This window comes from Talpa europaea (genome assembly GCF_964194135.1).
Source record: "Talpa europaea genome assembly, chromosome: 13".
Lineage (NCBI taxonomy): Eukaryota > Metazoa > Chordata > Mammalia > Eulipotyphla > Talpidae > Talpa > Talpa europaea.
This window is the reverse complement of record NC_140080.1, coordinates 40,909,551-41,197,908: the sequence shown is the minus strand read 5'-3', so window position 1 is coordinate 41,197,908 and position 288,358 is coordinate 40,909,551. Positions and strand designations below refer to the sequence as shown.

General features: G+C 41.6%; 2 protein-coding genes across 5 annotated transcripts; one reads left to right on the top strand and one right to left on the bottom strand.

The window, feature by feature from the left end:
* Positions 1-68,496: 68,496 nt before the first annotated feature.
* On the top strand, positions 68,497-193,977 carry HTR4 (5-hydroxytryptamine receptor 4; the record flags this gene model as incomplete). The annotated part of the gene is made up of 6 exons (XM_084251793.1): positions 68,497-68,522; positions 144,399-144,524; positions 145,644-145,844; positions 163,484-163,637; positions 168,473-169,041; positions 193,887-193,977. 6 exons carry the CDS (start codon positions 68,497-68,499, stop codon positions 193,975-193,977), a joined length of 1,167 nt encoding a protein of 388 aa, XP_084107919.1.
* A 31,843-nt stretch (positions 193,978-225,820) lies between these two features.
* FBXO38 (F-box protein 38) lies at positions 225,821-264,962 on the bottom strand (the record flags this gene model as incomplete). 4 transcript variants are annotated; one of them, XM_084252519.1, is made up of 21 exons in its annotated part: positions 225,821-225,999; positions 226,723-226,836; positions 227,311-227,414; positions 227,981-228,126; positions 229,231-229,397; positions 230,123-230,225; positions 230,429-230,529; positions 235,249-235,986; positions 237,517-237,696; positions 239,717-239,836; positions 245,396-245,606; positions 246,102-246,244; positions 248,182-248,352; positions 251,678-251,808; positions 253,291-253,384; positions 254,390-254,527; positions 255,694-255,831; positions 258,051-258,216; positions 258,398-258,561; positions 261,579-261,712; positions 264,835-264,962. In XM_084252519.1, the coding sequence occupies 21 exons, from the start codon at positions 264,960-264,962 to the stop codon at positions 225,821-225,823; spliced, it is 3,570 nt and encodes a 1,189-aa protein (XP_084108645.1). The 4 variants fall into 4 exon arrangements, with proteins under 4 accessions (XP_084108645.1, XP_084108646.1, XP_084108647.1 ...); XM_084252520.1 differs by having other exon boundaries at positions 235,249-235,983; XM_084252521.1 differs by having other exon boundaries at positions 235,474-235,983.
* Positions 264,963-288,358: the final 23,396 nt, after the last annotated feature.

Sequence of the window (288,358 nt, the reverse complement as noted above, 5' to 3'; positions counted from 1 at the left end):
CTGTTAATTAAAAGTGGAGTCTAAAGATCACACTCAGTATATGCACTGTCACACTGGAGAGAGTGGAAAAAAAACATTGAATGTATTTCAACTTCATGTCACTCATTCCACATTTGAGTGAAAGTTGGGAGCTATTCACTATATACCACATTTAAGTAGACAATTAATATACTGCTTAGAATCCTCCAGCGCATTTTCAAGTCTGCAGAAATGTTGAACTCCCTAGCATAACCTTTAGGACATTTTGTCATCTGGTCTCTGCCCATCCACCTTCCTGCCTCATGTTTTACTAAAATTGCTTTTATTAATGTAGCCATATCAAGCACAAAATAAAAGCTCACAGTTTGGGGCCAGCATCTATGTTAAACACTAACTAGAAGTCCCACTTAACTCAAAATAGAAATTCCTAGAAAAGGGATGAAGCATGGTTTGTGGGCACTTGTCATTCCATTCTTTTCACATCGCTGATACTTTCATTTGTCCTAATTACAGTTTCTACCAATTTCCCCTAATTCCACTTCTGGTTGCATCACTTGGGCTGCAGGGACATCCTTCATCCTGCCCTGGGCTGCTGCCAGCCCAGTTGCCTACTTGTCTGTCTGCTCTGAGTTGCAGCTGCTGCCTTGCAGACTTGGGAGCTGCTGTGACATTGATTGCTGTATCACCTTCATACCTATTTCTTGTACCCGTCGTGGGGTCCAACACTGTCACCTGTCCGGTTACACAGGCCAATGCTGTATGCAGAATGCAGAATACATGGCAGCAGGGAAAGTTAACAGCAAGGTAAATGTCACCCTTTGATGAATACCTTCCATGCAGCCCCTGCTTTGCTCTCCTTGGTGGAGAACAAATAGGTGTGTGTGTAGAAAGTACTATAGTGAGTCATCCTGTGCATACGCACAGAATGCAGTTTATTTTAATAAAAATGACTGGATGACAACACTATAACCAAGCAGCATTTTACATAGGGTATAACTGTACACCAATTTCCTCATTTAGTTTTCACCAGAATTCTGTAATTTGAACAATTAGGTTAAATACTGTTATTATCCATAGATGTGGAAACTGAGGTTTAGGATAACTGAAGTGATGGTTTAAGGTAGCATATGGCAGACCAACTCAGCCATTGTCCTAGAATGAACAAACTTCTAGCCCTCAGGTTGAAATTAATGAAGATGGTGGGGAAGGGAAAGAAGCTGGCACAGAGATTTTATTGTTATTATTTTAAGACATTTTAATTCACTAACAATTTCATACATACATTCAAACACAGATCTGGATTTCTATTGAAAAATTCTGAGCTGGGCATCCGTGGTGACCCAGGAGTTAAGTCTCAGCACTATTAAGCTATCACCAGCCACTGTGACCTGAGTTTGATCCCCGACCAGGGAGCTGACCCACATGGTGCAGCAGACTTCTCCTGACTCACCCTCTGCTCTCCTCAGCAGTGTATTTCAGTAGATCTTCCTGTTCTGCTTCTCATTCTGTCTATGGTAAATTACCTCACCCCCCACATCTATGGCCTACACCCCAGTTCTTGTATGTATAAATAAATAAAAATAATTAAAAAAAAACCTTTTTAAAAAAGAAATAAAAAAGAACAAGTCTCTAGGATATTAATTATTCACTACAGTTGGGGACTGAATTTAGTGCTGAACTTCTAGCAATGAAGAGAATTCTAGCCCACTTATGAGAAGAATTTATTTAAAAAAAAACATTTTACTAACCAGAAAATTAAAAAAAAAGCCTCTATTTGATCACTGTACTAAAGTATTTTAGTTGTCTCTTGTTATAACTGGGCATTCTGCCATCTATAAATGCTATTTTACATACATTTTCCCAAAAATTAGACTTTTTCCTTTGTAACTTATTGCAAAATTGCACAATTCCCCAACCCAACATTAATTATGAAGTTAAATGTCAACCTTGATCTGGTCCTTTCAAAAAAAAATATTACCAATGTAATATCTTCGTATGGTTAAAAAAATGAAGTAGAAGTCTCATAATAAGAAACAATTGTCCCTTCTCCATCATTCTGCATGTCTCTTTTTTTAAATATTTATTTATTTATGCACACAAGAACTGGGGCACAGGCCAGAGGCATGGGGGGGGGTTGGAAAATCCACCAGACAGAGTGGGGAGCAGAACAGGCAGATTGACTGACATACACTGCTGAGAGGATCAGCAGGTGAGACGGGAGAGGTCTGCTTGCTATGTGGGTTGCTCCGAGGCCGGCCGAGATCGAACCCAAACTGCAGAGGCTGCGGACAGCTTGACAGTGCTGCGCTCAACCCACTGCACCACCGGGGAGGCCCTGAATATGCCACTATTGACATTCATTTACCAGTTGATGGATATTTAGATAATGTTACTATGTTCCTGATATTGGGTAAAAGTATTTAGAATTTCACTGTTAAATATGTTGTTAGCTATGGATTCTTCATAGGTGAGCTTTATGAAATCAAGGAAGTCTCCTCTGTTTTTGGCTTGTTGAGTTTTTTTTTTTTTAATCTTGAAAGTTTGTTGTATTTCATCAACTGCTTTATTTGTCTCTATTGAGATGATCCTGTAAGTTTTGTTGGTATGCTATATTGCATTAGTTGCTTTTCAGAGGTTAAGCCAACCTTGCATCCCTGGAATAAATCCCTTTTGACCATAATGTATAATGCTTTTCAAATTTTTGCTCGATTTGTTTTGCTAGTATTTTGAAAATTTTGTATTTATAGTCATTAGAGATATTTGCTTTAATTTTCCTTTCTTGCGATGTCTTTGTCTTACTGTGGAGTTGGTGTGATAACTCCTGGAATAAAAGTGTTCCCTTCCGTTTTGGTGAAGAGTTTGTGAAACATTGGTATAAATTCTTTAGATGTTTGTTGGAATCTAGTGGCAAAGTTATTTGATCCTGAGCTTTCTTTGTGGGCTATTTTCTTATTACTAATTCAATTTTAATTTTTACTTGTTATAGGTCCATTCAGATTATGTATGCTTTATTGTATCAGTTTTAGTTGTTTCCAGAAACTTGTCCAGTGCATCTAAGTTATGTATTTTATTGGCATAAAAGTTTTCATAGTACTTCCATATAATCTTATTTATTTCTGTAATGTTGGTAATGTCTGTAATGTTCTGTAATGTTGGAAAGCAAAGAAAGTCTTTGCTTTCTTTTTCTGATTCTAATAATTTGAGACTTCTCTATTTCTTCTAGTTTGTTTTTATTTTATTTTATTATGGTAAGAGCATTCAACAACACATCTAGTCTCTTAACCAATTTTTAAGTATACACTGCAGTATTTTTTTATTTTTTTATTTTTTTTTAATAGAGGCATGTTATTTATTTATTTGTTTGTTTGTTTGTTTTGTTTTGTTTTGTTTATACATGCACTGGGTACAGTCAGAAGTGCAGCAGGGTGAGAGAATTCACCAGAGCCAGAGCAGGGAGCAGAGCAGGCAGAAGGACCGAAGTACACTGCTGAGGGGAGCAGCGGGCGGCAGGAGAGGTCTGCGCGCCATGTGGGACCCTCCTCCGGTGGCCGGGGAGCAGCCGGGGATTGAACCGGCGCCACAGAGGCTGCGGGCAGCTTCGCAACCCAGCGCTCAATCGCTGCGCCACCAGGGAGGCCCTACACTGCAGTATTTTTGACTATAGCTATACAATGTTGTACTCTAGAAATTACCCATCTTCCTTAATGGACAGTTATTATGTGTGTTGACTAGTAACTCTCCATTTTTCCTTCCTTCCAGTCAATGGAAACCACTATTCCACTCTTTGATTCTATAATTTGACTATTTTAAATAATCTAAAATGCTGGAATCAAACAGTATTTGTCTTTCTATGACCAGTTTATTTCACCTAGGATAAGGTTTTCAAGGCTCAATCATGTTGTGACATATTGCAGAACTTCGTTCTTTTTAAAAGGATACATGTATATATCACATTTTGGTTCTCCATTCATCTGTTAATTAACATTTAGTTTGTTTCCATTTCTTGTGAGTCTTGGGAATCATATATTATGAATAATGCTTCAGCGAACATGGGAGTGCAGATATCTCTTCAAGATTCTGATTTATTCTCTTAGACAAATAACTGATAATTGTGATTGCTGGATCATATGGTTCTTCTATTTTTTGAAGGAAATCCATAATGTTTTCCATAGTGGCTGCACCACTTTATAGCTTTGGAAAATCCTGTGATTTGTTTTTGTGTAGTAGCTATCCTTATAGGTGTGAGGTATTATTTTATTGTGGTTTTGATCTTCATTTCTCTAATGATTAGAGACACTGAGCAACACAATGAAGACTTGTTATTTGGAGAAATGTCTGTTCAAGTCCTTAGCCCAAATTTTTAATCAGTGAGTTGTAGGGATATGATTTTTATTGTTGTTTGACCAATATGGAGTTCATTACTTATTTTGGACATTATGTTTTCTTCTGGAAGTTTTATAGTTTCAGGTCTTATGTTTAAGTCATTAATTGATTTTGAGTTGATATTTGTGTAGAATACAAGGTACGGGTCAAATTTCATTATTTTGTATGTGGATAGACAGTTTTCTTAACACCGTTTGTTGAAAAGACTATTCTTTTCCTATTGTGTATTCTTGGTACCCTAGTGGAAAACTTGTTGACCATATAGATATATAGATTGAATCCTGGATTCTTTATTCTTTTCCATTCTTTTACACCCTGCTTTTAAGACTGTACTATACTATTTTGATTACTGTAGATATGTAGGATGCTTTGAAATCATGCCTCTTTTTTTTCCCCAGTGTCTTAATGTAGAGATTCAATTTTTGATTTGAGATTCACAGATCTATTTCACAGATATATTTCCCTGGTAGAATGGCTTGAGCTGCACCTCATAAGTTTTAGTATGTTTTGTCATAATTTTCATTCATCTCAAAGTATTTTATAATTTCTATTTTTATTTCTTCTTTAACTCCTTACTTATTAAGAAGTGTGTTTCTTGATTTCCACAACTATGAGTTTCCCAATTTTTTTTTGTTTTTGAATTTTAATTTCATTACATTAGAGTCAGACAAATCCTTTGTATTATTTATATTCTTTTAAATTTATTGAAGTTTGTTTTTTTTGTCCTTGCACATAGTCTCTCTGGAGAATGTTCTATATGTCTTTGCATTTGTATCTTTGCACATAGTTGTTTTGTCTGCCATTTTATTTTTTATTTCTCATTTTTTGTATCAGAAACAACTTAAGACTTAAACTTAATTCCAGTGAGGTAAAGAAATGCTATTTCTATGTGGTGGTGTTCCCTTTTCTCCCTTTTTGTGGTATTATTGTTATACCCATTACATCTGTATTACAAACTGAAGAATACATTGTTGTAACTATTACTATATGTGACTTCATGTATTTTCAAAAGCTGATAGAGGAAAGTTGGCAAGTATATCTTATTATATTTACCACTATCGTTTCTGCTTCTATTCATTTTTATGGATTCCATTTATTATTCTCCTATTCCTTTCTTATGGAGTCATTTCCTTAATCAAAATACCTTTGATTCTCTATGTCTATCCTGCCTTTACACTGCTGACTAGCAAGTGTATTACATTTTACATTATAGGCCCAAAATACATGCTATTTTTATATATTCAATTATTTTATACAATTGCTTTTTAAAATCAGTTAAAATAAAGGAAGGAGAAATGTTATTTCTACTGTCACTTATTATTTATGTAATTACCTTTACTGGTGCACTCTGTCTTTTTTCATGTGCATTCAAATGACTCTCTGGGATCACTTGGTTTTACCCCAAAGAATATATTGTATTGTTGTTTGTGATATGATCTACAGGTAACAGTTTTTCTCAGTTTGTGTTTATCTAGGAAAGTCTCTCTTTCACTTTAATTTTTGAAAGATAGCTTTTCTGGGTATAGGATTCTTGGTTGATTGACAGCTTGGGGGTTTTGAGCCCTTTGAATATGTTATCACATTGTTTTTGAATTGTATTTATTTATTTATTGTTTCTGGTAAGAAGACATTTGCAAATATTACTGCAAATATCACTGGCTATTTTGAGTCATTTCTTCTTTCTCTTAATATTTTCTCTTTGTTTTTGGCTTTCAACATTTTGACTATCATGTCTCTGTGAATCTCTGCATTTATTCTGCTTACTCTGTGTATGTTATTGTTCCACATTTTTTTTATCTCTCTGTTAATATTTAATTCTTTTTTCAATCCACTTTTTGGGTTATGTAGTATCTGTAGATTTAGCTTCATGTATGCTAACTCTTTCTTCTGCCACTTCAAATCTACTGTTGAACTCCTCTTGCAAATTTTTCATTTCCTTTGCTGTACCTTCGACTCCAAATTTCCATATGGTGCTTTTTAAAAATAACTTCTATCTCCTAGCTAACATTGGTAGTTTGGTGCAACTTTGTCATTTTGTTTTCCTTTACACTTATTTAATTATGGTTTTCTTTAAGTCTTTTCTTTAGGTATTTGTGCTACTCTGACTGCTCTGTTTAATCTAACCTCTGGTTGCTCTCTTTGGCACTTTCTTCTGATTTTTTCCCCCCATAGTATATGTATCATACTTTCCTATACCTTTGTATATTTTTGGGAAACTTGAACTTTTAGATAATATATTGTAGTAACACTCATTACTGCCTCCCTCTTCCTCCTGTTGCTTTTTATTGCTACTTTATAGTGCCTTGCTGGATTATTTTAGTGAAGTCTTTTTCCTTCCTTACAGTAATGTCTGATGTTCCTCATTAGGAGGTGTTCATCATGGGTCAACAAATGGATTTGGGCATCTTTCTCACTTTCTTTTTCCTATCCACACCCAATTGTTAAATTCCACTGACTCTAAGATGATTACTCTATTGTTTGAGATAAATTTCCTGGAGTGTAAATTGCTCCACAATTGAACCCATCAAATTCAGGCTCCATTGAAGACAAAGTTCCCAAGGTGAGTGTTGGTGGTTTGTTCTGAGCCCAGATGGCTCCTTTCAGCTGTGCTCCTAGTCAGAGCACCATCTTATCCTCCCAGGAGGAAGTAATAACCTTTCCCTGGTTCTCTTGGAGATACTATCCAGCTTATTAGTTAGCCTATGATTCTGATGACTCTACCAATCTCTCCTCAACTGCCTTGAACCACCATCTCTACCATTCTTGAGTGTCTTTAGGCTTGAACTTCTCCACACTATTCTAAGTAAGTCAACTTTTTTGAGAAGGGAATAGGATCTATATACTTGGACTGTGTCTCCCTCAACAGAAAAATCTCTAAGGCAGGACTCTGGAGCTGAAGAGATAATGAAACATTTCTCTCTGTTGGACAGTCCTACTTTAGGAGCTGTGCTCTTGGTTGGGATAGGGGTAGTCACTTCAGTCTTCTCAACTTGCCTCTCCTGCATTAAAACACCACCTTACAAGCCAGATCCGGGGTTATTGGAGCTTTAGTATTCTCAGTGGCAATGCACTCATGGTAGAGCCTTGATCCCGCAGTGGGAGGTGCTAGGTGACATAAGGACACTACCATCTCCCATGTTCTTGCCCGGAACTCAGCATCACTAACAGGTAGCTGAGTGCAGGAGGACAGGTACTGATAAACTGTGGCTGTTCAGAAGATAGCCACCGGACTAAGAATTGGGAGAAAAGGAGCGCTGTTTCTTTGTCTGCACCAGTCTGGAACAGAGTGTCCCTCTCACTGATTGGTGAGAGTGAGGGAGAGAGTATGTCACAGTTGAAAAATCACAGTCTTACTGTTCTTATCAAATTTGAGGCGATTTTATTGAGTAAATATTTCCAGAAACATTGAATGGTTGTTTTTCTATAATTTGACTAGTTTCTTTGGTGAGTAAATCTGTGGAACTCCCTATATTGTCATGATGTCCTTTACTACATTTAAATCTTAAAAATGTTAGGAAAAGAACTTAGACTCTGTCAAATAACTTATGCTTCTTTTGATGTGATTTTCTTGGGACAAGACTTTTGAAATGGAAATATTAAACAGAATATATTTTCTTTTTGTTGTATTCTTCCAGTACATGCCCATATTCTTTGAAAATCTTCTGACATACAATAATTCATCACTTTATTCAATTTGCTTGCTTTTATTGAAAAATTCATGTCTATAAATGGAAACCTTATCGTGTGTGTGTGTGTGTGTGTGTGTGTGTATTTAATTCAGTTAGGATTGGGATCAATTTTCCTTCTATAGTAATTTATGTAGTTTGCTTTTTTTTCCAGGGGAGTGAAATGAGTAGTTAGCTGTTAGTAGTTAGTTAGTTAGTGAAATGAGTTAGTTAGTAGTTACCAATTGCTACTTAAAAGTTTGTAGAAGTTTTGATTTAAACAAATACCAATATATCCATTTCTGTGGTATATAAACAATTTTCAACATATTAAGTTACTGTATATTCAAATGTTTTCTTTCTTATTGTGATTATTTTGATGTTTTTTTATTTCAAATGGAAAATTATAATTAGCATATAGGCCTTGAAGATCTCAATTTGAGTTCCAGCTGCATCTCTTAGTACCTGGGTGATCTTGGACGTATAGCTTCACCTCTGTAAGCTTCAGTTCTTGTCTCTGAAAGGAAGGGAAATATCCATCTCAAGGGTTAGCACACCAATTTAAGAAGGCAATGCACATTTAGTATGTGACAAAGCATGTTGTCAGTAACCAGTAAGTGGCAATTCACTGGCTTTTGAGAAAATAATTTATTTCACACAGGATTTAAAATAATTAGTACGGAACTGTGCAAATGTTTCCTGATATTTTCCTATTATCCTGGATGCTCAATTTCCTGTCTCATTTCTAATTTTATTAGTTTTTAAATTAGATTCTCTGTTTGTTGGCTATTTGTTAGTCTTTTTCAACAATTAATATTTGCTTAATCACTTATTGGTTTTCTTTATTATTTAACTAATTTGCTATTCTGTTTTTTCACATTTCCTAGTCTTGTAGGTTTTTGTTTAACTTATTTCATCAGCTTATATAATAAGGTAGGAACGTAGTTAATTATTTAAAAAATTAAGAACAAAAATAAGTAAAGCTGAGAGCCTTCCTCTAAACTGTTTTAATGACTCTCCGTAGAATTTGATTCATAATTATTACTCTCTTTCTATTCTGCTGCCGGCTTCTGAGCACTTGATTGGAACCAGACTTTCAGGGTTGAAATAGAAGCAGGGAGACTAGCTAAAGAGGTCATCATAGCCATGAACAGAAAGGCCTTAGGCAGTTACTATACAGAGAATACTAACTGGGTATCAGAATATCTGGGACCCAGGTATAAAATCAACCAGTCCCAGTTGAATGCCTGTAAGTATGGATCATATCTCTGCTCAAGGTAGTTTGATAGATGTATCTCCTTCATTCCCACACCAGTGTTGTGACATTTGTTTCATTTCCTCTCTTTTGCAGTTGAAGATGTCAGAAGTGTCTCTTTCCCAAGAGAACAGGGCAATTGCAATCCATTTTGGGGAAACTTAGCTGGATTTTCTCTCTAGTTCTATACCATGTTACCCTTTATAAACCTCTTGACGTTTTATTTAGAGGCCAAGCCTTTCTCTGGAATGCCAATGTTGAGCACTGCTATCTTGTAATGACTTTGTGAGGACAGAAATGGTTTGACCTTATTTTGCAATGTTACTTAAAATGAGTTACTCTAAGAGAAGACATGGGTGTCAATGGCAGTTGTTTTCAACTGCATGAGAAGGCTAACATGTGGAAGAATTTGTTGATATATTTTATAAGACTTCAAAAAAACCAACCTAGGTAAGAAGGTATAGAATAGCAGTAGTAGCTATAGTTATATAATTAATGTATGCCAAGCTCTCTCCTATAAGAATGTTAAATCCATTGTTTCAGTTCATCCTTATCCCAGTCACAAGAGTCAGGTGTTATTATATTAATTCTCTCTTCTTTATTGACTTGGATCAGACCACTCCAAAGTGTTAAGTAACTCATCCCAAATTGTAGAACTAGGGAATGGCACATCTGGCAATTGAACTGACAGGTTGTCTAACTTCAAAGTCTAAGATCTTATATTTTACACTTAATTTCCTCTCCTGGAAGAGATAAGAAATAGACTGCAAATATAAAAAAAATCAAGAATGTGCTTCTTCACAGTGTGGGTACTTCTCATTGCAGGAAGGATCCAAGCAGAGGTTTGTGATCCTCTGTCCACAAAAATAAGGGGAAATATGACCCCTTATTTTAGCATCAGTCACTGGTACTGATGCTAAAAATGAACTAAAACAATGTGATAGAAATAGGGTCACGTACAGTGAAAAGGAGACCTTCTTGTGAGGTAGTAAGACTCCTGACAATGGGACAGGTGTCTAGAGAGACTACCTCTCTATAGATCGAGTCTAAATTTGAATGGATAATTTAACTCAATGACCTTTTAATTTTTCTAGTGGCCTCTGAAGAACTTGTTCAAATCACATGTTTTAAGTATGAATTTTGATTTTGCCAGAAAGAGGAGTAAGACTAGCAGTTCTCAGATTTTTGAGAATGCACCCCACATTTGAACACTAGAAATTTAGAACTTCCCTCAAAGCATTAAAAAGTTAATAAGAGATCTCAGCAAATCAGAAAATCACCATGCAAATACTACTCCCATGTCCAGTGTCTCAGAGAATCTGTAGAAGCATCCAGACTTGCATACCTTATGCTTCAGCATGGTCAACATTGTGGGCACATCCTCTCCTTGCTGCTAGCTGCATATTAACCTGTACTAATTGTTCAAAACAAGTTCTGCCAATGCTATACTGTTTCTATGAACCATTCAACTCAATGCTATACCTAAAAAATTGCCACAACAGTGTATTAAATAAGCAAGGTTAGTGGCCTAGTTTCATTCTTTTGCATGTGGTGGTCCAGTTTTTCCAACACCATTTATTGAACAAACTGACCTTGTTACATGGCATATTCTTTGCTCCTTCATCAAAGATTAGTTGTCTGAACCAAGAAGATGTGGTACATATATACGATGGAATACTACTCAGCAATCAAAAAAGATAAACTCATGCCATTTGCAGCAACATGGATGGAGCTACAAGGAATTATGCTCAGCGAAATGTCAGAAGGAAAAAGAAAAATATCAGATGGTTTCACTTATAGGAGGAATAAGACATTGGGGGAAAATAAGACATTGGGGGGAAATAATAACAATATAAAACAAAACAAAAACAGACAGACAATTATAAGCCAGAGACATCCTTCAGGGGAGGAGGAGGGAGAGGGATTGCAGGGAGGGAGGGTTGAGCACAGGGGACTGTGGTGATGGTGCATGGGTGCAATGGTGGAGGAAATTCTATGGGGATGATGCCTGAGGAAGATAAAAAGAGCAAACATTGTTTAAAAATGAGCAAAGATGTAAAATATATATATAAATAAAAATAAAAAGCAAGATTAAATGTATGTCTTGTGGGGGCACACCTGTGATGAGTCCATTGTACAACTGTTATCTGAGGAACAAAATACACTGTTGTATTTTGAAAAATTAATGCTGGCTGGGGGGGAAGCTGATACCTGAATTAAGAAGCCGCTTATCACCACTCTCCAGGAATTTGAACTTTTTAGTTAATTTTGAATGTAACTTAATTCAGAGGGAAGACCTCGCTCTTCCCTCCTTGGCTGGAATCACCTCTGTCTGAAGTCCAGACTGAATGGGGAAGTCTGATTCACTCAGCAGCTGCTCTGGCCCAGTTGAATGACCTCCTGGGCCCTGGCTCCAAGGCTCATCCTGTCTCTTGACCTACTCTATGCTGGGAAGACTGGCCACTGCATCCTTGGAGTCTCACTTTCTTTCCCGGTGGAACAGTGATGTGAGTATCTTCCCATCAGATTGTGCTATGGAGGTAAAAACTAAAGACAATGAAAGATCTTTATAGACTGTAAAGTGTGGTAAGGGAAAAAGAGCTATTATTACTTTAAAAGTGATGTTCTGGCAGAGTCTGGCCTGTAGCCGACAACAGGCTGACTCAGAAGCAGGTTTGTAGGGGAGCTGGAAGCCTGCTGGGGCATTGCTAAGGAAACCAGAAAAGACACGTACGTCACCAAGCCCCATCCTTATCTGCCCACTGCAGAGTATCTACCAAGAGCACAAACAGTGTGAGGGACCAGTCAAGGATAATTTGGGGGAAAGCACATCACATTCCATTTAAGGAGGAAGAGAAAGTGCGAGCAAACTCCAAAGAAGGAAAATGTTTCTCTTGGTTGCGAGAGGAAAGCACTTCCTGAACATTTCTAATTGACATGTGTAATGCCATCTGGAAGGCAGAGAAAGAAAGCTGGCTCTTAGGTTTCCTTTTAGGAGGGGAAGCCTTTGTCCCTGGCATCGCTGGGATACGTGTAAGGAGATGAAATTTCGTAGCATAAGCCCTGGGAGTCCCTCTGGGCTCAGCCAACAGGCTTCATTTTCAGCTTCTTGGTTGAGTATAACACATTCAGGTAAAAATGCATCTTGTGACCTTGGGAACTAAAATTGTGGCAAGTTCCCTATGTGTCCCTTTCGAGCTCAGCATCATCTCTCATGCAGTCTCTCTTCCTGCCATGAATATTTCTTGATTCCCATGGTGGGTTATTTTTCTTACGTCCTTTGTCCTTTGATATGAAATGGAGATGACCTACTAACCATTGCCAACTCAGCTTTCCTTAATGGAACTAACTCCTTATTCCATTTCTCCCACTTTCACCCTCAAGGACCCCATCTCTCTGCTCAGGACCCCAAGTCAGCATTGGACCACTTAAGTTACAAACAAGTCTTGAGGTTATTTTGAAATTGGTCATTCACTTGACTGGTATGATATCAAAATTCTCTACTGGTTTTATCTTCCCGGATCCGCCACTTCATTGCACTGGGCCATTGATGGGACAGCTTTCACCGCGTCATGCCTGCCCCCTTGATTTGGGCAACACTCTAGCTTCTAGGCACCTGCGAACCACTTCCTGGAGCTGCTTCAGTCCCCTTTCCCACAGGCAGACCCATATCTGCCATCTTGAAAGCTTTTGATGACTCCCTATTACCTACAGAAGTGCTCACTCTTCTCTATGCTATTTTAGTGAGTTCCTTTTAGGGGCAATGGTGGGAATTGCATGAGCAAACAAATATCTGTAGTGTCAAGTGGAGCTTAATGCAGTGTGGTTTTGAGCTAAGCTCTTGACATGATGAAGATTCCTCCGCAGGCAGAAATGGGTGTAGGAAATAGAAGACAGATATGTTAGCCAAATTGTTTAGTGTTTTCTGTAAATTCCATTGGTCATTAGCAGCTATTTAGGATCCTGAATTACTTTTGGTTTGGATAACTGGGACAAGCAGAGATGCCATGTGATAAATGAGGGATGTGTTAAATAAACAGACTAGAAAGTCTTTTCCATTACGGGTTTGTAAGCATGAAAATTGCATTTGAGATTATCATTATTGAGAATAAGCAGTTGGGGCTTGTTGAAGAAAGCCATTTATGGTCTGTTTTTAATATTAGATCACACAGAATTATATATGTATTTTGGTAGCTTGTGTATTCTTGTTTTAATCACTGTATCTTATTTATGGCTTAAAAAAGATGTAGAAGTCAAAATATACGAACCTTATGGAAATTGAAGTCTTTTTCTGGCATCTCTATTTTTAACCACTCTTCTACTTAGAGAAGGCTTAGAAATCAGACTGTCAGGTCTTCTTGTTGATAGTTCAGATAGCAACTGGGAGAGAACTTGGAACTGCAATAACTGATCTCAGTAAGGATCATGCTCAGCGAAATAAGCCAGAAAGAAAAAGAAAAATCCCAGATGGACTCACTCATAGCAGGAATTTAGAAAACCTAAATAAGGGACCAGCAAAAAGACTAATTGCAATAAAGTAAAAATCAAAATCAACAAGCAACTATAGACCAGAGACACACTACAGTGGGGGATGGGGGAGGAGAAGAGGGATTAGGGTCAGAATAAGGGGGGGTGGGAATTGTATGGGGAAAATAACCAAAATGAAAATGCATACATTATGCAAAAATGAAAAATGATATAAGAATTATATAAAATAAAATAATTCATAAAACAAAAGCAGACATAAGATAAGCTCACAAATAGATACACATGATATGGTGAAGAGTAGTTGCTTTGGGGGAATTATTTTTGCAAGTGCATGGACCATTTTTACTTTGTACTTTATACTTTCCATATGTAGAGTTTGTTTAGCAGTGGGCATGTACTACTTCTACTAAAAAAAAAATATTAGCTATATTTAGATGTATTGCCATGGAAAGGACCCAAAATATACCATTAATTGGAAAAAGCAAGTGGAAATGCGTGTTTACCTAATTCCAGTTGTACTCAAATATATATGTATTTGTAAATATATAAACATATGTATTTATGGGGTTATCAGAAAAGTCATGATACATTTTTGCATAGAAAACACGGAAAAAATGCATCATGACTTTTCTGACAACCCAATAGTTTTATATAATATATAAAGCATATAGATTATATTTTTCCAGAAGATATATTGCTCTATTATTTATCTTCTTTTTTATTTTTTAAAAATTTATCTCGATTTTCATCGGGGTAATATTGGTTTACAACACTATATATGTTTTAGGGGGATTGGTTCACACATCTCTAGATGAATGTTACCACACCAGGCCCCCACCAAGACACCAGTGGTCGCCCATGACCATGAACTGGGCCTCAACAACCAAGGCTCCTACTCTCGCCCTCCCCTTTAGGTGGCCTCAATTCTGCAGTCAGATTTCTGGGCTTTCTTTTGGTTTTATCTAGTTTTTTCTGATCCTTTGTTTTGTTTCTTAATATTCCACATATGAGTGAAATCATCCAGTGCTTTTCTTTTTCCTTCTGACTTATTTTGCTTAACAAAAATCCTCTCCATTTCTATCCATGTTGTTGCAAATGGCAAGAGTTCCTCTTTTTTCTTAAAAGTTAAGTAGTAGTCATATGTGTGTGTATACATATATATCTGTTCTGGTTCATTGTTGTATTATAGAATTTCTGTATTTTGATTTTGTAGTTGTCAATAGCTACAGCTCTGTATTGATTTATTGTTTCTAATAGATTTTTCATGGAGTCTTTAGGGTTTTCTACATATATTATCAAGTTGTTTGCAAATAGTATTTTATTTATAATAAAATAATTTTATTTCTTTTCCAATTTAGATTCTAGGTCCAAAGTTGATTCCAATTTCCTCAGGCTTAACCACAATTTTATAGGAAGCGTAAAAGACTAGAAATTTCAAGTAAGCCTTCCCAGATTTTTTTGCTATGTAGTGATTTGGAACCGGTAAGGAAAAATTCCAAATTGGCCGGCCTTTTCACTGTATCTGAAGCATGGGTGCTGTGGAGAAGCAACTTTAGGTTCTAAGATGATGGTAATATGAAAACCACAAAGTTCTTGGAGTGAAGGAGAGTTTAGAGACATTCTAGGTTGTGTTTAGGTATTTGTTTTCTTCTAATAAGCACTGTGCTAGGTTATTTGGTTTTAACCCTACTTTGCCTAATGTATGCCACAAGAAATTTATAAAAAGTATCTGGAGTAAGTCACAGATTCCAATGAGAGTTGACATACCAGAACTTATTGAAAAACAGATCAAGAACTCCCAGGAGCAAAACTCTGAAGTCCAGCCTTTTTAGTTTTTCTTTAGGGATCAATATGCTCCAATTATTTTTTGTTCTTAAACTCCAAGCTTTAAAATTCCTTACTTTCTCAGAGATGAATTGCCTTGACAGAAGCCATGGAAACACCCCTAAGTCTGGAGAGGTCAGGGGCCCTTAACTGACAATCTATTGAGGCCTTGCAGAGTGGGATGGGGTAGTGGTCTTTGCCCAAATTTGCTGAGTGAATCCAGATAGAATAAGAATCGTAACGTATTATTCCAACTTCAATCCTGGGCAGCTCCCACTTTTTGACATCTTGATTACTGTGTATTCCATTCTAAGCAAGTTCAAATTAGAAGCTACATGACATAGCTTACTGGAAGTATTTTTAGTTGCTAAGTACTTTTTCAGGATTAAAAAAAAAAAAAAAAAACACAACCATATCCAAACAGTCAAGAAGAAAAACTGCAAACAATGTGGGCAGTGATTATCATTCATCAACGCATTTCAGACATCCTGTAAAACTGTGTTGTCTGTGGCCAATCTGCCGTCTGATCAGAAGTGAATGAAACCTGAAAGCTTTTCCCAAACGTGGCTCCACATTAGGTCGCGGTGGATGCTGATACGTGCTGGCTTTGGAGCTGTTCGATGCAGGTTGCACTGCAGTTTTGCCTGTGCCCAGCTGTATGACCACATTGCTTAGTGGCTTAAGCAATGCAAGCCTCAGTTTCCCCATCTATAGAATGGTGACCGCTTCAAATGGTTGTTGGTAGAATCAAACAACAAAATCATTGCCATCTGGTGCTTAATAAGTGCTCAAGCGTGTTACGGGCCCAGTCAACTGCATTTTTCACCTGTTATTAGCCTGCCCTTTTAGATTCTGCAAAACCACTGCATATAAACCCCGTATCCATCCTCAGAGCTCAGGAAAACCTGCTGTAAATGTCAGAATCTTGTAAGACTACAAAATAGATTATTTCTTGAAAGTAGAATTTCAGAAGTAAATTGGAATTGATCTGCTCTTAGAAATGGAAAGTATTTGATCCAGAGACTCACTATTACATTTAAATCAAACAGTGCTTAGAAGAGCAGCAGAAGATCCTGGCAAAAGTAGAGCAAGTTGCTTTCCCCTTTGAAGGTGATTACTCTCTTCTGGTAGGAAAACAGCCATCACCAGAGGTTCCACTACCTACATTTTTCTCTTTGTAAATGAAGAGGCTGCAAAGTCTAGGTCAGAAACCAGAGCAGAGAGATGGACAGTTGCTACCTTCTTCCTCTCTGTTGGCTAGAAGCCGCCTCCTTATGGTATCAAAGCAAGAAGTCTGGACAGGCAGGTGGTGGGCAACCGGCTGTGGCAGGCAGAAGATCCAAAAGCATCCTCTGCCAGCAGGTGGGGAAGCCTGAGGGTTGACGTCACACTCCCCACAACCCCAGGAGGGATCTGTTTCCAAGAAAACAAGTTCTGATGAGTAGGCAAGCCCTGTTCTGATCAGCTTTGCATGCAGATTGAATAGTGAATCATGCCAGGGTTTGTGAGAAAGGTGACAATTTGTAAGCAGGTGTTCATTTTGCCCAAGTTTTCCTGAAGCTAGCTAAAAGTAATTGCATATAATATTCATTTCCTTTCTAATCTCCAGTAGCTACTAACTGATTTTGGTTTACCAGTTTTTTTTCCTCTTTGGAAGGACTGTATCCTTGAAGAAAAGCAAAATAAAATTACAAATTCAGTTGAAATGTCTTTTTCATATGTCCTCTCAGTTTATACTGTGTCAAGGTTCTGTAAATGAGTTGAACTTGTGAGCTGAAGTTCTTGTAACTGGATAGGTGGAGTGTTAGGTAAGGCCTGGAAAGAGTTCTGTGTAGTCCCATGTGTTAATAGTTAGAGTAGGCACAAAAGAGGGAAATATCTTCAGTAGGTATTCTACAAACTAAACCACAAAGGCAATTGACAAGCTGGGTTTTAGGAAACCAGACATGGGATTTTAGCCTCTTATTCTGGCTATTGCTTTCCCTGTAACCAAATTCCTTCCCCTCTTGCAGACCAATCATCTCTAAAACACTGCCAAACATTTGATCATGCCTATGGATTGTGAGGTCAGCAGTCAGGGGAAGCCTGCCTCTATGGCGTACTTCAGTTGGAAACACCAGCAGACTTGAAGTAACTCAACAGCAGGGGCCTGAACTCATCTGGGGTTTGCACACTCTGGCATGGAGCTCATGCTGGCCATCCACAGTCAGCAGGGGCTGTTGGCAGCAATGTCCCACGCGGCCTTTTCATTTGGCCCCACTGCTTGCTCATAGCGTGATCGCTGAGTTCCAAGAGGACTAGGCAAAGGCTACACCCATTTTTATGACCTTGCCTAGGAAGTCATGTGGTGTCACATCTGGTTATAGTCCCCCCAGATTTAAGCAGAAGAAATAGAGCTTTTTTTTTTTTTTTTGATGTGGAAAGAAAAGCAAGTAGGATGGGATATTTACGGTGCCCTCTTATGGAAAACATGATGAGCCATACCTTTTGACAATTTCCAGAGCTGATTTGCAGGATTTTTTTTAAAGATTTATTTATTTATGCATACAAGACCTGGGGTACAGGCCAGAGGTGTGTGGGAGGGGCGGGGGTGGTGAGACGATTCACCAGAGACAGAGTAGGAAGCAGAACAGGAGGCTCTATTGAAACACTGCTGAGGGGAGTGGCGGACGAGACAGGACAGGTCTGCTGCGCCATGTGGGCAGCTCCCTGGCCGGCCAGGGATCAAACTCAAACTCATGCTGCAGAGGCTGCAGATAGCTTTACAGTGCTGTGCTTTAACCACTTGCACCACCAAGGAACTCCCCCTCCCCACCCTTGCAGGATTTTTGATGCAAAGATGATGAAAGTCAATACCCTCAGTGGGCCTGGCATGATCTGACTCCCACCTCGCTCTGCAGTCACCTCCTACACCCCTTCCTCTGCTTTTTGAGCCCCAGTCACACCAACCTCTTTCAGTTCTCCAGCCCAGTCAAGCTCTTTCTCCCTCAGGAGGCTTCAAACAGGCTATTTCCTCTGCGTGGAGAATACTTGTCTCCTTATATTGTTATTCCCAAAGGGATGGAAGCAGGATTTTTCTTTTTCTCTTTTAAACCTCTTGGCCCTGTTTCTGCCAGCTGTCAGATGTGCACAGAGTAAGTGGGCAGCCAAGCATGCACACTTGCCATTGCCCACACCCTCCATCTTGGAGTCGCCAATCCCAACAGGGGTCACAGAATGTGGGCGCCAGTCCTGCATCTGCGCAGCAAGATGACAGAAATAAGGTCCACAGACCCTGGTAGCCTTGCTGTCACCAGATGCTGCTGCCAACATGATCATAACAAGTCCCACAGGCTAATTTTTAAAAAATATTTTTTTATGCATACAAGGCCTGGGGTACAGGTCAGAGATGCAGGGAGTGAGAGGATTCACCAGAGACAGAGTGGGGAACAGAACAGGCAGATTGACTGAAATACACTCCTGAGGGGAGCAGCGGGCGAGGCAGTAGAGGTCTGCAGCACCATGTGGGTAGCTCCCTGGCCGGCTGGGGATTGAACTCATGCTGCAGAGGCTGCGTATTGCTTCAGAGTGTGGTCCTTAATCCCTTATGCCACCAGGGAGGCCCCCCAGGCTAATTTTTTTTTTTGATGGGTTCCTTCAACTGGAACTCCAATGCCCCCACCTCTGCAGTCAGGGCCTCTCTTAGTAGGGCCAGAGAGGCTTATATGAAAGTGAAGGCTTTGACTGAGATCTCAGTTATCTCTTTGGGGCACCTGGGGCCAGAGAGCAGGCCTAAATCATTTTAATTTATGCATACAAGAACTGGGGTATAAGCCAGGGGTGCAGGGGGATGAGAGGATTCACCAGAGAGAGTGGGGAACAGAACAGGCAGATCTACCAAAATACGATGCTGAGGGGAGCAGTGGATGAGTCAGGAGAGGTCTGCTGTGCCATGTGGGTTGCTCCCTGGCCCAGGGATCGAACTTGTGCTGCAATGGCTGGCGATTGCTTGATAGTGCTGTCTTTAGCCTCTGTACCACTAGGGAGGCTCAGGCATAAATCATTTTTATATATGTTAAAGGCTATTTTCCTAAAACCAATATGACTCCATTACTTTAAACACTTAAATCCTTCCCTCAAGCAGCAACTTCAATTGTGACATTTTATCTTCTCAAAACCAGGGGAGGGGGGCGGGGGGCAAACTTTGTAAAGGGCCCTGTCCAGAATAGTAAGAAAAGTCTAAAATAGTAAGTGTTCTAGACTTTGCAGGCCATGAACTCACAATGACGCAGTTCGGCTCCTGTAGCTTGAAGAGAACACAGACAATATGTATGCAAGTGCATACAATAGTCTTGCAGTGACACTTGTATTTATGACAAAGTTACCTTTCATTTAATTTTCACATCTCATGAACTAGTCTTTATATTTTTTCAACCATTTAAAAGGTAAAAATCTGGGCCTTCCTGATGGCACAAGGGGTTAAGATGCAATCTATGAAGCTGTCTTCAGCCTCTGCAGCAAGAGTTTGATCCCAGGCCAGCCAGGGAGCAACCCACATGGTGCAGCAGACCTCTCCTGACTCACCCGCTGCTCCCCTAAGCAGTGTACTTCAGTCTAACCGCCTGTTCTGTTCCCCGCGCTGTCTCTGGTGAATCCGTACCCCAGTTCTTGTATGCATAAATAAATAAATCTTTGAAAAAGAAGAAAAGGTTAAAAACCACCTTTTCTCATAAGTTGTAATCAAAAACAGCAGAGTCATATATATATATTTTTAATTTATTTATACAAGCACTGGGTACAGTCAGAAGTGTGGGAGGGTGAGAGAATTCACCAGAGCCAGAGCAGGGAACAGAGCAGGCAGACTGACAAGTACACTGCTGAGGGGAGCAGCAGGTGGCAGGAGAGGTCTGCGCGCCATGTGGGACCCTCGCCTGGCAGCCGGGATTGAACCAGCACTGCAGAGGCTGCGGGCAGCTTTGCAACCCAGAGCTCAACTGCTGCACCACCGGGGAGGCCCAGCAGAATCAGATTTGGCCCACTAGCCCTAGCAATTTAACTCATTACTCTGAAATATTTTATTCCCTCTAACATGTATTTTAAATCATCAGGTCAAATGATTTGCTAGGGACAACCTGACCTGCTAGCAGTATTTATCCAGTATCTATACCAGGACATCACTCCTCTCTGCTTTGTTAACTATTGCACATTCTTCAACTCTTAATAAGGTAGGTTTTGTAAATTAAATTTATTTATTTACTTTCTTACATTGTTGTTCCTTTTTGGACAGTGTTTGATTTCTCCCCTCAGGTGTAGACCCTGTAGTTTTCCCACCACCACAGCACCCATGAGCCATCATCATAGTCCCCTGTGCTCTTCCTTCCCCTGTTTTGATCCCCCTCCCAACCCTCCTCTGCTGTATGCCTCAGACCTATGGTCAGCTTGCAAGTTTGATCCTTTTTTTCCCTTGACACTTTGTTTGGTTTCTGTATATTCTGCAGAAACCATCTGATATTTATCTTTTTTCTCTTGACTTATTTCACTTAGCATAGTCCCTTTCCAGCTCCATCCATGTTGCCACAGATATCATGGGTTTATCTTTTTTGATTGCTGAGTAATGTTTCATTGTCTATCCCCTCTGACCATAAAGGTATCTAACTAGAAATCAACCACAAAAAGAAATCAAGGAGAAGCCTCCCTTACATGGTAGATCTATGTTTAATGTTCTAGTAATTTCCATACTGCTTTCCATAGAGGTTACACCAGTTTACGTTCCCACCGAGAGTACACAGGGTTTGTACAGTGCATGTCTTTGCCAATGCTTCTTATTTCTTGTGGTCTTAACGACAACCATTTAAATAGGTATGAGACGGGCCTCCCCAGTGGTGCAGTGGTTGAGCGCTGGGCTGTGAAGCTGCCTGCAGCCTCTGCAGTACTGGTTCGATCCCTGGCCGCCGGTGAGGGTCCCACATGGCGCACAGACCTCTCCTGCCATGCCCGCTGCTCCCCTCAGCAGTGTACCTCGGTCCTTTTGCCTGTTCTGCTCCCCACTCTGGCTCTGGTGAATTGTCTCACCCTCCCACACTTCTGACTGTACCCACTGCTTGTATAAATAAATAAATAAATAAATAAATAAATAAATAAATAAATAAATAAATAAATCTTTATAAATAAATAAATAAATAGGTATGAGATAATGACTCGATGTGGTTTTAACTTGCATTTCCCTGATGATGAGTGATATTGACCACCTTTTTATCCTCCTGTTGGCCATTTGTATGCCTTCTTGGGAGACAGGTCTATTCAGGTCTTTTGCCCATTTTTAAATCAGATCATCATCATCATCACCATCATCATCACTCTAATTATTGTTATTTTTTTATTGAGTTGTTTGAGTTACTTATGTATTTTGGATATTAACCCTTTATTAGATAGATGGTTTGCAAATATTTTCTCCTATTCCATAGATTGCCATTTTATTTTGTTGGTTGTTTTCTTTGCTGTGTAGAAGTTTTTTAATTTAATATATCCCCATTTGTTTATTTTTACTTTTGTGCTGGCATGTTTAGAGTTACATCCCCGCCCCCCAAAAAAATCGTTGCCAATGACATCAACAAAGACCAAACAGAGCTTTTCTCTTACATTTAAATCTTTAATTCATTTTGAGTTCATCTTTGTGCTAGTTTGATTTCGATACAACGTAAAATTCTGATTCAGATTTATTCATTTGCGTGTGATTCTTTTTTGAGCCTTAAAAAAGGAAGGAAACTCTGCCATTTGCACATCATGGATGGAACTGAAGAATAGAGTGCTAAATGAAATAAACCATGTACAGAATGATAGATGCTGTGTAATCTCACATACATGTATAATAGAAAATAATCAAACTTAGAAAAAGCATAGAATAGAATGGCAATTGCCAGGGGCTGGTGGAGAAGGGAAGGTGGGGAGGTGCTAGTCAAAGGATGCAGAGTTTCAGGAATGCAAGATAAATTAGTTACAAAAACATGCTATACAGGGCCTCCCCGGTGGTGCAGCGGTTGAGCGCTGGGTTGCGAAGCTGCCCGCGGCCTCTGCGGCGCCGGTTCGATCCCCGGCTGCTCCCCGGCCACCGGAGGAGGGTCCCACATGGCGCGCAGACCTCTCCTGCCGCCTGCTGCTCCCCTCAGCAGTGTACTTCGGTCCTTCTGCCTGCTCTGCTCCCCGCTCTGGCTCTGGTGAATTCTCTCACCCTCCCGTGCTTCTGACTGTAACCAGTGCATGTATAAACAAAAACAAAACAATTAAACAAAAAGAAAGAAAGAAAGAAAACATGCCTCTATAAAAAAAAAAATATATATATATATATATGCTATACAACAAAATGCCCAGAGCACTGTATTGTATACTTCTGTTATCCTAAAAGGACAGATACTATGTTTTGTGTTCTTACCACATCCACGTGCATAAAAAATAATAAGGGGGGCAAAGGATACTGTGGAAGATGATAGGTGATCTGTGATCTCATGGTGGTGATAGTTTCATGGGCAACTACTAATCACCAAACTTATCAAGTGTATATGTTAAATATATACAATATTTTACATGGCAGTCATTCCTCAATAAAAAGGTTTTAGAAAAAACTCAGTGTGATTTTCAACACAGTTCCCCTCAGTTCATGCTAACTTCTTAGGCACAGAAAAGCCAGAAAACTGTGCAAACTTCCTTGAAAAGGTTTGCAAGAAATTGGACTTACTTATGTTTTCTTACTGGTTTTATAGTATGTTTTCTTAGCTTTATTTGTGCAATTGTGTGACTACTCTCTGCCACTCCTATGTGATTGTGCCAGGGCAGCAGAATCCTGGTTTATCTCATGATTCAGTGGACCCTAAGCTTGTGCTAGGTGCCTGACCTCTAGCAGGAAAACCATAAACATTTGTGAATGAATGAAATCTAGTTTTCTTTTGACAGGTTCTGCTCTTACTCTGAAGAGAAGCAGCAGCAGTAAGAGAATTTCTTGTTTAGGTCTTAAAATGCAGTTAGCAGAATAAATTTAGAACTCAAACATGGAGAAGAATGTGAGTTGCAACTGACCAGCACCTCCAATGTCTTAAACCTTGACCTCTACTAGCTCTTGTTGCCCATTGTCCCCCTATTTCATACCACTTATCACGGTTGTCTCTATGCATTTATCTCTATGATTATATGATGACTCTAAGGGCTTTGTACATTTTATCTAAAAATTAACAAAATAAGAAAAGCTTTAAGTCAAACATCAGACTAAGAAATTGCATTAAATAAGATAAATGAGCTGGAAAATGAGTCTATGAGACTTATTCACTTGCAGCACAGTTTGGTCAATTTTATTTTTCAGCACTTAATTTTATCTAGTTCTTGCATTGGCAGATCAATTCAGCTGTGGTCAGTGCCTGACATCGGCTTAGAATGTGTTTAATACATTGCTTAGGACAATACCAGGGAGAGTCCGAGAATTTAGTCATTCATTTAACAAATATTTTTGAGAAATGCAAGATTACAAAAATACTGTCCTTGTCTTCAGGGGGCACAACATGGAATTACACACCACTTCCCTTCTCCATCCTGACCCCATTCTGGGCTAGCTTTTGTTTTTTGTTGTATTTTTTTGTTTTGTTTTGTTTTTTGAAAGTTTATTCCATTTTTTAAAAATTTCTCATTTTTATTTTATATATTTTTTACATCATTGTTCATTTTTAAACAATATTTGCTTCCCCCACCTCCTCAGGTGTAGTCCCCATAGAGTTTCCCCCACCAATGCACCTATGCACCATCACCCCAGTCCCCCATGCTCTTCCCTCCCTCCCTCCAATCCCTCTTCTTCCTCCTCCCCTGCAGGATGTCTCTGATTTATAATTGTGCATTTTTGCTTTGTTGTATTTTGTACTGTTATTATTTTTCTGCACTGATGTCTTATTTGGTTCCCCTGTATTCCTGCTATAAGTGAAACCATCTGATATTTTTCTTTTTCCTTCTGGCTTCTTTCACTGAAAATAATTCCTTCTAGCTCCATCCACATTGCTGTGAATGGCATGAGTTTATCTTTTGGATTGCTGAGTAATATTCCATTGTGTATATATGCCACATCTTCTTGACCCAGTCATCTATTTTTGGGCATTTGGGTTGTTTCCAGGTTTTACCTATTGTAAATAGTGCTACAATAAACATAGGGGTACAGGTGTTCTTTTGAATCAATATTTTTTTAAAAGATTTATTTATTCATTTACACAAGAACCAGGGTACAGGCCAGATGCGCGGGAGGGTGAGAGGATTCAACAGAGACAGAGTGGGGAACAAAACAGGCAGACTGACGAAATATACTGCTGAGGGGAGCAGTGGGCATGACAGGAGAGGTCTGCAGCGCCATGTGGGACCCTCACAGTCTGGCCAGGCTCAAACTGGCACTGCAGAGGCTGCGGACAGCTTCACAGAGCGGCACTCAACTGCCTGCACCACCTGGGGAGGCCCTGAATCAATATTTTTGTGTCCTTTGGGTAGATCCTTAGGAGTGGAAATGCTGGGTCATATGGTAGCTCCATTTTCAGTAGACTGAGGAACCTCCAGACAGCTTTCCATGGTGGTTGGACCAGTTTGCACTCCCATCAGCAATGTGGGAGAGTTCCTTTTTCACCACATCCTCACCAACATTTGTTGTTGCTTGATTTTTTGATATGTGCCATTCTTACTGGTGTAAGGTGGTATCTCAATGTGGTTTTAATTTGCATTTCCCTGATGATAAGGGATGTTGAACATTTTTTCATATGCCTGTTGGCCATTTGCATTTCCTCTTTGGAGAAATGTCTTTTAAGTTCTTCCCCATTTCTTGACTGATTGTTTATTTTGTTTTTGCTGAGTCACGCGAGTTCTTTGTATACCTTTGTGATCAGTACTTTATCAGTTGACTGGGGTGCAAAGATTTTTTCCCAATCAGTGGGGTGTCTCTCTGTTTTGGTTAATGTCTCTTTTGCTGTGTAGAAGCTTTTCAGTTTGATGTAATCCCAGGTGTTTATCTTTTCCTTGACCATCTTTGCTTTGGGTGATGAGTCTTTAAAGATGTTATTGCGATGTATGTCTTATAGTGTTTTATCTATATTTCCTTCTCTATATTTTATGGTTTCAGGTCTTATGTCCAGTTCTTTTATCCATTTTGAGTTGATTTTTGTGCATGGTAAAAGGTAGTGGTCTAGTTTCATTCATTTGCATGTGGTGGTTCAGTTTTCCCAGCACCATTTATTGAACAAACTGTCCATGTTCCATTGCATATTCTTTGCTCCTTTGTCAAAGATCAGTTGTCCATATAAGTGTGGTTTTATTTCTGAGCTCTCTATTTGGTTCCATTGGTCTGTGTGTATGTTTTTGTTCTAGTACCAAACTGTTTTAATTATTATGGCTTTGTAGTATAGCTTGAAGTTTGGAAGTGTAATGCCTCCTTTCTCTTTTGTTTTCATCAGTAGGGCTTTGGCTATTCATGGCTTTTTGTGGTTCCATGTGAATCTCATCAGTATTTGTCCTAGTTTTTTTAAGAATGTCATTGAGATTTTTTTTTTTTAAATCTTTATTTTTTTTATTTATTTTTTTTTTAGTTTTTTTTTTATAGAGGCATGTTTATTTATTTATTTATTTATTTATTTTCTATTTGTTTGTTTGTTTTGTTTATACATGCACTGGGTACAGTCAGAAGCGCGGGAGGGTGAGAGAATTCACCAGAGCCAGAGTGGGGAGCTGAGCAGGCAGAAGGACTGAAGTACACTGCTGAGGGGAGCAGCGGGTGGCAGGAGAGGTCTGCGCACCATGTGAGATCCTCCTCCAGTGGCCGGGGAGCAGCCGGGGATCGAACCGGCGCCGCAGAGGCCGCGGGCAGCTTCGCAACCCAGTGCTCAACCGCTGTGCCACCGGGGAGGCCCGTCATTGAGATTTTTATTGGAATAGCATTGAATCTGTATATTGCTTTTGGTAGGATGGACATTTTAATAATGTTAATTCTTCTAGTCCATGAGCAGGGGATGTCTTTCTATTTCTTTGTGTCTTCTTCTATTTCTTTTAACAGTGTTTTATAATTTTATTTATATAGGGCCTCCCTGGTGGCGCAGCATTTGAGCGCTGGGTTGCGAAGCTGCCCGCAGCCTCTGCTTCACCGGTTTGATCCTCGGCTGCTCCCTGGCCACCGGAGGGTCCCACATGGCGCGCAGACCTCTCCTGCCGCCTGCTGCTCCCCTCAGCAGTGTACTTTGGTCCTTCTGCCTGCTCTGCTCCCTGCTCTTCCTCTGGTGAATTTTCTCACCCTCCCGCGCTTCTGACTGTACCCAGTGCTTGTATGTATGTATGTATAAATCAATCAATAAATAAATCAAAAAAAAATTTTATTTGTATAGGTCTTTCACCTCTTTTGTTGGGTTTGTTCCCAATTATTTGATTTTTTTGTTGTTTCAATTATAAAAGGGATGGTTTTCTTGATTTCTTGGGCTAGCTTTTGATTCTGCAAATTGGCTTTAAGTTTTGGTCAAACCTCGACTAAACCAAGAAGCCTGTGATTGTCAAGGAAGTTTGCACTGGTTCTAGCCTTCTGTCTGTGCCTGAGACGTTAGCATGAGGAGAGGGACTTCTACATATTGGACTCTCACAGCCTGAGCGTCACCTTTCTCTGTCCCTGCCTGGAAGACACTCCAACAAGGAAGCTTGTTCCCATGCTAGTGAAAGAAGAAGTCTTGAAGGCTTCTAGGTTGCAAGTTGGAAATCCTGGCTTACATTTGTTCTTCTGGACTTTAATTTCCTATAAGAAAAAGAATGTGGGGCCTCTCTGGTGGCCTAGGGATTAAGTCTCATTGCTATAATGACTACAGCCTTGAGTTCAATCCCCAGCCAGGGAGCTGACCCACATATGGCACAGCCGACTTCTCCTGTCTCTCTGCTGCTCCCATCAGCAGTGTATTTCAGTAGGTTTGCTTGTTCTGCTTCCCACTCTGTCTCTGGTGATCCTCTCATCCCCACTACCCTCCCCCGCACCTCTGGCCTACACCCCAGTCCTTCCATGCAAAAACAAACAAAAAAAAGAAAATGAAAAAATAGGATAAGTGATCTCTTTATTTCTGCGCTCCATTGACATTAATTGGTCTTTTTCAGGGCTCACAGTGTCATTTTTCCACCTGTTGCTGGATGGCTATAGTTAAGTCATCACAACAAATGCTAGAATCCCTGGTTCCTGTTTTGTTTTTTTTTTTTTGTTAAAATTAATTTTTCTATGTGTAATGTGAAGCAAGTGTATACCCTTTATAAGACTGCTGGCTGAAACTGTGCAGAGTAACAGGCCCTGAGATGTGGAATGGCAATGAAATTCTTTCAGTCAGGGGAAGGCATCACCCCGATTCTGGGCTCCTGTTGGGGGCCTTCTCTGGAAGGCCCCTAGTCAGATAATAGGTGGAGGGAAAAAGAGTTTCTAGTTCAGATCCATTGACATTAATTGAGCATGTGTTAGATGCCAGGTACTGTCCTAATAGCTTTGCTTGTGTTATCCCACTTAATCCTCTTCACAACACTGTGTCACTCAAAAAGAAAATGAAAAGAATTGTCTCCTAATTGGCCAGCCTGGAGCAGGATGCTTACTATCAGGATGAAAGTGTTAAGGGAGAGAGTAAGAATGCATTTGTATGAGCTCACCACTCTGTAATGAATGCTGGTGTTTATTTTATTCACCGAAGGCTTTCTAGCAGTCTTCTTGGTCCAAAGCAAAGTTACTAACTAGCTCATGTCACCACAGCTTAAATCCCATGATTAATTATATAGATGCTGGAGAGGAATGAGGTGGGTTTACTAATGCAAAGAGTTAGGGCCTCCCTGGCGGCTCAAGGGGTTGAACACAGCACCTATGAGGCTGTCTACAGCCTCCGCAGGACAAGTTCAAGCCCTGACCAGGAAGCTACCCACATGGCACAGCAGATCTCTCCTGTCTTGCTTGCTGCTCCCCTCAGCAGTGTATTTCAGTCAGTCTGCCTGTTCTGCTCCCCACTCTGTCTTTAGTGAATCCTCTCACCCCCACACACACCTCTGGCATGTACCCCAGCTCTTGTATGCATAAATAAATAAATCTTTGGCCCAACAGACCTCTCCTGCCATGCCCGCTGCTCCCCTCAGCAGTGTATTTCATCAGTCTGCCTGTTCTATTCCCTGCTCTGGCTCTGGTGAATTCTCTCACCCTCCCGTGCTTCTGACTGTACCCATTGCTTGTATAAATAAATAAATAAATAAATAAATAAATAAATAAATAAATAAATCTTTAAAAAAAAAAAAATAAAGGGCCTCCCCCGGTGGTGCAGCAGTTGAGCACTGGGCTACGAGGCTGCCCGCAGCCTCTCTGCACTGGTTCGTTCCCCGGTCGCTGGCCAGGGTCCCACAAAAAAAAAAAAAAAAAAAAAAAAATCATAAAAAAAAAATGATAAATAAATCTTTAAAAAGTTTTTTTTTTTTTTAAGAGTTAAATGCATACGTGGCGAGGGGTACATATTGGTCTAGATTGGTTAACTCAGGATGGTTCATGTCATTGTGCGTGGGCAAGTCATTTGAGAGGGTGGGTTGAAGAAAATTTATAGGAGGATTGATAAAGTCATTGTTTTGGTTTACAGGAGACTCAGAAGCCAGATGATGTATGGTTGGAAGTGAAAGCTACGAGCAAATGCAGGAAGTGCTACTAGCAGCCAGGGGAAGATGTAGGTGCAGGCTCAGCATGGAGGAGGGTGAAGGCTTCTTTGGATGAGGAAGGCCCAAGGGTGTGTGCAGGGAGAGAGGAGGGGGAGAGCATGAGCAAGCGTCCAACTCTCTCTTTAGCACTTTTACTTAGGTCTCTCAGTTTCCGCAAAATCAGTATCTCCCGGACCTCTCCAGTGGCGCAGCGGTTGAACGGTTGAGCCTCTGCAGCGCTGGTTCAATCCCTGGCCACCGGCCAGGGTCCCACATGGTGCGCAGACCTCTCCTGCTGCCCGCTGCTTCCCTCAGCAGTGTATTTCGTCAGTCTGTTGTTCTGCTCCCTGCTCTGGCTCTGGTGAATTCTCTCACCCTCCCGCACTTCTGACTATATCCAGTGCTTGTATAAATAAATACATAAATCTTTAAAAAAAAATCAGTATCTCCCACCTTCTTGAAAAAACAAGGCCAACTCCATTTTATTTGAAACACCGTCATCACAGAATTAAAATGAATTCGATTTGTTTTCATTCTATCATGAAATCAAAAGGATTTCCCTACACCCCCACCCCAAATTTCACATCTCTATTAATCATGAATCAGTTGTTTATGCCTGAAACTTGGTCACCCTTGATTCCTTCCTTGACTTCCTATATTCACAACATGAAATATATTGAGCACCTACCACAGACCAGGTTTTACCCCATTCTGGGGATCTCATGAGAGCTTTCCCATCCTCGTGGAGGGAGTCAGAGAGTGAGCAAAATAGAAAATGAAATGGCATGGCATGCGAGGAGGCAGAGAGTGCCTAAAAGAAACATCAGGGAGGAGGGTTATACGGAGTGCTGGGGGAAGGTATGTGATTTCAAAGACTGTGGTTATGAGGTTTTGTGGAGATACATTAGAGCAAACACTGAAAGAGCTAATAGGACAAGCATGAAGATAACCAGACATTCTGGGAAAAATGATTTCAGGCAGAGGGAGCAGGAGAACTGAGGCCATGGCTTGTATATTGAGGAGCTCCATGTGGTTGGAGCAGAGCGCATGAGAGGAAGCTCATAGCAGAGCATTGAGGAGCCCTAAGAGTCCTCAGGTGTTGAGCAGAGCAACGTCACAAGAAGACCTGAGATGCCTGTTCTTCAAGTGTACCCACATCTTCCCATCTCTACTGCCTCTCTCCTCGTCTAAAGCACCACCCTCTGTTGCTGAATTACTTGTCAGTGATCTTTGAAATGTATATTGGATTCTAGTACACCCCTGCTTAAAATCACTTCCCACTGCACTTGAATAAAGGTCTAAATTGCTCTACAACCTGCTGATCTCCTGTTCAACTCTGTGATGGTCCCATGCATCTTCTCTCATTGCTCAAAACCCGACTCTCTCTGCTTTCAGCTCTTAGTTCCTGCTGGAACATTCCTCTCCCCAGTCCTCCTTATAGACCAGCCCCATCTCTTCTCAAGCCTCATCTTTACAGACCCCTCTCTTCCTGAGAAGGGCCCACCTCAGCCCTACCTCCATTAGGCTTATCAGAGCATATTGCTAGTTTCTGAATCTCACCTGCACAGTTGGATAAGAATGTACTTTTCTGCTTGCTTTTAAGTTGTCTGGTTCTCCTGCTAGGCTGAACTCCATGAACACAGGACTTCCCTGGTTTTCTTAGTCATGACTGTAGCCCCAGGATCTAGCATAGTATCTGCCACATGGGGTTAGTGCTCAGTAAAAACTGAATGAACAGATGAACGAACAAACGAACGAATGAATGAATGGATAGAAGAGAGAGGCTCATAGATGCAAACCATGGAGTGATATATTTGAGTTTGGATTGCTGTGACAGTTCAAACTCAAATTTATTTCTCAAAGTTCTGGAGTCTGGCAAGCCCAAAGTCAGGGAACTAGAAGATCTGTTGTTTGGTGAGAGTCTTCCCCCTAGTTTGTTTGCTGCCATCTTCACTGTATCCTCACAAAGCTGAGAGAAAACTGCAGCCCATCGTGGATTTTCTTATATGTGCACAGATTCCTTTCATGCTCCCCTCTCATGATCTAATCACTTCTCAGAGGCTGTGCATCTTATCGCCATCATGTTGGGAGTTGGGATTTTGGCATGTGTAATCAGGGATCTCAGACATTCAATTCAAAGCAATATATATATGTGAATCATATTGTTAGGATGGAAGGAGCAAGCTTTGTCAGTAACAAAGAGCCATCATTTTTGTAGCTGATTTCAACATCCTTTTAAAGGCAAAAAGGGCAACAGGTACAACATGAATCCTTAAAGAAGTGACATTCTTTTACTACGTACAATGATATTTTTAGTGTACTCCTGTAATTGTTGCTGCATTTATTTTGGTTCCCATGGGAACACAGAGAGAGATTTTCTCTGTTTTTTCCACCCCTATGGACTTCCACAAAGGAAAATGGACCATACGGGAGGTTTTCATGAGCTGCTCAAAATCTGCTGTTCATCAGGTAGTTGAGGAGAGCAAACTCTTGCTGGGGCTGACTCTGGGCTAGATGCTATGCCTGGCATTGTGGAAAAGGAGGCGAAAGAGATAGAGGGCTTGCCAGGGAGGACAGGGTCTGCTAAGTGAGGCAACACCATGTGATGAGAAGTGATGTGGCTTAGCACAAGGTGTGTTATGTGGTTAAAGAGAGAGGCCAGGAGAACTAGAGAGACAGTGCCTGAACTGTGTTTGAGAATTTTCCCAGAGTTAGCCCCAAAAGAGAGAAGGAAGAGTAGGAAGACATCTCTTTCCAGTTGTCAAGCACTTACCTATTTCAATGTATAAATATTAAGGAGACTTGCAACACAAACAGAAAAAAATGAGGAGAATTAAGCCTTGAAAAGGAAAAAAAAATGCAGTCTGTTTATTGCTTATATCTGTGTGCAAAGGATGGATGAAAAGAAAATTGTGAACTGCTGTGTAAGAAAAGGAAATTTCTTAACTGGCCATCTTGGGGTTTCCCAGCAAAAAGAGGTTAATTCACTCCCTTTGGCACACATTCAGCAGCCTCAGGTAGGGTGTGTGTGGGGGTAGTAGGGGTGTAGTGAACCTGACTAGTGACATTGGGCAACCTATAGGGATGCTGATATCACCACAGCCCACCTGATTGGCCTAGGACACATGTTTCATAAAAACACATCAAGCATATATAAACATTTAAAAATAAACCAAATTGGGCCTCTCTAGTGGCCTGAGGGTTAAGTCTCAGTGCTGTCACCATGATGGCTTGAGTTCAATCCTCGGCCAGGGAGCTAACTCACATATGGTGCAGCAGACCTTTCCTGTCTCACCTGCTGCTCCCCTCAGCAGTGTATTTCAGTGGATCTGCCTGTTCTGCTCCCCACTCTGTCTCTGGTGAATCCTTTCATCCTCCGCACCTCTGGCCTGCATCCCAGTTTTTCTGTGCAAATGATAATAATAATATAATAAACCAAATCTTTGGTAAATATCTTTCAACAACATAAATGGGGAACATAATCCCCAGAAACTTTCAAACTCTTTCATTTCCCTGTTTCTGCCACTAACCTCTCAAACTGCAGAGAATTCCCTTCCAATTTCTCTGTCCTCTCTGTCTCCAAATCCTTGCATCCTTTTTGATACCTTTTCCCACCTCATTTTTTTTTTTTGATCCTGCATTATATGACCCCAAGAATGACAGGGAAGATGTCTTATTCCAGAATGGAAAAGGACCTTCAAAAGTTAATTAATTTTGGACCTCCCCTGGTGGCGCAGTCAGTTGAGCACAGCGCTGTGAAGCTGTCCGTAGCCTCGGCAGCACGAGTTCGATCCTGGCCGGCCAGCGAGAATCCCACATGGCGCAGCAGACCTCTCCTGTCTCGCTACTGCTCCCCTCAGCAGGGTATTTCAGCCAGTCTGCCTGTTCTGCTCCCCACTCTGTCTCTGGTGAATCCTCTCACCCTCCCTTGAATCTGGCCTGTACCCTGGCTCTTGTGTTAATAAATAAATAAAAATTTAAAAAAAAAACTTTAAAAAAAGTTAATTAATTTTGTCACAAACTCAGAACATGTAGAACTCCACCCTGCTATCGACATGGAACCCTAAAATGTGAGAGGCCAGAGGAACTAGGAAACCTGAGGTTCTCACTTTACAGCTGTGAAATCTGAGTACAAAAAGGGGAGGCCAGGGTTACTTCTGAGGGCCAGAAACCACCTGATAATTTGAGACACCATGTTCACATTTTAATAGTTAACCTTCCTTAAATAAGGCTCAGAAATTAATTCCCTTCTGCTCCCATATCTAGAAAATTCTATTGTATCAAAGGGATTGCAAAACTACCTTAAGGAGTCTCCCCATGAACAGAATACAATTTTCCTTTTATTTTTATGCTTGATTATGGTAATAACATTTTAAAAATTGCCTTTCTTACTGGCATTTTTATTGGTTCTTTCTCCAACTACCAAAATAATTAAATGCATATTATGGAGCAAAATGTATAGGATCATCCAAATGCTTACTCTTGGTTATGACCTGCCAAGTTAAAAACTTGCCTTTAACAAAGTTAAATCTGCATGGAGCGGGTCTAGAACAAGTGATAATAATAATGCGGTCCCTGGCACAAGTCCAGAGGTTTTCATACAGTGATTCTCTTAAGTCTTATAATACTTTTTGGCTTGTACAATTCTATTAAAACAATACTGAATTAGAATATCAAAACTTGGAAGGACTGCCTAATTCCATTCTCATTCTATGAGTTAAGAGTGATAATATCTCATTGCTGAATGAGTTTCGCATGCCCAGTAATGTGCTTAGCACTTACATGTGTTATTTATTTTCATATTTACTGCAGTCCTATATAGTAGCTACCATGAGTACGCTCACTCTAGAGAGGAGGTTTCATGGATGGCAGTGTTACATAACTTGTAACTTGGATTCTCTACGCAACTTCAGTTCCAGGGAATGATGGTACACACAAGTCCTGAATCTATCTTCTCTGATAGCCACTGTATCAGAACTTAATCCTCACCTCTCTTTGCTCCCAATTCTGATCTCATTTTCTCTGTGAATAGAATTTACACCCAATTGAAATAGAAAGGGCATTCCCTTGCAACAGAGACCTCTGATTTTTGCAAAATCTGTTTGTTTAACTATCAAAGGTGGAGGAAAGGAGGGAAATGTGAAGCTCTGTGATGGAAGGTGTATTTCCATTTTGATTAAAATTGTATCCTGTCACAGCCACACACACATAGACACACAACAAATCACTCTTCCCAGATCCTGTAGCTATTTGATGTGCAGTTGCATCTTAGACCTGGACTCCAAATTTAGTTGAAAGGTGAAAATAACATATGGACAAAATTATAGTGTCAATCATTTTCCTTATAAAGGACAAGACTGGAAATCATCTTGCCATCTCAGCCAACTTCTCCTCCAGCTTTGAATGAATTACTGCTTCTTTAGAAGGTTGAGAAAAAGAGGATGTTGTTTGTTTATAGTTGGGGGACTTGTTATATCAAAAGTGCATCACATCAGACACTAAAATCACACTTAGACAGTGAGCTGCTGATTTCAGGAGAAGTGTACTTCTCCTGACATGGAAACCAATGTCAAATGAGGAAATGAAACTTGCTCCGCCCATGGAAATCAATGTCAAAGGAGGAAATGAAACTTGCTCCACCCGGTCATGTATATCCTATTATATCCCTCTGGAATATATTGAATGAATGGGGGAAAGAGTTGTCTTTATGAATTTAAAAGTTTATTTTCTCAATATGCTTTTTGACAAGCATATACTATTGAAGTTATACAAGGTAAATGAATGTGTATATTAACTATCATATTACCTAGCTCGTCTGCATATATCAAGCATGAAGGTCCTCAAAGAAGAGATTTTTGTAATAGCAGGGTGTGAAGTATTTCTCTTTGGTGGGCTTGAAAAATTTATGATTTCTTTCCTATTCTCAGTGAGTAAACGGAGTTATCCAGTATGTGCCCGGCGCTGTCCCTGGTGCTGAGAAGTCAGAGATGACTTAAGAGAACATCTCTGTCTTTAAACCATCAGGCATTTTAAAGAGTTTGATCATTTTTTTTTAAAGTAACAGCCCAGGAGCATTAGGGGTACTATACCTATGGGGGCAAATGAATACTTTACATCTTATCATTACTATTATCATTAATATTAGGAAAAGTAAGAGTCAGAAACTAGGAGGTCAAGACTTGAAAAAAGGCTCTAGCACCTGATGAGTCTTGCTGCAGAAGGCAGTGAGGTAAAATGGAGAGACATTTGAGGGTACAAGAAAGAATTATATGGATATTGTGGGGAAATGAGTGGAAAAGAGTTGGGGAGACTGGAATGTCAAATTGTTGCTTTTTGCTTTTTTAAAGATTTCTGTTTTAAACTGCTTGAGACAAATGACCTAGTCAGGCAATGAGCTAGTATGAATCTTATATTGGAATCCTGCTCTTTTGGCAACTTCACTGTGTAACTTCCCAAGAACAACAATGTATTCATTTATATTATTGACCCATCATCAATTTACAATATCATGTTTCAGGAGTATAGCCTCACACCTCAAGAAGTGCATGTACCAAACCACACCCACCACCAATATTCCAGTATAAATCACCACTATTACACTACTTTTATTTATTTATTATTTTTTTAAATTTAAGTTTTATTTTTATATTCCCCATACAATTGCAACCCCCTTATTTTGACCCCAATCCCTCCTTTCCCCACCCCCCCATAGAGTGTCTCTGGTTCATAGTTGTTTGTTGATTTTGATTTTTACTTTCTTATAGTTATTCTTTTTCCTGGTCTCTTATTTAGGTTTTCTAGATTCCTGCTATGAGTAAGACCATCCGGTGTTTTTCTTTTTCTTTCTGGCTTATTTTGCTGAGCATGATCCCTTCCAGCTCCACTACTTTTAAAACATTGATCTTGTCCTGTTTTCTTATTTAGGTGCTATAAAATGAAGCTTGTAGAAGGACCATCAAGTTTCTAGTTTATTCATCAGATAGAAGTTTATCTTTTTAATTTTTGCTTCACTTACCTTAATTTTGCTTCACTTACCCTAAGACCATGATTTTTTGTCTAGTTTTTGAAAACTCATTGGCTAAATAATTTCAAAGGGGCCCCTTTGACTTTGTATTCTTAATCTGGAGTTTATTATATTGACTGGTGCCAACATTACAGGCTATCTAGATCAACTTTGTACTTTTATCCATTTTCTCTCTTGAAGGTACTTTATGACCCAGGCTGCCTTTTGAATCAGAAAGATACTGGAAGCTATAAAAAAATACACAAAGCCAGGCTTTGTTATCACCTGAGTGTATTGAAGAGCTCTAGTTCTGAGCACGCTCTGCCCCACTTCCCTGCCACACACTCTTCCTTTTCTTCCACTCTGCTTTCCCAGCTTTGCCCCTGGATGGAGGATGGAAGAAATCAGAGTAAACCCCAGCTGCCTGGGGTTGGCACCTTACACAAGGAGGTGAGTAGCTGTGCTCCCATGGGCATGTCTGTCTAGGGTATAGGGTTCACATTTGCTGCTTTACACGTCGGCAGTTTTGAGCCCAAGAGCATGGGCTTGGCACCATTCTGAGGTCAGTGCATCCACCTTCAGGGCCAGGCTGCCTGCTCCTATCACTCTGAGCCTGGGTGTGGTCACCTCTGCTCCACACAGCTGATGCCAGCTGGTGTTCCCAAGTAACTATCTTATTAATGCCCTGGATTCTCTCTCTCTTTTTTTAAAGATTTATTTATTTATGCATACAAGAGCTGAGGCACAGGCCAGAGATGCACGGGGGTGAGAGGATTCAGAGACAGAGCGGGGAACAGAACAGGCAGAATGACTGAAACACACTGCTGAGGGGAGCAGTGGTTAGACAGGAGAGGTCTGCCTCGCCATGTGGGTTTCTCTCTGGTCAGCCGGGGATTGAACTCATGCAGATTGCTTCACAGTGCAGTGCTTAACCCCTTGCACCACCAAGGAGGCCCTCTCTTGTTTGTTTTATAAACATTTGAGAGAAATTATATTGCTTTTTCTTGATTATCAAATCAGACATACTCAATGTAGAAAATTTGACAAATTGAAAAGTATTAATATAAAAAGCAAGTATGAATTATGATTCTGCCACCCAGAGACAACCACTGCTCATATTTGTGACATTCCTTGTATTATAGGTTGTTAATCCTTTCCCACAGGCATTTCTGTGATTGGGATGCTATTAAATGTGCTGTTAGAAATTCTGCTTTTTTCTCTTAATACTATTTTGTGACTATTTTCCTTTATCAGTAATATATATTATATAGTTATGCTATACATATAACATTTATCATTTGAAATCACATTTGGATGTTTGTGTGTATAAGCATATACACAGTAATTTGTAGTGTTTTCTTCTAAAATTTTTAACTTTCTCCATAGAACTTTGGGATTCTTGTGCTACATTAATCTCCCATTTGTGGGAAACCTAGAGCTCCCATAAGACTTGTATTTTGAGGTTTTACATCTTACTCTGGGGATTCTTCATACCTTTTATTTTTTGCTTCAAAGTTTTTAAAAAGTTAAACAAGTCAGGGCCTCCCCAGTGGCGCAGTGGTTAAGCGCTGGGTCGCGAAGCTGCCCGCAGTCTCTGCGGCGCCAGTTCGATCCCCGGCTGCTCCCCGGCCACCAGAGGAGGGTCCCGCATGGTGCGCAGACCTCTCCTGCTGCCCACTGCTCCCCTCAGCAGTGTACTTCCGTCCTTCTGCCTGCTCTGCTCCCCGCTCTGGCTCTGGTGAATTCTTTCACCTTCCTGCGCTTCTGACTGTACCCAGTGCTTGGATAAATAAGTAAATAAATAAATAAATCTTAAAAAAAAGTAGATCCCCGGCTGCTCCCCGGCCACCAGAGGAGGGTCCCGCATGGTGCGCAGACCTCTCCTGCTGCCCACTGCTCCCCTCAGCAGTGTACTTCCGTCCTTCTGCCTGCTCTGCTCCCCACTCTGGCTCTGGTGAATTCTTTCACCTTCCTGCGCTTCTGACTGTACCCAGTGCTTGGATAAATAAGTAAATAAATAAATAAATCTTAAAAAAAAAGTTAAACAAGTCAGAAGGAAAGAGAAATTATTGGGGGGATTACATCTGAGAGGAGAGGAGAATGAACAACAATGTTGTAATATACATATATATATATATAAAGTTAAATAATGCAGTATTTATAGGAAAATGAATTGCCATTTCTTTGTTCCATCTCTCAGATCATCTATTTCATCTTTCTTGTGTTGTTTTACACCCATACTGGCTCTTGCTGAAGCAGTTCATGACACTGTCTTTTACATCTCCTTGGCCAGAGAAGGAGGGAGACGTTCTTTCTGAGAACTCTCACAGGAGAGCAAAAATGTTTTCTTCTGGGCCTCCCATGGTGGTGCAGCGGTTGAGCGCTGGGCTTTGAGGCTGCCCACAGCCTCTGCAGCACCGGTTCGATCCCCGGCCGCCTGCGAGTGTCCCACATGGCGTGCAGACCTCTCCTGTCTCGCCCGCGACTCCCCTCAGCAGTGTATTTCGTCAGTCTGCCTGCTCTGCTCCCCGCTCTGGCTCTGGTGAATTCTCTCACCCACCCGCGCTTCTGCCTATACCCAGTGCTTGTATAAATAAATAAATAAATCTTAAAAAAAAAAAATTTTCTTCTCAGTTCCCTACCACAGATGCTTTATGTGTCACTGACCCAAACTGGGCCACTTCCTAAATGTCTGGATCAATCCAATGGCCAGGTGAATGAATATGCTAATGGTTTAGGCCAATCAAGGTCACCCCTAGAACTTACCATGCACTTAGCTTCCCTAAAACACAGAGTGGCTGGGTGGGGAGATGTGACTGTTGAACAGAAAGATGGATATAGTTACAGAAGGAAATCAGTGTTCACCGCAGCTCTTCTGGAAATTCCCTCCCTCTTTCTATGTCACTTGCTTACATAGCTGTTTCTTTTGATGTCATTATTTATTTACCTCCCAATACCATATTGTCAGTTCCTTTCCTGGTCACCTCTGAAACTTGAGCACAATTAAACGTTTGTTTTGTTGCTCATTCCATTAACCACAGGGAGGGACATCCCATTGACTCATATTTTGTGTGGTGAGATTAAACTTCCTTTATCATTCATCACACCTTTCCACTTTTACCTCTAAAGTTGTCTGGTTTACTGTTATTTATATGTCAAGATGGAGAGCTATACATTCTGACTTTCCTGGTGAAGTTTTTTTAAATGTCTAGAAGTTGATCCTTAAAGTTTAAAGTAGAAAACATGGTTGCAGTCAGGATGCCAGTATGCATGAGTTTGCTGAAGGTCTGGATGGTGTGCTGAAAGCTTGCACAGGGGACCAAAGAAACACTCAACTTCAAGTGTTTCTGTTACTATTTCTCTAAGTTTTCTATGATTTCATTTAAATACCTCTTTTTGTTTCTTTGTTTCTGTGGAGACCTCTCTTTTATGGCCATCCAGGCCAAATTAAGCACTCCCAACACCAGCAGCATGGGTATCTTCCATCCAAGAGGGAGATCTGGAGCTCAGAAAAAAATTCTGGGCTAGAGTGCAGAATTTGAGACTTGTTGGCATACAAATGGTAATGAAAGCAGGCATTATGGGTGAGAAAACAGGGGCACTGCAGATAGTGGAAGGAGAAGTAGAAAGGCTTTGGTATTTAAGCATTAACAGAGAAGGAGCTGGCCAAAGAGATTGTGTTTCTCAAATCTTAGCTTCGGAGAATCCATGAGTCTGGGGAGTAACAATGGTGATGTTGAACCTCACACCTGGAGCAGGGGCTGCAGCTTCAGCATGCCTGGCAGATGGCACCCAGCCTGCGCTTTGGTACCTAGAGCACTAGACAGCTCAAAATGTAGACACAGTCGTACTTCAGGCTGGATTGTCTTGTTGTGATATCTTAGCCCCATTCTGCTTTCTCATGCATCAGATATACAGCCTGCTTTTATTGTTTCCTTCTGCATGATAGCTCTCAAAATAGTATGAGGTAGTTGTGTCCAATACATGTAATGTCATCAACCATGAATTTTTTTTCTACGTTGTTATTGTTATAATGTCTATTTCATGGTTGCTTACAGCTAAGGCTTTGAATCTGATCTTAGCTCCAGCCTTTGCTGGCCACGTCAGGTCATCTACATACCAAGTTCCTTAACCTTTCTTAGCAGGGGGTATGTGCTCAATAAATGTTATATATTAACACAATAATGAGGGCAACAATGACGAATTCCATGAACTTCATTTCCTACCTATGTTGACTTTACTGACTTTCACAGTGTTTTGGAATAATCTGTGCCCGACCTGCTCATTGGCTCTGAGTGCTTTGAACAAAGGACAAACATTGTTCATCATGATGAGTACAGGGCCTTCCACATAGAAAACTGGTAATATCTATAGGAAATCCCAAAGGAATCCCATGTGTGCCCCCACCATCCAAATGTGTCACCCACACTCACCTAGTTCCTCTTGCTATGACCACCCCCTTGGCTGGCAGGGTTGGTCATGGGTCACTGCTGCCTCTGTCCTTCAAGAGGCCACCAGTGTCTGTGCCAAGGAGTTGGCTCTGAATGACTCAAGACTTGTCTCTCCAGGTTCAAGGACATGGCCTCCTCCCTTCATTAGTTGAGCCCTGAACGCAAAGTGCTGATTTGTGCCCACCACACAGGTCTTCCTGAACATTCCTATTGGTCTTTGCTTCTAACCCCTTCTTGCTACAGCGCTAGCCAGTCCAAGGAATCTGGTGAGCCAGAGGCCCTGCCACATCTGCCTATTTTTCTTTTCTTCCTGCTATCAACTTCTGCTTGCACACAACTTCTCTGTTTGTTGCAAGAAAATAACTCCCAGGTTAGTGAGCAGGACAGAGTGATACAGAGCAGGGGATGTGGGGAGTATAACGGGGAAAGAGATGTGTTTATATTAGCCAAAGCTTGTCAACAATGCCCAATTAAATCTGTCATTTTAGATTTATCCTCCAATAAACTTATCCTCCACCCTTATCCATCCTAAAATTCAGTTTCACCATATTCTGAATGGGACAGTAATTACACAATTTTATAAATTTGTCAAAACTCACAGACCCTCACACCCAAAAAGTAGTGAATTTTATGATACTTACATTTAAAAGTAATTTATTAAATTGTGATTATGTTATAGGACAGGGAGAGGGGCAGCCCAAACCCTGCAAACCTGCCTATTCTAAATGGGTTCTGCCATCCGCCGCATCAACACAAAACACAGGAGACTTTAATGGGAAGGAACTTTAATAAAACTAGGAAACAATACAGGTAAGGCAAAGAGTCTAGTTTCTAAATGAAGCACCCAAAGTTACCCGTCCCCTCGTGGGTAAAACTCCATCCATATGGGATCGGCCCAGAACAAGGCCCCAAAGCCTGCCACAAGTCTAAAGCATCTTCCAGTGGGGACCCACAGAAAAGGGTCACAAACAACCAGACAAGCCCGGAAGGAAAAGAGCAAAATCAACATCAAGATAAAAGCTGCCATGGTCACCTCCCCATGGGTCTCACCCACATCTGTGTCACCCAGTCCACGACCAAAAGACAAGCGCAGCTTCTTGACGTGTCTCTAAGCTCCATGTGCCTCCTCCAGGTCTCCTGGCTCCATCCTGCTTCCTTCCTCAGTCTCTTCTGCAGCTTCTCTTCTTCCTGCTCAGCTCCACCCTCCCTTGGGTGGGGCAGGGAACCTCCCCCTTTCCTGGGACCACCCTGTTACAATTATACAGGGATTTTGCCAGGCAGGTCATAGGCATGATGTCTGTCTCACTGATTAGATTCTTCTGGGAAGACTTCATTTTCTAGTTTTCTGTCCTGAAGGACTATTCATTTATTTGATTTTTATTGATAGCGAAACATGAATTAGTTAACTGCCTTTTCAGACATAAATAAAGTAAACCTGACAATACCAGGAAGACAAGAGGATAAAGAACAGCTAAGAACAAAAAAGGGACAGGGGCCTCTTATCTGTACAGTGATAATCTGCTTGGCTGCCCTTTATCTGCCTCTATTCTGTGCTGTAGCTTTTCAGTGTTCAAACAGCAAGTTCATGCAGACTTTGCCACACCAGGGTTACTAAGAACACCCTATCTTGCATTTATGTGATCTCATGCTGTCTTGCTCAATCCTGTTAATGCCCTTTGGAAGAGACTGACTTCTGGACAGCTCTTTCCTGGTGCACAGCAGCCTGGAACCTGTCTCCTCTAGTTCCTCACCCCTCTGCAGTTGCAGGGATGTGATGTCACTGTCTGAGCAACCTGCACATGGCTTTATGCCTCCAAGACCACATCCCACATCTTCCTATACAACTAGGTGATCGCCTTTTCCTCTACATGCATGTGGGTTCCTTTGGCCTCCAAAAGCTTTTGATTCCATGACAGTGCTGACTTAGAGAACACAGAAGCTCTGAATGCAAAACCAATTGTCTTGTGGTTCCTATCTCAGCCATCCAAATCTTGAAAGTGATCATCCACTCTCAATGAGGCTCCTTGTAAGAACAGTCTCTTACTGGGGTCTCCCTGGTGGCACAGGGGGTTAAGATGCAGCATTGTGGGGATATCCGCAGCCACTGCAGCATGTGTTTGATCCTCGGCCAGGGAGCTACCCACATGGCACAGCAGGACTCTCCTGCCTCACCCACTCCTTCCCTCAGCAGTGTATTTCCATCAGTCTGCCTGTTCTGCTCCCCACTCTGTCTCTGGTGAATCCTCTCACCTCCTGCACCTCTGGCCTGTACCCCAGTTTTTATATGCATAAATAAATAAATCTTAAAAAAAAAACCAGTCTCTTACCTCCATCAACTTCTCTTTTACTTGGGGAGTCAGACAGTGAAGCAAGTACAGGGACATCAGTGAATTTGTTACAGATTGAGATAAGGGCTTTAGGAGACATTAACAGTGCTAGGACCGAAAATGTTGGCACAGGAGACAGTTGGTCAAGGGGAAACATCACTGTAAAAGATGCTTAAGCTGAATCAGAGGAGAGAGCATTTTGCGTCTATGAAATAGTGTCAAGTTCCTGAGGTCAGAAAGGGCTGTGTGTGATTAGAAACCTGTGGCCCCACATGTTTAGAACGTGGACTTTGGAGCCAGGGCAGGAGAGGAGGTAGAGCCGGGACAAGAGATCCCTGGAAGCCCAACTGAGGAGTCTGAGCAACAAGACTTGTTCATGGGGTCTGATCTGGTTCGAGGGGACTGGACAATAGTCATGCACTCCAGGTATGAAGCAGGATAGGAATACATGCGGCCCTTTCTGGGAGATTTGATTTGGATGAACTATCAACTGCAAAGCTGTCTCCATTTGCAACTTCATTGCAAGGAGGTTTGTGAGAATTTCTTTCCTAACATAGAATGATTTTCTACAAGGCAAACTAAGAATGGTGCACACCCATGTGTCCATGGATGCTTCAGCTCTTGTTCTAGGTCTTATTTATCCTGTGGCTTTTATTATGAAGCCTGCCACCCTGGCCTCCTTCAGGAAAAGGTATTCATGGTTAGGTTTCCTTTCCTTCGCAGCTGTGTGAAAGCTCTTTGTCTAACTGTTTAAATTTTTAGCAGCTCTTAAGTGGATGGGAGGTAAGCAGGCTTCAAGTTTGGAAGTTCAAGGGAAGCACTGATTTATTTCAACAATTTGGATTTGGGATTTAATTTCCATTCTCTCGTTCTCTGCTTTCTCCCTCTAGCCTTTCCTCCCTCCCTCTAACTCTTTCCCTTCTCTCCCTCACCCCTGCCCGAGACGCCATTCTGTGACTAAGGCACCCAAAGAAAAATAAGCTTCAAATAAGCCTGGAGGCTTTTGCGATAACCCCCTGGCGTGGTGCTGATAAGGTGCTTTAGTCTGCAGTGGGCTGTTATGCAATAAATCTAAACAGGACATTTGTACCAGTCCAGCAAAGTGTGGACAACCAGGAGAGAAAAATAGCATTTGTTTCTGCAGATGAGCAGAAATTAGCAGTAGAAATCTTGACATATTACAAGTCTAGAAATGAAATAATGGGATTAAAGACTGAATCTTCTGAGTGGTGTTTCTGGCCTGTATCTCTGCTGAGCTTGGTTCTGGAGGGCTCCTGGCAGAGACAAGGGGCCTGGAAGCTGGAACAATCCAGCTTCCTGGCATATTGCAGGGGCTGGTACTGAACATTTATTAGTTTCAGGCTTCCAGTTTCCCTTTTACCTTCCCAATAGCTCCCCAGATTCATTGGGTCAATAAAAATCTCCCCCATCATGTGTAGTGCTGGTGGAGTTTCCCTATGAGCCAGTGGCTGCTCTTTCTACTTTTTGGTTCTCTGCAGCTCTCCTTGTACCTGTGTCTCTATACCTGGCTTCTCAGGCTTTCTGTGAACCCTTTAACAGTGTTCCAGGCATCTTTCCTTTGCTTAAGTTAGCTAGAGTTCTTTTTTGTCCCTTGCTGTCAAGGGCTTAATTGAGATGATAACAGATAAGCATAAAAATTACTATGAAGGAATTCATAAAAGGTAGTCTTCAAGCTTTTTGTGATTTTTCCTTTCTTTTGTCATAATCCAAAAATTGTGTCTCATCTATAGATGGGTTTTTCTTGAGACCTGGGAAAATCTGAAATTTTATACAATTCTCCCTTTTGGAGGCAAAGCTATTTTTTAAAAAAATAATTGAGCCTAGCTTTTAAATAAGTTGATCATATGGTAGTTAGAAAACACAGAGCAGCATCGAATACGATGAAAATATTCACCAAAAAAATTCTTTCTTTGTAATATTGATAAAATCACCAAGATGCAAAATTATTGTATCTCATGGTAGGGATAAAAAATTAGCTACTTTGGGGTCTCCCTGGTGGCTCAGGGGTTAAAGACAGCACTATTAAGCCATCGCCAGCTACTGTGACATAAGTTTGATCCCTGGCCAGGGAGATGACCCACGTGGTGTAGCAGACCTCTCCTGTCTTGTCCACTGCTCCCCTCAGCAGTGTATTTCAGTAGTTCTGGCTGTTCTGCTCCCCACTCTGTCTCTAGTGAATCCTCTCACCCTTCTATCCCTGGCCTACACCCCAGTTTCCATATGCATAAATAAATAAATCTTTTTATAAAATAAAGAGCAGAAGTTTTTAATAAAAAAAATTAGCTACTTCCCTATTGTTAGACATTTGTCCCTTTTGCCATGTGAGGTAACAGAGTCACAGGTTTGGGGGAGTAGCAAATGGTTATCTTTGGAGAGCCATTTTTTGCCTTCTGTGGACATTGGAGTTTTAGGGCAAGAGAATGATATCCCAGGGGATCTGCCTGAGAAAGAGGAGGCTGATATCCCTCAGGGGGATAGTTGTAGGGCAACAGATTAGTCAGAAGACTCCTCAGATGGTTACGGAAAAGATGCCATTCAAGCCAGTGGGAAGAGGGTTATTTCCAGTTATTCACTTTTATAAAAGATTCTGCAGTAAACATCTTAAGTAAGTCATTATGTCCACAGGCTTATTAACCTTAAGACACTTTTAAGAAGTAGAATGTGGGTAAAAGAGTTTGCATGCTTATAATTATTACTGTTACAGTAATAGCCCTTTTAAAATAAAGCTGATAAAGAATAGCCCTTGTACTTTATCAATAGAATTCGTCTTTAGCAAAAAAAAAAAAAAGCAGAGACAAATAAACAAGCAAAAAACAAAGTCTACATGTCCAGTCAGGTGTCAAAGCAGGCCTGTTTGAAACCACATTGTGGGAAGTGAAATACTTCACTGACCAGCCCAACTAAATAGAGACAGATGGTGCTAGAAAAATGGATTGCTAGCCCTGCTGTTCAATGCAACCAGACATTACTCTTGCTCTCTTCATCTCATTCCCTCAAATAACATTTACAGCATTCCCACTGTGTGCCTGGCCTGGCTCTGGGGGCAGGTAACATGGGCAGGCAGATGAGACCTCAGACCTGGCCTCTGCCTTTGAGACTCTCATGATCCAGTGGGCCATGGAGACACACAAGCAGCTTAAACAGCTCAGGGACATGTGTGAACACGTCTCTGTGGCCACCTGCCACAGAGAGCAGGTTGGGAGGACATAGCCAGGACACCTTGAACCTGTTTGTTTAACGTCCTCTGTCTTCTCTCTCCTTCTTTTATCTCCCATCTCCCATTAGAAAGCACTGTTGCAGGGGCTCCCTGGTGGTGCAGGGGGTTAAGTCTCAGCACTGTGAAGCTATGGGCAGCAACTGAAGCAGGAGTTTGATCCCCAGCCAGGGAGGTGACCCACAGGATGCAGCAGACCTCTCCTGTCTCGCCTGCTGCTCCCCTCAGCAGTGTATTTCAGTAGATCCGCCAGTTCTGCTGCCCACTCTGTCTCTGGTGAGTCCTCTCACCAACTCCTGCACCTCTGGCCTACCCCCCAGCTCATGTATACATAAATAAATACATTTTTAGAAAAAAAGAGAAAACACTGCTGCAAATGGGACATACCTTGAGAACTACAAGCAGAGCCCTTGGGGAATCCAAGAAGAGAGAGGTCGGGAATAGCTCTATGGAGTTGTGGGCACTGGTGGGTGGCAGGCCTGGAGGTGTCTGTTGGAAAGATGGCACAGGCTGCTTTGAGCGCTGGTACAAAGGCAAGAAAAGAAGGTGTCCAGGGAGCAGACTACTCAAAACTCAGGTTTGAGACAAGAGGATGGCTGAGCGAGGTTTGAGCGAGAGAAGGCAGTTGTGTGTCCCTCCGTAAGTAAAAGAGAGGTTGCCATATGCTGTAACAAGATACTGAATGGTTTAAAACAACACAAACTGATTATTGTACAACTCTCTAGGTCACCGGGCTAAAATCAACGTGTTTGCCCCTTACCTTCCTTTCTGGAGACATTGGGGGCAAATGTTTCCTTGACTTAACCCAGTTCCAAAGGTTTGCACTCTCTGACCCTTCAAGGGCAGCACTGGCTGGTCCATCTGCCTCTCATCACATCCTTCTGACCTCTCCATGCCTCCTTCTCCTACTTTTAAATTGCCACATGTATAATCCCGGATTATGTCCCTTTTCAAAATCCTTAACTCAATCACATCTGCAAAGTCCCTTTTGCTATATGAGGTAACATAGTCACAGGTTTGGGGGAGTAGCAAATGGTTATCTTTGGGGAGCCATTTTCGGCTATCTGTGGACATTGGAGTTTTAGGGCAAGAGAATGATATCCCAGGGGATCTGCCTGAGAAAGAAGACGCTGATATCCCTCAGGGGGATAGCTGGAGGGCAACAGATAAGTCAGAAGACTCCTCCAATGGTTCCAGAAAAGGAGCCATTCAGGCCAGTGGGAAGAGGAAGAAGGACAAATGCCAGAGGCAGAACGGGGATGAGCTCGCTGGGAGGTGGCAGGCAGTTGAGTGGAGAATGGGAGAATGATCTAGGTGATTCCAGCTTTGTGCTCCCGTGAGGATGAGGATCATGGCATCATTTTGCAGGAATATTTGGCTTAGAGGCACATGTAAATTTGGATCTTGTTATTAGAGAAGTAACCTATAAGTTCTCCTGTTTTAAATTTTGAAAGGCGTGGGGAGAGGGTATGAGATGAAGAGTCAAACCAATTGCAAGGCAGGGGCAGACAGGGTGGGTGGGAAGGCTGAACACGAGCACTGTGGGGCAAGAGCCGGCAGAGAAGGTGAAGAGGAGACACATAGGAGGGGAGACCGGAGAGAGAGAAAAATGGTGTCCAAGTAAGATGGGGAAGAAATACAGACCATGAGGAAGAAGACAAGGTCTGGAAAAAGAAAGGGGACTGAAAGGTGGGAGTATTAACAGAGAGAGGAGCTAGGAAAGGGACAGCACGGAAGTTTCTGACAGGCCTTGGCCGGTCCATTTAAATTTCTAGTTCACTTGGGTTATGCTCACTTATGTTGGATGATGTTAACAGTTTTTAAGATTGTCTTAGAAGATTTATTTGCTTTCAGGGATTGGTTACTGACCACAGATTCTATTTTGCTGGGTTTCCCGCAGTTTCAGTGGCCCTTGAGGGGATGAATTGCCCCGCCTGGGGGCCTGCGGCTTCCCCGCCCATTCTCTTTCCCTCCCCAGGACACAGCTCAAATTATCCAGTCCCTGGAATTTGAATTCTTTAAAAGGTATGTTGAGGAAAAATGTTGTCACCCAGTTACAGCTCCTCACAGAAGACACTCCTGGCAGGAACCTGGCGCCCTCCACGGTGGCAGTGTGCAGCCCCCACTTTACAGAGGGTAGCACTGAGGTTTGCTGCCACCCAGCCCTGGCGCACACAGAGCTGGGAATAGGCCCCCTCCAGACCAGGGTGGCAAATAGTGAACCAGAGCAAATACATCCCTTATGAAGAGTCAGGCAAATGAACCCTGGCCTCTGGAAAACTTGGGGGAGCGTTCTGTCTGTGGCCCTCTGGGTTCACTCTGAGTAACTCTGCCCAGGGAAGTCAGAGGCATGAGAAGGAAGTAAATCACACAGGGATAAGATTTCCCTTGGCAGGGACACCACAAGAGCTTTCAGTTTTGAGATTTATTACCTTCTATAGAGGAAATGAGCTCTCAGAGGGGTTTACCAACTTGCCCAAGGTCACCCAGCAGCCTGCAGTGAGCCCAGGACTGGCTCCCAGTCTCAGCTGGATGGGCAGCGCTCCCACTGGGGACGGTGCAGGCCGGCCCCCCCGGCAGGGGTGAGGTGCCCCCGCCTCCTCTGTGCCCACTCCCTGTGCACCCTGCTGCACCGGCCTCACCCGCGCCGCTGCCTTCCCTGGCGCTCGGTGGGGGCGGCCGCACGGACAGCCCGGGCTGCCGGGGGATTCAGGGGGTTGAGTCCCGAGTCCTGCTCTGCTGGCTGGGAGGAGGACGATGCCCTGCGTGCCCAGGTGAGCCAGGGCTGGGGTCCTGCCTGGCGCCCGCCGGCCCCCCAGCGCGGGGGCTGGAGCTGCACCCGAGGGGGCGGCTGGGAGGGCGCCGGCAGAGGAGGGGAGCTGGGCGGCAGCGTTGGCGCGCCAGCGGCAGAAGCTCAGCTCCTCACAGGGGTGGCCGCCGGGATCTGCCAGGGGCTCCAGCTCACTCGCCTTGGCTGCGGGTAGGTCGGGCCAGCGCGCGGGGCTCAGGACGCGCGGGCTCACGTGTGCGGGGGGTGGGGGGGTGGGGGACGCGGCGGGGGCGGGGCGGCAACGCGGGTGGAGGGGCGGGGGCTTCTGCCTCTGGACACCCGGCTTTGCAGCAGGGATGGGCAGCGTGGCGGCTGGGGTGCAGGGGGCTGGCTGCTGGTGTAGGACTGTTTCCAGCGGGGACCACTGTGGGTTGGGGCTAGTGCCCTGCTGGTAAGTACTTGTGAAACTGCTTGTGTGTTCAGTGGACTGCATGAGGATGTGTGTTTAAAGGGTGTGCGGGGCATGTGTGTGTGTGTGTGTGTGTGTGAAAGAGAGAGAGAGAGAGAGAGAGAGAGAGAGAGAGAGAGAGAGAGAGAGAGAGAGAGAGAGAGAGAGAATGAACACAGGGACCCACAGGCTGGGCATCTGTGACCGTGGGAAACCACATGTATGTCAGGACCACACAGTCCTGGGTGGACCTGGAGTGTATCCCAGTGTGTGTGTGCTCTGCGTGTGTGGATGTGACAGGATGTGAGTACCTCCAAGCTGTGTGTAGCCACCGTGAGTGTGTGGGCACGCTGTGCTGCATGAAGCGCTCACGGTCACTGCCAGTACTCACATCCTGCAGTTGCCTTTCGCACAATTCCAGTCCCAACTTGAGATGCGTTTTCCCTCGCTGGCTCCCCAGCTCGCAGCACGGTGCTGACAGTTGCCTTTGGAAGAAGTGACGGTTGATACAGGGAAGTGGTGGCTGCCGGAGGGGACACAATGGGCGCCGGCTTGTCTTCCTAGAGTTCAGTGTGAAAGGAAATGTTGGCGTGGTTTCTGTTTTTAAAACAAGCCCCCAAAATGTTTCTTAGCACACAGGTTGGGCATGGAACAAAGGTGACTGCTGAGGGAAGGTCGCTGCTGTGCACCTGTCATCCTTGTCTTGATCTTGCCAGGATACACTTGGGGGTGGTAGAGCTCTGGATGACCCTAGAGGATGGTGGATGGCATTTGCCAGGTCCCCGCTGGAAATTTAGCATCAGTGAAAGGAGAAGTTGCTGTGCACTCATGGTGAGCGCAGGTGGTCAAAGCCAAGGACACTGGTGATGCATGTGGTGCCCTGGAAACCAGACAAAAAATCAGGAAGGGGGATGGGACTTGTGGAGTTCCCAGGAGCACTGCACACTCAGAAAGTCACGAGTGGGGGCAACTAGTGAAAAATAAAGAGGTTTTACAGCATTTTAAAGTCATTTGTAAGCCTGATGTTTATTCTCCCCATGCATTCTTATCCTAAACTCTCTCGTGTTTGCATCCTGAAAATTTCTTTATTATAATTATTATTATCATACAGTGAGTAGGTTATCATTTATTTATTTTTTTATTGAGTTAACTTTGACTTGCAACACTGGATGTGTTTTAAGAATACACTGTCCTGTGTATATGGCTGCATCACGCCCTCCACCATAGTCCATCAGGCCCCTTTCACCCTTTGGGGCCCTTCACCCCTCCCCTCTGGGAACCTGAGTTCTACAGTCAGGACCCAAGGGTTTGTTTTCATTTGTTTTTTGTCTGTTCCTTGATAGTCCACATACGCGTGAAGTCATCTGGTGTTTGTCTTTCTCCTTTTGACTTATTTCACTTTGTTTAATCCGCTCCAGTTCTATCCATGTTGCTGCAAATGGGAAGATTTCATCTTTTACATCACTGAGTAATATTCCGTGGTCTATAGATACAACATCTTCTTTATCCATTCATCCACCAGTGGGAACTTAGGTTGTTCTCGTATCTTGGTTATTGTAAATAGTGTTGCCTGTGGGGGTGCTTACATCTTTTCCAATGAGTGTTTCTTCTATTCTTCAGATGGATATCTAGGAATGGAATTGCTCTATCATATGATAGATCTATTTTTAACTTTTTGAGCAAATGCCATGCTGTTTTTTAGAGGGACTGGACCAGTTTTCTTCTACCAACAGTGCACAGAATTCCTTTTTCTCCATGTCCTCGCCAACACTTGCTTCTAGTCTTCCCGATATGAGCCATTCGAGTGAATTGTTATTTAAACTCCAGGTCCCAGAACTCAGGGGAAAGTGGTCCTCTTGGTTCCTCTGAGTGATTGAATAGCTATTCTAGGGTCACTGTGGCCTTGTTGCCTTCAAATTGGGTGTGTTTTCTGATCCATATTCAGGGACTTCCAGAGCTAGGAACAGGTAGAGATTGTGATGTTTGAAAACAATTGCAAAGCAAATACACAAAGAGAAGATCCTTGATTTTTCTCTTATGACTGATAAATAATAAGATTTTTGAAATAATCTGCATTTTCTGATGGTTGTAGCGTTGTGTGAACTAAATCAGGCCTCTTGGCTTTTCTTTTTTATTATTTTTTATGTATTTATTATCTTTTTAAATTTTATGTATTTTTACATCATTTTTCATTTTTGCACAATGTGTGCATTTTCATCTTGGTTATAATCCCCATAAAATTTCCACCCCCCCTTGTTCTAAATCTCATTTCTTTGACTATGAAATGTGATGAAAGATTTCAACTAGATTCTAGTTGCTGGGTCATTTCTAAGGTTTCTTCCATCTCTAAAATTCTCTGATTGTCATTGATGTTCTTTGGTTTAGCAGGGAGCATTTTACCTGTTTGTAAAATGTATTTGTCTTCTGGTTACCTTCCAGTGTCCAGACATCTCTTTCAAAAATTAAATTTGTGTTAAGGGAAAGGAAATAGGCAAAATGCACAACTGACTTAGGTTTGTGACTGAGAGTCAGTCTCTTCAAGCTCAGAGCTGAAGGACTCTTAGAGGTCACCTATTTTCACTCCCCACAGTATATCAGAACCCTTCATGCCCTTGCCTTTTTGAAAATTGAAAAAAAAAATGTGTCAAATCCTATTAGGATAACTTAACAGTATGTTGCATGAGCAAGTTTGGGCGAGGTGATTTTTTTGTCAGGAGGGAGTGTTCGTAGTAGCTCATGACCAACAGCCTCCCTGGTGTGTTTGATGCCAGTAGCAACCCACAGGTATGACAAGCAAAAATACCTCCAACTGTCTCCTTGGGGGGACAAAGTCCTCTACACCCCACCCCACTGAGAAGCTCTGCTGTAATTCAAACACAAGTCTGTGACCTTGCACAGAAATGCCTTACAACCAAGTAATTTAATAAATGATGTATTGCTGTGTGCCTAGCTACTTTCCCACCCCCTTCCAGCTTAGGCACCCCCACCCTTACATTTACCTTTATCCCTCCAGGTTTCTTACTGCCTTGTTGCTATGCCTGGAAATGCTCAAGATGCTGTGGAGGCTGAGAAGCATTTCAGAGGCAATATAATAATAATTCTAATAGCTCTCATTAATCCAGCCCTTGATATGTGCCAGACACAGTTCTGAACATTTTACATGGGTGATCTCATTTAGTCTTCATTTAGAATCCTCTGAGAGAGATACTTTTATTTCCCCCTACTCCCCCCATTTTAGAGATGAGGTAGCTCAGACTTAGGTGAAATACTTCACTCAAGTTCTCTCAGTTGTAAAGAGATGGTGCAGGACATGGAGGGTGTGCTGTGTGACTCAAAGCCACATTCTGAGTCCCCACGTTTAACTGTCTTAAGATATTTAACTGTCTTATGTGATAGGGATCTTGCTATGTCAAGTTCTACATTATCTTAAACATCGTCTAGTTCAATTTTTTACAACCAAGTCTACTTCTAGGATGATCAGAGATGTAAGATTGATGGTTATGTTTACTAAAAAGTCTGAATTCTCTCTCTATTTTTGTCTTCTCTTTCTTTGCTATTCAAGTTATTTAGAGATAACTTCAAACCAATGCAGAGTGATAGCAGTGGTAGCAGGTTTGGGAAGTTGGGGAGAGGGACTCAGAAGAACGGAAGGCAGGCGAAAAGGAGGAAATAATGAATGAGACATTTCTTTTTCCGTTAAATTCTGACTATTATCTAAGCTTTAACTCTCTTCTGTGACCAAAATTGAAGTTACTATGGTTTTAGCAACTCCCTCATTCTGTATTCTTCTTGGCTTTTCCTTTCATTCTTCCATTCCACATCTTGTTTTGATACTCTTAAGGCAAAGTGATAGGCGTTTAGAGCAGGGGGAAATATAAGTACAATAAAAATGACTGCCAGACAGTCTTATTGGTAAGGCTAGCAAATGTAGACCTTGCCAATTGCTATGAAACTTTAAGATCCAAGCCAGTCTCTAAGAAGGCTGACTGTTCCCTCTGAGACCCTGTTATCAGCAGATCCATGCGTGGTAACTGCCAATGAATTAATGGTAGAGCCTCTGTTTTGTAAGCCTCATGGTTCAGTGTTTCTCAAATGTTGATGACATTGGAAGCATCAATAGGACCTGTTAAAACACAGATTGCTGGTCCCAATTCCTGAATTTCTGATCCAGTGCTTTTGGGTCAGGGGTCTAAGAATATGTGTTTCTAGCAGATTCCCAGATGGTGCTGATACTGCTGGTATGGAGACCACAATTTGAGAACCACATGGATAAGAAGTGGATGACTAACCCACAACCAAATCACCTGAAACTTTTCAGTAAAAAGATATTTTTAAGATAAGTAAATTTTTTGATTTATGAGAGTCAATGGATAGAGCAAGATCAAAATAGCACTATTGGGAAGGGCTTGATTGACATCTCCTGCTCAGTCAGCATCTCAGCTTTCCTCTCCCTTTGAATGTCATGAAAACCTTTGCTTTTACTCAATAATGGTACTTCTAGGTTGGATTAATTCTGATCTTAGATATTTTCATTCTCCCCACCTGCAGCCACCCCTCGTGGCCACCTCAATTTTGCTGATAAAATCACTCATTACTCACAGCATAATCCAAAATTTAAAAATCCATTAATATCTTGTCTCCTTCCAGATAAATCTGACAAGACCCTCAGAGAGTAAGAGAATTTTGCTATCTGTGCACCTAGCTTTTGTTTCCTGTGTGTTTGCTTTATACTTCTCTCTTTCCAGTCAACATTAGCACAATGCAGAAACTCAATAGAAACTCATATCCAGAACATTCACGGGCAATTGACTGCATTTAAAAAATCTCAGTTAGAAAGTTTCTTTTCAAACTAAATTTCAACTCAACCAACTCCTTGCTTCTTGATTGTCAGCCTCTGTTTCTTCTTCGCAGGACTTCATACCCTTCACTGTCCCCTAAACAAGGTGGCTCCAAGAACTTGGTGAGAAGGGTCTAGCAATTCTGAAACTCAGATGCAATTTACATAAAGTTTAGTGACTATGTACTATGGGCAGTGGAGTTATAGACACTTAGTCTTTGATTTTTATATCAACCCTTGAGAGAAGCTGTTATTCTTGTTTAAAGATGAGGAAACCAAGACCTGGAAATTTTTAGACAACCTGTAATAGTTAAAGATTGATTATCTTAATAAATATGCAGTTGCCTCTTGAATAATGTGGGAGATGGAAGCACAACTCCTGTGCAGTCAAAAATCTGCCTGTAACTTTTGATTTCCCCCAAACTTAATAACTAATAATCTGTTGTTGACCAGAAGCCTTACTGATAACATAGTCTATCAGCAGATTTACTTTGTATGTTATATGTATTGATTGCTATATTCTTACAATAAAGTTAGAGAAAAGAAAAATGTTAATTAAGAATATCACAAGGGAGAGAAAATACTTTTACTGTCCTGGACCAGAAGTTTCTGTCATCCATTTACAAGAATGTTCATGTATAAGTGGACCTGTGTAGTTCAAGTCCCATTGTGTAAGGGTCAGCTGGATATATTTGAGCTTACATTTAATAAAAGCCAATATTGCCTGACTAAAGCAACTAATGGGATTTAAAAGCAGGATAATGGATTGTTGTAGTTGTTTTTTAATGGATTCAAGGACTAGACCCTAGGAAGGATGGGAATCAGTTCACCCAGAGAACTCAGCTACAGCCTGTTCATGATATTTTTCCCTGTGCTTCCATTAATGTAACATATTGCTAAGAATGTGCTTCACAATTCAAGTTCTCAAGAGAGAGGATCTGACTTTCCCCAATCACTTATGGCCAAACTGTCAAGGTAGAAGCACAATTGCCTTGGGCTCACTGTTCAGCTCTGGTTGGGATATCACACAGCAAACATGGCAGAGGCAGGATTTGGCCTCAGGTTTGACTCCAAATCCAGTGCTTTTCTGGAGTTGGAGTGAAACTAAAGGAATATTTGATAGAGAAACACACTAATTCAGCATATGATACAGACAACTTGCTTTTATTTTCAAGGTCCCACCGGGTATACTTTCCTTGCATCATGTCCCAATCCTTCCATTTGCAGACACCTCTTGCTGTCAAATATGTCTCTTGCTGCTTTCAACTCTTTGCTGTCCAGCTGGTTTCTATGCTATGCTGTCTGGCTTCTCAACTTGCCATGTACATCAAGTCTCTAGCTCACCTGACTGTGATCCTATATAGATCAGAAGGCATCCATCCTCCTACCCCCTCTCTTACCTGCACAGTTGTCATTGCTAACATATGTCCAGCATTTACCCTGAGCGCTGTTGCTGAGAGCTCTGTACTTCGCCCAACTCTTCAAACCACCCTGTTGTTGCCTTTTCTGTTAGTTTCCAGTATTTTATTGTAAAAACATTTTAAAAAAGAAGTTGAAAGAATTGCATAATGAACATCCATATACAATTGTAGGTTCTATAGTTAACATTTTACTAACTTGCTTTAGGATATTTCTGTGTATCCACTCCTCTATCCATTTATCAATCCATTATTGGGATGATTTCAAAGTAAGTTGCTGGTTCTTATTCTCATTTTTATAATTGGTAAACTGAGACCAAGAGAGTTGATATGACTTGCCCAGGATCGCTGATAGGGAGACAATGGAGCTGGGATTTAACACTGGCCATCTGACTCCCCAAAACCCCTTTCATAACCACCAAGCAACACTGTCTCTCCTAGAAGGGGTGAGGAAAAGACTCAAGGTGAGTAACAGCGCAGTGACCAGTGCCCCGGTCACCTTATTCTCATGTTCCTGAAATTTCCATGACATTGAACCATGATAAATAGTCTACTTTCCAAAGAGACATAGTGTTTCCCCTGCTCTGCAGAAATCTGCAGGTTTGGTACTTTACAACCTATTCCAGATCTCTGGAAATCTGATTTTTGACACAGATGAATACATTCATCCTTCCTTCTCAACATTTTCAAGTAATTTATGGAAATGACAGGATGGGAAATTACCATTTTAGATAACTTTTTACAATGTTCAGAGGATGTTCACATATGTTATCTTATTTGAACTTCATGAGTAGTAGCAGCAGACCTGCAAGACAGATGATCTGGATATCTCAACCACATTGAACAGCTGGAGACCTCAACTTAGAGGAGCGGATGGAAAGAGACAGGCTGGGTGAAAAATGTATTTATTCTCTTTGAAATGCTGGTAGACCGTCTGTACATTTGGAGAAGCTACATAAATGTCTAGTTAAGAAAATGGAACTGCAGAAATTGAACTGGGGGACCATTGAGAACTGGATCCCTTATGGGATCAAGTTTTCTTGTTAAAGGTCTGAAGCCACTGCCTGGTGTGGCCCTGGACAGCTTTCCTTTCTGTGCCTCGAATGGGGGTAATTGCCAGATGTGAAGATGAAATGAGGCAACATGTGTGAAGGGTCTAGGACTTAACATAGCCACCAAATTTTGTAGAAACAAGTTTGCTTCTCCTTCTTTCCAACAAGCTTTCTCTCTTGTTAATCGGGCCCCTCGAAAATCTATGGGTGTTTTATCTTCCCCCTGAGGGATTTATTTAGCAACTGGAAGGAGATTGTAGGCAGTACTCTTTTGGGAGGTGACATCTTATTAATCTAGTAAAGATGTAGATTTTTTCTCGAGAATTTCCACCTATGCTGCAAATAGCCCATATCCTTTGAGATTGTGCTGGAATGTTTAATTGGGTGTGATAATCAGCACAAGATATCTGAAGTAGAGTTCTGTATAAATTATTCTCGAATCCAGGAGCTTCAGAAGAAGTAGGAAAGAGTGAGGACAGAGGGCATAAGCTGACAGGCACCTTTCTCTTAGTAAGCACAGCAAATATCAAGGGATTTCAACAGATCTAGACAACCTATTAAAGAGGATTTTGGAAGAATACACTCACCTGGGTGGGTTGTGTTCTCTCTTTGCTGTGTTTTCCAAACTGCTTTCATGAGTCACCTGCACCACAATCGCCGGGACCTTTGTTAAACTGCGGATTCCAGGACTTACTGACTCAGAAATATTTTCAGTGCAGCACCCAAATCTGAAGTTGTGCAAGGGATTTTAAAGTATTCTAATGTTTGAGAACCACTACTATCAGCAGCAGAATTCTTCAAAGTCCAAAACAAAGATTTTGCAAACTTAATTTAGGCAGAACACATATTTGGATTTGACCTATTCCCAGTTCCAGGTTTCTGAAATCGGCACTGACAAGAAATTTGGGCACTTGCAGGCTTAGCCTGAAGAGGCCTATCCTATATAGAAAGAAATAATTTCTTTTTAAAAAATATTTATTTATTTATGCATACAAGAACTGGGTGGGGTACAGGCCAGAGGTGTGGGGGTAAGAGGATTTACCAGAGACAGAGTGGGGAACAGAACAAGCATATCTACTGAAATACACTGCTGAGCAGAGCAGCGGGTGAGTCAGGAGAGGTCTGCTGTGCCATGTGGGTATGTCCCTGGCTGGGGATCGAACTCATGCTGCGGAGGCTGTGAATAGCTTCATAGGCTGTGTCTTAACCCCTTGTGCCACCAGGGAGGCCCAGAAAGAAATAATTTCTATAACAGCATCCTAAAGCAAGAGAGATGGACCCCCAGGTGCACGTGTGTGGTTGTTTTATAGAGAAAGGTGCAGACCACCTTGTTACAAGAGCTGGCAAATATATTCTGAATTCCCTGAGCATCTGCCTTAATCATTTTCATTTATTTGTTTACCTATTTCATTATTTGATAGGGCATTTACCCCCATTACACAGATGTGGCTACCGAGGCTATGAAAAGTAAGCTGTCCAAATGTGTACTGGCAATTAATAGTGAGAATAGATTCCAAGGCCATGTTTTGAATTAGGGGTTGGCAAATTATCTGACCTGATGCCTGTATTTTGTATGTTCTAAAAGCTAAGAATAGTCTTTATACTTTTTAATTGTTAAAAAAAATCAAAGAAAAACACTGTTTCTGTGACAAGTGAAAATTAGATGAAATTAAAATGATGTCCATAAATAATTTTTATTGGAAAACAGCCATGTTTATTCATTTTTCTATGATCTGCAGTGATTTTCTCACTTCTACAGCAGATTAAGTTGTTGTTATAATGATCTTATGCTTCAAAAGGCTGAAAATGTTTGCTTACAGGAAACTTACAGGAAATAAGTGCTGACCTCTGTTTTAAACCACTCTGCCAGTGTTCCCCAAACCTCAATAATTTGAGTATTACTTTTGTGATTTTTGCCACTTTCTCGTGCCATCTGGAGCATTTTCTGTATAGCACTTTTCTTTAGCTCAATTAGTTTTCCTTAAATAAATTTATTTTATAAAGAAACAAAACATAAGTTGGAACCAGCAATAATTGCAAGAAATTGAAGTAAAAACAAATGCAGGACACACAAAACAATGTATCAGATTCCAGCTAAATAGTTGGAGCAGGATGCTGCGTCACTATTACCCCTGTTTTCCTGCAGCAGTCCCCCCACCCCCACCATCACTGTACAGCTGTCTCCTGTTTGCAGGCTGCCCTCAGTCTGCTGAATCAACTTTACTTACAGGTGCAATGGGCTGGAGGTGCCTGGACCCATGTTCCCCTGTGGACAGCCCTTAACCAATAAATGATGGGTGTGGGTGTATCAATACCCCAGTTCCCTCCACACTCTTCAGGAAAATTCTAAGGCGTGTGTTGTACACCAGTCCCGGAGCTTCCGGGGGGACTAAACCTCACTGACTTCCTAACACATTCCCCTTGACTCTCTATGTCCTTTCACTCCCCTGCCCCTCCTTGCAACTGCCAAATAAACAAGGCACATTTAATTAATTGTCACCTCAATACCTGCTTCTTGGGGGTGCCCAAGTGAGCCAGCAGTGTTGTCTCTGAGCCTGAGACCTGTTATTCCTTATTATAAAAGAGCCATATGCAAATACTAGGTTTTAAGGATTAGCATGTATGTGAGTCCTGTTCTTTAACATAAATAAGTGATTAAAAATTAAAAAGGAAAAGAACCATTTTTTTTTTTTAACCATTAGATCTGATAATGTTGTGTCCGTCCTTGCGGAATAGATGTTTTGTCTTCAAGAGTGGTCTCTAGACCAGCAGCATCAGCAATACCTATGAACTTGTTAGTGATGCAAATGAACGCTCTAAACCTACTGAATCAGAAACTTTGAGTGGGGCCCAGCGTCTGTGTTTTAACAAGCCTCCCGATGATTCTCGTGCATGCTTAAACTTGAGAACCAATGCTTGACAATAAACAGCCTCTTGTTTGTAGTTCTGCATTCAGTGCATTCCTGAATTTCATCAGAATTCAGAATCATCCAAGACTTGTTTTCTCCCCTCAAAAGTGACTGACTGATGGTTTCCTAGTCAGTGAGGTAACCCTCGTTGCCTGCCAAGGCACACAGGTCAGTAACTAGACAGCTCTGATAGTGGATGATCTACTTCCTAGTCTCCAACTCCTTTTTGAGCCGTCTACCCATTCTCCCATGGGAATGCAATCACCAGGTCCATGCCTTCTCTAATTATAAAGAACTTTTCCTATCATGTCATGCTATTCATTCAACAAATGCAGATCATTTTTTTAAAGGTTTGCTTATTTATGCATACAAGAGTTGGGTGTAAGCCAGAGATGTGGGCAGGGGGGCAGTGAGAGGATTCACCAGAGAGAGTGGGGAGCAGTACAGGCAGATTGACTGAAATACTCTCCTGAGGGGAGCAGCGGGTGAGACAGGAGAGGTCTGCTGTGCCATGTGGGTTGATTGAACTCATGCAACAGTGGCTGGCGATAGCTTGATAGTGCTGTCTTTATCCCCTGTGCCACCAGCAAGGCCCAAATGCAGAGCATTTAATGTGACTCTTTCCATAGAACTTGTGGCCAAATTCAGAGTGAGAATTAATCAGGTTACTTGAAAAATAAACATAAATAAATGCTTCCTTAGATAAATGTATTTTAGAGAAAAAGATGTGAGTGGAAATCTAGAATTTCCTTTTTCTTTCATGGATTATTCAGATTTGTATTTAATTTGACTTGGTTTCTTGCAGCCTCTCTCTCTTAGTCACATCTTTAAGAGGAAAAAAAAAATCTCTGCCTTTAGAAAAACCTAGAAATACTGTAGATTCATTACTACACACAAAATTGGGGTTCATGTTCCTCTTTAACTGTAATCCATTCTTTCCTCCAAAAGAGTAGATTGGATATGCCTCTTAAATATTCTTTCACTGGGTAAGAATAGTATTCAATATCATTTTTTTTGACAAAGGAGCTAAAGTTCTCAGCAGAGGAATGTTTACTTCCCCAGGAAGAATTTTTTTTAGTTATTTTGAGAAAAGTTAAAAGCCATTTGTACACTAATTGTACGTGTGGGCATGGCGGCCCCTTAAATGCAACTGAATTGGCAGCTGTATAGATTTTCAGTTACGGAAATAAAATGGCTAGAAGCTTTTTTATTTAGGACTAAACCTTTCTAGATGATTTAGCACAACTGGCATTTTGAATGCCAGCCCTAGAAAGAGACATTTGCAAATGAAGGTCCAGCTCTCTGGAACACTGGCTGTTTTTTTATTTTTTCAATAACACATTCTCCCTTGTACACCAACGTTTAGACACCTGAATAAAGTGATTTTTTTCTTTCAGGTCTAATTTGCAGGAAAACAATTTAAAAAGTGTGTATTAGCTGATTGAGGTAAAACATTTTCATTTGCTGAGATAGCCTCCTGCAAATTCTAAATAATTTTCCAGAAAACAAAGTTCAAGTAAAGAGAAGGGAGAATTTTTTTCTCCTACTTGGTGAGAATTTGCACAGTTGCAATCTTTTCAGATAATCCAAGAATTATTTTCAATGAAGTTACTAGGAAATAAGGATCTCTATGGAATGGGGAAGCTGCTTGTGAGTTCAATCCTGGTGAGATTGTGTTTTGGTGCATGCGGTCAGTAGTAGATTAGGGCAGTGAGGGGATGAGGCCTACGAGCATTTGAACAGCTAATGCTTATCAAACACCTCACCTTACTTCATCACATGTTTCACTGCTCTTTCTTTTGTCCCACCTGCTCAGATGTGTGCAACAGTGCTCTGAGCATGGAGCGTGTAAGACAGAGCATGTGAACTGAATGTGTGTTCCTTTCTAATATTGGGAAGTGATTCAAAGTTGTTTGTCTTCTGCTGGGGATATGAGAGGCAGAACTCACATGGACTGTCCTAGTCCTACAGTTTTAGTATCAGAAAAAACTCTAGGGCCTCCCCTGGTGGCGCAGCAGTTGAGTGCTGGGTTGTGAAGCTGCCTGCAGCCTCTGCAGCGCCAGTTCGATCCCCGGCGAGGGTCCCACATGGCGCGCAGACCTCTCCTGCCACCCACTGCTCCCCTCAGCAGTGTACTTCGGTCCTTCTGCCTGCTCTGCTCCCTGCTCTGGCTCTGGTGAATTCTTTCACCCTCCCGCACTTCTGACTGTACCCAGTGCTTATATAGATGAATAAATAAATCTTTAGAGAGAAAAAAAAAAAGAAGAAACTCTAGCAGTCATTGAAATCACCACCTTCATTTACTCTTTGATCAGCCATTCACACGCCACTTAAATGCCTTCACTAAAAAACAATTCACTTCTTCAAAATGTCCTGAGAAAATTCTGAGAAGTTCTAATTACTTGAAATTTCCCCCTCTGCTCATCCTACTCAGTCTTCTGCCCCAGGCCATTCTACAACTGGGGAAGGTAAGCCACAGATTGGTCAAAATACTTGCTTGGGGATAGAAACAGGGGTAGCGGGGGTCAGGCTGGGGACCCACCCAGGCCCAGGGGGCCCTGGCCTAATGAATGAGCCCTGGAGCAGGAGTTCCTAATGCTTGGGCATTAGGCCAGGACCCCACCCTCTATTTGGCTTCGAAATAAATAATGTTTCACTTATTCCTGACAGTTGTTCAAATCAAAGGTATTAGAATATGTTTGGTGTAGAAATTTAACCCACGCAGGCAACCCTGTAAAGAAATGTGGTCTCTCCTTGTACAGTTATGCATGAGCATCTGTCCGAGCAACTGGAGCCAAAGAAAAAAAAAACAACAAAGTGCAGCAAGGCAAGCTGAAGTTATGATGGAGCCCCGGGTTGTGGGATGCTGGCAGCAAGCCAAACCACATGGGTGTGGCGCTGCAATAGGTGATTCGCAATTGAGTCTTGTGCCCCCACTTTTCATGATAGAGATGCAGCTACATACCTTCTGTTAACTATTAACCACTGTTCTGCAGCAGTCTCTCAGAGCATTCTGGATCAAAGAACATGGGAAGAGATAGGGTGCTCTTACTTCTTGGGTTTACCCAAGAAAACTAAAGTTTGGAATCAGCATTGGATGGAATAAAATATGATCTCTTCCTCCTCTTCCTCCCCTTGTATGCAAAGACCTGTCTGAATGTGTTTATCCACCGAGGAAAAGGTGCACCAAGAAATCAGATAGTGTTGGCTGTAGCTTTATTTTTATGGCAGGTAGTGTTTTACATAATTCCAGGGCCTTGAGCTTGTCCAAGGAAGGACTTGTTTGCCTCCATCCCTGCCTCCCCTTCCCAGAACTTGTGATACTCTTTCTCTGGTTAGAATGATCTAGAACTTTTTCTGAAGGAAACAGCATATAAGATTAACATTCCTTGTCCCTTCGATTAGCATGACTGTCATTAATACACGCACGTGCATGGTCCAATAGAATTTCAAATGGCAGAAATTTTACAAGTGACGTCACTTGTAGGAGATGTTCTTAACTGTGTTTTTAACTAACTAGGTAGTATTTTGTTAAGGAGCCAGACATGTAAGTAGGCTAGATAGAAACACTGGTTCCTTGTACACCCCTCTCACTCTCTGTAATCTTCCCAACACAGCAGCGTTCCTGTAATAACAGTTCTGATGAGTTCTCCCTGGTGAGCACAGCAGAAAATAGTGGAGTATTATCGATTAATCAAATCAGGATAGGTACTAATCACCAACTGCTCTTTTGTTCGTGTTCCTTTCTCTCTAGCAAAATGCATGCTGTCTCACTGGTTTGTTTAATGGTAATCATTTCAAATTTGTTCACTGGGTTTTGATGAGCAAAATATAACAATCTATTGTGCTAGGAATATATCAGGTCTTCCCCATGTTGTAACATTTTCAAGTGCCGTTTCAATGAGATGAACTTCAGCTAGCTTTGAGCTGGTATGCTACATTCCAGCCTTTCTTCCTTGTAATCTGTATAGCAAAGGCTTTTTTAAATATTGTTTTTATATTTTTTTGGCTACAAATAATGACTGACACCACCCAACTCCAACTGACTTTAGGAGGGAAAAAGGCGTTTGTCAGCTCATAGATTTAGGGTATGAAATTTAGATTTAGTTTCAAAGGGTAAAACTGTCTTAAAACATTTTGGCCTCATCAGCCTTAGGATGCTGGATTCTCTTACAACTCTTCTTCCTTTGGGTTGGCTTCATTTTCAGACAAACTGTCACCATAAAGTGGCCACAAGGGTCACCAGCATCTTCAAATGCAAAGTTTCTATCAGTTTAGCAACATCAGGGAAAAGAGACTTTCTTTCCTTAATAGTTTTTTATTGTGGCAAAATATAGATAAAAGAGCTTTTTTATTTTATATATATTTTACATCATTCTTCATTTTTGTACAATGTATGCTTTCTTCTCTCAGGTATAGCCCTGGTAAAATTCCCACCACGCAGTCACCCATGCACCATCAACGTCGTCCCTTCTGCTCTGCCCACCCCCATTTGCATCCTTCTCCCTTCTCCTCTGCAGAATGTCGCTGATTTATAGTTGCCTGTTGACTTTTGATTTTTTTAATTATTTATTTTTTTAAGATGTATTTATTTTTTTATACAAGCACTGGGTACAGTCAGAATCACGGGAAGGTGAGAGAATTCACCAGAGCCAGAGCAGGGAGCAGAGCAGGCAGACTGACGAAGTACACTGCTGAGGGGAGCAGCGGGCGGCAGGAGAGGTCTGTCACACCATGTGGGACCCTCGCTGGCGGCCGGGGATTGAACCGGCACTGCAGAGGCTGTGGGCAGCTTCGCGGCCCAGCGCTCAACCACTGCACCACCGGGGAGGCCCTGACTTTGATTTTTAATTTATTATAATTACTTTTTTTCCCTGATCCGTTATTTGGTTCCTTTACATTCCTCCTATAAGTGAAACCATCCAATAGTTTTCATTTTCTGAGGACTGGCTTTCTCTATTCTACCTGAGCTAAGGAATCCTTTTGGTCAGGGCATGGATGCTCTGATTGGTCACCCTTGGTCATGTGCTCAGCACTGGCACTGGGGACTGGGTTGGGTGATGGTTCCACAAAGGTAAACTAAGGCATCATCCTCCAGAGAGAAGGGATAAATGGTTAGCAGAAAATACTTACTTTCATCAGCAGATTACCTTGCTCCAGTAGAAGAAGTGTGCTAAGATAAAGCTTGAGATTTATAATTCAGAGCCCTGGATTCTTTCTTTTCCCAGTTTGGTCAAGTGCTAGCTTTGTGACTTTGGCAAGTTAGCCTCTTTGATCTCAGTCTCTGCATCTAACAATAGAGATAAAAACTCAAAGGTTAGAGGAGGAAAGAGACAGTATTTAGCATTTGTTAACACTGAGTAAAGGGTAGACAAAGATTAAATAGTTTTTCCTACTTTTTAAAATACAGTTTTGTACTCTGGCATGGTCCAAATATTACCTCCCAGTGGAAAGGTCACAAACTCTCAAATCTTAGTTTCCTGCTTTCTACTTAGTTGATTCAAATCAATTGCCTGCCGTTTTTCTAGGCACTGAGGACATAATAGTGATCTCGCTATAATGATGCCCTTGAGAAACTTATATTTTAGTGAGGGACAATGATCACAAATAAAGAAGGATTAGAGTATATATAATATATATACGGGTTTCCCCCATTATCCAAAAGTAGAGCATTCCAGTGAAATTTTTCATAAGCCAAAATGGCACAAAGAAGCAATTTCCACTAATTTATATGGAAGAATTTTTTAGTGTCCCCAGATACAAAAAATAACCTACCAGATCATTCCAAATTGCATGCTAAGCCTAAAATAACACTAAGATATTGTGAAAGCTGGAATGACATGATAAATACAGTCTACCTGTAGAAAAGAGTTCCCAAGGAAGGAGAGCAGGGGAGCTACTTCCCCTTTCGAATTTTGTTATAAAAGTGGAAATGGGCTTCAGATTTCTTTCCCTTAGGGGAAAAAGGTCCTAATTTAGGTCTTTCCTAAAAGTGAAATAGCCAAATGCAAAGTGAGGTAGACCTATACTAGGAAGAAAAAATATAGAGTGTATAAAGAAGATCAAAACTTTTAGAATATGAGTCTGGAAGGTCACTCAGGTGCTCATGACATTAAGCAGTGTCCCTACAGAAGGGAGGAAGCCGTGCGCGGCAGTATTTCAAGGAGAGGAAACAAGTGAAAAGGTGCCCGGTGAGGCTGCTTTGATGGTCACGGGAAGTAGCAAAATAAATGAGGTCAGGGCCAGGGAGGGGTGGCACAGGCCAATGCTGAGATTGGAACCTGATTATGGTCCGGTTGGTCAGGATAAGGAGTTTGTATTTCATTCTAAGTGTGACAGGAAGCTGCTAGAATTTTATGCTGGTAAGCAATGATCTGACTTACATTATTCTGGCTACTGTGGGGAGGAAATGATAGTGGAACAAGCAGGAGAAAGTGATGATGAGGGTGTTATGATATTCTAGGGAGAAGAGTCTTGGACCAGGACACTGGTTTATAGGTAATAAGAGTAAGGAATCCCTTTAATAACTTGAGAAAATGAGTTTGCTGACAGTTTGGGTGGCATGGATGAGAGACAGGTGTTTGGTCTGAGTAACTGGGTTAATGGTGGAGCCATTGGCTGAGATAGGGGGCAGGTTTTTGTGTTGGGAGTGGGGAATGAAGAGTTCAGTTTGAAATGCTTTTTTGCATAAGCCAAGCTGGATGTTGGGTAGAAGAGAGATATCTGGAAAAGACCTCGCTTAGAGCTATAACATTGAATGAATTCCTCTTTGGTTAATAAACAATAATTTCAGCCATGGGAAAGGATGTGCTCACTTCAGGAGCGATTTTAGATTGAGGACAAGGGAGGACAGAGCATTGTCCCTCCCATAGTGGGGACTTTCTACATATTTATTTCAAATGGAAGATTATTCCAGATTTAAGTGTAAAAGACATGGAAGTGGACAAAGTTAGTTTGCTTGAGGTCAGATGGGGGGGGGTGTTCAGAGTCTTCTAGGCTGAGCCTTGTCCCCACCTGCCCAGACCTGGAAATGCATATAGGAGCCCCAGTTAACCAGAGAGGCGCTAAAGAATAAACACTGAAACACATGGAGAGATCTATCCACTCTGATGGTCTGCCATTCTCTTCCTGGCTGCCTGACACCTATGTTTGGCCCACCCTGGCCAACACATCCAAAGGCCCAGGCTTAGTTTCACGGTTCTGTTACGTAGATAACCAGATTTATAGTTTGTTGTCTGTAAATTTGATTAGAAAACCAGCAGATGGAATTACAGTCAATGAGAGTTGGAAGAGAACTCAGAGATCACCTCTTCCAATCCCTTCTGCTTATTGAGAAGTGAATGATGACACTTAGAAGAAAAAGGGGGCTTTCTTAAAGGAACCCCAGAAAAACCACAGCCAGTGATAGCTCCTCCATTCACTGGTAACCATGTTATGAAGCCAATGTGATGAAATCGTAACATTCCTTTGGAAGGGCCTCCCCTGTGGCGCAGCGGTTGAGCACTGGGTTGCGAAGCTGCCCGCGGCCTCTGCAGCGCCGGTTTGATCCCCGGCCACCGGAGGAGGGTCCCACATGGCGCGCAGACCCCTCCTGCCGCCCGCTGCTCCCCTCAGCAGTGTGCTTCGGTCCTTCTGCCTGCTCTGCGCTTCGGTCCTTCTGCCTGCTCTGCTTCCCGCTCTGGCTCTGGTGAATTCTCTCACCCTCCCGCGCTTCTGACTGTACCCAGTGCTTGTATTAAAAAAAAAAAAAAAAAAAAAATTTTGGAAAATGAAACTGCATGGTCAGTTAAGAGAGCTGATTTGGTGGTGAGTGAGTGTCCATAAAAGGTGTCAGGTCTTTTGAGAGGTCCTTGTTAGAGGAAATTTTGGTCATTTGAAAGTGAATTCCCCTTCTCTTGAGAGTTCTTAGTCTAGGGTTCATGAATGTGCCTCAAGAAATATTGGGCTCCCCAGAAATTGTGTATATATGTCATATACATCTATTTCTTTTCCTCAGTATGTTCTCAAGAATTTACTAGATTTTCACAAACCCTCAAGGAGAATTTAAAACAAGAGTCTGAAAATCCTCATGAGAAACAGGATGACTGACCATTTCAGACAGTGTACTACATTAATCACAGCAATGTAGTTACCTATTTGCATTAGCTTGTGTCCAGATGCAGATCACATAAATAAGCTGCGTTTCTGGGAAGAGTAAAATAAATGACAAATAAACCAATTAACATGTAGTAAAAAGAAGTACTCATGTTTAATCTTCAGTAAAAGGTACAGAAACTCTTGTCAGACTTCTCTATGCCAAATTTCAATATGCCGGTAGCTTTTTGCTATAAAATTATTTGGATTTTTTTGAAGAGTTTTATTTCTTTTTTTAAAAAGAATTATTTGCTTGTGCATACAAGAGCTGGGGTACAGGCCAGAGGTGTGGGGGATGGTGAGAGGATTCACCAGAGAGAGAGAAGGGGGCATAATAGGTGGATTGACTGAAATACACTGCTGAGGGGAGCAGCGGGCAAGTCAGGAGAGGTCTGCTGTGCCATGTGGGTTGCTCCCTGGCTGGCTGGGCAATCGAACTCATGCTGCAGAGGCTGCAGATGTTGCGGACAGCTTTATAGGTTGTGTCTGAACCCCTGCGCCACCAGGGAGGCCCCTGTTTGGCATTTTTTTCCCCCTGCAACAAGGATTTTTATTTTATACATGACCTTTCTGTCTAAACATTTTTTTTTTTTTAATTTCCACATAATAGGACCCCGTGGGCACTGGAATCCAACTCACCCATGCCTATTTCCTGTAATGGACGAACTTGATGCTAATGTCAGGTATGTTCCATTTTGTATATGTTGTGCTGCTAAATTATAGTGCTTTGTACCATGAAGTCTCTGAAAAATCTGTTGTAGAGTCACAAAGCTAATGGCTGGATTTTCTTTATCATTTCATTTATAATCATGAATGTGTTACTTTTCAATTATCTGTACTTTTTTCATTTTTACTAAAGTGAAATATGACTGCCCACGTTTCCAGGTGACTATGTTAAAAGTGTGCATAGTGGGAGATGCTGTTATATGAAAATACATCTTCATCTTTGAAACAGGAGGAAAGATGTATTTAAATGGGCTAAAAATAAGACGATCTGTACATCTAAACTTTTGATATATATTCAAATAACTTTTTATAACAGGCTCTAGTTTGCTCAGTTCTTTTTTTAACCAGGTCGTTAGACTCTGTGACATAATGGTTGCATGGGATAGTTACATAAAGCTAAATTGTTTTTGTTTTGTTTTCCTGTAATTTCCTGCAGCCCTTGGAGATCAAATAATAGGCTGACTCCTCGGGAAATTATTTTCATTGAAGGTTTACTGCACTTTATTTGACACAACCAAGCAGTGCGAAGAAGAAAACAGTATTCAATAAGGTTTGAGTGTTTATGAACTGGCATTTGAGAGTGAGGATTACCCATAGGTAATCCTGGAAGACACCCTTAAAGAATGTACCTGGTACAATCCCGGGAACAGATTTTCTTTCACTTGAGATTTGTAGAAAAGCAGGTTTTAGGTAGAGATCAGGGACTCTATGTTTGATGTAGCAGAGGATTGTGACAAAAGGGAGCTGTCAACTCTCTTGGCAGAAACGCCATTGTTATGTGAATTGAGTTGCAAAGATGTGCTAAACCCCTACCTGGGGTTTCCTTCAGGCTACAATGTTTCTCTGCATAATCCCTGGCATGTAGTAGGTTTTTAATAAAGAATTGCTGATCAGCTTGTCCTGCATACATTCTACATATCCAACAGTGTGGTAGTAAATTGAGCTGTGCACAGAGACTCTGTATATTTCGCCACAAATCCTTTCACACTCTCAATAGAAGCATTGCCGATCTTGCTATTTATTTCACACACTGACTTGATGCGCAGATTTTGAGATTGGTGCATTGCCTTTAATTTGCCTTTAAACAGTGTGACATTTGCATTGAGAAAACATAGTGGGATTTGGAGAATTCCAGTTTTATTTTTGTTCATTAAAAGGCCAAAGTGAACAATATTAATGGTGATAAGCTGTGAAATCTGTTTGACATTTCAGACACTGTATCAAACTGGATTATTTGGTTACAATGCACTTTTTTTTGGATAATTCAGATTTTTTTGCATTTATGGAATATTTATTTTATTTTTTGATCAATCAACTTATTTAATAATTTTTTTATTTTATTTTTTAAAATTTTATATATTTTTTTACATCACTTTTCATTTTTGCACAATGTATGCATTTTCATCTTGGTTATAGTCCCCATACAATTCCCACCCTCCTTGGTTTGACCCTACTCCCTTCTCCTCCCATCCCCCGTAGTGTGATCCCTAAGATTTCTGGCTTTTTAACATTTATTTATAGCAGCGCTGAATTCTAACGGTAGAGTACAATTCAATTTAATGAACATTAGCCATTCTCATGAGTGCTGTGGAACAACAATGCAGGATACGAGATGCTTTCACTACCCAGAACTTGTCTCTGGAGCATCCTCCCTGTCCGTTTCTAACCGGATCCCCTGCATCTTCCCTTCATCACCCAGGCCTCCTCTCTATCTGCAGTGCTGCTCTAACTGCCACTGATTTTCCACCCATTTCCTCCTCTGTATAGCCTTTGGGTGTCTATTATAAAGGCCTCTGTTTAGGCTCACATTTATCAAATTGTGATGCATACATGCCTAGTAACAGACAATCATTTTAGGTGGTATAGGAACACCCTTTTTATTTTCAAATAATATTTGTGTTAAGGTAACCTTATTGTAAAGAGCAATGCAATTTTGCCACTAATAGTAGTGACATAAGGTTTCCTTGTAAAATTCATTTATTTAAAATGTAAAAGTTAATTTATTGAAGCCAAGGAGGAAGATATGGGGTAGGGAAAAGGAGGGGAAGGAGGTAAGTGTTTGGTGATGGATGGAAACCAGACTTTTTGGAGTGATCTTGGTGCAGTGATTACAGATGTCAATTACAGTGCTGTCCACCTGCAACTCAAGTCAGGCTGCAGGCCAACACTACCTCAACAGGAATAAGTTGATATAAAGGAAACTATAATGTGATTTAAAACTTCTCATTAATAAATAAATGTGAAAAAATCAGAAGGAGACATATTATGCTAATGGTGAAGGTCTAGAAACATTCTAGGTTTAACTAGATAGAGTACTTTTTTTAAAGATTTATTTATTTATGCATACAAGAGCTGGGATGTAGGCCAGGGGTGTGAGGAGTGAGAGGATTCACCGGAGGCAGAGTGGGGAGCAGACTAGGCGGATCTATTGAAATACACTGCTGAGGGGAGCAGCGGGTGAGACAGGAGAGGTCTGCTGCGCCATGTGGGTATCTCCCTGGCCAGGGGTCAAACTCACGCTGCAGTGGCTGTGGAGAGCTTCATAGTGCTGAGACTTAATCCCTTGTGCCATCATGGAGGCCCTAGATAGAGATCATTTTATTAGTTTCAGAGCAAGAACCAGAAATTCTCTTTTTTTTGGTCAGGAACTGTCTTCACTTGGCAAAGTGCCTATGTACAGTGAGAGTCGAAGGGCAGGTCCCTGGCACAGGAGAGGACTTTTCCTTTGCTTGCTCTGAAGACAGGAAAATCAATGAACAGAAGAGGAAGAAAGTTGGAGAAAAGGGTGATTCAAAGAAAAACATGTGAATATGGGCTCTGCTTGGAAGTAGTGAGGCTTGGGAGGCATGGGACTGGGGGGACTTCTAGAGTAGTTAGGTTGCCTGCCTTTGATTCATTTATTTGATTACATTTATTTATTTTCTTACATCATTCATTTCTGTACAGTATTTGAGTTTCCCCCTCCAGTTTGTTTCTTTTAAATGTTAAGCTCATGTAAGCTGAATTTTCTCAGGATCCACTTCTTCAGTGGAACTTCCTTGCCTGACCAGGAATTGAATACTGAATGTTTACCTGTCTGAGGTCATCATGAACTATAAACTCAATGTACATGATGCCATTTAATTTTCAGAACACAATGAGGCACAAGCTATTATTATCTCCATTTTACAATGTGTGGTCACTAAGGAACAGAGAAGTTCAGAACCTTATCAGAGTCATACGACTACATTGCTTCCTGCTAGAGGACAGATGGTATGTGTGTGTGTGTGTGTGTGCGCGTTGTGTGTGTGCATCTGCGTGTGTATGTGTTTGTGTCTCTGTGTATGTGTCTGTGTAATGGCTGCCTTTCCTGTCCTGGCAAATGTGGTTTAGAAGAAAGGATGCCTGTGCTAGAATGGACACCATAAAGGCACAGGATGAGAGAAGACCACAAATTGCCTAGGGACATTTCAGAAATCCAAGAGAAAGTTTTAGATGTTTCTGAACTGAGAGAGTCCCACCATTTTTTCCCAGATATCAAGGGACAGAGAGGTCCTACCTAATACTTAGGCCAGATAAAATGTCTGGCATGTCATCATTTTGTCAGCCACTTCGTTGTTTGTTTTGGTTTCATTAACTGATAATTCAGCTTGACCGTTGCTGCTGTATGTCTGTTAGTTATAGTTTCTGTGAACTATAAGGTAAGACTAAAAACAGAGAATACTAGTTCTTGTTTTAGAAACATGAGATGTACTACAGGCATTTTTCTCCTGAGGCTCTGCATTGCAGAGAGCAGTTGACGCAAAAAGGAGCGATTTACCACGGGAAGCCAGCAGTGAGTCAGGTCCTGGTTGGAAAGACAATTTCCGAAGAGTGCTCTCCTTGAGTAAATACTGTCTTCCAAACTTAGCAGTGGGCAGACAGCTGGTTCTGGTCTGTTGCTCCTTGTTGGGACACTCTTGTGGCATTCTCAAAAAGAAGAAAGGAAAGTGGAGGTGGTAGCTTTGGAGATTTTGCCAGAGAAGCTGTGAGAACACCAGTCACCAGCTTTAGGCAGTGACCCCGGTGCTGTGTTGGAGTCCATGAAACACTCCCACCTCAATTCAGAGATAGCCCCCGCTTTTGTTTTGTTTTCACTGCCAGATTCCTCCCACTGCTGCTCCTGGTGCTCCCCAAGTGTGATCAGCTCAGGTGTGATCCCCCAAGGCAACACAGGTCTCTGTCTTTTCTTCCTGCTGCTTATTGCAGTTAGAGTTTCTGCTTTCTTTTCTTTAAATTCAATACCTTTATTTCTTTTTTTAATTTTTTAATTTTTAAATTTTATATATTTTTATTTTTTATTTATTTTTTAATATTTTATTTTATATAATTCTTTACATCCTTTTAAATTTTTGCACAATGTATGCATTTCATCTCGGTTATATTCCCCATACAATTCCCACCCCCCCCTTGTTTTGACCCTAATCCCTCCTCCCCTCCTCCCTCCACCCGCCCCCCACCAGTGTGTCTCTGGTTTATAGTTGCTTGTTGATTTTGATTTTTACCTTGTTATAATTAGTCTTTTTCCTGGTCCCTTATTTAGGTTTTCTAAATTCCTGCTATGAGTGAGACCACCTGGTATTTTTCTTTTCTTTCTGGCTTACTTCGCTGAGCATGATCCCTTCCAGCTCCATCCATGTTGCTGCAAATTGCAGAGTAATATTCCATTGTGTATATGTACCACATCTTCTTGATCCAGTCACCTGTTTTGGGGCATTTGGGTTCAAATTAAAGAGCTTCTGCATAGCAAAAGAGACAGTGACCAAAACAAAGAGACACCCCACCGACTGGGAGTAATTTTTGCACACCACACTAATGATAAATGATTGATCACAAAAATCTACAAAGACCTGATGAGACTCAACAAAAACAAAGAAAATAATCCAGTCACGAAATGGGCAGAAGAGCTAAAAGGAAACTTCTCCAAAGAGGAAATGCAAATGGCCAATAGGCATATGAAAAAAATGTTCAGCATCAATTCTAATCAGGGAGTTTCTGCTTTCTAAGAATATTTTCACTTCATTTCTTGTTCCACAAAGCAGAGGGTTCAGGAGGGAGAGGAAAATATACACAGATTTGCTCTTTGAAGTTTCTCTTAAGAATCCTCTCAGAGAATAGATAAGGTTGACTTATACTTTGATTCTTTTTAATAGTGGCATTCTCTGGACTCACCCTCTGCCTCCTGGCTCTCCAAGCTTCCCTGCCGAGAGTTCCTCACTCAAAAAACACCCTGACTTAAAATTCTGTTTCTTATTTACAAAATAGCTGTTGTGCTTTCTCATTAGCAACAGCAAAAGCATCCTATAGGGATGATGAGTCATATAAAAGGAAGCATCTTCCTTCTTTTGCTAGGGGTTCAAGGGAACTCAGAGCTACGTTGCTAATTACCACTAGCAACAGGGGAAAATCTCCAGGCACTCACTGTCACTCTAACATGCCTGTAAGTTATTTTTCCAACACTTTTTGACACTTCATTTTGTTGTCTTTGTTTTATTAACAGTATCTTACATTGCTTACTTTTGTAATCCACTTTAAGGAAGGAAAACTGCAAGAAGAAAGAAAGGGGAGAGAGGAATTTGAGAAGAAGCCATTTTCTTGAGAAATAATCCTTTCTTTTCCTTTTGGTAAAGCTTGAGGCCTGGTGCTGGGGCACACTAAACATTTTTAACAGATCAAAATGGCAAAATTTTGTATAAAACACAGAAAAATTTGAATAAATACTGAAGCTGAGAACTAAATATAAAATACATAATCCTAATGCAAATGTGCCGCCTGCTGTATACATGTGAGAATGTTAATTTAAAACCATAAAAAAATGACAGCAATAACTGGCTTCAGTTAATCACCAGTTGCTTTAATTCTGTCATGGTACTAACTTGCAATTCATTACAGCAAATCAAGAAATCAGATTAACTGGAAATCAATGTGACCACCATTATTAATTGAAATCATCCGATGTTAATGAAGAGAAAAAATATTTTTTTTAAACAAGGGTGTTGATTTTGGGCTTGATGACTAATACTGGTGACAGTAGATGTCCTGCACTAACATCTGAGAATGAGGTTGAAATTTTTAATGCTAGGGAGTCTAAAGCTTTGAAATAACTCATAGTTTGACATCAGTGTGTTCAAGTTGTCGGTCCTAAAGACATCAATATGTAATTGATTTGGAGCCAGAGTTAATTGATGTTTGTAACCTGGCAATGGGAATTGTGAACATGTGCGGCTTTAAGGCAGTGAAATGTTTTGCAGGAAACCTCTCTTCAGGCTTTGAAACTGTGACATGCATTAGCACATAAGGAGAAAGTGAGTGGGTACCATTTAAAAGGGGTTATTTTTGTGTTGCTTTAGAAATGTAAATGAGAATAATACTTAACTTTATTGCTTGACTGATAAAATGGTGACTATTTAGTCTTTTGGGCAGGTCAGAAGAAGAACAATTATGAGCTGCAAAGCACCCTGTGATGGAGACCCTGTGTCTCAAGGGGTCCCCGGGAACCTTAGGCTAGAGGAGGCCTTGAAAGCGACCTGAGGGACTGTGCTATGTTTATATTTCTAAAGCAATGGTCTCTTGCAATGTGGGAAATTTGCTGTTTAGGGAAATAAGCTGGGAACCTTCTAGATGAGTCCGAAACTATCCAGCCCCCAAAGCGCTTGAACCACCATGATTTCAGCTGTTAGCACCATGGGAAGCTGGAAGAGTGAGTTTAAGTCTTCACTTTCCCACTCATTAGCTGTTCTAACCTTGAACTAACATCTCTCTGGATATTTAGCTTTGGAAATGGGATCTATATGAGGATTTATAAGAAATGTAGAGAAAACTTGAGGTGCAGCTCATGTGTTGTAAGTACCCCTGGAGCACATGCCTTCCTGAGAACCATGAGAGAGAGACCTTTATTACCCCCTAGGACTGGGATCAGTGACTACACTCCATAAACGGGCTTAAATTCAGTTGCCATTTAATCATTGGCTGACCTTATTAGTTGGTTGTTATATTTTTTGACTCTTTATTTTTTGACTCTTATATTCTTTGTCTTTGGCTGTGCCCACTCTTTGGTAAGAAAACTGAGGCTCCCAAAGGTAATAGACGATCCTTAGTATTAGGGTCAGCAGGTAGTGTGATTGAGATGTGGCTACTGCACTTCTCTGTCCTCCTCAGCTTGACTTTGCAGTTTTTATGAAGTTGGCCATGAAACTGGAGGGAAGTGGAGGGATCTAGAACTTGGATGTCTATCTTTTCGATTGTTAGAATTGTGCTCTGTGTGTTACAGCCAGCTCTCTTATATACAATCAGTCATTTGATTGGTAATCTCTGTTTAAAGGAAATACCTGTGACTCAGCACCTTCATTTGAGAAAATGGAGTCTGTTGTACATGTTTCAAACACAGGGAGATTTAATGCAGGGAGTTGGCATAGTGGTGGGAAGACACAGAGCAGGATCTCTATGATCCAGGCAGACAGGTAAAGGAAAGTCCTGGAGCCTAGTGGCTTTTTCAGGCTTTTATTGAGCTTTTACCAGGTACATGGTGGGCAGGGGTGCTGGGGATGGGGTGGGATGGGCTGGCAGACCTCCCAGCCCCCAGCGAGTCTTCACTCTCTCTGGGCTCTCTGGCGTTCTCGTTCTGCTGTCTTTTCTCTGTTCTCTCGTGGTGTCCCCGATGTCTCTGCTTCTCTGATGCTTCCACCACTGCTCTTTCTCTCTGCTGGCGTCCCCGTGACATCACCCTTATAAGCTGTCTCAGCCCAGGTGTGCCCACCTATGCATGCCCACACCCTCCTCCAAGTGTCCGCCATCAGGCATGCATGTAGGACCACAGGGATCCATCAATGCTAGTGGCAGGAGGGCAGAAAAGCCTGATCATCACTTACCCTACAGTTGGTCACAAAGTCTTCTGGAAGGGCAGAGAGAGGGATGTTAATCTGAAATCAGGAAGCTTCATAATTCCCTTCCCTGCCATGGATCTGCTGGAAACTGCCTGGCACTGTAACTGTCACACTTGTTGAAGGAGCCATTTGCCTCTGCTCTCACTGCTGAAGGTTTTCCCTTCTTCCCCTCTGAATTTTCCATTTGAAAAACTAAACCAGAAGGCAGCGGGCAAGGCCATATGGAAAATACATTCCCATTTCTTATCCTCTGTGACTGAGTCAAGTCCTTGAAAAGAGAAGCCAATATCAGGTACAACATCTTCCCTATAACCTTCCTTCCTTCTGGAACTCATGCTCTGGAATCTGGTGTGTTGGGCCGCGTGTGCTTCCCAGCTCACATGTGATCAATTATCCTAAATATTTAAATCTCAGGGCCCCTGAGTCTCCATCCATTTGTAGAAAGTTGTTAATTAACCTGTTCACCTTGTCCACGTGATTCTGGAAATTTGGTTAATCTGAAAATGGGGGCTTATCAATAACCCTGAATTTGTTCTGCTTCCCAAGCTGAATGTTGGCAACCTCCAGTTTGAACTGTTCCACTGAATCATATCCTGTGAAGGAAGGGTCCTCAGGATTCAAAGTTCAACATTGATGCTAGTAAAGCAGAAATTTCTTTATACTGAAAATGCATATGCAGTATTGCAGTATTGCATATGCAAAGTGAGAATATGCATTCTGTGTCATGTTTGATCAAAGTGAGATCCCTACTAAAATTGAAACAGAGTATTTTAGAAATCAGCAACTGAGCATTTCCAATTCTCAGACTCTATCCTCCTGAAACACACAGGGGGCTGGACCCTGCTGACTGGGCATCTCTTGTTACACATTCTTAGAACGGCTTTTCACGTACACCGAGGTCCTTTTCTCATGACACCTTGTCATCCCTCACTGCAGCTTGGTTCTTGTGAATTCTGCCAACCATCACCAATCTTTTTTAAAATCTCAAATTTCAGGAAGATTTTTCTAGATAACTTATTATGACCTAGGTAAATCTGGGAATTAAGGTATTGACTAATTTTACCAAAAAAAATTTATAAGATCTCTTTGAATCTCAGCTCCAGGACTGTCAGAATTTCCTTGGTATGTAATAGGATTAGTGCATGATCTGTATTGAAGCCTCACCTAAACTCAGAAAGACTTGGTCTTTTTATCTCTATTTATAAGAATGCTGAGAATCACAGGCCTCCCTGGTGGCACAGGGGTTAAAGACAGGGCTATCAAGCTATCATCAGCCACTGCAGCATGAGTTTGATCCCCAGCTGGCCAGGGACCTACCCACATGGCACAGCAGACCTTTCCTGTTTTGCCTGCTGCTCCCCTCAGTAGTGTATTTCAGTACATCTGCCTGTTCTGCTCCCCACTCTCTCTGATGAATCCTCTCTCTACCACCCTCAACACCTCTGGCTTATACCCCAGTTCTTGTATGCATAAGTAAATCTTTTCAAATAAAAAAGAATGATAAGACTCAAGAAGCATATAATCATATGGTGAGAATTATTTGAAATCCCTACCAAATTCTTTCCCATAATCTGGAAGCTTACTTTGTTCTTGAAGCTTCTTGCAGCCCCACAAAGTACAGTACATAGAAGAAGTAGGAAGGATTTTAAAGAGGTTAAGCAATTCTTACTAAGCCCACACAGCTAATGAGTGATTAACCTAAAACTAAAACTCAAGTTGTTGCTTCCAAATCATTGCTTTTTCTCAAATCACTTTTCCAGTCATCCGAAGACAGCAAATTATTTCCTAAAGAGCATATAATTTAGATTAAAATGTTATTTAATTAACATGTCTAAATCTGAAACATAGATTTAGACAAGAATAGGAAAAGGGGTTAAATCACTTATTATTTGCTGTCTTGGACAGTGGACAAGAATGGTTTGCTATGGTTCGGATGCTCCTCTAAGCCGGGAACTGCTTGAGGTTATTTTACACAAACGACTCAGTTAGGGGCTAATTCATAGGTAGAGCTTCTACCCCCCGTGTGATGGTCTTAGAATGTGGCTTCTTGGAGAAGAAATTCGGTCATGTGGAACCCTCATGAAAAGGATCACCGTCCTCTTAAAAGAGACTAGAGAGAGCACTCAGTTTCCTACCATGTAAGGATAAAGCCTTGGAGGAATATGGCCACCCCACACTCTGAAGGGGGCTCTCACGAGACAGGAGACCGCCCTGCGCCTTGGCAGGACTGCCCCACCCCTTGAACTGTGAGAAATAAATTCTCATGGTTGAAGCCATCCCCTCTATGGTGATTTATGATAGCATCCCAGACTAAGACACTTAGGAATGACGTCCCTTTCATTGTAAAGACGATCCAGAGAGGATTGTTGTTTTGTCCAAAGTCACATTTCTGCTAAGAGATGAGGCTTCTATTTCCACCCAGGTTTGCTCGACATCAGAATCTACCCTTCGAACTTCTCAACATACTTGTACAAGGATTTGTATGTGGTAGAGGAACTGTCAGTTGACATTTTGTAGATTCATGTTTCCAAACAGGATGCCTGGCAGATAATGCTTGTTTGGTTTGACCAGGTTTGAAAAAATTAGCTAAAATATTTTTTAGGAGGCTGAGAACTCTGATTTACCAGTGTAACCATGAGTCCTACTTTCTGGAAAGAAGTCATTCTGAACATTACATTTTGTAGGCCAGCATCCAGTGGGCCAGGAAGTCCACTTACCTGCCTGGCCTTTGAAGGCTTTTGAATTTATCACTTAAATTTTGAAAACAATGGTAAGAATTATCTCCAACCTTATAGACCATATTATGACATTTCGTACCTGCTATTTTCTCCATGGAAATTTGTTTTACTACCATTTAGCAAATAGGGTTATGTTGATTTGAAGACCTTTTTTTTAATTAAGAAATTGGAGCAGGTTTCTAAGTGAATACCTGTTTAAGTGATTACCATTTTATCATTCAGTTAACATGTTCAGGCAATGTTCTTATTTGCATTTCTAAAGAGCTGTAAGAATAACCTTTTTTTCCCCTTCTCCTCTGCCCACTCCTTAATTTATAATGGCTTTATTAATTTCAGTGCTTGAAAAAGACTTTTTACAAAGCACTCATCTTTGAATGTTTTATACCAGCTTGCCTTTATGCAGATCAGATATAGATGCCTATTTATTATAAGGTTTCACTATCAACAGTGGAGCTGACATTGTTAGCTTCGCCTTATCTCCAATGTTGCCATTATTCATTATTTATAATGATTGCAATCCAAACCTTCAAAAATAGAATTCCATAAAAAGGGCACAAGTAGATATATACATCTAGAAAGGGGATTTGTAAAAGTGAACAAAAGAGACTGTGTCAGTATTGTAAAATGTTGGTAATAGTAAATGTAGAAAAGCAGATGTGGAAGGTCAGGAAATGTGATCAGTCTGCTAAGAAGAGGGAAGAGGCCTGTCAGGCATGTTGCAAGGTCTGAGTAAGGCTGAGTTATCCATGACAGCAGCTCAGGGACTCTCTCGTGTGGCTGTTAGCCCTGGTCTATCTATCGGGTGGAGGACAAAAAGTAGAACCAGATTAAGGGAATGGGGCATAGGGGAAGAGGGTACAGATTAAAGTGGAAGTTAGGCAGTAGAATTCATGGTAGAAGAAGAGGAAGGTGTTTTGAGGTGACTTTGGACAAGGAGGCGAGTGCACTTGAAGGTGACCTTGGACAAGGAGGAGAGTGCATGGGGAGGGAGAACTTAGTGTGGAGTTGGATGAATTGGAGAAACCTGTGAGATGTTCTGGGGGAGAAGTTCAAAAAAATGTTACTGAAGTAACACTGGTTTATTGAATTATTTTCATATGAGTGTCATTATAAATCAACACGTGTATATTCTATATTATGTTCATTATTAAAAGTTAATTCTGTCCTTCATTATACAATTGACCTCTTTACCCAGTTTACACACCCTTTCCCCCTTCTCTTTTGGTAACCGATTAGGTCTCACAGTCTATAAGTTTCTTTTTATTTTGTTTAGTTCACTCATTTGTTTTGTTTCTTCACGTACCACAGATGAGTGAAATCGTATGGTGTTTGCCTTTCTCCATCTGACTTATAGAAAAAACTTCTAATAGAGAGTTGGCTAAATTGGAGTGGAGCTCAGTGTGGAAATGTTTTGGGAAGAATTCTGATTCTATCTGCTGCATGATAAATTGAAAAGAGCAGACATTAACCCTACAAACTGCTGAGGACCCTCCAGACAAGGCAAAGATGGATGGAGCTCTCCAATATTAATATCAAGGAGATTGCCACGTAGGAAGTGTCTTTCTTGCTGAAACTTCAGGGATCAGCAACTTCAGTGATCTTCTAGAGTCAGAGAGCTTATGGGAGCAAGACCCATTTTGAATATTAGGTCACCTGGAATTACTGAAATATTTCCTTTGTACTTTGATTTCTCAGTCAGTGTGATTGTGTCTCTTACGTTTCATAGTAAATACATTCTTTATGACTCTTGAGGGTTATGATGTCAGAAATGTACAGTGTTGGGAAAATAGTGCCTTGATTTAGTGTGTATTTTAGACAACCTGTGATAATTACGGTTTTCTGCTAATCTAGTACTTTAGTAGAGAATAAGATAAAATCTTCCCAAAAGGAAACATTTTGGTGGTGTCTCCTGGTTATGAGGGGAGTTGTATCACTGCACCATTGACAGAAGTTTTGAAAAACAAATTGAGTCATACCAAAGAATCCTGAGAATCAGGAAAATTGCTGATTTCTTTTTCTTTTTTTTTTTTTTAAGATTTCTTTTTTATTTATACAAGTGCTGGGGTACAGGCCAGATGTGCAGGAGGGTGAGAGGATTCACCAGAGACAGAGCAGGGAACAGAACAGGCAGGCTGACAAAATACACTGCTAAGGGGAGCAGTGGGCAAGACAGGAGAGGTCTGCCGCGCCATGTGGGACCCTCGCCAGCAGGCTGGGTTCGAACCAATGCTGCAAGGCCGCGGACAGCTTCACAGCAAGGCACTCAACCGCCTGTGCCACTGGGGAGGCCCTGCGGCTGATTTCTATTTGCAGCTTTAAACATGATATTTCCTATGGCTGTGTTGTTGATGCATTAGCCCCTCCCAGCCTGAGCCCCCTAATTGTAGAGGACTACCAACCCACCAGTCTTCTGGGCTAAGAGATTTTATGGGCCTCTCAGACCGGTTGTGGACAGTCTTTTTGAGGGCAGGGTTCTTGCCTTGTACCCTAGAGAAAGAGGAATTAGCTGTAAATAGAGATCAGTTTGGAAATTTAGGAAGCACATTTGTGGGAACAAAACCAGAAGAGAGATTCAATCTACTTTAGAAAAAAAAAAAAACATGTAAGAACCCCTGTAATTGGCTGTAGGAGCACTGATGCTGCTAATTAAAAGCAGGGATGTTGAAAAGTATTTAAAATATCTCATCTAGTCCAAAAACCCTAAGCAGTTAGTCATTTTTTTAAAAAGATCTGTAATTCATATTTGAATTAATTGTGACATGCTTCTGCCCAATTATGTTGAACTGATGAGGTTTTACCCTGTAAAAAAAAAAAAATAACTACTAATCTTTTTATTCTAGCTTAATTTTAGCACTGTCTTATTTAGAATTATGTAACTTTGACTCTGCCACCCTCTCCTACCCCTTGTGCCATTGCTGTCATTCGACCTCACCATCTCTTTTCTGAGTGATTGGCACCATCACCAAGCTCCTTTCTTAAATATCACTGTCCACTCCCAATTCACTGAGCAGAGAGATTCTGGTCATCTTTCCATGGTTTAAGTCCCATTGTGAGCAACCCCACTTTCTTTGTCAAACGCTGAACTCAGTTATCTCCTATCCACCCCAAGCCTTCCCTGCCTCCCTTCTCTGTTCTCAGAATTCTTGTCTAATTTGCTGTTTTCAGTTGTTTGAAATAGTCAGTTATCTGTAATTATTGTTTGCTATGTCTGTCTCCTCTGCTGGACTTCATGTGTCCAGTACTTAGCACACTGTCCAGAATATTATGGTGTTAGAGGAATTTAACTAAAATTGAGAAGATCTTTACATTTCACTCTACAATGCTATAGGCAAGATTTCATCATCACTGAGGGCCTGTCGGAGACAGGTGTCCACCCTATAGATCCTAACAGCCACCACCACCACCACCCATTCCCTCCCAGGTACTAAATTCCACTTGGAACTGTGGATTCCAAAGCTATAGGGCTTAGAGAGGAGATGGGAGGATGAAAGAAACACAGGTTCTCTATTCTAAGTTGGAGAGGCCTTTCCTAGGATTTTATGGATTTCATGGGATGAACTCTGGTGACAGGGTCGTGTTCCCTTTATTTTGTAGCCCCTATCTGGGGTGGATCCTTTGCAACTGCCTCCTCCACCACCAATCTTTCTATTTCTAGCTAACAGGTAGCAGGTACTCAGTGGCACAGGTGCTATACTAAATCCTTTCTAAGTATTTTTCTCATTCACTCTGTACAGCAATTGCATGAAGGATGTGTTCTTCTCATCTGCATTCGTAGGTTGTAGGATTGAGATGTGGAAAGATGAACTAACTTGCCCAAATTCATATGGGCAAGCCATATGGTGGGTTGGTGGACACACGGTGGTGCTGAGGTTTCCAAACCTGGGAGGTGTGATCCTGTCCTACAGCCTCCTCTGTCTTCCTGCCTGCCCCACTGTATTAGACCAGCGTGATGACATCAGATCCTCGGGCCATCTCGAATCATCTCCTCCTTCCCCTATTGCTATTCCACCATTTCCACAGCTCTCCTACCACCATCACGAGTCCCTAATACTTTCTTTGTTCCAAATATTACCAAGGGCTTTATAGACAGTAACTTGTGTCCCTGAGAAAGCCTGTGTCGCTCCAGAGAGATGAGGCTACATACTGAGTGAGTCAGGACCTCTGAGGGAGGTTAGGCCCCTTTCAAAAGATGACATGTTGCTCTTTGATACCTGCTGCAGCCAGGACAGCTGTTGAAGTTCTCTTCCATTAACAAAGACTCAGAGTCTAAATGAATTTGCAGTGGGGGGAGGCTGGGGAGAGCCATCGAGAGCAACTCTGCCTTTCACCTCCCAGCCCAAGCTTTTATTAAAGATATGAACAAAAGAACAAGAAATAGCATGAAATTGTTTTTTTGCTTATACAGATGAATAAGTTACTGCTGAAAACAAATTTTCCTGGTTAGTAGGAAACATCCGCACAAGCCAGCACATCCTCAGAGAACGGGAGTCAATTCTGTTTGCAGAACTTCTAACGTCCTGGAACTCTGTATGCAGAGTAAACATTCTGCAAAACTCCAGCTCCCTTTCGGGCAGCAGGCTCCCAACAGACTCCCTCACTCTCCAGGAATTCTGCATCCCTCATCAGAATCCCTTTGCTATTTTACCTTGGTCTTCCTCGTCCATTCTCTGAGGTGGCTGGCATCAGCTGGAACCCAGAGCACGAACAAGGACAGTCTTCGGAAGCCTGAGAAAAGTGAAGGTTCTCCCACACATCCCACCTCCCACTGCAGCGTCCTAGAAAGTAGTCACCTACTTCTGCTGAAAACTTCCAGGCCATTTCTGTGTAATTGGCTACATTTCACTTCATTCAATCCAGATAACTGGGTATTTTTGTGAAGAAAATTAACCACAGTGAGATTGTGTTGAATTATGCAGCATTTTTTTCAAGTCTGATGGCGGGTTTTGTTGTCGGGGCTTAATTAAGTTCACTCTCTGCCCCTTTCCTCTGTCATCTGTGCTGTTGTTCAACTTCCTGTCCAGTTGCGGTCTCCCTCCTGGCCCAGAGGTAAGGCATTATCTGCCTTACCTCAGAGGAAACGGTTCAGTCACCGACTTTCCATGCTGGGCTGGGTGGGTTTCCTTAAGACAACTTCAAATGGCCAGTTTTTTCCTACCTAATTGAAAGCCACTGGGGAGCAGGGAGCACATTTCCATCTCAATCCCTGGATGTTTCCCAAGCAGATAACTCAGCATGAAATACTGAAATGACCTTTGAATTACCTTGATTATGGATGGACCAGATTTCCAAGGCAAGTTTTAATAATCTTAACATGCCCTATAGACCTTTTATTGAAGCAGACAAATAAAAAGAACCTTTGGGCTGAGCTGACATCAACAGGGGAGATTTATGAGCTCCCCCTTGAAGTAGTAGAAAAATGAATATTGTCTGTGTTGCAGCTAAATATTTCAAGAATGCTATTAGTCAGATCCTTCCAGTTTCAAGAAAATCCAAAGTAGCTTAAGCAACAAAGAGAATTTATTAGTTCACCAAACACCTTGCTGGACTAGGGCCTCCAATAAGGTCCTTAGAATTGGTCTTTCCTTCTGTGAAATGCAGTCTTCCTAAGCAGGACCTTTCCATGTAGCCATGTTTTCAAGTTGAGGTTTATATCCTGTCAGTGTCTAGAAAAACAAAGGTCTTCCTTCCCAGTAGTTCTACCTAAGACTTAGCATCAAGTCCATTAGATTAGTGTGCACCCAAGGAAGCATCTTCTCAACCATTGTGATTTGCTTTCTATTTCTGTAGGAATTTCCAGGGGCATTCAATATGGTATTTGCCCAGGCCTAGCTTATGTGTCCCTGGAGATGAGATGGGGTGAATAGGCTCAGTCCCACCCAAACCACAGGACCAGAGTGGGGCAAGATGGTTCCCCTAAGGAAAAGGTAGTTCTTTTGCAAAAATGCCAGGAAGATAAATGCTTGACAGCTACATGGGCAGAAGTCCAGCTGAGGGGGTTGGGAGCACAGGATTCTTACATAGAGGAAAGTCATCTAAAAAATCAAAATTATTGGGCCTCCCTGGTGGGGCAAGGGGTTGAGTCTCAGCACTATGAAGCTATCCACAGCCACCGCAGCAAGAGTTCGATCCCCAGCCAGGGAGCTACCCACATGGTGCAGCAGACCTCTCCTGTCTTGCCCACTGCTCCCCTCAGCAGTGTATTTCAGTCAATCTGGCTGTTCCGCTCCCCACTCTGTCTCTGGTGAATTCTCTCACCCCCCACACCTCTGGCTTATACCCCAACTCTTTTATGCATAAATAAAATAAATCTATAAAAAAATCAGAGTTCTTGAACTTCAGTTTGGAAGGAAACCCTTTGTTTGCATTGGTAAGATTGCACTGTATCTTTATGTAAAATGATTGTGTCACCATGGACTGGACCAGTCGTTTGATACAATTAGCAGGTCCTAAGGGAGACATGCATACCAGGTGCTAGGTTCCAGCGGGATGGACATGGATGAAAGGGTTCGATGACTCGTAAGGTTTGGAAGTCCAGAGAAGACAGCTAAGAGAGTAGGAGTAAATGGTGCTGGTTGCTAGACAACACTGGAAGCTTTCATCTCAAGGCAAAGCTTGGTCTTTACTCTCTGTAGTAGATAGGTAGGAGGCTTATGCTGGAATCACCTCTCCGTGAACTAGTTTCTTGATCAGTAATGGAAGACATGATGTTCAAATACTGTTGAATTTCAAAGAACCCATTCATATTAATAAGCGCTAACGACTCTCCTTAGTTCAAACAAGTGATTACAGCTGACAGTAGAAATGTAAATCTCACTGTAACTAAAGAGTCTGTTAATATTCCTTCCCTGTTGATGGATATTATTTGGATACATACAAATATGGTTGTGCATAGATATGGTAACGGGTGTACGTGTGAGGAGGTGTGGTGACTGTTCTCAGGAAGTATGTATTCCCAGGTGGGTGTGAGTTGTGTGGTTGTAGCAGCTGTTGAGTTGCAATCTAGTTTTCTTTCACTTAGTCTGAAAGTAGGTTCTGCTTGAGATGGGAAAGATAGTGAAAGCTAAGTCAAGTCTTCCCAGAGTCACAGATGGGAGTCTGGAGAGAGACGACAGGACTTCACAGCAGCTCTATCCAGTAGAAATATAACATGAGCCACATGTGTAATTCTAAATTTTCTAGTAACTCTGTTAAAAATAAGTCAAAAGGAACTGTTACAAATGAAAAATTCACAACAAGTAAAATTAATTTTAATACTGTATTTAATTCAGTATATCTAAGATATTATTTTTGCATATAATCATGTAAAAAAATGTTTTCTTGTACTCAGTCTTCAAAATCTGCTGTGTATTTTCCACTTACAGCACATCCACATTTCAAATGTCTTGTGACTACATGGGGCTGGTGGCTACCATAATGGACTGTGCAATTCTAGAACACATATTCTGAGGTCACCCCCTCCCATGCTAACCCCTACTCCCCACCCCAGCTGCCAACATTGCCAGCCTATCACTCTCTCTTCCTGTGTCCTGCTCCTGTGACTTCACTTCCTTCTCAGCACTGTGTTTGAGGCAGGAGCAACTGATAGGTAATTGGAAAGAGACTTAAAACCACCTTTTTTTTTTTTTAACAGGTTTTTATTTATTTAATTGAAGATTATTTATTTATTTATTTACACAAGAGCTGGGGTACAGACCATTGGCACGGGAGGGTGAGAGGATTCACCAGAGACAGAGCAAGGAGCAGAACAGGCAGACAAACCAAAAGCATTGCTGAGAGGAGCAGCAGGGGAGACAGGAGAGGTTTGACCCGTCATGTGGGTATCTCCATGGCTGGCCAGGAATCGAACCCGTGCTGCAGAGGCTGCGGACAGCTTCACATCGCTGCGCTCAACCCACTGCGCCACCAAGGAGGCTGTTTGTTTGTTTTAAAGATTGATTTATTTATGCATACAAGAACTGGTGGGGTACAGGCCAGAGATGTGGAGGTGAGAGGATTCACCAGAGACAGGGTGGGGAACAGAACAGGCAGATCTATGGAAATACACTTGAAATACACTGCTGAAGGGAGCAGCAAGTGAGTCAGGAGAGGTCTGCTGCACCATGTGGGTCAGCTCCCTAGCCCGGGATTGAACTTGTGCTACAGAGGCTGCGGATGGCTTCATAGTGCTGAAACTTAATCCCTTGTGCCACCAGGGAGGCACCATATTCTTCTACCTTCTTATTCAAGGTTGCTGAGCTCTCACAGGTCCTGATACAGGTGTTTTGTCCTCGCTGTACCTTACCCCGAGTAAGCACTGAACCCGCAGGAACAAAGTCCCTCACTTTGCCATGCTCTCCTCCAAATATTAGTAAGCTTAGTGTCTCACACTCAGTCTGTCCTTGCCTGCCCTTGTACCTGGACATGTTTAGCATGAAATGCCTCAGTTTAACTTTTGCCGGGTGGGGGGGATCCTTAGTGTTATCAATTGCCTCCTTCCAGAATGAACAGCCTGCATTTTCTAAGCTCCTTCTTCAGACCTGACAGTCTTATGCTTTTTTTTGGTTTTGTTTTCTTTTATCACTGTCAAGTTACAGCTCATTTTGTGCTTTGGCCTTTTCTTGCTCTTCCTCCTACAGCTTCCAAGATCTTGGCTGGACAAAGCAAGCTGCACCATTATGTGGGGACTCCCTCCCACTGCGGATTCATTAGTGCTTTTCTTGGGCTGCATTGCGGGCCCCCATTGATACAGCCCCACATTGCCCATAAAAATCTCTCTACAGCGAGGTTCTTAACAAAAGCAATTTTGTTTTGAATTGAGATGAGTGCCTTAGGTTTCCATCTATTATTAAACTGTTGCCTAGCTTTCAAAAGTAATTTGCTTTCTTGGTCAGGAAAGGCATTTTTATCACTATAGTAAAAAATTTTTTTGAACTAGCAATGTTTGTATTTGCAAGCATAATTAATTGTAATTCACTTAAACTTAACAGATTATTAGAACACGAAGGGACCATAAAGATAATCTGGTTAGTCCCAGTGTTTAATAGATCTGGGTAATGAGGCCCGGTGGAAGGCACAGTGATTTCAAGGTCACTTGATATGAGTCACAGGCAAAACTGGGTTGCATTTCTGGGTTTACTGAGTCAAAGATCAGAACTCTTTATCCCTGTGCCCTTTTCCCTCTCCCTGCTTCCCTCCCTCCACCCCTTCCTCCTTTCTCTCTTCAACTCCTACTAGGAAAGCTGGATCAATTACATTAAAGTCTATCCATCACATTCCAGATGTGCTATACTAAATCAACCAACCTGTTAAGATCTTTAGTGTGCTTCTTTATTTTTTTAAGATTTATTTATGCATACAAAAACTGGGGTACAGGCCAGAGGTATGGGAGGTGAGAGGATTCACCAGAGACAGAGTAGGGAACAGAACAGCAGACTGACTGAAATACACTGCTGAGGGAGCAGCGGGCGAGACAGGAGAGGTCTGCTGCACCACGTGGGTCACCTCCCTGGCCGGGGATCGAACTCATGCTGCAGAGGCTGCGGACAGCTTCACAGTGCCCAACCCCTTGTGCCTCCAGGGAGGCCAGTCTTCAATGTGCTTCTGTGGTCAGCAAAGCCTGAGTCATAGTGACTGGTCATTTGTATTAAATTGACTTGAGCTTCCAATGTCACATTTACTTCTTGAATGAGGATTTTAGTGGTTGACCGGATTCATGTTTGATACAAAGGAGAATGATAGGTTGAACAGCCTGTTAGGGGGCTGCCCCAGATGAGGTCCCACAGGAAAGAGAAAACACATCTAAGTGGTTTAAAGGCACATGCAGGTTTGAAAACTGTAAGGGGTGGGGGATCACCCTGGAGTTTGTGATACCAGAGAAATTGTTGCCACTTCTATGCCTGAAGGGTCAAGGAGAGAGTGTTATTAACAGAACCTGAGGAGGATCAGAGGTGGATTTGAGGGCTGCTGCCAGAGTTCCCCAGCAGGTGCTGTGGTCTCCAGTACAGGAACAGTTATTGCCAACTGGTGGCCCAGCATGGAGGGAGATGGAGAAATTCTTTGACATCACTTCCTGCTGATACCCACTCTTGACCAACTCGAGCAGAACAGGAGGGCACAGGAGCTGACCGCTCTGTTCCTGACACATGTCCAAGTGAGGATGAGGAAGGTGCCAGTGAATCTGAAGGAGCAAGTGGAGCACATGGGCTAATGTCATCCTTGCCCAGTACCTATCCTTCCTTGCCCTGGCAACAGCCCCTGATTTGGCCTGATAGAAAGACCCCTTTCTGAAACTTGGCTTCTTGTGTTTTGGGTGTACCTGGGTTCCTGACCCCACTCAGAGTGCCTGGCCCCTGGCCACAGTGAATGCTTCAGGTGGGTGTAATCGGTGACTCCAGGACTAAACAAGGGAAACACTCTCCCTGTTGGAGCTCCTGTGAACACGCAGGCCTGGAGGTGCTGACGGCTACCTGGTCACCTTTAGGAGAGAGCTCCTCCAAGATCAAAGCCATGACAGAAGAAACTCTCAAAATAGAGGGGGTGAGGCCTAGTCCCATAGCCCTTTGCTGCTGCTGCTGAAACTTAGGCTCATCCAGCTGAACGTTCATTATTGGCTAAGCCACATTGAAGTGGGGTTTCTAACACTTAAAACAAAAATTCTAAGGGCCTCCCTGGTGGTATAAGGAGTTAAGTCTCAGCACAATGGAGCTGTCAGTAGCCACTGCAGTGTGAGTTTGATCCCTGGCCAGGGGATCCACAATAGACCCACAATCCGCAATAGACCTCTCCTGTCTCACCAGTTGCTCCCCTCAGCAGTGCATTTCAGTACATCTGCCTGTTCTGCTCCCCACTCTGTCTCTGGTGAATCCTCTCACCCCCCGCACCTCTGGCCTACACTCCAGCTCTTGTATGCATAAATAAATAAAATATGTTTTTTTAGAAAATAAAACAAACATTCTGATTACTTCATTTCTATAAAAGTTAAAGTAAGAGACGAAGTAGAACAAGAGTAGATAAAATGCAAGGAAATAATGTTGTAAGACTGGGGAATTAATAAAGCTAACTAAGGCTCAAGGGAGGGAAAGGAAGATGCAACAAGATTAGTAAAATTTTTTTCCAACTGGTCACTTATTAATTAAGCCAAGTTTCATGGAAATGGTGAAATAATTGTGGTGTAGAATAGATACCTTTAAAAACTATGTTGGCTGTGCATATATGAGTTTATATGGCATGTCATAACTTCATATATGCAAATAACACCATTCTGTAAGGAAAAAATGTATCTTTGTAGACACAGAAAACAATCTAGAAAGCTATGCACCAGGACATCTACATTGCTTGCCTCTTGTGAACAGAATAATGGATGTTAATATTTGTTCATGTGTGAGTATTTTTATTCTTTTTTCTTAGTTAATGATCATGCATTGCTTTGTAACAAGAACACAACAAAACAGACTTCCTTCTAGACAGCGTGTTATATTTTTCACAGCAACTGGAGATGGTAAATACTCATCACAGGGATAGGAGTTGCTGACTAGGAGATAGAAAACTGTCCTGTAATTAATCAGTGAGATGAGATGAAGTAGAGATCAGGCTGGAGACTGTTGAAAAAAACCCTAAGTTGCAGGGAAAGCAGCACTGAACTAGGGATATAGAAATAGAGGGCATTTTCTTTTACCTACTTTCTCATCTTGACCTGATGATCTGATGATCGTTATAATCTATTGTGTCAACTTTCCATCAAGGAGAATTTTAAGCACACTTTAGAAAAATAAGCCACTGGAAAGGTTTAAAATAAGTGTGCATTTTCCCTTCTCATGTGTGTCAAACAGTACTTACCCCTGTGGTTGTCAAGATAGTCACTCACTGGCTCTTTCTAGTTGTTAGTGCAGATGCTCAGAATCCACCCTGGGCTGCTATGTGGCTTGGTTGCCTAGCAACATCAGTGGAAGTGCTAGGTGTGCTTCTTAATCACTGTAGTCTTGTCTTATATATATATAATTATATGTAATAATTTATGTATATAAAATATATATATATTATATATAAAATATGTATTTATATATTATATATAAAATAAATAAAAAGGGAAAAGGAAGAAAGACTATGAAAAACAAAATGAATAAGAAAATCGATCTTTCAGCTAGAAATTAAACCATAGCATCTGAGTATGTTCAGGCAAAGGAAAATTTTTCAAAAATAACTTTAGTCCCACAAGAAGAATTGATTGACAAGTGGAAGTCCCGAGTCAGCATTTACCTGTGCCATCTATAAGAGGTACATTCAGGAAGTTAATCTCTCCTGCAGGACGTTTCCATCAACAAGTCTTAAAGAAAAGCCCACTGACTTTTATCTTGGAAAGTTGGGATGAGCAGTGTTTTGTTGGAGAGGATATAATTTCAGGGTTCCCTTTATAATCCCCCTATAACTTAAAAAAATGTATTTTCAGGTTCTACAGTTTCTGGGATAGTGAATCCCATTGATTTACTTTTCCTAGAGTCAAATCCCACTCCAGAGTTTCTAAGGTCAGCACCTAGGGTGTTTTTGCATGGTGAAAAATCACCCTTAAAAACCTGTTAATGGAATACTATTCCGCAATCAAAAAAGATAAACTCATTACATTTGCAGCAACATGGGTGGAGCTGGATGGGATTATGCTCAGTGAAATAAGCCAGAAGGAAAAAGAAAAATATCAGATGGTTTCACTTACAGGAGGGATGTAGGGGAACCAAATAAGGGACCAGGAAAAAAGATAATTACAGTAAATTAAAAAGACAAAATTAACAGACAACTATTAATTAGAGACACTCTTCAGGGAGGGGTAGGGAGAGAGTTCAAAACAAGGGAGGGAATGTGTTCTTCCACAAGGGGCTAGGGTGATGGTGCACAGGTGAATTGGTGGTGGGAATTTTGTGGGGACTACACCTGAGAGGAGAAAGCATGCATTGTACAAAAAGGAAGAATGATGTAAATTATATATATAATTTTTAAAAAATCTGTTAAACTGCATGCACAAAGTGATGCCTGCAAAAGTGGGGACTGATCTGTCCTGTCAGTAAATCCACATACAATACCATTTTTCTATTATTGTACCAGATCACTATTTCTTGAAAACCATATGAAATAGTTGGCTTATCTTTTCAGGAGGTATTTTGCTTGCAAATTTAAAATGCCTGCCTTTTGAACTGAATTATCATCAGCATGACAAGCAGAGTGGCATGATTCATACTCTGTGAGGAACTGAGCTAACAGAAGAAACAGCAGAATACCTAGCTCCTCTCTCATACTTTTTTGGGGGCATGTGGTCACTCAGCAGAGCAATGAGCAGTGTTACCTGCAATATTCAAATGGTACCTCTCTTTCTCTCAGAGTAGATTAAATGTGCAATGCAACTCTCTTGAGACTAGTGCTGTATTTTTAGTTCCAGTAAGTTACCAGTGTTTTTTTAAAGATTTATTTACTTATCCATACAAGAGCTGGGGTACAGGCCATGGGGGTGTGTGTGGGGGTGGTGAGAGGATTCACCAGAGAGAGTGGGGAGCAGAACAGGCAGAATGACCAAAACACACTGCTGAGGGGAGCAGTGGGCGAGACAGGAGAGGTCTGCTCGCCATGTGGGTAGATCCCTGGTGGCGGATCGAACTCGTACTGCAGTGGCTGTGGATAGCTTCAAAGTTTGCATCTTAACCGCTTGCCCCACCAGGGAGGCCCAAGTTACCAATTTTTAAGCCACAAGGGGATCTCTACTTCTTTTATTCAAGAAATAGGTTAAAAAAAAATCATTCTCATTCCCCATCTTCAGTAGAGAGCCAGTGTACTGCAGGTTTGAAAGGAATCAGTTCCCTCTGATTGCTAATACATAGACTCCCTCTGTATTAACATCCCTAATAGAATATATCAGTTTGATTAACCACCTAGGAGTTGATGGCTGAAGCTCAGACAAGCTCAAGAAGCAATAAAATATTAGATCCTACTACTTCTACCTCCTTAATCCCTCTGAAATCCTTTCATATCTCTCCAACATTGTCTCCATTTAGCACATTATCATCTCTCACCTGGGTTATTGCAGCCACCTCCTCCTTGGTCACACTGTCTCCCTACAATCCATTCTGCATCTCACAGTGGAGTAGTATTTCTATAAAATGAACCCTCTGGGTCCCACTCAGTCAAATTAAATTAAATAAAGCTGGTGCCTATGTCCAGGTGCCTATACCTCTCATTTTTCCTGTTTTAATTTTATTCAGGTATAATTGACATGTAACATTATCATATTACATGTTTCAGCACTGCGGCGTCACAATTCAATATGTGTATATGTTGTGGCTGATCACCATCATTAGTTTCGTTAACATCCGTTACCATGTATAGTTACAGAATTTCTTATTCTTGTGTTGAGTCATTTTTCCTCTTAATTAACTATTTTGACATAGAAATACTGACTTCAGAACCAAATAAAATAAAATAAAGTGAATCTTGTTATGCCACAACCCTATTTAAATGCCTTTAGCAGTTTCCCATTGTTGTCAGATTAAAATCCAATATTTTTAATGTTAGCAGGCAGACTGAGGGGCAACCCAGGATCCCCAAACCTGCCAGCTCTAAATGGGTTCTGCCATTCACCACATAAAGACAAAACATACTCCAGTGTGTAAGACCATCAACAGAAAAGAACTTTAACACAATTAGTGTGCCATAGACAAGAAGAGAAAGAATACAGTTAAAATAGTTTCTCTAGGAAACACCTAAAAGTTTCCCATTCCCTTGTGGGTAAATGCCCAGTCAAACACAGTTCGCCCAAAGCAGGGCCCTTGAGGTCACAAAGCCTGCTACAAGTCTCAGGCACCTCCTGGCAGGGACCCATAGGAAAGGTGCAGAAGGGGCCAGGCCAGTCTGGAAGGAAAAGAGCAAAATCCAAGTACAAGTTAAGATAAAGGCTGCCCTTGTCACCCTCCCCATGGGCCGCTCACCCATGTCTCTGTCTCTTCTGAAGGTCTCCTTCCAGGTCCCCCAAGTCCCTGGGACAAGGAGTGCAGCTTCTTCTTCACCAACCTCCATGCTCCATGTGCCTCCTCCAGTCTTCTTCCCCTTCTTGCTGGCCTTCCTCCTCCTAAGCTCTTCTCCCAGTCTTTTTAGTTTTTCCTTCTTGCCCAGCTCCACCCTTCCTTAGTATGGGGCAGGGGACTTGGAACCTCTTTCTTTCTATGGCTATCACACTGTTTCATTAAAATGACTGGTCAGGATTTCTATGATCTGACCCCTTCTCTGCCTCTACCACATCATACCGCTCTCTGCTGCCTGCATGACAGTCTTGGTGACTGCTTCCATTCTCCATGTATTGCATTCTCTTGCTATTGAGAACTCTCTTGCTTCTCTCTTCACCTGCCTAACTAAGTTATACCCTCAGGTCTCCACGTGGATGTCACTTTCTCCAGGAAGCTTTCACAGACCACCTAGAGCCTGAATTGGATGCTCCTTTAAGGTGTCTCCGTGAGATTTTATAATAACACTTACCATTTTATATAATTGCTCCTTTGTTGCTCTTGTGAGTCCTCAAGCTATAGGAAGGCAGACAGTCTTGTTTTACCCAAGTTCTTTGCACAGTACGTGTTCAATAAATATCACTTGAATGAATAAATACACAAGCCAGATTTATACTTTGGGATATAAAACAGCCCTAAGTTGCCTTGTGGAGACAATTCTTCATCCAGATGAGACTAGACTGCAGATGATGGAGGTGAACTCTGGGTGATTTGAGGGTAGGTGCACTATGGTGGTGATATTTGAGGGGGGATTCCTATACGTTCAAAACACTAACAATTGTGTGAGCCAATGTTACTGCAACTTGAAAAAAAGAAGACTACTAAACTAAATTTTTGGATGAATAGCCGATCTTAGGGTATAGTCCAGATTACCTGTGTTTCCAACTGCAGTTAGAGAGTCTAGCATGAGGGTCTATGTCTATGGGTCATTCCTCATCTTAGCTGTCACCCTGCTCTAGACTGCTTAGAATCTGCTGGGGCTCAGAGATATTAACTTTGCAAGTTAATTTTGACAGTCTAAGTAAATAACTTCCATGGTTCTCCATTACTACATTAACACACGTCTAAACTTTCATCCCTGAGGGAGGTAGGGCCTGATGTATGGGGCTGAAATTATGTTTCAAGTTCTAACCCTATAGAAAACAGAATCCTCTACTGCAGGCCCCTACACAGGTCTCATTATTATGATTGGATCATAGACCTAGGGTGGTGCAGTGATGAATCAATGACGGTAGTCAAAGAAATTGATATGTCCTGACAGCCATGGGTCATGTGCTCCATCTCTGGAGGCCTCTGGTACTGTGAATGGGGGTAGAGAGACCCATCAAAGATGATTTAGGGGCCTGTTATGAAAAGAAGTAGGGGATGTATAAGAATCACAAAGACTCACCAAAAATGACTGATTTTATTTCCTTTAACCAACTTTTTTTTTTTTTTAAGATTTATTGATTTATGCATACAAGAGCTGGGGTACAGGCCAGAGAGGCGGGGGTCAGAGGATTCACCAGAGACAGAGTGGGGAGCAGAACAGGCAGAATGACCAAAATACACTGCTGAGGGGAACAGCGGGCAAGTCAGGAGAGGTCTGCTGCACCATGTGGGCTGTTCCCTGCTGGCCAGGGATCGAACCAGGGTTAAAGGCCCTCCTTTAACCACCTTTAATCAAGTTATGACCCCTGAATGTTTTCACTCTTGCTGCTCGGGGTGGAGAATTGGACCAAGTTAACACTGGAACTTGAAAAGGGTCTCATCTTGTCTGGTCCAGTCTGTGCCCACTGTTTTTCATAGTGTGAGCTGGTCTGAGAATAAGGAAAAGAAGTGAATGATGTGCCTAACTGGGATGATAAGAATATAGAAATTTTTATCTCAGGTTAAAAAGGGGGAAAGTTAAGCAACTTCTCTGAGGACAAAGAGGAATAGAATTGATTCCCATCCAGATCAAGCCAATCCAGGCCAGCGATGTCCCCCCGTGACTTTTTGACTTTTACTTTTTCATGATGAATAAGGTTTCACTGAGAAGCCTTTATTCTTCAGAAAGGCTGTGTGTAATGTTACTTAAGTTACACAAGCATAAGTTACACAAGCACTAGGTTTTGTGTCTTCAGTGATCAGAACTAGACTGTTTTGTGACTAAATACACAAATTCTTTGATCAAATGATGCAAACTCCCTATAGGCTATTATTTTTGATATGAGGCAAATTCATGAAAGTAACAACTGTGACATTAATTTAAAAAAATAAGTCTTCATCACCGAATATTTTATATGGATTTAAATGATAGCATCACATACATGCACTGAAACAGAACGTACATTATCTCAGAAGCTGATTTGTGACCATCACCACATACGGACTTGAGCATGTCACTCTTTTTCACCATGGTAAAGTTGAGAATGAGGATCATGGACTGTCAGATACTTGTCCCCACTCTGCCCCACCACCTCCCAATCTGGGGCAATCTAATATGCAGTAGAAAAGAAAGGATCAGGGGCCTCCTTGGTGGCACAAGGAGTTAAGACACAGCACTATGAAGCTATCCACAGCCACTGCAGTTCGATCCCTGGCCAGGGAGCTACCCACATGGCACAGCAGACCTCTCCTGACTTGCCTGCTGTTCCCCTCAGCAGTGTGTTTCAGATAATCTGCCTGTTCTACTCCCCACTCTGTCTCTGGTGAATCCTCTCACCCCCTGCTCCTCTGGCCTGTACCCCAGTTCTTGTATACATAAACAAATCTTTAAAAATGTTAAAAAAAAAAAGAAAAAGAAAAGAGGATCAAATACTTGGAGAAAATCAAGTCGACACACAGGAGAGTATCCTGGCTATATCAGATTCCCTGGATCCAATGGGCTCTGATACCCAGCTCAGTCACCATCCTTCATTATGGTTAAGTGAGAGATTTTGGTGAGTTCTATATGGTCTGAACTTACATAAGCCAACGGGTATCGCCATAGCTTATGGTTTACATTTAACAAAGTGTTTTCCTCCCATCATCTCACTTAACACAACAGCTAGCTGTCTGCTCTGTCTTCCTACCCACCTGGCCAGGAAATGTTATTCTTAGAACTCCTGTGCTTCTGATTTCAGTTTTCACAATAGTTGCAGCTATATGAGGGGTGAAGTATTCTGTATTTGTCATCTTCTATATTATATAAGTGGCATTATTATCTTGTTAAGATGTCAGCTTTGATAAAGGTGTTTTGGAATCCCTCCCAATGAAAATTGGATTATAAAGTCAAAGAAAAATATCAGGAGGACTAGGAAATAGCTTGCATAAGAGAGCAAGTTGGAGGAAACACCTGATGGGGAACTAGAATGTGGCTAATTAAGTATTTTAAAGTCAGCTTTCTATTGAAGTAGAAACTACACCTGCAAATATGCCCAGATAAGATTATACCTTGACAAATTTCCCGCAACTGAGACCTGTGTAACCAACAACTAGATCAAGAAATAAAGAGTTATTAACACCCAGTGTGTGAGGGTTTCCTTTTTACTCCATCTTCTCCAACACTGGTAATTTATCTTTTTGATAAAAAGTCTGTTTAGGGGCAGTTTTATTAGTCTTTCACAGAAGGAAGTTTGGTTTAATTTTCGGCATTAGGGTCTTAATTAGTTTCTGCTTTAACTCTTTCTATTCCCTTATCTTACTTTCTTTGGGATTAACTTGCTCTTTTTCCCCCCAAACTCTTTGATAGATAATTAGATCATTTAATAGTTTTTACTTTTTGTTTATATTCTCAACAACTATTCTCTCACGATACATGCATTTAAAGTTATGACTGTCCCACTTAAGCACTGCTTCGTTTGCATCTCACAAGTATTAATACATAATTCACTTCAAAATACTCTTACGACCCATTTTGATTACTTCATGTAGGGACAGGAACGGCCATAGAGCAGGTTTTCTGATCCAGCAGGCCGGGTAAAGAAGGAGTCCTAGAGAGACTCCTCGGTGGGTTTTGCAGGCTTTTTATTTTGATTCACCAGGTGTATGGCAGCAGGCAGGGGTGCTGGGGGGCCGGGAGGCTGGCAGTCCTCCCAGCCCCCAACAAATCCTCACTCTCTCTGGGCTCTCTGGCGTTCTCCGGGGGTTTCTTCTTCTCTTGGCTTCCATTCGTCCTTGGCTTCTGCTGGCTTCACGGCCCGCCACGCCGCCCTTATAAACTCAGGCTCTCAGCCTAGGTGTACCCACTCCAGGTGCCCACCATCAGGCTGGCATTCAGGACCACAGGGTTCCCTCATCTATCCTAATGGCGGGAGGGCAGAAAAGCCCTATACTTTTTCCTTACTCTACACTTCACAACCCGTGGTTTATTCAGAGAAATATTGCTCAATTTCCAAATATTTAAAAAAATTCACTTATTTTGTGCCTGGTTTCTAGCTTAATTCCCCTAGGGTGGAAATATTACTGTGAATTACTGTAACAATTTAAAAATTAAATTTAACTAAAATATTTTTGAGATATACCTTTGGTCAACATATGGTCAAGTCTGGTAAAAGTACATTTGTACTTGAAAAAATAAAGCATGTTCTGTCATTGTTGGGTACAGTGTTCTATGTGCTTACTAAGAAACATCTGTTCAGCCAGATCGTCTATCCTTGCTGATCTTTTTATCTGCTTTTTCCAATACTTCCTGAGATGTGTTAATATCTCCTGCTATGATTGTGACTATGTCTATTCTGCCTTATTGTTTTGTTCATTTTTTTCTTTGTGTTGTGAAGATATTTTATTAAGTGCATTACAATTTGGAATAGGTGTATCATCTGATGAATTGACACATTGGCCATTTGAAATATTTCTTTTTGCCTCTGAATTACTTCCAGCATTAAAATTTTGCTAATAAAACTATACCAATCTTCTTTTAGTATAGCATTCACATTATTTATATATATATGAAATGTATGTTCATATTTTACTTGTGTCCTTACAGTTAAACTATCTTTATTACAAGCAGTCTACATATTTTTATCTAGTCTGAAAAATTTCCCCTTTATGATGATGTAGTTAAGTAATTTATGTTCTAATATATTTGGATTCAGGTATACTACTTCAAATTTTATTTTCTAGTTATCCCACATATCTCCTTTATTAGTTTGTTAGATATATATTCCTTTAGTGTTTACCCTAAAGATTAAAATAGCATCCTGAATTATTAAAGTTTAATTCAAATTTGTGTTTTTACCACTTCTCAGGCAATCTTAAGTCCTTAAAAATATGATCACCATTTGTCATCTTCTCTTCTTTTAAACTTCACATATTATGTCTATGTACACAAGGCTTCATCCCTAGCTGCATTCCCATGCTTTTCCTTTGGTGTCAGTTTCTTCATAAGGGGAACTTTCTTTAAAATTAACTCTAGTGTAGGTCTGAATGATGATGACTAGTTCTACTTGTTTTATTTGCCTGGAACTGTTTTTATTTGGCTTTCATTTTGAAGGATATTTTCATTGGATATAGAATTTCTAGATTGACAGTTTTGTTTTCTCTTAGCACTATAAAGATCATCTCATTGTCATGTGACTTCATTCTCTTGACTTTTAGAAAGTCAGGTATAAGTTAGTCTTGCTGTTCCTTTGAAATAATGTATCTCTTTCATCTCCGCTTAAAATTTTTTATTTGTATTTGAATTTTAAGCAGTCTTTGGTCTTTATTTTGTGCTTTGGCATGCTTTTATATTTTATTTATCTTGATTAAGTTCACAGTATTTACTAAACTGGGGCTTGATGTACTTCAGCAGTTTTAGAAATTTCTTCAAATACTGCTTTTGCCCTCTCTTTCTCTTCACCTTTCTGAATATTTATTGCATTTATATTATACCTTTTCAGTGTATCTTATCTACCATGCTATTTTTTTTTGGTAGTTTCCACTTTGTTTTTATCTTCAGGACTCATTCACTATGTTTTCTAGTTACCTATATCCCAGATTTTTGATTATTTCTTCATTCATATCCAATATGCTATTGAAGTCACCTATTGAAATTCTTGTTTTCAGTAGTTACATTTTAATGTTCTGCAATTTCCATTTAAATTCTGAAAATACTTAAAAATTTTTCCTGTGATACTCTGTCCACCTTGTCATCTATTTTCTTGAACGTATAACTGTAATGTTTGGATCACTTACCAGTGATCCATTCTGCTAGTCATCATGAATTCTATCATAAGAAGGAAGGTTGTTAGGCAGGCATCCCAAAGAAGTTGGCTACACTACACTACTACACTAGGGAGAAGGGAATTTGGTCAGAGTCAATTCAACCAATGTTTATCTCGTGGTATCTATTATGTGTCAAGGCACTTTGAAAAATGCCAAACTATAAGATTTAATGATCTCCTTAACCACTGACCTGCACTAATTTCACATATTCTGATCTTAACCACTGGCCCTCAAGGCATCCCTTTCTGTACCATTTTTACATCCTCCAACCCAGCCTGCTCCCATCTATCCTGTCTCATTTCTTCCTCAATCCTTTTGACTATCCTATCCTACCTATACTTTCTGGGTCCTGCTATCTTCTGTTAATCTTGAAATCTTCCCATAGAATTTGCTGGACTTATGTGTGAGGGCTACTTAAGTAATTTCAGGTGAGCCTTCCTCTGCCCCAACAACATTTAATAGAGAACGTTAAAATCCTGAGGAAGAACTGTGCTCTGAATACTAAGTACACAATGAACCAATCAAGTTTAAACTTGGGGAGTGACTGAATTTGAGATTTTCCTCAGGAAGATGAGACAGGACTACTTGTTAATGACTTAATGGTAATAGTGCCAGTACAATTAAAGAAAAAAAAAGGGATTCTCAGGATACATTCTGAGGCCAGCGGTAGGCCATTATCATCATGTCTTAAAGCTTTAATAAGCTCATTTTCACACAGGTTGTGTTTATTACTTAAAATGGGTATAAATGGCCATAATCCATACATTTTTTGGATTGTTAGACTGCTCATTAGCATTTGCTTAATTATTGTGTCCTCAGCTGCTGCTCTGGGTTGTAATGGAAGCACACATGCCATATGCTGTGATTGATTTACAGTCACAGACTTTGATCGGAAGTCTGTGGGCTGCTGATTGGTGTCTGAGACAACTGATCTTCTGTATTTTATTTTTAACTAACTTGTAGAGATAAAAACATGATGTTGCAATGATTATTAGTCATGTCAGTAAATAAGCATGGCACTACTCAAATTCTTCATACAACCCACAGTTTTATGACTTTTCCCTATAAATGGGCTGCACTATTTTTATTTTTTTTTATATTTTTTCAATTTAACTTTTTTTTTATTAAATAATAAATTTTATTTTTATATTCCCCCATACAACTGCACATGCCCCATTCTGACCCCAATCCCTCCCCTCCCGGCCCCCACCCCCCAAAAAGTGTCTCTGGTTCATAGTTTTTTGTTGATTTTGATTTTCACTTTCTTATAGTTATTCTTTTTCCTGATCCCTTATTTAAGTTTTCTAGATTCCTGCTATGAGTGAGACCATCCGGTATTTTTCTTTTTCTTTTTGGCTTATTTTGCTGAGCATGATCCCTTCCAGCGCCATCCATGTTGCTGCAAATTGCATGTGTTTATCTTTTTTGAATGCTGAGTAATATTCCATGGTATATAATAAAAAAAATCAAATATTTGGGAATAAATCTAACAAAAGAGGTAAAGGACCTATACAAAGAAAATTATAAAACACTGTTAAAAGAAATAGAAGAAGACACAAAGAAATGGAAAGACATCCCCTGCTCATGGATTGGAAGAATAAACATTATTAAAATGGCCATCCTACCAAAAGCAATATACCGATTCAATGCTATTCCAATCAAAATTTCAATGTCATTCTTCAAAGAAATAGAACAATTATTGATGAAATTCAAATGGAATCACCAAAAACCCCGAATAGCCAAAGCTCTACTGAAAAAAAAAGAAGGGAATGGAGGCATCACACTCCCAGACTTCAAACTATACTACAAAGCCATAATCATCAAAACTGCACTATTTTTAAATTTGTTATCATTTAAATTGGAAAATATTTTTATTTTTTAAAGATTTATTTATTTATGCATACAAGAGCTGGGGTACAGGCCAGAGGTGTGGGGGGTGAGAGGATACACTAGAGACAGAGTAGGGAACAGAACAGGCAGATCGACTGAAATACACTGCTGAAGGGAGCAGCAGGTGAGTCAGGAGAGGTCTGATACTCAATGTGGGTTGCTCCCTGGCCGGCCAGCGATCAAACTTGTGCTGCAGAGGTTGCAGACAGCTTCATAGGTTGTGTCTTAACACCCTGCTCCACCAGGGAGGCCCCTGGAAAAGATTTTTAAAATAATTTTTTGAGGATGATGGAGGGGCAAGTGGGGAGGGACCATAAAATTCAGAAAAGATGTCTAACATCTCACATTTGGAATCAACATTAATTGCTTTCAGCAAGGTGATTCATACAGAATGGCTGAGATGTCAATCTTGTCAGGCCAGTCATTAGTATATTGATGTCAGTACAAATTAAAGTAGCAAAAACAATTTTCTCCTGCTATAAATATTTTTTAAAGATTTATTTATTTATGCATACAAAAACTGGGGTGTAGGCTAGAGGTGGGGAGGGTGAACAGATTCACCAGAGACAGAGTAGGGAGCAGAACAGGCAGATCTGCTCTGATACACTGTCTCTGAAATACAGAGACAGAGAAGGGAGCAGCAGGCGGGGCAAGAGAGGTCTGTTGCGCCATGTGGGTCAGCTCCCTCTTCGGGGATCAAACTCTTGCTGCAGTAGCTGCTGATAGCTTCATAGTGCTGAGACTTAAACCCTTGCACCACGGGAGGCCCTCCTGCTACAAATTTTATGCTTGCAGGAAGCTTTGAATAATCTTCTGTTTGGAATAATTTTTTGTTCCTTGTTCCAGACCCACCCCATGAAGTGTTTGGAAAGGAGGAATGTGAACAGGTAGATGACCTGGGAGATCCACTCTGCCTCTGGTTTTGGTGGGGATAGAGGTGGCCTAAGCTCTCACGCCTACCTGTGTCCAAAACATCTGTGCCCAGTGGAGTAGTGGGGCTGACATTACTCCAACAGCAGGCCCCTATTGTAGTTTGAGTGTTTCTCTTATTGGGCTGACTTTAACACTGACTCTCTGACCTTCCTGGAGATTTTGGAACTTTCTAATATTCTTTTATAAATGTCTTCTCTACCTAAATTAGCTAAAGAGGATTTTGCTATTTGTGGCTAGAAATGCTGGCTAATACCGCCTATATGATCTGATTTGGTTAAAAGGAATTATGTTTACATACAAAAAATATAACAGTGTTTATTTTCTGCCAGATGGGATTGCTGAAGACTTCAATTTTACAATTACTTGTTTATTTTTAATTTTTGAAATTTTCTACATTGAACAAGTATTTCCTACGTCCAAGTTTCTGGGAAATAAATATGTGGGAAAACTTATTTCTTTTTTGCATTAATCCATTTGTGAAACATGAGAAATGTTATTGAATTTCTGAGACTAGGTTGGAATTATTGCCAAAAAATAATAATAGTGGGCCTCCCTGGTGGCGCAGGTGGTTGAGTGCAGTGCTGTGCAGCTGTCCTTAGCCTCTGCAGTGCCGGTTCAATCCTCGCCGGCCTCAGAGCAACCCACATGGTGAAGCAGACCTCTTCTGTCTCGCCCACTGCTCCTCTCAGCAGTGTATTTCGTCATTCTGCCTGTTTTGTTCCCCTCTCTGTCTCTGCTGAATCCTCTTACCCTCCCGTGCAGCTGGCCTGTACCCAGTTCTTGTATAAATAAATAAATCTTAAAAAAAAAATAAGAATAGTGCTCAAGCTGCTTCATGGAAACTTAGGTAGATGACCAGGGTTATTGCTGGTTCAGCTTTGCCTCTGCCTCATTGCATGAGGCTGATTTCATTACTGCCTCTTTGGGCTTCCGTGTTTTCATTTGCAAAGTGACTGGGTTGATGTAGATCAGTGAGTTAAACTTGGCTGTGTGTAGAAACTGCATTTCTCATGAAGGTGGAAAAGATTACATGTACCTCGGATATAATGTTCCATACCTTCAATAAAACCACAAGAGAATCACTTATCTTGCTGGCATATTGTATTGCAGCGGTTCTTTGAAAAACAGTTTCCTGGCTGTGACAAATCTGAGCATGGAGCTAAATTATCAATAAGATCCTGTTCTGTTCTAGCAGTTCTGTGATTTCATTATTTTTTGCTCTTAATTTCTCCTACTACAATACCAGGCAGCTTCACATATACACACAGAATCCACGCACACACAAAATCCACACATACTATATATACACACATACACACACACACTGAACATGGAATTACAGAAATTTGCACTGGAAAAGACCTTTTCTTAAAGATTTATTTATTTATTTATTTATTTATTTATTTATTTATTTATTATTTATATAAGCACTGGGTACAGTCAGAAATGTGGGAGGATGAGAGAATTCACTAGAGCCAGAGTGGGGAACAGAACAGGTAGACTGACGAAATACACTGTTGAGGGGAGCAGTGGGTGCGGCAGGAGAGGTCTGCGTGCCATGTGGGACTCTCACCGGCAGCCAGGGATCGAACAGGCGCTGCTGAGGCTGCGGGCAGCCTCGCAGCCCAGTGCTCAACAGCTGCGCCAGCAGGGGAGGCCCAGGAAAAGATCTTTTTAACCTCAACATTTTACTCTTATAATTTCTAATATATATTATTTCTTATATTATCTAAAAAGCCAGTTCCCCTTTATTTTACTTATTTAAATTAAGCTCACAGTAGTTTACATTTTATTTTTTAAGATTTATTTATTTATGCATACAAGAACTGGGGTACAGGCCAGAGGTGTGGGGGAGTGAGAGGATTCACCAGAGACAGGGTGGGGAGTACAATATTCACATTGACCAAAGTACACTGCTGAGGGGAGCAGTGGGTGAGTCAGGAGAGGTCTGCTGCGCCATGTGGGTATCTCCCTGTGCCAGGGATCGAACTTGTGCTGCAGAGGCTGCAGATAGCTTCATAGTGCTGCGCTTAACCCCTTGTGCCACCAGGAAGGCCCTAGTTTACATTTTAGAAGTTCCAAGAGTACATTTTCTTATAGTACTCACCACCAAATGTCCAGTCACCCTTTAAAAACTCACTTGCCTTGAGAAAAAGTTTTACCTATTTACAAGAATTTTATCATTATATTTGTCATTGATGGTATGTTTCTAGAACATAAGATATCTTATTTTTTAGGAATATATATATTACTCTGTGACTGGAATATAAACAAATGAAAGTAATTCCACTAGTACTTAAAAAGTAGAAAACTGTTGCTGACTGCAATTTAGCATTTTTACTATAAAGCATTATGAATAACAATTTAATAACTGGGAAAGATATGAAAGATGCTGAAAAGTTTGCATCTGGACTATATAGGTCTATTTATTGATTTTTCTAGTATATACAAAATATATTTGGTGCAACTGAAGTGAACTGGAAATTTATGTTTTTTTTTTCAATTTTTTAAAAGATTTATTTATTCACACATACAAGAACTGGGGTACAGGCCAGAGATGTGGGGGCTGAGAGGATTCACCAGAGACAGAGTGGAGAACAGGAGAGGCAGACAGACTGAAATACACTGCCAAGGGGAGCAGCAGGCGAGTCAGAAGAGGTCTGCTGTGCCATGTGGGCAGCACCCTGGATGGCCGGGGATGGAACTGGTGCTGCAGAGGTTGCTGATAGCTTCACAGTGCTGTGCTTAACCCCTTTTGCCACCAGGGAGGCGCAGAAATGGAATTTTGATATGGCTGAGACATTGGTTATTTGGAGGCATTGAGGGTAAATTGCTGAGAGATAAAAGCCTAAGACAGAGATCACTTTATTCATGACTTCGGATTTCTTCATAGATTCTGGATTATATTTTGAAGGTGGTAGAAGGACAATAACGTTTTTATGCTGAAGATTGTATTTGAATTTTAGAAATATCAATCTGCTGCAGTTTAGATAACTGAGGGGGTGGAGTCTTGTGACAGGGAATAATGAGGAGGCTATTTCAGGTATCAGATTAAAGAACTTAGTTGCATTGCAGTGGAGGATGGGAAGTAGATATATTTTAGAAAAAGTAAAGAAATAGCACCTGTTTTACTCATGTTTGTATGAGGAAATAAGAATTTATGAGGCACTATGGATGAGGTTGTATTACATTTTTAGATGGCTGCAACAAAATCAGAAGGAAAATTAGATATGGGAACAAATAATTAAAAGTTTTGTTTTGTTTTATAATTGTCTGTTTTTGTCTTGTGTTGTGTGAAGGAAATTCTTTGGGGACTATACTTGAGGGGGAATAAAAAAAAGCAAACATTGTTTAAAAATGAACAATGATATAAAATATAAATAAATAAACAAAAAAATAAAAGGTCTTATTTTGTAATGTCAATGTGGGGTTCAAATCTCCACTACTCTCATTGTCTGAAAATTGGCAAACCAAAAAAGTATTATGAAATTCAACATGGAAGATCTCCTGTCTGAAGAAAAATTGGAACTCCTCTAGAAGACACATACTGAGCCTGGATTGTCCACCAAAGTTGAACTCACAGTCCAAGATTGCAAAATATATGAGCAAAAATGTTGTTTTCATTGAGAATTAGCATCTCAAAATTAGCAGTTTTTAAGACTGAGAGCTTTATGTAATTACCAATTTGGCAGAAGCTACAAAAATAATTATATAAAATTATAAAAAAAAGAAATTAACACCATGTTACAACAATGAAACAATATGACATAGTATGAGCCAATGTAACCAAATAGAATTTCCAAGGAGAAAAAGATAGTAAATGAAACAAAAAATGAATGGCACATATTAAAAAAAACTAGCAACAACAAATGTTGGCGAGGATGTGGAGAAAAAGGAACTCTCCTGCACTGTTGGTGGGAGTGCAAACTGGTCCAACCACTATGGAGAGCTGTGTGGAGATTTCTTGACCTACTAAACATAGAGCTTCCATATGATCCAGCAATTCCACTCCTAGGTATTTACCCAAAGGACACAGAAACATCAATTCCAAAGAGCACCTGCACCCCTATGTTTATAGCAGCACTATTTACAATAGCTAAGCTGTGGAAACAACCCAAATGCCCAAAAATAGATGACTGGATCAAGAAGATGTGGTACTTATATACCATGGAATATTACTCAGCATTCAAAAAAGATGAACACATACAATTTGCAGCAACATACATAGAGCTGGAAGGGATCATGCTCAGCGAAATAAGCCAGAAAGAAAAAGAAAAATACCAGATGGTCTCACTCATAGCAAGAATCTAGAAAACTTAAATAAGGGACCAGGAAAAAGAATAACTATAAGAAAGAAAATATCAAAATCAACAAACAACTATGAACCAGAGACACTCTATGGGGGGTGGGGGGCGGGGAAAGAAGGGCTTGGGGTCAAAATAAGGGGGTTGTAATTGTATCCGGAATATAAAAATTAAATTTAAATTAAAAAAATGAAAAATGATGTAAAAATATAAATAAAAAAAACTTGTGCGCATGTTCATAGCACCATTGTTCATAATTAACTGATGATGGACATTGGAAATATCCGTCAACTGATGAATGGATGAACAAAATGTGTTATACTATGGAATACTTTTCACCAATTAAAAGGAATGAAATTCTGACAAAAAAAAATTCTCAAAGGAAGATTACATGTGAGATAAAATGCAAAAGACAAAAATAGGGCCTCCCCGGTGGCGCAGCGGTTGAGCGTTGGGTTGCGAAGCTGCCCGCGGCCTCTGCAGTGCCGGCTCGATCCCCGGCTGCCAGGCGAAGGTCCCACATGGCACGCAGACCTCTCCTGCCGCCCGCTGCTCCCCTCAGCAGTGTGCTTCGGTCCTTCTGCCTGCTCTGCTCCCCGCTCTGGCTCTGGTGAATTCTCTCACCCTCCCGCACTTCTGACTGTACCTCAGTGCTTATAAAAATAAATAAATCTTAAAAAAAAATAAAAAAAGACAAAAATAAGGAAATGAACACAGTGCAACAATGGAGAATATCTAAAAATGTAAAAAGACATGAAAACAGAGGGGGAAATTATTATACATTTAGTTTGAGTTTTAAAAAAATCAGTGGGGGAGAGACAATTTTCAAAGAAATTATAGCTGAATTTTTTTCAGAATTGATGAAGAAGTCTTAGTGAGTTCTAAGCAGAATTAATGAAAGTAAATTAATTTATAAACACATTTCTGTGAAGCTTCACAATATCAAATATATGTAGAAGATTAAAAATTACCAGAGGCAAGAATATGTTTATCTGTAGAGCAGCAGCAAACTTTCATTAATAATACAGACCAGAAGACACAGAACTCTTTTCTTTAAAGAGCTGAGATAAAATAATTATTAATTTAGGCATTTATGTTCTGTCATAATCTTTCAACACCAATTTTGAATAAATGCATTTTCAAACAAGACTGAGAGCAATTTTACAGCCATCCCTCACTTAACTATTAATGGTAACATTTAGAAAGTAGGAAATTGAAGCAGAAAGTAGAGATACAATGTAAAAAGTAATATTAAGCAAAGAATTTAATGAACATATGAGTAATGCTTATTATTCTACTGATAGAATCACATGACAAATATTTATAACATAAAGATAATGATTTGGGATAATAAAAATAATATGAAACTAAAATATTGAGAAAAACTATTTTTTGAGTGGAGAGGTGGGTATCACAGGGACCTGCTATGGCTTTAGAGCAGGAAAAAATATTTAGTAAAACACAAAAATCATAATCCAACAAAAAGGATTGCTTAGGTTGGCTACATTAAAATTAAAACTTCTATATTACAAAAATACCAAAACAAAGTGGAAAAAGTCAAACTAGGGAAGCTATTCATAAACAATAGAACCAACAAAATATTAGTCCTTAGGATATAAATAGAATCTTTACAAAACAATAGGAAAAAAACAAACTCATCCAGAAAATGAGAAACAAAGCAACTTTTTGAAAAAGAAAGCTGAATGGCCAATAACAAAATGGAAAGCCACACTATCTCACAAGGATACGGGGAACTGCTAATATCACACAATGAGTTACCATTTGATCACCCTTCATAATGGTAAAAATTAATAAAATCAAAGACATCAAGTCTAGCAGAATGGAAGAAAATAGGAACTCTTATTCATGGAAAGAGTGAATGCTGTAATTATCTGACTGAGCCCTCTAATGAAGTTTTCATGTACGTGTTTTGCAAAAGTTTTTGTACAACTATTTTACAGGTCAGTAAGTGAAGGACTGCATTACCTGGTCACCCTGCAGATCCCCTTTTAGGTTTCTGCCCCAGAGAAACTCTTACACTTATGCATACAGAGGTGCATAGCAGTTTGCTTAGGATAGCACAAACAGTGGAGATAAATGATGTATCCCTCATAGGAGAATGGATAGACTGGTTTATTCATACAGTGAGGAGCCAGTAAAGCTGAATGAACTGTATCTCTACTTCTGCTCCTGTGAATGATATACACTGACTTAGTGCAGAGGTAACTTCTGGCGAGGGATGTGAAGGACGGAGGCTTTACCTGACTCTCCTCCATCACCCAAGTCCCTCCTGGAGTTTGACCTTCCATCAGCTGTGCCCAAACCCTCTCCTCACTTGCTCTTGTACCTGAGTGCTTTTCCCTGGTAAGTACTGCTCAGATCTCCATCCTTAGTTGCTCACTCAATATATCATTTCTTTACTTTTTGGAAGTTCTGAAATGTTTCCCGATTATAAATCAATTTAAAACTTTGTTTTAAAAAGAACTTAATCAACAATGGCAAGTGGTACAAAGATTACCTCAGACAGATACTGAGAAAAATCTAGTGGTCCTGAAACCACTGGCGGGTGGCTGAAGCCGAGCTAGCTCTGAGTCTCATGAGTCAGTTTAAAAAGTTTCTTCTATCTGACCACTATGTGGCTAAAACTACTTCAAAGGCAGCTGAGTAGTATTCCGTCATGTGTATATACACCGCATCTTCCTGATCATTCGTCTTTATTAGGGCACTTAGACTGTTTCCACAGCTTGGCTTGTTGTAAATAGTGCTGCAGTGTCCACAGGAGGACGGCACGTTTCCCTTTGAACCTGCGTTTTCATATTCTCTGTGTAAGTACCAAAGGAGCGGAATTGCTGGGTTGTGTAATTGATCCATCTTTAATATTTTGAGAAACATCAAAAATAATTACTTTCAAGATGTCTATAGCCAGATAGAATGGTAGCAGGAAGAGACTGAGCATGAAGGCACAAGGTAGGAAAAGCTGAGACGAGTCAGGTCTTGCGTGCCCAGACGTGGCCAGGAGAGAAAGGACTGGAGCCAGCCAGGTGCCCCCTCCGGAGAGATATTGAGACTGGATTCCTGCCTCTCACTTGCTAGGTCTTTCCTGGGTGCTCAAATACTAGATGGTCTCACTCATAGCAGGAATCTAGAAAACTTAAATAAGGGACCAGGAAAATGAATAACTATAAGAAAGTGAAAATCAAAGTCAACAAACGACTATGAACCAGAGACACTTTTTTGGGGTGGGGGCAGGAGGGGAGGGATTGGGGTCAGAATGGGGGGGTTGCAATTGTATGGGGAATATAAAAATAAAATTTATTATTTAAAAAATAATAATAATTCTGCAGCCCCAGTTTCTCTGTTCGGGACTGTCTTGCTTCTTCCAAGACTTCATTAAAGGCACATCTTTCTCCCACAGTTTGGATCCCCACACAACCTGCTCAGAAAGAGTAAACAGTAATTAGTTATATAAAGTGACAGAAAAGATACAGATACAAATTAGTGAAGGAGGATGAAGGCACAAATGTATCATTATGCAGGAGGAGCAGCCATCCCACCTTTCAGAGCTGTGCAGGGAGGAAGAGCCTGGAACAGGTGGGCTCAGCCCAGGCAGAATCTTGACAATGTTCTGAAATCCCACCACCCACCACCCAGCTTCCTCCTACCCCAGTGCCTCAAAGTGTCCCTGCCCAGTAACAGACCAATTTGGTGTGATGCAAGCAGTTTGAGCTCTTGGCCCAGATCTGCCAATACCCTGATCGTTGACCTTAAACAAGCCACCTAAGCCATTTTAAGCTTCAGTTTCCTCATTCTCAAATGAAATTAGAATCAGGCCTTTTCTAAATTTTTTCTACCTTCTATATTCTAGGCAACTCTTATTACCTTTAAGATATCGCTAACCATGCCTCGAAATGAGCCCCAGATTATTCATTCAAAGTCAAATATAATTCACTGCTAATTGCTGAGGAAGGTATATATTAGCTTAACACAAGATGGTGAATTCAGATGTCCTCAGGGACCAGGGAGGTAACATAAATTTCTGAAGCTTGCATGTGTGGCATCAGAGGGAGCAGTGTGGGTTTGGGGGAACTGGAGAGTGCTTACCCAAAGGCATGCACATGCAAAGGTTTCATGAACACGGTGGTAAATAAACAGCAATCTTTGGAGGCTGGAGATGGGCCAAGGGCCACGAGTGTGCAACTCCTGGTATGAAAGCAGAAATCTGGAATTTCAGGTACTGATCATAGATCGTTTGAGAGGATGGGAGACAGCAGAAAGTAGGGAGGTGAGAGAAGTAAGGCCATAATCTAGGTAGTCATCACATGCCATCTCCTACAGAGTTCATCTGACTTTCAAGAGTGATACCTGTGATAGATTAACCCTCCCCACACCCTGTATGTGTCAGTGTATCTGATCAGTTGGGTCTTTGTTTTTAAAGATCAATTTATTTCTGCATACAAGAACTGGGGTATAGGCCAGAGGTGAAAGAGTGGGGAGCAGAACAGGCCGATTTACTGAATACACTGCTGAGGGGAGCAGCCGGCAAGCTAGGAGAGGTCTGCTGCGCCATGTGGGTCACCTCCCTGGCCAGGGATCGAACTCATGCTGCAGTGGCTGCTGATGGCTTCATAGTGCTGAGACTTAGCCCCTTGTGCCACCAGGGAGGCCCCAATCAATTGGATCTTGAAGCAAGTCCCAGACTTCACAGTCCTCTTGTTGCACATGAAAGGTTTGGGATAGCTTTGTTCCAAGATCTCTTCTGTATTTTATATTTTTATGAGGCTAAATATGAAATGTCACTCAATCATTCATTATTCATTCATCCAACATTCATTTGCAACCATGGCTCACAGGTATTCATCAGATGAAGGTCGGCTCAGGAACCTAGCATTCTGGAACCTGAACTATCAATCACTCCTCATTTGATTTATTGCTTGGCAATTCCAGTTCCAAGCATTGTTCTGTCTCTGGAGTGAGCAAGGCAGGCACGATCTCTACCCTTATGCAATATGAGCATGTGAGGAAGAAAAATGGTAAGATAATTGTAGTTGTTTATGTGAGCTGGAAAGGAAATGATGAGGTGCAGGCTGATAACTTTTAGGAGGTGGTCACAGAAGTGGGATTCCAGTTAAAATCAAAGTGATGAAAGAATGCGATGCAAATAAAACATGAGCAACCAGATGGAGAGGAGAGCTTGTGTGAAAGTCCTAAAACAGGAATGTATCTAACAAATTTGAGGAACTACGACCAAGACCACACTTTCCAATGATAGTGAGAATGAGAGAGAGAGATGTTAGAAGTGAAGGGAACACGGGGATCAGATTTTGTTTTCCAGTCATCTGGCAGACAGGAAGGCATGCCTCGTGGTGACATGCAAACATTAAAATCCCAGAATATTGCATATAGACAGGTCTTTGCAATAAGTCTACATCTACCACTACTGCCATGTGAAGGAGATAAGTCAGCAATTTACTTCTCTGCTGTGACTTCAGTTTCTTCACCTGTTCAATGGGATGTCATATCAGAAACAGTTTAAGGCTTGGCTCCAACAGAACAGAAACACTACAACCACAGAGATCTTATCTCATTTAGAGGCTGACATATCTATGACAAGGAAGGTGCTGAACATATATTTGCATTCAATAAATGTCTGTTGAATAAATATTTGAACTTTCTAGCTTTAGTCCCTAGGATTCTGAGATAATCTTTGATGAATAATCATAAGGCTTGTTTTGATAAAGTGTGCTTTCCACGACCAATTTACATATAAAGTTTGGAGTATAATGCATGTTATTTGCTGGCTAATTAGATTAATCGGCAATATAGCCCTTGGTTACCATTGGATAATAAAAATAATTTTGGAGATAGATTTCTAGATTTAACCAGGCTGCCATGTACTGAGGGCTTGCAAGGTACTTAACACCATTATAAGCACTTTATATGTGCTATTCTATTGAATCTTAAAACAGTTTTGTAAGTAGGGAAAACTGATACTCAGAGAAGTTAGATTACTTTCTCAATGTCAGGCAGCTATCCAGAAATTAACCCAGGTCTCTCTCAGGCTTTGCCTTTAAGCTCTGTAACATATTGTTTTTTTAATTGTTGTTTCTTCTCCTGGATAATATATACAAGTAATTCAGGGCTGGTAATAGCAAGGATCCTTCAACCATCTAGCTTTGTTGTCTCTTATGTCTGATTGCTCTTGCACCAAATTCAAGTTCAAAGGAGAAGAGCTGACATTAGCAGTACCCATCCTTTTGCTCAGGAGAACAATTCCTTAATTTTTTTTTAAAGATTTATTTATTTATTTATACAAGCACTGGGTACAGTCAGAAGCACGGGAGGATGAGAGAATTCACCAGAGCCAGAGTGGGGAGCAGAACAGGCAGAAGGACCAAAGTACACTGCTGAGGGGAGTAGTGGGTGCGACAGGAGAGGTCTGCAACACCATGTGGGACCCTCACCGGCGGCCAGGGATCGAACCACCGCAGCAGAGGCTGCGGGCAGCTTCGCAGCCCAGCGCTCAACCGCTGCTCCACCAGGGAGGCCCTCAATTCCTTAATTGACTTCTGCTGATTGGTCAAAATGGTACCCTGTCACCTCTGGAAGAGAGTCGCTTGATGGATCTGGGCATATTAGTGCCCCCCAACAGAAGTGAGGTTCTGCCATTCAGGAGGACAGTCTGTAGTACTGAGAGTCTGCTTGCTCAGGATTATTTTAAAGCTATGGGTAGCAGTTCCCATTTTACAGTTACTTGTTTTGGTTTATATATATAAACACACACACACACACACATCTACACACAGAGTATGAGAAGTCACTCAGCTTTAAGGACCAGGTGGTGTTGTATAATCAGAAAGGGCATTTCGCTAGATGAGTGGGCTCCTGAGATCTGCCTAGTCCTGGTTCTACCACCACCTCATGACTTGGAAGAAAAATCCTTTCCTCAGTTTTCATCAGTTAAATGAAGAGTCTGAAACAGATGAAATCTAAAACCTCTTCAGGCATCACCTTTTGCTGACTTTATTTATGTTGATTATGGATTAATGGATTTGAAGAGAATGACGGTATTAGTTTAATAGGCACAACATGTTTTATAGGTTGTTATAAAATCTGAGAGAGCTTTTAAATACTGCTTGTCTCCACTAAAAGTTGGTTAAGATGGGGTGAAAAGCCGTAAAATAAATAACAGGTAAAATTAGATAAAGAAAGTTATATAACCAGAAAACAAAGCTCAAATGTAAATGTTAAGAAGGATATGCTAGGCAATGCAAATCCCACCATCAAGTTGTGGTTCAGGACTGGGAGCTTTGGGTTCTAGTATGGTCAGTTTCAAGACTGACTGTCCTACAGCAATTCCCCCAGGGGCATTAAAGAAGTAGCCAGAAATGACCAAGCATCTTTCCAGGGAACAATGGCTCCTCGTCTCCATGATCTTTCCTTTGCTTACATGGGGAGTGGGGTGTGTGGTAGGTGCGGCTGTGGGATTTGGGGCTCTCTTTTCTAACACAAAAGTGATTATGGTGATGATGATGGTATGGTGATGAAGATGATGACATGAATGAAGAAGGTGATTGTGATGATGGCAGCTAGTATTTTTGTGCAAGAGCCTATGATAATTGCTTTACAGGTATTATTTCCAAGCCTCAGATTCTTGATCTATAAAATGTGATGATAGTAATTTTTACCTCATTTTTTCATATAATAAACCTAATCAATACCAGCCAGTCAAGGAATTTCTATACTGGGCTCAGAAGGAGAAAGGCTTAGAAGGTGAAATGAAATAATATAAACAGATAGCTGTTTCTGAGCATAGTTGCTACTTGGAAGCTTTTTGTTGCTTCTTTGTTTCCATCTGACTTTCTTAAAGGGGGCACCATTGTCCCCCATATGTGTCTGAGGCTTGTGGGGCCAAAGTGGTTGGCTGTGAGTGGCAGGATTCTAAAAATGTCCCCCAGGATTTCCTGCTCCCTGGAGTAGACTCTCCTATTTATTCCAGTGGACAGTCATCTCGGCACTGCTGGGAAGGCTTTTTGCAAATGAATTAGTCATAAGTGGACTGACTTATGTAAACCTGACCCAATCACATGAGCCCTTTTAATCTAGGTAAGAGGCAGGGAAGTTGGAGATTTGAAGCAGGAGAGGCTCTTGAGTCAGGGAAATCCCTGCTGCCTTTGAAGATGGAAAAGTTCATGTGACCAGGAGTGCTGGGAGCTGAGAGTGGCCCCAACAGGCAGCAGCAGGGATGGAGGATCTCGGTCCTTGAACCACAAGGACTTGATTTCTGCTAACAATGATGTGAACCTGAAAAAGAATCTGTGCTCCTAATGAGACAGTCAGCTCGGCCTACATCCTGATTTCAGCCCGTGAGCTCCCAAGCCCACTCACACATGCCCAGACTTTCCACCTGCCAATTGCAAGCTAGTGAATAGTGTTGTTTTAAGCTGTTAGGTCTAAGGCAATTTGTTATGTAGCTATAGAAAGTAATGCTCTTGGGCCTCCCCAGTGGCGCAGTGGGTTGAGCGCCGCGCTGTGAAGCTGTCCGCAGCCTCGGCAGTGAGGGTTCGATCCTGGCTGGCCGGCGAGAATCCCACATGGTGCTGCAGACCTCTCCTGTCTCGCCCGCTGCTCCCCTCAGCAATGTATTTCGTCAATCTGCCTGTTCTGTTCCCCACTCTGTCTCTGGTGAATCCTCTCACCCTCCCGTGCATCGCTTGTACCCCAGCTCTTGTATAAAAATAAATAAATCTTGGGAAAAAAAAGAAAAAGAAAGTAATGCTCTTACATCAGGGCACATGGCTGGACCACGGTACACCTACAATTTGAAAGTCAATCCTAGCTTGCTCCAAAGCTTCATGCAAGTTCCAATTTTTTGTTAGGCAGGATATCGATTTAGATTTTTTCAAGTGCTAAGTGCAAGCATTAAATGTACATATGGGGCCTCCCTAGTGGCCTATAGGTTAAGTCTCAGTACTATCACCACTGAGGCCTGAGTTTTGATTCCCAGGGTGGTAACTGACAAATCAGACCTCTCCTGTCTCGCCCGTTGTTCCCCTTAGCTGCTAACCTGTTCTGCTCCCCACTCCGTCTCTGGTGAATCCTCCTACCCCCCACCCTGCACCTCTGGTCAACCCCAGTTCTTCTATGCAAAAATAAACAAATAAACAAACAAGCAAACAAATAAATCTTTGTGGCACAGGTGGTTGAGCTCAGTGCTGTGAAGCTGTCTGCAGCCTCTGCAGTGCCAGTTCGATCCCTGCCAGCCGTGGAGATACTCACATGGCGAGCAGACCTCTCCTGCTTCACCCACTGCTCCCCTCAGCAGTGTATTTCAGTCAATCTGCCTGTTCTGTTCCCCACTCTGTCTTTGGTGGATCTTCTCACCCTCCCGCACATCTTGCCTGTATAAATAAATAAATCTTTAAACATAAATAAATAAATAAATGTACATAAATTTTGTGATGAATTTGGAGTAAACTCTGAGAATTCTAAGGAAATTAATTGCCGGGAGGTGACATAGCCTATGTGTAATTCAACAGAAGATATTATTAGAATGAATGTGGAAAGGAAGAAGGTTGACTATGTCTACAAGCTTAATTTAAAGAGAGGATAGTGATATGTAAATACTTAGGGTCATTTCTCTAAGTGCCAACTAAGCTTGGAAGGACTGACAGCTCTGAGTGAATTGAAGAAATTCTCCTATAAGAAAAGAATGCATGAAATTTGAATAAATTGAATTTGGTATGCAGGAATCAAAAGACTGAGCCTGGGGAGGTGAGTGATTGACAAAGGCGAGCGCAGTTTGAAGCTTCATGATTCTTCTATAGAGTAACCAAAATTAAACTCGGTATAGGGATGCCTTCATAATGACCCTTCCCCATAAAGCATAGACTAAAGCTATTAATAACAAGTAAATATTTTAATTTTGCTGTATAATACAATAATAATTATAATAACAATAAGTATTATTAGAGTATCAGTTTGTTGTGTGCCAGACATTTCTGTGTCTATGTGAATTTCCTCATCTAATTCTTAAACCATCCTAAGGGCTTGGTACTTGGTGCTTATCTCTATTTTAAAGATAAAAAGTCTGAAGTACAGAAAACTTCAATGACTTGCCCTAGGTAAATATTAAGCATTAACTGGAGCCCAGACATTTCTCAAAGACTATTTTCTTAGCCACTATACTGTTATCCTTGGGGACAATTACTAAAGTTCCAGGAAAATATAAATTTTCTTAAAGAGCGAGGTGCCGTTATCGGGCCAAGATGTGATATTAAATGAAAGCAGACATGTTGTTGTTCTTTTAAAGATTTATTTACACATACAAGAACTGGGGTATAGGCCAGAGATGTGGTGGGGTTGGGGATGGTGAGAGGATTCACCAAAGACAGAGGGGGCACAGAACAGGCAGACTGACTGAAATACACTGCTGAGGGGAGCAGTGGGCAAGACAGGAGAGATCTGCTGTGCCATGTGGGTAGCTCCCTGGCTGGGATGAAACTCATGCTGCAGTGGCTGCGGATCGCTTCACAGTGCTGAGACTCAACCCTTTGCGCCACTAGAGAGGCCGCTGTGCTGTATTATTCTACAGCTGTTTTTTTTTTTTAATTCAACATTATTTATAGATTTATTGATATCAGTATGTTCATTTAGTTTAGTTTAATTCTAATTATCTAATTTACTTTAATTAATTATCTAATTTAGTTTAATTCTAGTTTATTCTATTCCTGCAAAGTAGACTACTTTTGACTGTGTTTTGGGGTTCTCCTATTGATGAGCATTTAGATCATTTCCAGGGTTCTTCAGTTATAGGTTATTATTCAATGAAGAATAGCATCATCTTGACTATATTGTATGAATTTCTCTAGGTTCTGTTCCTAGAAGGGTGGCTACCTCTGTACTTAACTAGGTAACACCACACTCCCTCCAACTCCAGCTTAGAAGTCCCATTATTCCTTATCTCTGTTAATGCATCTCCACTTCAGATGTTAATTATTGTTAGTCCAATTTTGTCAACTTAAGAATGTAGTCCTGTGTTGCCCTTTTAGAAGGAAAAAAGGAAAAGAAAGAAGGAAGGGAGGGAGAGAGCGAGAAAGGAGGGCAGGATGGATGGCAGCAGGAGCAAGGTGCAAGTGGAGATTACAAACTGGAGTTACAGGCAGGCTGAGTTGGATTTTAGGCCTCTGTGTAATTGACCAGGGCTGCTTCTCCTTCCATTAAGGACAATACTAGCACTGGAAACACAGGAAGAGAGGAGCCTGTGGGGGGTCCAAATTGGGGACAGAGACAGACAGAGACAGAAGACAGAGAGGAGATATGCCCAGAAGCTCCTCCCTTGGCTGGATCAGGGAACATAGTCACTGAACCTACAGATGATTGGGCTTGTTTTCCAAGGTGCTTAGTGGTCAGCACTCGGGTGAACATACTCATGTGGTATCCCATATGCCTTTTTCCTCTTGGGATGTTATAATCGGTTGCACTATGCAGACATTTAAAAAACAGAAACCAGAGAAACCATTTTATGACACAAGACATTTCATCAAAAATAGAATGAATTCCACAGTGGGTAGAAATTTGACTTAATGTAAAATGTCAAAGGTGAGTGTTTTTCCTGGCAACGTAAGAAGTGCCGCATATTACAGGACAGCCTCACATTCCATCCTAGCTCTGGCAATGGCAAAGCACTGATGAGCAGACGAGGTGGTTCTTCCTCCATGATGTCACTTTGACAGATTAGGATGTCTGTTTGGACACATTCCCATTCACGGCTTTGGGCCACACGTGTGGATCTGCTTAGATAAGAGTGAGTGAGTTGAATTAATCTTTTTCAATCTGGATTTCCTTATCTGAAAGCAGCAGTTATAGTATAAATCCTAACAACTCTGAACTGCATGGATTAAACAGGAATAGCCATGGAAGCTTTTGCTAAGTGAAGAGTAAATTTGAATGTTAATTCTTTAAATTTGGGGTGTGTGTGTGTGTATGTGTGTGTGTGTGAGAGAGAGAGAGAGAGAGAGAAAGAGAGAGGGAGAGAGGGAGAGAGAGAGAGTTTTCAATGTAATTGCCCTTTTCCCAGATGTTGACGCATCACTGATTCATCCGACTGGTGCTAATGGACTCTGGTGAATAGTAGTGCATTTTCTCATCTAACCATTTGTTGTACTGTCTGTAGTTAAATAAGGAGGCAGCTGGCTAGCTTCTTGTCTTTATGAAGAAATCTTGCTATGCAGCTTTCTCCCAATAGGAATCTTTTTTAAGATTTATTTTATTTATGCAAGAACTGGGGTACAGGCCGGAGGCACAGGAGAGTGAGAGGATTCACCAGAGACAGAGCGGGGAGCAGAACAGGCAGACTGACTGAAAGCACTGCTGAGGGGAGCAGTGGGCGAGGCAGGAGAGGTCTGCCATGCCATGTGGGGAATCTCCCTGGCCGGCCGGAATCGAACCCGTGCTGCAGAGGCTGCGGACAGCTTCACAGCGCTGTGCTCAACCTGCTGCATCACCGAGGAGGCCCCCAATAGGAATCTTTTGCCATGCTTTCTTTTTGATTTTTCAGATGACCTTCTCTTGTTTGGGGCAGAGGCAATGCAAGCGACTCTCTTGTGGGGAAGAGAAGCAGTATGCACCAATGATGGTTGGTCATTGTCAGTGTTTCGGTCTATTTTTGCTGAGTCAAGTTCATTCCAGTGCCTGGCCATCTGGTTGGTTGGAGAACTACTTATTTTTCTTTACAGGTTTGGCTGCACTTAGTAAAGGGTTTTGTTTAGTTCACTGTGGAAGTTAAAACAGTGGTATTCCCTGTCTGTCTAGTCTAATAAAGGAATAGCCTCTATGGTGTCTGATCTTTGGCCCTTAATCTTTTCTTACACCTTTCTGGTACCCTGGTGTGCCCTACATTGTAAGACTTTGCAGAGCAGTTCTGGTGTTGAAGGTAATAATGAAAACCACCTGACTGAAATACCAGAATGCTGGAGATGGGGCCTGGGGTGCACCACTGCTCACTGCACTGCTTAAGGGGGCCATTATGCAAATTACTGTTCTCTTTTTCTACGCACATGCATGCTGGTGGGGCCATGTGACTAGTTCTGACCAATGAGAGTGGAAGCGTTGAGAATCACTTCCAGGTGGGAGCATTTCATTGCCAGTTTGTCTTTTACACACACACACACACACACACACATATCTTCCTATTCCTTGAGTTTTCTCCCCGTCTTGTATGGCACCTGGTGACTTTTAAGATGGTGGCAGCTCATCTGGGTGCTGAGCAAAGTCTCCCTGACCACCCACAATTAACACAATGAACAGTGAAAAATAAACTTGCATTGTTTTAAACTATTGAGGGCTGGAGGTGGTTTGTTACCAGGGTATAATCTTGCCCATTCTGGCACAGTGACGACTGAGAACCCATTATCAGGCACCTTTTCAATATGTTATTTTAACTAGGACAAATGGATTGAATTTAAAATACAGGCTTATTTATCATCGTCGCATTGCTAGATTTGAATTCTGTCTTCCAGTATTTTCCCTTATGGCATGCAGTCACACTTTTTAGAGCTCCATGGCAGTTTCACAGGTTGGGGTTAGCTGCCCTAACAACTTTTTTTTAAAGATTTATTTATTTATTTATACAAGAGCCAGGGTACCGGTCAGATGCGCAGGAGAGTGAGAGGATTCACCAGAGACGGAGCGGGGAACAGAACAGGCAGACTGATGAAATACACTGCTGAGGGGAGCAGCGGGTGAGACAGGAGAGGTCTGCCACGCCATGTGGAACCCTCGCCGGCCAGTTGGGATCGAACCAGCACTGCAGAGGCTGTGGACAGCTTCACAGCACGGAGCTCAACTGCCTGCGCCATCAGGGGAGGCCTTGCCCTAACAACTTTAATTTACCCATGTAAATTCATCCTTGAGACTAAAATCCCCATTTTCAACTGTGATGCAAAAATAATTCTAAAGTCTTTTAAAATAATGATTAATTCTAGCTGTGCATTTTTTAGTGTCTCTATATCATCATCATCATCATCATCATCATCATCATCATCTGGATAATTTCCAGAATTCCAGCAACAGAAGCATTCATCTTATCTTTAAGACCTCATTACCTGCCAAGGGTGTCTCAGGTTCCGAGGGAAGGAGGTGAGAAGTAGTGAAATAGAGTTAGGATCACTTGATTGAATATCCTGAGAGGGTCAAATAATCACAGGAGTCTGAGTGCTAAAGGAATTGCTTTAAAAAGAAGACATAATGGAGGAAGATGGTGAAATACTTGCAATTGAGATTGTTGGTAGTTAGAACTATTGGTAAATTTGCAACTTGCACACTAAGAACACAAGCTCTTCAGAAGAGCATGGGTTTGGGAAACTGTAGTTCTCAAAGGCATTATCAGAATCTTTTTAAGAAATAAACATTTATATCATCTGCATTCCATATTATCTCTTTTAGCCTTTGGATTATCTTTATAAGTTATGCCACCGATTATTAAATTTTGCCGAACATTTGTCCTAATATATTGTAGGTTCTAAGTGAGGAAGACCTAGGTTCAAACCCTGAATTACTAGTTATGTGATTTGGGGTGCATAAGTTCAAATCTTTAGGCTTCAGTTTCTTCATTTGTATATTGGATATGGCAGTAATACCTATCTCCACAGTTGTGGTGTGACTATAAAATGAGTTGATGCTTGCAAAACAGCACTCTTCCTGGCACACAGTAGCACTCAGAGATGATAATAGCTATTCTTTATCCCATCATTAAGGCAGAGATACCAGGAAGGCCTGAAGTGTTGGCAAGCTGCCATAGTTAATGCCAAGGGAATACCCTAATTATATTACATTCTATTACATTACATTCTATTACATTACATTACATTACATATTGCAGTCTAGCATTTATTTTCAAGCTAACCACAAAATTAATTTTTCTATCTCAGTTGTTTCTAGCACATGGAAGCATTTCTACCCAGAAATTATTCTGAGAAAGAATAACACACACGCACACATCAGAATCTCACAAAATCGATTTGCAAATATTGTGAAATTAGATATTCATAAGATAATGAAATACAGCTTTTTGTGGAAGATGTGTATTGCAGCTGTTAAAAATCTTCAGGGCTGTGAATGAGAAAAAGCTTAAAGCTAGAGGAGATCTTTCCAAATCTCTTGAGAGTAAAGTAGTCTGCTTACCCTGCTCTACTCTGTTATTTCCAACCCTTGACTCTCCCTCATCTTAAGCTGTATAGTCCAGGATTGATAAATCAGGAACACTTCAGTGCCTTCATTTCAGACGAGACACTGAAAGTTCAAGAAAAGAAAATAGCCAAGCTCTTGAAAGTCATTCTACTTTTCTAGACCAGTGATTCTTAATCACATCCGGCCAACTCCAGCCTGTCCTATTTTGAACAAGTATTTTACAATATGTCTTGACTATTCTGAAATGAAATCCATCAGTATTCTAACCTAGTTATATGCAATTTAAAAACTGTCCACATAATGCCTCCACTGAAATACAAAAAAGCAATAAAATGATTGTGATTTATAGTAAAATAGTATTTATTTCATTACACAAATGTGTAGACTCATCTGCAGTAGAAAACATAATAAAGCATATAGGTGACATCTACCAAGGAAGGCCAGTGCAGATGTGTTGTGTTGGTAACTACAGTACCATAAGCACATTGCTATGGGTGATGCAGAGAGTATTTATTCTGAACAAAGTGAAAGCATAATCTTCCCTTCACTTAGTGTTTAACAATTAACAGGCCAAAAATGATTGAGCTAAAGTAAAAGGAGTTAAAGTTCTAAATTAGGTAATTATAAACAATTTTTGTTTATACCAATTGCTGTTAGGACATTCCAAAATCATGGAGAATGTGAGATATATTCTATTTTTTAAAAGATTTATTTTATTTATTTATGTACACAAGAGCTGGGGTATAGGCCAGAGGTGCGGGGGCGGTGGTTGTGAGAGGATTCACCAGAGACAGAGTGGGGAACAGAACAGGCTGATTAACTGAAATACACTGCTGAGGGGTGCAGCGGGCGAGACAGGAGAGATCTGCTGCACCATGTGGGTCAGCTCCCTGACCAGGGATTAAATTCGTGCTGCAGTGGCTATGGATAGCTTCATAGTGCTGAGATGCAACCCCTTGTGCCACAAGGGAGTTCCTGATATGTTCCATTTTTATGAGTGACTCTCCTTCCTGTCGTCACGTCACTGCCCCCCATCTGTCTGTAGTGCACCCCAATTATAACCATCACCAGTTACCCCACAGATATCTCAGGCAGCATTGAGAAAGTGCTCGCACTCCTATGAGAACCATGTTCTGATGGGTTGACTAGAGCACATATAACAAAAAGGGCTTAAATGATGAAGGCTGGAGGTTATGCTCCAAAACGCAAAAATCCACAGTTGTCCCTCTTATACTCCAGACATGTAACCATGTGAACCTGATCAGTCACCTCCAGTGCCAACTTCTGAACCCAATTTGTGACGCCCCACTGAACTGATGGTGAAGACCTAAGTCATATGCCAGTCCCAGTCCCCTTACCACCTGCCCCTACGCCTCAGCAGGTGGTGCCTCTGGCTCCTGCTCTCCTTTGGCCTCTCAGCTGCTGAGAAAGTCATTCCCCTGGCTGCATTCCCAGCCCTGGCCCCCATGCTTCTAACCTTTTCACAGACAACTCTCACTTAGCTCCTTTAAATCACAACTCAGTTGTTACTTTCCCAGGAAATGCTTTCTCATCTCTCATTAGGATCAGCACCCCCCTGTGTACCTCTTCTCATGGCATCCGCCACAGCTATTTCACGTGGTGCAATTATTGGAGTCCTATCTGCCTGCTCCCACAGCCCCTGAACTTCCAAAAGGGAGGAACCAGTCCTGCTCTTGTTCCCCAGTGACTGGAATAGAGTAGATTCTCAAGCATTCTGTTAAGTGAATACACAAGTGAGTGAGTAGACATAGGAATGGTTGAATGAACAAATGAACAAACATATGCCTGTGGTGAAGCTGACATTCCTTGGCCAAGCCCTGATGAATCAGTGAATTTGTTTGTTTTCTGGTTGGAGCATGCTTACACCCAACCGCTTGGAGGGATGAACGCGCTCATGTGTGACCTGTGGCATGAGCAGTATGCTGAGCTTCTAGTGAAGGGGTTGTGTGTAGGAGATGGGATTCCCAGGAGAGGTGGTAGGACTTCCTTACGCATATGGACAAGTAATACACTAACATATTCTTGTCGTTTAAAATTCTGTAATATCCTTAAAGAAAAAATTCCCTATTACCACTGGGTGTGCATTCTTATGGCTGTAACCTCTGGATTTACAGACAGGACAAACCTGTAGGTGCATATATACACACACCTCTCCCTTTTTCCACTTTTTATTTTCTTCAGACTCTTATGGTATCATATTATTTATATTCGTCAATGATTCTTTTCACTTAACCATTTGTCTAAGAAATATTTTGTTCATACTTTATGATTATTTTAAGATATAATATATTATAAATATGGTCAAAATCTCCTCCTGATAAAATAGCTACTTCTCCCTGTTGCCATCCCACCATCATCACTCCTTTGGTTTCATTCTTTATCATCCTATTACATGTCTTTATTACTTTATTACATGAATCTGGATCCCTTCTTATTCTTCATAACATCTGAAAGAGAGCTAAGAGAGCTATCAGGGTACCATGATTTCATGAATCGTTCCCACAATCGTGGCCATACATGCTGTTTCGAAGTGTTTGTTCTTACCAACAATAGAGCAACAAACATTTTACATATGTCTTTGGACACTTTAGCAAGTGTTTGAGCATTTCCCTGGAATTAATTTTTGGAAAATGTGCATTCAGAATCTTCAAAGACATTGCTAACTCAGCACCTACAAGCTTTGCCAATATATCTTCCCACAACTTGTCCTGAGACTAGTGAGTCCCTATCACTAATCCTACATCGCATCCCTGCCAATTAAAATATTACCAATTTCATGTTTACAGTCTGGTTGGTGAAAATCATCTCTCATTGTTTTTTTTAAAGATTTATTTAATTTATGTATGCATACAGCAGCAGAGGTGTGGGGGGGTGAGCGAATTCACCAGAGACAGAGTGGGGAACAGAAAAGGCATTGACTGAAATACACTGCTGAGGGGAGCAGCGGGCGAGACAGGAGAGGTCTGCTGCTCCATGTGGGTAGCTCCCTGGCCAGGGATCAAACTCGTGCTGCAATGGCTGCTGATATCTTCATAGTGCTGAGACTTAACCCCTTGTGCCACCAGGGAAGCCCCTTCCATTATTTTGTTACATTTTCTTAAGCACTTATACATATGTGGCATCTTCAAGCAAGCTCAGGGATTGTTTGTGAACAAGAGTGACTTTAAGATATATAATTTATATCACATGTTTCACGAAGACAGGGACCATTTCTGGCTATTAAACTATGAAGGCCAGTCATATTAGATACATACAAATAATATGGCTCATTTTTTTGATTGATTTATAAAGTAACTGATTACCAAACCCTTATTTATACTTCAAAAAGTTTTCTGAAGATATGAAAGATTTTAATCCAGAAATAATTAGTGGAGAAAAGAGTCTTATAATACCTAGGAAAGAACAAATATATGATATTAATGGAAGTTACAAACCCTAAATTTTAAAAAAAAATGTTTTAATTGAGTTTTTATAAAGACAATGAACTAGAAGGGACGGATTTATTATGACCTCTTTTGTATGTAAAATATATAAAGTCTTGTGGAAAGATAGAATTTTTGACCTGTAAGTAAATGACTGCAGTATCTAAAAGCAATACTCTGGTCAAAATGGATAAATAACCATGTGTTGTTTGTTCGACACTGAATTGTGACTTCCCACCCCCCAACCTATAGGAGATTTGCCCTTTGGGAGATAATTAAGGTTAGATAAGCTCATGTGGATGGGGCCTTATGATGGGCTTAGAGCTCTGCCGGCAGGAGATGCCAGGGAGCCTGCCCTCTTTCTCTTCATGGCTAGGCAAACATTAAGAGAGAATTCATTCATCTAAGGTCCACAACTTGCAGCAACATTTGCAATTAAAAACTTATTAAATTAAGCACATCAGCTCGGAAGTTGAATATTTGGCTGGAGAAACAATACTTACAGGCTTAATATACTTATCAGTGCAATTTTATGAGCAGGGAGCTAGATAGAGGTGATGCCCTTTGAAAAAATAACTTGTGCATTAGGAATACACATTTGAGGTGGAAAATTGGCAAAAAGTAGAAAGATTATGGAGAAGTCATTCAAATTTTTCTAGAATATTGTTATGTAGAGATAACTATGTCAGATTAATATATGGGTTATATGTAATATGATATAATTTGTGTCTGAATAGTAGATACCATATATGCATCATGTATCTGTACATATATGTGTGTCTATAAATGTGCATATGTGTGTGTATCTCTGTACATATATGTGTGTCTATAAATGTGCATATGTGTGTGTATCTCACCTAACATAGCAAGCATTTGAGTTTTACTCTACAACACACAGGTGTGAAAAATGCTGCCTTTCTTTTCAGGTTAATTTTATAGGAACCCTTCAAGCTGGGTCTTGGGGAAATTTAATCCCAGACATTTTGTGGGCTTCTCGCTCTTTCTGGGTCAACTGGATCTTTTGCTTTTCAGTGCACCCTGGTCACCACGACCAGGTCACCACTGCCTCTACATGGTCCCAAAGGCGCGAGACTCTGCTGCTTCCTGTCAAACTCCTTCCTAGCAGTCGTTCTCTGTGGGTCCTTCTCACTACCCTTGGAATCTGCAGACTCCTGCTTTTTACAAGTCATAGTTCTTCAAACCTCACCCTCCTCTTTAGTTGGCTACTTCTGCTTGTAAGTCAGGTGATTATATTCCTGTGCCTGAAATTTCTGCCTTCAGCCCTACAACCCATAGCCAGAGTTGTTCATAACTCAAACCATAGGTCTTACTTATCTTCTTGGCATAGATGGGGACGATAATCACTCATTCCTTCTGGTCTTTTATTTCTGTGTGTGGTATTTGGCAAGAAGTCACAAGTTAATCTCCCAATAGTTAGTATTTTGGGCCCATTTTGTTTATAGACATTTTTATGAAGATGAAGCTGGTGCTCTACTCTCTTGTCTCTGCTCTTAACATTGGACAATATTTATGAGAATTTTCCCTGTTGTGAAATATTCTTTTCAAATCTGGATATTAATGACTACACAAATATTAAACAAATATGAAAGTATTTATGTAACTAATACCCAAACTTAGACATTAAAGTGGCTTCAAGTTTTCCAGTTATAAGCAATATGGTTGGGAGTCGTAATGTACCTCATCGTATAAGAATAGCTCTAATAAATTATTTGCTTAAAACAACCTCTTAGGAATGGGCATGCATGCATTTGTGAATTCAATATAGGTCTCAGGTTTGCCAGGTTGAATACCACTACTGTCATTTTTAAATGAGCTTAATTTATATGACTGTTCTAGGCTTGAAGGATGCTCAGTAGAATTGAGTAGAGAATCTGAGCTTCAGCCTGGCTGTCATCAGGTTTCACCATATCATCCTGCTTCTCTGTATTCCCATTACTCCAGCCTGCTCTGTGGAATACATGTGTGTGTGACAATGTGAGTGTGTGTGTGTTGATGGTGAACTAGAATGCAGGGTCCTTCTCCTTAAACCTTTTATGTCCCATCAAGACAGTGGACACTCTCCTCTTGCCCCCGCCTTCTCTTATGCTTATGGAAGCTTGGCATGCCCCCAGATTCTTACCCTTTACATTTACATATCATTTTTCAAACTCCTTCACTTCTGTGAACTTTCAACACAGTTTTTTTCCTTCCTTTCTCCTACCACATTTGTTTTTCCCCTGGTTATGTCTGGCAAAACCCCAATGCCTTCTTACTCATTATCTTTTTTCTCTGGACTCTATTTTTACTTGTTATTTCAACAGCCCTCTGCCACGTTACAACAGGTTGTCATCATAATCAGTCATCAACCGAGCTGAGATTTTTGCTTTAGTATGAACTGAAGATCAGGACAAAATGTTAATGCCATTTGTGTATGTTTGAAATGAATTGAAAAGATGAATAATAATAGCTAGCATTTATTAAGCATGTAGTATATGCCAGACAAGATCCTAAGTATTTTACATCTACTTTTTTTTTTTTAAACTTTATTTTTTTTTATTAATTTTTTTTCTTTTTTTTTTTTTATAGAGGCATGTTTTATTTATTTATTTGTTTGTTTGTTCGTTTGTTTTGTTTATACATGCACTGGGTACAGTCAGAAGCGCGGGAGGGTGAGAGAATTCACCAGAGCCAGAGCGGGGAGCAGAGCAGGCAGAAGGACCTAAGTACACTGCTGAGGGGAGCAGCGGGCGGCAGGAGAGGTCTGCGCGCCATGTGGGACCCTCCTCTGGTGGCCGGGGAGCAGCCGGGGATCGAACCAGCGCTGCAGAGGCTGCGGGCAGCTTCGCAACCCAGCGCTCAACCGCTGCGCCACCGGGGAGGCCCTTTTTTACATCTACTTTTAAAGTTAATCCTCACAATTACAGTGCCTAGGAGATGACTAGAAAATAGATTTAGAAGTACCATTGCCCATCAGAGTATGAACTGGGGAAGGTTTCTCTGGAGAAACTAACTAACTGTTTAGGAGCCTGCATATAATGTCAACAATTATAAGTTGTAAGTCAAAGAAGGGGTGATCCTAATATACCTGTCTCAGGGAGTGATTTAGACATAGAACTATTGAGTTGAAGAAAGGGATAAAACCTTTGTGTTGCGTACTAGAGTTTAAGCTTTTTCAGGGAAAGACTAACCTCTGCATTTTTTGCCTGTTTTAAATGTAGTGTGACAAGAGATATGTTATATAAAAGCATATAGGAAAAGGAAGGTATGGGAATCTGGGATGGCCAGCTGCCCAGAGAATAAGATGCTTAATTGAGCACCAAAGACCTTGCAGGGCCTTGCCAGCTAATGAAAGAAAGGGAGAAGGGGCTTAACAAGCGTGCCCTTCTTTGTTAGGTGGATATTTGGGTATTTTCCTGTGGCAGAGTTAGCTATAGAGCAATGTCAGAAGTAAAGTTGGATAGCTAAGTAGGGACTGGGTTAATAAGGTCAGATTTGGCATTTTATCCAAATTACAATGGTAAGACATTACAGGATTTGGTGGGGTGATGGACTCATTCTTTCTGGTAAAAAAATCAAAAACACTTTGACTTCAGTGCTGATAATGATTGGGTAAGAGAAAGAAGCAAGGCAAGATGACCAATTAAGAGGTGACTCAGGACGGGGGTCTCCCTGGTGGTACAGGGGTTAAGTCTCAGTGTTATCATGCTATTGCCACTGTGGCCTAAGTTTGATCCCTGGATCCCCAGCGAGGAAGCTGACCCACATGGCGCAGCAAGCCTCTGCTGTCTCACCTACTGCTCCTCTCAGCTTTGTATTTCAGTAAATCCACCTGTTCCGCTCCCTACTCTGTCCCTGATGAATCCTCTTACCCCCTGCATCTCTGGCCTGCACCCCAGTTCTTGTATGCATATATAAAAACAAATCTTTTTTTTTTTTTAAAGAGATGACATCTATTCATTCCTAAAACAGTTTTTGAGTACTCATATGTGTCAGGCACGTACAAGAACTAGGGTACAGGCCAGAGGTGAGGGGGTGAGAGGATTCAGCAGAGACAGAGTGGGGAACAGAACAGGCAGATTGACTAAAATACGCTACTGAGGTGAGCAGCGGGTGAGGGAGAAGAGGTCTGCTGTGCCATGTGAGTAGCTCCCTGGCCAGGGATCGAACTCATGCTGCAGTGGCTGTGGATAGCCTCATAGGTTCCATCTTAACCCCTTGCACCACCAGGGAGGCCCCACAGGCACTATTTTAGGTGCTAGAAATATATGTGTAACCATAATCTACAAAGTTCATACTTTCAATGAGATTACATTGAAGACATTCTAATGTGTGGAAGGCACAACTTGGTAATGGCTGTGAAAGTTAATAAGGCAACAACATGAGAACAGAGTGTGAGAGGAGAGACCCTATTTTAGATGGGGTGGTCAGAAAAGCCTCTTTGCAGAGATGAATCTGAGCAGAGACCTGAATGAAGTGAGGGAGTGAGCAGTTCTGGTCCTTTGTGATAAGGAGAACCAGAGGGGCAGCATCAAATGACACGCCTGCAAATGGGAGGCTAGTTGGTGCCTTTTGGGAAGGGCGAGGAAGCCTTCATAGCTGGAGCAATGTGAAAAAAGGAGGAAGGGTCAAAAGCATAGTATCAGCCAGGAGTCACCTTTGTAGAACTATTTAGGACATGGGACAGATTCTGGGACCACTCTTGAGTATATGGCAAGCCATCTATCTCCCAGGTGGTGTCAGGAAGTGACAGGTCTCAACTTAAACAATTTATACATTTATACAGCTCATTCTGTCTATGAGGTGAAGCATGGCTCATATATAGGAAACAATGGAAACAGGGTCACCAGTTGGGGTGCTTTCGCCATCACCCATGAGACATGATGTAGCTTAAACCTGGGTGCAATAAGTGGCAAAGCTGGATAACAATCAGGACGTGCTGCAGAGGTGAAGCTAACAGGCCTTGTTCATGCGATGAAAGAATTGTTCATGCACTGTTAAGAATTACTTGAAGATTTTTTGACCTACGCAGCTAGAAAAATAGATCTGCTGCTTACTGGGGTGGGAAGCATATTTGAGAGCAGGGAAAGCAAAAGTTTGATTTTAAACTTGTTAAATTTAAGCTGCCTGAAAGACTGATAACTGAAGACTGAATAGGTGGTAGGATATGAGTAGCTGTTGTGTTGTATTGTAAGCAAAGATAACTAAAAGTCCTCCTTAGGGTATTGTCAGCAGACTGGAGAAAAATGAAGAAATTTAAGAGCTACTCAGAGTAGATAATGACTTAGAAAAAGGAGATGGAGAAATGCATAGGTTGCCTGGTTTCTGACTTGGGCAACTGGAACAAGGCTGCTTTCTGCTTTGAAAATGCACATGAGTGAATGACTCCCAGTTAAATAACGTCCTTATAGGACATTCCGATTGGCCTTACTGCCTCTATACTATATTTCTTTAGACCAAACTTACCTCTGGTTCTAAAAGATCAGGGCTCATGAAACTTGTTGCATAAAAGGTCAGGAAGTAAACAGGTTCAGTTTTTTTTTTTAAATATTTATTTATTTATGCATACAAGAACTGGGGTATAGGTCAGAGATGTGGGAGGTGAGAGGATTCACCAGAGACAGAGCAGGGAACAGAACAGGCTGACTGACTGAAATACACTGCTGAGGGGAGCAGCGGGCAGGACAGGAGAGGTCTGCTCTACCATATGGGTTGCTCCCTGGTCGGGAGTCCCTGGCTGGCCTGGGGGTCGAATTTGTGCTACACTGCAGCGGCTGCGGACAACTTCACAGCACTGTGCTTAACCCCTTGCGAAACCCCCTAAACAGGTTCAGTTTTTGCAGCCATGCAGCCTCTGTCATACTCCACTCTACCTTTGGAGTGGAAAGCAGCCATAGAAAATACATGAGTTGAGTATGACTGTATTCCAATGAACTTTCATTTACAAAAACAATGGATTTGACCCATTGGCCATTGTTTGGCTGTCTGTGCAGTAAAAAGCAACACTGAGCAGTTTCTTCTTTAATCTGACTTTAAAAATTTTACAGTGAGGGGCCTCCCCTGGTGGTGCAGGCAGTTGAGCGCCACTCTGTGAAGCTGTCCGCAGCCTCTGCAGTGCCAGTTCGATCCCGAGCTGGCCAGTGAGGGTCCCACATGGCGTGGCAGACCTCTCTTGTCTCGCCCGCTGCTCCCCTCAGCAGTGTATTTCGTCAGTCTGCCTGTTCTGTTCCCCACTCTGTCTCTGGTGAATGGTGAATCCTCTCACCCTCCCGTGCATCTGGCCTGCACCCCAGTTCTTGTATAAATAAATAAATAAATCTTTAAAAAAAATTTACAGTCGGAAGCTGAGATGAGAAATCGTAATACTTAGCAAGAGTAAGCCAGGACCCTGGAAAAATATGCAGATCTGAATCCATTAGCATTGAACCTGGTGTAGAGACCAACTGTGGCGAAGGGATGGGGAGCAGCTGATAGCAGAGTCTGGGAAATTCCACTTTTCCTTGAACCCTTACTCTTGGGGTAAATGATTGACCACAGTGGATAGACCACATGTGGTTCACATGTTTTTCCGGGGTTGGGTTTTCTCATAGCCACAAGAATAATTTCAAGAACATGATCAGACAGATAGTGAAAATAAAACACGCCATGTGTTTTGTTCCAAAGGAAGACGTTTCTGTACCGGGAGGGCTTATCTCTACCCTGAACAATTGGGGGCTAAGAGATGTTTGCAAAACACATCAATGACTCTACTCTGAATCTGCATGTTTATAAACATAAATACATTGTTAAGAAAAATAAGAAGTCTCATCAGCTCTTCGTAGATTTTAGTGATCAGTCCCTTATCATTAGTATTGTGTGCAAAAATTTTCTCCCAATCAATGGGTTGTCTCTTTGTTTTGGTTAATGTCTATTTTTCTGTACAGAAGCTCTTTCACTTGATGTAGTCCCAGCTGTTTATCCTTTCCTTCACTATCGAAAGAATCATGCTCAGCAAAATAAGCCAGAAAAAAAAAAAAAAAGAAAAATACCGGATGGTCTCACTTATAGCAGAAATATAGGGGATCCAAATAAGGGATCAGGAAAAAAAAACTGATTATAATAAAGTAAAATTCAAAATCAATAGGCAACTATAAATCAGAGATGTACTACAGGAGGGAGAAGGAAGTAGGATCAAAACAAGGGTGGGAAGAGCACAAAGGACTATGGTGATAGGTTCTGGGTGGTGGGAATTTCATGGGGACTATAAACAAGATGAAAATGCATACATTGTACAAAAATTAAAAATGATGTAAAAATATAGACAATAATTAAAAAGAAAAATAAAAATAAGAAGCCTATCCCTGGAACTGTTTAGAATAGAAGAATGGATATTCTTAAAGTGGGGTATACCTCTCAGGTATAATTTGCTAACTCTGTCATAGTAGGCATTTTGTTTCCAAGAGGAATAGAAGCCCAGGTGATTAAAACTGTACAGCAGTGAGGGTCTTCCCAAATATAGGCCCTACCTTGTCACATCAGTTCTAGCTTGACTTTCCATTCTGGTTTGGCCTCAGCAACCATGTCTTTGATCCTGATATCTTTTATATTCCTACATCTTTGAACTCATTATACTCTATACAGACAGATCCTCTTTGGATTTTGAAGTTTTCCTCATGCCAAATGCTTGTCATCTTTGAGGCCCTTGAAAAGTCTATTAAGAGCTTCCTGCAAGAATTTTCCTCCACATTGTTTGCATTTAAAACCCACCAAACCTTCATCAGTAGTGCACCAACCACCCTCCCACCCTCCTGTATAGGGCCTTCAAAAATAATCAAAAAGAGTGCTTTTAGAATTGCATAGAAATTCCATTATGTATAATTACCATTCTGTAAGGATTTTTTTCCCTACCATTTTCTATAGTTAGCATATTTTTACAAGGCATATTAAGCTGTCATTATCAACATTTGGATATTAAGTTTCTAGACAAATAAAGTAAAATGTTAGCATTTTTTTTAAAAAAAAAAGATTGTCTTTTTCAATTTCAAATGCACGTACTTAAAATTTAGTGAGAAAAGCATTGGATTTGCAATCAGACTGTGTTTGTCAAAATTCCAGGTCCATCACTTAACAGTTGAAAAACCTTAAATCTCTTAACACCACTGAGTAGTCTCTTCTACAAAAAAGTTCATCATGATATTAGATTATATGGTAATTGTAAAAATGAAATGCGCCAATATCCAAACCCTTTTAGTGCATTGTTTGCCATCTGGTAGGAGCTCAACCAGTGTCAACATCTGCCCACTCCCCACTAGGAATTCCAAATCTAGAAGCAAGAGAAAAATCATTTGCAATGGTGAAATGGCAGGCCAGGGCTAAAGGCAGCCTTAACACTGTGCTAGGTAAGCTGTCTTCAAAATGCAGTCTCTGCACCAGCAGCATCAACATCATCTAGGAACTTGTTAGAAATTCAAGTTTTGGGGCTACCCTTGGATATACCGAATTAGAAACTGTGTGGGTGGGTCCAGCAATCTGTGTTTTAACCAAGTCTTCCCATGCATCGTGGGCCCCTGAGTGATTCTGGAATACCACTGCTCTCCTGCTTCTTATTATAGAACAGTTTTGTACAATTTATCTTATTTAGTCCTTCAGTTATAAAAAAAAAGTAATCTGTAGGGGGAAAAAAATCATCCTTTTTTAAGAAAAATAGTTAACTCAGAGACCTGAAAAGTTATCACTAAGAACCCAAACTGACATGAACCAAATAATCAGAAATACTCTCTCCCATTAAAGACTTCTACCTTATATGAAAATATGGGATTCCCAGTAAATGCAACATCTAGAACTTACTGAGAACGTGAAAACAAATGAAGACCACATACAGGCTATTTATTCAGGCCTTGTTATAGCAAGAGGGTTGGCCATCATCACTTCCATTTAGCAAAGACTCAGAGGAGAAGATATTTAGAGTAAATAAAATAAAACAAGGCTACAGCTCTCATTGGAGGTTGCTGTTGTGGAGAAGCAAGAAGGGCAGTAACAGGAAGTGCAACATCTTATATAATTGGCTGAGTTACATATTGGCTTCCTGTAGTTGATCTTCAGTTGGGAACAGAGTCATTGGACAAGTCCTTATCCTCCTGGCTGGTGGTTATAGATGTTGATAATCAAGTATATTGTTATATAGGGTTTGGTCATTGTATATCAGTTATCTTAAGTTCCCTTAAGAAACATAGAATAAAAGTGCATGTATTTTAAAGGATATGACACATGCTTTAAAAAGGTTTCGTTATTGCTCACATTATTGGTTATAATGGAAAAAATATTCTCATGAGCTCTATTTCTACTATAATTAAAAAGGCATTTAAAAATTGAATTACATAGGAAGTAATACAATACAAATAGTATCTGTTTTACATAGCCATGTTGTATGTCAAAGACTTTGTTCATGGCAAATAACAAGGTTCTAAAAACAGTACTGACATGACATAGTTGCAAAAAACTGCACCAAATTTAAACTGGTCAGGGTGACTTATAGGGGAGGGAGACCAGCACAAAGTCTCATCTGAATCCTGGTGGAACAAAGGCAAAAAAGGCTTTCAGAAATGGTGAGGGGGCCCTCTGTGCTTACTGACTGACCTTACCCAAAGGAAAAACACTTTATCATCACGAGTGGATAATTTTATATATTGGAGCAATGAGCCCACAGAGACTGGGAGGTAGGGACTCTCTTTTCCTGGATGATTACATTTCTCAGCTTCTTGAGAAAGACAGTCCTATTTTGTAAAACTGGCAAGAGGTTTTTTTTAAAAGATTTACATCCCAAAGGACCAGAGAAAGAATTTACAAGTTTTCTAAAGTAAATGGCTCAACAAAAGGGAGGCCAGAGTCTACAGTCAGGACAAGCATGTCTAAAGTTTAGTCAAGCTAAACAGATAGTTAAAGCCACCTAAATTAGCATCCAATCTTTTATCCTTATGGAAAACACCAAGAACCTTATATTTAAAGTTAACAAAATTCATTACCATCAACAGTTTATTAGGGTTCCTTTTGTTATTGACCTGGGGTTTCTTTCAGAGGTTCCAGTCCCTTGTAAAAAAATATTTAGCAAGTAAACAAGAAAAATGACATCCAGACAAGGTTTTGTTAAGCTTGTGTGTAAGGGAGGCAGGACTATAAGAGAAAATTCTAGTCTTATTCTCAGAAGGGAACAAGGAAAGGGCTTTGTAGGGTGGGTTGATCAGGGTGGAGCCAGAGGGGATCAGTGTCATAGCATGTTCTGGGTTGAACGATTTTGGGGCATGCACAGATCGGTCACATACTTAAACATGTGACATGTCTCATTAACATCTGAAATCTCCACCCAGGGTGTACATTCTAGCATGCTAATGAGACTCCTGTCAATTTTGATCCAGAGCCAAAGCTTTTGCTAACTGTGCGTGTAGAACCCTTGGCCATCTCCCTTCCAAGGAATTATGAAACAATAATTGGTTGGGATATTGCACCTTTTGTCTAGGTGTCGTGCTTTTGGTCAATTTGGTGGGTCACGCTGTTCAAATAAGCATGTGATCTAGTCCACCTGTTCAAACTGAACATTGGACAGGACAGGACACTGGGCAACTATTATACTCTGCTGGCTTGGAATTGTGTTCACATTGGCTATTTCACGTTTGTTCTGTGTCTTCACCAATGCTTTTTTCTGATCTTTTTTGATAGGGGCCATTCTCACAGTTGTGAAGTGGTATCTCATTGTGGTTCTGACTTGCATCTCCCTGAAGATAAGTGATGATGAGCATTGTTTACACTGGCCCTTATGGGAAGAGTATGGAGGTTTCTCAAAATATTAAAAATAGATCCACCATATGATCCAGCATTTCCACTCCTAGGCATCTGCCCGAAGAATGCAAAGACATTAATTTGAAGGGACATATGCACCTCTTATGTTCATTGCAGCACTATTTACAATAGCTAAGTTATGAAAACAACAACCTAAGTGCCCAAAGACACATGAGTGGATAAAGGATGCAGTTTATTGACACAATGCATTGCTACTCAACTATGGGAAAAAGATAAAATCCTGCCAGTTATGACAACATGGATAAAACTGGAGGGGATTATACTAAGCAAAATAAATTAGAAATTCATTTCACTCAGGTGTAATATAGGTAAACAGAACAAAGGAACAGACAAAACTAAATCAAGACAAACCCTAGAAATCTTACTGTAGAAATGAGCCCACCCAGTGAGAGGGATGAAAGTGGAGGCCAATGTGGGAGGAATCCCAGCAGCCTATACTAGTGGATTATGGGTGTTTGGCTGTTCGGTGTGGTTGATCATGCACATCTGAAGAGCTGAACTGTACCTCTGACTCATAAACTGTTACAAACCAGCTGTTACCAACCAACATTAGCTCAATAAAAAGCCAATAAAATAAAAAAGGCTTTTTGTAAATATAAGCATGAATTCTCTCTTCAGTACTTTCTGCTGCTCATAATACGTCACTATTTTAAATAAAGTATATACAAACTTTAACAATAAAGTTAAAAAAATTTACCTTACAAAAAATAGCCAGTTTGGGCCTCCCCTGATGGCACAGCAGTTGAGCACTGAGCTGCGAAGCTGCCTGCAGCCTCTGCAGCACCAGTTTGATCCCCGGCCGCGGTGAGGGTCCCACATGGTGCACAGACTTTTCCTGCCATGCCCGCTGCTCCCCTCAGCAGTGTACTTCATCAATCTGCCTGTTCTGCTCCCTGCTCTAGCTCTGGTGAATTCTCTCACCCTCCCTTGCTTCTGACTATAACCAGTGTTTGTATAAATAAATAAATCTTTTTTAAAAAAAAAGAAAAAAGAAAAAAAGAAAAATTAGCCAGTTTTAGGCAAGACCTCTAATTCAGAGGACCTTTGCATATTTTGTGCCAGTTGTTGATTGCAAAGAAAGTGAATATGTTTCCTAATGTTCAAATGTTTCCAACATTGACTCCTATCCGATTTACATGCTGTTATTTCATGAAGGCTGTGCAGTGGTGGGCAGGATGGATCAAGCAAGCACTTGCATGGAGAGTTTTTTGAGCTGCCTGGGCTTCCTGTGGATATGCTGCATTTTGTTTCTTTCCAATTAGGATCTTTCCCATGTGGTTGGCAATTGGTTTGAGAGCTGTTCATTCTGGAGATCATTGGTCCAGTGATGGAGTCCTCTTTTAAAGATCCCTGCTAGCCACAGAGCAACCCACATGGCGTGGCAGACCTCTCCTGTCATGCCCGCTGCTCCCCTCAGCAGTGCATTTTGGTCATTTTGCCTGTTCTGTTCCCCACTCTGTCTCTGGTGAATCCTCTCACCCTCCCATACATCCAGCCTGTACCCCAGTTCTTGTATAAATAAAATAAGTCTTTAAAAAATAGATTTACTTATTTTATTTATGCATACAAGAACTGGGGTGTAGGCCAGAAGTGTGGGGGGTAAGAGGATACACCAGATACAGAGTGGGGAGGAGACCAGACAGATCTACTGAAATACACTGCTGAGGAGAGAAGCAGAAGAGACAGGAGAGGTCTGCCGCACCATGTGTGTCAGTTACCTTGCTGGGGATTGAACTTCTGGCAATAGCTTGATAGCCCTCAGACTTTAACCCCTGTGTCACCAGGGAGGCCCTGATGGAGCTCTCTTATCATGCATGATTTTATTCTAAATTTCAATACATAAAAAGAAAAGGAATTGCTCCAGTTGTCCCAACTCCTTGCCTCCCGTCATTTCCAGAATTGGCCTAGTGGTAGTTCCAGGAAAATATTTATTTTCACTTGACATTTTCTTTGCTCTTGGCCTCCACAACACCACAGTCACCTGGTGTTCCCCAGCCATCCCTGTACATGCTTTCTCAGTCTCCACCACTGGCTCTTCCTTCTCTTCTGCTTGGCTAAGTAGTAGAGCTCATCAAGACCATGAAAGCCATCTCTTCTTGGGGGATAATCTCTCTCCCCAAGGCTCTAAATCCCACAGAAATGCTGGAAATTCCAAGTGTGTGTCTCCTGCCCAGCCATCCTGTGCTCCAGCCACATGCATTCAACTGCCCGTTTGACATCTCCACTTGAGTGGAGTCTTCTGGGTGTCTCATCCTTCACTTGTTTTCCCCATCTCATACATTCAAATGAGCAAGTCATAAATGTAACTTTCATTTCTGCTTTTGCTTTTTCTTCCCTGGAATCTTTTTTTTTTACCTACCCATTTACTTCCCAGTGTCTCTTCATCCCATCCACTTTTCTCAATCTCCATAGCCCCTATCCTACTCCAAGCACTGCCTCCCCTTGCCTGGCGAGGGTACTTGATAGGGTTACTTTCTCTCAGATCTGTATCTGCAATGTCACATTTCTCATTAAGTCACTTCATTATGTTTTCATTAATTGTCTAGTAAGATATTAACTGTTCACCAGTCCCCACAAAGCCCGCAGGATCTGCATGTATCTGCTTTTCAACACACATCTCAGGTTCTTTTTTTTTTTCTGTCACTTTAAAAGGACAGGTGTACTAGGAAAAGGAGAAAGAAAAAAGAGACACCTGTTAGTCACAGGTAGACAGGAGAGCTACTTCATCTCAGATTCTTTATTCTTTGCTCATTACCCCCCAATAGTGAATACAAAGTCTTCTCTGTCTCAGGACCTTTGCACTTGCTTTTCTTCTGGATCCTCTAACTCAAGGATCATCCATACAGATCAAAATTCAGCTAAGTGTCACCTCCAGTGTTCTCTGATTACCTAACATTCTCCTCTTATTCAGTGATTCTCCACCACATCACCCAGTTGATGTCCTTGATCGGGGTTAAGGAATAGATAGGCAGTTTGAAAATTGCTGGCACTCATCACTGAGCTTGTGGTCTTATGAGAAATGCGGACCTTCAGACCACACCTCAGACCCAGAATTGGGATTGAAATCCACACTTTAACCATAACTGTAGAATAGTCATATGAACATTACGGTTGGAGAGTGTGATTTTGAAACACTGGTCAGTAATGCTATTTCTTTGGTGTGCACCTGCTTATCATCACTCTCCATCAGTAGTGCAAGCTCCATGAAGGTGGGGGCTTTATGCTCCTCCTCTACTGTTATATCCCGGGACTTGTCATATGGTTGGCAGACAATATATATTTGCTAACTGAGAAATCTAATCTAACTTCCTCAATTGATCCATGAAGAAACTGAGCCTCAGAGAGAGAAGTGACTATTTTGAAGTTATATAGCTGTTATTAACTAGGTCAGTGGAAAATAAAAATAGAGGAAAGGATTCTTGATAACTGCTAAAGTGAAGGGTGTGTGTGTGTGTGTGTGTGTGCACAAGTGTGTGTGTCTTTGAAACTAATTGTTCTGAATGATATAACAAAGCATCATCTAAAACTTCCCTAACTATTGCCCTTATGTGGGTTTCTGATATTAATAACAATGGTTCCTTATTTTTATAACACTTCATCATTTTTAATCCACTTTCATGCGCACCAATCGTTGTGAAAATTTACCCAGAATTACTGTTGAAGGTTTTCTTTTATTAAGAGCAGAGAAAATAGTAAACAAATTTTGCAACTTTGTGAAGTTCCTTTATTAATGGATCAAGAGATCATTAATAAAGCAAAAATAAAAAAGGGAAAGCAAAGTTTTCATAACTGTCAAAGAACCAGGCTAGGGGCTATATAGCTCGTTGGTGAGAGAACAGTCTGAGAGTGCTTGACTATTCTCTCAGAGGGTGTCAAAGATAATCTGAGGAGCTAATGTGCATTTTACAGAAGTGGTCCCTAATTCATTTTAATTATCTATACTGGACTAACATTTAGTTCAATGGACAGTTCTGCCTAATTAAAGAGGTTTCTCCATGGTTAAATTTTGCTTGTCACTCACAGTTTAATGTCAACTACTTGGCATACCACAAATGAGCTGCTAATTGTCATACCACACATGAGCTGTACCATTGAGCTTGGGGTTCTCTGACTTACGTTCCCACTAGCTGTGAAATTTACATTCTCTGGAGCGAGAGTTGTTCACCACAGACACTGGGAAGCTGTTTTCTTCTCCTACCAGAGGAAAGATGACAGAGGGAGGTGGTTCCAATGGCAAGGGGCAGTTGATGGGGAATCCATGAAGATTTGTTGAGATCAGTCATCCATAAGAAAGGGACCCACAATCACTCAGTCCCCTCCTGTCTTCATCCCTATACACTAGCCTATACCACAAATACATGAAATAACCATTTTGTGTGTACAATTCAGTGACAGTAAGGAGATTCACAAGTATGTGACCATCACCACTACCCATTTCTATAGTTTTTCATAGCTGCAAAAACTTTTTGTGATTAAGTAAATTCTTATTCCCCTCCCCCCAAGCCCTTGCTAACCACTATTCTACTTTATATGTCTGCCCTTGCTAACCACTATTCTACTTTATATGTCTATGAGAGTGGAGACACATAATATATTTCTTTTTATGCCTACTTATCACATAGCATAATGATTTCAAGGTTTATCCAGGTTGTAGCAAAGTATCAGAACTTTATTCGTTTTATGGCTGGATGATGTCCCATAGTGTGTTTCTAGAACATTCTGTTTTTCCACATATCTGTTGATGGGCACTTGAATTGTTACCATCTCTTGGCTATTGTGAATAATGCTGCTGTGAACATGGGTGTACAGGTTTCCATTCTTTGGAACTGCTGAATCATGGTAATTCTATACTTAGCCATTTGTGAAACTTTTGAGCAAGTTTTCTTTGAGAAACTGTTTTCCACAGATGCTACACCATTTCACATTTTCACTGGTTTAGATTATTCTAAATAGCCTTTGTGTCTTATGCCTGAGTCTACTTTTCTTTCCTTTTTTTTTTTAAAGATTTATTTATTTATACAAGAACCAGGGTACAGGCCAGATGTGCGAGAGGGTGAGAGGATTCACCAGAGACAGAGCAGGGAGCAGAACAGGCAGACTGAAGAAATACACTGCTGAGGGGAGCAGCGGGTGAGACAGGAGAGGTCTGCTGCACTGTGTGGGATTCTCTCCAGCCGGCGGGGATTGAAGCTGCGCTGCAGAGGCTGCAGACAGCTTCACAGTGCAGCGCTCAACCACCTGTGCCACCAGGGGAGGCCCTGAGTCTACTTTTCTGTAGGTAAAATCTTCTCCAAACCATCAACAAGTTTTCAAAAACATTGAAAAATAAACCTCAACATAATGAATACAAAATGTCTCCCTTTCACCCAATCAGCAAATAACTGAGCACTTATTGTGTACTATACACACCTACATACCATACAGACTATAAACTAGACCCAGGCCAGGTGCTGGGAACTGTGGGGAAATGATAAGCACAATCTGTGGGACTAAGGTCCAGTTAAGAATAAATTAATAAATAACTTCAATAAGAATAAATGCTATCAAGAAAGTCAAAATTATCTGCTGGTCGGAGAATATTAAATGGGGGTTGACATTATGGAAAGATGTTGGGGGGATCAAGTCTCAGAGGGGTTCTGAGTCAAAGTCTTTGGAAAGGACAAGGGAAATAAAAAACCTCTGTCACCTCCTTTGTTAGATGCTTTGCAAAGCAATTCACATGGACTAAGGTTAAATTAATTTTGGGTAGCCACATCACCAAATTGAAGACTTGGTCTTTATTGAATGAAATATTTCTCCTCTGATATTTGTACTGTTGATAGAATTCAGCTGTGGGGGGCTAATTTATATAAACATACCTCATATTTCTTTCCACCTAAACTCTAGCTAAAAAAATTTCAATCTAGGGCCTCTCTGGTGGCGCAAGGGGTTAAACACAGCACTATGAAGCTATCCGCAGCTGCTGCAGCGCGAATTTGATCCCCAGCCAGGGAGTAAACCACATGGCACAGCAGACCTCTCCTGACTCTCCCGCTGCTCCCCTCAGCAGTGTGCTTCAGTCAATCTGCCTGTTCTGTTCCCCATTCTGTCTCTGGTGAATACTCTCACCCCCCACACCTCTGGCCTGTGTCCCTGTTCTTGTATGCATAAATAAATAAATCTTTTTTAAAAATTTCAATCTATCATAACACTCATTGGCAGAGGGGTGGGGCTTTCTGATTCTCCAATCACTATAGAGCTGGTTCCTTATTCCAGGTGCACACCTTATCTCCATGTCAGGTGTAATGGAAAAAGTTTGGGAAAAGGCCAGAGCCAGGCCTTGGTGAGTGGTTGCCATTTGGTTTTCGGTCAGAGGAGCTCAGGAAATGCAGGTATTTTTTGGTCTCGGGACACAGTGCTCCCAGAGGTGTGGGACAGCAGCCTCTCCCAAAACAGTCCCTAACCTGCTCTGACAACTCCACTCCCCTCTCTGGGAACTAAGTTTCCCCATAGAAAAATGTATGTCATGGATTGAGAGTTTTATGATCCTTTGAAACTTCATTTAAAAAGAACTTTTTATTACGGTAATTAAAAAGAAAACTTTTACTATAGCTGCAGGCCGTATCCTTTATTTTTAATGAGGTACACTCACTTCCAAGCTAGCAAAATAAAATTTTGTGATTACAGGAGGCAGGGTCTACAGAATCAAATCCTTTGGGGAAATTAACAAGAACACCAGTCTGACCTGTCCTATTGGGCAACAAAAGGTATGAAGTCCAGGGCAGTGAAAGGAGCCCTCAGCTTATTGGTGGACTACTATTTTTCCAATGGACTTCATGGAGTCTGAGATCAATCTGTCCAGGTTAACTCTTGAAGAACAACTTTCAAGCAAGGACCTGTTCTTGGAGAGCCCACATGCACACAGCAACTTCTGCAAGTCTGGAACACTAGTGAACCTTGTATATAGTCTGACAGTCCCAGTAAAAGTTACTGTCATTCATGTATCCACTGCCACCTTTCCTTCATCCCTAAATGTGAGTGGTATGGAGAAATGGAATCTGTCATCAGATAAAACTGATGAGGTCCTTGTTGCATGAAATTTATAATGTAGGTGGGTAGGTGCACAGAACAGACATCAACCAAATACATTTCTGAGCACAAGCTGAGGTAAGCACTCTGATGGAAAGCCACATGGTCTCTGATGGAGAATAGCTGTGCAACCTTAGGGTAGTTACTGCACCTCTCTGAACTGTCTCTTATTTTGTTGAAGTTTGCTGGACTCACATGAAAGGGGGCAGCATTAGCACATATTAGGTGCACAATAAATGTATCTTGCAGCTGCTAATGGTGAGGGTTACCATCTTGAAGTTGAATGAAGAAAGATTAATTTTATTTCCTATGTCTCAGAATGTCCTTCAATTCTTTGTTATTTTTTGTTTGTTTGTTTTGTGTGTGTGTCTTCCAGTTCCAAGGAGGGTTTTGGGTCAGTGGAGAAGGTTGTGCTGCTCACGTTCCTCTCGGCGGTTATCCTGATGGCCATCTTGGGGAACCTGCTGGTGATGGTGGCTGTGTGCAGGGACAGGCAGCTTAGGTGAGACTGGGGGAGGGCTGGTCAGGAGATCTGGGTGCACCCCTGGGCTCTCTTGGGAATGTTGGGGTATCAACTTACAGTTTCCATTACAAATGTGTTTGCGAAAGGATAATTAGTAATTATGTAATTATGAAAGAAGATACATGGGAACAATACCAGTGTAAGTGCTTAAGTATGTTTCTGTGGTGCCTTTTCCCCCATGTTCAGCTTTGCTGTTATTTTTTAATAATTATGATCACTTTATATAACACACTTGTTGAGAGCACATCTCACCTAACCGTCCCACTTTCTCAGTGGTTCTGGGAAGAGGTGACTGACTAGTGAATGACTGAGGATTTAAACATGGGTCTTTTGCTCTTTCTGCCTCCTCAGTCTCAGTCCTGGTTGCAATTTAGATCCACTGAAAACCTTACTGAAATGACAAAGGTGTAGGATAACTACATCCCCAGCAACATTTGAGATATACGTATGCTAAATAGTTATTCGTTATTAGTGTGAAATTTAAATTGAGCTGGGTGTATGTATTTTACATACCCACCCTGGGTGGGTGGGTAAATTACCCAAAGCCCCTCAATTAATTGATCTGGGGTGAGATGTGGGCATCGATATTTATAAAAATCCACTAGGTGATTCCAGCATACAGTCTGAAGTGAGTCATCGAGACATAGAAGGGAATACAAGGGGCAATCCTACCTCATCTACTTCCTTCTCCGCAAGGAGATGTGCGCTCATCTAGTGGTGGTGCATGGACACATGATTCTGAGAGGTGACACATGTGAGACACACTCTAGTCAGTGGAAGAGTGGAAAGTGAAGGAATTTGACCACCACTTGTGAGACAGGCATCTTGGGAGGGTCCCTGAGAATGACAGAACCAAGACCCGAGGATGCAGAGTGACCAGAGGAGAATAAAATAGAGAGAGCTTGGGGAGGATCTTTCCAGCAAAGTGAGGGAAGGGGAAGCTGAGCACACAATGTTATTTGACTTCTTATTTCTTCCCTCCTTTTTCCCTTCCTTTTCTGCCTCCCTTTCCCCCTCTTTTCTCTCTTGCTCCTTTTTCCTCACCTTTCTTCCCTCATCCTTCCCCCTTGAATCCTCCTTACACTGTTTCATTCACAGGAAGATAAAAACCAATTATTTCATTGTATCTCTTGCCTTTGCGGATCTGCTGGTCTCCGTGCTGGTGATGCCCTTTGGCGCTATCGAGCTGGTTCAAGACATCTGGATTTACGGGGAGATGTTTTGCCTGGTCAGGACATCACTAGATGTGCTGCTCACCACGGCGTCGATTTTTCACCTGTGCTGCATTTCTCTGGATAGGTAAGGACAGGGCAGTGTGCACAGCAGAGCTCCATGCTGGGGACGAGCATCTGGTGGCTTTTAGGCAGTGTCTTCCTTTCTCACTAAAGCTTTAGAAGAAATGGGTCCCTAGAAGCAAACCTGGTTATGATTCACTATTCACTCTCCAGTCTTGACAGAGGCCTCTTTTTACTCAGGCACTTTCTAAGGCCTGGAGCCTACCTGCAAGGAACCTACAATCCAGACGGTGAAAGTTGCCAGTGAAAGTTGCCAGTTGACAGTAGATATCTGCATTTTATACCGATGACATGAACAAAATTCTGAGAATCAATACATCTGCCTGGTGGCAGCAGGTGTGGTTCAGAGTGAGAGTGTCTGTGTTTGAATATGATCTTCTCCTGACAGTGTGTCATTGTGATCATCTTATTTGTGGATGTGGGTTGGACAGGTGATGGTGAGGGAGGCCTCTTTTCCAGAAAGGTAAAAATGACTCTAAAATCTCCAATGATTGCATTTTGGGCTGGGTCTGTATTTTATTCCAGTTACATCGTTTTGTTCTCACTTGACTTCAGGGGGCTCTAATAATTTCCATCTTCGCCTCATTTGTTGGATACACATGCTTATCAGTTATAGCCACACCCCTTCCAATTCCTGCTCACTTAAAGTCAGCAACAAAGGCAGAGTGCTGCTTAAAAGCTGGATGATGGGGCCTCCCTGGTGGCCTAAGGGTTAAATCTCAGTGTTATCACCACTAGGGCCTGAGTTTGATCCCCAGCCAGGGAGCTGTCGAGCTGTCCACCTGGCGTAGCAGACTCTCCTGTCTCGTCCACTACTCCCCTTAGCAGTGTATTTCAGTATACCTGCCTGTTCTGCTCTCTGCTCTGTCTCTGGTGAATCCTCTCACCCCTCTGTACCTCTAGCCTACACCCCAGTTCTTCTACACAAAAATAAGTAAAATTAAAAAAAAGAAAAGCTGGATGATGACACAAACATGCAGGCACCAGTGCAGTCACATCTACGCGGTTAGCTCCCAAAGGATGGTAGGGTGCACATTGCACATTGTCACAATTACCAGGGATGATCTCTCACTGTCTCTCAAGTCACCCAACATACAGAGGCTGTATCTAGTGGAGAAATAGGAAAAGTAGCTGACTAAAATGAGAGGCGGAGGCTTATCTAAAATATGTACCTTTCAACACTAAAATCAGAGTCTACCCAGGGAATAACTCACAATGGGGAAGGTCCTTAGGGGCCAAAACCTCTGGAGGAACAGCAGATTCAGCTCCTTGGGTGGGCCAGGTGCTTGCAGATTGGACTGGCAGGTGAGAGGCCTGCTCTGTGTAAGCTGTGCTCACCCTCTTGTTCTGAGAGAACCTCCAGCTGAATGTGCTGAAGTTAAATGCGCATGTAATGAGACTCCAGTCTATAGCTAGAGTAATGGCATTGCAAAGACTGAACTGCTGGTCAGCAGCCAGACACATGCTGTGACATAGTATGACATAGTTTGAAACTGGCATTTTGCAACATCTGACTTTAGTACCTGATAGACTTTTTTTTTGAAGATTTATTTATTTATGCATACAAGAAATGGCGTATAGGCCAGGGGTGTGGGGGTGAGAGTATTCACCAGAGACAGAATGGGGAACAGAACAGGAAGACTGATGGAAATACACTGCTGAGGGGAGCAGTGGGTGTATAAGGAGAGGTCTGCTGCACCATTTGGGTCACCTCCCTGGCCGGGGATTGAACTCGTGCTGCAGTGGCTGTGATAGCTTCACAGTGCTGAGTCTTAACCCCTTGCACCACCAAGGAGGCCCACCCGTTAGACTTTTTAAGGCAGTAAGTATATGTGGTATATAAAAGCTCTTATTAGAGATAATAGAATATAAAGAAGTAGAAATTATATGGAAATGGGTAGCCTGCATGTGATCATGGCCAGAGTGAGTAGAAATGTGAAAACATTTTTTTTTTTGCATTATTGATACTTTATTATTGTTTTTAATAATTATTTTTTTAATTTTTTACATCATTGTTCATTTTAAAACAATATTTGCTTCCCCCATCCCCACAGAATTTCCTTCATCAATGTACATGTGCACCATCACCTCAGTCCTCTGTGCTCCTCTCTCCTTCCCTCTGATCCCTCTCCCTCCTCCCCTGCAGGATGTCTCTGCTTTATAATTGTCTGTTAAACTCATGACATTCACAGCAACATGGATGGAGCTAGAAGGAATTATGCTCAGTGAAACAAGCCAGAAGGAAAAAGAAAAATATCGCATAGTTTCCCTTATAACAGGAATATAGGGGAACCAAGTAAGACATCAGTGTAAAAAAATATTAATAGTACAAAATGCAACAATGCTGAAAATATTACAGGGACTTGGAGAAGGCAGAGCAAGTGAGTCAGGGAAGCTGGCAGTAACCTCAGCATTTGGGCAAAAAAGAGGGATGAAAACGAGCAAGGCAGGAAGTGGAAGAGTAAACTCGCGTTCCTGATGTGAGGCACACACTCCCGCAGCCCTGAGTGCAGGACTGAGGTTTCCTGGAAGACTTGGCTTCACAGTTCACCTGTATGATCCAGTTCATTTGAGGCCATGCTGTCTTCCGAGCAGATCTGGGTTCTCTTGACGCATTATGGGTTGGTCACTGAGACTAGCTGCTTTAGGATGGAGAAGATTTGGCTTCAAACCCCAGCTCTGTCGATGTTTAGTTCTGTGATCGGCCCTAAATTACTAAGCTTTTCTGAGTCTCCGTGTTCTCATCTCTCAATCGGGAACAATAGTGCCTGTTTGATAGGACTGTGGTTACATTAAAGCCCATGGGCCTTATAAGCATAGCACCTACCCCCTCGGCCCTACCCCTCAGGGTTAGTGGATATTAATTTCAGTTTCTTGAATAACCCCTGTAACCCATGATCTTTCCTTCTAAACTTGGACCCCTTCTCGGGGAGCAACTGCTCTGGCCACTGTGCCCTCTGGCCACGAGGCGTTCCCTCTCAGTGCCGTCTCTCCGTTTCCCCTACATGTAAACAATGACAAGTCCTATTCCTCTTCTGAAACACATCCTAGGCGATTTCTCTCCATCTGATTCCCCCAGTTCAAGCTAATAACTCTTGCATAAGTCATGGTAACAACTTCCTAATTGTTCTCTTCAAAACTATTTTAAATTCCTCCCATCCACTCACCACTCGTAAGAGCTCATAACCATCCTTTGAAAATGCAACTTCTTTACTTAAAACCCGCCAAAGGATATTCATTGCACTGAGGAGCAAAAACAAGCTCCTTGGCCCTCAGGATTTTGCCCAACACATTCTGTCTGTGTCCCAGCCCTATGCCCCTATCCCTTGTCCTTTGCCAACCTCACTCTGCAGCCCCAGCTGCTGGGCCTTCCTCCCTTGTCCCCTGTTCTGTGCTCAGCCATCTGGGGGCCTTGGCTCCTCCCTCTGCCAGGAAAGCACCTTTACCCACTCCTCTTCTATGTGTCTCTCAGAATTTAACTCAATCCTTTCTTCTTTGCAGAAACTCCCTCGATCTCCTCAAACCCACTCCTCAAAATTGCACTAGCACTTAGTGCAATTTTGATTAAAATCAATTCTTTCCTTTTTTCTTAAATGCCTCTGCCTTCCCCAATGGGAGGAAGCACCAGGACATTAAGTAAAGACACAGTCTCCATGTTTTTGGAACTTGCATTTTTATGGGGAGCGGGCGATTACCAATAATTACGTAAATACCAGTTTAGCTTTTGGTAAACAAGTGGGGTGTTCGCCATGTTGTCTTTTGGAGGAGTGCTGCTAATAATTCCATTCCCTCCTTTGATAGCGGACATAAAAAATTCTAATACCACATAAGATGGAGTCAGATGGCTTTGTTGGGTTTGTTTTCCTCTGGGAGGCGGGGAACTCGCCAGCTGTCTCCAGTATTCCCTGTTCCAAGGGTAACATTCTCATGGGGCTGGAAGTTCCACCCTGAACATTCCAGGCAATGTTTTAGCCCAGAAGAATCTGATTGTATTTGTCATCTAGCTTCTGTTTTTGCGGTGTCTGTCCCAGCCTGACAGTTGGGCTGGGCCAAAGCACAGAGAGGCTGTGTCCTTGAGGTGCAATATCATCACTCACCTTCTGACCTCTGGCGAGAGGTCCTGTTCTCCTCTCAAGAGCTGCTGGCAGTCTGTCAGGTGACCGATATAGGTGGGTAGCTCTCCAGCAGAAGTGCCCACTTTGACTCCTAGTTCCACCCAGATGGCAGACTCCAATCAAACTAAATGCAGGACTCTGCTAATATTATAAAATGCATTTCCCCAACTACCATTCTCCATCCACTGTGCTTCCTGATGCTTTGAGAGTTGAATTCTATTAATGAAAGCTTATTGCATGATTAAAAATAATTCCCAAGGCATAATTAAAATACATGTATCATAGTGTATGAGTCATGGGAGGTCAAAAACTGCATTAAGAACCTTACCTTGAGGGGCCTCCCCAGTGGCACAGCGAGTTGAGCACAGCACTGTGAAGCTGTCTGCAGCCTCTGCAGCGCTGGTTCGATTCTTGGCCGGCCAGGGAGAAACCCAAATGGCACAGCAGACCTCTCCTGTCTCACCCGCTGCTCCCCTCAGCAGTGTATTTTGGTTGTCTGCCTGTTGCTCCCCTCTGTGTCTCTGGTGAATCCTCTCATCCTCCCATGCCTCTGAACTGTACCCCAGTTCTTGTATAAAAATAAATAAATCTTTAAAAAAAAAGAACTTTACCCTGAGGCTGATTATTTCAAGCTAAGGTTTTGTGGTGAGTGAGAACCAAGCAAGCATCTGTGATGGAGTATCGGGCTTAAACATGGAGTGTCACGTAACTTTTACAGGACCCAAATGGCACGGCAGACCTCTCCTGTCTCACCCGCTGCTCCCTTCAGCAGTGTATTTTGGTTGGCTGCCTGTTGCTCCCTGCTTGTTGAGAAATGCGTGTTATCTTAGAATGATATTCCTGGCAGATGGTGGGGGCAGGGGAAGCAGGATTCAGACTTTAATGTTTGGAATTACACCACTTTTATAAAATAAATATATAGATATTTATATCTGACTGTACATGAAAGAGAGAGAGAGGCTCTTTCTCTCTGAAACTGCATGTTGTTTGTAACAGTGATGATTTAGAGGGCAGTGGGGTGTTGCTGGCTACATTGCATGGTCAGTTGGGTTTTGCTTAGGAAACTTTACTTTTGTTGCTTTCTAAAATATACATCTTGGGGCCTCCCTGGTGGCGCAAGGGGTTAAGACGCAGCACTATGAAGTTATCTGCAGCCACTGCAGCACAAAGTTCAATCACCGGCCAGGGAGGTGACCCACATGGCGCAACAGACCTTTCCTGTCTCACCCACTGTGCCCCTCAGCAGTGTATTTTGTCAGTCTGCCTGTTCTGCTCCCTGCTCTGTCTCTGGTGAATCCTCTCACCCCCACATCTCTGACCTGTACCCCAGCTCTTGTATGCATAAATAAATAAATCTTTAAAAAATAAAATAAAATAAAATATACATCTTAACTTTCAGTTTTCCCTGTGCTAGAAGGTAACACTGGTGAATGCGAGTGCACCCAGAAGTGCCTTTCAGCTGAGAGTGTTTAGGGGACACACATTCCTCGGGTCACTGGAAACAGTGTCACTTGAGTGTTAGGAGTCCCAGAGGTCGGAGCAGGGTGGGGAGTGAGGAATTCTTCCTGACCACAGTGTTCTCTCTGCCTTCTCACAAAACACCCTAGGTCCTCCCTGTCATTGGCTCCTGTCAGCAGCAGCCGGAGCCTCCTCTCGGGAACCCTAAAGTTCATTTTCATTGACATCACCCCAGTTCGTGATCTCATGTTTGCTCTTTTTCAACAATCTTTTTTCTAATCACTAGCTTTAAAAATCATGGCATAATATCTGTACACTGTAAAAAAAGTCATCATTTTATATGCAGAACATAAAAAATCCTGCATTCCACTCTCATAGCCGTACCCCCTAGAATTCACAACTGTAAAGAATTGTCTCCGGTAAATTTCAGTCACCCCATATGCAACAAGCAGACTTGTTATGTGAACATATTTTACTTTAAATATTAAAATTAAAAATCAAATGGATTTGTTTTAAATAAGCCTTTCAGAGGGCTGTCCATATATATATATATATATATATATATATTGTAAATATATAACACACATATACATACATGTGTATATATGAAGCTAGACTTTGTATATACCAATGAATTGCCTGAATGTATGTTCTTACCAAATTTGCTAAACAGATGATATCTCAGTAAAGTCTTTTTCAGCAGCAGGTGACAAATTAATTTAATTGGTTCAATTAGTTGAAAGTGTGGCTTCAGACATGGCTCTCTACAAGGACTGAACAAGATCCTCTCATCTAACTCTCTCCCTCAGCTTCTGTCTCTCTCTTTCACCCTCCCCTCTTTGTCTCCACATTTCCTTCTCTTTCGGTGTATCTGTCTCTTTCTCTCTCTGTCTCCTCCTCTCTTTACTTTTGGCCTTAAGCCATTTTCTTGTTGGATTCATTCTCAAACTGAGAATGACATAGACAATATGAATTTTAAACCATCCATAACCCAGGAGTCTGCAGGAAGAGAATTATACATGCTAGTTCTCATGAAAGAACATTGGTTTTCTCGTGACCAATTTTTGTGATTAATGGGATGAGGCACCTTGACTGCAATCTTCACCAGAATCATAAAGCCCAGGAGAATGCCAGTTTCCACTGGAAAAAGGGTTGTTGAGCAGGCCTGAATAGCAATTATTAACTTCTGTTAGACTGGCCAAATGTCCGTGGCCAAGGTCTTCCACATGCAGAGGTTTATCTTCCCAAGTATTCTTTTGAGTAGGCCACGCATCCTGGGTCCTTCGATGGGCATCATATGAATACTTTTCAGATTTTCAGTCATTCTGATCCCCTTTCATGATCACACCATACTTCGCCCTATAGTTGGCATCAAATGCAGTTCCTTAAAAAATTATTTGACTTCATTGAAAATACCACTGCAGATATCCTCTCTAATATGTCCAACTGAACTTGGAAGACCAGGAACTAGATACGTTTTTATCTGCAAAAATCACACAGCAGTTTCTCACTGACAGAATTTCCTTTAAAACAGACTTACTTGGGCCTCCCTGGTGGCCCAGGGGTTAGTCTCAGCACTATCACAGCTACGACCAAAGTTTGATCCCACCCAGGGAGCTCCCACATATGGTGCAGCTGACCTCTCCTGTCTCGCCTACTGTTCCCCTTAGCAATGTGTTTCAGTAAATCTGCCTGCTCTGCTCCCCACTCTGTCTCTGGTGAATCCTCTCACCCCCGACACCCCACCCCCCAACACCTCTGGCCTACACCCCAGTTCTTCTCTGCAAAAAAAAAAAAGTTTACTTGTAAAATATATAACTCTGACTCAAAGGTCATATATTTCACCCTATGCTGGAGATAAGTGTGTCTGCATTTTATAATGTTCTCTCTGGAGCACAACTCAATTTTGTAAAGTATAAATTAAAATGTAAAATGAGCACAACTCAATTTTGTAAAAGTATAAATTAAAATGCCAGCCTATCACTGGCATTTGTGTCACAGAATTATATTTGTTTCCCAATAGGATTGGAATGTGTTTCTACAAGGAAATCACAGCATAAGTTTCTTCTTCTCATATACTCTTTGAGGGCAGGTTCATGCTTTACACATGATAGTAATATTTGTTGAGTTGAATGAACTCAACAGATATGAACTCATTGTTTTATTTTCATTTCATGGGACATTTATTGAGCACTTACTGACTTGTTCATTTCCAGGAGCTAAACAGAGCATGGGAGTACAGGAGTGAAGAACCAGAGATAGTGCTGAATCATAGTTTTTTATCTAGTGGGGAATAAGATTTTGATGGTGAATCTGGGCTCTGTGGATGATACACATGATGGGAGGTGAGGCAGAGGCACAGAGGAAAGACATTTCCATAAAACAGCATATGCAGGCCATCTCTGGTGTCACAAGGGGCTAAGACACAACCTATGAAGCTATCCTCAGCCACTCAAGCATGAGTTCCATCCCCGGCCAGCCAGGGAGCTACCCATATGGCACAGCAGACCTCTCCTGTCTTGCCCACTGCTCCCCTCAGCAGTGTATTTCAGTAGATCTGCCCGTTCTGCTCCCCACTCTGTCTCTGGTGAATCCTCTCACCCCCTACACCTCTGGCCTTTATCCCATATTTGTGTGCATAAATAAATAAACCTTAAAAAAAAAAAAACAGCATATGCAGTGCTCCAGAGGTTTCTCGGGGACACCTTACCCACTATGGTCTAATTCTTTATTTGCCTTTTCCCATGTCCTTAGTATGTTTCTCCCACCTCCACTCCTACCCATGCATGCTCTGTATGATACGTCTCCTCACAACTCCAAGTTGCTTCCTGTGCCCTTAGTTCCTCTTCGTTTCTCAGTGAACACCTACTCTTCTTCAACATTCAAACAAGATGTGTCACTTCTCCACCAACCAGCCCAGTTCATTCCTAAAGATTTGGTGTTTCTTCTTCTTAGGACTTGTAGAACATTAGAGATAAGCATAGCAGTTATCACTCATTGTAATGATTGGCTTATTTTTCGGTCTCACCTTTGACTTTCAGGTCCTTGAGGGTCAGACTTCATCTGGTCCATTCATGTGTTCTTATTACAGCCCCCCAGGTGCTCCCCCTGGCGTGTTTATTTACACATAGATTGTTCCAAGATGTGGTTCTTTGTTCTGTCTTTGGTGTTATTTCTTTACCTTTTCACAACTGTCAATATAGCAAGTGATTATGGCTGAGGCCTGGACTGCTAGATGCTTGGATTCAGCCGCAACTTGACCAAGTATTGATTGTGTGATCTTGGGCACAGTCCTCAATATTCTGGGTGTTATTTTCTCATCAGTAAAATTATGTTAATAGTATATTCCACATGGAGTGTATGAAGAATAAATTATTGAGTACATGCAAGGAATGTAAACCAGTTCCTAGACCCTGGTAAGCCTCCTATAAATATTAACCACAAGGATTATTCCATTGTTGTTTTCCTTTGCAACTGCAAATTTCTAGTGGCTGCCTTCCTATATGCTGATAGTGTCTTCTTTTTGAGGAACTTTGTGCCCTTCAAGATGAACCCCCAACCTTCCAGCCCTGATTATCCCCCCTCTCTCCTTGGTAACTCTCAGGTATCCTGTGGCTTCCCCTGCCCTTCTGCACCCTTCTTTCCTGTCCCCTTGTCCCATGCTGAGCTCTGGGGTCCTCTGAGTGCTGGGTCCCTAATTCTACCTGCCTGCTCAATACCTTGTCTTAAGCATCTGTTTATTTTCCAGACCCGATGTGCTCAAAGTGGAAATTTCCATTGTAAACGAACTCCTCTTCCACTTTGTACATAAAAGGTACATCTATTAGTCATCTTTTAGTCATTCAAATGTAACTCTTTGAGGTCATTTTTTGTCTACCATGACCAGCTGGATGCCAAATTGTAGCTATATTTTATCTTTAAATATCTTTCAAATCCACCTTCTTTCTCTTTATTCCTTTTTATTCCTCTTTATTCCTCATTCTATATTATTGCGGTAGCTTTTTAGGTATTATTTTTGTAGATTATCTTATCAGTCAGGTTCTTCTTAAATATCTCTTTTTCTGTGTGTCCTCAGCTCAAACAGCTTCTAGAATGTTGCATATCCTCCTTCCTCTTCCTAGGTGGGGTCACCCTTATCTGGCCTTACCCATTTACCGTCATTAACAGGGCATGATACCAGCACATAAACTTTGGTAGATGCAAATTTAAATTCTGTATGATGTTGGGCAAATGGCTTAGATCCCCTGGGCTTCCATTTCTTTTTAAAATGTGGAACATGAGGGCTGCTTTGCAGCATTGCTGTAGGAATCAGATACAACATAGAAGCACTTAGTGTGCCCTCACTAAATAAGTAGTGTGTATAGTAAGAACAGTAGTAGTTGTTGCAAGTAGAGAAGAAAGTACACAAGGAAAACGCAATTAGAGAGCAGACACACAACACAATTAGAGAACAGAAGATACATATAAGGTGTTGTAAAACACCAGGACAGAGATGGGCACAAATCAGATCTCAGATAAGAGGCCAGAAAGAACCTTCCAGAGACTGAGCCTGGAAAGGTCAGTGAGACCATCATCTTGTGTCTGCATGAAGATTGATCGGGCCACATATCTTAAACTTTATCTCAGTCACCTTGCCCAGTAAGCCCTGCCAGGATGTTTTCAGATGACATTTTGGAAAGATTATTCTTTTTTCCTTTAGTCTGTAATAACTCAGGAAGACACCTTCCTTGACAGCTGGCTGATAGTCACCTTGTAAGTGTTCTTATCAAGAATATTTAGCAGAGAGGAATGCAGCAAACATGAAATCTGCAGATTGCGCATGGGACTGTGATTCCTGCAAAGGCTGATCTGCTATCAATCCGCTCTTATGAAAAGGAGTCACTCTCTGACCCCTATCCCTTCTGTTCTTTCCTGGAACCCACGTGTTTCACGCTCTTGCCTGCATTCTCACTCCTTCCTGTCCCAGGCTCCTGATGAACACCCCTGCTGGGTCTTCCCTATTGATCCTCCAGGTGCCTGGCAGCTTGCCAAGTGCCTTGGGAACCAGAGCTCAAGGCTTTTCCTTTTCTCTTGAAGCTACTGCTGCTTTTCTCTCTCTATTTCCTTGAAGGGAAGCAGAGGAGTTAAAATAGAAGCAAACCCGATATGAAGACCAGAAAAATAAGTCTCTTCCTCTGCCACAAAATGTGACTGGATCACCTCCTGGAGGAAGGGCTGTTAGCCAGTGAACCCCACAGTTACCCTGGACTATCAATTATCTGCTTATCTCTGTCATAGGTATCCATTGCCATATAACACCCACCCCCAAATTTAGTGCCTTCAACAATACTGTATTCATGTTAGAGCCCATAATTCTGTGCATCAGGAATCTGGATTTGATTGAAGCTCGTTGATGATGTTTAGTTGGAGATTAGCCTGACATGGAAGATCCAAGGCAGGTTGCCTTCGTGGGGTGTCCATAAAGTTAGGCCCAGCTGGGCCCCCTCTTCCTGTTATTGTGGTCCTAGGTATGTATATGTGACCTCATGTTGATCCAAGTTAGATTTCTCACATGACAGTTCATGACTCTGAGAAGCCAAAGTCCTCTTAAAACTTGGGTCTGGGACATATGTACCATACCTCCAGTGGAGTCTACTGGTCAATGAAGTCCCAAAGCAGCCCAGATCCTGGAGGAGGGGCAAACTCCCACCTCTGAGTGAGAGAAGCAGTCAAGAATTTGTTGTCATCCTTAATCCAGCACAACTGCAACCTCTCACAAAAGCTCAGATGGAATTAAGCCGCCTTTTGGACTTCAGAAAACAAAGACACCGAGAAAGCTGTCCGAAGTTGGAAGGAAAATTTTCTGTGCAATAACTGGAAGTAGAATTACTGATTCTTGTTACAGGTAAAACGCCCCTCATAATTCATAAGTTCACTGATTCAGTGGAGCTCTTTGTTCCCTTAGTCTTAAGTCTTAAAGATGACCGGTATTTGCTTGTTGTGTTAGGAATTGTGAAGAAAGTCTGTGCTGAATGTTTTGTTTACCTGATTCTATTCCAGTTCTCAGGTCTGAGTAGCCAACTGCTGTCTCCTATCTTCTCTACTATGGTTGATTTTCTTTTCTTCTTAAGTCGATCTTGAGTAGCGATTGGGCCTTGATCATCACCCATGATGCCATCGTCATTCATCTCACATAGGAAGGCTGGTCCTGGACTAAGTCCATGAGAGGATGCTACACATACGAGCTCATTTCAGGCAGCCAAAGAACACTCCGTGCTGCTTCCATTCACCTTTGGGGATCATTCTGTTTCTTAGAATCAACTCTTGGGTACATCTCTTGAAGAGATGTTGTGCCATGTGATTTCTGTTGTACTTGTTAAATAATTTGGAGACCCTGTGCATTTGAATTTGTTTACAATAATATGTATAAATGTTATAAATGGATATAAATATCTATATGGAGGTAGAAGTAAAAAAAAAAAAGCTGCTATTTATCAAGTTTTATATGCCAGGGATTTCCTAAATTTTGAACATACTGTTTCATCAGTTCTCACAGCCAATCAGTGAAGAAGTGGATGTAATGATGCCCAGCTTACAAGATGAGGAAAGTGGATTTGAAGTGCGTGAGTAACTGATGCTAAGACCACAAAGCTTATGAATGGTTGAGTCAGGAGAGCTGGTACCAGAGCAAAGCCATAAGGTCTAATCTCCTCTAATTCTGAGAGTCTAAAATACCAACTTGTTCTCCTTGTTCTTTCTGCCTTCCCTGTAGTTGGGGGCAAAAGGATAGGAAATGGGGAGGAAAAATTTTCCTTAATTGCAGGAGGAGTGGAGAAGAGATTAGCCTAGAGCTTAAAATACACAACTGTTTCTAAGAGTTGTCAAAGTAAATTGTGTCCCCAGAGACATTTAAAAGCAATCTTGATCACACATTTATACATGCATGGCTGCAGTTGGGGAAGCTGGTGGCTGGTCTACCAAAGAGGATTTTAATAGAGCTCTATGAGCAATACTTTGAGATATTCTGCATAAGAAATTACTTTGTTAATACCTTTGCTACATTTTAGTTAATCCTGGCCATCTGGAACCTTTGAACATTCTTTAACCACTTGGTGAAAGTTTTCTAGAAGTTTTAAAGAAGAATGGAATTGTCCATGGGAAGACCAGGGAGCAGACCTTGCAGATCAGTCTAGTCCCGAGGAGCCACCCTGGCCTTCCCAGCAGAGCGAGACTACCTCCCCCCAGGAACCCATTTCTCCTTCTCTTGAACCTGGTGCAGTCCAGCTCCTTTGGCAGGACATGCAGCAGTGTAGACTGTAAAGGATGTTTTCCAGTTCAAAACATTTTCAGTGACTCCTCTAGCATAACATCAAAAAATTCTAAGGCCTGTTCTCAAAGTGAGGTCCTAAACCACCAGCAGCAGCAGCACCTGGCACATATCAGAAATGCAAATTATTGGGCCCTCTTCTGAACCTACTGGAGGTGCCCTGAAAGTTGAGTACTATAGCATTGAGAGCTGCCCTTCAGCCAGTTTTTTTAAGCTTATATCCTTCTACTTCCTTACAAACACCCTAGGATGCAGCTAATTTGTACTCTTACATGTTTACGGCTATGTGAATATATGGACATCTATAGGTAGGTATTTCATATATATATATATATATATATATATATATATATATGTTTATAAAATTTCTCTCTATACTCTTTGTCCATAATGTCTATAGACATCACTCGATTATACTTTCTCCTAGACCATCCTTACATATTCTCTTAAATCCAACTTAAAAGATAACTATTGCCAGCCACTATGGGAATGCAAAATGGTCCAGCCACTGTGGAAGACCATGTGGAGACCCTCAAACTGCTAAAAGTTGAGCTACCAAATGACCAACAATGCCACTCCTAGGAATCTACCCAAAGGACACAGAAACTGCCTGGCTCTGCCCACTGCTGTCTGGTCCTGCCCACTGCAAACTCCTGGCAGGTTCTAAAGTCAAGGTTGAGATTTCCGGGCAGGGATGGCAGAGGTCATCCCAACCCTGACTCCTGGCCAGAGCCTGGGGTTCCCTGGATCCTGACCCACCCCCTCATTGTCCTGAGCTTCCTCCACCACCATCATATACCAGTGCGGGCCATAATAGCCCCTGTACACCTCAGTGCCACAATCAACTTATATCCAGCTGTGGAAAAAAAAAAGACAGAAAAACATTAATAGGAAAGGAAACGTGCTCTCCTATGTTTATTGCAGCACTGTTTACAATAGCTAAGATTTGGAAATAATCCAGATGCCAAAAAACAGATGACTGGATCAAAAAATGTGGTATACACCCACACACACACATACACAAACACACAATGGAATACTATTCAGCAATCAGAAATGATAATCCCATGCCATTTGTGGCAACATGGGTGGGAATTTTATGGGGACTACACCTTAGAGGAGAAATCAAACATTGTACAAAAATGAACAATGATGTAAAAAAACGCATACATAAATAAAGAAAAAGACACTGTTGGAGAAAGCTTTTCCCTTTAATAGATATGACCTTTCCCACTCACAAAACCTGATTCCATATTCTAATAGAATTTATTTTAATTGGCCATGATTAAGGACTTATTATTTATTCATCCCACTTGGGAGCATCTACTCTATATTTAGCACTGTTCTGGGCCTTGAAGATACAAGGGGAACAAGGCAAACATCTCTGGAACTGAGAAGTCAGTTAGGGGAAGATGATTGTTCTTTAGGGGAGCACTGATATGTCAAATGTCCAGGTGTCCCCCAGGCTATGGTTAAATCAAGGTGGACAGAGCGGAAGGTGATGTACTAATCTTTTCTGGTGCATAAAGAATGAACCAAACTATTGTACTTTCTTTGGGGTACCCCACTCTGAAGTGGTAATGGCTTTGTAGCACACAAAGAGGCCTTGGCACCCCTCCTCTGGGTGAAAGTCACCTCCTCTAAACCAAGGTTCTTCAACCTCGGCACCTGACCTTGTAGACCAGGAAATTCTGGTCATGTAGAGCAGTCGGCATTCTAAGACATTGAGGAGAATCCCTGACTTTACTGGATGCCAGTAGCATCAGCCTTCCAGTGTGACAAGAAAAAATGTGTCTGGACATTGCCAAATATCCCTTGGTGGACATAATCACCCCAGGTTGATTTTACCTGCAGAAATTAAGACTTCAAAGGAATGTAAAAACTCTCTCTGGTGTCTGTCAGATCACTGTGCCAAAAAAAAAAAAAAAAAAAAAGGATGGTTTCACTTATAGCAGGAATATAGGGGAACCAAATAAGACATCAGTGTATAAAAAAATAATAACAGTACAAAACAAAAGCAGACAATTATAAAGCAGAGACATCCTGCAGGGGAGGAGGAGGGAGAGGGATCAGAAGGAGGGAGGGAGGAGCACATGGGACTGAGGTGATGGTGCACAGGTGCATTGGGGAAGGAAATTCTATGGGGACACCACCTGAGGAGGGGGAAGCAAATATTGTTTTCAAATGAATAAAAATGAACAATGATGTAAAAAATAAATTAAAAAAATAAAAAATAAATTAAGCCAGAGGGGAAAACTGGAAGTTACAGGAACTGGAATTTGGAGAAGACTTTCCTTATTGCAAGAATACATAAAAGTTTCAATGCCCTGTTGTAGGCCTTGCTGAATTACGTGTATTCAACAGGCTTGTATACATTTCCTTTTAGGAGGGATTTGGGGATTACAGGATTCTGAGGATACTTCAAGTTCTGAGATTCAGTGCTTTTATGTTTGAATTGTTTTTAAAGTGGCTTATGAAAAATTAAATAATCCTTTGAGGATTTGGGAGGAGCAGAGGAAGTTAGAGTGATGAGGTGAACATCCTGCAGCCCATCGCACCAAGGAATTTATTGGAAAGATAGAAGATGGCTTTTATATTGCAGGAAGAGAGAGAGAATGAGAACCTGGAGGGGCAAGATCTTGGCTGTGCAAGGAGCAGGAGCCACTTCCAGCCTGCCAGGAGGCTGTGTGGGGGCCGAGGTCCTCCCCTGACTGGCCCATTTCTGCCTCACTCTGCATGGTGATCAGAATCCCAGGGGAAGGTCTAGTTGATTTCCTTAGCTGGAAAAGTCAGAGTCCCATCATTTTCTTTCCCAACAGCTCTGCAGCAAGAGAAAGCAAATGACTCCCAGTGGGTTTGGAATGCTAGTGCCGACAGAAAGGAGGGAGAGCAATAAATGAACAACACCACATGTCTCATCTAGGCCCTCTAGCAGGCAATGAGGAAGGGAGTAAAGTTTATTAGTAGAGTCATTCAAAAAAAATTTACCACTGTGATATCACTTGCTTTTCCTATAAATCAAGAGCATGGAGGTAATTCCAGCTAATGGTGGGTCTTTCATTACGGAGTTGTCTTCTGATTTACTACCATGTCACTTTTTATAGAGAATATGAGTTGTGGAGGGCGCCCCGCGCCATTCTTGGGTCTACTGTTCCTTGCACTTTAGTCCAACTCAGGACCCCCACTGCCCTGCTGGCCATGGCAGCTTCCCGGAAGCGTGTGGTCAGCTTCTCCTTGAGGCCTTGAGGGTCTAATCCTACCCTCCCAGCTCCGAGGCAGCCTCTTCTCTAGTTCCCACACTGGGCTTTCCTTCTCATTCTCCCTTCTCTTGCAGCTCATCCTACCACCACCTCTTCAAAGAACATAGCCATTGTTATATTGTTATGCTTTGATTTAAGAAAAGAAAAGAAGAGGTGGAGAAAATTAACAACGTGAATTGCATAAAATGAGTGTAAGGGGGCGGTTCATCATTAAATGCTACAGATCTTACAGAATACACTTACCCTTCAGGCTGTCTTTCATGCTTAATCTTTGACCCTTTCAAAGACAAATAGCTGAGAAACCTATTGTGGTAATTTGCCTCTTGTCAAATTTCATGAACTTCCTGGGCAGGGAAGCAGGGAGGCCAAGGCTGGACTCACATGCAAGGAGCAGTCTGGGAGTTAGAGACTAGATCGTTGAATGGGGCAAATTACAAGACCCCTACCCGGAGGTAAGAAGAAAGTGCCTTAGGCAAAACATGGACTCAAAAACAGGTGTATGATGAGTCCTATCAGAAAGACCAGACCCTGATAGAGGGAGGGGGCCTAAACAGAAGACAGTAAATGACAGCGCAAGAAATAGTTACAAGTTTACATTCTTGGCATCAGAGAAAATTACATGATCTGAGCCAGAAGTAAAGCATGTCAATTCTATCAACAGTCAATGGCCAGACCAGTCACTTGGACCCATCTGACCACAGGGAGGTCAGGAAGTGCCTGCACCTGACAGGAGAGCAGGCAAACGGCAGTAACAACTTAGACCTGCCATTATCAATGCCAGGTCCCTCTTCCATGAGTTCTGATTCTGGAGATCCTTTCTATCTGCATTTTAAATAGGTCCCTCAGATAAGGTTGGTACAGGGCAGCAGAGAGTGGTTCTGTAGAGGTAGGCCATCAAGGGAGGTGAGCAAATCTGAGTCATGGTCTTAACATACAGATGGAGGCGTGAACCACAGTCACCTCAACTTGTTATCACAAAGGGTAACAGATGCCTGAATATTGAGGCCCAGATAGCGGGACAGAAACTCCTAAAATGCCCAGGGTGTGTTGGCTCCGTGCTTGAGACAGAGCAGGACCCTCAGGTGTGTGGCAGGCTCCACAGGGAGCCTCCACAGGCCTCCACAGGGAGAGTAGAGCCGTGGGGCCTGCTCCTCGCAGTGCCTTGCAAGATGGGATGTGAAGTTTCCATTCACATTGGCAGAAACTCATTGGCCGGTATAACATATGTTATTGGACAGTTGGTTCTTCCTCTCCTCTGTTATTTTCTAGCTTCTTTCTCCCTTCTCTGCCTACACACACTTTCCTGTTTCTTCCACCATATTTTTTTCTTCCCACCTTATTTTTATTCTCTACTTCTCCCTCCAATTATCCTCTTTGCCAGTATTTCCTCCTCTTATCTCCCTTCTTCATTCCCTGTCTCCTCCCTTCTCTCCCATCAATTATCCTCCCTGTCCCCTCCTCCTTCCTTCTTTCCCATGCCACCCACCCTCTATTCTCTCCCCAGGTACTATGCGATCTGCTGCCAGCCCTTGGTCTACAGAAACAAGATGACCCCTCTGCGCATTGCATTGATGCTGGGTGGCTGCTGGGTCATCCCCATGTTTATCTCTTTTCTCCCCATCATGCAAGGCTGGAATAACATCGGCATCATCGATCTGGTGAGTATTGGCAGACCCTTTTGGTTGACTGTCTGATTAACTTTGTTTGCTTAGAATTCTAAGTAAAGAAACAATACCAGGTCGGATGGATATTCCAAGAAAGATTCTGATAGCAGTCTGGGTGGCAACAATAGCTACCAAAAAGGCAAGCTACTCTTTTTGAGTGCTTAAAATGTGCCAGAAAGTATGCAAAATATTTACAATCCTGACAACATCCTTTTCTCATCTTATCCAGGTAAGAAAATTAAGGCTCAATAGATAAGCTAACATGCCCAGTCTTAGGCATCATAAGTAGTGAGATCCAATATTTCAGTCAGCCTGTAGAGCCTGAGGTGTGCCATGTGCCTGAGAGACCTTCCCATCCCATGCTGAGAGGCCAAGACTTACAATGAACCACAGACATTCGGTCTTGTGGGTAGAAGCTTCTAGAGAATGAAGAAAGCCTTGGGTCAAAGAACTGAACCCTACATCCAGGTCAGTCACTGACCCTCTTCCTGAAGGGCCACTTTCATTGACCCTCAGTGGAGAATAGTGCCTTTCAGGGGTGCAGGTGAGCAGCATGATTCACATCTGCCACCACCATTGAGATGACCTTTAAGAGTCACCCAGCTCTAATATGCTACGCTTGCAATACCAAACTTGTGATGAAGATCAAAAGCTGTTGTCTGGACTCATTAGCAAAGATATATATCCCCAAAGGAAGTTGTTAGGCAGTCACTTTAAAATTGACCCGAGGACCATGCCAGGTAGGAAGGGGACTAGGGAGCAGAGGTAGAGTAAGCTCCAACCCCACAGGGTGGGTTAGAGTAGGCACTGCCTCTTCCTCTCACCACCCAATTCCTAGCCCCTAATCTTGCCTTGTTCTTTGTCCAGGAAAGGATATCCCCACCAAGGCTGGGCCAGGATTTGCATGTGGTATGTCAGAACAAGCATTCCTTGGGCTTCTGAAAGAAATGCTGGGGACACAGCAGTGGAGAAGTGAACAGGGGTCCGTAAAAGGGGGCCTGTCTGGATCTTTTCTTGAATCCTATCCCTTTTCTTTCAAACTTGCAGTTTTCTCTTTCCTGGGGAGAGGGAAATTCCAATTTCCAAAAGCCAATAGAATGATAGTAATAATGGCCAACAAATGTGGGACATTTGCTGTGTAGCTCACACTTCATCATTCTTCACTCAGGCCTCACGCCAGTGCTATGAAGTACATTCTACTATAGTCCTCAGGAAACTGAGGATCAGAGAGGTTAAGTTACTAGCTAAAGGCATATTGGTAGGCAGTGGTGGGGTAAGTCCAGGCCCAGGAAACCTATCCTCTTAATGTTTGTGTTAAAAATTTCTCCCCAATGGAGATGATGTTTGGAAGCATCAACTTCTGTGCATCAGGACACTTAATGAGAGAGAGTTTCCAAGGCAAGTAACCTAGGGAATTGCTGTTTATTTATGAGATTAAGATATTGACATCCCCTGCTTTCTTATAACCAGGGATGGCATCTGCTTACTCTTAAGATGCCTCACAGTTGGTCCACTAGGTGTGACTGCATTTCATATCCCTCTGCTCAACTGCATGTTGACTATGCCTAGAAAGAAATTAGCACTTGGGCCTCCCCTGGTGGTGCAGGTGGTTGAGCGCTGAGCTGCGAAGCTGTCTGCAGCCTCTGCAGCACTGGTTCTTTGCCGGCCAGCCAGCGAGGGTTCCACATGGCATGGCAGACCTCTCCTGTCTTGCCCGCTGCTCCCCTCAGTAGTGTATTTCATCAGTCTGCCTGTTCTGTTCCCGCTCTGTCTCCAGTGAATCCACTCACCCTCCCACGCATCTGGCCTGTACCCTGGTTCTTGTATGAATAAATAAATAAATAAATCTTTAAAAAAAAAAGAAGTCAGCACAACTCAGATGTTCACAATACATTTTCAGTGGATCCTTCTTACAGTTATCAGGCTCAATGAAGTTGCCACAAACACTGAATTAGCAAATATTCAATCACTGCTTCTTGTGAAAATTCGGGGCTAGGTTCCTGTGAGTCTCACTCATAACATCTTCATCAACCAGTCAATATGTAATATGGGCTGCTTGGAAGAGAAGCCCATGAAATATAAGGTTATAGAAAAGTTGGAAATAAAATAATGGAAAACTAACACAAACTAATGAAGAATATGCTGATGTAGCTATACTGCTGTACATCATAAAACAAAGGAAAGTAAGTAATATCACTGGAGGTAAAAACAAAAGCTATTTCCTTTCAATAGAAAGGTGTATTCTAACTTTGTCATATAACAGAAGGTGCTAAATGTGGATGCCACTATTAAGTGGACAGCCGGGGGGTATGAAAATTTGATATCTTTTTTTTTAAAGATTTATTTATTTATGCATACAAGAACTGGGGTACATGCCAGAAGTGTGGGGGTTGAGAAGATTCACCAGAGACAGAGTGGGGAGCAGAACAGGCAGATCTACTGAAATACACTGCTGAGGGAAGCAGTGGGCGAGCCAGGAGAGGTCTGCTGTGCTATGTGGGTAGCTTCCTGGTCGGGCATTGAATTCATGCTGCAATGGCTGCGGATAGCTTCATAGGTTGTGTCTTAACCCCTTGCACCACCAGGGAGGCCCTCAACTTTTGATATTTATTCCATGTGTATATTCCCACTGGCCAGAGGCTGACCTCAGGGAGGGCATCGTCTTTGGGTTACATTTCTCTCATCAACCAAGGGCTATTTCTAGAGAAGGTTGATGACTAACAGCTGTTAGGAGGCAGCATTTCAGGTCGGGAGAAAAGTCTTTCAATCCTTAAAAGGAATCTAGTGTATCACAGTATCCAGTACAAGTGCAGTTTATTCCAGGAATGTAACACGATCAATGCAGATCCTTGTATTAATAAAATAAAGAAGGGAAAGCCCACATTGTCATCTTATTACTTCCCCAAAATACATTGACAAAAATCAGTATTCATTCATGATTTTTAAAAAATTCCCATCATTTAAGAAAAAAGGAACTTCTCAAATAGTGTGCATCGACCAAAAACTTATAGCAAGTAATCATATTTAATATGAATATTAAATATATCCCCCTTCTAAAACTGGAAGTATAACAAGATGTTCACTGTTACCACTTTTATTCAAAATTATCATAGAAGTTTTATCAAGTTCAGTAATGCCAGAAAAAAATTGGTGTTATGTTGGAAAGGAAAAGGTGAAATTGTCATCATTGGCAGATCACATGAGTATTATGAAGAAAATTGAAAAGAATATAGAGAGAAAATATTAGTAACTAATTTAAGAAAGTTGCTAGATAGTCACAATATTAAAAAATTTCACTGAGCCATATATACTAACAACAAACAATTAGAATTAAGAATTTGAACACATTGTCATTTGCAATAGACTAAAATGTCAAGTGCTTAGGAATAAAACTAATAAAATATATGTAAGACATTTACACAAAAGTTGTAAACTATTACTAAAATAATTCTTTTAAAAAAGATTTGTTTTAGTTTAGGCATACAAGAACTGAGGGGTGAGAAGATTTGCCACAGACTTCAATAAAGGGAGAGAATTACCATGTTTGTGACACGGAAGACTTCACATTGTGAAGATCTTAATTTTCCTCAATCATCCTTTTCTAACCCAATCAAAATGCTAGGAGACTTTTATTAAAATTGATAAGCTAATTCTAACTCTTATGTGGAAATTCTGAGATATAAAAATAGCCAAAACAGTCTTAAGGAGAATGAGTTTAAAGACTTTTACTACCAGATATCCAAGATTCTAAAGTCAAACAAATTAAACCAATATTGTGCAAGAAACCAAGGGGACAAAATAGAAAATCCAAATATGGAGCCCTGTGTAGACAGCTCCCTGATTTAGGGCTCAGCTCACCCTGCAGTGCAGCTAGGAAACATGGTCTTTCAATAAATGCATCTGAGTCAATTGGATCTCCAGAAGGTAAAATTTTAATCTTGATCTTACACTATTACAGAAACAGTAATTCCAGATGGATTGTAGAATTAGATGTGAAAACTAACACAATAAAATTGGGAAGAGATAATATAGGAGAATGGCTTTAAAAGATTATATATGAGAATATCTTTATACTGGAGGGTAAAAACCATTTTTTTTCGATTTATTTATGTATGCATACAAGAACTGGGGTACAGGTCAGAGGTGCGGGAGGTGAGAGGATTCACCAGAGACAGAGTGGAGAACAGAACAGGCAGATCTACTGCAGTGCAGGTTCGATCCCGGCCGGCCGGGGAGAAACCCACATGGTGCAGCAGACCTTTCCTGTCTTGCCTGTTGCTCCCCTCAGCAGTGTATTTCGTCAGTCTGCCTGTTCTGTTTCCCACTCTGTCTCTGGTGAATCCTCTCACCCTCCCATGCATCTGGCCTGTACCCTGGCTCTTGTATAAATAAATAAATCTTTAAAAAAAAATTACAAAAGAAATCCCTTTAAAAAAAAAAAGAAAGAAAGAAATATATTGTGTACAGACATAACAGACAGGCACAACTCCTCTACTGCTTGTGCAGAGAGAATGGCTAATGACACTGGCTCCATTTTATTTCCATTCTTCCCTGGGCCCTCCAGCCCTGGGACCCTGAGATACAGTCACATTCCATCATAGTGTTGTGTGCTAGAAACATATAAGAAAAAAAAAAAAACAACCCTTTGCTGATAAACCTTCTCTCTTTTCTTTTCCCTTTACCTTTTTACTCTTCCTTCCCTTCCTGTCCCCTTCTTTCTACCATCCAATACCTTTCATCCTTGTCTTTTTTATCCTTTGCACAACTCTTCTGCTACTATCTCTTCTTTTCCTCTCCCTTCCTCATCTCCTCTTTCCCCCAACTCTCAGATAGAAAAGAGGAAGTTCAACCAGAACTCTAACTCTACATACTGCATCTTCATGGTCAACAAGCCCTATGCCATCACCTGCTCTGTGGTAGCCTTCTACATTCCTTTTCTCCTTATGGTGCTGGCCTATTATCGCATCTATGTCACGGCAAAGGAGCATGCCCACCAGATCCAGATGTTACAGCGGGCAGGAGCCCCCTCCCAGGGCAGACCCCAGCCAGCAGACCAGCACAGCAGTCACCGCATGAGGACAGAGACCAAGGCAGCCAAGACCCTCTGCATCATCATGGGCTGTTTCTGCCTCTGTTGGGCACCATTCTTTGTCACCAACATTGTGGATCCTTTCATAGACTACACTGTGCCTGGGCAGGTGTGGACTGCTTTCCTCTGGCTCGGTTACATCAATTCTGGGTTGAACCCCTTTCTCTACGCCTTCTTGAATAAGTCCTTCAGACGTGCCTTCCTCATCATCCTCTGCTGTGATGATGAGCGCTACCGAAGACCTTCCATTTTGGGCCAGACTGTCCCCTGTTCAACCACAACTATTAATGGATCCACACATGTGCTAAGGTGAGTACTTAGGGGCTTGATAGATTTTGTTTATTTTCATGACTCAGAAGGGGTAACTCTCCATGGGGGCTGTTCTTGAAAAATTGTGCACTATTTACAAAGATTGAAGAAAATTCTGCCATCTGGTTGTGGAACAGAGTAGTGGGTAGTGGCTCAGTTTCTAGGGGAGACTAACCTACATTTAAATCCAGTCTCTATAGTTCTGTGACCCTGGGCAATTCATTGAGCCATTCTGACCCCTCACTTCATTTTTAAAATTGGGATTATCATCACTATATCTGCATGAGAGGGTTTTGTTGTGAGGCTCAAAGTAGCTAAATGTATGCAGATACCAATCACAGAACCTGACATCCGATAGGTACTTGGTATAGTACCACCTACTATAATTTAAAGTAGCATTTTAGAGTAGTTGTTAAAGCATGATCTTTAAGGTAAAATAGACTTGATTATTGACTCTCAGTGATTGGTTTCACTTCCCTCAACTGTAAAAAACAATGGTACTAATTCCCATCTTGGAGTTTTCATGACAATTAGAGATGGTGTATTTGTACAGGATCTGGCACATACTACTACTCGTAATGTTATTGATATTAGTTGGATAATAGATACTGCCTGATACCCGAAGATAAATAATGTGATAAGCTAATATGATAAGTATGCATAAAATAAGTAGTGTGAAGTGATGAATGATATAATGAACATGTGGACCATCTAGAAGAGGATATGAGTAAGAAAGGCACTGAAGGACTGAAGGGAATCAGAGGCAATGCTGTACAACAGCGTTTTATGTGAATATGAGACTTGAAGGCACTGCCAAGGAAGCCATCCCAGGAAGAGAGAACTTCATGAAGAAGGAAAAGGAAATGAAAGAATGTGGAAAGGTCAAGTGCTTTACTCAAGGTCACGTAGTTGATGATGGTGGAGTGACTTTGGAGTTGAATATTCAGTGACTTGTGCTAATGCCTGTTTCCAAACCCCGAGAATTTTTTGGCTACCCTGGGCTAGATTTGAGCTCGCAGTGAAAAGCCGTGTGTTGTAAGTATATTTGTACTGTAGCAAAGATGAATTTGTCAACGGCACTTTTTTTCTTTGCCCTGAGATGCATAAGAATTTCTAAAGAGCAATTCCTTCTTTCAGACAAGCATTTAATTTTTCTGATGATGACAGTATTCAGCTGTGCTGGCAGCTGAGAAATAGGGGTTTTTCATTTGCATGTGTAAGAAAAGAAAATAGAATTCCTATGAAATATAAACGCTTTGCCTGAGAGGCTGCTCAGTAGCATAAATTCAATTTTCTGCTACCAGTGTAGACAGATTTGTAACTGAAGCCTAGTTTGGTGTTAAGATTCCTGCTGGTGGAAGGGTCTCAGGGAATACGCCTCTATGCTGACATTCTCTCCTAATTATTATGCCTTAGAGAGTGTTATTTAAAAAAAAAATCATAAAGTAAAATGTGTGGATGAGAACTTCTGTGTGGGTGCCAGATAGGTTTTAGTATTTAAGCTAGCAATTGCCTGAGTACAGGCTGTTGACAACTCGCAAACAAAGTATGCTCCTGCAATACATTGGCTAAGTCGGTTGTTTAGAACTGGGTGGGCTTTGCCCAAAAGAACAATCCTAGAAAGAGTTTGGGGATTTCTAGGGCAGCCAAGAAACACTATTTTACTACTGCTGTTTTGTTTATGCCTGCTGCTGTGGGACTGTAAAGCAGAGAGCAGAGCAGAAATGGTCAATGCATCTGCTCCCCGTGCTTTATTCCTTCTGTTTGGTCATGAGGTCATGAAAAGAGCAGATCAGGCTTTTTCAGGGGCTTGGGGAATGGGGTGAGTGTGTGTTGAGCAGTCTTTGAAGAACAGGTGCAATCTCTACAGAGAAAACTGCTTGAGACCTAAATCCCCTGGATAGGATCTTTTGCATTGACAGAGATCCTGCCTGTTTTAGTCACTGCTCTATAAACAAATACCCATGATGTTGCCTGATACACAGGAACTATTAACCGATCATACAGTTAATCCCTCAGATTTATTGTTTTAGCCTAACACCGTATATGAAAATTTTACATTTTTCTTAAAAGTCCCCAAGCAGGACATGAACAAATCAGATGAAACCAAGAAATACAAAGCTGAAACAATGAAAAGCAAAATCAGTTTTTGTCCTGCTAATCCTAACCCTGGTCTCAGGTACCACAACTCACTCTAGGCTGGTGATCTTTTCAATGCATTCATGAGCATTAATGAAAAGCATGCAAAGTCATAGATTTTCTCCCTTTATTTACTATAAATGGGACCATTCTGCATGTGTTTTCCGGCACCTTGCTTCTTATTCCTTAACAATACGTTTTAGAGATCATTACACCTCTAAACATCTGGATCTAAAATCATTCCTTTTTAACTATTCTATAATCTTCTTACTAAAAATGAATATTAAAATATATTTAATTATTTCCCTTTGTGGTTATGTAGGTGTTTCCAACCACTGACCACTACAAACTGTTTTTAATGTCCTTGTATGTGTCTTTGTGCTGTGTCAGTATTTCAGATAGCTGCCCAAAGTGAAATTGCTGGGATGACATGGATAGGCATTTAAAATGTTATATTTACTATAAAACTGACCTGAAAGCTGGGGTTACTTGCATTCTCATCTGCAAGGTGTGAAAGTAGCTTCTGTTCCTTCATCTTACCAACACTGTTACACATCTTTTATTATTTTGCTAATTGAAGAAACCTTTCATTTATGTTGCATTTTGCAAATAATCTGGCAAGTTGAATTTCTCTTAAATTGGTTATTAATTAATTTAAAAGTTACTGACATTTATTTATTCTTATATAACATTATGTATCCTTGTTATTATATAAACTGCATCTTCATGTTTGGTGCTTTATGTGACTGCTGCGTCCAAATTTTCTTACTGATCTCCAGATGCTCCTTATTATATTGTTAATATTAATACATTGTTATATAGTTTACAAATACCTCTCCATATCTTCTTACTTCAGTTAAGTTTTATATAGAAGTTTCAATCTTGGAAAATAGTACTCTTATTTGACCTCTTATAATCAGATCATTTTCTTTCTCGAAATATTTTTACATTCATTTCCCTAAACCCCACACTTTTCTGTTTTTGTTTTTGTTTTTGTTTTTGTTTTTTGTCCTAACAGTAACTCTCTCTTAGTATCTTTCACAGATTTTTCCTTCTCTATCTGGCCTCAAAATTGTGAAGTCCTTCAGGCCTTGGTTTTTGATAATCTTCTCAAATAACATTCTCACTTTTGTGATTTAATCACCAGTAGCTTTAAATACCATCTTCAGGCTGCCAACTTCTCTTTAATTAATATCTGCAGGTCATAGCTGTTCTCTCAGCAACAGACCTCAAAATCCAATTTGTTTCCTTGACAACCCCATATAGATGCCTCTTAGGAATCTTCAGTGTGTCCAAAAGAGAATTCTATATCCTATCTCCGCCCGCAAATTTCCTGAGTCTTCCCTATATCCATAAATGGAACTATCACTTACCACATTACTAAATCTAGACACTCTCTATGGCTGTGAGGAAGAACTAACACATTATGAGGCAGACTTAAAGATGAAAAGACAAAAACCCATGGGTTTGGTATTGAAAATATGGAGCTAAATAAAAATAAAGGACAAATTCAACTTGCAGACAAAATATAAATCACAGCCATATAGGATGATGCCTGAATAAATTTATACTTGCATGTGTGAAATTTGAAATTTGGTGAGTGTGCCTTCCTTGTTCTCCTCTAAGGCAAGGCACTGGACAGCTTATTATATAGCCCTCCTTCTACATCATCAATATAATGATTATGGCACCTGACATCATTCAGAAAAGTTTGACAGATACTGTATTTGAGAATTTTTGATCGTGTCATTACATTTAATGTTTACAATGACCAAAGAAGTTGCTATTATAATTATCACCATTTTAAAGATGAGAAAAATCAAGTTTAGTGAGGGTAAGGAACTGGCCCATGGTGACATAAGTAATACCTGAAGAAGCTACAGATTAGAGCCAAGTCTTTCCTCCTCCCGAGCTCTGTCCTGCTCAGCCTACATGGAGTGAGGCCGGGGTCACATTTCCCATGTTTATCTGACTCTTTGGATCATCAATGAGCCACTTATTCATCTCTCAATTCTGCCATCCTGCTCATAGTTCTCTTTATCAAGCCAGAAATGATTATAATTTGTTCAAGTCCAGGCATTTTTCAGTCTCTTCTTAAAAGGGAATGAGGTCAGGTCAGAGGGACCTATTTATTATCAGTAATCTCATCTTGACTCTCGCTCTGGGGACCTATGAGGTATTCAAAGAAACAATCCATTTAAAAGAAGCCCACGGACCTCCCCTGGTGGCACAGGCAGTTGAGCACCATGCTGTGAAGCTGCCCGCAGCCTCTGCAGTGCCCCTTCGATCCCGGCTGGCCGGCGAACATCCCACATGGCGCGGCAGACCTCTCCTGTTGCACCCGCTGCTCCCCTCAGCAGTGTATTTCGTCAGTCTGCCTGTTCTGTTCCCCGCTCTGTCTCTGGTGAATCCTCTCACCCTCCCACACATCTGGCCTGTACCCCAGTTCTCGTATAAAATAAATAAATAAATCTTTAAAAAAATAAAAGAAAAGAAACCCACTTCAATGCTGATGTTAAACTTTTCTTCTAGAGTTTAGACCCATCTCTTCTCACATTTCTTCAATGGGTTATTATTTTCTACTTCCTGTGCATAGAAATGGTCTGTTTACATGGCATTTGTGCTGTGTGAAGTCTGCAAAATGCCTTATTTAACTCCTTTAAGACCAAACATTCCTATGACTTTTTCTTTTCTATGTACTGTATCATCCCTCACAGGATGTACAGAAAAGCACATCTTCAAATCATCAATATATTTTTTGCTAATGAAAGATTTTCAGGATTGTCTTCAGGCTTATGAAGAATAAAAATAACCAAAATTAAAAATTATCTGTTTTGTTTTTAATCTTCCTTGAGACCCTAAAAAAGTACAAAGAACTTGGTCTACAACCAACCCGAGAATCACTTTGGGGAGTCAGGTCATGACACCCCCCCAAGACTGAGGGACCTTTTCTTTTGAAGTCTTTTTGACAGAACAGAATTTTTCCTTCCCAGTTGAACTAAAACAGGCCAGTCTTACCGCACTGGTTTAGAATAAGAGGTCTTCCAGGGTTAGTCTTAGTCCTTACAGCCCTTTGACCTAGAAGAACATTTTGTTAGTGAGCAAGCAGAGGGGTAAAATATGCCTTTGCAAGAAAGTCTTAGAAACTGGGTGAACACACTAGCAGAGGCGCTGTGGTTGTGTTTGGTGTTCCCTACTGGGTAAGTGTCTTCCTTGTGAGTATCTAATTCTTGATCAAAATAGAAGTAAAGCTACCAGCTGTTTGACTGATGAAATAGTAATATATATGCATAGGTTATAATCTTTTAAAAATAGTTTCCAAACACAAAATTAATGTCCTATAAATATTTCTTGGGACAGTTAATTTGTAAGCACACACACACATTAAAAAGAAGCATAGTACATGTGGGTGATGGATTCTAAGAGATTCATCATATGTATGAACCGGTTCTCAGTGGAGTTGGAGCCAGTTTCTCACTCCCTGGTCCCATGTCTATGTTTTCTGCATCCACCAGTATCACCTCACTGTTACTGAGGTCATGTTTCCTGCTCTAGAAAGTCCACAGCAAATATAATGGCAGAAAGAGAATAACCTGGTCAAGGCTTCCACCTGTTCAACACTGCACAAGCAGAATGAGATGGTGGGAGGAGGAGGACAAAACTGCCACATTTAATAAACACTACAATCATTTAACAGGAAAATCTACTATAAACTTTGAAAACTAAGACACTTCACAAGCATGTCCAGACATTAGGTAATAGTCAGCGTACAGTGACTCCTACATACTGGCAAAGCCAATTAGAATGCAAATTGGGAAAAACAGTGTCATTCACAGAGGTAGTAACTAAAATTATTTTTAAAATATAAAAGGACAGTATAAGGCAGTATAAAGACAGTATAAAGTATAAAGACAGTATAAAGTTTCCTTTATCAGAGGAAACTTGAAAACATTACTGAAGAGCAGGAATAATACCCAAAGTTCACTGAGGATAGCAGAAGAGATTGCTGTAAAATCTCTCTCTTTTTTTTTTTTTTTTTTTTTTGTAGTTATAGGAAACTCATCAGACGGTTCCAGATTCTGGGACTTGATTTATTAGGCTCCAAAGCATGATTCACAGTAACCATGTAGTAAGCACCTAGCTTATCAGGCACCGTGTAGGAGGTGGTACATGAGAATTGGTGTCGGTGTCTCATTGAGTTCACAGCCTAACAGAGCAAGGAGACGCAAAAGCAACACATGACAGGACCAGGGACATGCCTGGAGGAGTGCACAAGATTTAGTGGGAGCTGAGGGGATTCTTGCCTCATCAACAGTGTTCTCATCATCACTGCTGTCACTGGATGGGAGTCCCCCATTCTCTGCTTGAGCCCCTGCAGGGAGAGAAGTGCACTGCTTGATAGGCCTGCTCTGTAGTTGGGCAGCAACAGAGTTTAAAGTCTCCATCCCTGTCACTTCTTTCCATTGACCTTAGGTCTGCTCTGTGCAAGACAAACTCAAGCTGCATCTTTTTTGTTGAAATGACCTTTCTGTATAATTTAGTTTTCTGTGCCTTCTGTGACTTTCCTTTTCCAATCTTGTTACCCGAATTTCTTCCATCACTCTCTGTGCAACGTTATCAAAAGTCTACAGAACATGGCTATGGCTAATTGCAACCTTTATTTTTTTAGTTTGATTGATTATAAACAGTCAGCAGGTCACCTGCATTGGAATCATCTGGGAGCTTAGTAAAAATACATGTTCCCAGAACCCATTCCCTGAATCAGGGCAGGTTTAGGAAAATGACAATTTTGCCAAATGACTTTCGTGTGTAATAAACTTTGAGAACCACAGTCCTAAACTTTTATGGATCAGAACTCTCCAGTGCGTTCTGGAATTGTTTGTGCTTCAGGATTATGACATATTTTAACTCTTAGGCTCTTTTCAAGTTTCTTAAAGCATAATGATTTTATCTGATGTTAATTGGTAAAATATGGGAGAAAATGTCTTTAGAAGATTGCCTAAGTTCAGTCTTCCTTCAAGCCAAGTGATTTTCCCCATTGGGAGGCATCTTGTCACCACATAAACTTTGGCAATTGGGCACCTGTCACTCATAGTGACAAGTGATAGGAACAAGCCCCATTAACCCAAATGGGTGCTCTTTGGGGAACTGATTATGCAGTTTTGTGTCCATTACATAAATGCCCAGGGTCTTTCCAGTCTTGTTTACTGTTGTACCCCTGGATCCTAGTAAAGTGCCTGGGACATTGTGAGGCTTGAGAGAGCGCTGAAAGAATGCTTCTGCTCCTTCTCCCTTAGCCTACCTTCTCTTCTGTTAAACCATCTGCATCATGAGTAGCCCAGATGATCTAAAACAGTGTGGGTACTTGGGGTGCTGATGGTAACCTTAGAGCAGAGATTTTCTCTATATGAAATCCACTGAGGATTCCAGTTTTGGCTTCGTGGGTAAATAATCCTTGTCCCGCCTATCTCACTCCCTGACTGTGAAAATCAACCGAGGTATTGGATGTGAAATTACTTTGCATTTATGCAAAGCTCTGTCCTCATGAGAGAGATAATTATGTTGTAAGAACAGACTATTTATAAGTTAGGTAATACAAACAGAAATTTCATGCAAAGTTAGGCTTTGGGGATGGTTTCTCTGCTCTCATGCCAGGCTTAGTTCTTTTACAAGTGTAGACCTTGCTCAAGGTCTACAGCACTCACCCAGTTCCTGAGAAGGCTGAGGATCTCTGCAAGCCCTTCCTGAAGAATCTCTTGCTTCTCACGTTGGTTGCTGTCTTCTGTTATCCACCCTCGAGCCCCTGACAAGCAGGCTCTCCATTGACTTGGCCCTTTTAGAGTGTGCTGTCCAGTAGGGTAACCATGAGTAGTATTCCGAGTGCTTAGTGTGAGTGGCTACTGGATCAGACAGTGCAAATGCAGACTATTTCCATCATTGTGAAAAATCTTCTGAACAAAACATTTCTAGAGCTGTCTGAGCCTTCCCTCTGGAAGGAGGCAATCTGTCCTCTCTCTCACATTTACTGTTACCAACCAAAGTTTAATAATAAGCAAACTGAGTCGAGAGGATGTACTATGTAAGTCTTTGACATTTCCATGCACAGGATTAGTATATTCAAATTTGTACCTCGAATTTATAGAGGCAGAAAATATGAGGATGGAGATAAAGTTAAAGTGAGTGTGAGGTAAAGAGAAAATGATCACTTCAAAATACAGTAGAAAAAATTCTCCCTTTTTTTCATTTATAAATAACAATGATCAAACACTATTGTTGCATTTATTTTTTGGTTTACTTGTTCATTATCTGTCTCCCCAGCAGGGAGACACACTTACCCATATGTAAGGCCAGGTAATATGTCCATTTTATTCCCAAAAGTTCCACCAAGGGGTAGCACATTGCTCAGTTAATGTATCTGCTCTTAGCATATGTTTTTGTTCACCTTGACTGCGTATAATCTTAAGTTTTTATTCCACTCTAAAAAATGTTTATTAGTTCCATACCAGGAGTAGCTGTGGATTCACTCGCCAAATTTTAATTTCAGTATACCAGCACTCCCCTTTGAAATAAAGCTCTTCACACTGTGGATTGGAAGATTACCTGTGGATGAGGAAACCATTTAGATCTTATTTACTTGGTATCCTTAGAGGTTTCCGCTAATGTTGGAGGAAGGTTGTTTGACATTTAAAACCCATTTTTTGACCTTTACCTTGAATTTTGGAGGTTACAATTGGATTCAATATTTACCTCATTGTTTTGAGCCAAAGCAGACTTAATCTGGGTAAATCAAAGATGGATGAGGATGACCTTGCTGATTTCCCCTAACCCCGTCTAGGGCTGGCTAATTGGTAGGCCCAATGCAAAATGAAAATGTGGGGCCCTTTACTCAAAGGGCAGAAAAATTGCAGTTGAAAGTATTAAGATATGAAGGCTTTTCCTTTCCTCATGGTCTCCCTCTCAATTTGTCATTGAGTATTTTCTTTTTCCTTTTTTCCCAATAGAAAAATAAAATATAATTTTAAATTATCAGCATAAAATTTGCCATTCATCTTTAACATTGTGCAATGTCAGTTTTAAGTGCAAATGGAAGACCATTTAACTTGTATGTGGAATCACCAAAAAGACACACATCATATTTTATAGTACACACTTGCTTGTTTACTTTGCTTTTACCAGACAGTGCCCAAAACTAACACAACTGCTTTATTTCACTTCCTGATATGCACATTTTTAATTATTTATTTATGCAAGTGTTGGGTACAGTCAGAAGCGTGGGAGAGTGAGAGAATTCACCAGAGCCAGAGGGGAGAGCAGAGCACGTAGACTGACAAAGTACACTGCTGAGGGGAGCAGCGGGCAGCAGGAGAGGTCTGCGCGCCATGTGGGACCCTTGCCTGGTGGCCAGGGATCGAACTGGCACTGCAGAGGCTGACGGGCAGCTTCGCAACCCAGATATGCGCACTTCTTGATGCATGACTAACACTGTACCATCAGCTCACAGATGAGAAAGAGAGGATTGGGAGAGAAAGGAACAGTGGTTTGTCCTAGCTTACTCTTTCTATGTCAACATTTTCAGCATACGTGGCTGGTTAATAGAGGGAGCCAACCCAAGAAAAAGAGGCATGATAGGGCTCCTTACTGGCTCCTGTTTCTTAGGACATCATGGTCTTCTATCTACACTTAGCAAGTTCTGGTTCAAATGGAAATTGTGGTCTCCTAGGGCCATAGGCATTGCCCCTTCATCTGTCGTTAATGTGTCAGTCTGAAACATGAGCAGAGAATGCCAGTGGATAGATCCAGGATCTGTGGAAAGCATGTTTGGGAAGCAGTTACAGAGAGACAATGAAAAAAAGGCCAGCAGTTTACATATAATGTGCTTAGCTTGGTTTTGCATTGAGTCTTGTCTTGCTAGATTCTTCGTGCATGGTGAGTCCACCAGGATTCTGTGTTCATGGAACATTGCTGATATGATTGAGCAAGAAGACACTGTGGTGTCCACACATGTATTGTATATTGCCTCTGTTCACCTGCAGACTCACTGTCCCTGAAGAATTATAAGTCAAAGACAAAGTTTAACAGTTTAAGTTTAACAGTTTCAAGATGGTGACAAGCAGATCATTAAGCCAAGCTCTGGAATCCCTTCTACCTCTGCTGGTTACTGATCCATGCAACTGGCCTGCCCCAGCCCTGTCCCAACCCCCACCTGAAGAAGCTTCACAGAAAACATTGGTCTGGTTGAGATCACACCAGGAAAGCAGTGAGAATATCAACATCGGAAGAGTTCCACTGGCCTCACAAGTGCTCAGGATTAGAAGAGCTAGTGCTGTTTACAAAATACACTTACCCTTCACAGGTTTGGTAATCAAGTAGTTTAAGCTGCCCTTCAGAAATCCTATTTCTGGACTAAACTGCTGGGGGTCTCAACATCTCTCCTTTACTAAGATATTGTCAAGGAAAATCTCCTGCCACTGACTTAGAGGAAAGTGAGCTTTGGCACTTGATCAAAGGCATCTACCCTGTGTAGCATAATGACTTTCAGTGCTGGAGTCCAGTGTACCTGGGCTTTTGTCCTGATCAGATCTGCCATTTTCTGTTAATATCCTTGATAATGGGATCAGACATCTCTCAGTCTCTATTTCCTCCTCTGTAAGGAGCAGATAAAATATTAGAACCTTGTTCTAGGGCCTTTGTTAAGGTTGCACCTGATAACATATAAATAGGACTGAGTCTAGTTCCTGTTACACAGAAAGCATTCAATGAACATAGGCTGCTGTCACTCTTTTTATAACTGTATATATAACATTGTCCATATCTTAGTTACACACCCTTCCCCACTTAGTCACTCTGCTTCCTGATAAGCATTTCTTAAAAAATGAGTCAGGAGAAACCTCTGTGTTCTAAACACTGCTCCTTAGATAAGGAATTAGAGTTCATTCTGCTAGAAGAAAAGCCAGCAATGAATTAAATTAGATTAATCACACTGCTTATTAATAATTGTTGAAGCAACATGAGACAAGGCTTATTTCCTGGGTACATCATGCCCCGAGCAAAACAGTTGGACTGTTGTTTTGAATATGCCTTCTGGCTTTTAAATTACCTGTAAGCATCTTTGACACAACATGAAGCCTGCTAGCCACATTGAGCAAGCCAGTTCATCCTGGGTGTGTTTGCTTTCCTCTATAGCTCTGCAGGTACACCTGTTGTGCAGGTGTTAGGGCTCTGTCGCCCTGCCCTCTGAGATCAGTGCCCACAATAAAGAGGAGCTCCACATGCCATCCTGCAGGGCAGGCCCTGGACACCACCAAGCTCCAGAGACAGCCAGGGCCATTTACCTAAGGTCAGAACTGGGAGCAATGAGGGCTGTGCCCTTGCCCTTAATCCTCTCTCCTTCCGAGTGTCCCAGGAGCTCTTAATCAGTAGCTAGGCCTGGTTCTGCCATGGCAATTCTCTGTTAATACACCAGAAACGCGTATGTCTTAGGAGCTCCAGAAACGCTTATGTCTTATGCACAGCCAGGTCAGGAGGAGCTGTCATTCATGGTGGAGCAGAAAGCCTGTTTTGTAATCTCTTACTGATCCCCAAGCAGCCCTCCTGTCTCAGCACCGATACAATGAAGACATTCAAGTAGTTAATGCTTCAAGTTTAGGCCACACTCTGTATCTCAAACTACTTGAGATTGTGTGGGTCTGGACCAGCAGTTCTCAATCTGGGATGTTCTTACTTAGCAGGGAGATGTGGGAAGGTCTGAAGTCATTCTTCCTTGTCACACTGGGGGATGCCACTGGAATCCAGAGGCCAGAGGCCAGGGGTGCTGCTGAACCCTTGACAACACCCAAATATTCTCCCCCGACAAAGAATTGTAAGACTCTAAATTCAAGCTAGTGTCGAGGTTCAGAAACCCCATTTTAAACTAATCCTCTGGGTTCTGCGATCCAGAACCTCCTTACGACTCCAGGTGACAGCAAGAGTGGCCCTTAATAAGGCCAGGAGGTGAGGTGTGTTCTTATCTGCCCACTTCAGGGCAGCCACCTCATCCTTTGGCTGATCTTAATCCATATCCATTTGCAAGACAATACACAGGAAGAAAAGCTTAGCCTTGTGGGAGGCAATAGGAGTTGCTTCCGGGAGGAAGGCCCTGAACTTGTGTGGCATGGATGCCAGCAGTAACCTTGCAGATAAGCCCTTTCCACCAGGCGGGCTCCATGAGCCTGTTCTCTTACAGCATGTACTTGGCAGGGACACAACCCTCCCAATTTAGTCAGAGCAGCTGTTCAGGAAGGAATCGCCTCCAAAGCACACGAAGAGACCTGCCAGAAAACCATACCCCCGTCAAGTGTGTGTTGAATCCACAGTATGATGATGCAGGTCGCTGGCCCATAGAGGTGGGGAAGCTTCATCCTCTAAAAGGCCCCAACAAACCAGAGTGTGCCCCCAAGAGGTAAACACCATGTGACTTTCTTTGCCAAATTCAGAACATAGGAAGAGAAAAGGAAGAGCAATAGAAGAGCCCAGCAAAGGAACTGGGCGTGTTGAGCTTGAACAAAGAAAATTCAGCTCATCAGCCTGAATTTTCTATATCTAAGGGTTGTTATAGGAGTAAGAGATCCCACTCGTGTGCATGGGAGACAAGGGAGAGAGGGAGAGACGCAGGACTGCATTTATATAAGAATCCGTATTTCAGCACCAGTGGAATGAACTGCCTTACTAGAGAATTCCTAATCAAGTAGCAGTAGGAAATCGAACGACTGCTGGTCACTGGAGTGTTGATTGACCACCTGTCCCTGGATGGATGAGGGATCTCTAGTCAGCGTGGCTGAGGAAGGGGTGGGGAGGGTGAAAGCATCCTCAGACCTTTCCTTTCTGATGGTGTGAATTACAGAACCTCCCAGGTGCAATTAAACCTACTTTAGCTCATGTCACCTTTTGTTTGATTGAAACCAACGACCTTCTGGAAATACTCCCAGTGAGAAGAGATGCACCAAGGGTGACACTGTTCCGTTGCGGGGTCATTCGCTTCTCCTTTGTCATTCTTCTGGCAAATTGTGACTGTAGGAAATCTAGATCCCTCAAAGGAAGAAATTCACCCCCCAGCCTCAATGTCCGAGATTCTGTTTGAGGAAAATATTGTCATATCCACTCATCAGGGTAACTTCTGTTGTCTGAGGCTTTACTATGCAAGGAATCACTGTTTAAAGATTTGTAAGGAGGGCCTCCCCGGTGGCGCAGCGGTTGAGCACTGGGTTGCGAAGCTGCCCGCAGCCTCTACTGCGCCAGTTCAATCCCCGGCTGCTCCCCGGCCACCGGAGGAGGGTCCCACATGGCGCGCAGACCTCTCCTGCCGCCCGCTGCTCCCCTCAGCAGTGTACTTCGGTCCTTCTGCCTGCTCTGCTCCCCGCTCTGGCTCTGGTGAATTCTCTCACACTCCCACGCTTCTGACTGTACCCAGTGCTTGCATGTATAAATAAATAAAAAAAATAAATATTTAAAAAAAAATAAAGATTTGTAAGGAGAAGAAGTCACGGTTGGGATTAAGGAGTCATCCACTATATGGTTTTCATGCCCTTTCTCTCTCCCACAGAGCCAGTTAGGACTAGAAGTGGAGGCTCTGGGAGGAACAGCAGAACTCCAATCTAGAAGAAACTGGGGTACCTATGAAACAATTCTGTATTGTTAAAAACTTACAACTTGGTATTTGACGACCTCACTGTAACTTCGAAACTGTGTGATCCTTTGCAAGCTCCTCACCTTGGGCCTCAAATCCTTCATGTGCAAAGTGAGGGTAACCTTGCTTGCTTCCTGAGATCGTTATGAGGCTTGAGTAAGGTGCTATACATATGGACACAGTAAATATTGATCAATTGTGTTGTCATTATTATAACCAACATCTTAATTAGTCAGAAAGATGGAACATAGATTAGATGACCACATCTCCTCTTTCTGGAACACTGCTCTATTGTCAGAACAACATCTGAGGAAAATGGTTTAGTGACAAAATCACTGTCATTTCCTCCTGATAACAGTTCCTGAGAAATGTCTTTGGGAGGAGAAGGAAATGAACTTAAAATCCAACAGCAGGAGACCTGTGGGGAAGGGCGAGATGCAGAAAGTTCAAGTTCAAGTTGAAGCTGTCCTGCTAGAAATGCTGAGAAATCAATTCCAACCAGAGTGAAGAAACCCAATAAATGACTGGTTATGTAAGGAAATGACCAGCTATGGTTGGAGTGCACAACCAGCTATGGTTGGAGTGCATTCAACCAAAGAGCCAAGAGCCTGCTGGTCAACAACATGATTTCTGAAATGTCTTTTCTCTTTTCCCACCTATTTCAGGTTATTTTTACCTAGATTCTTTGAAATGCTTCACAGAATTATTCTTAGAGAGCTTTTTATTCACAATCTATATTTTTTTTTAAAGATTTATTTATTTATACAAGCACTGGGTACAGTCAGAAGCACGGGAGGGTGAGAGAATTCACCAGAGCCAGAGTGGGGAACAGAACAGGAAGACTGATGAAATACATTGCTGAGAGGAGCAGCGGGCACGGCAGGAAAGGTCTCCGCGCCATGTGTGACCTTCACCCGGCAGCCAGGAATCAAACTATTGCTGCAGAGGCTGCAGGCAGCTTCGCAGCCCAGCGCTCAACCGCTGCACCACCAGGGGAGGCCCTATTCACAATCTATATTTTGATAAACCTGATAGGCAAATATATTTGGTGCCTGCTCATGTTCCTTTCATTTTTTTTCAGACATGTATTTCCTTTGCTGATAATTTCATTTGGTCCTCCGCTTGTAAGTTGGCATTGTCTGCTCTGAGTTTCTGACTTTAGGGAAAGGAGTGTGCATGTGCAGTGTGTGTACTTGTATATAATTGATTGTCATGTAAAATAACTAGTTGCTTTAGGAACAATCCAGTTTCCTGGATCTGGTCCAGACACCATCACTTTCATCATCAACATCATCATCTTAGCTTCTAACATTTATATGCCAGACGTTGAGCTGGGTGTAATATAGCCTCTCCCTATATATTGCTATAAGATAGATAGATAGATAGATAGATAGATAGATAGATAGATAGATAGATAGATATCTCCTGTATCATTAATATCCTCCATGGAGCAGGTATTGTACACATTTTACTGATGCAGATACTGAAACCCAGAGACATTACACACCTTGGCCAAAGTATTTATAGCTGGAAGTGATAACAGAGCTTGGGCATCCAGTTGACAAGTGGCAAGGCCAGCATTCTAACACATGCTCCTATGATTTCAAAGTCCCTGCTCTTAGTCCCTTAACTATACTCTTGCTAGTTCACCAGAAACTCTTACAAGAATGTCTCACATTTGGTTCTTATACATGAGATGGGCTTTGGAAGACCTGGTCAAATATTCCAGCAAATACAACTATCTATCTCTCCTCCCAATGAAAGGCAGCTTCTTACTATCCAAGCAAGACATTCTGTAATTAGAGCAGCCCTCAATGTTGCAAAATTTGGTCCCATTCTACTTCCTTGGATTGTAGTGTCATGAAAGCTTAGAGTTTTATTACTTGTAGTGATTGCTAACATTGTGGGGGGTATGGAAATCTGTTCAAATGGAATCTTACCTGGAAGTCCAAACATTAAAAGTGATTAAAGCATGCTCATGAGAGGGTCAGTGTGCACAGAAGCATGAGCACTGACCCCCTCCAGGGTCTCCTGTGACCATTCCAGTAGGTTATTATTTGTCAAAGTTTGTTAAGAATAACCTGAACTGGACTACTGAACCCAGTACTTAAGGACAAGAAAGTAGAGTTTCAGAGAGTTAGTTATTTATGTAAGATAATGCTGGCACATCAGGAGAACAAAAAACAAAACCCAAGTCTCTGAACTCCTAGCCCAAATTCTCACTTATTCATTTATCCATTCTCTTTTCATTACATGCCTAGCATGGTCCAGGCACTGCCCTAAGCAGTAGGAATACAGCAGAGAGCTGGACAGGCAAGGTCCCTGCTATAATAACCTCACAGTCAATTATTTTACTCTCCTTTTTAATGGTTCACACCATCTCTTACTCTCTCTCTCTCTCTCTCTCTCTCTCTCTCTCTCTCTCTCTCCCCACACACACACACACAAATACAAATGTGTGCACACAATTGGGCCATCCTGGACAACTTCCTCTTCATTTGGTCTACTTTATCTGTTATGTTCCAAGAGGGTTGGTTCTAGGATTGAACCAAAAACTGTTGACATATATAGTGATTTTAGGGCCTTTTCTTGACAAGATTGAAAAATATAGTATCTTTTCTGCCTCTGGTTTTCTTTGGAACTATGTATAGAGTGTGTATCATTCAAGAAAATGGAAAGGTCATTGAGACATGTGTGATTTTTGTACTGTAAATGCCAGCTGGATTGAGTTGTAATAGAATAACCTTGAACAATAGAGTGTAACTTGCAGTGGGCAGATGGTGAAAGGCATAGAAAGCCCTCTTGCCTGACCTATTCTGGCTCTGCAACTCATTTTCCTCAATCTCCCCCTGACCTAACTCTCTATGCAATAAGCATACAAAATTAATCTTTTTCCCCCAATAAACAGTGAATTATTTTGCCTTTGCCTCAAATGCTGTTTCTCACTTTCCTGCCTGGCTCCAGCCTCCTCATTCCTCAGGCACAATTCCTGTGCTCCCTAAACTTTCGTGATCCCCACTCCCTCAGTGTCAAGCACTCACTAATCACTTCCTCCTCTGGACTCTTTTACTTCTCCTTTTCTTGGAAACTCCACTTATCCCATAGGATCTTTTTGTTTTTAATTGAGGCAACATTAGTTTACAACATTGAATGTGGTTTAGGGGTAGATGATCACCCCCTGCAGGTGTTGTCACATCACACCCACCACCAGACACCCGTAGTCCTCCACCATGGCCCATTGCACTCCCTCCCCATATTGCATCCACATGCCCCTCTCTTTCTGGTAGCCTTAGTTATACAGTCAGATTTCTAAGGTTTTGGTTTCTTTTAATTTTTATTTTATTTTTATACAAGAACTGGGGTACAGGCCAGAGACAGAGCGGGGAGCAGAACAAGCAGATTGACTGAAATAAGCTGCTGAGGGGAGCAGCAGGCAAGACAGGAGAGGTCTACTGCATTTATAATCGTAAGTACTCCTACGTAACAGACACACCCTCTGCCCCACTGGGCAGCTTTTCAAGAGGAGCATCTACCTGCAGTATCTAGTTGCTAGATGCCTATTGGTGAAGATGTTCATTTGAGGGGGTGTGCTTGTGCAGTGAGACTGAGCTGGATTACCCTGTTCAGCTCTTGGGTCTACCTCTCCCTAGGTGTTTGACTTGGGACGTGTTAATAAACCTCATTCCACTCAAATAATGCCCGCGAATGATGAAATCTATATGATTGGATTGTTTTGAGCTTATATGAAAAAATCCATGATTTGGGGACCTCCCTGGTATCCTAGGGGCTAAGTCTCAGCACTACCAATGTAAAGGCTCATCGCAATGGCCTCAGTTCAATCCCTGGCCAAGGAGCCGACCCACATGGCACAGCAGACATCTTCTGTTTCACCTGCTGCTCCCCTCCGCAGTGTACTTCAGTCAGTCTGCCTGTTCTGCTCCCCACTCTGTCTCTGGTGAATCCTCTCACCCCCACCCCACACCTCTGGCAGGCACTGCAGTTTTTCCAGGCAAAAATAAATAAAATCTTTAAAAAGAAATCCATGATTTGTTTAGCACATGATAAACAGAAAATATCTCTTTATTATAAAACTATATTTTTAAGGCATTTTTTCTCCTAGATTTGTTTTGGCTCTGTCATATTGAAATAGTTCAGCAGAAAACGCAGGCAGACAGTCTGATCCTCAAAAGACTGAAAGTTCTAATCCTTTTATTTATCATTTAGGCTGGTAGACAGTGGGGGTGAAATCTCACAAGGAGATTGTTACAGGTGCATTAGTGACAAGTAGGGAAAGAAGCAGGTTGGGATTAGAATGACTCATGTCCACTGATTTAATCTTGCATTTTGGTGTTTTGAAACATGGACATTTTTCTGGGGCTGGTGATGGAATTAAAGAGCCCCTGAGAATACAAAGATCACACAGCTAGGCATTCCAAACTGGGAAACCTCAGCTATGTAGGGAGTTTCAGCAAGTAGCACAAAATAGCAGAGGACTCGCCTCAGAGCCCAGAGCTCCTGCCTTGTGGCTATACCGCTCTATGTCCTTGCCAAGACACCGTGCTCTCTGCAGCTCAGTTCTCTCATCTGTCACAAAGGGACATTTATCACCTGCTTTCACAATTTCTACCATACCAGTATTATACCCATGCTATCATTTATTACCATTTGTCTTTAAATATTTATTTATTCTAAATAAGTATATTTGTAAAGGAAACTCTATATCTTGATCATAAATGCAAAGCCATATAGAGATGATTATTTAAATGAATGCAATGAACACAAAACAAATTATTGTTTGTGTAAATTTTCTTCATTGAAATTTAACTGATCGAACTTAGGCCATTACGGTGGGCCTTTACATTGGTAATGCTGAGACTTAGCCCCTAGCACACCAAGGAGGCCCCCAAATCATGGATTTTCTCGTATAAGCTCACAACAATCCAATCACGTAGATTTCATCATTTGCAGACATTAGTTAACATTGTTTGCAAAGACTCTGAACCTGAGAACAACTCTGTCCATTTATTAAGTATTAGACATTTGTTAAAGTCAGAATGGGATGAAACTGAGACTCTTTAAAATAAACAGAATAAGTGAAAGAAATATGAATCCTTTTACTCTGATTCAAATTATTGAATACTGTACACAGTATTTAGCATATCACCTATAGAACACATCCCATGTTTGGGAAATACCAAATCTTCCAGAGTCAATATTCTATTCTGGTTGATGGTGACTCTCAAATCAAATGAAGAAATTAATCTAGGGTATTGCCTTTTGAGTAATTGAATATATTGATAACTTAGCACAGTCTGTGTACTTGTGATTTATAAATGATTCATCAGGTTTTAATCAGTTAGTGTATTGAAACATTCTATTTTTCATCACACAAAGAACACCTAAAATATTTCTTTATGCATCTAAATAAATAATAATTATAGAAATTATCAAAATAAATTATTTTGCCTTCTCATTTTTATGATTTATCACCAGCTCCTTTTGTATTTCTTCATCACAAATACCATGAAAAACAATAAATATCCCCTCCTCTACTTTGCTAAGATGAGCAGCTTATGTGAATTTCAGGGCTTCTCTGTGTGGCATAATTGATGCATCATCCTTCTATCTCTGATCTCCCTACTCACTTGGACTTTTTCTTTATTGCCCCCTAAGTCTCCGACTGGGAGCTCTGTCAGGTATGAGTAGAATATCCGGGTATCCACCTGCATAGGAAATCTCATATTCCCTTATGCCTACGAATCAGCTGAGCATGTTTTTAAAATTCAGGCTTCTATAAACATATGTGTGCAGATGCCCTTTGGAATTACTGTTTCTGTGTCATTTGGGTAAATACCTAGGAGTGGAATTGCTGGATCATATGGAAGCTCTATGTTTAGTAGGTCAAGAAATCTCCACATAGCAGCACTATTTACAATAGCTAAGCTTTGGAAACAACCCAAATGCCGAAAAATAGATGACTGGATCAAGAAGATGTGGTACATATATACCATGGAATATTACTCAGCAATCAAAAAAGATAAACACATGCAGTTTGCAGCAACATGGATGGCGCTGGAAGGGATCATGCAAGTGAAATAAGTCAGAAAGAACAAGAAAATTACCGGATGGTCTCACTCATAGCAGGAATTTAGAAAACCTAAATAAGAGACCAGGAAAAAAGACTAATCAATGCAAAGTAATAATCAAAATCAACAAGCAACTATAAACCAGAGACACACTACGGGGCGAGGGGATTAGGAAGAGGTGGGAAGAGGAAGAACTAGAGTCAAAATAAGGGGGGGGGTGCAATTGTATGGGGAATATAACCAAAATGAAAATGCATACATTGTACAAAGATGAAAAATGATTTAAGAATTATATAAAATAAAATATTAATAAAATAAAGTAAAAAAATGCAGGCTTTTGCTCACCTCACCCTACCACTACCTCTCACGACCACTGTCAGAGGTCTTGTGTGGGTCCTGAGACTCTGCATTTGCCATAGGCACCCAAGAAAATACTAATGCCCACGTCTCTGGAGCATTTCATGAAAGACAAGTTAGCCAGTTATCTTTCTCCTTCCCTTCATTTTCCCCTCCTCTTCATTCTGCTCATATTTCTGGAAAACAATTAGTTATAAGTCAGTTTCTTTGACTTTTAATATTAAAGCTCATCCCCAAACTTTCCCATCTCACAAATCATTTCCATGTTTCCCAAGGGACAGCCTTCCTGGTTTGGAAGGCAGAACGCCTGACTTACAGCACTGAGTCCACTATTATCCATCAATCAATCCATGTCCCTACATTGCACCTTCTTCCTCTTCTAAAATTGAAGTAATATTCTGTACTCTGCTTCCTTATAGGTTTGTATTGAAGATTAAATGTGACAAAGATAGGGAAATGCTTCATAAGTTGTACATAAGTAAAATAAGGAACTACATTTTTAAAACTCATCTGTTAAAATACCAGAGCTTCTTTTTTAATGATGTTTTGCATCAGGGATTTTGAGCAGCTCTGCCAATGTTTCTGATCAAGCATATGTTTGAGGAGAAGCAGTTGTGATCTCGCTGCATTTTAAGTTGTGGCATCTCAGCCCCGCCCTCTCCTAGCCTATACCCAGATACATTTAACAGCTTTGCAATGTAATTTCACAGATTCAGAAATTGAAGTCTTTCAGATTCTTTAATCCAAATCCAAAAATTACCCTTCCTATGTTTCCAGCAAAACCTCTTCCACACAGAATATAAAATATCAGATACTAACAATAGAATATTAAAAGCCAAATCTGAAGCAATTACCACAGCTTTGGAGAACAGTCCCACACACAGCTGGTGCCCAATCAGAAGGTCTGTATCTGTCACCCACCATCTCTGCTACTCATAGAATCAGAATGTCAGAGCTGCAGAGGATCTAACAGATAATCCTCCTCCTCTTTCACTACTGGGGAAAGCGAGGCACGGGAAAGACACTCCATCATCACCAGTCACACGTGGATGGATGCTAAAAAGGCATCAGGTCGCTGTCTTCTGGCTGCCTGTTCACATTGCTACATTCTTTTGCTTCCTTTGCTGAGTTATTAGAGTGATCTTGTCATTGGAAGTGAGTAAGTGTTAAGCCATGTGCATTCAATGTGATCGATTGCATTGGAAGGGGGTCTCTCAGGAAGCAACGACATGCATTATTTTGTATCTTGAATGAGGACCCAAAAGGCAGATGACTAGAAACTATTAACTGTTGACCATTAGGTCAATACAATAATGTAAACTGAGACTGGCAATGGTCGACTGGGACACAAGATCGCTCTGTCATTCTGTTGTGCCAAGATACTGTGAGTCTGTTGAGGAGGCTGGGCCATTGTCCATCTTTCTCCATGACTTGACTCTTTGATAAGGGCCCGATTGATCAAAAGGAGTGGTGTCAGGCATCCAAGAGCAGTTTCATAGTAAGCTCAATCTTTTTTTTTTTTTAAAAGATTTTATTTATTTATTTATTTATACAAGCACTGGGTACAGTCAGAAGCGCGGGAGGGTGAGAGAATTCACCAGAGCCAGAGCGGGGAACAGAACAGGCAGACCGACGAAATACACTGCTGAGGGGAGCAGCAGGCACGGCAGGAGAGGTCTTTTGCGCCATGTGGGACCCTCGCTGGTGGGTGGGGATCAAACCGGCACTGCAGAGGCTGCAGGCAGCTTTGCAGCCCAGCGCTCCACCGCTGTACCACCAATCTTTACTTGAATCGCTCAAGGGATTACTTGAATCCCTGCAAGGATTTTATGAGTTAGCCAACATAAAGTCTTGGAAACTCCCTGCCCTGTCTTCCATCCTCTCTTCTCATTCTTTGCTGTTTATTCACCCAGCCCCTCTTTCTGTGTCCTCCATACTCCCATCTGCCTCCAAAGGGTTTCCCCCCTCCGCTTTCTACCTGCTTTCACCAGTTCTACATCATAAACATTGTAAGCGCCACTTGGCAAAGAATTCCTTTCAATAGGTAGAAGGGGTTAGTAGAAAATTACACTGTGTTAACATCCCTGTCACACTGTGTTTCAAGAAAAGGAGGAGCTGCATCATACTGCAGGCTTCCACGGGTGGAATGAATATTACATGTACCCCTGCACATATGACCTTTACCTGGTGGTCCATCATAGAGTGACAAGAAAGTGCTAGTGACAGCAGCACGTACACTGGACTTAACAGTGGTAGTTCTGAAGACCATGAGTGAGAATGATTAAGAGCACACACAGACTTTGGAGTCAAAATTGCAAGGTCTGATCCTGCCATTTATTAACGGAGTAAATTTGGGCAAATTACTTAAAGTCTCTGAAACTTAGTTTCATTATCTGTGAAATGGGTACAAAAATACTTGAATTGATGCCTGCCACATGGGAGCTGCCCTAATGGATGGGTTGTTTTTGTCATTGCTAGTAACAACAATGAGAATAATAAATATGATAGGAAGGGAATTTGGCCAGTGAGAAATGAAAAGCTTTTCCTTCCCTTCCTCCATCCCTTTTTCTTCCCTTCTTTCATTTTTTAAAAAGATTTATTTATGCTTACAAGAACTGGGGTACAGACCAGAGGTGTGTGTGTGGGGGTGGGTAAGAGGATTCACCAGAGACAGAGTAGGGAACAGAATAGACAGACTGAAATACACTGCTGAGGGGAGCAGCGGGCAAGTCAGGAGAGGTCTGCTGTGCCATGTGGGTATCTTCCTGACCAGGGATCAAACTTGTGTCGCAGTGGCTACGGATAGCCTCATAGGCTGCATCTCAACCCCCTGTGCCTCCAGGGAGGCCCCTCCCTCCTTTCTTTGTGTTCATTCTTTTTATTCTTTTTAATGGGTATGTTCAGTGAATAAGATGGCTAAAAATATCAAGAAGGAGGTATGTGAGAATGGAAGATCACATCTTGTGTTAGCTAGAGAGTTTACACTTGAAAATTTCATGTGAAAAATCTGGAAGAAGGAATGTAGAAACAAGAATCAAACAAGAATCAAATCTATGTTCAGAGCAAATCCAGAAATAGTTAGCTCCTATTATTTAGGGAAGAAATCTTGCAAATTCTGCTGCAATAAGAAGAATCTTCCAATTGGAAAGAAGAGACTATTATAGAGAGAAAGTTACACCCTGGATTGATGGGAAACATCTGTCTCTGAATCCAGATGCATTATATCTCAGGAGTTTAAAGGATCTCATTGATAAGGCCTCTGGGTTGTGCTCTTTCTGGGACTTGGGAAATGAGGGAAGCCTGGAGACCAGAAAATATAACCCCAGTTCTCAAAGAAAGACTAAAGCTACACTGTAGAAACTCTGAACTCATAGCTGAGTAGACCTTACAAAATTCTGACAGTTATTACACAAGTGATTTGTGAGCATCAATGTTATTTCATTAAAAATTGATTCAGGCCAACTAATTTCATTATTTGTTAGGGCAGATTTGCTGCTTGACAGAGATATTCAGCAAGGCTGTGGACGAGGTACCCATGGAGGTCCCTGCTTAACCATACTGAATGCTGCTTATTTAGGGGATGGCTGTCTATGTTGGTGTTACACAGATTTTGCTCAAATTCTGTTCTATTCAGTGTTTTGTTTGTTTGTTTTTTATCTCCACTAAAGCCAAAAATATCTAAATTAAAGTGAAATACCTAGGCAGAAATAGATTATCTGACCTTCCTATGGGCTTATAAAATCCTTAAAGTCCAGTTTGAGTCCATCCTAAGTAGTCAGATCTTGAATGTTGACATTGTGACTTAGAATGATCTCTGTGGACTAAAATGAGAACAAATCAATGAAATGAAGTTTATTTTTTTTTTTACAATACTCACACTAATAAATTTTTATTGTTTATCTGGAATTCAAATTTAACTGGGCATCTGGTGAAATGAAGTTTAAATGAGACATGTGGTATATATTTGGCCTCCAAGAAGCAAATAACAAAAATTGCATAAACATATTAAACAGGAATTGACAGCTGATTGGGCCAAAAAGATGAAAGTTGACATCAGAGTCAGGCTAAGCCAATATTAGCCCTTGTTCCAAATGAACTTAATGTTGACCATGTTCATGGAAATCAACTAAATTGAGTGCAAAATGTGTGTGAAGAAAGTCAGACTCACCGTATAGAGATGTGCTCTTTCCTGAAGCCGTATTTCAAGAGTGATGACCCTGGCAAAGACTGTTCAGAGGACTCTGAAAATCATAATAAGTGTAGGATGACAAAAACAGGAACGAGTTACCTGGAGAAAAGAAAGCCAGGAGACTAAACTGGGTTGAGGGCAGAATTTCAAGTGGTCCTGGAGGGCGTAGGAGTTCCACAGGCGTCAAAGTTGTCAGGAAACAGCTTTGGCTGAACAAGAATAAGCTCTTTCCAAATACTAAGTTGATCAAATGTATTATGGTGGAAATGGCCACTAGAGAATTGTAGGCAGGGGCTAAAGCACCTCCATCTGCATGGCACAAGGGGCTTTCTCACTCTGGGCGGGCTCTTTCTCAAATCATCTGTGACGCCCATTCCAACTCTGAGACTCTACCATCTTCTCCCCTCTCTAGGGATGCAGTGGAGTGTGGTGGCCATTGGGAGAGTCATTGCCACCCCCCAGCAACTTCTCCTTTGGTGGCTGCCCAGCCCAGTGACACTTAGGCCCCTGGGCAGAGACCCGGAAGACAGCATCCTTCTGAGAGAGGGCCAGGTGCTAACTGCTGCTTGCTCACATGACCACATCTGGCACCCTCTGCACGGCACATCCCACCATCGGTGCAGCCACCCCTGCCCACTGGGCTTTTCCTCCAGGATTCCAGCAAGTGGCGTTCCAGGCAGTGAGGGGACAGGACGGCCTGTGGTTCATGGGAGAATCTCCTCCAGGCTTCCCCACGGAGGGATCTCTTCATTCCAGCGGTCCCTCTTCCTGCATCTTGCCCTTAAATCACACTGTTGTCCCCAATATGTCCCCTTCCTGTGCTTGTCTGTCTCACTCTTGTTCCAAACACAGTCAATCCCTTTGCCCCATTGCAGTCAAACACATCTCAAATCTGCTTTCTTTGCTACATCTGCTCATGGACATTGTCCAAACACACCCTCCCGGGGTCTGTTGGCTGGTCGTGTTCCTGAACCACACACGTCTGACTGTTCATGTCCATCACATTCACGTTCAAATGCACACTGTCTCCTCCTTGTCCTGCCCTGTCCCAGATGCTCTCCCCTGTGTCTGGGCCCAAACATGCATTTTCTGGGCCAGCTCCCCCATCTGCAGCAGACTTCCACCTGCTCCTCCTGTGTCCAGGGGCTGTTCTGCGCTGCAGGGCCTGCTCTGCCTATTCACCAGGGAAGAAGCTGGGGCACTGCAGAACCAGGGGGGGAAAGCAGAAGACAACTGGCCCTGAGCTGTGGCCTCACATTCTCTTCTGAGATCCTCATTTTCTCCTGGGCCAGAGCTGGGCACCTTCTCCTAAAGAACCAGGGTTAGGGCTGGGCTGATGGCTTTGATCATCGTATTTATGAACAACTGGAAAATTTTCCCTGGAGCCTGGGGGGAAGCCCACGACAGTACCAATTCAGAACCCTTGAGTCTGGCTTGTTGCTCCCAAAGGAGAGGACTGTTGGAAGCTCACACTGTGGAGACCTGTGGCTCTGTTGCCCACTCCTGTCCCCCAGGTGAAGGCAGGGCCACTGGCCCTGGGGTGGGAGACAGTGCTTGCCTTGAGCCAGAGGCCCCAAACTCCAGCCCCAGCTCTGCTGTAAATGTGATGTGAGATCTTGACCTCCTACCTTCCCATCCCTGGACCTTACTTTCTATATCTGTTGATTCAAGTTGGAACTTGGGGAATCTCTAAGGGTCCTCTCTGTGTCTAGAACAAGATGCTGCTACAGCCATCAGCTACCTCTAAAAACCATGGGATGCCTGCCTGCCTTTTGACTTTGTTTCAAAGGAACTACCCTCTTCATGTGGGCCTTCTAGACCTTGCCAGTTTTGCCCTCCAACTTACCCCGGGTACCTTTCTCTCTAAGCTAAATCCATGGCTCTTGCCAACTGCCCTAGAGTGTAGCTCCCAGGAGGTGAACACCACCACGTCCCACTGCCCTGTGAGTTAACTTGATCCTGGCTGTGAGTTAATAGCATCTCAGGGCTTGACCACACCCCCTTTGTTCCTGCTGCTGAAGAGGCATCAGTTATCATTTCCGTTGATGTTTACTTTAGTTCTGCAATCAAGCTGCACAGGAAAGAGACTTTGGAATAAGGTAGAAAAGATTGTCCCCAAACCATCCAAACCCACAAGGAATTCTGCATCATGTGAAGGCTTAGTTTGGTTGGGGACAAAGTATTGCCTTAGGGAAAGGAAAAGCCTCTAAAGAGAAATATTATATAGATGCAAAAAAGCTTTGCATCTTGCATAGATTGGGACTCTCACAGATCAGTGGAGCGGGTTCAAGTGGCATCTCTTGTCAAATGTGAAGAAGTTTATTTAAGTCCTGATTTGCACCTTAACTCTGGCTGAACCAATCCCCTTTGCTGTTGCAACTCACTCCTTCTCTACCTTTACTAGATTGGGCTTAGGAGCAACACCACTTGGGGAATGTCCCTTTTCTATTACAAAGGAGGGAGCAGCAAGACTCTGGGCCCAAGATTCTGAACCTGGTGATGAGACCCAAAGTCTTTGTTCTAGCTGCCACATCTGCCCTGCCCATCCACTGCCCCCAGGAGCATGCAGTGAAGATGGGGTGATGCAGAAGCAGCACATGCACTGAGTCAGTGCTGACCTCCTGTGTGACCCTGACCTGGTAACTGAACCTCTCTGGCCTCAGAGACAATCTCTCCTGCCTACTTCACGAAGTCGTTGTGAGGAGAAGATAAAACATTGGTTGGTAAAAAAAACATTCTGTAAACCATAAAATGCCATTCTGTATGTCTATTATGACTATGGTGACTTTGGATGCTTCTTGAGCTCTCAAAGACTGAGAACTAAACCCCAAAAGGTAAAACGATTTAGAAAGTGAGCTTTCTCTGCTGAAAAACAATCACAAGAGCATCTGTTTTTCCTAATCTACCTTCTTCATTTGGTCACACCAAGGGCCATAAACACTGGGAGCATTTGAAACATGTTCAAAGCAATTTTGTTCTCTGACTAAAGGGCTGGGTTGAGAGAGATGGGAACTATTGGCTGATTTTGCAAAGAATGAGCCTAAATCTTCATGTAACTTCAAAAACATGTGGAAAAAAGTCAAATGCCATAAAAGAATGCATTTGGGTAAAAAAGACCTGGGTCATTGAAATGATCCCCACCCTATAGAAATATGTTAATGTTCTATGAGAAAAGAAAAAAAAAAAAAAACAAACCTCAAACATGGACCAGATTATCAATGACTATCTAAGAACGCTACATAGTTTACTATGAAGCAGATAACTTTTAATACTTTTCCTAATCTAATAGTCTAAATTATTGTTAGTTATGGCTTAATGTTACTTAGCTAACACTTTAGTTTTGTTTACATTTTTTAGTAAAGTAGAATTACAAATGGGGCCTCTCATATCATTCATGATGTTCTGAGTCCCATTGTATAATTGTCATATAAAGTACGTGGAACAGTATCTAGAACATGGAACTGAATTATATAATTTCAAAGGATTACAACTTTTAGTGATGGCTGTATCTTGTTTTTTGAACTCATTAGTGATATCTATGATTTATTTGAAAGCTAAAACTTAGAACGTACTAGGGTCCCCAATTTTAATTTGTTTCTGCAGAGAGCTTTTTGGTTTTATGATGGTCAACTTTTTGAATCAATTCTCATGAATGTGTTTTGGGAAAAACAGCAGCCTATATAAGCTTGTTATTTTCATTAATAAATTCTCTCTATTTATTGATGAGCATTAATAAATTATACATGTTTCTATTTGTGCATTTCATATATGTCTATATAGATTATTCATGGGGGGGGAGCTTAAGTCTTAAAGTTAATAACCAAATATTGAATATACAAGAAGGTGCCAAATTCATAGATTGGGACTCTCACAGATCAGTGGAGCGGGTTCAAGTGGCATCTCTTGTCAAATGTGAACACCATGCATGAGTTTTGTGTAGCTACTCTGTCACCTCATACCCAACCCATCCCTTGGAAGTTTTGGGTTTTTAGAAGCTGGAGAATTTGGTCCATGGTATCAGGTTCTCCTCCAGGCAAAACCAGAAGCTCAGGGCCCTCAATAATGTGATTCTACCTGTGTGCATGTCTGCCATCTTCATCAGGGCCTTAAGCACTAAGACAGACCTCTCTGACATGATCACCCCAAGAGCAGGGGATGGTGAAGAGAATCTAGTCCATGCACTCACTCCTCAGGCACAACCATAGGAGCCAATCAAGGTAGAGGACATACAGAGGGCTTTGCTTGAGATTTTTAATACAATGTCTCCTTGCTGAAACATTTTTGGAAATATTGATAGACTCAGTGTCTATGAAATCCAACACCCACATTCTCTGAGTCTAGGGCAGTGGAGAGACCCCTATCAGCCAGTTGGGGGCTGAGCATTTATCCCAGCTTGCAGCTCTTCTGTTTGACCCTTGGGACCTCTGTCATCACTGAGCAGAGAGATATGTGTCAGACAGGTGACAGTAAACACAAAGACTCTAAATCAGAAATGAGCTTTAGCTTGTGTTACTGGAGCTCAGTGACACAAAAAGAAAAGCAAAGATGATAATGACTCAGAAAAGGAAGTAAAGATGATAATGACTCAGTAGCTTTAGTTACTATTCTTCAGCTAACTGCAATGAAGATCTTGTAGGAAGCCTTTTCTACAAAACTCCACAAAGTAGTGGAAGACACTGAGCTGCATGTGAGAGAAGTTGACCTGGAGTTTCCCCAAGCATGCAGAGATTGCCTGGAGCTGGAAGTGGAGCCAGAAGTGGAGCCCAGGCCCAGCCATATGGGGCATTTATATGCTGCGTCACTTGGTCCTTCTGAGATGTGCGCTCTTTGGCAACATGAAGGTCCTTGAAACTGATGGAGTCTGTTCTTATACATCTTCTCCCCTTTGCCTTTCTTTCCCCATAAGTCTTGGCTTTCTGTAAACAAATAAAGATGCATTTTATCATTTCTCCACCTTTTAGCTAAGATCAAGTGCAAATAACGATGCATTTATATAGTGTTCTTCACTGACTTTAATAAACTAATCCCAAAGCACCTAATTGGAAGTAAAATACTTATTCTTGGCCAGTCTGAAATTGGTTTCCCATTAAAACTATTAATTTCATAGGAAATAAGGGAAATTCAATCTAGCTATGTAATCAGTAGGTTTTTCTCACGCATTGCTTTGTGTCCGTTCTGACATCATCCTTCTGCAATTGATGATATCTTTCATCTGGGCTGGGGTGTTGGGCTCAAAAACACAACTTGGAGCATGCCATTTCCCTCATCAGAGTCCCAAGGGGCTCCTCATTGCCTGCCAAATTCTGGGCTCTCCATAGCGTGTCTAACTTGCCATTCACAGTTTTGTCTCCAGTTACCCTGCCAAGCTGACAATATGCTTCGTCTCCCCTCACTTCTTCCCTGCCTTTGACCTTCAGGCCATTGGTCCTGCTGTTCTGTCAGTGCGCACACATCCCCTCACCTCAGATCTCAAATGCCATCTTCTCCTTGGCTTCTTCTCCGGCCTCCACGACAGCATGAGATGTTTGCCCTATTCCAGTCCCCAAGGCACTTTATTTGTTCTTATGATATTTTGCTATACTTTTCAGTGTGGTTCATTAATTATGCCCTTTCTGAGCTTCCCAACCAGAGTTTTGGCTTTTATTTTTTTTTTAATTGAAACTAGACTTACCAGATTTTGAGCCCCTCCTACTGGGCTCTTTTAACCCCATGTCTCATTGCTGCTCTGCCCCACCCCCTGCAAATGCTGATAAGAGGAACATCTTTCAGTGACAATTTTGAATAAAGCAAGTAACAATAGGATTTGAATTTTAAAATGCTATTATTTCTCTGATTTATGGCAAACCTTCCACACCCCAGTTTTGGTTGATGTTTACTGCAACAGAACTTAAGCCTAAGACTAGTTTTGTGTTTGTAGAACACAGTGGTGAAGCAGACTGAAGTGGCGTGAGTTAGTTGACATCATATGGTCCTAGAGCATGTTGGTCACCATTTGACCAATAGCAGCATTTAGTGAGAGCCAGAGCACAGAGTGGATGAAGGGTGGACCCAGCCATGGATGTGGGTGAATGTGGTGAGTCACCAGGCTCAGAGGTGAGGGCTGGCTCAAAAACAAGCCATGTCTCCTTTTCCCAGCATCCTCACTAGCTGTGTGACTGCCTTGGTCCTGTCCTCCTCTGGATTAAGTTTCACTTCCTGCAAATTGAGAGGCTTTTTGTGGTTGAGAGCTTGGGCTTTGCCATCAGAGAGATGCAGTTTAGAGCTGGCCCCACCAGTTTCTGGCTGTGTATGACTTTGGGTATACTCTTTGCCATCTGAGCCTCAGTTTCTCCATCGCATGGGAAGAGACTTCCCAGAGTGCTGTTGGGAGGCTTCAGTGGGATGAAGCTAATGACGAGTGGAGGGTAGTTCTGGGGTACAGCAAGTGCTCCCTCAAGTGTAGCTGTTGCTATTAATACATTCTATGGCATTTGAAGTTCAAAAGCCTTGTGTGGAGCCCTGTGTAAGGGTATAGAGAAACTAAGGGTGGGGAGTGATGAAAACATCAAGCAGTGGTTTTTCCATGTCAGTGTGAAATCTAGAAAAGGGTTAGCTATAAAGGCTATCTGGAGAAGATGGAAATGATGGGGATTTGGTGATGGAGTCAGAGAAGATGTATGTGATGTGTACGGGCAGGAAATGGAGTTTCATGTCATTCACTGTGTGGCTATAGAGCACCCAAAATGCCTGTTGCTTCAAGTTGCCTAAGCAGGCATCATACTTCATCTTCTAAGAGGGTAAAGGGACTCAACTTCATCAAGCATCCAAATTACATGAGTGTTACCTTGACTTTTTACATACTTTGTAACACTAATCCTCAAAAATTATACTGACTGGATTGAATGCCAGCTTCCTATGCTGTGTGTCTTTAGGTAAGTAAGTTGACTTCTCTGAGCCTCAGATTCTTTACTGGTAAAATAGATGCATTAACTTACAAGGTTACATAATTTAAGTACAATTGTGTATATGATAACAATTAGAATACCACAAGGGAGATAATTGGTGATTTTTATTATTATTTTCACTGCTATTTTATGTAACTTCCATTTTTGTGGATAAGTGAGAATTAAAGGGATTAAATTTCTGAACAAAAATCATTCAATGATAATGAACAGAGCCTAGTGTTGCCCTTCTTTGGAATCATATTCTACTTTTCTGCCTCTGTAGGAAGTAAGGAACCAAAACAATACCATCAAATTTTGAGGACACCCTGCCTCTGAAATTAAAAAAAAAAAGCTTTGTAATATCTATGAACATCCTGATAGCCTGAATGAAGTCATTTAAATTGGTCTGGAATCTTTGATGAAAGGGCAAACATTATCTGTGTTTTTAAAAACTTGGTTGGAATCAGATAATTTAATTTCAATTGAGTCTTTACCAGTATTGAATGCCATTAGGGGGTTACGTCATTTGATTCCAGCCTTAGTCCCCTGAATTAGCATGGTAATCATTTGTATATGGTCTTCTTGTCAACAGCATCCAAATGGGGCCCCATATGCCACCGCTTAATGATGAAATTCTTGGCCAGAACACAGACCAACCCCCTCCACCTCTCATTCTTTCTCCAAAGCCTTTTGGCAATCTCTCCATCATCCTCAGGAATTTGTCATGGGGAGACCATGCGTCATCAGTTACTAAGGCTCTGTGACAGAGAAGTCAGCCAGGGTTTCACAGTATTGAGTGAGAAGCCCCAAGATGACAGCCAAGCCACCATTTCTGGTGGACCTCTTGTCCCAGTTGGCCAGAGAGCTGGCCTTTGGCCTTTGGATGTTAGTCAACAGAAGGAACCAGGAGAGAGGATCTAATCAGGGTCACCCTTATTATGTGTTTCCTCTTCCCAACCCAGCCTTCCGGAAACACTGAGCTTGTAAAAGGTCAAAGTCATTCCAGAATTCTGTCTCATCTAATAGTAGCCCTCACAGCAGAGAGCAGCCTCTATTTACTTTCTAATTTCCTGGCATTTCTTTGTTACTCAGAACTTCCCATTTCAGCGGATGGTTTCCCTTATGGTGGCCTCCCTGATAGAGGAAAACGTGGATAATGAGTCCATCTTGAATTCTGCCCTGATCAACTGGGTGACTTCCGCAAGACGCTCTGGGTCCCAAATGTCCCATGACACAGTGTCCTAGCCTTCCATAGGGAATTTTGTTTATTCACTTGTCAAAGATTTCTGTGCTGCTAAAGGAGAAAGAAATCAGTCAGGTTTTTCCTTTGACCTTTGATCGCTTCCACATTAATAGGTGGGAAAGTCACAAAAATGAGAAAGCTAGGCAAAAAGTTAAGCAAAGTTGGTTAAAATACTATGTTCTAAAATATACAATACTAGGCAACATGTGCAATATGCTAGTATTACTATTACACATGCTGTTATTGTTGTTTTGATATTATTATTATTTATTATCATCATTTTATTCTAGACTTTCAGGTGGGAAGTCATCTCCAATTTCTATCACATTCTATGCTTCTTATATTTAGTCTCTAAATTTTACTTCCTTTGAAAAACTGAAATCTAGTCTTTTCTTTATTTTTTTATAAAGATTTATTTATTTATGCATACACGAACTGGGGTACAGGTCGGGGGGTGGTGAGAGGATTCACCAGAGACAGAGTAGGGAGCAGAACAGGCAGATGTACTGAAATACACTGCTGAGGGGAGCAGCGGGTGAGTCAGTAGAGGTCTGCTGCACCATGTGGGCCACTTCCCTGGCCAGGGATCAAACTCGTGCTGCAGTGGCTGCAGATAGCTTCATAGCTCTGCATCTTAACCACTTGCACTACCAGGGAGGCCCCTGCTATCTAGTCTTTTCTTTACAGTTCCACTGTCACCTCTCAGTTCATACCACACAACTTCTTTTTCCTGGAAGCTAACAATTTTATTGTATTTCTAACATTTAGGTCGTAATAGAGCTATTTGAGAGTATATTGGAATCCAGGGGTTTTTCCCCAAAAGTCTGGACATATGCATGAAATTTTTTAGGTGTATAATTTTTTGAGATAACATGGGTCTATAACACATGATTTAGAGATGTAAGTGCACACCTTTCAGATCTAAAAATTTGTAATGCCTTTTCGAAAAACTCATTTAGTTTCTGAAGGCTAAAAGTAATCCCTGCTTAAATGTCACTATCTTGGTGGAGATGACAACACTGACTTAATAAAGTCACAGACCCCCCCCCCCGCCACACCCTGTTGCTCTACTGCTGCTTAGTGGTTATTTATTGGGTCATAAATACAGATTCCAAGGGCCGTTTTTTTGGTCATCACAATGATTCATTATAAATATAATATTTCTTCACATAACACGATCTTACCTCCAAATAGCTCTTAGAAATGATCTCATAAGTTGTTCCAGATTCCTTATAGACAAGGTAAAGGAATATGTCATTGCCTTCATTTACATATTCAAACTCAAAACTCAGAACAGTTTCAACAAATGGCTGAGATTTTGGTGAGTCACTGGATCCAATCAGAAATAAGAATGATTTCCCTCATCGGGGGTGTATTGCATGCCCACAATGTGCCAGGCAGTGCTAGAGCTTGGGGTAGGCCAGTGCTCAGTTGGCCTTGTTGTCCTGAGGCTGTTTTGAGAAGAAAAGCCTGTTCTCTTTGGAAATTGACTGGCATGAGTCCAGCATTCCTAATTCAGTGATAACGCCTGGCATTTTAATAGCACACATAAAAGCACACATGCACAGTTTCTGGAAGCAGACAAATGTGCATAACAGTCCTGATTTCAGCTACTTCCATGCTTGAGTGTTGGTTTCCTTATCTGTAAAACCAAAATGATTTCTCAAAATCAACAAGCAACTATAACCCAGAGACACACTACACGGAGGAGTAGGGTCAAAATAAGGGGGGATGCAATTGTAGGGGGAATATAACCAAAATGAAAATGCATACATTGTGCAAAAATGAAAAATGATGTAAGAATTATATAAAATAAAATATTAAAAAAAATAAAATTCATAGGCTTCAGGAAAAAAAAGAATGATTTCTAAAGCAAGGGATAGCCAATTTCAGGGGGCTGAGTTAGTCGTCTGCCTACTTTTGTGTGACCCTTGAGCTAAAAATGTTTGCTATATTTGTTAAGAGGTTATATTTGTTAATAGGCATCAACAACAGCAAACTAAACAGGTGAAGAAACAACAGAGAAGAATGGGCAGCAGAGAACGCTTGAATAACGCTCACCCCTCCCCCACAGTAGCACACAAAGTAGGACTTCAGAGGTGGGTGACCATGGTCTGGCTCCAGCCTCTGCCCTGTACTGCCTGCATGACCTCCAGCTTAACGCTCAGAGCCTCAGTTTCTCCTGATGGACATGCTAATGACTAACATATCTCAGTACTTTCTAGTCCTTTATCAAGAAGACTTGCCAATACCTGTTCTAAAACCAGACTGCCTATGTTCAAGTCTACATGGCCCCTTCCCAGCAACATTCTCTTGAGCAAATTGCCCAACTTCTATATCTGCTTTTCCAACATCTGTATCTGATGTCAATGAGAGTTGCGAGCAGTACTTATTTCTAATGACATAAGGTTTACATAGGTTAACACACATGAAATGCAGAGATGGAAGGTTGGTCTGTGAAATGTTAGCTGTTATTAGGAATATCACCACTACCATTATTCCCAGTTCTCCAAAAGATGTTTGTGGCCGTTACCCAATATAATGTCTATGTGTATGGGAGGTACTAAATAATGTCAGCTCTTCTTTGCTGTATCATCTCTGACTTCTCATTAGAAGTTCCCAACGACCCAGTGATAGGTATAGGATGTCCTTCAAGTCCAGAGAAGGGAAGGGATAGATACTGATCCAGGAAGATACAGAGTACGGACTGGCAACAGATTTTGCATTCTGAAGGTACATCCACTTTCCATACCATGCTGTCTCTCCATCAAAACATATGAGGGTCTTGGTCCTCCCCGGTGATCTAGGGGTTAAGTCTCAATGCTATCACTGCTGTAGCCTGAGTTTGATCCCCGGCCAGGGAGCTAACACACACATGGCACAGCAGACCTCTCCTGTCTCACCCACTGCTCCCCTCAGCAGTGTATTTCAATGGATCTGCCTGAAAATTTCCCTTAGGAGCCCTCACCATTGTCCCTGATGTACAGGACAGAATAAACAGAAGTGTGTTTTGTAGATGGTGTTCATCAAGTTGGGAGAAGTCAATGATCTGCCTCTGGTTATGACAGTGAGCTTTGCTTAGATGCAGTGAGTTGTGTCCCAGCTGCTGTCTTGGATCCACAGACCCCCATTCTGAGGAGGAGGATGATGGTATGGCCTTCTCCCTCCGGAAGGGTCCCTCCTGTTGGTCCCTCTGTCAGGTCAGATGGAGTCTTCTCTTATGAGGCGTTAACTCAGAATTTGTGGATAAGACCCTTTTAAGGAGCAAAGAGTTCTTCTAGGCATAACAGGGAGGAATAAATGAGGAAAGCCGAGGTTTGCAAATTGTGCCTGCCCAGCACATCCTGGCTTTCCCCGTGTGGAACACTCAGGCATTATTCTAGGAGCATAGCTCTTCGCCGGGCCCTTCCTCTGCCTCCCACAGGAGTCTTGCTTTATTGGCTTTGAGTTTTCCTAACACCTGCTGCCAGGCAGCTGGCTAACCACCACCCACCCATCCTGGCCTGTCACATGCCAGCCAAACCACAGCCACAGCAGCCATGCTGACATCCAGCCCTTTCAGGGTCCTGACCTGCCTTTCTGGATCGAACATGTTCGACCTTCAGGTGAGACTGACCAGCGAGCATGGTCCAGGGCAATCATTTCCAGCGTCCTGCCTTGTCTGGGCGGTGGAGTGGCATGTGTGTCACTTGCTTCCCTTTCAATCCCTGCATCAGTGTATGGTGAATAAGCCAGAAAATACTGGATCTCAGGCAACTTTGTAAGATGTGATCTGCAATACAAATGTAAGGAGCCATCTCTGTATCGAAAAACAGATTTAACTGGGTGCAACTTGACCTGCGTACCCAGCCAGTGAAAATACAAAGAGCTGAGACCACAGGAAAAAGGTGCTGTTCATTCAACAAGGTGACCAGGACAGAGACAGTGAGTCAGGGCTTCAAGACAAATTATGACACTTCTGAAAATCAAGTTTGACTTTCTTTTTTTTTTTTTTTTTTTTTAATAGAGGCATGTTTTTTATTTATTTATTTATTTATTTGTTCGTTTGTTTGGTTTTGTTTATACATGCACTGGGTACAATCAGAAGCGCGGGAGGGTGAGAGAATTCACCAGAGCCAGAGCGGGGAGCAGACAGGCAGAAGGACTGAAGTACACTGCTGAGGGGAGCAGCGGGCAGCAGGAGAGGTCTGCGCGCCATGTGGGACCCTCCTCCGGTGGCCGGGGAGCAGCCAGGGATCGAACCGGCGCCGCAGAGGCCGCGGGCAGCTTCGCAACCCAGCGCTCAACCACTGCGCTACTGGGGAGGCCCCAAGTTTGACTTTCTACTTAACATTTCTACAATGTGTAACTTGAATCCCATCTCCATTGTTTAAATGTAGGAGAGGGTAAAAAAGTGTTTGAAGAATTGCACCATTTTCTGAGATTTTCACAAGGAAAGTTTTTTGCGAGAATTTGCTACTGCTTTCAGACACATCTACAACTTACCTACATGTTACCATTCTCAAAATTTCATTCCTTAGGCATTAAGGGCTCTGTTCAAGAAAACTGATAGTTACTTGCATTTAATAGGAAATAAATTAAGAATTGTTAAATGTCTAGTTAAATAATTATAAAGGCCTAACAACATATACAATATATTATAGTATTTGCATATGTATGATATATATAATGTAAATATTTTATATACATGTAAACCTGTGCCAGAAATACATTCTTATAATCATTTGTAATTGTTACCCCATGTGTAATTCCAGCCTCACAGGAGTGTTTCAGCTCCAATCTGGACACTAAAATGCAACGTTGAGTGGCAGGGTCCTGGTGGTACACACAGATATCCAGATATTTAAATTCTCAACTGATTATTTAGAGTCCACTAAAAGTTTCTTTCTGAGTTTCTTCATTTGTCACCTTGTCTATGAATTGCTGACATTGGAAATTTTCACAGAACAGACATAGTGTGAGGTGGTAACTGTGAGAGAGCTTGGGTAGTGAAAGATCCAAGGCTCATCATCAGGCTAGGGAAGGACTAGAGAGAACCAGCTAAAGGAAGCGAGAGTTGGGAATCCAAATCACCATTCAATCATGTAATTATCTTAGTTTGAATGAAATAGTTCCGGCTTCCTAATTAAAGCACACCACCGTGCCTGACCCAACGAGCACATGTCCTGCTCCACTAACCCTCACTGTAAGTCCCTGAGGGAGGGCCTGTCATCTTCACTATGTCAGATGGGGAAACTGAGGCAGAAGGACACTCAAGGTAGAGAAATTTCTAAGTCAGGGATCTGAGACTGAAATTCTAACATTTGACTCTCAACCACCACAGCATAGCCAACGGTCAGCAGAAACATAACTGTGCTAGATGAAAAAGACATGGTTTATCTTCTCCCACAGGCTTGTGATTTAGCTGGAAATGTGCTATTTATATGCTAGTACAGTCGCGGGTAACAAGTCAAGAGCTGTCACAAGGCTGCTTATATTCTCCAATAAATTATAGAAGTGGAACGTGCTATGGTTGTGTAAAAGAGGGAAAGAGAACAGCACCCTGAGGTGGCAGAGATGGCTGTCTGGAGGAGGAAGTGAATCTCTACAGCTACATTTCCAGATTCTTCTCTGTAGACACAGTGTAGGAGATTAGCTAAGGATGAATTATTAGCACCAAGGTGAATTATTTTCATCCTTTTCCCTTCAAAATCCTAATTCTAGGATTCTGATTTTCTGCCTGTCTCATGTGTCACCTAAGGGCAACTTGGTGTTTTGAACAGGGAAGAACACAGCAGACTTGGGAGAGCCTTTTAGAGTCTGGGGGTCCTGAAGGTATGGAGGGGATGTATGGATGGGATTTCCTAAAACAGAGATTGGGGTTTCTCTGTAAAACATGAAGGAGAAATGATGACCCTTCCTTCTTGGCATAGGGCCAAGAGAGTGAGAAGGAAAAAATCCCACTGCTTGCCTGGCCCAGAATCTGCCCGGGTTAGGGCACCAGAAGTTCTGGCTTTCAGAAGCTCACTTCTGAGACCCAGGCCTCCCAAGTTTAAGGGTGTGCTTCCAAGTCAGAGGACCTTGGAGTGGACTCCAGGTTCCCTCTTAGAAACCAGATTATCTTGGCCATGTTACTTCTAAGTCTAAGGTTCCTTCTCAGAAAATGGATAACAGCTCACCTCCCAAGGTTGGTGGGCTATGCAGGGTGATTCATTCCTGTAAGGAATGCATCCAGGCCTGCCAGGAAGGGCGGCTGGCTGTGAGGAAGAGGGAGGGGAGAAAGGGTGACTGTGTGCAGACCTTGGCCTTGACTCCTTGAAAGGTAACAGGTACAGTTGGCTTTCATCCTGCCTTGGCCGCTCACTGGCCACCCCCTCTTGGAGCAACTTTGCTTTTCTCTGCCTGTTTCCTTAATTGACCAATCAAGGTAGTAGCCGCTCTGTAAGCTCCCCAGGGTGTGAGAACGAGCTACGAGCTGTAAAAGTGCTCTTCCATGTGATGTGCAGTGGGTCTGGCCAAGATGTGTGCTAATTACACACCTCCCGACCCACCCTTGGAGGCACTTAGAAGTGACTAGAATGCTCGTGTAGGCGAAAACCATTTGTCTACTAACTCCTGCATTTTCTGTTTTCTTTCCCAACTTCTGCTTGGCTCTCCCTCATCTGTGGCTGTTTTCTGTTTCAACCAAAAGTGGCTGTTCCTTTATCTCCAGCTTCCTCCTGCTCTTCTGCAATAGACCGGTTCCTGTGTAACTCTGAACGTGCTCTGTAAGTCTGTCACGTCCTTGGCGGGTCTGTCTGTGTCTGCCCATTGACTTCTTCCGACAACATGTCCTTGGTTTCTGTTTCTTCCTCCGTCCTCCCTGGCCCAGGTGGAGGGAACATATGGATGGATCAACTTGTCAGTGGAGACTGCCCCACCCCCACTCCAGGCCCAATGTTCCTTCTGTGTCTTGATTGCTATTGATCTAAAGCCAAAGATTCTTCTGGTTTGGGAGCTATGTTTTATTTTTTATCTCCTAGTTTTAAAAAATCTGTTTTGGGTCTCCGTGGTGGGGCAAGAGGCTAAGCACAGTACTGTGAAGCTATCTGAAGTCTCTGCAGCATGAGTTCGTTCCCTGGCCAGCCAGGGAACTACCCACATGGTGCAGCAGACCTCTCCTGTCTCACCCACTGCTCCCCTCAGTAGTGTATTTTTAGTCAGTCTGCCTGTTCTGTTCCCCACTCTGTCTCTGGTGAATCCTCTCACCCCCTGCACCTCTAGCCTGTACCCCAGTTCTTGTACGCATAAATAAATAAACCTTTAAAAGTAAATAAATAAATAAACAAACAAATAAATAAATAAACAAAGGGCCTCCCCGGTGGCGCAGTGGGTTGAGTGCAGTGCTGTGAAGCTGTCCGTGGCCTCTGCAGCACAGGTTCAATTCCTGGCCAGCTAAGGAGTTTCCCACATGGTGCAGAAGACCTCTCCTGTCGCGCCCGCTGCTCCCCTCAGCAGTGTGTTTCGGTCTGTCTGCCTGTTCTGCTCTCCACTCTGTCTCTGGTGAATCCTCTCACCCTCCTGTGCCTCTGGCCTGTACCCCAGCTATTGTATAAATAAAAAATAAATCTTTAAAAAATAAATAAAAGTTTATGTTGGGGTTCGTTCCTTTCAGGAGCTCAAGTTTCCCAGGTCCAGGTGAGGTGGGCTCTTTAGGCATTCTGTGTCTGACATCTGGCCATGCCCTGCCCCAGCCACCTCATTTTATTGGCTAGAAGTGCTGAACCCCTTCCTCTTTCTCCAACAAGTGACTATGAATAAATCAGCATTTTCCAAACCTTTTTATTTTGAAATGCTTGTATATCTGCAGAAGAATCCTGCAGAGTTCCCATGGAACTTTCACCCAGCCTCCTCAATGCTAACGTACATAACCATACAGCACCCCTCAAAGCTGGAGGATTAGTGTTTATCTTATACAGCTATCTGAATGACAGATTTTATTTGGATTTCCCCACTATTAAGTCAGATTGTAAGTAACTTTGTCCAAAACTGTGTTTTGAATTTCCATTATTAAGCTGTCCTCATGACAGTCAAGGCCTTGAGTGATGTTTGGCATATATATGTTTTTTTTTTTTTTTTTTTTTGGTACTAAATGACCCCCGTCATTTGGTTTTGGTTTTGCTCTGTTGAGTTTTGGTTGACTTTCTTATGTGTCTTTTCTCTGTCCACATCAGCTATCATTGTTTATTCCCTGTAATCAGCTGGTCTGCCACTGGCCTCTCTTGCCTCCTCGCCTCTCTCCTCCTTCCCAGTGAGAGGCTGAGAACCAGAAAGAAGCTCAGCCAGCTGTTTCCAAAAGCAGATGTGTGGAGGGGCTGAGCTTCCGTATCCCCCTTCCTCATCCTGTCCCCCAGAAGATATAATGTCACACCAAAGTGCATGGGCAGCTGACAGGCAGAGACTGAGCAGGGCATCCACTGGGCTCCAGTGAAGCTAGTGGGACAGAAGTTGCACAAAGGGAGACTTGCTGTAAAGATAGAGGGCCGGCTTGCGGGTCCGCAGAGCAGGAGGCTGTCAGGCTTTTCACTGGTGCTCAGATGAGAAACGGGGTGCTCTCGGGGACTGGCTTTCCTCCTTCCATCTCTCTGAGGCCTTCATCTCTTTCCTGCTTTGCACCGCACCTCAGCTTCACCCTTCCCTGTAGGGACCACGTTCTCCATTTCTGTGAACACACAGCCAAACCCCATCTCCCCAGGGAACCCCTTCTCAGTTCAAGCACCGAGACCTGGAGAGTGTCTCTTGGTCCCCAGCCACAGACTCAGGAGGTGGCAGCAGAGCCCCTGTGAACTCTCTCCTGGCCAGGGGGCAGTGCCTGCCGAAGGGGTGGGCTCACTCCTCAGATGACAGGCACAAGATACAGAAAGGGCTGGATGCAGAAGCGCACTCAGGAGACTCTGAGCCCCTCAAGGCATGGGAGAGGCCAGAGGCCAGGCGTGGGGCACACAGCCAGGAAACAGCTCGTGTCTTCTATCAGCTGTGCATGCCCATGTGAAATGAACGGCTGGGCCATTTTGATCCTGGTGCCACCAATAACCAGAGAGACCCTGAGGCTAGCATCCTGTTTTCCAGTGACAAGAACCAGTTAGTGTGAGTGGAACTACCTACCAAGCAGAATAGAACTACACTGAAGAAATGGATAAGTTTCTCCTGGAGAAGGGAAGGTTGGAGTTATGGGGACCTCCTGGTAAATGGCATCAGCATCCACTGAGTGACCCAGCATAATCTTTGACTCATTTGGACACTCTTCATCCTCCTGATTTACCACTTGACTCCACTCCAACCTCACCTCAGTCTGTGCTACATGCCACTGCTAGAATGTTCTTCCAAAACATGACATCCCCATGCACCCTTCTGCTGACAGCCTTAGCCAGTTTCTGTGCTGTTAGGAGATGCCCACGCCCTTCATGCACTGAGCCTCTGCATCACCCACCTCTTAGACTGTAGGTGTGGCCCCTGCTGGCCCTTCTGCTGGTACCCTGTCCCTCTGCCTGGTTAGCTTTACCCATTTTTCAGACCCCCATCTCCCATCATTCCTCACCACCTACACGCTAACCTTGGTCACATCCCCTATGAAATGCTCCCTAGAGTCACCAAATACCTCTCATTCCTGACCCTTCTCGAGACTGTGACTTGCCTCTAACTGTGGGTACCCCACAGAAACTGAATATCGTGAGGACAGGGTCTGGACAGCTTTCCTCGCCACGCTGATAACTCCGGGGCGCGGCACTCTCCCAGGCTGTGGTAGGCACTCAAATGTGTTCTTAAATGAATAACTGAATGACGGACTAAATGCCTAGATGTAAAATTCCTATTCCTCCCCGAACATCACAGAAACACCCAGTGTGAGAGCTTTGTTCCAGGTGAGAGAGTTCAGGCTTTCATGAAACTCTGCTTTGGGGGTGAATCTCTTTAAACCTGTGCACCTCATATTTTAATAATTAAAACACCTTCTTGCTTGTGTGAGCACTGTGTGAGCACTGCCATGTGGAGGAAGGCCGGGTGCTGTGTAATAAAGTCTGATCATTTCCTCATAATGCGAGGCTGGGCAGGCAGAGGGGGCTATAATGATGCAGCTAATTAGCACGTGCAGGCTGCTCTAAGTGCGATGCTAATTGCTCAGTGAATGAATTGTAGACTCAGGTAATTACCAAGCCTAATGTGGTTCCCATCAAGTTTGAGTAAATTAATGCAAAGAGGGGAAGCAGCCCAGCTAGGAGGAGCTGCCTCCCTCTTCGCTGTTGCTTGGGAAACAACAGTAAGATTTTTTTCTTTTAATGTTCATAATATATATTTATACATATATATCACATCATTGTTCATTGTTGTACAATGTATGCTTTCTTCTCTCAGGTGAATCCCCGTAAAATTCCCACCACCAAGTCACCCATGAACCATCACCGTGGTCCCTTGTGCTCTGTTTTGATCCCTCTGCCTCCCCCTCCCTGTAGAATGTCTCTGATTTATAGTTGTCTGCTAATTTTGTTTTGTTTATTTATTATTATTGTTTTTTTTCCTGATCCCTTACTTTGTTCCCCTATATTCTTCCTATAAGTGAAACCATCTGATATTTTTCTTCTTCCTTCTGGCTTATTTCACTGAGCGTAACCCCTTCCAGCTCTATCCATGTTGCTGCGAATGGCATGAGTTTATTTTTTTTGATTGCCAAATAATGTTCCATTGTGTATATGTACCACATCTTCTTGATCCGGTCATCTATTTTGGGGCATTTGGGTTGTTTCCATATCTTACCTATTGTAAATAATGAGCAGTGAGATTTTCTTCTGGACTGGAGCTGCCCAGGTATACCCAGACATCTGGGCTCTGCTCAGCTGCGAGACTTAAGGTCTTACAGTGAACAGAGCATGGAGAGACTGGCACTCTGAAAGATGACAGTTTTTCTCTCTCTAGGGCTGTTTTGTTATCTGAAAAGCCACCTTGATGGTTTCCTTCAGTCCTGTGATCATTTTCTAAATGAACAGACATTTAATCGATTACGAAGACAGATTTCTGTACCAAATCTGCAATCCAGTACTGAGCTCACATCTTACCTCTGTCATCAAGTAACCACAGTATTAATTGACATATTTGAAAGATTTATTTATTTATGCATACAAGAGCTGGGGTACAGGCCCTAGGTGTGGGGATGGGGAGCAGTGAGCGAATTCACCAGAGACAGAGTGGGGAGCAGAAGAGGCAGATCTACTGAAATACACTGCTGAGGGGAGCAGCGGGCGAGTCAGAAGAGATCTGTTGTGCCATGTTGGTAGCTCCCTCGCCAGGGATAGAACTCATGCTGCAGAGGCTGCGGGTAGCTTCATAGTGCTGAGACTTAACCCCTTGTGCCACCAGGGAGGTCCCTAATCGACATTTATGGAGAGGGGAATGCTTGGCACCCTTCTAATTATAAAATATTCGAGGATGTTATTAAAATAAGTGCTTTATGTGTATCATGCCACTTAATATCCACTGCTACCTGCGGCATCTGGAGATAATAATCATAATTCAGATTCAGTCGGTGTTAGAGCCGTGCTGTAACCTGTGTCTGCCTCCAGAGCCTGTGTTCACAGCCAGTCCGTTGGAGACCACTTCTGGAACCCTGGGAAAATCACATTTTCTAAACCTTGGTTTCCCTAAGAGTGAATATTCCTGTACCCACTGTGCACCCCGCCCTGTGCTAAATCCTTTCGATGTGAAATTTATTGTCACAATAGGCTGTGAGGTTGGTGGAACTAATCTCTTTGACCAGCTCACACAGCTGGTAAATGGTGGTTAGGATCTGAATGCTGTTGCCAGTGACACCTGCTTTCTTTTGCCCACTACTTCTCAAGTTGAGGCCAGGTAGATCCCCATGAATATGCCACAGACTTGCGGGGTGCATGCATCCTAGTTAGAGAAATGCCACAGAAATCAGCTACTATTTCTGCCACATCCCAATGAACTCAAATCATAAGGCAGGCGCGTGTGAGGGGCCATCCAGGTGACCCCACATTTGCCCGGAGGACTTACTTTTGCATCCAAGTGAAAATACCCAATAAAAATAATCTCTCTCCTGGAGGCTGGGGAACAGCCGCGCACGGAGAGCACCATCACAGACACACTGCCCTTTCCCAGAGTCCTGACAAGGAACCTCAGGTGGGCCCCCCTTTGTACGTGTCCCCCACCAGGACATGGTCATACACCACCAGTGGGAAACACACCCATCTGCTCACCCCATCTCTCAAGAAAGTTTCTGCCCATTACCTGCACTCTGGATAAAGTCTGAATGCCCACTGCGGCCTAAGCCCTTTCTAGTCATTTCCTAACAACTCACTCATCAGCACACGAGAAACACACTTTGGAGAGATGTGGGGAAGTTGCTGAGGAGGGGCCTGTGCCCTGTGGCAGTGCATCTCCTAACAGCATCAGAAACAGCAGCATGGCCTCTTAGTGTGGGCCAGGGTGCCACTGCTGGCCAGTGAAAGTGACTTATCGGCCATAAGCAGGGCAGAGGTTTGAACATGTGCTTTGAAGCTAAAAATGTGGGCATTGTAGGCGTTGCGACCTTAGGTAAATTGCTTGACTTCTCTGAGCCTCAGTTTTCTCATTTGTAAGAGTGCTTTCTCACTGAGTATTATGAAAAATAAATGAGATAATGTATGTTATTACTGAGAATGGAACACAGCCGGTAAGCAGTAGAGCCTGTTTTGGTTTAGATCAGGCTGAATCAAGTCAGGCTTGGTCCCGGTGCTGCAAAACCCACCCTCTGGCTGGCAAGGGAAACACAAACACACAAGACAGTCTGAGACAAGTTGTAAAGGCCAAACCTCCAGGTATAATGAGAACAGCAGTAAAGCGGCTAAGGGTTACGTTTCCATGTCAGGAAACCTCACCACCTCTCCTGCCACCAACTGGGGTGGGGTACTGGTTTCTCTCACCCTGTGACTGCTATAAGCCCTGAATTAATCTCTCTGGCACCACCTTTCTGTCTCCTCTCAGTAGAGCAACAAGAGAGAGCCAGCTCGAGGTTGCTCAGGTCATGGAGGGCACTGCTTGGAAACCTCCATAGTCCTCCTCACAGGTAGTAAAATTTAGGGGATCTGCAGGCTGTGTCTCTGCCCTCCCCACACTCTGGCTCTAGCTGCTTTCCAGACCTCAACTTTCAGCTCCTTCCACTGCCCCGCCTGCCCCGCCCCCCACCTCCTTTGGCCTCAGGCCCCAGTTTCTTCAAAATTGCTGTTCTTTAAAATTGTCAGATTTTAAAGTAGCCTCAAGCCCTTTGCACTGGCTACTCTTCTCCCAGAGCACATGTCACGCATCCTCACACATCTCATAGGATCTAGTCAGGAGACAGAAACCATACCAGTCATTTAAACAATATTTTAAGGGCCTCCCTGGTGGTGCAAGGGGTTAAGCACAGCACTGTGAAGCTATTCGCAGCCACTGCAGCACGAGTTCGATTCCTGACCAGGAGCTAACCCACATGGCGCAGCAGACCTCTCCTTTCTCACCCACTGCTCCCCTCAGCAGTGTAATTCAATCATTCCACCTGTTCTGCTCCCCACTCTGTTTCTGATGAATCCTCTCACCACCCCCTCCCACTTCTGGCCTACACCCCTGCTCTTCTATGCATAAATAAATAAAATAAATCTTTAAAAAATACAAAAATATACAAATTTGTTAAGAAAATATATATAAGAAAAAAAAATCAAATTATTAAGAAGGCTTATAGTAGTTAACTACTGAAAGGGCAGAAAAGAAGACTCTGAACTGTTATGAAGGAAGCAATTGAAGGAAAAAACTACTATCTCTATGACTGAGGAAATAAAGGAAGAGTCACAAAACTTAGAAACTCGGAAGAGGGATCCAACTGAGCACAACTTAGAGCTCTGAGGAGGAGGCATGGGCCGGATGCCGTTGAGGGGCTGCCGTGAAGCTGGTTATGTAAGAACTGCAAAGGCTGCAAACTGGATCTGGCTGCTACAGGAAGGCGCTGTCTCTACTGAGCTCCAGAAGCATCCTGGGGGGATGCTCATAGGCACCACAGGCAGAAGGGAAGCTCTTGGGAAAGGCAAGACATATGTGCGCATGTGTGTTTTACTGAATGGACTTGACACTGGTCTCAGAGCATTGAGCAATGATCTGTCTTAAACTGTAGAGATTTCCCAAGAATCTGGGTTACTGATGACAAGGCTGCAATTGGGATTGATTTCAGTGCAATTAACATATTGAGTGCAACTGTGTGACAATGCAGAAAATAATAAACAGTTGTCAAGTAGTAAATGTCTCTGTGATTCTTAGAGTCAACTTGTTTGATTCATCTAATTGATTTAATGTTCCTCGTGGCATCGAAACGAATCAGAGTACATTGTTTCTGGCTCTGAGTGCTTTGCTGATCTCAATCAGCATTTCGACATGCTAAGCACAGAACCCTCTCTGGGAGAGGAAACTTGGTGTAATCAGATAGAACTTGAGCTGGTCTAAGATTCATTAGGATGAGTCACATAAGAAGCCAAGACGTGGTTGGGAGGAAAGAAATCTGGGTTCCAGACCCAGACTTTCCACTCTTGCCCTTTAAAATGAGCAGTTTAGGGCCTCCCTGGGGGCGCAGGGGGTTGGGACGCAACCTATGAAGCTGTCCACAGCCTTTGCAGCATGAGCTCGATCCCAGGCCAGGGAGCTACCCACATGGCACAGCAGACCTCTCCTGACTTGCACGCTGCTCCCCTCAGCAGTGTATGTCAGTCAGTCTGCCTGTTCTGTTCCCCGCTCTGTCTCTGGTGAGTCCTCTCAGGCCTCATCGCCTCTGGTCTGTACCCCAGCTCTTGTATGAATAAATAAATTAACCTTTAAAAATATAAAAAAAATAAAATGAGCAGTTTGGATGCCTTTCTTTGGCTCACCCTCTCTACGACATCCAGCCCCACCTCACCACGCTAACAGATGCATGCAGTAGAAATGACGTCAAGAGTAGCGTGGGTGCTCTCTTGGGTGAGATTGAAGGATGCCTGTTGAATTCTCATGGCTTCTCTCCTTCCTGCCTAGGTACACAGTTCTGCACAGTGGACATCACCAGGAACTTGAGAAACTGCCCATACACAATGACCCAGAATCTCTGGAATCATGCTTCTGATGGAGGACGTGGCTCACGACTAAGCCATTCATTCCTATTCATGTCTGCATGAGCAGGATCCCCTGGCATCTCCCCTGACCCTCATCACCGCTAGTGAGGAGCGAGGCAGTGGGACCAAGGGCCGGGGGAAGGTACGTGGAAGACTGTGTTGGGCAGGACCCAAGGCCAGAGCATGGAGGACCTCAGAGTTGTGAAGGAGCTGCAAGCACCATCAGATCCAGCCTCCCACCCAAAGCAGGAGTGGCGCCCTCCCTGGATCCCTGGAAGATGGCCTGTCTCAGCTTACACACCTCCAGGGACAGGCACTCACTACCTCCTGGTGCAGCTCCTTTTATTACAGGGAAGGTTTAATGGCAAGGAAGCTCTTTCCTTTGTTGGAACTCAGATCTGCTCCAGCTTCTATCTGGGGCCCGGCTGTTGACCCCACTTCTTGAGATCCCTGACATGTTGGAAGACAACCATCTGCCACCACCCACCCTTCTCTCTAAACCCAGCAACTCCAATTTCCTAGCATCCTAGCCGTCTTCTTCCAGACATGCTTTGGTGGGAGAATTAACCAACACTCTTTTAAATTGATGCAGTTGGGTTGACATAAGTTGGAGGTCTGCCTGGAAGTCAGTGGTTTGGACAAGTGAAGCATGAAGATTTTTGGTTTACTATCACTCGCGTTTTTCTTTTCTTTCCTTTGGAGAGAGACGTTGGAAACTGCTGATGTTTGTGTTTGGGACCCATTACCCGAAGGCATCTGTACAATCAGTCTGAGTATATGTGTGTTTAAAGATGACACTTTCTCATTGCAACACTGGCTTTCGGATCATTTGAAAGGAAACTGGATTCACTTCCCTTCCATCGGAAAAGGATCTACAGTAAAACTGAGGGAGGTGATTGAGAATCACCTTACAACCGATTTTGAGAAGGAAACAGTTTGCTCCCATGAGACCTCTTTGGGGACTTTCAGGGACCTGTACTGAAGTGATGTCTTGCCCTCAGGAAAAGACATACCTGTGGCCCGACCAACTTCTTGGGAAACTTATTGGCCTCCTTGCCTGTGAAGCTCCTGGGGTTACCGTTTTTATATCTCGTGTATCAGAATGTCATGTCCTCCCAAGTCCCGAAAGTGATGCTTCTCTTTCAAGGTCAAAGTTGCTGCAAAATTACTTTATCAGCTATGCCCCCAGGTTAAGACTCAGTTGCCTTCCTTTTGGCTGCTGATTAAAAGCTCTGTTGAAAGGATTTATTGCTGGTCCTTACAGCAAAGCCTAGGGGTCTGGCAACAGAGGTGGGGAAGGGGTGCCTATGGAACTAACCCTCGTGGTGAAGATATGCCAGAAGTGTCTAACTTCGCCAACTGTCCTTGTCCTCTGCTTGGTCTGTTGACCCTGCTTCACTTCTTCAGAAGCCACAATTGCCTCCTTATCAAGATTTCATCCTCAAAGGCAAAAACCCATCAGCACCCCTACCCCCGCTTCTCTCGGACCCCAGACATAATGGGAAGGGTGGTCAGCTGGTCAGACCCACTTAGGACCTGGGTCATCCTGGTTGTGACTAGACAAGCCTCACATCCCCGGAAAACCCCCAGCAAACCTGGCTGGCTGGTCAGCCCCCCCAATGGGACTCTGCACGTGCTGATGATGAGTCAGCCTTAGAGTTATATTTCCCTCCTTCACTTTTTCATGAAAAAAGCAGAAACCCGTGAACTGGGGGTCCAGAACTCTCAACATGCTGCCTGAATGTGCGCTCTGTTCTCCCTGCACAGAGCACCTCTGAGGGATGGACTAACAGTGACTCTAAGATCCAGTTCACAGTGAGGAGTATGTGAAGTGCTTTGGGGCAGCTGCTGGACTTTGATTCATGCCCCCAAAGTCCATAAGTTTCTTCACGACCTACAGACCAGCACACATAAATCCAGGAAGACTTCTTCCCTGTGAAATGCTTCCCTTCGCAGGAACGTAGCACATATATTTGCTTATATAAATATTACTTCTCAGCCGCAGGTCTCCCACATTAAATGGCGGCTGGGATTCAGGCGGGACCCACAATGCGACGGAGGTGAGAAAATAAGACCTTGTCTTGTTGCAGGCACACAACTGTCTCACCCTCTGGACATGCTTCCATGTCCAGCCATAGCTGGTGTCTGTGGAGGTCACAGGCACGCTGGGCCAGGGACAAGACAGTGATGGTGGGAACAGGAGCCTGGGATATTGTCAGGTGGGCTCATAAGCAGACTTTGCTATCTTTTTGGACCAGCGCTGGGCTAGTGACATCTCAGAGGACTGGACTAGGCTTGTCTATGTGGCCAACTGCTAGCCTGGCATTGCTTACATCTGGCATCTGGGAATCCGGGGATGATAGCAGGTGGATGGCAGACTCAGACAGAGGAGACTTGGCACTTGCCCAAGGAAGGAGAAGACCTGTATCTCGGCTTCCTCTCTGAGAGCCCTCCCCCGCACTCCCACCCCAGCTTCTGCAGGGTGAAGAAGAGAAGCTTCCAAGATGGAAGGTGGAGGGACACATGTCTCCGGCCACATCCACCAGACTGGCCTTGGCCATCGCAGGGCAGCTGCGGCCAGCTGGCTCCACAACTGGGTAAACTGGACTCACCTGTTCTCTTCTCACCTGGACTCTTCAGCCTCCAGGAGGGTCCAGGCAGAAGCCCTCAATCTGCCGGTCTGGCTCATGATCAGAGGCTAGATGGCAAAAGAGATAAAGACCTTCAGCTTTTTCAACTGACACTCAAGTTTGTGTTTGTGGGAAAACGCATTCTTTCTGGGATTTCACCATCCTGCCACATCCATGTTTCCATGTCATGTTCATATGCTCTGTCCTGAAGCTGTCCAGCTGGGGAGCAGGGGTGGGCACGTGGGTGGAGGAGGGGGGGTGTAGGGGGGCCAGAGAGGGGCTATAACTAAATCACCTTTAATACCATCTTCAAGTAAGAACAGAGTCCTGTCTTCTTGGTGCCAGGCTGTCTCCACATTTCTCTTCTTTGGCGTCATATGGCTCTTCAGTGAGAGCTCAGTGTTGCCTTCTATTTTTCTCTACTACTTTGCTTTGTTCTGGTCAAAGACCTTCCTGTGATAGCTGGTGTAGGGGGGAAAGAAGACTAAAGCATTTACCTCTTGTAGTCATAATTTGTGATCTCTTTCTTCAACCTAGAAAACCGAGCCTGAATGTTTGGTTTGAATTAAATCAGGGGTGGACCAAAGGCCTGAGTTTGGGACACAGTGTGACTTTGAGCCCCGGCCAGCACTTGCCTCCCTTGTCTCAGTGCTGAATGGAGATGATCTGGGAGCTGGGAGGATTGCTTTGAGTTCCAACAAAGGTCATCCAAGGGCTGCCATTAGGGTTTGGACCAAATATATGTCCTTCCTGTACTGTTATTGATGGACTATTTTATCTAAGTCAATTCGAGATTTTACTTCTATGAATTTATCTTAGAGACATTATAGCAATATTCAAAATTAGAAAGTCAGTATCATTTACCATAAAAAGCAGCCACAGAGATAAATAAATGGAAACAAAATGTGGTTATTGTGCTCTAAGTACGAGCCAAGGCCTGATCAGAGCTTGCTCAGGACTTCAGTGATTAAAAAGGAGGATGAGAGACCGTGATGAGGAGCCTTCCACCTCTGCTGAGGGGCTCTAGGAAGGGTTGAGTGAGAAATGGCCAGATATAAACTCCCAAACTTTATAACAAAAATAATAGTGTATCTACGATAAGAGAAACGACCTTCTGATGAGGCCCTTTCTACTAGGTCTGCAGTAAGTGCTTTGCGTGGTCATCAAACTTCATTTTCTTAAAAATTCTTAAAAGATAAGTACTGAAATGACCCCATTTTCCAGATGGTCAGCTGAGGCCCTGGGGATGGGCCCAGGGAACAGGAGTGGCAGGTGCCACCTGGGATGGAACACCGCTGTCAGAAGGGTGTGCGGCTGCAGTCTCTCCACCTGGGCATATGGGACTCTGTGCCAGGAAAGCGCAGTGAACTTGCCAGGGGTGGCCCCTGCCCTCCTGTCGCCACACATTTCTCCCGGGCAGCAGCCGGGACCCAGAGAGCAGCTGGCTGTGGTTCTGATCCAGTCTGCAGCTCTGCCCTCCACTTACTCTATTGTTTTTCTTCCTCTTTCTTCTCTCTGAGCCTCAACTGCTGTCTTTAAATGAAGTTGGGAAAATCGGGTGATTTTGCTTGATTCGGTTGGTTGGCAGGAAAGGCACTTCCACACTTACCTTTCGTGGTCTTTCCAGTCTTCAGCAGCTGGGAGAGACCGAAGAACCAGCTTCAGACGTTGGGGATCAGGGGTTGAATCCACAAGAGTCTTTTCCATGGAGGGGGGGGGGCTTCTCCAGCCAGGAGCGCCCCTGCTGGAAGGCAATGTCACTACCCCATGTGTGTTAATGAGAACATTCCCCATGGTCCCATCAGAAATGACCCATCTTTTGTACTTTTACCACATCTCTGAGTCTTTGAGGCAGCTTGTGGGATGGGGTTCCTGACTTCATTTGACAAAAAAGAAAGCAGACATTTTGGGGGAGTGATCTGCCCAAGGACATGGGGCTGACACGGAGCAGGTCGCAGCCCAAAACACTCCCGGCCCCTCCATCCTAACAAAGTGTTTTCTTCCTCCTCCTCTTAAGATTTACTTGGTTTCTAAATATACAAATTATTTATTTTCAGTCTGCAAATTTTGAGTTTTACAAATACTGCTTTTGCCATCCATTCCCATTATTCAATGTAATAATGTCCGTACAGAAACTACTCCTGGATTGCAGCTCAATCCTATTCTTCCAAGAAGTGATTGTTGCCCTCACCTGGTTAATATAATTCAAGAGCGCATCCTATGTGTTTACAAATGTATAAATGTAAATATGAAAACATGCTTTGTTCTTATACATAAATACGATTGTTATATAAAATAATCTGTAATGTCTTTTTTAACGGTACCCCTTAGGCATCATCTCATGTTAACACATTAATACATGTAATTCTCTCTAGCTTCTGTGTGTGTGTTTCACACTACACACACTGTGGTTTACAGTGTCGCTTCTCCCCTGAACTCAGGCTGCACCCCGTGTCTGTGTGGGGATTTGGGGCCTGCATCAGAACAGCAGCCCCCCTCCAGGGTCTGTGCGAACCATCTGGAGGGCCGCTAGAGTGGGTTCAAGTTTAAGCACTGGCAGCAGCTCTGACTTGGAAACTTCCTTGATGTGTGTGGGAGGGTAAGGGGGGAGATCTTGGGGGCACTTCCCTTGGCTCACTAGCCCCCTCCCTTCATTGAGGAGCGGAGAAGCTTTGCTCAAGGAACTTTAGGATCAGAAAGCAGCACCCTGCTTCTACACCTTTCTGGATGTATTTCTGAGCAAGTTATTAAACCTACTAAATCTGTTTCCTCAACAGCGAGCGGGGAGCCAGTATCATACCTAAAGTGTTAGTAGGAAGGCGTGGGGAAGCATTTGGTAAACACTTGTAAAATGCTTCGTCTCATTACTTCTTACTATAGCCCCATCACTGCTCTCTGCTTCCTTTCATTCTGGGATGTGGTTCAAGAAATATATAAAGATCAGTCCAGAAAAGTCCTTATTTCATAGTAAGGGGAACCAGAATGGAAGCAACCCTTCCTGTACTCCCTTTGGATCTTCGCGACAGCCCTGTGGGTGGGTAATTATTTGCCAGTATGTTTGACAGTTGAGGAAACTGAGGCTCCAATAGAGGGGTGTGCCATTTCCAGGTCAGATAGCGGTTGATGAAGGGAGTGAGAACCTGACCCAGACTCCCTGATCTCCCATCTGTAGTCGCTTTGAGAACTGTAGTGCCAGCTGTATTAGAGACTGTTAGGACCCTCACACCCCACTGCATAAGCTCGGCATGGACTTGACATTCTGGAATATATCATCCATTGAACACTTCTTAAGGCCTTTGAAAATGTGCCAGATCCTGCGCCACATGGTTGAATAGACGAGGATGACTCAGTTCTCTATTGCTGGTGTAGCAATTCCTCCAGTCTGTAAGGTAAGAAAGGTTTTTTTTTAATTTTTTTAAAGATTTATTTATTAATTTATACAAGCACTGGGTACAGTCAGAAGTGCAGGAGGGTGAGAGAATTCACCAGAGCCAGGGTAGGGAACAGAACAGGCAGATCGACGAAATACACTGCTGAGGGGAGCAGCGGGCGAGGCAGGAGAGGTCTGCGTGCCATGTGGGACCCTTGCCGGCGGCCGGGATTGAACAGGCGCTGCAGAGGCTGCGGGCAGCTTTGCAGCCCAGCGCTCAACCACTGCGCCACCAGGGGAGGCCCCCTTTTTTTTATTTTTTAAAAGATTTTCTTATGCATATAAGAACTGGGGTACAGGTTAGAGGTGTGGGGGGTGAGAGGATTCACCAGAGACAGAGTGGGGAACAGAATAGGCAGATTGACTAAAATACACTGCTGAGGGGAGCAGCAGGCAAGTCAGGAGAGGTCTGCTGCGCCATGTGGGTAGCTCCCTGGCCGGGAATTGAATTCATGCTGTAGAGGCTGCAGATAGCTTCATAGGTTGTCTTACCCCTGGTGCCACCAGGGAGGCCCCCAAAAAGGTTTTAACTTTTAAAAAGTGGTCGGGGGAGAAAAAAAATGAAAGAATACTATATTGTGATGTAAAAATTACCTAAAATTCAAATTTGTGTCCCTAAATATTTCCTGAAGTCGTGGCCATTCTTTGCTGTGGCCCCTTGGGCTGCATTCACACAATAATCGAGTGGTTGCCACACCTGAATCAAAAGTTTGATTCTCCAGCCCCATAACGTATGCGGACCTCCATTAGAGGCCATCACTGCGCAGCATGCATTTCATGTGCATTTACCAAATGCGTAGAGTAGGCATCTCCCAGGCGGTTGCTCGAGTTAGGCATCTTTAGAATGACTTGGCGCTCTCTGCTGTACACGCTACCCCTGGGCTGGATGATACAAACCAAGTTAGGAAACAGCGGCCTCTAGTGGCTGATCTAAGCATTACTTAGCTGATTTGATTATGGTTACAGTGAAAAAAATTTAGATCGAATCTTGGCCGAGTTGGGGCTTCTGTGGTTCTTTAAAATTATCTGGAATGTTTCCTGCCTTCTACTGACTACGGCTCGAAACTGGAAGGTGAAACATATTCCTTCAGTGAAATGAGAGTTTAAGCTGAATTAAAAGATAGTAAGGAAATGGCAGAATATGGTACCTAACATTCTTTTGAATATGTCGATAAAAGGATGACGTCTTGGGGGCCTCCCTGGTGGCGCAGCGGCTGATTGCTGGGTTGCTGGGTTGTGAAGCTGCTCGCAGCCTCTGCAGCGCTGGTTCATTCCCGGCTGCCGGGCGAGGGTCCCACATGGTGGACAGACCTCTCCTGCCACGCCCTCTGCTCCCCTCAGCAGTGTATTTCGACGGTCTGCCTGTTCTGTTCCCCGTTCTGGCTCTGGTAAATTCTCTCACCCTCCCGCGCTTCTGACTGTAGCCAGTGCTTGTATAAATAAATAAATAAATCTTAAAAAAAAAAAAAAAAGATGAAGTCTTGGGCAGTTTCAAGTTTAGAGTAACATTCATTATTACTAATTATTCATAATCCATTATTAAATGACCTAGGTAATTACAAATTGTTTTTTACTTCAGGTTTGGGCTACCATAGTTTTCACATTATTAACCAACAGCTTTTAAGGCTTTAAAGAGAGCTCTGTAGAAAAACAGATGGTCACACTAATTTCATGGTAGGAAAACTTGATGTCCTTGCATTTCTATGGACATCAACCGTAGAGGCAGAGACAACCCATTGGGGATCAAGAGCTTCGACTACTAGCCTTAACCACTTCTTCACTTTGGATAAGGCATTGTCCCTTCTGGATCTGTTTATCCCCCATGAATAAGCAGATTGGACTAGATAATCTCTAAGGGCCCTTACCACATAAAGACCTTAATTATGACCTCTAGTTGGAGTTTGTATAGCTTTCCCACAGATCTGCAGCTTCAGCAATTTGCCGAGGCCATTCAGCTAGCAAGCGCAAAGCCAGACCTGAAACACAGGTGTTGTTCTGACCCTTTTATGTTCCTGACCCAACTCTGATGCTGCAGGGATCACTGCCACACCAAAGCAATGTTCCTCAAGTAAGGAAAGGGGTGCCCTCTGATGACAGGTATTTTGGAGAGACTGCTGTGCCCAGTATTGGTGTTCTGCTCTAAAGGAGTTATGTGAGTTGAGTATCTTATAGCGACCGAACTAAAACAAAACCAGAAATTGGATTACACTGGAACTGTAGACATGACTCTACACATTCCTTTGCTGTGTAATTTCTGCTACTCTTTTTTTAAAAAAAAAATAAGGGATTCAGGTCCAAGGCAAGTAAAAAAGCTTTTAATAAACTTTTATTTTTATATTCAAGATAAAGCATATACACAATTGATGTGGAAATAAATAAAACTAGAAATGCAATTGGAAACTTTTCCATTTTTCCTTCAGTCTTTTTCCATTTTTCCTTCAAAGTCTTTTTACTTGATTTTAAGAAATGTGGCAACTATAATACCACGAGAAAAAGGAACCACAATTATGTACAGAAACATAGAACCGTCTCTGACCATAGGGTTTAGGTGGTGTTTTAATAGTAACACAAAAAAAAGCACACAAGACACGAACACTCTTCAACAGATTTACTCAGCTTCGCTCGAGAAGAAAAAGGCACAGATTTAAGGGGAGGACAGTGATTAAGAATATTGTAAATGGGGCTCAGCCAAAAAGTGACACTTTATGAACTAAATCAGGAAAAATGAACAAAATGAGCTCTTTCCAATTATCTGCCTTCATCAGAATGACTTTTTAAATTAAATTGTATAAACATATGATATAAAGTTGGTACTTAGGAATTGTCTTTGTATATTTCCTCTATGTACAAATCTTCGTATACAATTTCAATGTTCCTTGTACATTTCCTATATATCAAACTGAGCCAGGGCCCCCCGAGCGCGTGCCCCAGTGCCCGAGGAGCCTCCAGCAGCTGAAGGCCCCAGCAGCTGTCTGCCAGAGTAGCTGCAGAGGACGAGGCCCGATCAAATGTAGTCATCTTCCACTGGCTCTCCATTGACATCACAGTAGTGGATAAAAATGGCCACTACTCGCTGGAACACCCCCTTCTTCATCTGTCGCATCTCTGAAATTTCCTCTCCTATTGTTTCCATACAGATGTCAGCTGATAGTTGCCCTTTTCTTCGAGGAGCGTAGATGGTACCTTGGAAATTAGAACGAAAAGAGGAGACATAAATGATTACCAGAATCATTTAGAATGTTACTCTAAGTCGGTCCACGAGATATGCCCACATACTGCATCACTACGTGGCTGCTGCACACAGAGCCTGTGAAAAAGGGCCCATCAGTTTATGCGTTTGATGTCTAAGACAGCATCCATGATTAAAGGCCCAGGTGAGATGCACTGAGAGGTAAGCCAAGTATATACACATAGTTCATGAAATCTGTATCTTCATATAGTATTTGTTAGAAAGCTTCATACAAATGGACAGAGTGCTAACATTTAGGGAACTACCGTCAATGGTTCCTTCAAGTTTCCCCCCAAATACCTACACCTGAATTATAAGTTCCCAAACACTACCTGCCTAAGAAGCAGCAGCTCAGAAGAATTAGTGTAACTGGAACAATTTTGAACAATATAGTTGACAAATCCCTCAGTCAGGTGTAATGATACTAAAAACATTTCAGTAGGAAAATCTGTCTGAAGGAATCGCCCCAAAACCCCATCTCATCTATCCCCAGTGAGGCAACTGATTAGCTAATGTATGCATTAGAGCTAACTTTCATAGGGAGAGATGCAAAGAGTAACAAACAGCAAATAAAAACATTTATATGGGAAGCATTTTAGACATTGGGACACTCCTGACTCTCACACCAAATATTAAATGTCACACAATACGACTCAATCAAGTGGGGTCATAATTACTTTCTTCATCATCTTCAAAGTCATATCTGGCGAAGCTGCTGGGTTCTGCTGCCCGTAGTGATCGCAACCAAGGAAAGTCAGAAATCATGGAATACGGAGCTCCATCCACAACACCTGAGTAAGAAGACAGATGAACATTGCCACGGTGTGAAGGCCAAGCCAGCCAACCATGCGGTGCACTGTGAGCAGAAGGTAAACGTGCTTTCATCCCTCATGGCTGGCAAACCCTAGAGCGGGAGATGTAAACTCCCATCCCAGCTTTGCCACTGTCGGTCCTACAGTCTCGCTCCTGCTCTGCTCTCGTTAGGCCTTGGTTTCTCTCTCTGCACATAAGGAGGCTGAGCCAGGTGCCCTCGCAAGTCACTTCCAACCCTCAAGCTTGTAGCAAGTTTCAATTTTCTTCTTTTTATGTTTCAACACTATTTCCGATGATTTCAGGGACAGTCAAGACTGGCCCCGGCTATCTGCAGATATTCAAACCACTTGAGTTCTAATGACCAGGAATCCCCAACATTTCTCCCCTAAGACAATCTGGCCATCAAGCCAGTTAATAGCTACTTAATTTTCCAACCATTTGTAAATGCTCACCTTCTAAAGTATAAATTTCTCTCCCCCAGGGGTACTTAGGGTATTTCTTTAAGTCCTCTTCAGTTCGTGTGGCTTCAGGAAAGAATTCGTACTTAATGAGCTCTCTGGAGGCAACGGGAAAAATTTAATAAAAATTACAGAACTGAAAACCATGCGGAGGTGTGAGGTAGAAAGAACTGTCCTAACAGAAGTAGGATACACCCAAACTAGCGAATACATAGCTGATCAGGACAAAACGACTTTTACTATTTTTAAAATCATCTCAGTTCTCAAGAGAGAAAGTCTCTAAGCAAACATCTTGTGTAAGGTACTTGATTATAACACTTATATAAGAAATGCATGAAAAGCCTAATTGTTTGATGATGTGAAACAACAGTATTCTAAATGCCTGATCTCTTTTCCATGCCTCGGGACTGAAGGAATGAAGTCAAATCCACATGGACAGTCTGTTTTGTGACTTTTCTTTAAGTTTGAAAATAAAAGGTTCTAAGTGTATATATATGCTTTTTAGTTTCTGTCCTCATTTCCCTCCAATTTTCGCATACTGTAGTTCACATACTTCATGGCTTGAAAAGTCCAGATGAAACCATCCAGAAATAATCAGAACTTGTTTCTGCGAGCTCTGGCTACAGGGTGACTGAAAAGGCACCCAAGAGCCCTCATTACTTACTGGTTGATGTTAGCTATAGTGTCCATCCAGCTGCGAATGCGCACTTTGTTCCGGACATTAGGGGGGTTACTGAATTCGTGGATGATACAGATGTGATAGGGGTAGGGCCCACTAAATAGCTTCTGCTCCAATGTCAGCGTATCCACCTATGGAAGAGAACACAGAGCGGGCTTTGGACTGAGGAAGAGAACACCTTAGAAATCTATCACTTAAAGCCTGACCAAAGTTTCTTTGGGCCCTCAATTTTTTTAATCTTAGGCTGATTTGAAAATGGAACAGTCATACTCATTATGAACATAGCGTGCCTTGCTGTGAGTGAGGTTTAAGCAAATTCTTCCTTGCAAGCTCAGATATTTGTACGTCCTCACTACATAAATGTCCCTTAAAACAGAGAATCGGACTCAGGTAACATGACAGAAATCCACTTAATATCCTTGACTGGTTTAAGCACTGACTACATGCAGAGCTGGACTACTGCTCTTTCCTGAGGAGAGACCATGCCCTTCTCCTGTATCATGTCTCACACTCCCTCCTTCTCCTTAACGCCTACTTATAAAACCCCACTCGGCTGTCTTAGTAGCATATATTCTGCCTCCTCAGAAAGGCAAACTTCTTGAGGAAAGGATGAGGATTTGAGACTGTCTCAGCCCAGCAAGTAACAGACACTCAGCAAATAATTCACTGAAGCCACCCTTTTGCAACATTCACTGCAAAGGCAGTTTACTATTTCCTTCAAACTTTCTTTTGGCATCTGAGTCTCATATAAAAAGCTTACTCTCAATAATGATGATGATAGTAATAACAGCTACCACATGTTTGCTTACTAGATATTCACAACTGTTCTAGCACTTCACATATATTAATGTAGCCACCACCATAACTGTAGGTTTTTGTTTTTCTAATTTTACAGATAAAGAAACCAAGACACAGATAAAGAAAGTGAAGTAATCTGCTTCAGGCCAGTGAACCAGACTTTGAATCGGGCAGCGTGAAACCAGAATCTGCACTTGCAGTAAAAAGCAAGTTTAGTAAATAAAAACTTGCTGAATATCAATTCCTTTCAACATACAACTTGCTAAAAATCCACAAAAATCTAGCAGAGAAGCATTAAGGAAAAGGAATGGCAAGATAGTCTAGTGTAAAAGAACTCTTTTGACTCTAAAGAATCATTACTGAGGGCTAAGCAAATGAATAAAAGCCATGACTCAAAAAATCACCGTCATGCAAGTCATCAGAGGGGCAGAACTCACCTGCTGCATTGGGCGAAGGTATATGATGCGGTTTCTCTCAGGAGGCATCCTTAGTATCTGATCTAGTACCTGGTCCATATTCAGTTTCTTGCACTGTGCATAGTCAAATCGATTTACAATTGGTGCATTTTCTACTTTTAAGTGTTTCAATACCCTGCACCTGGTTGCTACAAAATGAAAACAGTGGTCAATTCTACAAATAAATTATACAAAATCCAGAGTGGTAGTTAAACACTGTGGTCTAGTCACCACCCCCCACAAAAAAAACAAACATTTATACACAGAATGCATGCAGCGCAACACAGCCATGAAATAGCAGAGCCAGGACTCAAGCTGGGGTGCATTTACTCCACATGTGCTGCTAACCTACTTTCAGATCAGGTAGCAATTGCTATTGTGAGGAGACTTAAGAAAAGACTATTATAAAACATGAACCAAGTCTCTGCACATGAAACCGCACAAATACTAAGGAATGATTACTTGAAAACTACAGACTGAGGACAGGATTAGAAATAATCCAACATAATAATCCCTTTGAAAAAATGAAAAATGATTATCGGAGTATTTATTGGTTGCTAATTTTTTAAAAAAGATTTATTTATTTATGCATACAAGAACTGGGGTGTAGACCAGTGGTGTAGGAGGTGAGAAGGGAGACAGAATAGGCAGAGTGACTGAAATAAGCTGCTGACAGGTGCAGCAGGTGATACAGGAAAGGTCTGCTGCGCCATGTGGGTCAGCTCCCTGGCCGGGGATTGAACTCATGCTGCAGTGGCTGGCACTAGCTTGATAGGGCAGAGACTTTAACTGCTGTGCCACCAGAGAGGCCCTGGCCCCTAATTCTTTAAAAGCATTCATGATGTCTTTTGTGACATGGGTCTAAAATACGTACCATGGATAAACATCATCTTGGGACAGTCTTTTAGCACTAGGTCTGTGATTCCACAGTTGGTCATAGTGACTCCAACAAGATTTTTGGATTTTAACACAAGAACCTATAAGGAGAAAAAAGTTAGATGTAATTATATCTTCCTGTACTTTTTTTTTTCCCCCAAGCTTAAATGTTTTCACTGGCACAAGTGAAAAGCAGCTGTTAACAATTTCTTAGGGCAAAGCAACTATAAAGAGGAAACTTTAGTTCCTTTGCATTATCCAGAAACTTGGCTGGACTTAAAGGCAGGCAGGCTTTTCTCTTCACCTGCACATGGTCATCTTCAATGACAGGATCACTGGTACTAGTGGACTTATCTGCTGTCCGCTTCCGCTTCATGGCATGACGGGGTTTTGTTTTGGCAACCTCTAGAAAAAGCAAGAGGAAAAGCTAAAATTGAGCCTTGCTTTCTTCCTTTAATAGAGCACAATCAGTTGCATAAGTCTAAACTCCATCAAGGCAACTCAAATCTACAATGGGGTTTCAGAAGGAATGCAGTTGGACTACTATTTCCCACTGACCGTTACAAAGCCAAAATCACCTTCTATTATCTCAAACATACCTACAATAAACATCATATCGCTTTTCATACCTGGGCTATTCCAACAAGTTAATTTGACACAGTCTCTCTAACTCAGCCTGTGCTAAGTACTGTTGGTGGTTTAAACTCACCATTTACCTATTAAACAACTTCAAATTAGAAACTACAAGCTTAGTAAGCACAGCTCACTGACTGACTTTTGGAGCTATACTTTCAGTCCGCCTATTCTGTTTTATCCCACACCACAGCCTTGTCTCCCACTGCCAATGCCTCTGAAGCCTCTCTAGCTCATTTGCCCAGAACACCGTTTTTCATTTCATGTTCTGAATGGCCAGCCGTACCTGAAAGGTCCAGCTCAAATGACACCTGCTCTAACAAATCACCTGGGTCCCCAAACATTATATATGGTTATATAACTCCCTGTATGCCTTCTTGTTTCTCTATTTAAACTGCAATCTCCTTGAAGGCAACAACACTGTCTTATTTTATCTCTGTATCAATGTCAGCCCCTAGCAATGAATTAAATTGGACATTTACTGAATGAATCGGCACTCAACATTTACTGAATGAATGAATGCATCACAGATAGGTAAATGGAGGAACAATAGCAGATATTTACTGAGCGCTTACTGTGTGTCAGGCACTTTTCTAATGGTTTTGCTCGTGTGAATTAATTTAAATCCTCATAACAGTTCTCTGAGATAGATTATTCTCCTCATTTGAGACATGGAAGATAAAAGAGCTTGCTGACGTCTAAGCAGCGGAAGCAGGAATCAACCAGGCAACCTGGTGCCATTTAGTGTGCCAGAAAACCTGCATTCTTTCACCTGGCAAACCTTGGGGCTCGTGAGACATCCCCTAACACACTTATGAGTACTGTTCTAAAATATTATAGCTTAACTATTACAAAAGCAAATACTATGCTAATTTTGTTTAAACAAGTTCTAAATTCATGTCTAAAACTTAGCAAACACATACATATTCTAAAACAAGACACTATAAGTCACTGTGCTCATTTTTAATATTTCATCTTCTATAGCTGAGCATATATTTAAGTAAAACTATCCTTCATGAATTAAACTCCACCACACTGTCCTTCAGTTATTTCTACTATATACCAATATTCCACCTGGTGATTTGCTAACTTCAAACAGGAAACAAAGAAAGATAGAGAAACAAGGTGTAAATACTGCAAACCCCCACACCTGATAACCCCTTTCTGTACTATTTGAAATCTTGGTGAAACCTTACTACATTAAAACAATTGAAAGCAGTTGTTTTGGTTAAGGCCTCAAAAGGTTGTCCAAAGTTCTACCCATTAAATGTCCTCCAAGGACTCTTGTCAAAATAACCCTGTAGGGTTCTGGAAAAATAAGAAAACTACTAATCCAGGCAACTAACTTCTTCCACAGTATCCTAAGGGAATTTCAAACAATATCTAACTATCTTCATTGACTGGGAATCTTTGGATGGCAGCACATTTCACGTAACAGCCAATTCACATGTCTGGTAACAACTGATAAGTGCTGGTCCCCCCTCCCAGCCACAGAAATGAACAAACCCAACACAGGTCTGTTTCCATTCCTTCATGACAGTCTTCCAGTAAGATTCTTCTATTAGCAGTCTCCTTTTATGATCCAGTTTCAAAATTCTCACCTTCCTGGACTGCTCTCTCTCCTCCCCTTTAATTGATCAGAATATGGGGTTCAAAGTTAAATTTTCTGCTCTCCAGAGTGCCCAAATTCATGGTGATTTATTTTCTAAGAAAAGTTATAAAATTAAGTCACCCTTTATATATATGCAGATAAGTGGGAAAAACAAAGATTTCCCATTTAAAAGGAAAACAGGCTTTGTTATGTTTCTTATGCCTCCTTCTTGTTTTGGGGACAATTCTTAGCGATTTCATATAACCATCAGCATCAATATACCTCATATGATGGTTCCTAGCATTTATTAAGTTCTCAATTATTCACTGAGTCCCATACCATGTAAGACAAGTGCTAGAAGCTGAAACTATAGTGGTGAGCAAGCAGATAACGTCCCTGCCTTCATGGAGTGCAGTCTATTGGAGAGACAGATAGTAAAACTTGATATGACAACAAAGTGTGGCTACATTCATATGGAGGATGCTGTAGAAACACAGACCAGCAGGCCAGTCTAATCTTGGCACTGGTGTCAGGAAAAGAGGTGAGTATTTATGAAAACTGCACTAATCTATATGTTATTCTTAACAATCCAATTATTTCTGTGCTACTTATTTTATGAAGTATTACACAATGAGGACAAAAATAACAACTTAAAGGCGTTTATTCCTATAACAGGAATTCAAGAGACAAATAACTATATTAGTTCCTACATAAGGTGATACATTGAAAACCAAATAAAAACCTCAACTGTTTTCTTTGTAGTGATGTTAAAAAATTCCGTAGTCAATCAATTCTGTTTATTAGTTTGGATTTTATTTCTCCCTTAAAACTTTTAAAATAGAATGGCTAAGAGATTTAAAAATTTGCGACATTAAAAATATGTTGTGAGACACTCAAATAACTTGTTAGTCTTTCCAAAAAAGAGACCTGGTTAATATTAAAATCAGGACTTTGACATTTCCCCAGAAAAGCTGCTAAAGTGAATGGACCTTTGTATGATGTTTAAGAAACATTAGGAAATAATTTACCTAATATACGCACAAATTGATTTAAAAAAAAAAACACACACACACAAAGTAATAGATGTAATTTACCTTAAAAAGGGCAAAGCACTATATAAAAATGAGACTTTTCTTTTTTAAAATCTATGGAATTATTTAGCCTAGAAAAAGTTTTAGTGAATAAACAAGTCAGAAGGAAATGACAAAGGGGCAGAGCAAAACATAGGGCAAAAGAAGGCGTGAAAGTACCCTATGATTAATCTGAAGGAGTTATTGTAAAAACCCTAAACAGCAGCAACCTTTAAAGGAAGGCTTGATGCCATAAAAAAGACAATCATCTTTTTAGCTGATCAATGTATTAGAATTCCAAATAAAATCCAAGATTTGAAAAATTATAAAATACAACAATAAGTGATAAATACACAACTAGACAAAGCAATTTTGAAAAAATAAAATAAAAGAGGACAGAACACTGGAACAGAATAGAATGCTCAAAAGATAAACCTGAATACATCTAAGGTACATGATGAAAGAATCTTTCAAAACAATGACATAAGAATGGGTGTCCAAAATAGTATTGAGACAACATGGTGACAATCTGGAATAAAAAAATACTGTTAGTTCCTACAGATTAAAATAAAGAACTAAACAAATAAATGGATTCAAGAATGACAACATGTGAACAATCATCTGAACCAGGTATAGAGTGGCTTTCCACAGCATCATATGAAAGAAACCATGAAGGTGGACATCTGACTTTACAAACAGGAAAAACTGTGTGACTTAAGTGTCATAATAAAGTTTCTGTTTGGATGGATGGTGCTGATGGTGGCACAATGTGACCGATGCACTAAATGCTGATGAATTGGACACCTTACGTGGTTAAAGTGGTAATTCTGTGTTATGTAAAATTAAAGGAGGTTTATCATTAAACAAAATTCAAGCTGCAAAAAAGATTTTCATCATATGGCAGAACAGGTACTTACAAAGTGTCATGAAATGAAGATTCAAAAAAACTCATTTGAATGAGTTTATGCCATTAGGAGCACTAGGATCTAATTAAGTTTTCATATTCATCTCCTGAAAGCTTTTTGTTAATTTAACTCCGAATGATTCAGTCAGCTCTCTTGAGTACACAGGAAAGCACTGGCTATGTTCTGGGGATGATTTTAAGATTTTAAAGTTGAGGGAGACTTGGAGAATATTAAAATATTTTTTATTCAATGAGAGGGTATTCATGACTTAAAATAAAAGCAAGAGCTAGCTTAAGACAAGGTCAGAAATATATATGGAATTATGACTAAGAAATGTGCTGACCCCCACCCAACCCAATGCCTTAGAATATGTATTTATAAATATTAGTTACAGATGAAATCATAACTATGTTTTCAATACATCTTCTTAATTCTCAGCTAAACTACTTACCTGCTTATCTCCTGGCAAACCTAACAAGAAACAAAACTAGACTTGAGAAAAAATGACTAAGTGTTGTAGAGATACATGTAAGGCTATACCCAAATGGTAGGTACCCCCAAGCCCCAGCCACTTCAGGTCCTTACCTTTTGGCTAAGGTTTAGAACTTTCCTAAGTGTGAGAAGGGAGCAGCGTTTCTCTACTGAGATTCAGACATCAGAACCAATATTAAATTTAGGGTCAATATAGACAGTTGTTATAGCTTAACTATTTGAGTTTTTCTAGATTGGCTCTTCTACAAGCTGTTTTGTCCCCACCCCCTACCCACCACCACTGCTGGAAACTAGTTCAAGATCTGGATGATCCACAGAACCCCAACACAGAATTCCATATACCTCACGGGCTGTACGTGAGAAAATTTATGGAACAAGCTGTTGCCCCTCGAGTCCTAACCTGCAGTTGCTAACCCTGGGAGCATTGTCATACCTGACTCAGATACCAGCGGTACATGGGAGAGTCTGCTCCTGGCCCGTGTTAGGGGCCTCCGAGGGTAGTCTTCATTAGACTGCACGTCACACCTCTCAGGCTGGGAGCTCCCCCTCCTGTCCTCACCTGTAGCCCCAGAGCCACTCCCATTAGTCCTCTCATCATGTGCTGGGCCTGACGACCCCCCTTGTGGCAGAGTCCTAAAGGAAAAGGCGGATCTCGTACCATCCGGGCCATTCACAACAGAGGCTCGGCTGGTTGAAGGACGTTCCTCATCAGAACACCTGCTAGTTCTCCTTTGGGATTCCTGGGGCCTGTGACAGCAGCATCTGGGGCAGACAGAACTCTCTGCATCTCCCTCCTCCATGGCCTCAGAGTCCTCTGACCCACCGGGGGAGCAGACACACTGCCTGGACACATCCACTTCTGTAGGGCTAGGCTCGGAAGAGCCGCCGCTGTTCACGGTCCTTACAAAGTCGGGGCTTTGAGAAGCAGTGCTGTGTGAGCTGGAGTCTCTCACTGTGCTGGCGGCGGTGCTGCTGCAGCTGGGATAAACATCCTTGCTTTTTTTCTTTTCAGGAATATCCCTAGCTGCTTTCATATCGGCTTTGATCTGCTCACTGGTGACCTGACAGCCTTTCTCACAGCTGCTTTCCTCGAGAGGAAACTGCTTCGACTGGCCCATCTGATGGGAGTTGTACCTCTTTCGAAGTGGAGTCTTGCCTTTTCCACTTACTGCTTACAGAAAAAGAAGAATGGCCCGAGGAAAAGAAAAGATTTCAGTACAAATTCTGGACAAAAGGCAAGAGTAAATTTGGGACAGGAAACAATGTACACTAATTTTCCTAAAGTATAATGGCGACCACATCACTCAGCTGCTCGCAAACTCTTTGGAAACTCGCTCGTGACTACCTGGAGGAACCTTAGCTCAGCCTTCAGAGCTCTCTATGAACGAATTCTAAACCAATTTTCCATTCTTGTACCCTCTCTCTAGATATCCTATCCTCTGGTCCAAACTCTTCCCTTAATAGGTACACCCCTGTCTTACGAGTTGGGCCCTTTGTTTTCACCAACTCTTCAGCCTGGGACCCCTGCTCAATGTCTTCCATACCCCGCCCCCAAATCCTTGCAATTTGTGTCCTGTAACTGCATTTCCTATGTTTCTGACCTGACTCTTCAGCTAAACTAGAGATTCCCTGGACTTCTCATGACTTACTCATTCTTGCATCCCTCACAGTATCTAACACAGTACCTGGGGCACAGTAAGGCTCAATGAATATAAAAATATTTAAAGAAATAAAGTTTTTGACTGGCTGACAGAAGATCTAGTTTCTAACTTCAGAAATTGAATTTTCTAGAAAACATTAGGTTAGTTATAGTGGGTCACATTATTTTCCCTCAATTTCAGTTTCCAGAAAACCTCCTTTTGACCTTAGGGTAAAGATCTCTGAATTTCTTAAAAGGAATAAAATAAGAATTGAGTAATCAGTCAATGGTTAGTAAATGACTCCAATAAAGAATTGAGCTTCCCATACACAGAAGTGTGTGTGTGTGTGTGTGTGTGCGTGCGTGTATTCAAGTTCAGTGTCAAATGTATACTGAACATTGCAAAACATTAAGGAGTAGGGGACCCAAAGGAAAACATGTGGGCAATTTAAAAACCTCACCCTTTGCTAAAAGTGGTAGGCATCTGGTTCTGAGAAACGGAAGGGAAGAGAAGACAAGGAAGAAATATGAACCTGAAAGTTAAGAGAATTATAGTTCCTTGGTGAGGCAAATGGCAGAAAGCTACTGACTAGATTTAAAGGGAGGCAAGGGATGGTAAGAACATACTCCAGGACTCCCTCGATCACAAAAGCAGTCATCAACTCTCACTAAGCATACCTGCAAGGGTTAGCAACCGGGGCAGGTTGCCTTCTTACTGCTTTGACGACTCAGCGGTCATCTTTCATGCGAAGCGCAGCCTCTCACTAATTCAATACCCTCGTGCCACGACTTCCTAAAGCCTCCACTGCAGGACTCACGATCCTTACACCCTCTTGCCCAAGCCCTGACTCCACAGCATTTTGTTGTGCTAGGCTTGCCCTCAAGAGCACCACCCGATCCCCTTCTCACTTGGCCCATAGCCTTTCCTGCCTCCTGTCATACTCCATAAGGAGTGTGTGAACTGCACCACAGGCTGTGGCGGGGATACATTATAGGAAGGCCAAGTGTGTCAGTCCTCAAGACGTCTCTCGCTACAGGTCAGAGGAAGACGTAATCTCTCACCTGACAGTTCCCTGGACTGCACTGACTCTCCGGCTTTTTCTTCACGCTCAGAGTAACGCCGAGCACCATTTTTAGGAATCCAGACTTCTTGGAGTTCTAGACTGTCTTCCTCATCATCACTCTCTGAATCATGAACAGTAATTGGGGTTGTTTTTACTACACGCTGAAGACCACTGGGTCCTAAAAAAAAAAAAAAAAAAGCAAAGGCCTAACCATTATTTTTGACCACGAAAGGCTCTTACTCAAAGTACTGTTTCCAGGAATCTGGGCTCACAAAGATCACTCTTAAAAAAAAAAAAAAAAGAAAAAAAGATTTATTTATGCATACAAGAACTGGGTATCCCCCAGAGGTACAGGGGGTGAGAGGATTCACCAGAGACAGAGTGGGGAACAGAACAGGCAGACTGACTGAAATACACTGCTGAGGGGAGCAGCAGGAGAGACAGGAGATGTCTGCTGCGCCATGTGGATCAGCCCCGTGGCCAGGGATCAAACTCCTGCTGCAGTCGTTGTGGACAGCTTCATAGTGCTGACGCTTAACCCGCTGCACCACCAGGGAGGCCCCAAGATCACTCTTTTTAATGGAGTATATACTTGGACGAGATACTGTGACGGCACTTCAGTCCAAAGCATGATGTAAGTAAGCACTAAGTAGGATAATATGAGAGCCACCATTACACTCATTTTTAAAGGCAAATTTAAAATGAAGATCAGATGGCACCTCCCTTCAGAACTGTCATTATTTGAAAAAGTCACACAAATCATCCTACTAATGATCAAAGTAACTCATAATCATATGAAAAACAGGCTAAAGCTCTTGGGTTCTTGCTCCCAGATGACCAAGAAAACAAGGACTAATAGTTGTGTCAAAAGGGCTGTGGCCACATGTAACCTGTTTACTGTACCAACTGCCCCCACTGAATGTCCAAGGATGCTTTTAAGAAATCCGTCATTGAAACAATATGGAGGTTGCAGCCATTGGCAACATATTCAGCACCTCTATGCTTCCCAAGCTTCATGTGAAGCTACACTACCCGTGTGAGTGTGCCTCACTGCAAGATCATCAGGAATTGTTCTCATGAAGCCTGGCAGGATAGAACACCCAGACCCCAACTTAGACTTACAGGTGCTGCCCCAAGACTTCCTCCTGCCCATGTAAATAAAAGAGCTTAGTCCTTAAGGACTGAAGAAAAACTATCAGAGTTTTCTTTAAGCTATACTTAAAGAAAAAAAAAAAAGGCTATTTTCCTAATTATGCCCATGTATGCATGACGGCAAAGCAAATAAAGGTGAACCTGAGATACTCATTGGGCTGGTGAGAATTCTCTTAACCGATGTAGGTCTGTCTGGTTGGAATTTGCAGATACATCCTTGAAAGGCTAGAAGCATGGGATGATTTGGTTATCTGAGTATGTATATTTATGTAAAAATTGTTTCATCTTCTTGGCAATACACCTTGTAAGCTTTTAGCTCTAGAACCCAATTCTCTCTGATAAATAACTGATTTTGCTCCATCAATAAATGGAGGGAACCATGCTCGTCACACTGTATAATGTCTGACAGAGTAGGCACTCAGTAAACATTTGTTCAGTAAGTGACTGTATCTGTAAGACTTAAAACAAGGGTAGTTAAAGACATTTTCAATTCAAAGACAACATTATGCTAACAGACCAGAAGTGAAAAAACGAGTTTTTTCAATTCTGTCTCTTGATTTCTGTCTTGGAGGTCTTCAGCAAATTAAACTTTTGAAAGAATGTAAGTTTCCCCATCTGTAAAAGGAAGGTTTCTTAAGACTGCTGCCTGCTGCAAATCACCCAACGGAAAATGGATCTTGATCTTTTACTGGACCAGGCCAGCCTCTCCACTTCTCACCGAAATGAAGGTTCCCCTTCATTTTTTTTTTTTTACTTTGTCATTAGAAGAAAATACATATATATATATTCCTTTGATTCATTTTCTTCTGAATTCCATGGATGAGCATAATATTTAATCAGTTCATTTATTTTCTTGTCAAGAAATTGAGGGCTTTCCTTCTGCACACACACCCATCTATACCAAGAACATTAACACAGACCTCAGTAACAGCATGTACAACATCATTAAGTGTAATGTTATAAAATAATCATTCTCAGTATTTTCCATTCCTCATTAGTCAGGCCCTAGCTTACAGAACCACGATTGAGGGGAGTCACAGGATTACCTGCTTGTTCCTCGTCAACATCCACAGGAATAACTGCCTGACTGTGAGCTGGAGTCTCAAGTCCACTCTCAGCCACCACCTCTCCATCTTCCTGTACCATGTCTTCCATCTCATTCAGGGCTTAAACAAAAATAAACACAGTCACAGTAAAACAAGGAGAGGTCTAAAATTCCACAGTGCCATGAAAAACCAGCGCCCCTGAAGAATGAACAGCCCCTTGATTACTAGGCCCACTCTGGGGAAAGAGCATATAATTGTGCTTCATTACACAGACTTTAGAAGAAATGCCCACATATTCTACAGAAGAGGAACCATGGAGTGGAAAGGATCACTTGGTGGACAAAGCTGAGTGCTGGGAGATGAAGCTGGGAGAAGGGCACCAGTGGAGAAGCAGCAGCGCGTTCACTCTTGGAGATGTAATCAGGGATGGCTCTAGGAAGCAGCTTTCTTTCCCCTTCTATACTACTTGCCTTCTGGTGAGAGGCAACTACCAGCAGACCTGATGGCCTCAGCAGCAATGAGTGTTGTGGTACCTGGCAGCTAAAGGGGCATGTACTGGATAGGCAAGATCAAACTATGTATTTCTTTTCCTGTTCCTCAGTGGCTGCAGTATCATTTTTGGTTTGTATGGCAAGGATTATTAACAAATATACCAGTACATTTTAAACTTTTTTCATTCAAATACATTCTTTGCATGCAACTCTTTATCAATAAACAGGAACTTGTGGTTTTTTTTTATATTATTTCAGAGGATAAACCCAGTGAATAATTTCATAAAGACAAGTTTCAAAGAGTTTACTGCATTTTAAGATAAAATGGTCACCTTCCAAGAGGATCCCAAATAAAATAAATCCTGGCTTTGCTAAGATTAAATCCAAATCCCTGAAGGCACTCAATCAAATACCCTTTTACTACCGAAGCATGTGTGCCTGAACTCAGTTTGACTCCAAACAATACCAATACTGCCCTTCTCATTTACAGCCTGGCAGTGACCCAGAGGGCAGTGGAGACTGTGCCAACCCCGTTTACTACCACTTACATCCTCAATGTCTAGGAGTGTCGGATACCAGCCAACCACTGGATGAAATAAGCCAGCCATGGAAAAAACAATGCTGTCCCCGAGAAAACTGAAGAATCTACTTAAGGAAACAAGACTAATCCTTACAGTTAACGAACAAGGCAGGAAAACACCATTCAGATAACTATCATGAGAATATTTTGTGATGAGGTCTGAGGTTTCATAAAGACAACTTGGCTTGTGTTCACCTTAAATATACATGACCATACATCCCTTCTTTTGTTTAGTATCCCAGCTCTGTTCAGCTCTAGCCCTCAGTATCTACATTTCATTTAGCACCAAATGAGGAGTGACCTTGTCTAGAAACCTTCCACAGTAAAAGCCAATCAACTTTCTTCTTTCATTCAGTTTTATGGACAACTGTGAACAGCAGCTAGTAATTAAAGTGTACATCATCTATATCAGGCTTTTTGCTAAATATTTTCATATCTTATTTCTTGCGGCAATCTATAGGACATTACGAAGAATCTCATTTTTGCAGCTGAGAATATTGAGGCTTTGCAGTATTAACAATCTGCAAGACTTTGAACTTAAGTTTGTTTCCAGAGTCCCCTATACTACCAGAACTATGAGCAGACGGGAAATGTATAATCCCTGCTCTCAAAGGAGGCATAAAGTTTAGCAGATGTTAGAGACAAAGAACAAAGTGAGAATATACTTGCTAAGTGCTGAAACAGGTGAAAAGTACATAGGGAACATAGACAAAAAAGGAGGCACTAATTCTGTTGGGCAGGAAGGTTTCACAGGGATGAGGTCACAATTCAAATACTTCCCTACCAAGAAGCATGTAACATTTTCCAGAGGACTGTAAGTAGTCCAGTGATAAAAACAACAGGTGTTTGTGTTGAAATGGTATAAAAGAAAAAAAAGAAAGCCAAAACAAAAGAAAAAGTAACCTGGGTCCGGAGTGTGAAAAGTTTAGAAAGCCTTGCTAAAAAGCTTAGAACGTTTTCTTATATAAATAAAGGGGACCCACTAGAACATAAATACATCCATGTGTCTGTGTGATGAGGTTTTCAAGATGCTGAACAAGAAACAGCTTTTTCAATTGCCAGAATAACTGGCAGACGTATTTAAAATAACCAAAAGTTGTAAACTGAACTCCTTCCCATAGAACCTACTCATCAAGTCTTTATACAGCATCTATTATAATGTTATAATGTGTTTCTGTTCCCAGGTGTGAAGAATAGTGGTGACATTCAAGATCCCTAGTCCCCCCCTGCTTATTCCAGTTGAAGGGGATAAAGTTACTTTTAAATAAACAATGAATAAAAACACAAGATAGTAATATCTGAGGTAACAAAACTAAACGAGGCTGATGTGGTAAGGAATGAACTGGTGACTACTTAAGGCGGTAAAGGAGGATGTCTCTAAGATGAACATTTACATTAAGACCTAGGTATCAAGAAGAAGCCAGTCACGCAAAGATGGAGAGAAGAACGTTCTAAGAGGCCGCAGTCAATGCACAGGTAGCGGCAGTTCAGCAGGACTAAGCATGGAGAGTGAGTGTGGGGAAGAGCACAGGTGAGGACAGGCTACATCATGTTGCACTTTATAACCCGAGTCAAGAAACTGGATTTTTTTCCCAAGGCAGTGGGAAGCTATTGGAAGGGTTGGAAGCAATGTTGTCTGCTTTACATTTTTAAAGATGGCCCTAGATAATCTAAGAACTAATTTAACAGAGCAAGAGAGAAAGTAGGGAGACCAGTTTGAAAACTATTAAATTACATAGGTAAGACAGGTAGAGCGTCAACAAGACTTGCTAAAGGACTCTGGACTGTGGAAAGCAGGTAGGTGGTGGGAAGGAAAAGGTATAGTCAATTTATGTCTCGGGTAATTAAATGAGATGGTGGTATCTTTGCGCGGGAGAAATGCAAGAGATTTGCTGATTTTGATTTTCATTTTTCTAAATACTTTATCACATCTTTTTTTAGAATGGTTTTAACTTAACAAATTATATAAGCTATCTTTATATCAAACATCAATATTTACCAAGTGTATTTGTTCAGCTACAATGTATTTTCTGTTTCTAAAAATATTCCTGTTACAAAATATAATCATAAACTTTAATGAACTTGAACAGATACATTAACTATTTTTACAGATATATTAACTATTCTCTCTTGGGTAAAACACGATTAGATACCTCACCCTCAGGATTCAAAATTACAGATTTTCCATAAATCAGGCTCCAAATGTGCTCCCAACCCAGAAGGACTAGCATTAGCATCACCTGGGAACTTGTTACATGGTTTCCACCCAGAACTATTGACAGAACCTCTCAAGGAGCCCAGCTATCTGTGGCGGAACAAGCCCTCCAGGTGATTCTGATGCACTCAGGTGTTAGCATCACTGCCAAAAAGCTGCAAAGTATTTCACTTTGAGGTTCATTTAAGTGAATGGGGGGCGGGGGGAGGAAGGAGAGGAAGGATGCAGCATATCATTTTTAAAAGCATAGCACCTGCAGGCCTCCCTAATGGCGCAGGAGGTTGAGCGCAGTGCTGTGAAGCTGTCCACAGCTTCTGCAGTGCCGGTTCGATCCCCGCCGGCCTCCGAGCAACCCACATGGCGAGCAGACCTCTCCTGTCTCACAGTGTATTTCGTCAGTCTGCTTGTTCTGTTCCCCTCTCTATCTCTGGTGAATCCTTTCACCCTCCCACGCATCTAGCTTGTACCCCGACCCTTGTATAAATAAAATAAATCTTAAAAAAAAAAAATAGCACCTGCGATTTGTCTTGTTTTTTAAGACTTATTTATGCATACAAGAGCTGGGGTTACAGGCCAGAGATGCGGGCGGTGAGAGGATTCACCAGAGACAGAGTGGGGAACGCAACAGGCAGATCAACTGAAATACACTGCTGAGGGGAGCTGTGGGCGAGACAGGAGAGGTCTGCTGTGCCTTGTGGGCTGCTCTCTGGCTGGGAATCGAACTTGTGCAGCAAAGGCTGCATATTGCTTCACAGTGTGGTGCCTAACCCCTTGCACCTCCAGGGAGGCCCCCCTGGGATTTATGTTTAAAATCATGAGAGAAGATTAGTTAAGTGACTTATGGGTAAAACTAGATTTTTGTGGTTATAATTACTACAAGATAATATTATAATAATTTGGCAAAATGCTTAGCAATTACAGAGGGATGATTTTTGGCATGTGGTATTTTTATGCTAGGCAAATGTGAATTGTTACAAGATATGAACATCTATTCCTCTGTTTTAAAGAACTGCAAAATTCAGGTAATAAGCTTATTATTTTCAGGTTAAGAACACTAGCCTACAATCGAGCATTCTGAGTAAGGCTTTTGAAAAAACAAATAGTAGGTAATATCCTTACCAAGTTATACAATTTTGAGAACATAATCTGTGGGAAAATGAAATTTTTTTTGTTGGAGTCATCACTTTAATGATAGCAGCATGGTTTTGTTACAGCAGTTTATAAGCAAAGTCACTTAATTTATACAAATTAATTTATTTAGCAAAATGCCCATCCCTTAAAAGTCAGTTACTTCATGCAAGCAAATGAGGCTAAATACAACAGGGCAATAAAGGCCCATTCTTTCTTGGGATGGTCCAAAACCAAGAAGAGGCCAATGCATGGAAAGTTTTAAAATTCTAAATGAAAGAGAGTCAACATGTCAATACTAACTTCAAACTAAAGTAACTTTTAAACTGTTTTAAACTTCTCCTAATGAGCATGGCCCTAATTTGAGCATTTCAACTAACACTAATTCTTACTGATCCATTTTTTTGAATCCCAATTTATTCTGGGGCTTTCTGTTTTTGCTGTTTGTTTCATTTCATTTTATTTTTCCTTCCTTTACTTGATTCTTTTGCATCGCTCAAAAGTTACACATTGTTTCGCCAGCTTAGCTTTTTTTTTTTTAAAGACTATGATATATGTGAAATAATAAATGCAAGCGACTGTAGAGTCCCCCTGGAGACCTGTGGAATCTGCCTTTTATAACGAACTTATATCCTTCATACCAAGGACAAAAGTAAAATAACAAAAGTAAAAAAGTAAAATAATAGAGATACGAGCAAAGGAAACTGAGGAGGCATGTCCAGTTTCAGGCATGAGCAGGAAAATGGTTTCAGAGGTGCCAATAGAAGAAAGAAGATCAGGATGGCAGAAGTGGGCAGCAAAAGCTGCTGAGATGTCAAGTAAGATGAAAGTGCGGAAATGACCATCTTTCCTAAGAAAGTCACTGGTGACGTTGCCAAAAGCCAAAATGGAGACTTCTGTAGAGAAGAGAGAGAGAGCATGGACAGAGATGTTAAGAGATACTTCTTTCCTAAATTCTGAATGTAAAGCTCAGTTAAGTCAGGCCACTAAGGCTCACTTGTACTGTAATTTCCATGGCACTGATGAGCCCTTCCCATCCCCTAAGTCCCCTTACAGAGTCTAGAGACAAGGAGCATCACAAAGCTAGTTTGTTTTAAACAAGCAGTTAGGCAGATTTCATCCTACCCTTCATTTGTCTCCTCAATGTGGAAAGAGATAAGCTGAAATAGAGGGAGAAGTGAACAGGATAAAGTCAGCAATTTTTTTTTTTTTTGGTCCAAAGTAAAAATCATTTCTATCTGGAGCTCACAAAAGATCTGGGTTACCGTCGGCTGCAAACTGCTGCTCTCCTGGCTGGAGGTCTGGCCGGAAGTCATTCTCCTCATCCGAGTCATCTGGGTGGTGGTGATTGTTGTCGTGGATGTTGGCATTGTTCTGGGCATTGTTATCATTGTCATTGTTAGAGTTCTGGTTGCTGACCAGGGCTGAGGACACCCCGATCCCTGTGCCTGCACTCAGACCCACTCGAGCACAACCCTAAGGCAAGAGGAAACACGTGCTCATGAACTTGGGTTGACAGAGAACACCTCATTTCCGTGAGCCCTTCATGTCTTCTTTATTAAGGTAGTAATAAGAGTACTTCAATAGCACTTTACTTATGAATAATTTCATTTCATATGCATAAAGGCCCTCATTTAAGGTTTATGACACTTGATGCGATGGAAGTCATTAATCTTTCTTTACAGATGATGAGATGCACACAGCATGCCAGTAAATGACACAACAGACTGGAAACCCTGTATTCTGACCTCAAATCCTGAGCCTCTGGCCTGTACCCCAGGTTCTTGTATAAATAAAAATAAATCTTTAAAAAAAAAAAAAAGAGGCCATGTGTCACTATAATATAACTTAATGCCTCCACTGAGGATGGTAGTAAAAAGTTCCATTCAACAAGACTGTGAAGGTATATTACAAAAAAGAAAAAAATCTGAAGTATCAAAATAAACAAAAGCTCGGTCAAATGTAACTTACTTTGGGTGGTTCACGAAACATCTGGTCCAGTGAAATAAATTCCAGGCTAGGTAACAATTCAATAAACTGGCCGAAGGAGTCCAGCTTCAAAGCATGGCACCGTACTAAGTTGATATCAACCAATCGAGCCCACCTTGAGTGATCTGTTGAAGAAAACACATGGTCAGAGAAAACGGAGTAATATTTTCTCCACTACTGATGAATTTTATGACAGATCATAGAAGCTTCACATCCATTTTCTTAAAATTAATGTTTCCGGTATCTCATGATTTGTAAAATGTGCTGACTCTACACTTTGATGGTTCCTTACCTAATTTCACTGTGAGAACTACATGGCCTAGGAAAATCATTAAGTTAAAACTAAGAGAGCCTTCATTTAAATGTGAGCCACTCAACCTACATGACCATTCAGCAACAGGACAGTAGTTAAGAAATTTGAGAACATTCGTTTAATAGACTATTATGCGGCCATTAAGAGAATGAAGGAGGAAGTGCCTGTCCACAGGAACAGCTCTCCAAAATATACTCAGTGAAAAAAAAAAAAAAAAAAAAAAAGTAAAAAACTAAAGGACACTGTACACATAGTGAGATCCTTTTGAATATATAAATTATTTTTAAATACTATACATGTATAGGCTGTATTATGCACAGAAGAATTTGTTTAGAAGAATATACAAGAAACCATTGATGGTGGTTACCTTTGAGAAGAGGAGACTTTTCATTTTGTACCTTTCTGTACTGTTTGATACTGTTTATCAAGTGCATGTATTACTTTTATTTTTTAAGTGTTAACAGGAGTTCTGAGTGATGGGATTATAGACCATTTTTTTGTTTTCTTCTTTAAACTCTTCTGTATTTAAGAAAACAAACAAACCAGAAACCCAATAAATGTTATTTTTTAAAAAGTGATCTAAGCCTGTTACAACCTAAATTTATAATCCACAATAACTCCTTGGTGCTGCTGCACCAGGGACAGAATTCCACTTCTGGCGGGTGAGATATGGCCATTCTTAGTAAGTGATCTCAGCAGAGACCCCAGAGCCCTACAAGGGTGAAGATGGGCTTTGTGTGGGGCGGTGGTCTGCAGGAGAGACGCCTCAGACAGCAGACTAGGTAGTGAGGGGATTTGGCTTTGGTTAAAGTGGATGTCACAATGAAAATTCTCAGGCTCTGAATTTATTTGAAGATTTGTGAGGGCCTCCCTGGTGGCGCAGCAGTTGAGCGCTGGGTTGCGAAGCTGCCCGCAGCCTCTGCAGCGCCGGTTCGATACCTGGCTGCTCCCCGGTCACCGGAGGAGGGTCCCACATGGCGCGCAGACCTCTCCTACTGCCCGCTGCTCCCCTTAGCAATGTACTTCGGTCCTTCTGCCCGCTCTGCTCCCCACTCTGGCTCTGGTGAATTCTCTCACCCTCCCGCGCTTCTGATTGTACCCAGTGCTTGTATAAATAAATAAATACAATAAATAAATCTTTAAAAAATAAAGATTTGTGAATTTAGGTATTTAAGAAGAGTAGTTAAAGCAACAGATAGTTATTACTCAGGGAAGAAAATGAACTCCATCCCATAAGGAAAAGTATAGGTGCAAATAATTCACACTTCTCTATCCAGGGGTTCAGATGAGGAGAGGAGGGCATCTGAAATACCCTAGGATTTTAAGTCCTTGGAAAATTTCACCTCAAGTTAATGGTTAAAAAGTCACCTGATTTAAGCTATTTTAAAATACATATTCACTTTATCTTTCAGAGACATTTTGAAGGTAATTCAGAGAAAGCAGCTACCGATATCTCAGGTAACAATTCTTAATTTTAATGTCACGTCAAATAAGTCAATGATGTCAATTAAGTATAAGGATCAGGGCGCTTGAACCCACAACCTGGGTAGTGCTCATTTATAGGCAGGGAATTTCAGGAGTTCAAAGAGGTACTGAATATACTTCCACTGTTATCAAAGGTTCCCAGAATGTGTACGAACAATCCATATAAAATATCCACTGGCATTAGACATGCAATCACATACACTGAAAACAAAGATGCATTATTTCAACATCAGTAAAATACAGTTATATGTAAACCTACAGTACCTGAAATCCAATTGTATGGGTTATGTAGATGAGGGCAATTATAAATTGCCAGATATTTAATACAGGAAAAAACTTCATTGACCGCCTTCATTCCTATATCTGTGATGATACCAGGATTTTCTACCACGTCAGCCAAACCATACTTCACTAGATCTGCATTAGCCATTCTGCCTAGAAAGAAAATCAATTAAAAAAAAGAAAATAGAAGATTCTTAAGTGTCACAGAGTATTGCCAATTCATTATCTTAACATCTAGCGTGGTCATGCTCTATGATTACACTGTGTTACCTGTCCGTCTTTTCAAGTTCCAGTTTGGGTACACTTTAGGTTAGGTACTTAGTATGTATGGTTTTACTTCTTTTGCAAAGTAAGACTTTATATTAAAAGTCAAGGAACAGCTAATAAGAAAAAAATGCCAATTGTTTAGAGAAGAAAAAAAGACAGTGACATATCTTACAGCACAACTGAGGGAGATACCTTATCAGTTCACACTGAAGGTGAAGTTTTAGTATTCTTCAGTTTTATTTTTAAAAGGAAAATAAAATCTTAAAATTCCAACTCTCTTACAGAAAAAGGGAGTCTGTTGAGGCCCGATGTAGAGAAGGCTAAACATTGGAGTTTCAGATTCATTTTTAACAATTGCTATGACATTCATTAGAGAATATCACCTATCCCCAGAAAACAGATTTCTGCCTCAAACACATCCTCTCTATGCCATGGGGCTTCAGAACTTAATACTGCCACACAGATTAGGGGGTAAGGAGGGGGCTAAGTGAAGAGAACACTGCATTCTATATTACACCATTGTATATCACATCTCACTCCTTGTGTCCTATTATTTCTCTCCTCCACCTGCCCTTTACTCTCCAGGATGGTCTGTTTGACTATGAGGAGCTTGAAGGAAAAGAGGGATTATGTCTAGTTTAGAGCTACATTTCCATTGCCCAGAGTTCTGAGGATATAGGAACTCACAGATGTCTTCCACAGTCCTTGCAATCAAGTGACACAAAATACAACAAAACCCCCTTGCTCTGGTGAAGCTGTCCTGCACCGGGATTTAACTCTTTAGCACAGAACATGTTTAAGACAATCCACCTACTCCAAAGTCTTCCAGCTTCACTTTCTTTTCTTTTTTTTTTTTTTTTAAAGATTTATTTATTTATTTATACAAGCACTGGGTACAGTCAGAAGCACAGGAGGGTGAGAGAATTCACCAGAGCCAGAGCGGGGAGCAGAGCAGGCAGAAGGACCGAAGTACACTGCTGAGGGGAGCAGCGGGCTGCAGGAGAGGTCTGCGCGCCATGTGGGACCCTCCTCCGGTGGTCGGGGAGTAGCTGGGGATCGAACCAGCACTACAGAGGCTGCGGGCAGCTTCGCAACCCAGCGCTCAACCACTGCGCCACCGGGGAGGCCCCAGCTTCACTTTCTATATGGTTTGTGGTCTCTTTCCTGTGGTCCCTGTTTTTGTTATTTACCAGTATTCCAGAATTCACATTCATCCACCCTTCACAATTCAGCCAAGCGATTTTCTTTTACCTCCTGGTAAAAATTTGTTTCCTGCCATGGGTCTCAAAACTGGCCTTCATCCTAAAATATAGGGTAAATCTTGACCAGATTCTGTTCCTTGAGCACTATCTGCATAAATGCTACATCTAATATGACAAACCCATGCCTCATATTCATTCCTTTCAGACTACCCCCTTATCTTGCTCTTAGAGGGTCTCCTGATGGTCTCACTCTTCAAAATCCTGATATTATTACTCAGAAGTCATTTTGGTTTCTTTTCTCTCAATCAGTCAACTAGAAGTAAAAGCTACCACTTGTTGGATGCTTTCTAATTCTCAGAGACTGTAATAAAGTCCATACTTTTCCTTTGTTAAATGAAGACCTATCCCCTTTTTTCTTAATTGTTTAACTCCTCAGAACAAGTGACTCTTGCTCGTCTCTAGTCAGCGAAAGACACCTGGCAGCCTATTCTGAAGCAGAGAACCCCAGGAAGTCTTTGGAGGAACGACACCCAGGTGAATACCTATATGGAAGAAATGGATGTACTGCATCAAATATGAAGAGTAGCGTACAAAGATCAAAAGTAAAAGATCACTAGACATGAAATAAACATGAAACAAGTTATGTTTAAAAGTAAAAGATGCTGGTCATCAAAAGAGTAAAGTGTTTTTCTACTGGAAATGTTTGTCGAGGGGAGAGAAACACTGTAAGGGAAATAGTTAATTGTAAAGAACGTCTCAAAGATCATCTTTCAGGGCTCCTAAGTGAGGCCATCTTAAATTAGGATGCAAAATGTGTCAAGCATTGAACATTTGAGAAGAACAAAAAACAAGATCAGAAAAAGAATACCAATCACCGAACTAATCATTTTAAGTTACTATACAGATACAGTAGAAACATGCCAAATGTTAGCAACCTCATTCCAAACCAGAAAAACTTAGTATCAGATACATTAATTTTTAATGAAATTATTATATCAGTTTAACATTTTAAAGCTAACTTGGTGAGAAGCTGATTTTTTCTAAAGCTATAAAAATTACAAGAATTATTGGGCTGTGTGAATTTGGCTAGAAAATAATGATTTGACTTTTCAATCTCTCACCTGTATTAAACAAGAATTGCCAAGAAAAGTGAAAAAAAAAATGTAACTATTATTATGACATACCACAAAATTATATAGGCAAGAGTCAAGTTCTCTGACACTGACTGTTATGACCAGAGGAAGAAGCCTAATGTTCTTCTATGATGCAAATTAGATCCAAAAGAAAATATGCCAAATGGTAAAAAAGAGTTTAAGAAATACTTGCTGCAAATTGCACAGTGGAGAAGTTAATTCTTGCAAAAATGAAAACACACTGGTGGTGGACACTTTCTTGCATGTCTGACTGATACCATGTGGGGAAAAGTTTGACTAATGAACTGACATGCATTAAAACCCAAAGGAATGAGGTGCCAATTGTAAATACATTTTAGAAAATGCTGTGAATAAGCCTGCCAACAGCAATCACCATTAAATGAATACTGACCATTATGTGCTCACACTATCTGGAAAATCCAGAGCGGGCTTATTATGGAAATGAAGAACATGGGCAGAGAATGGAACCTCATCTGAGAGGACCATCAAAAGCTTCAAGTATGGCAGATCAAACTCAACAAATGGAATCAAGGATGGAATTCTGTGAAAAAAATGAAGAATGGGAAAGAAACTTGGGCAGTACAGTGAAGACAATATCAAATGTAGATAAGGATCTTCTTTTGGTACACTGTAAATTATTAGTTTTCTTTAATATACTACAGTCAGAGGTAATACAGAAAAAGACTCACTGTCACTTCAAGTTTAAAAAGTTTCATTTGTCAAGAAGTGAAAGCACCCAAGATTTTAAGTTGTCTTATATTCGGAAAATTGCAGCACACCCCAAATCAAGTTTCACTGTGTCAAATAAGTTAGTTCCTTATAGAATTCTAAGGAATAAAATGGCGTAAGTCTTACTCTGCAGCAAAAACTCATCTACATATCCTAGATGAAGGGTCTCAAACTGGGGAAACTCCAGCTCTGCCATCTTGAGGGCAGAAAAAACGCCATCTTTGGTTAGGGAAGGCTGGATCCGAACTTCATGTAACCTGTGAAAAAGAGATACATAGCAGGTGAAATGAAAGTCGTCATCACTGTGTAGTAAGAAATTAGAAGGCTAAAAACAAATACTAGACATTCATACAGCAGACAATTCAATAATATAAACCACTTTCAAAAACCAGTGGACAAGAGCTGGTGATGGCAAAAGGGAAAAAAAAGGAAGTTGCAAATAGGAGTTTAAATAAGTTTAAAAAATAAAACAGCTTAATTAAAAAAAAATTGAAAGCCATCAGAATCAATGGTTTCTCCTTAAGTAAACACTCTTCAAGTTTATTTTCCTAAAGTGGAAGATGCAAACAAGTTTTCCCCTCTCCATTAAAAAATATCAGACCAGTTTCCTTTAAAGGAGTCTTTTGCTAAATATGAGCATAGCTTGCACAGTGTGTTCATTATATTTAATAATGAACTATACAGTAAGAATTTTAAATTCTTTCCAGTGCTTTCTTAGATCTGACTGAGTCAAGGCCGACAATCTGTAGTTGGTGCTGGTATTTCTATAATATCTTATTTATGATAGTTCTTAATGTCCCATTGTACTCAAAAGCATGTTTTATAGGGACCTCCCCTGGTAGCACAGTGGTTAATCACTGGGCTGCAAAGCTGCCTGCAGCCTCTGCAGCACCGGCTTGATCCCCGGCCACCAGCGAGGGTCCCACATGGCGCGACAGACCTCTCCTGCTGCACCCCCTGCTCCCCTCAGCAGTGTATTTCGTCAGTCTGCCTGTTCTGTTCCCCACTCTGGTGAAGTCTCTCACCCTCCCGCGCTTCTGACTGTACCCAGTGCTTGTATAAATAAATAAATAAATCTTTAAAAGAAAAATAAAAAGCATGTTTTATAGTAGGTAATAACCTCTGCTTACTTAAATTCACAAAGTTTTGTTTTATTTATTCATTCTTAATATTCTACTGTTAGAGTTTTGCTTTGATTACAATGAAAAAATGGTTAATTCCTTTTAAATATAAAAATATAGTAGATATTAAAATAGAGGCAGACTTTAAATATATAGGAAATAGTATATTCTATTGGATACATATTGCTATATAGGAAACAGTAAATATGGCTTAAGATGATAGGAAAATATGAGAGAAAACATTAAACTGTTACAAGGTTGGGTCTCTGGAAAGCTGATTTGAAACACTTTCTACAGAGTAAATATTATCACAAGACTGCAGACATCAGACTTCCATGCTCACTTTCCCTGGACTCTCAAGCACTTCCAGATAGTTGCCTTTCTCTGATGAGATCAGCCCTTTTATAGCTCATTGGGTTTGCAGTACAGCTCAATTGGTCTTCAGTTATAACAAAACACTACCATTAAGTGATACCCAACAGCTATTTAAACAACTCTTTTGCATTTTAAACCTGAAGAAGGTATGATAAAATTTCAAACACATATTTGCCCCAATTTCTGAAAAACAGGAAATAGTATATATTCTAAGACAAAAGACACACTGAAAAGGAAACACACCTACGGGCAGCTGTGATGATGAGGTAACCAAGATCTACTTCAAGAGCATTTTTGCAGGCTCCCAAAACAATAGTGTGCAAATTTCTAAAACCACCTAGTTAGGAGACAAAAGGCATAAAAATAACAATCATGCTTTTGACCATAGCACTTTCAGTAAAGCACTCAGTAAAACATTAAGAGTCATTTTAAATTTTAAGTTTGTCTATTCAAATTAATATCTCAAGGTGAATTATAATAGTCAATGCCTAAAAGGAGATTCTGAAAAGACATTCTGATGGCATCTGAAAATTACTCCAAATGATTTAGAGTTTTAAGAAAGATTTTCTTAAAGCCAGAAGCTCATGGGGGAATTGTAAAGAAGGGATTCTGACATCTTCTAGCCAAAGTCTGAACCTCTGACATGTCAGATGGAATAAGACCAGCACGAGTTTAACTTTAATTAAATTTTCAATATTTTTCAACCTTGTAAATATATACCAAAGAAGTGCACAATTATTAATGCATATAGTTGAATGAATTTTCAGAAGATTGATTTGTTTTAAACTTTTATAAAATCACCCAGTATGCATACTCCTGTGTCTAGCTATTAAAACTAAACATTTTATGAGTAGTGTAACGTGGATGGTCATCTCCATTACTGCATAGAGGTGTAGCTTGCTCGTTCTGATTGCTGCATACTAATCTACTACGAATATACCACATTTAACTCTCCACTCTACTGCTGATATCCATTTGGATTGTTTCCATGGGGGTGGGGGTCTATTACAAACAGCACTGCTATGAATAAAAATAATGCCGTTGTTTCTTGAGGGAGTCTGCTCCATCCCTTTGACACAGCACATGTAGTGGATTTGTACCAGATTTGATTAACTGACAAAAATGCCTGAAAATATAGTGCTTACTCATATTTTAACAGTATTAACAATAATTTCTTTTTGCCCGTGCACATGATTACTCACGTCCATCAAATAAGCCAGAGAGAAAACACAATTACTAACAAGCACTTTCTTCTAAAAAGACTCGGAGAAACAAAATAAAAACTCAATGAAGTTTCAAAAGTAATTTTTTCAATATTTAGTAACAAAAGAAAACTGAATACCTGATCTCCAACTGTCTTCTACTACATGTTGGATAAGACCTCCTAGGAAAGGAACTCGAACCATTTCCAAATGTTCCAAATTTCGGGCAGAGGCTAAGCCTGTTACTAAAGGGACATATTTCAAGGAATTTGTAGGTCCTGGGGAAAAAAAACAAAAAAAATCTTCAGTGGAACAATGTAAATTGCCTTAAAGATGAATTTTCTAACCCGTACATGAAATGACTAACTTTGAAATTCTGTATCTGTAGAGGACAGCCAAGTTGTTGGCTCTCTGCAATTTACATGTTTTATTACAAATAAAAGCATTAGTTATCTTGTTAATCACATACTTGGTTAGCAGAAAGATTTTTCAGTTATACTAGAGAGATATTTAGGACTTTTTGTGAGTTCCCGTAAGTCTCAATAGTTTTGGACCCAAAATAAGTAAGGAGGAAAAAATCAAGTTGAAAAGTTGACTCTCTACTCAAGTGAAAAGCTCTAACATTTAAATATCTTTCAATGTGTCCAGTACTATATTCAGTGTTAGGGAAGATCGCAGAAGATATGATCCTGCCTATTACAGAGCATGCAATTAACCACGGAGAGAAAGCCAACATTAGTAATTCTGAAAGATAAAAAGGCAGGCCAAGTATATGATCTCCTGCCCTCCATAAAAAAGAAAGAGAAGAGGAAGATAAGGTATAGGAGGCAGAATCTGAAGGATGTCTACAAGTTAAAAGGAGGAGGAAGGAAGTACATACCCCAGGACAAGGAACAGTAACAGTACAGAGAGACACTGAGGTGAAAGCTGGAATGGCTGTGTGTGATAATGAATAGGCAGGTGTGACTCTAAAAGAAGGTAAATCTTAGAGAGGAGTAAGAAATAGAATCTCAAGAGGAGCCCTGGCACTACAAACTCTGAAGCAGGATAGTCCCACTTGACGCCCTTTAGCAGATTATCAGCGGAGTTTTCTGAACAAGAAAGTACCATCATAAAAGCAGTATTTAAGGTAGACTAGAGCAGGCAACTATTTACATGCAGGATGATTAGGAGAGCAGAGACAAAGAAAGTAGACAGACATTTATTAAAACAATCCTATAAAAGTACCTAAAAGTAATATGTAGAGATGGTATTACGCTTTTTTCTTTTTTGCTCCGATTCAAACACAAATCATTTGTCTAATAACAAAGTTTTTAAATAAAAATGTACATTTACCTTCACAAACTAAGTTACAAAACACAAATAGTGACAGCATAATATAAGTTCATTTGCAAATGTAGCTCTCAAGTGGGTCTAACAGAAGATATGAGACAGTCTACCATACCTGCACAGTTTCTCATGACGAAAGTTCGTAAGCTGATGCAAAGAAAGTCTTTGAACGGCTGTGGTTTAGTGAGTCTTACCCACTTCATATAAAGGTGCCTTAGCATTGGGATACAAGGAATTTCAGGAACATTCACCCCTAAAACATATATACAAAGAACAAACAAGAAAAATCACTAAAAGTCTTGTATTCTGTGTATAAAATCAAGAGTCTATTTTTCAAGTTGACAATTTATCTTTCATGGATTATTTTCACTGGAACAAATTATGTAAGGAAAGCCTATCTGATGGGCTTATTCAAAACAAGCTTGTGAAGAACAATTTAAACAAACCATACACAGACTAGTTTGTTATTTCTTTAGAAAAGGCATATGGGAAGATGGGACAGGAGAAGTATTTCTGCTTTATACATGTCTTTCTTATAACCCTGCAACTCTGTTAGGACAAATTTGCTATGTAGATGCAAAAATGCAAAGAGGTTACTAAAAGCAAAACTGTGAAGACATAAAAGGAATACATAAAACCGAGAGCTGACTACCTGTGTCCACTGCCCCACAGCAGGAAAACTAAATTTCTCAATCAAAAGCAAGCTAACTGGTGTTAATTTTAAAGTCTTCTGGATGACATTCAAAGATAGAGAGTAAAGCTGTTTCTACAAATATGTGAATCACACGGATTTGTCAACGTGTGATGGAAACCAGTGAGCATGACTTGAGAAAGTTGAGAAACTCAACACTGATTTATTTAATATTTCAAATTGATAAAGGTATCTGTCCTTCTGACCCCCAAGTGGCATAACACTAGGAATCACACCCACATGTCCAGAAGAAAGGGCTTGTAGAGTGGAGGCAAAGTCAGGAGATGTGGAAGAAGAAAGAAGACAGAACTTGTAAGTTCAGAATGGAAGGAAGCCAGCTGTGGAACTTGTCAGATTCTAAAGACTACAGGCTAGAAAAAAGTCAAGGAAATGACACAAATGTCTGAGACAAATCCAAGAATCCAGGGATGGCATTTAATAAGCAGTAGGTGACAAAAGCAGTTTAATGCAACATTAACTCACACCAGTAGAAGCCCTGCTAGTAACAGTAACTACAGAAAGCAAAATGGAATACTTGAATGTTTGGTTCTTCACAAGCTCATCTGTGGAGAATTAACCTACTGTAAGGATTACCCTTAACTTGGTTCTCCCCCCAAGGGATAGCTAACTTTAGCTTTGAACTCTGCATTCACATCGTATGGCAACAGATAGCAAGGAAAATTGGGGATGAGTAATAAAGGAAAAAAGGCAGAGGAAGTGAAGGGCAGATTGAGACACAAGAGGCAGTTTTGAAGGTCTGTTTAGTATCTACCATGACATGGACAATTTTTTGACCAGGAAACCCAAAGTAGCAAGGGCGAGAAAAATCCAGACAATGCGCTTGTATGTTATACTCAACCCACATTTGGCCTCAAATCCATTCTATAAACAAAGGACACAATTATTCATCCTCCCCAGCATGTTCATTAATTTGCTATACACCTTGAATCACCATCATGGTGTTAAACCAGTGAATGAACCAACAAACAAATTAATACATTTCCATAAAAATTACCAAATATTTATACTTACAATGAACTGTGACAGACACCATGGAAAATACAGAGATATAAAAATAGTTTCTGACTTTAAGGAGTCCCTTTATGATCTGAAAACAATATCAAACTAGATATTGTCCCTAATCAGGTCCCTAATCAGAACCACTCCTTGATCTTACATATGGAATGTTGCTTCAGAGTTTTATTCTCCTTCTACAACTGTGTACAGTCTTATTTAAGACCAACTCATTACCCCCTACTACTCTGCCTTCACCCCTGACCCTGTTTCAGAAATTCCCAGTTCTTTGCGACTATTCCCAAAACCTAAAATGTTTGGAACACAGCACTCAACATTTTTTTAATATTTAATAAAAATTTTTGAAAGTCAGACTATACTAACAAAAATGAAGGAGCAAAAATATAGGCCTTTCCATCACCACAGAAAGTTGTACTGGAGAACTCTCCTCCAGAGAGTAGAATTAGGACCAAAAGGTGGTAACTGGAGAAGGGCAGGATTCCAACTCACTGAAGCAAATAAAACTGCACAACTTTTCAACTATTCAATCTGTTTTCAAAAAGGGGACAGGTTGTGAAGTAGCACTCCCCTCTTCCCGCCACATGACTCTTTAATGGGAAATCTAAATTTTTATAAATGTCCCACAAGCATTTCTTTTGCCATCATCATCAGTCAACAATGCCAGATATAAAACTCCCATTATCCCCTTTTGGTGAATATGTAATTATATGGCATTTCCAGGTCACACCTTGCACAAGTGTACTTACCAACTAAATGTAAAGTTTGAATTTTGGCTCCTATAGGAATTTTCAATTTATTTTCAGGAGGAATTGGAAATGCTCCATTACGATTACGAAATTTGCCCAAAATATGAACATGTGGCATATATGTCCAAATGGATTCTACCAATTCCAAATGAGAAGTTTCCACACCCTAGAAAATAATGCAGAAGTCAACATAAGAAAGGGCTACAATTTAACATCCAACGCTGCTATAATACTTTAAGTACATAACAAAATTTGAGTTTCTTAGGGATGAAGCTGCATTTTCTATCATTTTTGATCTATTATTTCATCAATCAGTTGAGGTCAGATAATCATCCAGGTGCACTCACCACTAAGTTTGGGCATGCCTGCAAAGCTTCCAGAACTCCTGGAATGCTAAAAGCCTCATGGCCCCGTACCCTTCGCCTCTCAAGGTATCGAGGGTGAAGGCCATATAGCTGTTCGACGTCTGGCATCTTCTTCAACAGAGTTAGAAAACTGGAATCTGTGAAGCCTGAGAAGTTCAGAAGTATTTAGAGCCAAGTTCATTTTCTGTTTGTCAATATTTACTAGGCACTTGTAATTTTTATCAAAAGTTAGGCCAGCAACAAAAATATTTGCTTTGTAAATTTTCATAAAGCTAACACTACAGCTGAATGAGTGGTTACTACAGAACACTTTTCTAGTACAGAGGAAATGTATCAGAAACACTTATTCTGAATTAACACTTCATAGTTGAGGCTTTTAACATCTTACTGACTTTTTGTAGTTGCTGCTGTTTTTAATGCATGGAAATCTTCAACTAGGAACAATACACTTTTTTTTTTTTTTAAAAGATTTATTTATTTATTTATACAAGCACTGGGTACAGTCAAAAGCGCGGGAGGGTGAGAGACTTCACCAGAGTCAGAGCAGGGAACAGAGCAGGCAGACTGATGAAGTACACTGCTGAGGAGAGCAGCAGGCGGCAGGAGAAGTCTGCGTGCCATGTGGGACCCTCACCCAGTGCCCAGGTATCAAACTGGCGCTGCAGAGGCTGTGAGCAGCTTCGCAACCCAGCGCTCAACCAGTGTGCCACCGGGGAGGCCCTAGGAACAATACACTTTTAACTCAGATAATTTGGACCTATCTGGCCAGTGGTTCAGGAAAAATCACCTAACTCATCAATAACCACCCTCCCCCTCCCCCTAAAAAGCTCTCTGGCCCCTAAAACAGCCAGGACTTTGCAGAGCAGGCACACACAGACACACACATAAACGAGTAAGAGACGATCCTGCTGTTCAGGAAGCGACAAGTTCTAAACTAAACCCGTCTCAAACTACTTTCTATTAGCTGATCCACTGCTCTGTCCTGCGTTTAACTATCACTCACTGGACATCTCAGACGACTCATTTGTCTGAAAAAGAGGCTGCTGAGAGAACAGAAAGGTATTTATCTAGGAGCTCACTATGCTCACTATAGTAAGAATCAACCAAATGGGACCAGAGGCAGGTGACCCCCACAGCAGGAGCTGCTAGTGTGACAAGTAAGAGACAAACCTCGTACAGATAATTACTTTATTTTCTAAGGTCTTTTGTTTTTAATAGAAAGTCAACTCTCTACTCACAAATATAAATATTCTCAAATAAAAATGAGACCCCCAAATCACAAAGGTTTACATAACTCGTTTTCAAAAGTTATGTACAAGGCTAGACCAGGTGACAGTGTATCTTTATTCTAAAGTTAAAACTGAAAAGCAGAAGGCACCTCAGAGATTACTTACTTCTATCCTCCGTAGTAACTTCCCTGATAGAGCCATGCAATGTGTTAACCATTTTATATGTTCTCTCATCTATTCTTACAACCCAATGATAAAGGTTATCACCCTACTGACAAATGTAGAAAATGAAATTGAGTTTAAGAGCTACAGCATGACAGAGCTGGAATTCAAAACCAAATCTGACCACTGCCAATGACCATCCTCTTTGTCACACATTGCAGATTGCCTCCCACCAAACAATGGGTAAAGTTCTAGTTCCTCCTTCTTTATAGAAATGGTGAGATAACAGAAAGAGATCCATACATAAACCATAAATTACTATATGGCATTAATATATTGAAGAACCAGAATTTAAACATCACAGACTAGGCCAGGATGGCATTAGTAGACAGACAGGTTGATATCTTAGCCCAGGCTAGAGACTGTTTATGCTCTTTCAATTCACTGCAGGAATGGAAAGTCTCAAGCTCATAGGTATTTATCACAGCCTGAAAGAAGTGAGCACTTCACAGACAAATTCTTTTCTAACTTGATAAGGGGCAGAGATGTTAATCCTAAGACTGCATGACTTGGGAGCTTTGCTATCCTGCCTCTTTTTAAAGTGCATTAAAATCCTACCTTCAAAATTTCTGCTGGCCTAACCTCTATTAAAACAAAGATAAGCAATAAGACAGTCATTTTCACACTGCCCTAATTTTTTTTTCTTTCCTACTATCAATGGCCATTCTCTGGAATAAGGAATCCTCTTCCCTTAGAACAGTTTCTTTAATGTATAAGTTTCTTTAAAGAATAAGTGGCTGTTTGCCTCCTGCAAAGTTAAGTTCTAGCTTCAGGTCTTCACAATGTTCACCAAAAGGTACCTCTGATACCCACTCTGGCCATCTGCTATGAGTTATGGCCCTCTAGAGAGACTGTAGCACCCCAAAGTGCACAATATCCAGGCATTCCAAAGGCAGTCTGTCCTGATCCAAACAACAGAACAAAACGAAACAAGTATATTCTCTAATCTTCCTTTTTCTTAAGGCTCACTGCTGGCTCCAATATCACATTTCAAAATCTGATGATTGTGAAGAAAGATTATTTAAAAAGAGTTAAAACTACTAACCCACCATAACTAAAGGGCACGAGCTAGTGGACTGTTGTTAACTGAAAAGCCTAAGTGGCCCTTAATTTTAATTCCTCCCTTCATGTACGCTTTTGCTCAACTCAAGTCATCAACTTTCTTTTCTGATGGTCTCTTTACCTGAGGCCCATGTATTAGGATTAGGTCACTAACTTTGAATTCTTCACCTGAGTCTCCGAGGCCAAGGATAAGCCTAGAAAAGTGCTAAAGACGTGAAAGTTCCAGAAGTACAATGTGTGGCCTACTAGAGCAGCTATACAACAGGAGGCATTTGTTTAATCAGAGAGTGCAGTTAAGGGGTAAAAGAAAACTGTGAAAACCTGCATTACAGAGCAAAGACATTTGTCTAATATGATACTTACATTTTGTTAGTAAGTATTCCCTAATCATTTATTTGTGGAAGAGACTAATGAAGTTTCTTGAGAATTGTAAAATTAAAGACAGCAGACCATTAAAACAGTATAAAGCCTCAGGCAAATCAATTTTATGGAACCTAAACCTAGAACCTAAACAAACCAGATAAAACCCTGCCTTTCCCACCTGAGGAGATTGCCTCGATTGTCTTCCTCAACACAAGTAACACTTGATAAGAACGCTCATATAGTTTCCAGAAGGGTGCTACTACCCTGTCCAGGCTATGTTCACTTACCACTTGGCATGTATTCCCACCACCGCCCTGCACAGAGGTCCACGACCCTCACAACTCTGAGGTATAGGGTCACTGCTTCCTTTAGCTTCCGGGAGAGACATTCCATACACATGATATCCTGCAGAGGGAGGTACCTTTGTGAGAGAAAGAAACTCGTATTTATCAAGTGGGTAAGTACTTCCTCTCACTGACAGGTTATTTTTTTCCCCTTCCTCCACTCTTCTGCTCCTCAAATGAAAGATTCATAAATATAATCACTTTTATCTAAAAACAGATTAAGTTGGCAAATATTCAAGCAAATAATGCGAGCTCCCTCCATAGGGTATTTAATAATATTTCTTTCTCCTTTAAGTTTTCATGGCCAAAGAAAATATTTTTTTAAAGGTAGGAAGATGCTAAATCTCAGTGTATTTTGAGGTCTGATGACAAGGGAATGTGAAAATGATTCAAGAGACTGATCAATATGAACAAGACCAATATTACTTCATAGCTTTTACAGAATCCATTTCCTATAGTGGCTAAAAAGGTTCCTCTCTGCTACTTCTCAATACTACCCTTATGCAGGAATTACTATTTTCTTCATTAACAAATAGGTATACTAATTTAATTGTACATAAGAGTTTCCATCTTTGTTCACACACTCTGATAAAAGTATTGTGTAAGCATATAAGAAAGAACACCTCATCTTAATTACAACTTTCTCTTTTCCAACCTCTCCTCTTATCTCTTCCTTCTTGAAACTTTTCAACTAACCTCCACTTGGGTTCTGCTCCTACTAACACCAATATAAACTCTGAAAGATCAGAAAGCTCCCCCTTTCCTTTAACATTCTTCCAAAACATAGCTAGACTGATTAAAAATCAAATTAAAATATGTAAAAGCTGCCTGTTATGGAGCTGGCATTATGTCACAGACTATGGACCGCACGACTGTTTCACAACTTTACAAGTTAGGTTGCTCTTTGCCACATAGCGCTCCCCCAACCATTTCCTTCCCTTACAAGGCTCTGCTGTTCCGGGTAGGCCTTAGTTGATTGAAGGCACTAAGCCCTCACTGAATTCTTCAATTCTTCAACATTCCTAACAGGTCTCCTCAAACCTACCAACACTTCCTTAAATAGCTCCTTCTTTAAATCAACTTCAAATTTCAGCCAAGTGTATCTTGTTTCCTGCTAGAATGTGCACTGACACAGCAGGTAGTAGTTCTGCTCTAGTTTACAAGTGGTGAAATGAGCTCTGAAATGTTAATCTGCAAAAAGTTAACATCCAGGTCAGGAGGAGAACAAACAAGGATATTAACAGGTTAGTATGGATCTAAATCCCAAAACGTATGCTAAATCTCAGGGAAAAATTCTAGTACATCTACTAAATATTTGCTCCATTTTTTAAACCTCTGAACCTTCTCATTTCCCCCTTAAAAACAAATCAAATGTTCAACAAAAAAGGCATAACCCTAACTTACAGTCTCTAATACTTAGACACTACAAGTAGGATAATTTTCAGAAACTATATGACCATTCATTATAAACAACGAAAAATACTGAATCTGTTTTCCAAGTCAAGCTTTATCACTAAATGTCTTCACAAATCACCAATTGTTATGATTATTATCCAATGTATTTACCTGAGTTAATATCACACCCCTTTTAAATACAAACATGAGCAATCATCACATGAAGATTCTTCTGTATCACATTCGCCTTAGAAAAACAAATGTATTTTTTCTTCATAGACAATAAAAGAGCTGAAGCTTAAGAGTTCCAATACATTTTAGAAAAGACGTATTTAACATGGCAGGTAGGAAAGAATAAGCTTCTTTAAATTTTCTGTTTAATGTAGTGACTATACGACTACTACAACGTGAGGCCTCAGATAAAAACTTTAGTAGCCTTAGTTTCACAAAGCAAAATCTCTTTATATTTAGAATAAATGTCTCCTACCAAGTTGAAGTGCTTATAACAAGTTCAAGAACCAAGTTCACAGTTCTTTCAGTCTGCTCCATGTTTTGTTCATAACCAGGGTCAGGTCCTTCTATTTGTTTCATCTGAATATTCTGTTTGAACTACAAAATGTTACCTAATCCACAAAGATTTAAAACATGGTCCAAGTGGTGGAGAACTATGGGCAGTAGGTGGTAGGATCATGTGGTAACATACAACTGAAGAGGAATGAATCTATACCTCTGTCATGTATAGTATTGTAAGCCACTGTTACCTGAGTATGAGGTAAATAAAATTTTGTCCAATCTGCTCGGAATATATCCTATCATTACCTAAGTAACATCTAATACCCAACAGCAGAAGTAATTTTTTTTTTAAAGATTTATTTATTTATTTATACAAGCACTGGGTATAGTCAGAAGTGCAGGAAGGTGAGAGAATTCACCAGAGCGGGGAGCAGAACAGGCAGAATGACAAAGTACACTGCTAAGGGGAGCAGTGGGTGCAGCAGGAGAGGTCTGTCGCACCATGTGGGACCCTCGCCGGTGCCCGGGGATCGAACCGGCACTGCAGAGGCTGCGGGCAGCTTCACAGCCCAGCACTCAACTGCTGTGCTGGGGAGGCCCCCGCAGAAGTAATTTTACCTATCTTTTCATCCAGAATTTTAAAAGCTTTTTTGTTTAATTCATTGATCCATTAAGAATTTAGTTGTCATATAATGAGAGCTAAGAACGTGCTTTTTTAATTTTTCCCAAAGGGTTTTTAAGTTGTGACATGACATCTGGAGAACCCACCGAGCTTTTCCTCATTCATGTGAATACAATTTACCATAAACTACATTCCCACAAATACTTGAATCCACATATGGAGTCTGCAGATGGAATCTGTCTGTTTTATCCAACGTCAGCTATCTTGGTTCTCTTCATTCCCAAATCTTTATTTCACAAAACTTTTGTTTAACTCACTTAGAGTCTACAATCTGAATAAACTGTTTTTCACTGAGTTATTGTCAAAAAGGCCAGAAACACTGACTTATATTGTACAAACAAGCTAATATATATAATCACACAAATCAACAAACCTATCAGTCAGTAAGAATTGGAGTGTGAACACAATCTAGAGAACTTTCTGCAGAGACAGACACATTCTCGCTCTGAATACATGGCTTGTGCACTGAGGAACTGGGTTTTAAATCTAATCTAATTTAAATGTAATACCACCTATAGCTGGTGGCTGCTTGACTGGACAGCACAGCTCTGGGGTATGCTCCCACTTACACATTCCAGGTAGATGGAAGTCAATCAGACAAAAGCTTACCTGAAAATGTGGCAGAGCACTTCATGTGAAAGTTGATTCATATAATCCTTTGTTTCATCTGATATTGTTTCCTCCGGGATTTCATTATTCACTAGACATGTTTTAACAATTTTCTTTCTTGGACCCATTGCAGTATTATGGCCAGTCTCAAAGAACACAAAGGCCTCCCTCTTAGTTACTTGATTTCAAAGCACCTGAAAACAAGCAGAGAATAAACAAAAGCACATCAAATCCAGACACAGAAATTATCCCCACAAAACCCAGGTAAGATAATATTTATTTTAAAACACTAAGGTAGTACTATTTCCACATTCAAACTAGCAGACATTTTACACCAAAGGCACAGAATGTCCTTTTCTGAAGTACAGTAGAGAATAGAAAAATGCATTACTTGGAATCAGCACTTCCAGGAATCAGGACTCCAGGATTCCAAAATTTACTGTGATGCTTTCTCACTAAATCACTCAGTATCTCCAAGCATCAATTTCTTCCTATGTAAGGCAGGATCATTACACTTCACTAAGGTAAAACCACAGGCAGCTCTGGCAGCATGTTACTCCAGGACTACCTGACATAGCAGAAGGTAACAGAGGACTCGTGGCTTCTAATCCTGATCTGCCACAAACTATGAATGAGCCCTTGAAATTTTTCATTTTCCTATCTATAACATAAGGGGATTAGATTCCAGCAGTGGGTCACTCCCTTACGGATCTGACAAAAACCTTCTCTTCAAAATACAGCACAAACTGATGTGCATTTTCAGAGGGAAAACAATCACCCTCCCCTCCCTTCACTTGTGTATCAAATGTGTGTTGTTTGTTTTTAAAATAAGTTTTAACTAGGGAGGAAAAAGGGGGTTCAGTAGAAAGCAGGAGTAATAAAGTGGGAAGGGCAGAGGAGGAGGAGGCAAGTCAGAAGATGAGCCACCCAGAGGTTTTTTATTCTGTTGATCGGAGGAAGAGAGGACTATGTGAAAAGTGTTCTTTAGAACAGCATTATGAATTATCACTGGTAAAATTCTGAAAAATTATCTGGACTCAATCTCAAACAACATGGCTTCTGAGGTGAAATTTAATCGTGCTACAGTGATGCACGGAACTGCTGTTCCAAATTAGTGGGTTTCCAGATTACACAGTGCTTGGTCCCTTGTACACAGCAACTTCTTCCCTCTCCTCATAATGATTCTTGATTCTCTAAAGTTCCTAAAGTTGCCTGCATGTGTCTATTTCCTGAAGAGCCGTCTCAGCCAAGTGTAAGCTTTTCTTGGTGACCTGTGGTTAGCGTGAGTACACATTATTATATCCTCCCCTCAGGGACTACTGTGTGGAGTTCTGGGGCTTCTTTGTTTCAATGGTAAAGGGGAGCAAACCCCTAGGCTAAACCAAACTTCGTATTTCTTAGGCTTGTATATCTATGTTGTGTACTGGGTCTCTCCTGATTATAAGACTGGCCCCTCTCCTACTCACAGCCCTCCCCAGATGCACTGTCCAGCTATGACAGCGCCTGGCACTGCTCTCAGGTTATTCTGACCTCCTAATCATGCAAATCCAATATCTTCTTTTCATTGCTCCTATTCCTTTGTAGTATGGGGTGCTGGGGACCACTTCTTTAAAACTTTCTCATCCTTTGGCATTTTGTTGGTCCATCTCCTTCCACTACTACAAATACACTAAAAGAAGATTAAGAATTAGTCAGAATTAAAAACATAAAGGCATTTCTCCCTATAGAAAATTTCCTTTTTAAGTATAATAAGGTGACTGATTTAAAAAAAAAAGTCCAAAATGACCTTCCCCAACTACAAATTGTCCCCTTCTCTCTCTCTCTTTCTCTCTCTCTCACACACACACAAGCATGCATGCACAACTGTTTTCCCTTGTGTATTCTAACCAATTCTCAAGTTAGAAGCTGCAAAACCATCCTCAATATATCATGATCTCTCACATCCCAGTTACTCGACAGGCTTTCTTATCAACTTTGCCACAACAGTGATCTTACACCCACCCCACTGGCTATCAGGTCTCTGTTAACACCCATGTGGATGACTTCAAAGGTTTCCCCAATGCCTGCAGCAAAGCCTACCACACAGTAGGCCCACGGTAGTAATTACTGAATAAATGTTTATCCTGACATACTCCACATTGAAATAAGAGTTATCAACATTTCCTTGTTCATGCAGTAAGAAAAACAAGCAAGGTGTAGAAATAATGCTTAAGATATTACTACTGGCATTAAAGAAAAAGGACACGAATGCTTGTATTTGCACGAGGCTAGGTGACCTTATATTAACTGTGGTTACGTCTGGGAAGGGAGAACAACATTAAGAAAGCAGAAACAAGGTTTTTACATTTCGTAGTCTTTTCCATTGTTTCAAATCTTTAGCCTGGTCATGTATGTGACATTTCTTAAAAAGCAAACAAAAATTGAATCAGCCTATGAGGAGTGCTAGTTTCCATGGCATAAAATCTTTCCATGTGTTCTGAAAGTACCTTCTAATCTCATCACTCAATCCTTGCAACTCGTTTTTCACCATGCTAACACCAACTGTGCCAATATCCTTGGTCCCCTAAACACTGATCTTTCATTCCCAATATGCTGTTAACTGACTACAATGTCCTTCCCTTCCCTTTTTTGCCTAGAAAAACTGCTAATCTACCTTCAAAATCCTACATGTTAAATCCTCTGTGAAACCTTCTCTTACTCACCCCGCGAGGCCTAACACTTGCTTCCACTATCATAACTGGTCTGTAAGTTTATCACCCAGATATCTGCCGGGGAAAGGAAAAGAATCTCAGTCTCCTGCCCTGACATGATAAAAAGTCCTTGATCAGAACAAATCCTCAAATGTCTGATGTGTATGACTGTCAGTCTTTTCTTTATTCCAGATGCAAACAGTATCTTCAAGGCGGCCAAGAACTTCATGCTCCTATGAGCACGCTTGTTTACTAACACTCAGTAATTTCAGCAACAAGCCTATAACTCTGGCAAAAATGCAATTAGATTTTTTCATAAAACAGCTTCAGTGCAGCACACAAATGCCTCAACATGATTATTAACCAGCACAGACCAAGCCATTCGTGCATCGCTCCAGCACTCAGACAAGCCTCCACCTCTATTTCAGCACAGGCTTCAGCTTTGATGAAACTGACAATTCGAACCCTTCGCAGCCACTACGTATTTGATTTTTCATCCCTGAAGTAAAAACCTTCCTTAGCCGTCTCCTTTTTTCTCTTCACCAAATCCACACCATTCCCTCATCTTGTAATTGACTTATTGGTCCTTATTATTTTACAATGTTGTGGTTCTGTGTCAACCAGATTTAGCCGCCTTAATACACCACCTCCACTTGAATTTTGAGTGAATAGCCTGCCCTTTAAATGTCACTGAGTTTATAAAAATTCACTTGCTTGGAACTCAGCCAAATATTTAGGTATGATGTTACGTATCATACAGAGGGCAATCACCAGCAAGCCCACAAAAATCTATTTTTTTAAAGATTTATTTATTTATTTATACAAGCACTGGTTACAGTCATAAGTGCTGGAGGGTGAGAGAATTCACCAGAGCCAGAGCAGGGAACAGAACAGCCAGACTGACGAAATACACTGCTGAGGGGAGCAGCAGGCACGGCAGGAGAGGTCTGTGTGCCATGTGGGACCCTCGCCAGCGGCCGGGGATTGAACTGGCGCTGCAGAGGCTGCGGGAAGCTTTGCAGCCCAGCGCTCAACCGCTGCGCCACCAGGGGAGGCCCACAAAAATTTATTTAACCTACAGTATGTATTAATACTAACTAAACTAGCAGTACCAGGAAAATTTTAGGTGAAATTATACACGTTTCTTATAGCATGGCTAAAATTAAAGACTTGGTCTTGAAGTTACCTACTTGGCAGGGGGAGCAGTGACATTTCCATCTCTCAGGTGTGGTGAGGAAGGGATGCTGGGAGTTAGCACTCGGCAGTGGGTAAGATCTCCATCCCATACGTAGGGGCTTTACAGATCAGAACGTGTAGCAAGGAGGAATATACCAGGCCTCTCCAGCCTAGGTAAACACCTCTAGGAAATGTTCAGGGGATAAAAAGTTACTTCCACTCACCATCACTCAAACTCTTTAAAGGACAACAGAAGCGCTTCAAGTAAAGCCTGCTATATCTTCACTCAAGTACCCAGCTAGGCTATGCCAAGCATTTCCTCTGGGCACTGAGGCCTAGTGTCCCTATAAGAGAAGAAAACACCATGCCAAGTCCCAAGTGACAATGGTCTCTCTTTAGTACGACACTCTCTTAATTAGTTTGCTTTTAGTGGGATGAGGGAAAAAGCAATTGAGAATAGACAACTGCCATGACTGTTCTGTGTCTTGGTTTCTTCCCACACCTACCTCCAAACTATCACCATTTGCCACCTGAGCAACTTGACAAGGTAGAGAAGGACCACAGAATAGGGAAGATTCAAAAGCAGGAATACATTAAAAAGAGAAAAGGACGAAAACTCGAGTTTCCAGCAACAGAAAAAGAGGACAAATTGGAACAGGCCTAGCAGAGAAGTTGTGGCGAGTGAGGGACAGAGGCACATATGTAACAGATGAACAGAGGTATCAGAAGACTGTATTTTGCAGCACTAGGCTTTATTTCCAGGATTAGCAAGAACCTCAGGAAAACTCATTCCGACAGTTACAGCTCCCTTAATGTTACAAGTTAAATGGGTCCTGAGAGATTTCCTAGTCGCCCACTTGCGGGTCGCTAAACTATCTGTGAATATGATGAAAGCTGCCCATCTTCTTCCCCAAAAGAAAAACAAAACATACCCAGACACACGGCTTCACAGATGCTGAAATACCTACACAATTTCAAAGGCTTCCCAGACACACCAAAGCTGATGCAAAGGTCCGTATCCAAGATTGTTCCTCAGTTTTCAGCTGGACAAACTGAACCAGTGTCACTTGCTCAAGGGCACATAATAGGTGCGAGAGCTCAAAGGGAAGTCAGACTCCCAGTCTACAGCACATAGCCTATCATCATCCAGTCAGTCCTCTGCGTGGCAGCTGCCCGTCTGCATTCTGAAGCTACACCCCAGTGCATAGAGATGGGCTGCTGGTGCTGATAGAACTGCCACTGACCACACCTCCCTTCCCGAACCAGAGTATGTGGGCAGCTAATTTCGGCTCCTCACAGCAGCCAATGGCAGCCCTAGGTATCCTATGGTCCTCATGCACTTTTTCAGCAGAGATAAGCCACAGGAAACATCATTTTTGTTCTGGAAGCTCCATCTACATAGTAAGCCCAAGTTGTTTGTGGGTCTTCCTTAAATCTACAACATGACAGTTTAAATCTATCTCCTCCCATCCCAAGCAAAAGTACACTAGCCTCTACTAATTTGGTTCATTTTGATTGTTCCCAAATTTATCCCTCTCTTTTAATCCCGAATCCTGAAGACTATCTTCACCTCTTGCAGGGAGCACCAACATTTTCCAGCTTGCAAAATCAAGTTATTTTCCCTTTACTACTCTTTGTATTTTGAAAGTTTTAATCCTTATTATTCACAATTCTGACAATTGCTGATACCTATAAAAATTCCACAAAAATCAACTTCTTTACTCCCTCAATCTATCACAACTAAAATCTTCCTCTACCTATTCCATCATGTCAGCAACTTCCTGACTTATTTTACCAATGACTCCCATCTTCAGATCACAGACTCTCAGGATATATTTGTCCCTTATTACACACAAGACAGAGATAAACCAACTCATCTTGCAACTGACCAGAAAACTTAGCAACCCCTTCTTTTACACAATTTTGAATCAATTTTTCATTCTGTCTCTAACTACTGACAATACTGGGGAAAAACTCCATCTTTTCTTGAGGCTAATATCTATCTATTCCTCCCTCTTTTCCTCCATTCCTCCCTCCCTCCATCCATCCCCTCATTCAACTGTGACTGCCCACTAAGACCAAGTTGATACAACCTCAAAGTGGACAGATTCTACAACCAGTTGCTAACAACTTCACCTATTTCAATTCACTCTGATTTAAACTACCCTTCATTACACTCATCACACTCACTGAAAACATCTTTTTCCCATTTAAAATCCCCTAGTGGGCCTCCCTGGTGGCGCAAGGGGTTAAGCACTATGAAGCAGTCCACAGCCTCTGCAGCACAAGTTCAATCCCCGGCCGGTCAGGAAGCAACCCACATGGCGCAGCAGACCTCTCCTGTCTCGCCCGCTGCTCCCCTCAGCAGTGTATTTCAGTCAATCTGCCTGTTCTGCTCTGTCTCTGGTGAATCCTCTCACCCCCCGCATCTCTGGCCTGCATCCCAGCTCTTGTATGCATAAATAAATCTTTAAAAAATAAAAATTAAAAAAAAAAAATCCCCCAGTGTCCGCAATCACTTTATGTGGTCAAGGCCTCCCTGTATTTCAGGTTTCTAATGCCTTTTTTTTTTTTTTTTAAGTTTCTGTTAAAGCTACTGCTCATATCCTAGTAATTAAACATGCCACTTATTTTGATATCATTCCTCACAACACTGCTCCTCTATATTTACTACCTAAGACAGCCTCTTTTACTTAAAGAAACACCACACAAATCTGCTCAGAGGAAAAGGAAAACAAACAAACAAACAAGCAAGCAAACAAATAACAGATCTGAGAAGGTTTCAGAACCATCCAGTCAATCTTCATTTTCTAGCCAAGGAAAGTGAGGACCAGCGAGGTAAGCTGACTTGTCCAGAGTCACAGTCATCTAATACCAGTAATGAAGCAAGGATCCAGGTCTTCAACTCCAGTTTAAATCCAATTTCATTTTACTTTATTACTTTACCTTACTGAAATTTAGTTTTGCCTTTTCTAGTCTATATTATCATCTCTTTAAACTGAAGATTATATACTTCCAGGCACACAGTCATCTAAACAAACACACACACACACACACACACACACACAGCCACATTCTTTACCAAAGAGGACATCAGAGTTAAAGCAATCACAAATTTTAAAAATGGAAGGAGTCTTTGGGATCACCTGAACCAGTAACTGTCAAGACGAATGTTAAAAATTACAAGCACTGGTTTTTCAATCTCTTGGACTACATACATGGTATGAGCCCTCCCCATGCCACCTTTTCCCTCACCCAGAAAATCATGATCTCATGAAGCCATTATTTTCTCTTTCAAGTATGCTGGGAGGATGATTAAGAACCAGTAGCCAACAGCTTCATCTGACAAACGAGAGAGCTCAAGTTCAGAGAGGAAGTAATTTGCCAGCAAATTCATAGCAGCTCTAGGGCAAAAACCAAGGGTTCCCATTTTTCACACTGGTGTGTATTTTATATTGCTGGTATAAGTTTATATAACAAAGTCTCTGGATAGTGTTTCCCACTACACAGGCACCTTTCTAAGTCCCCAGTTGCCCTTGGCAAGCTTGATGTCTGGAAAGAAACACGATAGACATCTAGATCACTGAACTCCTGGCTTTTCAGGATGCAGGAAAAACTCCTTGAAAGAGGATTGAGAATCTGCGGTTCAGAGCTAGGAAGGGCACGAGCGGCATCCAACACATTCGTTTCACAGAGAAGCAGATGGCACAGAGAGGCTAAAGAACACGGGCAAGGTCACAAAGTCAGTCAGTGGAGGGGGTAAGACTAGAACTCGGGGCTCCTGATCGCCTGGATGGCTGCCTCTCAGAGATGTAGTCACTGCGTCCTGCTCACGGACATCCCCTTAGTACGTTGAGTATAGGCCTTCCTCAATTTTCTGGCGTAAACACTGATTTAACATTAAAACATGGGATTCGTGAAGCCCAGAATGGGAGGGAGCCCGGAAGTTTTCCAGGCCAAATCCCACATTTTGTGGGGGAAATCGAGGTCCAGAAATGGTTCTGTGTGCCGGGATCTTCCGCCAGATTTAGACCAGGTGGCAAACCCCACAACCAGGGCCTAGAAGGCCAAGAACTACAAATCCAAAAACCCCTCTCTCTGGACTCTAGGCCCGAAGGTGGCCCGCAATCCAAGCGGTGGGGAGCCCCAAATCCACCATCCGCCGCCTCCGCCCCAGCCGCACGCACCCCAGGCTATGCGGCCCGCCTCCAATCCCCGGGCCCCTCGGTCGCTGCCTCACCTACGCCGGCCCACCGTCTGTTATTGTGGTTGAGAGGGCGGGAGAAAAGCGACAAGACACTTCCCGCGGACCCCCCCGCCGCGCCGCTTCCGCCTCCGCCGCTGCTGGGGCACTTCCGGGGTATTGTCTTCCGGGGCGGGGCGCGCACCGTGCGTCCCTGTTGGGTGTGGCGGAGAGCGCGCGCTTGGTGGCCATGTTAAGTGTGGCGTTTCGGGACTGCCGGGGGGCTGGTCTTTGACGTGACGCATCGCCGCGCCGGAAGTCGTGATTCCGACGCCTGGAAAGAGTCGCGACCCCGAGGTGTGTCCGTGGCTGTGAGGTGTTAAATACGCTTTTAAATGCCGCGTTTATCATTTGCAAGAAGGTTGAGTAATAGTAGAGATTTTTCCAGAATTCTTCCTGCTAACAACGCAAAACGTGTGCCTACTGTGGGGGGATGTGTTTGTGTTTTGAGGTCAGTCACGATGTTATTTTTAAGTCGCCCCTTCTCTGCTTTGGGTGCGTCGTCTCTGAACGCAATTAACAGTGTTTTACAGTATCCCAAGAGCTTTCGCACCAGTGTCATTAAAAACTCTCACTCTGACGTAAGAGCAGAAATCAACTTAGTTGTGTTTTTTTTTTCCTGATTAAATAACTTTAATTCAAAAAAGTTTACAGGTGATTTTGAGGAATATTACATGTTGATAAATGGTTTACTACAGCAAGAAGATGTAGCAATGAGAAACTTGTGCACACCTAACAATAGGACCCCCACATATGTGAAGCAAAAATGAGCAGAATTATAAGGAGAAATACTGTTTTCTAAATATAATTGGGAACTTCAATACTCATTTTCAAAAGTGGATAGATCAGTCAGACAGACTTATAAGAGTGCAGAAGACTTGAACACTATTAGTTGGTTGTTTAATGGATAAAAATCCTCGGAGAGGGTGACTGACTTACTCCGTGGCACACAGTGGCGCTAAAACCAGGTTTTTATCTTCGATTTTGCGTTTTATTTCCCCTATGTGAAGTAAAAATGGCTTAAAATACCTAGAGTAAAATAGATATAGATAACCCTTAGGAAAGGTAATATGCATTGAAACTAGGTGAGACACTATTTGAGAAGACAAAGGGGTGACTCATTCTGATGGAGAAAAGACTTTAGGTGAAGTAAGGGAACCTCTGATCCTTTATATTCTTACTTTTCCCTCTTACCCTATTATGCTTTGTTGCCAGAGGTTTCAGCTTGTTTTAAGCAGTTACAGTTCTAGTTCTCCCATAAATAAAATCATATTACTTGATTTGGGGTTTGGGAAAGAAAAACCAGCAGCAAACCTTCATTATATTGATGTATTTATTCATCTTTTTTTTATATTTACTTATTTTTTTTAATAGAGGCATGCCCCATTTATTTGTTTGCTGGTTTGTTTGTTTGTTTTGTTTATACATGCACTGGGCACAGTCAGAAGCGCGGGAGGGTGAGAGAATTCACCAGAGCCAGAGCAGGGAGCAGAGCAGGCAGAAGGACCAAAGTACACTGCTGAGGGGAGCAGCGGGCGGCAGGAGAGGTCTGCGCGCCATGTGGGACCCTCCTCCGGTGGCCGGGGAGCGGCCGGGGAGCAGCCGGGGATCGAACCGGCGCCGCAGAGGCCGCGGGCAGCTTCGCAACCCAGCACTCAACCGCTGCGCCACCGGGGAGGCCCTATTTATTCATCTTAATCCCCGCTTTCAGAGCTCTTTCTTCCTGTAAGTGAAGATAAAATCGAATTCCATGTTTCCATATTTTTCTTTCATGTTTGATTTCAAATAAGTAAACAACAAATCCTTTGTTTGTTTGTTTTTTTTCCAGTTACCTAGATTGTTCTAAAGGACAAATAGGAGCTGTATATGAAGGTGTCTAGCACTAAGCCTGGCATAGATAAAAGACATTCAGTAAGATTTATTTCAGTGCAACTGGGTTGAATCTTTAATTGAATATATTTTTTCATTTGCTTAACATTCCTCTTGTAAGAAGCCCCATGGTGGGGCTAGAAGTACAAATAAGATATATTTGCTACCTTGAAAGAGAAGCAAAGCATACCCACAAACTAGAGTGAGTTCTAAAGAGATTTTCTGAGTTCTATGATTGCCTGCTGTGTATAATTAGACATCAAAGCTAGTTTAGCTTTAACATTTGAAGTAGAGTATGTGATATATATCACTTCATCTCTGAGATTTTTTTTTTATTCCTAGGTGATGTAGGTTTTCATTAGGGTCTTGAATTAGTGTTCCACACTGTCACCAGTGGCACCATCAGGGCACTCTGTTCCACTGGGACATTTGCCCTCCACTTAATGACCTCAGATCACTGTGGTGTTTTTGAATTCTTAATCCCCATTTTTTAATGTTTTAAGTATCTTCTCAGATTAAAGAGTCCTATAGATTCTAATACAGATCTCTGATCTTCCTTGGAACTACTTTGGCTGTTAGAAAATAGATAATCCCTTTATTAGAAGGTCCAGCGTTTAAGAGTTCTAGTTGAGCTTATAGGTCTGGATTTGTGCAGGGTGGCTATGGCTGCTGACTTCGTGAAGTGCACAACTGCAGGAAGCACATTGGGGTCACCCCATCGCCCTTGGACTTGAGTAATGTGGCAAACATAGTTATGAATTTAAATGCGGGGTCTTTTGAGAAGGATACTATTACTGTTTTAATTGAGAAACTGCATTTAGTGATCAATGATGCAGACTTTAGAACCAGAAAGATCAAGTTCAAGTGTGAGTGCCTCTATTTACTGACAGAAAGACCACAGGCAAGCATTTCAATTGTAAGTTTTAGGATTGTCAAGTACAAACAGTCTTGAATCTGCACAGGAGTGATTCTTTACATGATTTTTTTTTTAATTGTGATAAGTTATACAAAACAAAATTTATGTTCAAACAATTTTTCAGTGTCCAGTTCAGTGGCCTTAAGTACCTTTGCATTGTTGTGCAGCTACACCCACATCCAGCTCAGGACATTTTCATCTTGCAAAATTGATATTCTGTGTCTTTCTCTAATCAAACAGCTTCTATTCTGCCCTTCCTGACCCCTTGCAACCACCATTTTACTTTCTGTGTCTAGGTACCTCATGTGAGTAAAATCATACAATATTTTTTCCTTTTGTGTTTAACTTCTTTCTCTTAGTACATCTTTAGGTTTTATCCATTTCATCCTTCTTGTAGCATATGTGAGAATTTCCTTGTTAAGGGTGAGTGATATCCCACTGCAAAAAATATGCCACATTTTATTTCTCCATGGATGGACATTTGGAATGCTTCCACTTTTTGGCTGTTGAATAATGCTTCAATGAACATGAGTGCAAATATCATTTAGATTTGACTTTTCATTCTTTTGGATATATGCCCGCAGGTGGAATTGCTGGATCTTACAGTAATTCTACTTAATTTTTTTCCATAGCAACTGAACCATTTTATATTCTCACCAACAGTGTACAGGATCCCAATTTTTCCATGTCCTTACTCTTGTTTGTATTTGTGAGGGAATCTAAGTGGGTAATCAACTTAGAATAGTATCCTCAAAGGCTAGCTATTCCTTGATAATTTAGAGACCTTATTTCCTTTTCTGCTATAGCTGCATCTGCAAGGGCTGAATTCTTAGCATATGGTATTTCTGAAGTCCATTTGTAAAACATTCTAAATCATCCAAAGTGCTGAATGAAGAATTATAGAGTGAAGGATAGTTACATAAAGAAATCCTATGAAAGGATATTGTATGTAGGTGTTTGCAGAGAAAATTGCAGTTTCAAAACAAACCACAAGGTGGTAGATGTGGAAAACAAAACAAAAACACAAAACAAATACCGGCATGGGAGGTTTTAATAAACATGAGCTCTGAACAAGCATTCAGCAGCAAAGCCTTTGCTTTTCAATTTTAATTTGGACCTTACTGAATAAAATTTAGTTTGTGTGACAAGAAGGATTGAAATTGTTAATGGTTAGGGATGAAATTTAGGAAACTCAAGTTTTTTTAATGATTAACCTTACTATGTTTTCCCTGTGCAGGTTTTTTTAGCCTGATCTCTAGAAGTATGCCAGTAAAGGAGCTACTCTTTAGAAATGAAAATAGTTTGAAATGCCAAGTATTATTTATATTTACCATCAGCCAACATTTATTAAAAAGTTTGTATGGGACCTGGAATATGTTAGGCACTAAGACTGGGAATGTTGGGGTAACAGTCTGTGCTCTTAGGCAGGCTGGGAGACAGCCTGTAAAAGAACACACCAGTGAAATCTGGAATTCCTGCATAGTGAAATGCCAGGATGCCTGAGCGTCATGGAGGTGTCGAAGTGTCCGGTTCACTCAAAATAATCACAAACCCCCTTTTTAACTCACTTTCTCTGCCCACACATAGTTTCTGTGTCATTACTAAATTGTGTCTCTAGCCACTTACTCTCAAATTCTGTTCTTAGTATATTTGTTTTGTTTTTGCAATCTTAGTCACAATACCACACTATCGATCATTGAAAATTCATCATCACATTTAAGCCCTCAGAACATTCTAAGATTAAGTATGGCTAGCCACATTTTATAAATAATGCAACTCAGTTTCAGAGAGGTTAAGTTTTTGCAAAAAGCAACACAGCTAATATATTGCAGTCATTGTAAAATTTAAGCTGTGTGACTACTATGCCTAATGGTGAACTTAAATACTTTTTTAAGTTTTCCTCAGAATGGCAACCTGATTAATCTCCTTCAGGCATGGTGTGGATTGTGTCAGTCCTAAACTCAGAATTTTGAATAACTCTTTGTAGAGGCAGGAACGGGGCACAGTGCAGGTTTTCTGATCCCATGCAGGCTGGGTAAAGGAGGAGTCAGAGTCCTCAGTAGTTTTGCAGGTTTTTTATTTGGGGTTCACCAGGCATATGGCAGGCAGGGGTGCTGGCTGGGAGGCTGGTAGGCCTCCCAGCCCCCAGCGAATCTTCACTCTATCTGGGCTCTCTAGCGTTCGTTCTGTTACTTCTCGGCTTCTCTTTCGGCTTCGGCTTCTGCTGCTGCTGCTGCTACTGGTGCTGCTGGCGTCCCCCCCATGACGCCGCCCTTAAAAAGCACAGTCTTAGCTCAGCTGAATCCCATCTACCTATGCCCACACCCTATTCCAGGTGCCCGCCATCAGGCATGCATTCAGGATAAGAATCCATCATCTATCCTGATGGCGGAAGGGCAGAAAAGCCTGACATTTTCTTTACCCTACAGTCCACCCCCTCAGGGTTTTCTGCCATATAGTCTATATATATACAATTTTCTTATCAAACAAACAATGCAGCCATGGCCCACAAAAGCAAATACATCACAACAAAATACAACAGAACACATAAGTCCAGGCAGGGCCCCAACCAAGTGCAAAAGACAATTATTGGTACCAGCAGATAAGCCACCAAATCTGCTACCGAAGGCACTGCTCATACGAGGAAGGGGAAATCACATCTACTATATCACACCAGGAGCCGTCAGGCTTCCTGGCCTTCTCTGGCTGTAGTCTCGGCTACAAGGCACACACAGCATCCACCCCCAGGATGCACTAGCTCTGGGATTGGCAATTTTATTCTGTTGGGGGTAATCGCCAATCCTCAGGGTTTCTGTCTGCAGTCGCTCCAACACTCGGCCTTCATGGCCACCAATGCGACTCGCAGACCCCTGCACTCAAGCCAACCCACTGCACAAGCACGTGGGTTGGAGACCAAAACTCTACATTTGGCTTGGGCTCCACCCCAAGCCACGTTCCCCACCCATCCCCCAAGGACAGGTTCCTCAGCTCCTCACCCTCACTCAAGAATGAGCAGGGCATCACCCACAGGTGATTTTACGAGACTCACAGATCTTCAGCATACTAAGGCTGCTTAACAGCCACTCAGGGCTTCTCAACTTAGCATCAGTACCAGCTTTTGCCTTCTCAGTTGGCTTTTCTCCTCCACCTGGCTGCTGGGCATAACAGGCTGCTTTTGGCCATCTAGACCCACTGGCCACCCCCAGATTCCCATCTCCTGGGGTTTACAAACAAAACTGTTCCACCCCCAGAGTCCCAAAACATATCAACCTGCAAGGTCCTTCTCCTTCTGGCGGGATTGTCAGTCCAAGTTCATCAGTCCATCAGTCCAAGTCTGCTAGCCTCTCCCTGCATCAGCACTGGCAAGCTCTGAATCGTGGTCCACTTTTCACCGATGATTCTGCTGCCTCAGGGGTCATTGGCTGGTCCTCTCGGGCATCTCCTCCATGTGAGGTCTTGTCCCACAGCTCCCGGACCGTATCCACCTTCTGTACCTCCATGGTGCCTCCAGCGTCGTCACAGGCAAAGTCTGTTCTCCTTAGTCCCTCCAGGTCTTCGGAGGGCTCCAATACCCGTCTGCATGGATCTTGCCGACTTACGCCAATTGTAAGGGCAGGAACGGGGCACAGTGCAGGTTTTCTGATCCCATGCAGACCGGGTAAAGGAGGAGTCAGAGTCCTCAGTAGTTTTGCAGGTTTTTTATTTGGGGTTCACCAGGCATATGGCAGGCAGGGTTGCTGGCTGGAGGGCTGGGAGGCTGGCAGGCCTCCCAGCCCCCACCAAATCTTCACTCTTTCTGGGCTCTCTAGCGTTCGTTCTGTTACTTCTCGGCTTCTCTTTCGGCTTCGGCTTCTGCTGCTGCTGCTGCTACTGGTGCTGCTGGCGTCCCCCCGTGACGCCGCCCTTAAAAAGCACAGTCTTAACTCAGCTGAATCCTATCTACCTATGCCCACACCCTATTCCAGGTGCCCGCCATCAGGCATGCATTCAGGACAAGGATCCATCATCTATCCTGATGGCGGAAGGGCAGAAAAGCCTGACATTTTCTTCACCCTACATTCTTTTTTGCTTAAACTTTAAACCGTAAAACATACATTCGAAACATGTAAAGCAGATTCCCAAAGCTCAGCACGCCTCATTTGTAGCCCAGCTTGTCAGTCTCATTTCCCTTCATGAACGCATAGCACCTGCACACAGGACCTACTGTCTGTCTCCACTCACACACCTAAAGCTCTCCTGCCCTAGATTGAGTGAATAAGCACCCCCCCCCCCCGCCTCCCCGCCCCACCATTGCTGGCAAGTGGATCTGTCTCATTCAGGTATCACAAGGAAAGAACAGGCAGATGTTGCTTAGCTAGTCATGGTGATCCCAAATCTGGGGCAGAAATAGTGGTCCTTAAATTCCAAAATGTTTCAGGGAGGTGGGAGGGTGTTGGGAAATTTGCAGTTTTTCAAAGCTGATTGCACTTTTAGCTGGAATATTTACTGAATGCACGCACTGTGGCCGGGCATTGGACTAAGTGCAAGGAAACGATGATGAGATATAGATATGTTTCTACCTTAGGTTTGGTGAGGGGAGACTGATAATAAAATAACCAGACAGGTAAATCACTTTCTCAAAAATATAAAGATGGGGTGGGGGGGGTAGGAGGGGAAGGTAGGCACATTGTTTGGGTTTGTTGAATGAAGGATAAATAATACTCAAGTTTTCCTTTTAAGCACTTCAATTATTTAACAAACAAAACCTTCTAAAATAAATAAATGTTACAACTATTCTATTAAATATAAGTATGGCAAATGGTAACTTCTCAAAATGTTAATAGTAGTCTTAATAAAATTCATATCCTTTCAACTGAAAATTCTAACTTTTAATCAATATTCAATTAAAAATTTAAATTGAAATCATAAGACATCCATCATATTCTTTATTAAGCTATATTTTCTTAAATTATGACAAATATTTGAAATGACAACTATTTCTAGACTCAAAAGAATTAAATAGATGTGATTTAATCATGTCTGTGCTTCAGTTTAATCTTTAGGGGTTATTAAACACTTTAGGGGTTATTAAAAACTCACTGTGTAACCCATATCTATGGGTTGCAGTTGCATATTGACTGGAGAGGTGTTTGGGCCCCAGGATGCCCTCCTTAACACCCTTAACCCTTTTACTTTTGGCTTTGGGCTGCAAGGAACAGGGCTGGAGTGGCAAGATAAACCTTCTTATCATGCAGATAGAGACTGTGACAAATGATGAATCCAACAGTTAGGAAAGTGAAGCAGTAGCAGAGGGCAGAGATGGAGAAGGGGATGCTGGTTTTATTTGACTCCATAGATACTCCTGTGCTTGAAGTAAGATCCCCTGCATCCTTCCAGTTGCGCAGACCCACTTCTTCTTGTTTAGCCTAAATGAAGTTTCACTTGGAAACTGAATCCTGATATGTTTCCTATGCTGTGTTAGCCATTATCCTCCTCTATTGTCCCAAACCTTCAGAAAACAAGTTACCCAAAGAACCATGAAAATGTTTAAGGGATCAAGGAAGATGAGGGGAGTCTAACATGCACCAGAGTGGGAGAGAGTGAAATATCTCTGTTGGAAGGAGAAGTGAAGGGCTGATGGAGAACTCTGCAAAATTAGGGATACAGAGCAAGGAGTAACCGTGAGAACACAAATGCCTGGGGTCCTCTGAAATTGGGAGGATACAATTCCACAGTTTGTGGAACGGGAAATCACATTGTTTTGTTTGAGTATGAAAGTGTGTGCTCCAGGTGGCTTAGATCATTGGGTGATATTTCCTTGCTTTCTACCAAGATAAAATATTTCAGCTCCTGGGAGTGTCAGAGCTTATTCTGATCAAAATAAGACTAAATAGTTAATAATAAGACTAATAGTTAACTGTAGGAATGGCAGAAAAATCAGGGGATTGAGCTTTGGGCAGGCCTGACAACAAACTGACTCAGAGAAGGAAAATGGCATCAAAAACCAATAGTGTCGGGCCTCCCCAGTGGCGCAGCGGTTGAGTGCTGGGTTGCGAAGCTGCCCGCGGCCTCTGCGGCGCCGGTTCGATCCCCGGCTGCTCCCCGGCCACCGGAGGAGGGTCCCACATGGCGCGCAGACCTCTCCTGCCGCCCGCTGCTCCCCTCAGCAGTGTACCTCGGTCCTTCTGCCTGCTCTGCCTCCCGCTCTGGCTCTGGTGAATTCTCTCACCCTCCCGCGCTTCTGACTGTACCCAGTGCATGTATAAACAAACAAAACAAACAAACAAATAAATAAATAAATACATGCCTCTATAAAAAAAAAAAAATTTAAAAAAAAAACCAATAGTGTCAAAGCATTTGTTGTTTTTGTCTGAGAGAGCAATTCTTTATCCTCACCTCCTCCACATGGTAGCTGCCCCCATCCTGAATCCTGCACTGCCTTCCTTCCATTCAATCCATTTTAGTGAGAGTTAAGCATACTTGTTACCATAAAGACTGATTGAGAAATCTTATCCCAACTAGTCTAATGAAGCCTTAAGTCCTTAAGTGTTAGAAATTTGGAGAAAGAGAGTCTCTTCTGAAAGTGTAATTCTAGAAACTACCATTGGGATGGGGGTAGATTGGGGCGGGCAAAGCCTGTCTGAGACTGAAACATAATCAAGGAAAATGAATGAATAGATACAAAAAATGAAAAGAAAAATTTCTTGCAACATTTTTTGATAGTCTGAATTTATCCATATCTGCATCCAAAGATTTTTCTGGGCTTTTTCGGTGCAGGAGCCATAGAAATGTGTCCCTCTTTGTTCTGGCTGCTGTCAGAATCCTTCATATCAGTCACTATGATTTGGATTTTCTTTTGGGTCTTACTCAGCTAAGTTCAGCCTACAATAAGTGGTTTCCCCACTAGGGGGTGCAGCTCACCTGCTACACTGGAGCAAGTGGTGTTCAGGAGGTAATGCTGGCAGGCAGGCGTTTGCTTCAGAGAGACCTGTTGGGATGGTGCAGGGTCTGGCCATAAAGCTCATGTTCCTGATAGGGGTTTTGTCTTAGAAGAACTGGGAGAGCAGTCAGATGACCAAGGCATGGCTGCAGGAATAGGGGATGAAATAGGACTATGATGCCAGGTGGCAGAGGCTCCCTTGGTCTTATAAAAAAAAAACAAAGGTAAAGGAGAACTGGCTTTATCTTCCAGGCCATATCTGGCTGGCAAGGCACGGCAGGATTGTTAATTTGAGAAAGAATTTGAGGTCATATCCAGCTCAGTGCACACACTATCATTGATTGCTAATATCTGGTTGGGGCTGGAGAGAAGCAGGGTGATGTGATGTATTCTTATAGTTTGCCCCTAAGTGAACTAAGTGACATGCTGAATATTTTTAATTGAAGGTAATTGGAAAATGACAAACCAAAGACTGATGCTTTGCCCTATTATCTGTCTTCCTGAAAGCATGAAATGATTTTTTTTCTCCCAGCACCTCTTTGTATTGGGGTTTCCGACATCTGTTTTCCTATGTAAATAAACCCTTTCTAAAATTTCCTTCCAAATCGTATCTAAATCTGAAAGTTTCTTTGTCCTCGCTTTTCCTCGCAAATTTATTACCCACTTCCTAAAAACTATATAACCTTGCCTGACTAGTCAGATCCATGTCTTATGGAAGTCTGTGAGCATGAATTAAATTTGTCTCTTACTAATAATCTCCTTGTGTTGATTTATTATTGGGCCAGCCAAAGGAACAAAAGGGCGAGCTGCTTCTCAAAAAGAGAACTATTGACATTTTGGTTGGGTCCATTCTTTGTGTAGGACTGTCCAGTGCATTGCAGGGTCTTAGCCCACTGAATGTTGGTGCTACCATTCCTGTCATTGTGACATATCTTTTAATTGCAAGCTCTACTTGAAACAGTAGGTTTGACCAAGAGTGACTTGGCGTGGATTTCCTAGAGGATTGTACTAACATTGCTTGTAAGAATATAAAGAATGTAAGACTAACAGGGAAAAATACAGATTTATTTCTTTTATTTTTTCTTTAGGTCCTGAGTCCAAACTGACCTTGCCATCAGTAGGGGAGAGGAACTGAGAATGGGGTTGGGAATGAAGAGGCTCCAGCAAAGGTCAGACTATATTGGGACAGGGAATCAGGCAGGACCCAAGAACAAGGGATTATTGTCATTCATGGTTGAAGAAAGGCTGGAAAGAGACTCAGCTGTTGAGGGAAGTGTGTTCTATTAAATCTCATTGCCGCTTAATATACACTCCTCCCACCTTAGGGTTGCATTGTCTTTAGATGTTTCTTTTGTCAAAGCATTGTCTTAATGATAGTTATTAGAGAGCTGCCCTTCGTTCTGTATGTCTGAATTTACTGAATAACATCAGCTACCTATGTGAAATATTTGGGACGTGGGCCTCCCCTGTGGCGCAGCGGTTGAGCGCTGGGTTGCGAAGCTGCCCGCAGCCTCTACAGCACCAGTTCGATCCCCGGCTGCTCCCCAGCCACTGGAGGAGGGTCCCACATGGTGCGCAGAACTCTCCTGCCGCCCGCTGCTCCCCTCAGCAGTGTACTTCAGTCCTTCTGCCTGCTCTGCTCCCTGCTCTGGCTCTGGTGAATTATCACCCTCCCGCACTTCTGACTGTACCCAGTGCTTGTATGAATAAATAAATAAATAAATAAATAAATAAAATCTTTAAAAAATATATTTGGGACGTACCATATGAGACAAGGAGTGAATAAATAAATGAATGAAATATATACTACCCCTAATTTAAGAGTTCAGGTACCACCTGTTTCATATCCTTCATGTCTCTATCAAGTGTTCCAAGAGAAGTGAGAAAAAGAGGGCTTGAGTATGTCTGATATTTTTGTTGTCACTTTCAAGTTTTACATTTGTCAGTGCGCCCCAGCCAAGACCACTGGAACACTTTGGTTGGACGAGTTGGGTTTACTATTCATTGCACCAAGAGGGAATGCCTGTTGGGGAAGCCTGAGGGCATCCCAGTAGAAAGACAATAGAAAGAATTTATCTTAGAATTTGGGTTCCTGAGGTTGATATGAGGAAGATGTAAGGGAAGGGACTTTGCTCTGGATTGGATGCCCTCAGGAAGTTGAAATCACTCTGCTATTTGGTGTCTTAAAAGGTCTCATTCAGAAGGAGGGAAGAATAGGCTAAGACTAAAGTTGTAATCGTTAAAAAAGAAGCATTACTCATGTTAGTTCAGTAGTGGATCTCAATCTCATGAACATCGTAGGGCAAGGAGAGACCAAGCAAAGAGGCAGACCACTCCATATTGGTAGCTGGCAGTTTTTGTTTGTTTGTTTGTTTGTTTGTTTTGTGGGACCCTCGCAGGTGGCCTGGGATAGAAATGGCGCTGCAGAGGCTGCGGGAAGCCTTGCAACCCAGCGCTCAGTCGCTGTGCCACCAGGGGAGGCCCTGGTAGCTGGCAGTTTTAATGAGCAAGGGAACTCACTAGTTTCATCTTAGGAGACAGAAAGAAGAGTGCAATTCTGCATCCAGCCAAGTCTTCAAATTTATTTAGTAGTTCCCCCTTATCTACTGGGGATGTGTTCCAAACCCTCTCCCACCCAGGGATGCCTGAAACCACATATAACACAGAGTCCTTTATATCCTGTATTTTCTCCTAGACATATATATACCTATTAAAAAGTTAAATTTATAAATTAGGCACAGTAAAGGATTAATAATTAATAATAAAAAAAGAACAATTATAACAATATGTAATAATAACAGTTATGTGATTGTATCACCTATCTCGAAATATCACAGTATTTTTGTACCAAAGGTAACTCAAACTGCAGAAAGTAAAATCATGAATGAGGGAGGCTACTGTAGTAGAGGCCTTACCTTAGTTCAGCCACATATCCCACTGGGTTTTCTCAAAACTGTATTACTATATTGATACCGGAATTGTCAGGCCTAGTCTCTCAGCCAGGAACAGATCCCAGGCTGCAGGGGCAGCACTGAGCCCCAGCCACTAGACCCCCATGGGTTGGTGTCTCATGAAGGTGCAGCAGGAAGTTCGCAGACACTCAGGCAAGCAAACTAGAAGAGGCAAGTTTGTTTAGAGAAAGAAAAAGTTTATTGAGGAGAAAAAGAACAGAAATAAAGTAGTACTCCCAGGCCAGGAAACCAGGCCAGGGAGGGGCAAGGAAGCCAAAGCAGAGTTGTGTCTCAGGGAATATAGACCTTCTTTCCCTAATTATTCTAAAGCTCCACCAGTCAGCTGTCTCACTTACTTTGCTACTGAGTGGGGAATCTTCACATTCCTTATCTAACAGCTTTCTCTTTCCCCATTTGTTACATCTTTATCTTTATGGCCCAATCCTCTGGATGAGCATCCCTGCATTGAAGTTAAACAGCTGCCCTTCTAAGTTGTCCATAAATTAAACCACTCTCCATTTCCCCAATCTCTACCTCCCTTTACCACCTGAAGGAAACCAAGGCCAGCATTAACAATGTTGTCCTTGGTCCTGGGATGTTTGTTTTTCCAGGTGGAATTAGTTACACGCCTCTTGCTGCCCTTATCTCTGAAGGCTTCCTCAATTCTCCAAGGTCTCCTCCTGCAGTGTCCCTAAAATTGCCTAATTCCTAGCTTGCCCTGTGTCTCAATATCAAGGCTTCCAAAATTAGAGACAGCAAGCAGAAACACATTCCAAAGACAGAGAAGGACAAGCAGTCTCCAATTGCAAGGGTCCAGGTCACAGGTCAACTCGCTTTATCATCCTTTTGATGACCTCTTTCAACATCAAGCTAGAAGATGTTTGGTATTTTGTGGTTTTGCCTGTATTTAGGCGTGATTATGAAATGGTATTGTTACATCGTGATTCATCATGGTGGCAGTGTGCCTGTGATCACTGGTGATGTTTTGTGAAATTGTTTTTGTTAAATAGGACATCATCATGGCCAGCTATGAGAGGGAGCCCAACCTTGAGCAATGCCAAAGTCAGCTCCCGGATATTGTTAAATATTCATTTGTTGTATCTTGATTGTATACTGTATTTATGCATTGACCTGTTGTGATTATCACTAAGAAACCAGACTCTACCCAAGTCTTAATACTTCAGCAAGGAACACTTAAAGAATATTTACTGAATATATGAATGAATTGGCGAATGAAGACTGTGACTTGCTTAAAATTAAGAGTCACTTTATTTTTGGCAACATAGTCCTGCCACATCAAATTGATCTTGAGAAGTTTTCCAAACCATAAAGTTTATTGATTTTTTTTTTAAACTAAGGTAATATAATGAATTCCACTTTCTGAAGGAATGATGATGCTTAATTCAAATGGCTTCTGTCATGCAGAACAAAGGGGAAATCATGTCACAATCAGCATTTTCCAGGATGTTGAACTGAAAGACTGAATTTCAAATGTCTATGAGAAATTGATAGACATAGAGATCATTTGTATGAAATACGATCCTTCTTCCTCTTAGCAAAAAAAAGGTGCCAAAAAAGGGATTTCAGAGGAGGAGAGGCCTTGGTTTATAAACTCCTGACTTATAAATAGCCCACAGCTACTGAAGTTTCCCTGTCCCCTCACTCTCCCATCCATCCTAGAGAGCCCTTTATTTTTAATACATTGAAAAATTATTTAGAACTTTTGGCAAATATGTAAACCATATGTTAAAAAGTAGAGGAAGGGGAGAACAATGACTTCCTGAGAAACCCTGAGAACATCTTTTAACTTTTCTGAAGCAGAAAAGTTACCTTACCTTATAAGATAACATGACTATAGGGATATAATGAAATAGGTTCCTTGAGATTCACTGTGAAAATGTTTTACAAACTGCAAGCAGAAAGGATTCTTACAGTTGGCAGAAAAGAGCACAATGGTTAAGAGCAAGTTAAACATAGCAGTATGGAAAACAAGGGAAGATATTTGTCCTCAGCAAAAATGGAAAAACAACAGTGAGCTACTGGCTGCATTTCATGCTAAATTATAGTCAGTGGACTCTTGATATTGCATAGTTCATAGAAAAGAGGTCCATAAAAAGAATGACAGTAACCATATAGGAGCTACTGTGAAATGATAAAGACATTTTTCATCTTCTACAAATACTTCCTTTTTTTTTTTCTAATTTAAAAAAATTTTATTTTATATATTTTTTTGTTCATTGTTTTTATATGAACAAAAAGGGAGTAAGCTCATCCTTGCCAACCATGCAGTCTTGGTATGGACCTCTTAGGTGCCATTTGGGAAAATACTTACAAAGTACTAAGACTTATAATTATATATTTTTAGTAATAGCGTGACAGACAGTAATAGTATCTTTTGGAGGGGGGACTTTCCTTGTATTTGCCACAGTGTCTACAACTTCCTAGATATCCATTAAACATTCATGGGACAAATAAATAAATATAAGAAATAATTTTGAGAAATCCTTAGAAACTATCCAAGCGTTGGCGTGCAGACCTCTCCTGCCACCCACTGCTCCCCTCAGCAATGTACTTTGGTCCTTCTGCCTGCTCAGTTCCCCACTCTGGCTCTGGTGAATTCTCTCACCCTCCCGCACTTCTGACTGTACCCAGTGCTTGTATAAATAATAAATAAATAACTCTTAAAAAAAAAAAACTATCCAAACATAAGATACTAATAATGAGATAAGATGATGGAAAGTTAAGCTTGAGGGCCCTAGA